Source organism: Bicyclus anynana, chromosome 20 (assembly GCF_947172395.1).
Source record: "Bicyclus anynana chromosome 20, ilBicAnyn1.1, whole genome shotgun sequence".
NCBI lineage: Eukaryota > Metazoa > Arthropoda > Insecta > Lepidoptera > Nymphalidae > Bicyclus > Bicyclus anynana.
In genome coordinates this window covers 8,099,797-8,326,070 of record NC_069102.1, presented here as the reverse complement: position 1 = coordinate 8,326,070, position 226,274 = coordinate 8,099,797, and the positions used below count along the sequence as shown (strand labels likewise).

The 226,274-nt window shown below is 36.0% G+C and overlaps 7 protein-coding genes and 2 non-coding genes across 11 annotated transcripts; 5 read left to right on the top strand and 4 right to left on the bottom strand.

Annotated features, from left to right (window-relative positions):
- Positions 1-3,861: 3,861 nt before the first annotated feature.
- On the bottom strand, positions 3,862-5,973 carry LOC112054361 (actin-related protein 3). Its single transcript, XM_024094132.2, has one exon. The coding sequence runs from the start codon at positions 5,871-5,873 to the stop codon at positions 4,617-4,619; it is 1,257 nt and encodes a 418-aa protein (XP_023949900.1). The 5' UTR covers positions 5,874-5,973; the 3' UTR covers positions 3,862-4,616.
- A 1,129-nt stretch (positions 5,974-7,102) lies between these two features.
- LOC112054360 (actin-related protein 3-like) lies at positions 7,103-8,947 on the top strand. Its single transcript, XM_024094131.2, has one exon. The coding sequence runs from the start codon at positions 7,546-7,548 to the stop codon at positions 8,803-8,805; it is 1,260 nt and encodes a 419-aa protein (XP_023949899.1). The 5' UTR covers positions 7,103-7,545; the 3' UTR covers positions 8,806-8,947.
- Positions 8,948-11,374: 2,427 nt separating this feature from the next.
- LOC112054359 (leptin receptor gene-related protein) lies at positions 11,375-22,639 on the bottom strand. Its single transcript, XM_024094130.2, has 4 exons — positions 22,483-22,639; positions 19,664-19,739; positions 16,494-16,680; positions 11,375-15,478 (listed from the first exon to the last, which is right to left on the bottom strand). Exons 1-4 carry the CDS (start codon positions 22,496-22,498, stop codon positions 15,365-15,367), a joined length of 393 nt encoding a protein of 130 aa, XP_023949898.1. The 5' UTR covers positions 22,499-22,639; the 3' UTR covers positions 11,375-15,364.
- A 668-nt stretch (positions 22,640-23,307) lies between these two features.
- Positions 23,308-29,808, top strand: LOC112054358 (DNA-directed RNA polymerases I, II, and III subunit RPABC1). The gene is made up of 6 exons (XM_024094129.2): positions 23,308-23,515; positions 24,221-24,309; positions 26,010-26,188; positions 27,348-27,510; positions 28,254-28,332; positions 29,696-29,808. Exons 1-6 carry the CDS (start codon positions 23,459-23,461, stop codon positions 29,759-29,761), a joined length of 633 nt encoding a protein of 210 aa, XP_023949897.1. The 5' UTR covers positions 23,308-23,458; the 3' UTR covers positions 29,762-29,808.
- Positions 29,809-30,467: 659 nt separating this feature from the next.
- LOC112053335 (uncharacterized) lies at positions 30,468-111,675 on the top strand. 2 transcript variants are annotated; one of them, XM_052887714.1, is made up of 10 exons: positions 30,468-30,775; positions 92,312-92,649; positions 93,806-93,949; positions 96,907-97,017; positions 97,492-97,625; positions 105,078-105,222; positions 106,087-106,355; positions 106,647-106,775; positions 107,256-107,546; positions 107,625-111,675. In XM_052887714.1, exons 2-10 carry the CDS (start codon positions 92,532-92,534, stop codon positions 109,950-109,952), a joined length of 3,669 nt encoding a protein of 1,222 aa, XP_052743674.1. In that variant the 5' UTR covers positions 30,468-30,775; positions 92,312-92,531; the 3' UTR covers positions 109,953-111,675. The 2 variants fall into 2 exon arrangements, with proteins under 2 accessions (XP_052743674.1, XP_052743675.1); XM_052887715.1 differs by lacking the exon at positions 30,468-30,775 and adding an exon at positions 62,455-62,608.
- A 937-nt stretch (positions 111,676-112,612) lies between these two features.
- Positions 112,613-112,686, bottom strand: Trnai-aau (transfer RNA isoleucine (anticodon AAU)). Its single transcript has one exon. It is a non-coding gene; the product is annotated as a tRNA-Ile (tRNA).
- A 6,180-nt stretch (positions 112,687-118,866) lies between these two features.
- On the top strand, positions 118,867-118,948 carry Trnal-aag (transfer RNA leucine (anticodon AAG)). The gene has a single exon. It is a non-coding gene; the product is annotated as a tRNA-Leu (tRNA).
- Positions 118,949-120,763: 1,815 nt separating this feature from the next.
- Positions 120,764-218,506, top strand: LOC112053338 (uncharacterized). 2 transcript variants are annotated; one of them, XM_024092733.2, is made up of 10 exons: positions 120,764-121,095; positions 142,683-142,718; positions 200,885-201,036; positions 201,615-201,779; positions 208,489-208,599; positions 209,522-209,655; positions 210,211-210,379; positions 210,806-211,233; positions 211,312-211,536; positions 211,762-218,506. In XM_024092733.2, exons 3-10 carry the CDS (start codon positions 200,937-200,939, stop codon positions 214,240-214,242), a joined length of 3,813 nt encoding a protein of 1,270 aa, XP_023948501.1. In that variant the 5' UTR covers positions 120,764-121,095; positions 142,683-142,718; positions 200,885-200,936; the 3' UTR covers positions 214,243-218,506. The 2 variants fall into 2 exon arrangements, with proteins under 2 accessions (XP_023948501.1, XP_052743858.1); XM_052887898.1 differs by lacking the exon at positions 142,683-142,718.
- Positions 218,507-218,651: 145 nt separating this feature from the next.
- Positions 218,652-226,024, bottom strand: LOC112053336 (uncharacterized). Its single transcript, XM_024092732.2, has 5 exons — positions 225,223-226,024; positions 223,891-223,988; positions 223,143-223,462; positions 222,001-222,250; positions 218,652-221,204 (listed from the first exon to the last, which is right to left on the bottom strand). Exons 1-5 carry the CDS (start codon positions 225,886-225,888, stop codon positions 220,781-220,783), a joined length of 1,758 nt encoding a protein of 585 aa, XP_023948500.1. The 5' UTR covers positions 225,889-226,024; the 3' UTR covers positions 218,652-220,780.
- Between the last annotated feature and the right edge of the window lie 250 nt (positions 226,025-226,274).

Sequence of the window (226,274 nt, the reverse complement as noted above, 5' to 3'; positions counted from 1 at the left end):
ATAGAACATGTGTGTATGAAATAAAATGCCATGTTATGGAAAAAAAGGCTTCGCAGAATATGGCACAATACAAGACACCCAGAAGATAAAGCCAACCAAGCAATAAAATATCTAAAAGGCACTTTAGCAGCAGTAAATGAGGCTGAAACAAAATCATATCTGGAATCTCTGACAGCCACAAGTGCTACTAACTTCTTACCGGCCCATTAGTTTATTACCTGTAACAAAAGTTTGCGAAAAGGTTTTGATGCGTAGGCTTATGAAGGAATTCCGTGAAAGATGTATCATTCCAGACCATCAATTTGGTTTCCGACAACAACATGTTACGGTGGAACAAATTTATAGAGTATGCAGAACCGTTAGAGAAACCCTTAAACACAGAGAATACTACTCTTTTGCATTCCTAGATGTGCAGCAAGCCTTTGACAGCGTGTGGTCTACCACAGGTCAGGACAGGACAGAATAGGACACAGGTCTACTATTCAAAATTAAAACATTGCTACCCCATACATTCTTTGGATTAATTAAATCATATCTAAGTAATAGGTTCTTTCAAGTAAAAGAAGATGAATAAACTTCTAAGTTCTACCCTATCAAAGCCGGTGTGCCGCAAGGATCAGTGTTAGGTCCAATACTCTACACAATTTTTACAAGTGACCTACCTCAAGCAGATTTTATTTTATTTTTATTTTATTTATTATCATCATAACTTAAAACTAGCCTTACAGGTATTACCTAATTTGCTAGCTTAGTACTATATTATAAATCTAAAACTTAATTCTATTTACCTATATACATTACAATTAATATTACCTACTTAGTATAACAAATACACCACTCAGCAATCCTTGTGAGTTCACTCAGAGTACAAGAGAAGATGTCGATGTTTTCAGCTACGACGTTCAGAGTGCGAAGTGCGCACGTCAACGGAGCTTTTTTGGCTAAAATAGTACGTCCGCTCGGTACCACCAGCAACTGAGGCTTGCGTCTCCGCGACACGTAACGGTCCGGGACGTTTAGGCTCACCTGTACTAGTACCTCCGCATTATACACCTTTCCTCTTAAGAGTTTAAAGATATATAACACGAGTGCCAGTTCCCTCCTAACCCGCAGTTCATTATATCCGACCATACCTAGTATAAATAACGTTGGGTACATTAATGGATAGTATGGGTATACCCCATACAGCCTCATATACAAATATCTAATAAATTTATTCTGTACGCGCTCCAACATCAGGCTATATTTAACCTCATGTGGAGCCCATATGACCGAGTTACTTTCTAACTGGCTTCTCACCAAAGCATTATAAAGCACTATTACCGCTTTTATGTTGCTGAAGCCCCTAACAGTACGTAGCAAAAAACCTAAATTTTTGTAGGCTTTCTTGCAGCACTTTGTAATGTGATTACGAAACGTCAGCTCCGAGTTCAAAATCACCCCCAGGTCCTTCACCTCCGAAACTCTCGAAGCTGGTACCCCATCGATCTTATAATCATAACGAAGGGGAGACTGTGCCTTAGAAAACGAAATTATGGCACATTTAGAAGTGTTAAATTGTAACTTATTGTCCTCACTCCATTTAACTACTCGATTGATGTCATTTTGTAATCTAACACAGTCATTCTCATCGTCTACAGTCAAAAAGAGCTTGAGGTCATCTGCGAACAACAAGCACTTTGCGTTCTTGATCACCAGAGGCAGGTCATTTATCATTAAAATAAACTGTAAAGGTCCTAGGTTGCTCCCTTGACTCACACCAGATCTGGTGAAATACGGTTCAGACCTATAACCACCGTAATCCACATATTGCTGCCTATCCCGTAAGTAACTCGCAAACCAGTTCAGAAGATGTTTAGTAAACCCAACCGATGCTAACTTTTTTAAGAGCACGTCGTTATCTACTAAATCAAAAGCCTTTTTAAAATCAAAATATGCTGCATCAGTCTGTCGCCCCCTGTCCAGTGTTGGAACAATATTAGACATATACGTGAGAAGGTTGCTCGTCGTACTTCTCGCTGGTCTGAATCCATGCTGCGCGTCCGATAGCTGTACGATGACCTGGTTATATATGTTTTTGTGGATCGCTGACTCTAATACTTTTGCGGGAGTGGACAGCACCGCTACAGGCCTGTACCCCTCTAACTGTGTTCCCGATCGACCTTTAGGAACTGGGACGACTCTTGTTAATTTCCAAATCTCCGGAAACACAGCACCTTTAAGACACTGATTAAATATGTAATGCAGTGGCTCCGCTAGTACCCATCTACAGTCTCTGAATAGGTACGGTGGTATGCCATCTGGTCCCGCGGACTTTTTCGGCTTAAGTTGTGTAAGCGCCTGTCTTACCTCGTTCAAGGTCAATGTCAATCGATCTACGTGAACCCGCGCTGCTGCGTTTGCTCCACCCGCTGCCGCTATAGCTGCGTCTACATTCAAGTCTGCTCGCTCTGGGCTATAGATCGAATGGAAGTAGTGAGCGAACTCCGTAGCACATTGCTCCGCACTCAACAGAACCCCATTCTTTAAAACTTTTTGTGGACCCCTATTACCCCTTTTTGATTTTGTAAAGTTCCAAAAGGATAAGGGATCCCTAAGGAGTTGATTCTGAACCCGGCGCTTATAGTCTTCGTGAGCCACTTCTATCATACTTTTGACCATTGCCCTGCTCCGCGAAAATTTATCATAATCGTCCCTCGAATTACTAGTTTTGTACCGCCGGTGAAGATCTGCTTTCAACTTTATGTTGCGAATTAATTCAACCGTGTACCACTCAGGGTAATTATACCCGGGGGATACAGGATTTCGCTTTTTTTTAGGAACCCAGCCATCGATTATTGACTTTAGAATATCATAAAAATACCTCAAACTATCCTCCAATTCCAAATTATACATCGGAGTCCAGTCCACGGCCGCGATCTCCGAGTACAGTGAAACAAAATCTGCTTTATAAAAATTCCAACCTAACGGGGTAGAAGGGCACACTCCCGGTAGTCCCTCGTCTGCGTGGCGGTGTGAAGGCAACGTCAGGCTGATCTCGAGCGGTGGGTGGTGAGCGTCGACCGCCACGAGCGGCGCCGTCGCCGCGCGCACGCACACCCTGCCGTCCGCTGATAAAGCATTCAAAACCAGATCCAAACATCTGTCGTTACAATTACTTACTGTGTTACTCTGAGTGAACTCACAATAGGTCTGGAAATATTCAAAATAATTATTTATACACAAAGAACACGAATACATGTTATGATGATGTTGCCGTGGCAACCTTCTCAGATGACACTGCTGTACTAGCTCGCAGTATATGTCCTGATACAGGGTCAGAAATCTTGCAACATAGTTTACATGAAATAGACAAATGGCTGGCTAGATGGAAAATAAAAACTAGTGCCACAAAATCAGTCCATGTAACCTTCACTTTTTGCCGAGGAAACTGCCCTCCAGTATCTCAGCGAAACAACCAGCTTCCACAAAGTGATAACGTCAAGTACTTAGGCATGTATCTGGAAGAAGGCTCACTTGGAAAAAACAAATCCAAACAAAACATCTAGAAATGCCAACAGTAAAAGAAGAAATAAAAACCAGTAACATCAAGTACAAAGCCAGACTATACAACCAGGCGATTCAATGCCATATATAAAACATTTACATAGAGCTGCTTCCACTGGGGAAGACTGCTTCTAACCGCCAAATTTACTTACAACACCTCTGCTCGTAGTCTGTTGACTGATCGCACAAGGATAATAGAACAAAAAAAATATATCTTAGTATCATAATGATTGACACACCCTGAAACTGCAGGCAATTGCTCCGTTGACAGGGGCTTTGGGGCTGCTTCAGTTTCTATTCAATAAAACAACTTAATGTTGTGAAAAGTCTTTATTTGGTAAAAAGCTGGAATGCAATACATTAAATGCTTAGTAATTTCAGCTGTCCAGCTATAAATAACAATGATTTATCTATTTAATAATATTACATAAAATTATTGACAAAAATATTTAACAAAATACAGTACATTAATCAAGAAAGTGTGCTGTCACTTTTATTAAATCATAAAAAATTGTAATAAATGATTTCTGTCTAGCATTTTAAAACTTACTATGAAAATTATATTATTATTGACGCTTAAACTAGTTTAAATCAAATTACAGACAGTCTTCAAATTATGACAAAATAAGATTGGCACTGTTCAATAATGAAGCAAAACATATTTTACAAGTCCCACCAAACCACACTGTAGAAATGTGATGGATATAAACTCCACATTGGTTAGCCAACTATTTTGGAATGACTATATTGTGGACTTTTATATATTTATATTGGACAATTTCTTAATAATGCATAGTTGAAAAGTAAATTTTATATATTTTTGTGGTGTCCAAATAAATAGATGGTCACTTTAGTTATGAGGTCTGTGGGCTAGCACATGTCACTAAACCTATTAGTAATTTTGCAATTTAGTTGGCTAACAATTGTAGGTTTGCGTGAGCTGTTATAGAAAAGAGGAAGCATGTGCCTCGTTTTTAGTCATTAAAAATAGGCTAATGAATATATTTTTAGAACATAATATAAACATGAGGACTGCCTACAGAATACTGGCATTTATAAAGTCAAAGTCATTATGTCATGGTGCCAAATACAGGGTTGTGCCTGCAAATGCTAGGCCCATACTCCATGTACGCTTGTTTACTGTGACACACCTGGTAGAACTCAGGGGTTGATCCCAGCATACTACCGCCAAACCACACAGCGTATCTTTGCATATTGTGGGATATAACTTGAACATCAATAGGCTTCGGTGTAATACGCCCCTCTGATAACATTGTAGACAATTTTAATCTGGCATCAACAGTTCTCTTAATGTCCCGTTGAAGCCTTCTTCCAAAGTCCCTAAACATTGTAGATCCTCCAGACAAAACAATATTCCCATACAAACCTCTCCGCACATCAATGGGGCAGCTCTGTATAACTTCATCGACCATCTCATTCAAAGGCACTGTGAAATCTGCATTGGAAAACTCTGGATGGAAGAAAATCTCCGGCCCCAAGAATCTTTCATAACCAACATCTACAGAGAATGGGTTTTTTGTGATTGCATTGATTCCTGTATAATTCTTCATCCACTTAGCAGGATCAGAATCATACTTTGCAAACTCCTTGGCAATATCTGGACAGATGTAGCTATACCTTTCTTTAATGGCTTTAGCAGTTTCCAAACTCTGTTCTGGCGGGATCCCGACTTCACGTTCACGTAAAAGTGATTGTATGAACGATGTAATGTTTCTTCCTGCTATGGGAATATGTTTGATACAAGAACCGATGACGTAGCCCTCAGCTACAGGGACTATATGAGTTACGCCATCGCCGCTGTCGACTACGATCCCTGTAAACGTACGTCCGGCCGACGTACGCGATTTCCACGACGCGGCTAGCGCGAGCACCGCTTGGACCGCTATATACAGTCCCGGCACATTGAATGACTCAAACATTATCTCAGCAAGATATTCACGATTTTCCGGTGTGTTTAACGGCGGCTCCGTTATCAGGAAGTGGTGGTCTTCGGGCTCGGCGCGTAAGTACTTGAAAATACATTGTTCTATATACCTTTCCATTAAGTCCCAGTCTTCAACTAGACCGTGACGAACAGGATATTTCACCGCATACCCCGTAGCATCGAACGCTTCGTCACCGATAAAGAAATCTAAGTCCTCCACGGCCTTAGTCATCCGCCTAGTGCTCTGGTCCCCGACTTTAGCGGTTTCCTTTATTGCTATGGCTGACGGAATAATAAACTGGGGCTCCTTGTTGCCGGCAAACCCCAATTTGGTGTAACCCGTCCCCACATCTATAACACAGGCTGGAAGGTGGTCACCCATAATTATTTCGAATTTTATCACAAATTTTACTGGGTTGGGTGCGGCGATATCTAAAATATTTTTGACGTGTGGGAAAATAATACATTCAAAATGTCAACTTCACTTTTGTGCCTACTCTGTGAACTCTGTAAAAATATCACAGAGTAAGTACAATGGTAAAGTTGACATTCATATCATTTCAATAAAGTTAGCTACTTGCCTCTTTTTTAAATAGTGTTTAAACTGAATTATTGAAGTATTATATAGCTATATTTTATTTTGTGCCGTCAATAATAACCAGTAAAAATTATAATATAAATGAAAAAAATATCTACGTTTTAAATCTTTTACCACCGAAACAACAAATAAGCAAGAGTGACGTCATTCATAAAGGCTACGTTTCACTTAGGGTTTTTTGCTACAAAAGTTTGTATTTTTATGTAGATACCTGTGCATTATAATTTTGGAAGTCTGATGAATAATAAGTTTGTTTAAAATCCGAAATGTTTATATTTACAGTATGAAGATGACTTTACATTACACTTTTTGCTCTAAAGTTTTCGAAAGCAGAGAGGTCGTAACATTGTTACTTTTCCTCGGATCGTAAGGCGCTTTAATCACCTTATTTATTTACATGTAATTACTATTGAGGCTCCCGGTAGCCATGTTTAAACATTAGTCAAAAATTATACTTCTTTTTTCATATAATTTTTGATTTACAATTAAAATAATTTTAATAGATTTACAACGAAAATAATCGGTAATCTTAAATTGAACAAAAGAACCAGTTAAACTACAACTGGTTCTTTTGTATAATTTAAGATCTTTCTTTCAAACGATTTGAGAAACTGTCTACGTCGTCAACAACCAAGCGTTATTGAACCCGACGTCCAAGAACTGTGAGAATGTTTAGTTGTATCTTCGCATTTCTGCGAAATTACAGTTCGTGCGCTGCAGCATGGTACGGATGACTTCCAGTTTTTTCTTTTAAAATGATAAGAAAAATCTAGTTTAGGTTATCTCCTTCTCTCCTGGCAATGTGACCGAAGTAGTTACTCGAGGATCTTCTGAAGACAGGCGGTGGACAGTTTCGATTATATTAAAGTCTAAAATATTAAGAAAGAATACTCTTATTACCTAGGTATAGCTTCGAGCTCTAGCTCGAAGTTTTGTTTCGTTTGGTTCAAACCGGCCTTTAATAAACAACGAATGAAACGGAAATGGCGGCGCGTAAACGTACTAATTTTTTAGTTATTCTTTTCTTTATTGAAGTAAATAACGAAAGAAACGCGCAACATCCTTTGACCACTTAGTTTGACCATTAATATAGTCAAAGCGCAACATCAGATAGAATTGGCCAGCATGCTGGTTAGAGCGTCTTGCTAAAATAAAACGTTGAGTACGCCAGCCTGACTGACCTACTACTACTATAATATGTTCTGTGACTGTAACAAGATAAAAATTACATTACGATTGTATTATTTTCCATTCAAAAACACTTGAATATCGTAGATACTGTATTATCAATAGTCTTTAATTTAGATATCGCCGTACCCATTAAGAATTTGTGACGAAGTTCCAAATATTAGAAAAGTTATTATTACGATGTAAATGTATTAGTTTTTAGTTATTATGTAGTTATGTGTTGTGTTAACAAATAAATGATTTCTATTCTATTCTATTCTAAATATTTATGGGTGAAATTCCAGCTTGCGTTATAGATGTGGGGACGGGTTACACCAAATTGGGGTTCGCCGGCAACAGGGAGCCCCAGTTTATCATCCCGTCAGCCATAGCAATAAAGAAAACGGCTCAAGTCAGAGATCCGAGTATTAGCCGGATGACTAAGGGCATGGATGATTTAGATTTCTTTATCGGTGACGAAGCGTTCGATGTTAAGGGATACGCGGTGAAATATCCTATCCGTGACAGTATAGTTGAGGACTGGGACTTAATGAAATGTTATATAGAACAATGCATGTCCAAGTACTTACGCACCGAGCCCGAAAACCACCTCTTCTTGATAACGGAGCCGCCGCTAAACACACCGGAGAACCGTGAATATCTTGCCGAGATAATGTTCGAGTCATTTAATGTGCCGGGTTTGTATATAGCAGCACAAGCGACCCTCGCCCTCATTGGCACGAGGGCACAATTATTGCCTACACCGCAATGCTTCACAGGGATCGTAGTCGACAGCGGCGATAGTGTAACTCACATAGTGCCTATCGCTGACGGCAGTGTCATTGGTTCTTGCATCAAACAGATTCCCTTAGCAGGAAGAAATATTACATCGTTCATTCAATCACTTTTACGTGACCGTGAATTCGGAATCCCACCAGAACCGAGTTTGGAAACTGCTAAAGCTATTAAAGAAAGGTATAGTTACATTTGCAAAGATATTGCCAAGGAGTTTACAAAGTATGATTCTGATCCTGCAAAGTGGAAGAAGAATTATACAGGAATCAATGCAATCACAAAAAACCCATTCTCGGTTGATGTTGGGTATGAAAGATTCTTGGGGCCGGAGATTTTCTTCCATCCAGAATTTTCCAATGCAGATTTCACAGTGCCTTTGAATGAGGTGGTCGATGAAGTTATACAGAGCTGCCCCATTGATGTGCGGAGAGAATTGTATGGGAATATTGTTTTGTTTGGAGGATCTACTATGTTTAGGGACTTTGGAAGAAGGCTTCAACGGGACATTAAGAAAACTGTTGATGCCAGATTAAAATTGTCTACAATGTTATCAGAAGGGCGTATTACACCGAAGCCTATCGATGTTCAAGTTATATCCCACAGTAGGCAGAGATACGCTGTGTGGTTAGGCGGTAGTATTATGGGATCAACCCCTGGGTTCTTGTACCAGGTGGGTCACAGTAAACAAGCGTACATGGAGTATGGGCCTAGCATTTGCAGGTACAACGAGGCAAATATATTTATAGACAGCTAGTTTCGAACTAATAGAGATGGTCCATTTTAGGCCAGATCTATGAACCTATTATACACTAGACTATTGTCGGAATTATTCGATTAGCTCTTGCGAGGCCAGGTGGCACGAGTTGTTTCCGTGAAGAGTCCCGCCTGATCTTACTAACTGCGTCATTCCAAATATAAAGTATATGTAATATTTATTTATAAATATAGCTTAACTTTATAATTTTCTTTTATTACGGTCATAGAAAAAGTATTGTATGCCACTGCACGTAATTGACCATTGTATCACTAGTGCTGTCTAGATTTCACAAAAATCACTCGTGCAGTGCTACACTGCTACAATGGCCTTCATTACATGACGGTGGCATAAATAACTTTTTTACGCACACACACATGCATTGTCAGGGCCGGCCCGTCCATTCGGCGAAAGAAGCAGTTGCTCCAGGCGTCAAATCCTAGAGAGCGCTTAAAAATGGTAAAGAAAAATAAAAGTATTTTTTTTTTATTTGTCTATAGTTTAGGATTGTAAAACGGTAATGCGTATGTTGAGATGGATGTGTGGTGTGACAAGAATAGATAAAATAAGGAATGAATATATAAGAGGAAGTCTGAAGGTGGCACCAGTGACAGAAAAATTGAGGAGTAGAAGGTTAGCTTGGTATGGACATGTAATGCGTAGGGAGGAAAGACATATTACTAGAAAAATGTTGAATGTGCTAGTGGAAGGACATTAGAGGAGAGGAAGGCCAAAGAAGAGATAGTTGAATTGTGTGAAAGAGGACATGTGTGTAAAAGGAGTGGATGATGAGTTGACGAGTAATAGAGACGAATGGAAAAGATTGACATATTTTTCCGACCCCACTTGAGTGAGATGAGAGTAAGGAGATGATGATGTCTATAGTTTAGGAGTAGAGACCAAATCAAGATTTTCTTCGGGCCGGCGCTGTACATTGTCAATGTTCACCGTTTCTTATTCCTATTAGAGACGATCCCAGAACGATCTGACAACTTACAGCACAAAAATGAAACCTTAGGTTTTCAGTAGCGTCTCATATGCTTTGAACACCTGCGTCTTTCTGGAGACGTGTACTGTGACACCTGGGCAGGTACCAGGTAACTCAAAAGTGTTATCTACACTATGCACAAAAATTAAGGGAGCAGAAAAAAAATCCAAATTTTTGGGGGATTTTCAACAGGCTGTAACTTATACAAAAATGGTCGTACAGCAAAAAAAAAAAAAAGCAAATTGTAGCTCTAAGTGTTTAGTTTTTGGATCTGAGTTTGAAATTTTTTTTTTGAAAATATTTTTCGAGTAATCATAAGAAAACCACCGAAAAAAAAATTTTTGAAATTTTTTTGGTTTTTTTTTTAATCTACGGACGTGGAAAAAATTTTTTCGACTCAACCTCTATATGGACCGGATAGCTTGTTTATTCAGATTTAATTTCGTTTTTTTTAAGTCTCGATACGAGCATTTCTCGCTGAGATATCGATGTTTGAATGGAAAAAGATCATTTTGTCTTTGATTACCAATATCTCAGCAACCAATGATCGCACAGAAATTTTGAGGTTAATTTTAAAAACTTGAATAAATTTTCTACAAGGATTGGCAATTGAATTTTGAAAAAAAATTTTTTTTTCAATCATTACATGAATTTGAAAAAGCATCCAAAAAAGGGCTTTTTGTCGTTTTTTGGAAAATCAAGCGCCCAATCAAAAATATTGCGGAAACCACTGACGTTAAGTGTGCCTTTTAATGTTCAATATATCCACAAAAACCCTACAAAGTTTCAATTCAATCCAGCCAACCGTTTTTTTTTCCCACTTGATCGAATTTTTGAAAAAATTAAAGGAGCAAGAATTTCGCTCTGAAAATGTCATGTCATTTCTCAAAAATTTTCGATTTTTTTTTTCTTAAATTTTTCAAGTCACTAATACAGAATTGAGAGAAGAATGAAAAAAAATTTTTTTTTCATTTTTGATAAAGATTATGACATTTTTTTGTATAAGTTACAGCCTGTTGAAAATCCCCCTAAAATTTGGATTTTTTTTCTGCTCCCTTAATTTTTGTGCATAGTATATTTTGAAGAATATTATTCTGAAGCAGTATTAAAAGTGTCAGATACTAATTTTCATTGACCAGAACTTTTGTCAGAGAAATTAGATATGACCAAATATTTATATTAATGCTACATGCATTATATTAATTAATGCTACATTTCATGTTTGACTCTCTATTCCATTTCTTAATAACCATGAGTCCACTTAATTATACTTCTCATAAAAACATCGATTTTTTTATTAGAAGTAGGTATAATATTATTTTGTGTTTTTTAATCAAAATTACAAAACGCGTTTTTTAATTAAAATTATAGGTAAACATGTATAAAATTATAGATATATAGGTACCTTATGAAAAGTAGATTTTATAGCCTGACCAGAAAAATAAAAAAGGAAGCCATGTTAAAAAAAATAACTAATTTACCATAATAAAGCATAAATGGCTAAAAATAGTTGTGGCACTCCTAATATCGACTTTAAACATATATTTCAGGTCAGACTATAACTACAATGAAAGACAAAGAAAATGTTACAATTAGGTATATTTCAATTTACAATAATTACATAATAAAAAACATACTTTTTCGTAAGCGTCTAGTAGCTTAAAAACAAATTATATGAGTTGTGACTTTTCGAGTACTTTTAAATAGGAAATGTTATTGGTAATAACAGTTAAAAAAGTCAAAAAACAGGTTAGTCTTTCACTTTTTTTATATACATACATACATACTTACATATGGCATTTTAAGTCCAAGTGCCAGTCAATATTACTTAATCAAATTTAATTCAGCCTGATTCAAATCGTTAAACATAAATATTTTACTGTTTACTAGTTGCATTAGTATTTTTTTTTTTTGCTTTACGAATAACCACAAATAAGGATAATATCATGTAGGTACACAATAAAGAAATGATTTCATAAAAAGTATAACCTTCTAAATCTTTTATTGTTACAAAAATCCACAGTACCAGATTGACTGATTATATCAAATAAAATATATATGGTCGAATTGAGAAATCTCCTCCTTTTTTTGAAGTCGGTTAAAAACTATACTTTAATTTGTAAGCGTAACATACAAATCGCTTACATTACGAAATCGCGCTTCTTATATAGAAAATGTATTCCTATAATAGAAGCGGTAATTAAGTTATAATTAGCTACTTGACAGTGTTCGGAAAAATATTTTATAATTTACGTTGGCTGTAGGTACAAAATAAATCTCTTAAATCCACCTCTTTTCAAACAATTAAATTGAAATTCGAGCGAAAACCATTGATATGTTATTAAAAATGGAAACACAATCATATAGAAAAAATACAAAAAATCTCTTGAAACTTTCCACATTTGTGTTTTGATAGTTTTAGAAAAGTTAAAGAAAATTATTATTTTTACGGCATAGATAAAAATCGCAAATTTATTTTGCAAAAAATAAAATACAATAGAAAAAAATTGCATTATTCTTTACCTATATGCTATCATAGTATGAGATACGGCATAGGAATTATATACCCTCATCTGTTAATGGATAAAATGGATTAATTTGGATAAGATAAATGATAGAAAATATTCACGTTTACACAGTGCACATGGGTTGCCTAATTAAATTGCGACCGAATAGTATTAAATGTATAATGATATTTTAAATTTATTAATCTCCTTCCCTCATCGGTAATTTAAAACAAATCGTACACTACTAGTTAATAGAATACCCAAAATAATTGAAAAGTAAGGTTGCTTTCACACTACAACTGTGGTGTTGCCAGATATAAACAGTTAAGTAATTTTATTTATACTATCATCAGTAATTTAGTCTAATATAATGTCAAATGAAAGCTTATTTTAAGCTAAATTTAACTGTATTAGCCTTTGATCCAGTTTATGGTTTCCTAGATTTTGTATAAAAAATTTGTTTGACAGGAGCTTAACTAGGCAACCTATTTCCAAACATTATCTATCATTTATTCTATAGCTCTCTCATAACAGATAAGGGTATATATTTCTAATGCCGGTTCTTAGACCATAATACAGAGATTTCATCTACTATATAAAAATAAGTCGGGTTTTCCTTCCTGACGCTATAACTCCAAAACGCACGAACCGATTTCCACGGTTTTGCATTCGTTGGAAAGGTCTCGGGTCCGTGAGGTTTATAGCAAAGAAAATTCAGGAAAAAAATCAACAGAAAAGCGGGAAAATCTTTTTTCACATACAGCGCCATCTCTGATACATAGCATGTACTACAAATCAATATTGTAGGGGTAGGGTAGGGGTAGTTGAAAGTTTTCATAGAGTTTCACGCGGACGAAATCTCGGGCGTCCGCTAGTATTTTATAGTTACAACTGTCAAATAACCAATCGGCTCTAACTGTTAGTTACAATTATGCTCTATAACGGTTTAACAAGCAATATAACAGTTAGTTATAACAGTTACAGCAGTTATAGCAGTTAGGAGAGCAAGGTGTTTTTACGAATTTGACATACAGCAATATGTAAAGCATGGCTTGAATAAAAAAACAATTGGATTTAAATTTAGTCTTATTTTTAACATTATTATTTTTTTCTATCAATGAAATATAACATAAGTATAAATGTATAACAAAAAATATTTTATGTATAACCGTTTAATCAATACATATAAATAAAATTGAACTGTCTGTCTGTGTTTTCCCAAATACTTATAGTTATTTACAAACAATAATAAACAAGCTTTTTGAAATTTTTTGTCTGTCTCTATCTGTTTGTCCAGATTAATCTTTGAAATGGCTGAACCGATTTTAACGGGAGTTTCACTAGAATATAGAGGCGGTTGTGGAGCAATATATAGGATACTTTTGTCCCTAAAAAATACATGCTTCCGGATTTCTGAAAAACTGATTGCGTCCGATAGTTCTAATTAAAAACATTGTTAGTATCATAAGATATATTAATTATAACATATAAGGAGATTATAAATTTCTAATTAGTAAAAAAATACACTATGTTATATAAATTTTGTTTTTACATTTAACTAAGTAAACTAACCTGCAAATAAAGAACAACCCAATTAACCAACTACAATCTATAGAACATTTTCAAGGAAACAAAAACCGCGTTTGAATAATATTAAAACTTTCCTTGAAAAAATGCATTTTTATAACAAAAATCCTATCCTAATCCGATCAGTAGGTACATACTGACACAAAATCTCTAAAGTTAAATTATTACCACAAGTCCAGAACGGCTGGACTGATATTGATGAAATTTTGTGTTGTACAATGAGTATCTGCTTGGTCTAGCTAGATTTACAAATGGTAGGTGTTCTTGCAGTTCTTTAGTGATAGTTCTAATACTTTATTTTTCTTTTATTTGACTAATTATTCTACACTTCTTTTACATTAGATTTCGACACCAGCAAATTATACAACGCTAACTTGAATTTTGGTAAAATCGTTTTTTTTTGTGTCAAATGTCTTAAAATGAGGTTTTTATATATGTGTTAAAAAAATATGCAAAAATAACGAAGTAAATATTAGTGATACGCCGACTAGTAGCCGACTAGTCGGTAAAGCCGATTAATCGGTAAAGTCGCCGACTAGTCGGTAAAGCCGATTAGTCGGCAAAAAGCGCCGACTAGTCGGCTTATTATTTTGAACAAGAACAGTATTATTTGTACAAAAAAATATTTTTCATGTCACTTGCTTAAAAAAATTAATTTTACTAAGCTATATCAGCAAGCAAAAGTCCATCAAAGGAAGAATATCGACCCATGATCGGTATTGCCGACTAATCGGCCGACTAGTCGGCATCTTTGCAACCGACTAATCGGCTAGTCGGCTAATCGGCAAAAGTCATAGTCGGCGCATCTCTAGTAAATATACTTTTTGAAATCACACGATTTATATTACACCAACTATTATTATTATTAACGAGAGTTTTTGCTTGTTGTTTATATTAATCTAACTATACTTGCCGCGGTGGCGTGCACTTCATACATGCATTAAAGCACTGCATACCCTAACAATTGATTTATTAATGTTTATCCAATAAACATTTTCGCCCAGCTTGATTACATTGTTTACTAGTGCATACCCTGATCTACAATCTTATGAACGCCCCAGACTTGCCACTATGTTGCCCGGTTAAATACACCCATAAGCCTCTTAAGTAATGTAGGTACATTTTGATTTGTTATCGCAGTATATATTGCTGGTGTTGATTTATATTCAATCTCAAAATTTCACCTTTCTATCAGTTCTCAATATTTAAAAAAAAAAATATGGAATATCGTCATAGCTAGTTTTTAATAAATGAAGGCAACATCAACACATATACAAGTCAACATAATGACTTAAATAATATTAAACACAATTTCCATTATATTAATATCAGTATCGTTATCAGACTTAAATTATTATTATTTATTATACATATGGGTAGACAATAGACATGACCACATATTCTTATCATACAAAAATCTGTGTTACAATAGTCTCTGCGTATATTTTCCGTCTATAACCAAGACATTTTAGATCTCTCACCACATCGCATAATCCGAGTCGTCCATGTCAAAGATGGTGAAGAATCCCAGTACGGTCAGGTACACAATGACGTTGCCTGCTAATGTTAAATGGCAGGCTCCCCACTGGATCTGTAAAATTTACATTTAAATATTACCAAAAAACCATCCAAGGGTTCCCCAGGGTTCCGCATAAAGACGGTTTGTTGGATTTCACCTTAAATATTTAATCGAGACTCGCTGTTCGAATAACGTTGCGGAGTGAATGTGAATCTTCTGTACTTGTACATAATTCAAAATTCATTTATTTCAATTAGGCTTACTTTACAAGCACTTTTGAAAAGTCAAGATTATTTCATAATTTAATTTAATCTAATGGTGGTAATAATAGTCGAAAACTTATAATTAAAGTTACGAGGGTTCCAAACGCGCCTTGGTCCAAAGAAGAGCCCAAAACAAACTCAGCCAAGGTAAATTTTTTTGTTTACCACCATTTTACATATTTATTTAAAACTAAGCACACATACATACAATGTATAATACAATTTAACACCAAGCTTTTTTATCATTAATTTATGCAATTGCCCTTAAAAGAGTTACTAATTTTTTGCATATGTATTCTGCGGCTTTGTTTTAAGAACAGAGCATGTTAAGCTGTTGGTGCCAGCCATTATCATTAACATTTGATAATGGTTGTCAATGAGTCAACATTATCACCATCCAGCCTCAGACCAATTATTGTACTGCCTGCCTCGCTAGGTGTTACTTTTCTGTCAAAGTATAAAATCAATGATCTAATGCGATTATAAAAGCTGTCTCTATAGAATCGATGTTAAATAGTTATAATTGTGTTAAAAAGCTCCGTAAAAATACCTTTTTGTGTAGTTGAATGGTGTAAAAAAAGGAGAAAAACTTCTAGTTAGTATAAGATATATACCAAATCTAAGCTCGTTTTCCTCAGAATGACAGACAATTTTGTTTGTGACTATAAGTGCGATACAGGTCCTTCTACAATTGGTCTGAACCATCCACCTAATTCACATTAGATTGTGGAGGGTCTAAGCACCATATCCATCTAATAAATTCCTACTAAAGAGGTAGGAGGTACTGTATTGGGTCATTCAAATAGGCCGATAATGATACTAACCACAGAAGCACGTGCAAGTACAATAGGCAGTGCAAACGAGCTGACAAGTATGCCCATTGTTATAAAGATGGCCGCCTCCATGCAGGGAGAGTTGGTCCCTCCAGCGCTGTCCGTGTGACGTCGTGCAATCATCGTCGGGATGGGGCAGAGGATGTAGAAGAGTACTACAAAGAATGGCCACCATAATCTGAAAAACAAAATAATACATGTTAGATAACTGGCATATTTCTCATCCTCTTCAGTTTTGGATATATATCATCTATACCAATATTATAAAGCTGAAGAGTTTGTTTGTTTTGATGAATGCGCTAATCTCAGGAACTACTGGTCCGATTTAAAAAATTCTTTCAGTGTTAGATAGCCCATTTATCGAGGAAGGCTATAGGATATACAGCCATTATTTGTATTTTATATGGGTCCTCTTCCAGCAAGATGAGATTGTCTGCAAATCTCTAGATTTCTGATTTAGGCGGCGGTCATATACACTATGCACAAAAATTAAGGGAGCAGAAAAAAAATCCTAATTTTTGGGGGATTTTCAACAGGCTGTAACTTATACAAAAATGGTCGTACAGCAAAAAAAAAAAAGCAAATTGTAGCTCTAAGTGTTTAGTTTTTGGATCTGAGTTTGAAAATTTTTTTTTGAAAATATTTTTCGAGTAATCATAAGAAAACCACCGAAAAAAAAATTTTCGAAATTTTTTTGGTTTTTTTATTAATCTACGGACGTGGAAAAAACTTTTTCGACTCAACCTCCATATGGACCGGATAGCTTGTTTATTCAGATTTAATTTCGTTGTTTTTAAATCTCGATACGAGCATTTCTCGCTGAGATATCGATGTTTGAATGGAAAAAGATCATTTTGTCTTTGATTACCAATATCTCAGCAACCAATGATCGCACAGAAATTTTGAGGTTGGTTTTAAAAATTTGAATAAATTCTCTACAAGAATTGGCAATTGAATTTTGAAAAAAATTTTTTTTTCAATCATTACATGAATTTGAAAAAGCATCCAAAAAAGGGCTTTCTGTCGTTTTTTGGAAAATCAAGCGCCCAATCAAAAATATTGCGGAAACCACTGACGTTAAGTGTGCCTTTTACTGTTCAATATACCCACAAAAACCCTACAAAGTTTCAATTCAATCCAGCCAACCGTTTTTTTTTCCCACTTGATCGAATTTTTGAAAAAATTAAAGGAGCAAGAATTTCGCTATGAAAATGTCATAATTTTTATCATAAATGAAAAAAAAAATTTTTTTCATTTTTCTCTCAATTCTGTATTAGTGACATGAAAAAATTTTTGAGAAACAAAAAAAAAAAAATTTTAATTTTTTTCAATTGGCCCAAATCAAAAAAAAATAAAAAAAAAATTACCGCCGACATTAGCGTTACCCAAAGCGTACCACGTGGAGGTTGCACGGCGGATTTACGCTTTTGTGCTTGCGCACGTGTATGTGTGTGGTTTTATCAGAGATTGAGACCCTGTGGTTCGTCACTTCCACAGTATTTTGTGACTCCAAACTAACTCTCCGAAGATGTGTGTGTGTGTGTGTGTGTGTGTGTGTGTGTGTGTGTGTTGTGCTAATACAGCGTATTGCCACCTCTGCTCCTGATAACAGCCCACATTATAAAAATTATGACATTTTCAGAGCGAAATTCTTGCTCCTTTAATTTTTTCCAAAAATTCGATCAAGTGGGAAAAAAAAACGGTTGGCTGGATTGAATTGAAACTTTGTAGGGTTTTTGTGGGTATATTGAACAGTAAAAGGCACACTTAACGTCAGTGGTTTCCGCAATATTTTTGATTGGGCGCTTGATTTTCCAAAAAACGACAGAAAGCCCTTTTTTGGATGCTTTTTCAAATTCATGTAATGATTGAAAAAAAAATTTTTTTCAAAATTCAATTGCCAATTCTTGTAGAGAATTTATTCAAGTTTTTAAAACCAACCTCAAAATTTCTGTGCGATCATTGGTTGCTGAGATATTGGTAATCAAAGACAAAATGATTTTTTTCCATTCAAACATCGATATCTCAGCGAGAAATGCTCGTATCGAGATTTAAAAAAAACGAAATTAAATCTGAATAAACAAGCTATCCGGTCCATATGGTGGTTGAGTCGAAAAAATTTTTTCCACGTCCGTAGATTAATAAAAAAACCAAAAAAATTTCGAAAATTTTTTTTTCGGTGGTTTTCTTATGATTACTCGAAAAATATTTTCAAAAAAAAATTTTCAAACTCAGATCCAAAAACTAAACACTTAGAGCTACAATTTGCTTTTTTTTTTTGCTGTACGACCATTTTTGTATAAGTTACAGCCTGTTGAAAATCCCCCAAAAATTTGGATTTTTTTTCTGCTCCCTTAATTTTTGTGCATAGTATATATTAAGACCATATTCAGCCCATCATTCAAGGCTTTTGAAGATATTCTCCAGCACTGCAGTAAACAAATTTGGTGACAGTGGGTCACAGACAGCCACAACTTAGTCTGCTACAAAACCCATATAAGCTTATGTCGCAATTTTATCCCCTATCTTATCTTAGGGAGTGAAGTTTGAATAGTTCTTATAGCAGATCGTTAGTTATCAACCCATATTCGGTCACTGCTGAGCTCGAGTTTCCTCTCAAAATGAGAGGTATTAGTCAGTCCACAATGCTGGCCCAATACGGATTGACAAACTTCACACACACGGAGAATAATTAAGAAAATTCTCTGGTATGCAGGTTTCTTCACGATGTTGTTCCTTCAACATTTGAGACACGTGGTATTCAATTTCTTAATCCTACATCTTAATAACTGTGTGTGCTAAATTTCAATACAATCAATTTGGTTTCCAATGTGTTGATTTCACAAAAAAATATGATAATTTATTTACAATCTTCTACAGCGCAGCCCGAAGTAAATTTTAGAACGGAGCGAGATCCACTTATGGCACCTCTTCTGTTTGCTCCTAATAATATATACCTGTGCAAAGTAAATATGGAATGTGAAGATCTCGACCATACTCTGGAGTGACCAACATTGTTTACCATTTAGGCGCCCTCTAGGATTTGGCGCCTGGAGCGACTGCTCCGTTCGCCATATGGGCGAGCCGGCCCTGATCTAGTATAATGTTATTGGACAATTTAGCCAAGTAGCCTATTATTAATTTAATTATTCTATACTCACTTATACTGTGGCAAGGCACAAGCTAGTATAACAAATGTCATCCCAATAGAGCCAGCAAACGCCAAGGACACCAAACTATAAAAAATTAATAATAAATAGAAATTAGTTCACACATATTGTTTGGAATAAAATACGCATTGTTTCCTAATGTGTGTGAAGCCTAAATTTTGAAAAGAGTTTACAATATTTCTATACAATATTTAGATATTTGATTTTGGTTCTATCGGTCAGGTTTACAGAGTGATAGAACTTGAGGAGTGTTATGAAAGCAAAAACATCTCTATAATTTATCATCTATTAGAAAGTGGTTGCTGAGTAATTGGTTTTGATGTCACATGCACAGGTATCACTTCCAAAAATTCAAGGATTCTTGTCTGCTGCACACCAAGACTTTTGAGTTTGACTGTTGTCTGTGTGCGTATGTGCCGTAGGCTCATTTATGGGACCTCAGTGGCGTAACCGGGAGGTTTGGGCGAGCGCAGAAGCATCGCCTGATGGGGCCTTAAGACAGAAGCAGAGTAGATAGCCCGAACGACTTTCTATGAGCGTCTCCTCTGAGACTTGGACTTCAGCTTAGAAAGCCGTTCGGAAAGGATGTTTTGGCCTGAGTTTATCAGTCCGGGCGTCCCTGAGTTTGTTAGAAATTAAAAAGCCCAAGTCTGGTTGAAGTTAGATATTAGGGACCTTGTCTTAGCCGACAAAGACATTGTGTGTTTGGGTTGTCTGAGAAGCATTCTTGTTTGTTATGTCATCCTCAGGATAGAATAGTTTTTGAGCTGTCAAATCACTTATACATCCACAGTCAAACTGATTTCTGAAAGTAGAATTAGTTATTTATATAAGTGTATAATAACTATGTGATTTTTGGTGTAAAATATGAAAATTGAAACTGCAAGTACAGTTTGATTTTTATGCTTCTGTCATTATTAAATGAATTATTATAGCCATTTCATTTCGTAGCTTTTGTTTAATTACAATATAGCATATAGAAATTATGTGGTCTGAGTTGCCCCATGCAAAAAGCCACAATATACACTCTTACTACATGTGCAGATAAAGAATGGGATTAGAAATGGCAGCTCACTAAGTAAGTCATCTTGGGGGTACAGTTGCAAATAATGTGAATGGGAGAAGTGCATAGATGCACCATAAGTTTATCCACATGAGCAGTGGTGCAAACATGCATCCACATTAAGAGATATAGGAAAAATATCATCCAATGGTGGCAGAGATGTGCCAGCCTCATCTCTTTCATTCAAATGCATTGAAAACGATAGCAATATATTTTGTTGTGCAGTCATTGCTTTTTTAAAAAAAGAAAAGAATATTTGAAACGTCTTTTAAATATGACCAATATTCCCATTTTCCTTCAACTAATCGGGAAAAATTGTATTAAGAGTGGGTATAACAATAGACCAATGGGGTGGAGATAAAACCACCACCGCTTAGTGATGAGTCTGACCGCTCTTACCGTTGAGGTATTGAGGCTATAATTGCAACAATTGGTTGAAGTTGATCTATTTTTTTTACACAAGATCTTGTTAACGTCTTAGCGCCACTGGACTAATGGAACTGCAGTGGCGTGCAGCATCGGTCCAAAGTAAATTTTAAAATGGAGCAACATCCAATTATGGCACCTCTCCTGTTTGCTCCTAATAATATGCAGATACCTATACCAAATTATGAGTGTAAAGTAAGAATGGAACGCGAAGATCTCGACCATACTCTGGGGTGACCAATTGAAAATCAGGCGCAGTACTATCTATGGTTAACTAGGATTATCATTTAGGCGCTCTGTAGGATTTTGGCGCCTGGAGCGACTGCTCTGTTCGCCGTATAGACGGGCCGGCCCTGGTGGCGTGCAGTTCATACATGCATTGACATCCTGCATACCCTAACATACGTTTTCTTAATACTTTCAATTGCAGATTTTCCCAGTTTGGTATAATTTTTCTTACTAGTGAATACAATGATCGACAAACTTATGCACGCCACTAATTGGAAGTTGTTGATAATACCAAACACTGCACCTTAATGTATAGAAAATACTAAAACATCTAACAATGTGGAACATATTCAAATGTGGAAGTTTGTTAATTTTATCATGGATTAAGTGTGTTGTGTATAAAATTCCTATACAATATATTATAATGATAGGGCACTAGGGCATCAAAACTGAGACTGACATATGTGCATAATTATCTTAATTTCATTTAGTCGCTTATAAAACAGCAAAAGTTATTTAAACACTTTACACCTAAATATTGTCAATAATGTCGAGTTGTGTGTTTAAGTAGTGTAAAAAATAATTAATGTAAGTAAACACAAAAAATGTACATGTGTGCTCTCAATGGAGTCGCTAAATTTGGATCACTTTTTGCAGTGATTTTGTAGACAAGTAACATATTACCTATAGTATAAAATAATCATAGGTAATATAGCAAAAAAATTGTGTTTATACAAGGAAAATATTAATTTTTCCTTGGGAACTTTGAGAGAACAATTAATTGGTAAGGTATTGCATATCATTATTAATTATGATACGTTCTCCAATATCAAAGTAATCTCTTTATCTATAAAACAAAAAGCATTAACAGTTTGATATTGATTTTATGTTGCAAAAGAATGGTTTCTACTTACCCTGTAAATTGTCCATGGACCGACCACATGGAAAAAAGAGAAAATAATTTTAACAAATCATAAATAGAAACGTGAATTATTTGTGAAAATACTGTTTGTAAATACAACAAAATGACTCATACAAAATGGGCAATCTTAATTTGTATTTTTTTGCAAACAAGAGATAATAATATTTTTACCTTTAATACCAGCCATTTTTTATTTAATAATTATTTTGTTGTCTTCTTAGAATTAATAAAACAGTGTATTCTATGGAAAACTTTCTAGTTTCTTGAATTTTTAGAAAAGTCACAGTCAATCAGAGAATTGGATTTCCACAGAACAAAATCACACAACACCGCCACAGAGTAAGTAAGAATTCTTAATTTCTCAGCAATTTAGATCGTAGTCTCAGATCAATTTACATATGGACCAGAATCGCTCCCAAAACCAACAAAGTATTTTGTCATTTTTGAGGGGTCGAGGTAAACTCACACATTATTTAAACCATTACATATAATGTGTCCTTATACAACACACAACAAATGTGAAACTAATTCAGGTAAATAAGGTTGTAAATAGTGTGTAAAAACTAATCAATTTAATTAAAGTAATAAATACTTAAAAATTAAACGTAACCTCATCAAGTAAAATGAAGTTGTTGCAGTTTTATGCCATGCAAACCAGCATTTTCCAGGGAGCTCTTTATACAACTTTATTTTATTACAACAATAAAACATTGTTCTTTAAGAACAGATTTTTTAAACACGGTAGATTGTGATCCTAAAGATGGGGGGGGTAACGCCAAACGGGGCAGGTCCCAAGATAATTGGTCTGAGTTGTCACGTAACTCTGTGGTATAATAGGCTTAACGAAAGCTCAAAGCCATAAAATGTGAGCCAGTTTCGGTTTTTAAAAAAGTATTTGAAGTTTATGTTTTATGATAACCATATTAATCTCTATAGTGATCTGTGGCCTCTACCACCTCCACCTTCATTTGTGGTCTGTGACCTCCACCTCTACCTATTCGTATTCTATTTGTATGGTTTGTGGTATGGTTTATGTCTTGCTTTGTTTACTACTCTTATTGTAAATTAAAATAAAATTATTTGGTATATTAACTGAATTCTTTATACAAAAACTTTGTATTGAAACCGCTAATAAAATAATAATAAAATGGATGACGATGCGGAAACTTACAAATTATGGCGAATTCGTAAAACTGTAATGCAGGTCAGTACTTTGAGGTTATGTTATTATTTGAAAAAATGTTTTTAACATATTATTTATTTTTTTAAGTTAAGAATTGTCTCAATTTATTGAAAGGCAGTTACATAAAAACATTTAGTCGAAACGAATCTGGGTGAAAGGGGAATGCCCATCGGCCGATACAACGTCGGCCCCGAGAACCTAGGTATACACCCGTTTAAAAATATACAGAGAGAGGAGGAACAAACATACTTACACACTTACACACCTACACAATTTCACACTTGCATACAAACTTTCGCCTTTATAATATTAGTAGGATAGGATGTTGTAAAACGTTGTAGCAAACTTTTTTTAATAAAGTAATGATTTCTTTATTAAAGTAGAATTATCACAATTTTTTTATATAATATAAGTAAATTGCAAAGTAAATTCTGGCCCTGGCCTACCCTAACCACCCGTTAGGGTAGGCCAGGGCCGGAGATGGGCATTCCGTTTTGGCATAGAGATCAGTTGTAGTATAAATTATTAAATATGCTACTTGTTTGTCCCGTTACTATCACAGGAGCAATATAAGCAGTTTATATATTTTTTATAATGACAGTACTTATTCTTATTGTAGGGTACAGTGAGAATTAAAAAAAATTAAATTAAAAGTTAACCATTACTTAAAAAATTACTTGTACGGCATATACATATGTAATCTAATTTAGAATTAAATTATTCCAGCTATGCCACGACAGAGGATATTTAGTAACTCAAGATGAATTGGACCAAACTTTAGATCAGTTCAAAGAACAATTTGGAGACAAACCTAGGTTAGTAAGAGCCATAGAACTAAACAAACATTTAGAATATTGGCCTTTTTGTGTACTTTATTATAGGATGAAATTACATATGCCCTCAACTTTGGTGGTGTGATTTACAATGAAAAAATGTATACAAAGTTCTCTACATATTTGCCCCAGCTTAGAGCTACCAGACAAATTTTTTAATAAGTGACAGGCTGTCGTGTAAACTATAAATATTCAAGAATCCATTTTCGACTTTCAACGGCCTGTTGAAGGAAATGGAGGCTGTTGCGCAAGACGGAGGTCCTGGGTTCGATCCCCGGCTGAGCCGATTGAGGTTTTCTTTATTGGTCCAGGTCTGGCTGGTGGGAGGCTTCAGCCGTGGCTAGTTACCACCCTACCGACAAAGATGTACCGCCAATCGATTTAGCGTTCCGGTACGATGTCGTGTAGAAACCGAAAGGGGTGTGGATTTTCACCCTCCTCCTAACAAGTTAGCCCGCCTCCACCATCAGGTGTGATTGTAGTCAAGGGCTAACTTGTAAAGAATTAAATAAAAACCCTTTCTTAGTAGATCTTTATCACAAAAAGAAATTACTTTCTAAGTTTCTGCTTGCTAGCTTCAGTAGGTATGTTGGGTATATGTCAGTCAGTTGGTCAAACAGTCAGTATTTTTATTTCCTTTTATTATGCCTATACATAGAAAATAAAATTCTTACCCACATATAATTTTGTTGTTTCTGAAATAGTGGCATCGATAATGTTTTTCTTTATTGTCTTATCCAACATTTGCATTTTTTAAATTTAAATATTGTTTGTATAAAAAAAAACTATAAAAGTGATTTTACAAAAGTGACAGATGAGTACAAACTTCACAAAAATTTGACAAAATTTGTATACATATAAAAAGGTTTAATAGAAAAGAAATCACTTTAAAAGTAGATAGAGGTCAATAGACAACTGATTGGTGTGCTAAGACTCCATAGAATGCTAAGATATCTCTCTATCTTTATATTGAATTCATGGGTTATTAACCTCAGTTTTTTTTACCATACATAATATTATACTATGCTAGTTAGCACTTGGATGCAATGATGCTTGATGGTAAGCAAAGATGAATGAAATGGGCTTGCCCAAACCCAAAGCCAAAAGGTTCAATTTTAACTTTTAATACAAAATAAACCATTTGTTAGGCAAGTTCCGGTGATCCTCCAATACTTATCTAGCTATATTAAAGTCTACAATATGAACATCTATATTTCAAAGTTTTAATCTATCATCATTATTATCAGTCTATAGGCCCATTACACAACTAGACCTTCTTATAGGTTCTTATAGGGTGGATTTATGGAGCTTATCCAGGACCTCTTGATCCAATGCCACATAAGCTAACTATTGGTTCAGTTTTTATCTATACTAATCTGAACAACCCATATTTAACTCACTGTTGAGCACGAGTCTCCTCTCAGAATGAGAGGGGTTAGACTAGTAGTCCACGCTGTCCCAATGCAGATTGGTATTGGTATCACAAAGAGAATTAAGAAAATTCTCAGGTTCCCTTTACAACACATGATATTTAATTTCTTAAAATGATTTGATGATGAATTTTCATACTTAATTGAAAAATTGGAGGAGGCCCTGAATAAGGATCACTTTAGACCCTTTGAATTGAAGGCAGTGGTCATGTCCACTAGGCTATCGCTAATCTGATTTTGTATAATTCTCAGTGAGAAACGGCCAGCGAGAAGTGATTTGATAGTACTTGTGGCACACAATGATGACCCCACAGACCAGATGTTTGTTTTCTTCCCCGATGAAGCCAAAATTGGTATTAAGACCATCAAAACATATTGTACAAGGATGCAGGAGGAAAACATTCACAGGGCTATTGTGGTTGTACAAGCAGGTAACTTATTATATCTACATTGTAAAGTACTTGAAACAATGAAATGGATGCATGGATTTTGGAAAGTATGTAGTAGTTTTTAGTAGTAAGTTTTTTTTTAAACATGACCAATATTTCCGTTCCCCTCCAATTAGTCGGTAGACCAACGGGGTGGGGATCAAACCACCACCCCTCTGGTGATGAGTGTGACCGCTCTTACTATTGAGCTATTGAGGCTCAATTCATCATGATCTGTCATGATCAGATGTTTTTGACAGTCTCCGTGGCACACTGGTATGTGTGTTGGATTTACTAGACAGGTCTTGGGTTCAATCTCCAGGTGGAGGATTTCTTAATTATTGGTCCATGTCTGGCTGGGGGAGGCTTTGGCCGTGGATAGTTACCATCTTACCGCCAAAGACGCACCGCCAAACGATTTAGCTTTCCGGTATGATGTTGTAAATGCAAGGTATGGATTTTTATCCTCGAACTTAGCCAGCTTTCATTTTAGATTGCATCATCACTTACCATCATTACCATCAGGTGAGATTGTACACTGATTGTACTGCTTGTGCCATAATTAAGATCTACAGATCAAGTTTCCCTAAATGGCACAATTAAGTGAATTTTCCAATTTCCCCTAACACTTATTTATTTTATTTTTATACTTAAAAATTTCAATTTTCGTGAATTCGATTCATATTCATTTATTCTGAAACACGGCTAAAACTCACGTGTCGTCGGAGTATGCTTTCAATTCAGCAGATAACGATCCAAATTGTTAACAGTTTGGATGATGCCGTGTTGCGTCTTTGTCGGTAGGGTGGTAACTAGCCATGGCCGAAGCCTCCCACCAGCCAGACCTGGACAAATTAAGAAAACTTCAATCGACCCAGCCGGGGATTGCACCCACGTCCGTCATGTAAATCCACCGCGCATACCACTGCGCCACGGAGGCCGTTTAGGTTCGAAACTAGTCATACTCCGACGGTATATCACGTGACTTTTAGTTTCGAACCCATACGGGGCCCTTAGTCATGAGCTTGCATGATCCAAACTGTTGAACATACTCCGATGTTGTATCACGTGAGTTTTAGCCGTGTTTCATAATAAATTGATATTTCATAGATATATCAATACGTCATAAGTAAATATTATATAAATAATAATTAATTTGCAGGCATGACCCCATCAGCAAAGCAATCTCTAGTAGACATGGCGCCGAAGTACATTCTAGAACAATTCCTGGAGTCTGAACTGCTGATCAACATTACTGAACATGAGTTGGTGCCAGAGCATATTGTGTTGACACCAGATGAGAAGCAGGAGTTATTGGCTAGATAGTATCCTTTTATAAATAAACATTTGATGGCCATGTGGCTCAGTGGATAGTGAACATTCTGTATCAACAATGGGGATGATGACTAGGTTTGAATATATTGATTTTTATAATACATTCGGGTAAATAAGGTCAATGTTAACTAATTTATAAATAAACCAAAGATTGACTAGATATTTGTAAAATAAATAAGATAAAATTTCAAAATCTATTATCGTAATTAGATGAAAATTCACACAGTTTTAGCTTCCTAACATTAAATGTGACATTTTTCTATAAATGAACTATAAACATAAACGCACTAAGACAAACTCTTCAGCTTTATAATATTAGTATAGATTTTTAAATTTCTTTTTTGTTTGAAAGAAACTTCCAGATTGGTCCCGTTTAATTTTCATGAAAATCGGTTTAGTAATTATGTGTTAAAATCAAAATAACTGAATTGCGTCGGTTCCATTTTTTTATGTTATAAAGATTATAGTATGAAAAAAATGTATATGACATAAAAATGTTTGCAGAGTTAGCTACTTATTAACCAACTTCAAATAATAGGAGGTTCTGCACTTGATTGATATTTACTTAGGGTTCCGAACGTACGTAGTACAAAAACGGAACCCTTATAATCTCACTCGCGCACTTTTTAATGTCTGTCGGTTTTCTCCGAATGTACTGGACCAATCCAGTTGAAATTTGGTACACATATATTTTTTTTGTTTTTATATAATTTTCTTTGACATTATAATACAGTAAACTAAAAGAGAACATGTTGATGAGAATACAGGCTGGCGACCCAGTCGCTAGGTACTTCGGCTTGAAGAGAGGACAGGTAATAAATAATTTTGTTATACTATAATTAAGAGTAAGAGCCGTGATTACCTTCGATTCGGAGGGTGTGGGTTCAAATCCGGTCCGGAGCATGCAGCTCCAACTTTCAGTTATGTGCATTTTAAGAAATTAAATATCACGTGTAACAAATATCGTGAGGAATGCATACCTGAGATTTTTTTTGATTCTCTACGTGTGTGAAGTCTGCCAATCCGCATTAGCCCAGCGTGGTGGACTTGGCCTAACCCCTGTCATTCTGAGAGGAGACTCGTGCTTAACAGTGAGCCGAAAATGGGTTGATAAAGCTTGGCAAATTACACTAACACTCCCGATGGTCCACGCGGGCCGGGAGGGGGGTAGCGATGCCCCGCTCGCGCGACTTCATACCCGCGCAGTTCTTTCCCCCGTCGTCCGCATATCATGGTAGTGTCATCAACTTGCCAAGCAATAATGATGATGATGATGATGATGACTATAATTAATCATACTACTCGTAGTGGAAGCCCGCGACTCTGTGAAATTCTGTTTATGACAAATCCCGCGGGAACTGGATTTTTCTGGAATAAAAGTAGCCTATGTTCTGATTCTACTACTTGAGCCGTGATAGCCCAGTGGATATGACCTCTGCCTCCGATTCCGGAGGGTGTGGGTTCGAATCCGGTCCGGGGCATGCACCTCCAACTTTTCAGTTGTGTGCATTTTAAGAAATTAAATATCACGTGTCTAAATCGGTGAAGGAAAACATCGTGAGGAAACCTGCATACCAGAGAATTATCTTAATTCTCTGCGTGTGTGAAGTCTGCCAATCCGCATTGGGCCAGCGTGGTGTACTATTGGCCTTACCACTCTTATTCTGAGAGGAGACTCGAGCTCAGCAGTGAGCAGAATATGGGTTGATGACGACGACGACGATTTTCTGATTCATGGTCCAATTTATCTATATCAAAGTCCAATTTATATCTATCTCTATATCAAATTTAATCCAAATTGGTTTAGTGGCTTAGACGTGAAAAGGTAACAGTATGACAAACCTACATTCCTATTTTTTTCTTTACAAGTCAACCTCTGACTACAATCTCACCTGATGTTAAGGGATGATGGAAGCGAGCTAATTTGTTACCAGGAGGATGAAAATCCACACCCCTTTTCTGTTTCTACACGACATCGTACCGGAACGCTTAATCGCTTGGCGGTACGTCTTTGCCGGTAGCTTGGTAACTAGCCACGGCCGAAGCCACCAGCCAGACCTCGACCAATTAAGAAAATCTCAATCGGCCCAGCCATAGACCTAGGGAGAGGTCTAACTAACTGGACATCAAAGTTCAAGAAGTTACAAAGTTTTAAGCTCTTTGTTTTCTTTTCAGGTGGTGAAAATTATTAGGTCTTCAGAAACAGCAGGAAGATATATTTCATACAGATTAGTTTGTTAACATTAGAATAACTAAAATAAATTCCATTTATATTTTTAAAATTAAAATTGTGTTTTATTTGGCGTTCCTATTGATTTCTTCCTAATGTTGGCTGGAGGTAGAGCTTTTTAACACGCATATATTAGCTTCACTTGTAACTTACTAGGTATGTATGTAAGAAAATCTTGGAATCTTAATTTAGCCCACTTCCCGGTCTTCGATTAGGATGAAATTTTGCACACGCTCTGAGTTCTGATGACAATACATGACTAGCTAAGAAACGTCATTACAAATCCAATATGGCGGCCACTCCAAGACGGCGGACTGACTGTTTGAAATCCACGTCAATGATATGGAGAGTTACAGTTTCAAAAATTTGTTCATAAATCATAAAAACACACGATATTTAATGGGATTCAAAATTTATTAAAATTAAAACTCTAAAGTGGTGAAATAGGGGTTGAAAGTTTACATTGATTTCCACGCGGACGAAGTCGCGGGTGTCCGCTAGTTTATGATATAACTATACTTTTATTATTCTTCTTTTCCTCCTACTCTAATCTATATTTATAGGTACTAAAATTTAACAAAATTGATTAAGCGGATTACGTGTGAAAAACGTAACAGAATTACCTACTTTACTTTCACATTTATAATGTTTGAACGAAGATTACACCGAAGCGAATCTATCATACCTCTGGAATGACACCGTTATGGCGGCGACAATGATCGAGATTCCAATAAAAAAAAAATAACTTTCGTAAAATACCATAATAGTGATATGTACACGCAAATAGTTTACACTGTAGTCACTTAAGTTACACATGATAGAACCGCATGCGTCGACAAATCGTATCTGGTATATCACACGTCGCGCGTCTATCGAACTTTGTGCACGTTTGCGAATACGCGAATATTTGATCAAATGTTTGGCGAACATTTTTTTAATTTCTAGTGCTTGTTTAGTGATTGTTTAATGAACGATTGGAAATCAAGGGATGCTTTGTGAACACCATTTCGAATGTTTAAAAACAGGTAAGTTGTTTATGTTTAAAAAAAATATTACTTAATAAAAATACCGCCTTCAAAGTGATCAGCAGGTAAAACGTAATAGGATGTTATTTTTCGCATGTCAGTTTAGTTGGTTCGTTTTATGTTTTTGAAGTCGGTTGTAATCTCTTTATTTTTTTTTTAATTTTTCTAATTTTAGTGTAGGTCATATCATATCTACTAGATTTTTGAAGACAATTTTTTGCCTAACGTAAGTTGCTCGTCGTGTCGTATTAAAACCTTGGATGGAGTAGCCTTTTCTGATTACAACAAATTAATAATTAAGCCACACCATGAAAAGGCTTTGCTAGAGATGACGCGTTACGCAACTTGAATTCCATATCAAAGACCAAGCACAAGGTAGAGTACTCTAAACCGTTGAAGAGTTCCATTAACTGTCCTTCGTCTTTATCACTAGACCCCTAATGACAGTCACAACCCATCTAGGTGGAAAGTTCTCACCAATAAAAATAAATCAAGCCCAATCACAATGATGCTATTGTAAATCTTTGAGGAGTTTCATTTAACATCATCAGACAGTTGCAAACCTTCTTGGTGCAAAGTCCTCACGAATATAAATTGATTAAGCCCAATCAAAAGGTAGCTACTGTACATCGTTGAGGAGTTCCTTTGCCTGTCCTCCGTCTTCATCATCAGAGCCCTATTGACAGTCACAACCCATTTATATGGAAAGTCCTCGTAAATACAAATTAATTGAACACAACCTCGATGTAACTGCTGTAAACCGTTGAAGAGTTTCCATGTCTCTGTTCCATCATCAGGTCGACTCCAGACCTTCATTGAATTGCTTTAAAGTGCATATTGGAAACAATATTAAACGCTATAGTTTCCCTTACGATTTTTGAAAGTTCCCCTCGATTTCTCCAGGATTTCATCATCACAACCTGACATGATGACAATGGGACCATTCCGGGAGCATACCCTTTAACACACATTGAATGCCTGTGATAGCCAGATCTTCTTGATATCACATCGAAATCCAAAGTTGTCTAACGTACCAACTTATATATATTAGAGGTATGGTCGAGTAATTTGAGCTGACAAACTTTCAGCTGTCTTTTCAATAACCCTCATAATTAAGCCTCAATAACTCAGTGGTAAAGAGGCCGGACTCATCACCAAGAGGTGGCGGTTCGATCCCCGCCCGCTGGACAATTGTCTAATACAGTATTTTCCGACTACTTGTAGGGGTAAGGGAATATTTGTCATATTTAAAAGATATGGCAAATATTCTTTAAAAAAGCGCTTAGACTACAATACATATAATCTACAAGAGTTCTATCCTTATAATATTTTTTAAGTTTGTCCATAAAACTTTAACCTTACTAAAAGATTTCAATTAGACCACGGTCTATACAAAAAATCGAACCCCGTCCGCGCCGGAGTTACCAGAATTACCGATTTTGTTCTTTATTAGATACTAGCCGACGCCCTTCGGTTAGTATCTAAACCCGCGTAGTTCCCGTTCCCGTGAGAATACGGGGATAAAATGTTGCTTATGTCACTCACAAACAACGCGCTGTCTAGTGGTAAAAAATTTTCAAAATCGGTTACGTTAATCCAGAGATTACCCCCTAAAACGCCATAAACTTTACCTCTATATAATATTAGTATCTATAGAATACAGAGTTATAGACTAAAGAGATGGGAAACCTTTATCAAGTTGTTATCCTAGGCTTAAAAAAATCGCAGATCCGGGTCTGGGTTTAAGCACAACTTTTTTAATTAGGTATTTTGTCAAGAAACCAGTCCGATTCAAATAAATATGTAAAGCAACAGCGAATGCGGTATCATCACGAATTTCCAACTTTCTAACTCGAAACTCGTGATCTACCGGTGACATGTAGAGAGGTTTCGTTTTTCAATACAGTTTGCAATTCGTCCAGTGCTTAGAAGTAACTTTTAAAATTAGACGAATTAAATTAACTTAACTAACTTAAATAGTGACTAAAATAATACTGAAGTTGCAATTGACAAGGCTCGAAGAAATGATTGTTAGTTGACGTATATTTTTGTAAAATGATTAATGGACCATTTGTTACACTCATCGTTATCAACTCATATTCGGCTCACTGCTGAACTCGAGTCTCCACTCAGAATGAGAAGGGTTAGGTCGATAGTCGACCACGTTGGCTCAATGCAGATTGGCAGACTTCACACACGCAGAGAATTAAGAAAATTCTCTGGTATGCAGGTTTTCTCACGATGTTTTCCTTCACCGTTCAAGATACGTGGTATTTAATTTCTTAAAATGCACACTTGTTAAAGTTGGAGGTGCATGCCCCGCCGGACCGGATTCGAAACCACACCCTTCGGAATCTGAGGCAGAGGTCATATCCACTGGGCTATCATGGCTTGATTTATTTGTTATATGTTTATAAAGTAATAATAGATGGGGGTGAGATTAGGGGTTGAAAGTTTACATCGATTTTCAAGCGGGGTTGCGGGGTTTCGCTTGTATTATGATAATGTTCATGAAGGTACCGACAAAGTTACCAATCAGTGTAGGTATTAGGGTTCTACATATTCGTAATTGATAACTCATCGCAACTAACGAGCCCATATAAGTAGGTACAATAGTATCCGGAACTCTAACACGGGCCTTCTCATTTCAATCCGCCCTTTTATACAGGTGCAACCTCAAAAAGGTAAAATAAGGCTTGAGATACATCATTGCTCTTTTTAGGGTACCGTTCCTTAGAGTGGAAAAACCGTAGGTTCTACTTTTGTAAGAAAGTTTTTTCTTTGAATGTTTTGAATGAGTGTTTTTGGAGTTTATTTCTTTGAATGCCTTTCCGGCTTCTGTGTTTGCTAATACTTATGATTTGTGCACCTTCAAGGCAAGAGTGAATAGGCATTTTCTAGGCAAGCGCGCTCCAACCTAGACCTCATCATTGCTTTCACCAGGCATGATTGTAGGCAAGCGCAATAAAATAAATGTAGTTTGAATTTGACACCGCAAACGACTTTGTTTCGAACTTTATGCTAGCCACAAACGGTCAATTATTCTCACGTTTCTGTAGCACCCACGACTATAATTGATCGTGTGTTGGTCACTGCGTACATGACTTGTATAGCATGCCGCGTGGGTACTGCCGTTTGATTTTCAGAAACGTGATAATAATTGACCGTCAATGGCGACCATTAGAGTGATACAGGAAGATGCGTGTGGCATAGAAATACAAACAAACCATTGCAAAATATAGAATTTCTAAGCAGACTTCCGATATAGAACAACTAGGTATCTAATAATAATTAAGAGATCAAGCAGATGGTTTTTTTTTGTGTATGTTCCTCATGTAGACCTAAGATACGCGCCACAACATATCTCTTGAAGAGAAAAAGACTATCGCGCTCTCTTTCGTAACATAGCAACGAAATAGAGGGCGGTAGTTCGACCGCTATTAATCGACTATATCTTTTTCTCTTCACGAGATTCGTGCCAACGGATACTTTTTGCCATGGGGAGGCAAGAAGGTTATGTCTGACTAAAACCTCACGGTGTTCCGTATCGTCGCCTGATGACGTCACGGTAACGTTTAAGCCACCGTAACCACCAAGCAGATGACCTTTTTTTTATTCTTAACAAGTTAGCCCTTGACTACAATCTCACCTGATGGTAAATGATGATGCAATCTAAGATGAAAACGGACTAACTTGTTAGAAGGAGGATGAAAATCCACACCCCTTTCAGTTTCTACACGACATCGTACCGGAATGCTAAATCGCTTGGCGGTACGTCTTTGTCGGTAGGGTGGTAACTAACCACGGCCAAAGCCTCCCACCAGCCAGACCAGGACCAATTAAGAAAACCTCAATCGGTCCAGCCGGGGATCGAACCCAGGACCTCCGGTTTGTAAATCCACCGCGCATACCACTGCGCCACGGAGACATACACGAGCGTGATTGGCAAAGTTTTAAAAATATCTGCATGGGTTTTTTAGGGTTAGTTTCAAGAAATAGATATGCTAGATGTATTTCTATAGACGGAACCTGTAATGCATCATTATAACCGGTGCATTAGATAGCTTTTTGTTAATAATTAATTTCCTACTAATAAGTCACGAATGTAACAGTTATCGGCATTCAATCGTGTTTTGCCGTGTGGCTGGATCATAACTTCGAATCAATTCATACTTATGCATTAGCTTGCATATAAATGTCTCTATAAGCATATTAATAGGACAAATTATTAATTTGTTACAATGATACATTACTCTATCTACTTTCGTTTGGACGTGGGAATGTTTGTCGTATACAGGTTTGTGATGGCATCTAGGTTATATCCTGGAAGAATTACTTTTGATTGTAGCTTATCATGAAAATCGTATACTTAGACATACTTATACCTACATATTTTATGAGATTGTATTATGTCACAGAAAACATTGTTGTACAGAACATGGATAAAGCGCTTGTATTAAGAAAATATCTTTGAAAATTCATTCTTTTAATCCGAGTAAAAGATAGTAGGTGTATACCTGTTTTTTATCAGTCGTTTGTTGTTTTGTGTACATTCCAAATAGGTCTGAGAGGAAATGTAAACAGTCCAGACTATCAGATGAGGTATTTTTATTTTAATCATCTTACAGTATTTATGTGATCTAACTAGATACTAAGTAAGTACTAAGAAGAACAATTGATAAACCTAGATAAATACTCATTGAGTTACATGTCCATTTCCTTATCATTAACATCCTTTATAGATCAGCCCTATTAACAGCCTTTAAGTCCCACGGTTGGGCACAGACCTTAGTGCTAAACTGGTGACTGAAACTAAATATTAGCGCTCCAGTTTAAAAAGAAACTGCGAACGAAGCTTAGCTCGGCTAGAAGTGCATAAAATAACTTCACGACAAAGTTATTGCATTTATCGGTCTATCACAAAAGAATTTGTACTTACAGTGCTATAGGTAAAGGTAAATTATAGTTACCTAAAGGTAAATTGTGTGGCGCACCACGCTATATTCGGTAAATGACCATAATCGAACCCGCTGCCCTGGATGCCTATCAGAGCATCGTCTAATGACAGACGCGCACCGGAGATAAATTGATGCGATACTTTCTACGGAATTCCGTCGCGTAAAGATTCACATTAGCCATTTGTTTGTTTTGATAACTATTGTTATGTTTAACCAACTTCTTTGAAAGGTAGTTCATAAATAATTTAGGGTGAAAATGAGTTCCAAATTGTGTTTATTGTAGGTAGGTAATGTCATAAATGACAACCCATATTCTCATAATATAAAAAAACACCAGAAACCAAGTGTGTCCAAAAATTGTAGCAACATCCCGCACTCGTCGCACTTCCCACCCGCGTAATGTTGCTAGTTCATTACGCTGTTAAATATTTCCCTATTTTGTGGTAGTTTATAATGTTTGAAGCAAAACAATAAGGGTACAGTTCATCGCATTAAATGTGTTTTTCTGTATTCTGAGGCCATATTCGGCTCACTGTTGAGCACGAGTCTTCAGTCAGAATGAGAGGGCTTAGGCCTTAGTCCACCACGCTGGCCCAATGCGGATTAGCAGACATCACACACGCAGGTGCATGTTTGCCCACGATGTTTGTCACCGTTACCTTTTCCGTTTGAGACACGTAATATTTTTTTTTTTTTTAATGCACATAACTGAAAAGTTGGAGGTGCATGCCCCGGACCGGATTCAAATCGAAGGGAGATGTCATATCAACTGGGCTATCAGGGCTCAAGTAGGTATAGGTCGCGGCTTATAACTTGAACTATACACAGTCATTTTCGAGTGTTAACGATATACGGTTTTAGATAACGAGTTTCTAACCATGGCAACATCTTGACGCCATTATTTCTTTTATTTACAGATACAGAGTTTCATTAATGTTTATCCAGAAAATACCTATACCTTCAAGATAAATTCAAGATTTAAAGGGACCGCAGTAATCAATTACCCACTGGGTATTCTCTAAGCACCAACTATATCTAACTCCCTAGTCTAATCCCTAGTAAAGATAAGATCAAGGAAGCAAGATCTTAGTTCAATAGTTGATTGGTGTGCATTTTGCAAGCTCATTTCTGTTTATGATTTATTTGAAACCTGATTTACAATAGCTAACTAGCTAATTTAATAGTATAGTAATACCATTTCGAACATTCTTGATTGTAGCTCGAATATCTTTTGGAATGATCTTGAAAATTTATAACTTTAGTCTAGTTTTAATGTTGCTAATTTTTGCTATAGATATCTATACAAATACTTACCTTTCTCGAGATGAAAGAAGTAATCTCTTTATTTTGAAGCAAAATAAGTCCTTTCACGTTAATTTTCGAAGCTACTGAAATCCACTTGTACTCATTCTTACTCGTAGATGGACGATAGATTAGCAAAGTCGGTGTTTAATAAAAAAATCCCGAATTTTAGACCCCTTATTTTTTAACATTTAATTACAAAGGAAAAGTTTGAGATTTTATATTGTAATTGTGGTCTATAACACCTACTGTTAAGAACCTACTTACTTTTATAGTTCCTGGTCAACAGGAAGTACCATGAGTTTTGACTCCCTCGAGAGCGTATCTATTTTTCAAGTGAACTTACAACTTCATGGGTATACTTCATGGGTAACTATGTAAATAAAAATCATGGCCAATTTTTGTTGTAATTTTATATTTCAATTAATCTATCCTAACCAAATGTTTTTTAAGCTTTGTCCCGACTACATCACAAAATCGGTCGAGGGGTTTTTTATTTGTCACATTTCTGTAATACTTCACGGGTAGGGTGTAGTGCAGGGTAGGGTAGGGTAGGGGTAAGGTAGGGGTAGGGTAGTGTAGGGCAAGGATAGGGAAGAAGCGCACATATAAGTCAAAGCGAAGCTTGACCCGGTCCGCTGGTACAGTATATTTAACTTAATATGTCCTTGCATTTCCGAAATATGTATAGGGTCTTGATTGACAGACAGACAACAAAGTGATATACTCGAGGGTTTTTTCCTTTTGAGTTACGGAACCGTAAAAAGAAACGGAATTCCACGCGGACGAATTTGCGGACGTTTGCTAGTTTACAATAATTGTTTACAAATTGTGTTATCCACATGGCCTCGGTAAATCACAACATCCGACAGTACCAACTGGGCCGGACAATGTTGTGAAATGTTACTAGTGAAAGTAATCATTGACTGTTTCATTACGAATCATCGACATTGCAAAAATTGTTTCCACATTACTTAATACTACCCGACGCGTCGCGGTTTCACCCGCGTAGTTCCCGTTCCCGTGGGGACACGGGGATAAAACATTGTCTATGTTAATCCTTGATAATGTAGCTTTCCATGGGTGAAAGAATTTTTGATATCGATTCAGTAGTTTTAGAGCCTATTCAATGCAAACAAACAAATCTTTCCTCTTAATAATACAGACGATGCCAAGTTTTCATCGCCGGTTCGAATCCGGCCTTTGGCATGCACCTCCAACTTTTCAGGTATGAAACTAAATATCACTTGTCTCCTTAGACCGTTATTAATGGTCTAAGCTTGTCTCCAACGGCGAAGGAAATACAACGTGAGGAAACCTGCATATCTGAGAATTTTCCTAATTCTCTACGTGTGTGAAGTCTGCCAATCCGCATTGAGCCAGCGTGGTGGAATTAACCTAACCCCTCTCATTCTGAGAACATACTCGTGCTCAGCAGTGCGGAAATATGCATTCCTGCATACCAGTTCGGTTACGAAGAGTTCTACTGCTATTGAATACTGCCCCCCTAGCCTAGTGGCACGTCGATTCTCTTTCTACGATCGCTAACGGTTCGAAAACTAGAAAGATGTATAGGAATGACATTAGCTATCGACAGGTCACGTGATCAAGATCTGTCATAACTGGTATGGGGAAATACCTACTAACCTTATCTTCATTTCTTCATACAAATAATATTCTGTATTAGGAGACTCTTATGTTCGTGAATTTTTTTGTTGGTATGAGAAAATACCAACAAAAAATTACAGGGATTTTGTTAAATTTCAATGCCTGTAAGTGGACGTTGCGACGATGTTTTAATAATTCGTCAGTTTGAGCCTGTAATTCGTCTCTATCTTTCTCTGCCTAACACGATACTATAAAAAGAGATAGAAACGATTCCAAAAGTATCGTTACACAAAACCGGTACAGTTTAATTCATCATTTGAATTTTACAAGTGACTAAAACTAACATAAAAGTATAGATGGCCCCAAAGAAATTTGGAAAGTACCTAAAACCGATTCCGCTGTGTTTATTTTAACAATTAACGTTGATTGAGATTGCTAATTCACCCGATTCGCGAAAAAAGCTCAATTTTAAAGGCGAACTTTCACGTTTGCCGCGCGTATAACTTAAGAGTTAGCTCTGTTTTGTAACATAAAGTCAGCCATTGACGGTCAATTATTCTCAGGATTCTGCAGCGCAATCGGCAGCTAAGACGATTCATAAGTCGAGCCGTCATGCACGCAGCGACCAATACCAATACACGATCAGTTATAGTCGTGGGTGCTGCGGAAACGTGAGAATAATTGATCGTCAATGGCGTGCAATGAAGTTTCTCTGTCAAGTCTCGATGGCATCCGTGGCCGCAGTGTATACGCGGTGGACTTACAAGACGGAGGTCCTGGATTCGATCCCCGGTTGGACCGATTGATGTTTTCTTAATTGGTCCAGGTCTGGCTGGTGGGAGGTTTTCAGTCGTGGCTAGTTACCACACTACCGACAAAGACGTACCGCCAAGCGATATAGCGTTCCGGCACGATGTCGTGTAGAAACCGAAAGGTTGTGGATTTTCATCCTCCTCTTAACAAGTTAGCCCGCTTCCATCTTCGATTACTTCATCACTTACCATCAGGTGAGATTAAAAAAAAAGTTCATGTACTTAGAATTAGTTTTTGATACTTATGCCTATATATTTGATAATCTGCGATTGCCAGACTTTCTTCATTTTCAGAAGGCTGTTGTGAGCCTATGGTCCTACCATAGTAAGTATTTTTTCATTCAAACATTCATTATTATAGTAAGTACGGCAGCCAATTATGGACTGTGGTTGCTTTGGAAGATAGCAGGTTCTAAGGGTAACCACTACCTACTATAAGTATTGTTAAATATCAAACTTTAGGAGTATCTTGCAAAGGGTTGGCACAAAGCTAAGTGAAAAGGCACACTCTGAAATAAAGTGTCTTTTAAGTTATTTCAGAGCGTGCGCCCAGGAACTTTTGATCTAGTTCCTTCTTCACCTTTTAACCACAAAACTGCCAGGTATCGCAGAGGTCTGCATCCATACGTACTTGATGTCCCTTGGACACGTACGAAGCGTTTCAGTTCATCGTCCCTGATGAGCACTGCGAAGTTATGAAACCCTTTCAGCTTCTGTTTTCCCTATCACCAACAATTTTTTTTTTATTCTCTACAAGTTAGTCCTTGATTACAATCTCACCTGATGGTAAGTGATGATGCAATCTTAGATGGAAGCGGGCTAATTTGTTAGGAGTAGGATGAAATCCACACTCCTTTCGGTTTCTACACGACATCGTACCGGAACGCTAAATCGCTTGGCGGTACGTCTTTGTCGGTAGGGTGGTAACTAGCCACGGCCGAAGCCTTCCACCAGCCAAAACGGGTACATGGGTATATTCAAATCAAGAGTGAATAGGCATCTTCTAGGCAAGCGCGTTCCACCACAAGCTGCATCATCGCTTACCGTCAAGCATAATTGCAGCCAAGTGCTCGTCTATAAAAAATTTTAATAAAAAAAATTCAACCGACTTCCAACTCAAAAATTAATCTAAACTAAAAAGCAAAAAATAACATCTTACCTATGTGCTACCTTCTGATCAGTTTGAAGGCGGTGCCAAGCCAGTGATGTTTTAATTCAAGCCGTTTAAATTACACAATTTCTGTGGTTCTTTCAGAAACGGCTTTAATTAAAACATGACACAGGATTGGCACCGCCTTCAAACTGATCAGAAGGTAGCACATAGGTAAGATGTTATTTTTTGCTTTTTAGTTTAGATTAATTTTTGAGTTGGAAGTCGGTTGAATTTTTTTTATTAAAATTTTTATTTTTTAATTTTTAGTGTTAGCATACCTACTGAGTGTGAACAAAACATAATGAGCAAATAGTTGAAACGTTATTTTCTTATGATAAGTATCTAAGACCTACAATCCCAATTTTAAAAATACTATCTTAACTCATTTACAAAATTTCACTCCCCCTTTATCCACACGTAATATGAATATTCAGAAAAACGTGAAAGGTGACTGTCCTCCGTCTTCATCACCAGATCCCCTATGCAGTCACAATCTATATGGGTGGAAAGTTCTCATCAATATAAAATTTATCAAGTCCAAACACAAGGTAGCTACTGTGAACCGTCGAGGAGTTCCCTTAACTCTCCTTCATCTTCATCACCAGATCCCCTATACAGTCACAATCCATATGGGTGGAAAGTTCTCATCAATATAAAATTTATCAAGTCCAAACACAAGGTAGCTACTGTGAACCGTCGAGGAGTTCCCTTAACTCTCCTTCATCTTCATCACCAGACCTCTAATACAGTCACAACCTATCCAGGTGGAAAGTTCTCATCAACACAAAATTATCAAGTCAAAACACAAGGTAGCTACAGTGAACCGTCGAAGAGTTCCCTTAACTATCCTTCGTCTTCATCACCAAACCCCTAATACAGTCACAACCCATCTAGGTGGAAAGTTCTCATCAATACAAATAAATCAAGCCCAAACAAAAGGTACCTGCTGTAAATCGTTGACGAGTTCCATCGTCTGTGTGTCGGCTCCATCATCAGACTACCTCCAGACCTTCATAAAATTGTAGTGGTTTAAAATACCTTATGGAAACACTAACAAACGCACTAGCCCTCTCTACGATTTTCGAAAGTTTCCCTCTATTTCTCCAGGATGCCATCATCAGATCCTGACATGAAAAAAATGGGACCACCCTGGAATCAAACCCTTCAAAACAAAAAAAGAATTTTTAAAATCGGTCCACAAATGACGGAATTATCGCTGGACATACATAAAAAAAAAAAAAAAAAACATACATACAGCCGAACGTAGAACCTCCTCCTTTTTGGAAGTCGGTTAATAAATAAAAAAAATACTGAGGATTACATAATACCGTAGAAAATAGAAAATATCATAAAATTAGGTTTTTTAATTGTACAATTGAGGCTCTGGCTCTTGGAACAACCTTCTCTTGAGAAGGCTGTGGGGAATGTAGAAGTCTTAACTAATAAAACTTATTTGGCGTTCTCACCTTCCTATGGTAGGAGTATAATTAGGCTGACAAATAGTGAGTCAAAAAATGAGGTAAGTCTGACTATTACAACTACTCGTTCTATTTAAACACAAGGTAGAATTATGAAACATTGTTCATTGGTTTATATTCAATCATCAATATTTCCAAACATTTCCTTAGTAGGTAATATCCTCGCAACTGAAACGTGTTCTAATTTATACGTTAGTGGCAGATGCGTCGCTTTTTCACCCGCGTAGTTCCCGATCCCGTGAGATTATAGGGTTAAAACATAGCCTATGACACTAACAAATAATGTGGCTTTCTAGTGGTAAAAGAATTGCTGAAATCGGTTTAGTAGATCCAAAGATATCCTACAACACCACAAACTTTACCTCTTTATAATATTAGTAGATCTCATAGAATATAGATTTAGTAATTCATTTTCAACCTTTGGCTGGTGGGAGGCTTCGGCCGTGGCTAGTTACCACCCTACCGGCAAAGACATACCGCCAAGCGATTTAGCGTTTCGGTACGATGCCGTGTAGAAACCGAAAGGGGTGTGGATTTTTCATCCTCCTCCTAACAAATTAGCCCGCTTCCATCTTAGACTGCATCATCACTTACCATCAGGTGAGATTGTAGTCAAGGGCTAACTTGTAAAGAATAAAAAAAAACCTACTTGTCTTAAATACCTAAATATCTTGCCTTAAATAACTAAATAAGAAAACTTCGTAGAAAAGTATAAGCACCCTGTCTCAAACTTGTCTTGTGCAATGTGTAGAAACAAATTAGAAATCAAATAAACACCTATTCGTCTGATAAAAGATCTTGATCTCTATCTCTCTAGGTCTCTATCAAATACTAAGAACAGGCTAGGTCACTATAAAAACTGGAAGAATTACTTATTACAAATCGCAATGTCAAGTTTGACTGGCTAAAAAAATTACAGACGCTCGATTCACTGTCATATCAAAGTCAGTTTTGGACAGAGGTTCCCAACTTACGATACAGGTGGTTAGGTACATACATACCTCGCTAAATAATGACACTGTCGCAGTTTATTTATAATGATTTAAGTCACTGTTCCCATAAGAAAAGTAGGACAAAATTTAGATTATGCGATATTCCAGAATTTACGAGTGAAACTTACCCGACTTTGTTACGCACATATTCTGCTTTTTGGTTTTTCGTTATGCCAGTCAAATTACTATTTCTTTATATTCAATTTATTGTAGGTACATCGCCAATATTGAGTGTTTTTTGACGTGACAACGTCTTATAAATCGATGGAGCTGGCTGCACACTCGAAAAAAGGTCACGTCATGCGTCGTTCCCTCGCTCTAGGGTTGCCAACTTTTTTTACAAGAAATAAAGCATATTCTGGTCTATGAAGATTGTTAAACAGTATTTTAGAAAAACGAACATTTTCTTTTGAAAATGCAACCATTCCATCAGTATTTTCTTATGACGTTGTCACGTTCAACTATCGTCAGTAAACCGAATTTACAGACAACCGATTTTTTTTGCAAATTTATCTACTTTGCTTTTAGGTACATAGGGATTTGCTAAGTTAATTCTTAAAAACTTAGTTTGAAATCTTTAAGAATGCAATTTATTTAAGTGTTTTAATTTCAAATGGTCGATAGTCGTATATATGATGTACGAGTAGATTTAGTTAATTCTCTGTGCACTAAGAATAGTAAAACAATTTTCAGTTATTGTTTTTTTTTGTCAAAATGGATTCAACCCACAGAGGGTCGAAGTACAGCACTTTGGGTACCAGTGAAAGAAAATGCAAATGCAGACGAAACGTTATCGGGTGTAAACGAGTGAGAGTAACCATAATTGCCGACTATTAAAGTGATTTGTCGGCAAAATTAAATATTTACATAACATTCACATCGCTGTATAAACGCAGGAATATATACTATTTGAAAATATTCCACACATAAATATTTAGCAGACGTTCCTACCTATTATTAACCGTACCTGAATTTGTAATTACTTATAGCATGGAATCCAAAGAGGGGATTTTGGAGTTACTCGAGCGCGGCAGATAACCTTCATCATTGTTATCCTATATTCGGCTCACTGCTGAGCACGAGCGTAGGCCAAAAGTCCACTACGCGGACCCAATGCGGATTGGCAGAATTTACACACGTAGATAATTAGGAAAATTCTCAGGTTTCAAATTTCCTCACGATCACGATGTTTTTCCTTCACCATTTGAGACACGTGATATTTAATTCCTTTAAATGTACATAACTGAAAAGTTGGAGGTGCATGCCCCGGACCATATTCGAACATATAACCTCTGCCTTCGATTCCAAGGGCGTGGTTATATCCACTAGGCTAGAACAGATCACTCCATTTTTGACGGCCTCCGTGGCGCAGTGGTATGCGCGGTGGATTTACAAAACGGAGGTCCTGGGTTCGATCCCCGGCTGGGCCGATTGAGATTTTCTTAATTGGTCCAGGTCTGGCTGGTGGGAGGCTTCGGCCGTGGCTAGTTACCACCCTACCGGCAAAGACGTACGGCCAAGCGATTTAGCGTTCCGGTACGATGCTGTGTAGAAACCGAAAGGGGTGTGGATTTTCATCCTCCTCCTTACAAGTTAGCCCGCTTCCATCAAAGACTACATCATCACTTACCATCAGGTGAGATTGTAGTCAAGGGCTAACTTGTAAACAATAAAAAAAAAAAAAAATCTACCACCACGCGATGGACCCGGCACCCGCACTTTGAATCCATGGAAGGCTAAGATATTCGTCTCTTAATACATTTTATTAGGAGGAAACAGGAGAGGCGCCATAATTGGATCTCGCTCCATTCTAAAATTTACTTCGGGCCGGCGCTGATGATGGATGATTATGACCACTCGCTCTAGCTCCAGACTAACCACGGTCCAAAAATACCTATCCCTGTTTTAAAATGCACCTATGTTTCTTAAACGTCACTACCCATAAGCAACCATTACGTTCCGGACCACTAAAAAGTTACGATTTGTATTTGCATATCTACAAAAGAAATCTAGTCCAAACGGATATAGTATCGTTTTGAATAAATTATTTATTATTTACCCACCAAGTTGCTATATCGTTAATCGGCGGGTATAGAACGTTCGTTATATAAATTGTTTGTTAACCGCGTTATGTAAGATTGTTATAATTAAACACGCGTTATTACGCCCGTCAGTAATTAATCTTTTTGTATAGAATCGTAATCTTAATGCGAGGTAATCGAAATTTTAATTAAAGAATTTACTTCTCGCTAATATTTTTCAAATAGATAAAACCATGCATTGTTTTGAATATTCTTCTTTTTTTACAAATAACTATAATATTTCATATCATCATCCTTAACAACCCATATTCGGCTCACTAATGAGCACGAGTCTCCTCTAAAAATTAGAGGCCTTAGTCCTCCACGCTGGCCCAATGCGGATTGGCAGACTTTACACATGATGTTTTTCCGTCAGCGTTTGAGACACGTGTTATTTAATTTCTTAAAATTAACATAACTGAAAATTTGGAGTTGCATGTCCCGGACCGGATTCGAACCTATGTCCTCCAAATCGAAGGCAGAGGTCATCTCCACATAAGCTATCACGTCTCTCTTTTTCTTGATATGTTATTTCTTTTATAATTGTCTACAAGTTAACCCTTGACTGCAATCTCACTTGATGGTAAGTGATGATGCAATCTAAGATGGAAGCGGGCTAACTAGTTAGGAGTAGGATGAAAATCACCCCTTTCGGTTTCTACATGACATCGTACCGGAATGCTAAATCGCTTAGCGGTACGTTAAGGGTGGTAACTAGCCATGGCCGAAACCTTCCACCAGCCAGACCTTTTTTCTAAACCAATTAAGAAAACCTCAATCGGCGCAGCTGGGAATCGAACCCAGGACCTCTGTTTTGTATTACTGCACTACGGAGGCCGTCGTTATTATAATAGTCTACCCATTTTATCTTCTATGAAAATAGTTTACAATTCTTTTCTCGCAGACGAAATAAATAAATAAATCTGTATAAGCTTTCATACCTAAAATACATTGAAGCTGTTGAATTTAGTTGATAAAGTTATAAATATTACATTCAACTTTACAGTTCTAAATTACCAAACAATTTATCTTTCCAAAACTCGTTTAAGCGGTAACAAATAACATGTGGTTTTAATCAATACCATATTTTAACGTTTAGTAGGTATTATTAATATTATAATTAAATAGCTCTAGGTTTCTAGGAGTCTAGATTCCAGACCCGTTAGCACATTTGCATATTTTGTTCCGTTACGCCAAAATGGTGACACAATTAACTCAAAATATCAATAAAAAGCAACTTTCCTAACAAGGTAATAAAGTAATGCATTAAATCATAATATTTTTTGCTTGTCGACATTAATCAAATTAGTAGGTACTTGAAACTGTCGCGCTAAAACGGTGCAAAGGAGATAGTCCAAAACTATATGGAGCCCAGGGTCAGTCATGGCGGAAATAAAAGAAAATATTTTTTTTAACTATTTTAGATTATACAAATCTATGAATTTACTTCAATTCATTCGAAATAAGTATCCTCTCCCAAGCAATGCAATACTATTATAAATAGGGTAACAATGGCGGATTGATGACGTATTTAACGCAGTAGTCGTTCTGACGTTTGCTATCATTAGTCATGTAATCATCAAGGCTTAGCCGCGAAGCTTTTTTTCGACATCAGTGCTACATTTTAAATTTTAGGCGTTTTAATCAGATCTTTATTTAATTTCATGCTATATTTGAACGCTCTTTTAACGCCCGTTAAAAAAACTCTAGTGCGAATAAGGCTCAAGTCATTAATCTTTAAATGAAATAGTAGCACTAATTTTTGTCAAGTTCAAGTACTTTTTCTGACATATACAACTGAGTTTTTTTTTTCTCAGTACAGTTAAAACTTAAAAAAAAAGCCCGGAGTTTAACGATTTAGATCTAGAACCGAATTGCATTGACTTTACTGGCAGATGGTAATATTACCCAGCCATGGCCTAAGCCTCAAGTAGGCTAATTTATGTCGGTACTAATTATAACTATTGAATCGACCCGAGACTCAAACGTGGGACCTAACGAGCCTTTGAACAAGCTGAGGCACGTTAGGACCAAAGGCAGTCATAATATATTCTATTACCAGTCAATAAAATCGTTTATTTATACATGAACTTGCCACCAAGCGATGGGTAAAGTCAGTGAAAGTTGTAACCTTTTAACTTGAAATCGTCTATAGGATATTCTTCGAAGTCACGACTCAAGGAAATTCTAGGTATTCATCACATTTTCCCTATAATTTTACCTACCCCCTAATTTAAGTTAATTTTACTATTTTTTGCCTTAATAGGTTCACAGTTATAAAGTCAGATTCATATTATCCAATTCAGTTGTAGGTTTGCCGGTCGTTGAACTATATAGTTTTTCAAATTCATCCGTAACACTTCGATGGTCCGCGCGGGCCGGGGGGCGTGTAGCGATGAATGAAAAATCCACGACTGATGCACTACCCGCACGCACGATTTCACACCCACGCAGTCTTTCCCCCGTCGCCCGCATATCATGGGAGTGTCATCAACGCACTTGTCAAGATTTAGTGTCCCATTTCTCGTAAAGGATTTTAGTCAATATTGGGAAAAAATATATTGGTCGTGCTTATAGATAAATCACTTTTACCAAAAGATTTTATACTATTAGATATGTCACTAGCGCGTGAGGTGAACAAAGGTACCTAATTTCATTTAGTTCCATAGTAAACAACGAAAGTTATTGAAAAAAATAACTAATACCTAAATTTTATCAATCCGCATAGGGCCAGTGTGGTGGACTATTAGTCTGACCCCTTTCATTCTGAGAGGAGACACAGTCATGCTCAACAGTGATAAAGTTAAATTCGAATAAGGCGAGTTAAAGGCGAAAAATTCGTCTAATTGTAAAATACCGGAATCACACGGCTGGCATGCATCTAGATTCTAGATAAAAAGTTCCAAAAATAAATAAATGTCTAGTATAAAAAGTACTGCGTTAACATACCATGATACTTCGCTTATCATTTTTAATTGCCCCGAAAAAAGTAAGAGGTTGCTGGCATTTTGATAGACATCTGATATGCTCTGACAGGATAAAATATAACCCCACATAAATTGTAAGCATAATACAATAGTAAAGTTTGAGTAAAACTTCATTATTCTATCGATCAGAGAACATATGGATTTTATATGTATAGACTAAGAATAAGAAGTCGTAAAAAGCCGCATTGTAGAGGTGAAGTAACAAAATGTTTTATTAATTATTATGTTTTTCATCAATACTCTGAATGATCCTGGGTTTAATTTTCGCTTATTACTCAAACTAGTCTGATTAATGACGGTTTTTTTTACTCGACTGTGTCAGAAGGAGGGTAATGTTTTTCGAGCGAATGTATGTGTGTATTTTGTATACACAAGGGGAAATCCTTATGAACACTTAGCTGACTTAGGTAGTGCCGGACTTTTTTCGGCTAACACGGGAAAAATTGTTGTCTCTAACTTGTCTGTCTTTCTCTTTTTTTTCTCTTATTTTTCCTTTTCTTTTCTTTTTCCTTTTTTCTCAAGACTCTCTCCAGTAAGTCAGTGATTATCTTCCAGTTATTTGTCGCTTTCAACATTTCTAACACGAAGTTTTCTTCAGGAACATTACCCACTAGCTGACCGCGCGGTTTCATCCGCATGGTTTCGGTCCCGTAGGTATACGGGGTTAAAATAGCATATAGCCTTCCTCGATAAGTGGGCTATCTAACACTGAAAGAATTTTTCAAATCGCACCAGTAGTTCCTAAGATTAGCGCGTTCAAACAAACAAACTCTTCAGCTTTATAATATTAAGTCTTTGATTATATATACGTATATTTAATCAAAGTATTAAGTATAGATTTCCGTCTTAATTATTTCTCTGTCTTTATTTGTCCGTATACAGTGGGATATGTGTGCAAAGCGTGCAAAGTTTCACTGCAATACATACTTCCGGCCTTTTTCCGATTCCTGCAAGATAGTCTATAAACACACCATAGTCTGGTACATACACCAAACTTATTTTTACCCTTCTTGCAGTCGGGTAAAAATAGATAAAATCCCAAAGTGTATCAGAGAAAATCACGTATGCAAAATACCTAAAGAAGGTCGCAGTCCGCGTGTCTTCACTGTCTGTTTGATAGATCCTATACAAGTTTTTATTGCTTCGATCTCGCGTCCGAAAGCTAGTTTGTATTAAAATGGTTGATGGTATCAGAAAATAATATCAGTTAGTGCGAGACTGCCTTTCACACGTAGGGTTCCGCTGTGTTTTTTTATTTAATCTATCTGGAACTAATTTGATAATTTTAATAACTCAACATACTAATTGCTTTACAAGATGTATTTTATACATGATGTATTGCATCTTCCCGCTCTTACTTCGCAAGTCATCTCGTCAAGAGTTGCCTGTTAGAGATTGCTTATAATAAGTGTAAATTATTCATTTTAAATGTTTCTAATTATTATTGTCATTTTGAGTGCAATAAAGTATTTCTTCTTCTTCTTCTGATTAAAAAAATCACCAATTTATATATTATCCAGTGGGGACATCTAAACCTTCATTTGATGTCAACAAAGATACAGATCATAATTGATTGCAAAACTAAACACAATTATATAAATGTTTTATGTTATTTTTACAATGCAATACCAGAATGTGTATTGTTTTAAATTAACTAACAATTTTGTATATTGTATGTATTACTATTAAAATAATGATAGAAAAAGTATTCATACCACTTCACTTTTCACGACTATCTGCCAGTAAGCACCGGATGACATTTGTTACATAGAATATCAATTTCCTATATCAACTAGCATACGTCAAACATAGTGAATTAGCATGCTGAAAAGCAACGATGACTAACAAATGAATAATATCGATTTTGTTGCCTGTCATCATAATGGAATGCTTAATAATAAAATAATCATCAGATTAACTTCACCAATTTGCTTTAATTGTATTCATTTATACAAGATTTTGTAATATGATATACGGAACGCTAAAAACAGGAAGATGGGCGTCCAATGGCGTCAATTATAATACTGTGCTATACCGTTTAAGTTCTATAAACTTTCACTTATTAAAATATTCCCATATGCGAAGTTGAAATTAAAATTATTCGATTTCTAATCATTAGTTTATTAAGTAAAAGGGCTATTTTTTAATAAAACGATTCGTCCGAAGCGGCGCACCAATAAATCTGTGTTAATAAGATTGATCAGATTAACGAAGATAGTTAACTTGAAAATCGTTTTTGAATACCGGCATGTTAATTTGTTTTTGTGAAAGTATATTATACGTTGTATTGAACACTAAAATTTAAGTAAACATTCTTGAAATATTTTAGAGATTTTTTTCTTTCTTTAACTCTTTAGAACCTCTTTAATAAAAAGCTCATCAGAAAATGTCGGTAGGCACAACATTATTATTTTTTATTCTTTACAAGTTAGCCCTTGACTACAATCTCACCTGATGGTAAGTGATGATGCAGTCTAAGATGGCTCAGATGGAAGAACCTAGGACCTCCGCTTTGTAAATCCACCGCGCTTACCACTGCGCCACGGAGGCCGTCAAGATAATGGTCGTCATTATCAACCCATATACGGCTCACTGCTGAGCTCGAGTCGCACGCTGGCCCAGTGCGGATTGGCAGACTTCACACACGCAGAGAATTAAGAAATTCTCTGGCGTGCAGGTTTCCTCACGATGTTTTGCTTCACCATTTGAGACACGTGATATTTAATTTCTTAAAATGCACACAACTGAAAAGTTGGAGGTGCATGCCCCGGATCGGAATTGGAGGCAGAGGTCTTATCCACTGGGCTATCAAATTCCCCAAGATAATGGTTGGTACACGTTAAAAACGAATGCACGTCAATAATTAATACTGCAAGCGTGTTTCCCTTATCGTTTTCTCACTATTAAATCTCCACTATCTCATGGTACGCAAATGAATCTTTTTTTATTGAATGTACAGGTAAAATTGAACACGCAAGGAAACGTGTTGTGAGAAAAAAGCATCCGGGAAGTGTTCGCGAGTCAATCAACGGAATGGCTCTATTGTTTCAGACGGGCTCAACGAAACTGCGAGGAATGGAAATTGTAAATAATAAACCAACGTTTCCTACATGTTTTTGAAGTTGAAGTTGTCGACTACCACTCTAGGGGGGGGGGGTTTAGTAAAGAAACAAAAATGATTGCATTCAAAGAAAAATATTTCTTTTTAAATTTTGCATTGACATTTAGTTTATCACTTTAACGGACTTTCGTCCGCGTGGAATTTAGTTTATCACAAATCTCACGGGAACCTTGGATTTTTCCGGAATGAAAAGTAGCCTAAGTTTTAATCCAGAGTGAAATGTATTTCCTTTTCAAATTTCAGCTGAAATCGTTTCAGTAGCCGCAGCGTAAAGGATGAACAAACATACACACAAACTTTCGCCTTTTTTTTTTAAAGAATATTTGCCATATATTTTATTATTTTATAATATGTCCAATATTCCCATTCCCCTCCAACTAGTCGGGAAAGACTGTGCTAGGAGTGGGTACGACAATAGACTAACGGGGCGAGGATCGAACCACCACCTTTATAATATTATGTTTTTATGTACTTACAACGTTCACAGTTTCTCTGTAATGTATTTAGTATCAGCATTGCAAGCGCGCGAAGCCGGGGCGGGTCGCTAGTTATACATATAAACCTTCCTCTTCAATCACTCTATCTATTAAAAAAAACGCATCAAAATCCGTTGCGTAGTTTTAAAGATTTAAGCATACAGGGATATAGGGACAGAGAAAGCGACTTTGTTTTATGTAGTGAAGAAAGATCGGAAAAAATTTTTTAAGGAAAACATGAACAATTTTCCAATCTTACAAGGCAATCAATCATTTAAGTAGTAATTTATAAGCCAGTGTATATAATATATAATTTATTCATATCACACTTTCTAAGGGTTTATAAGCTTCATTGGTATACGTAGGTAATTCTTGCGGTGTTTTTGCCAAGTTAGCCTTGATGACAGTGTTGATAGACGTGTGTTAATGTCTTTGTGGTGATTACAGTTATTTCAGATCAGGATTTAATTGAATGAAGAAAGCAGGTGATTAGGAATGTAAGCGGTGTGTTGTCTATGTCTTTCTCAGACCAATTATAGAAGGACCTGTATCGTATAGTCACGAACAAAATTGTCTGTCATTTTCTGAGGAATACGAGCTTAGATTTGGTATATATCTTATACTAAACTAAAAGTTTGTGCCCGTTTTTAACACCATTCAATTACACAAAAAGGTACTTTTACGGAGCTGTTTAACCGACGAACACGATTACAACTATGAAACATCGATTATATATATTTTATATATATATTATACAGTTTTTATAATCACATTAGATCGTTGATCATATACTTTGACAGAAAAGTAACGTCTAACGAGGCAGGTCCTATACAATAATTGGTCTGAGATGTCTTTAGTGTAGAAAACGCACCTATAGATACCATCGTTATTGCCAACGATATTTTAGACTAGAGATAAGGCACAAGGGCATATATTTTTTTTATTCTGTACAAGTTAGCCCTTGACTATAATCTCACCTGTTGGTAAGTGATGATGCAATCTAAGATGGAAGCGGGCTAACTTGTTAGGAGTAGGATGACAATCCACACCCCTTCCGGTTTCTTCACGACATCGGTAGGGTGGTAACTAGCCACGGCCGAAGCCTCCCACCAGCCAGACCTGGACCAATTAAGAAACCTCAATCAACCCAGACGGGGATCAAACCCAAGACCTTCGTCTTGTAAGTCCACAGCGCATACCATTGCGCCACGGAGGTCGTCAAATCAAAATTGAGGCGGAAAAATGTGCATATATTCATTTATTTTCGTCATTACATCGATTGATTATTATAGAGAGTATGGTTTTATATTGATTCCCTCGAGGACGAAATACGTCGCAAAAATCAAGCACTATACAAATAGGTCCATGATAACTTCCTATTAAATTTTAGTACCAATTTGTTTCCTTACGCACTAAAACATCACCTCTGTGTCTACCCGAATAACTAAGCAATTTTAAGATATAAGCATAGATTTATAACACATAGATAGTGTATAGTCGCAGGATTAGTAAGCCGTTTATGTGCCCCGAAATGGGAGCTCTTTTTATTTACTGTGCCTTGACGCATCACTAGGCTGCGACAATTACGCTTGTGTGCGTGTCAGCGACTGTAATTAGCTTAACGCTCTTACGCTCACATTGAGCCGCTGGATGTTGGCGGCTCGAGACCGTTGTGCTTGAAGGTGCATGCAAGAGGCCCATGTCCAGCAGTGGACGTCTATCGGCTGATAAGGTTACGCTCACATAGTCACAGAAGTGGCTTACGTTTGGAGTGAAACATTTTTTTTTTAATTCTTTACAAGTTAGCCCTTGACTACAATATCACCTGATGGTAAGTGATGATGCAGTCTAAGATGGAAGCGGGCTAACTTGTTAGGAGGAGGATGAAAATCCACACCCCTTTCGGTTTCTACACGGCATCGTACCGGAACGCTAAATCGCTTGGCAGTACGTCTTTGCCGGTAGGGTGGTAACTAGACACGGCCGAAGCCTCCCACCAGCCAGACCTGGACAAATTAAGAAAATCTCAATCTGCCCAGCCAGGGATCGAACCCAGGACCTCCGTTTTTGTAAATCCACCGCGCATACCACTGCGCCACGGAGGCCGTCAAAACATTATTAGGTGTTGCGCGTCTATAGGTTATTAGTCTAAGGATAAATAGAATAACTTCGTATAAACTTTTATTATTAATTTGTTTCCTTACGTACTAAAACACCACCACCTCCTTGCCCTAATACCCGAATAACTTAGCGATTGTAAGCTATAGGATTACTTCGCATTAGTTTTAGTATGTCAATCTGTTACCTTAGAGATACTAAAACACCACAATTGCCTCCTTACTTAAACACTACCGTTGCCTTAGTGCCCTAATACCCGAATAACTTAGCAACTTACCAACTTTAAACTACAGCGATAGCTCTGTATTAATTTTTACTACCAACTTGTTTCCTTAAGGAGGTACTAAAACTCCATTACCTTGGTGCCGTACAGTTTTCAACTGTGTGTTATTAACAGCTCGCTATTTGCATATTTATGGTAAAACCTCTTTTATTGAGCTTTGCCAATTGCTTCTACTTATTTAACCACTTTAAATGCATAATGTCTATGATTTTACAAGGATGATTCTTCGTTTAATTACGTAGCCATAAGCTTTCTCTAACTTAGGTGTGTCATATGTAAATGCATTTAAATTAAATCTTCATAGTATTTCCTCAGTTGTGTGATAGCATTCCAGGATTTCCGTTCTTTTTATCAACCGTAATGAAAAACATAAGAAAACTCAGAGTCACACAGCGGGCGATGGAACGAGCTATGCTAGGAGTGATCTGCGTGATCGTATCAGAAATGAGGAGATCCGTAGAAGAAGTAAAGTCACTGACATAGCTCAACGTGTCGCGAAGCTGAAGTGGTACATAGTTCGAAGAGCCGATGGCCGTTGGGGCTCCAAGGTGCTGGAATGGGTACCCCGCTCTAGAAAGCGCAGTGTTGGTCGACCCCCCACCAGGTGGACTAACGACATCAAGCGAGTCGCAGGTTTTCGCTGGATGCAGATGGCTCAGTATCGTGATATTTGTAAGTCCCTACAAAAGGCCTATGTCCTGCAGTGGACGTCCATCGGCTGACATGCTGATGATGATGATGAATGATAAACTACTGAAACAAATACTACCTACCTACAGTAAAATACAAAAAGGGAGCAACTGATTTGTTGATTGCATTATTGAATAAACAATTATGATAGAATTTTTATTATTTTTTACTAGTAAGTCCTTGACTACAATTTCACCTGATGGTAAGTGATGGTGCAATCGTAGATGGCAGCGGACTAACTTTCTCTGACTGATGAACGTTTGGATCGTGCCGCGTTGCAAGAACCAGCTCATGATCAACGATTCCGTATGGGTTCGAAACTGGTCGGGCATATATAAATATACTTAAACAAAACATACATCACTATTAAGCCGCAAAGTAGGTAAGCGTAGCTTCTGTTATGGGTAAGTATATTTTCTATTATGCAGATATAAATATAATGCACATAATATTATTACTGTTACTTATAAAAAAATTAAATTTCCATTAAATAATGCATGTCGTAATTACCGCCAAGGTGCAAAGAACTAACAAAGTTCATTGGTACTTAAATAATTCATACATACGCCATACTGCGGACTGCAATAAGAAAAAGGAAGTGCATGAATAGGTTTTATATAAAAACCGATGCACACCCAATGATATAAAAACACGCATATTATCTTACGCTTTGAGGCGGCACGGGAAATTATGCCCACTTACTTGTTTACGCGATTCTCTGCACAGACGAGAGTTGTTTGCTGTAACGATAAGTAAAAATATACTTAAAATTAAAATACAAATTAGGTAAGTCAAAACAGTCAATACATAAAGTAAAGTAAGTGAAATTCAGGGTTTTAAAACCCGAAGTAAACATGAACTTCGGAAGCAAATGTAACCTATCTTTTTTATTCTTTACAAGTTAGCCCTTGACTACAATCTCATCTGATGATGATAAGTGATGATGCAATCTGAGATGGAAGCAGGCTAACTTATTAGTAGTAGAAAAGAAAACATATATAGTAGGATGAAAATCCACACCCCTTTCAGTTTCTACACAACGTCGTACCGGAAAGCTAAACCGGTTGGCGGTACGTCTTTGACGGTAGAGTGGTAACTATAGCCATAGCCGAAGCCAGCCAGCCAGACATTGATCAATTAAGAAAACCTCAATCGGAACAGCCGGTGATCGAACTCAGAACCTTTGTCTTGTAAATCCACCGCACATACCACTGCGCCACGGAATCCGCCAATATGTAATGTTTCTCCATACCAAATCTCATCCAAATCTCAGGAGTTGTAGCGTGAAGGAAGGAGTACCTACGAGTAACTAACATACACACACATGTAAACACAAACATTCACCTTTATGTTTTAGTGTGATGATTTTTTAAGTTTATTTACATAACATAAACATTTTGAAAGTGATGTTACTACACTTTTGATCTTTGTAACCATGACAATTAACTTTTAACCTTTTTATGACTTAATGAGTGCCATTCGCATTCGTTTTCCGAGGATTTGTATTATTACTGATTAACTAGGTAATTGCTCGAGATCTTACGTATCATAAATAGGCTTTCTATTTGCATAATTCTTATAATGGCTTTTATCATCATCGGTCGGGCTCATCATCGAAGGGTGGTGGTTCGATCCCCGCCCCGTTGGTCTATTGTCGTACCCACTCCTAATACAGTCTTTCTCGACTAGTTGGAGGAGAATAGGAAATATTGGTCATATTAATTGATTATGAAACACGGCTAAAACTCACGCGATATTACGTCGGAGTATGCCCGACTAGTTTCGAACCCATACGGGGCCCTTAGTCATGAGCTGGTTCTTGCATCGCGGCACGATCCAAACTGCGAAGCGACGTACTCCGACGTAATATCGCGTGAGTTTTAGCCGTGTTTCATAATCAATTAATATGAATAACACTCACGATAGTTTAAATTATAAAATATTGGTCATATTAAAAAAAAAGCAAATATTATTTTTAAAAAGAAAAATAAAATAAAAAAGGTCTACCTTGTTAGGGTTGACAAACACTGCGCTTTTCTGAGCAGGGTTGCCATTTCAGCAACTTTGGATCTCAAAGTCCAGTGGCTCTTCGAACTATCTGCCCCGTCCATTGCCACTTTAGCTTCAAAACTGAAGTATGTATATATTTGATTCAATCACGCAGAGACTACAAGAGTACCTATAGCTCGATCCATCGCCTCAATCAACTCTTAGTAGCTGGATAGTAAAAACAATATAACATTAAACTGATTGAACATTTTTATTATTATTTTTTTTATACGGCCGCATTTTGTGTGCGCAGTTTACGAGACAGAGGTCTTGGATTCGATCACCGGTTGGGACGATTAAGAATTTTCAATTAGTTCAGGTTTGGCTGGTAGAAGACTTCGGCCGTAGCTAATTAGCACCCTAATAGCAAAGCCGTACCGCCAAGCGTTCCGTTACGATGTCGTGTAGAAACCTAAAGGGGTGTGGGTTTTCATCCTCCTCCTAACAAATAAGCCCGCTTCCATATATTGCATCATCACTTACAATTAGGTGAGTCAATGGCTAACTTGCAGAGAATAAAAAAAATCGCTGACTAAATATAGTACACCAAAGGAGCAAAGCAATAAATACATCTATATACTGTGTCTATACCTACTAATATTATAAAGCTGAAGAGTTTGTTTGTTTGTTTGATTGACTAAACGCGCTAATCTCAGGAACTACTAGTCCGATTTGAAAAATTCTTTCAGTGTTAGATAGCCCATTTATCGAGGAAGGCTATAGGTTATATATTATCTCCGTACTCCTACGGGAACGAGAACCACGCGGGCGAAACCGCGCGGCGTCAGCTAGTTTATGTATATGAGTCAAAGTCTATTACACATTTAAATTTTAATACGTGTTTACTGTTGATTATACCGCTGTTAGATTCTTTTAATGCCTTTTAATGGGTTTATCACTATTTTGTAATTGAAAAGCCGAAGGCGCGGAGACTATAAATAATAGTCGTAGATACGTAGATAGGTGTATTGTATACGAAGGTTCGAAACTTATCAATCGATAGAAATAATTAATGTGTATGGTAAAACTCTGTGAAAGTAAGTGATTTATTACGGCTTCGGTGGGCTTTTGGCTATAGGCATGTTGCTTCCGATTGTTTCTGTAGATTAATAATAATAATTAACTTCCGTTTTTGGTCAAAATGACGTTTATTACTTGCAATTCCAATTATACACAATTATCACCTGTGTTTATTGCCCAATGTAAATTTATTTCTACTTTAAACAACCTTTCATCATTCATCATCATTATCAACCCATACTCGGCTCACTGCTGAGTGCGAGTCTCCTCTAAGAATGAGAGGGGTTAGGCCACAATAGGCCACAATAGTCCACCACGCTGGCTAAATGCGGAATAGCAGACTTCACACACGCAGAGATTTAAAATAATTCTCTTTTTATTTTATTAACAGGTAATGTTATTAAATAATTAGTCGAAAAGTCTAAATAAAAAATTACGAGGGTTCTAAATGCGTCTTGGTCCGAGAAGACTCCAAAACAAACAGCCTAGAAAATAAAATACATACGAGAATTCTTAGAGAAAGTGCTTAGAACAGAGACAACATTCTTAAAATATCTATGGGAGATACGAATAGATTAAACGATAAACTTTAATTATTTAATATGCCCATGTTAGTCGTGGCACCGAGCTGTTTCAAGTATTATCATATGCTAATACAACAAGCTGCGATAACCTGGCGTCATGGCCCAGCGGGAGGACTTCCAAGCTGGCTTTTAGCATGTATAACCTAAATAACCCCCATGCTAGCGATATACTCGTATTATTAGACATACCTACCAGTGACCTACAACACCATTTGAAAAGTTATGGCCTCAAAATTTCTGTATGAAGTTAAGTACCTAATTATTTAATTACTTATTTAGTAAATAGAAGAAGAAGAAGAAGCATTTTTACTTGATTAGTAAAACTTATTACTAAGTTTTCATTTTATAAAAAACCGCACTGATCAATTTATAGGTCTCTCACTCAGCATAAAGCAGCAGCTTTTTTATCTGATTGTGTAACAGTAGCATTCATAGACGTTGTACGGGAACCCCTAGGAGATCATTCACCCGCTGAGTGTCAAATTCTCAAACAAATAGAGGTTAAATTCGACACTCAGCGGCTGAATGATCCCCTGGGGGTGCCACTACAACGTCTAAGAATTCCACTGTTAGTGCCGTAGACTCTTTAATGGGACCTCAGCGGAGTCAACGGGGGGTTTGAACGAGCGCAGAAGCATCGCCCGATGGGGTTCGAAGGCAGAAGCAGAGTAGATGAGCGGAACAACTCTCTAAGGGCCTCTACTCTGAGACTCGGATCTCGGGGGGCCGTTCGGGAAGGGAAGCCGCAGCGCTGGTTTTCAGCCTTTGAAAGGATGACATCACGGGTGCAAACAAAAAATTATTAGCTCGACGCTCGCCCCCCTAGCTTCACCCGCTTGTAGTTTACGTTCCCGTAGTAAAATATGGATAAAATATAGCCAATGATACTCCCTAATAATGTAGCCTTCCATGGTGATTAAGTGTTTAAAATTGGTCTAGTAATCTCGGTGCCTTCGAGATAGAGAAAGAGTGAGGCGATTCCAGGATCCTCACACTATCGAGTTAAAAAAAACATCGTTATAGAATAATGTTACTTAACTGGGATTTTGTTCTAGGTTCACCATTATAAAAATACCATAAACAAAAAGAGTATTTGCTAAATCTTTTTTAATATGACCAATAGTCAAAGTCGGAATGTTTTTGGAGTGGGTTTTTGAAGTGTATATAACGATCCAACGGGTGGGAACGACCCTTTCGGTGTTAGATTGACTTTTTAAGCTTTTTAAGCTCTTGATGTATAGGCGCCAAGTTTAAACGCTTGCTGAGACAAATTGTGATGGTTGACTTGAGAATAATTAATAAAAATCATTACGTTTTCTTGTTATAAGAATTTCGTTAGTTGATTCTAAAATCTGTTAAAACTGTGTGACACACCGAACGTTTGAAAAGTTCTTACACATTTTCTGAGCTTTAACAAAATCTTTAAACTTTAGACGTGTGCGTGATATCATTAATTGGCAGGCTCATAAAAAAGTATAGGTACAACGCATATTGAAACCGTAAAAGTTCGAATCACAAGTCCATAAAATCTAGTCAGAAGACATTGCTTATTCACGAAATTAAAAAGACCGGTCGAAACAGATTTACCTTCCACAACACATTTTTCTATTGAATAGCGTTTTAATGAAACCAAAATATCTTTTTCTAATATTTAAAACACCGTTACCTGTGGATAAATATTGTATTGAAATACAGGTTCTGGTTTAAATGGTAATTTCGTATACTTTATAATAAATGAATTAGCAAGGTCGAATTTATGGTGACAATGTGCCAATAAAGTTCAATCTTGGTGTCTCGGTAGGAAGCATAAAGTTCTTAATTCTTTGACACTGAGGAACTCTTTAGAATTTACGATGTCAATTCAAAAGATTTCGATACAAGAATGTAATAAATTGTAAAACGATGCCTATACATCGGTGTCCGAGGAATGGGAGCTTGAAAATTAGAATATTAGGTATACTTATCTATGTATTAATTGATTAGATTCTTAGTGTGATTAATATGGTTCGGTAATTTGACCACTTTAGCTTTAATTCCATTCTTGGGTTTGGGTCAATTTAGATTTTCTAAATTGACTTAGTTATCTACTGTAACTGTTAGATTTGTTATCTATTGTAATTGAGGTACGAAGGGATTTAGCATTCCGGTATTATGTATTGTAGAAACCTAATGTAAAAAAGTCTTATAGCTGAAAGCTGATTAATAGAAATAATTCCTAAAAGAAGATTTTTCGTTTCGATGATAAATCTGTGCAAGTATCAAATAAAAAAGTTAGTAATAAGTATCTAAAGATGTTTAGGTAGGTAAACAATAATGTTTTATGTATTAAATGTTAATTTATGTGTTATATGCCAAAGTGGAAATCCATCACCTACCTATATTAACACTCATAGGACACATAAGGTTCAACCTCATAGGCATACGACTCTAATAATATAGGGTCTCTCTCTCCGCGTCGTGTTCCTCATTACTGAGGGTCGTGACCCCTATCACACATTCATAACTTTTTTCCGCACGATGTCACGCCATGCGGCTCGGCTTTTCGCGACTTGTAGAGCATCGTGTACTTTTGTAACGAGAGTGGTGCGGATAATAATATAGGGTAAAAGAATTGTTTGATATATTTATTTCAATGTTAGGTATTATTTTTTATGTTATTAGATTAGTTACATTTCTATTTACATAAATAACGTATTCTCCTCAAATACTTATCAGTTATCACCATATATGATGATACTTTGGAATTATTACTGATTTAACAAGATTAGAAAGGCCCTAGAAAAATCCAATTACCATATAGACGGGCTCACCGCTGAGCCGTTTACTAGCTAAGTATAATAGCCAATATGCATATCAATTTATTAAGTTTATCATTTTTATGTTATTCAAATTGTGAACTATCACCACTGATACACTAACCTTGAGTTTTTTATATTATGAACAAGATTTGGCATCAAATGAACACAACAATTGTGCATCTAGTCAACAATCCTAAGTCCCAAGGATTGTTATCCAAATTGGAGTCCCTACTCTTCTTCTGCTTGCTTGGTCATGCACACAGCTGGTACCTTTTTCAAGGTTATGCCAAACATAACGTGGTGTTTGATGCTTCCAATACGTTTGTTTAGGTTTAGATATGCCCAAGTGGTTGAGGCGTCTTACAATTAATAAAAAAACAATGTAAGTAAAAAAAGGCATTGTGGTGTGTGGCACAACTTTAAACTGAACGTCTTTTCTTTTCTGGCTTCTTACAGCGTTCCATGAAGAACTGCTAGCGCAAATCCCACCACATATTTTATTTGCTCTTTCCTACCTCAAAACGGATACCAAAGTTTAGCAACTCCAAAAGTTTAGATTTTTCGTTAATTTATATTATGTTTGCTTGGATTTTAAGTTGATTTAATGTTTACTAAGGACTGACGAAGACTAATTCCCTATATTAAAAAAAAAATTGTAAATCAAATAAAGATTTAATCGAGATAAAGAGAATTCGAGTTTCATGTTTAAGTATGTATCTGTTTCATAATTAAAAAAATTATGACCAACACACTACATTCTACTTTAACATTTAAGCATAGGACTAACAAACTCAATCTCAGGAATAAATATAAAATCAATATTTGGCGACCACGGACAAAAACCTATGGAAATAAAAACATATTATGTGAGGGTGCTCAGTTATATAACAAGCTGCCAAACTCTTTTAAGGAGTTAAACAACATAAAAGCATTCAAGAAATCGATTAAATCCTACATCCTCATAAACTTGGACAAAATATTGAAAAAACAATGTAATTAAAATTTTGTTACAATAATGCATGCTGTCTGCAAAAATGACGATATGTTAACTCTAAGTTAACTTTTTTGGAGAAATAAATATCTTTAGACCGATATCAATGTGTTCCGGATCTATATGGCCATCTGCCCGTACTACAGGTACAGTAGGGCAGACACAGTGGCAGCTAGCGTATGAACTATGAACATTTCTTCGAAGGCCGTTCGCGGAACACCACGCGATGCGCGATTCGCGGGATACTCGACTAGCGGACTGAACTCTGATTTTATGTTTGTGCCAGTGTTTGTGTTTTTTTTTTACATTTTAATGACGATATGGAGTGATGTGTGAGTATTTTAATTTTATAATTCGCTAATGAAGTGGGAGATTGCACATTTTTCGGTAATTTTGATTTTTTTTGTGTGAAATCGGAGTTTTTATTTTTGCGTGAATCACCGAGTTAGGTTAGATTAGATATGCCATAAATGAATGCCACAATTAGATGTTTTAAAGAAAATGTTTCATGATTTTTAACCGGCTTCAAAAGGAGGAGGTTATCAATTCGTCGGAATCTTTTTTTTATTGTTTATTTTTCAGTAATTTTGACTTTTTTGTGTGAAATCAAAGTTTTTATTTTCTGGATGATTCACAAAGTTAGGTAAATTAGTTTAGATATGCTTTTATTTCAGCTAGTTACTTTATACTAATGTAAATAAATATTCACTGAAGTAAATACCAAATGTGTACCAAATGTGAAGATGATTCAAAAATCCAAAATTAACGTTTCTGCCCATAATGATAAATTAATTTTGATTTATAACCAGTCAATTAAAACTAAATTAGATATTACCTGCGTACCAATTTATTTATTTTTATTATTCCGTCAAGTTTCAGAATCTTTCAAAGTAATTCTGCCTCATAACTCACACACAGAAAATTTTTGCGTCTGAAAATTGTAACGCTGTATAACGTAAGATTCACAATAAGTCACTATCACAATTTGACGGCCGCGTAGCGCAGTGGGCAGTGACCCTGCTTTCTGCATCCACGGCTGTGGGTTCGATTCCCATAAATAGAAAATATTTCTGTGTGTGTGTATAACTGGAAAACATGGGTGTTTTCAAACAAACCCTCAAGAAACTCCAATATATTTATATATTAGTATAGAGTATACATAAATATTTTTAACTAAAAATCGCATTTCAATAACTTACTTAATTTTAATTCCCCCTTATAAATAACAACCCAAAAACTTATTTTACCCTAAAAATAATAATAAACGTTTCTAATCTGAAAGTCGTGTGGGAGGACATATTATTGCCATTCTAGAATATGCATTCTTAAATAAAGCAATTTTTAAAATCACATATTAATCTTTCAATAGAAACTAAATTTGCATACAAAGCGAGATTCAATCTAAATCCTTGAACTTCGATGTCGAATTTCTCTATAATGTAGAGATATCATTTCTCAAATGAAATTAAAGAAATCTCTACCTATTCATATAATAAAATTTCTTTCTCGTTCTTTTAATCATTATCATCATCATTATCAACCCATATTCGGCTCACTATTGAGCACGAGTCTCCTCTCAGAATGGGGAGAGTTAGGCCAGGACCACCAAAATGGCCCAATGCAGATTGGCAGACTTTACACACGTAGAGAATTTAGAAAATTATCAGGTTTCCTCACGATGTTTTTCCTTCACCGTTTGAGACAAGTCATATTTAAATTGCATTCTAATTAAAATGCACACAACTGAAAAGTTAGAGGTGCATGCCCCGGACCGGATTCGAACCCACACCCTCCAGAATCGGAGGCAAAGGTCATATCCACTATTCCTCGATAAATGGACTATCTAACACTAAAAGATTTTTTTAAATCGGACCAGTAGTTCCTGAGATGAAATTGAATTCAATCAAACAAACAAACTCTTCAGCTTTATAATATTAGTATAGATTAAAATGTTGTATGTTATATGTTCTTTTTATTTATTTGCTAGAGTGTGGTACATGTTTTGATCAAAAAATTATTGAATTACCTAGACATTTAATTAATTTATTATTGTATGCCAATTTTCTTTTATTATACTATTTCATCTTAATACCAGTTATAGATAAGTAAGTATTATAAAATATTTTGATCTCTATGATTGGTATAAGTGATAACTTTTAACATGAAAAATACCCATACATTTTGTTCCATCAAATCGGTGAGTATCTATTTATAATTACAAGTAACGGATATTAAAGTCCATAGGTACCATGCCAGGAAAAACTCAAAAATCTATATGACATCATATTTGAAAAGATACTTTACTCGTTCTTACAATGCAAATCTTTATTGATATTGCGAAACAGTTATAATTCTTTGACAAATGATCCCTGGGTCACACAGGTTATATCGGAGGATATTATTTAAATGAATACATTGATGTTTATACTATTAAAATTATAATGGAATGTATTCAATTATACGCCTTCATAATCACTATTAAATTCTACGGTATAACTAAATCAATTATGCGCATTTTAGACATGGTATTTTATAGTCTAGAACTCTAGATCTTAACATTTACCAAATAGACGTATCCATACTATTATTTTAAAGAGGTAAAAATTTATATGTGTACTACAAAAAAAATTCAAAAAATAATGTAATTCAAGTTTTCAAAATTCTACCTAAAAGGTTAAAAAGAGGTTGAGGTTTTTTTTGTAATTCGTTCATGTATTAAGTTATAGTTTTGCAAAACGATTGGTAGACTATTTATTCTATAATACATGCGAAAATATCAATAGAAGGGGGTGAAATAGGGGTTAAAAGTTGACATCGAGTTTTACCGGACGAAGTTGCGGGCGTCCGCTAGTAATACATAAAGGTAGTTCAATTACAAAGTCAATAATATCAGAATTTAACCTAAATGGTTAAATAGGGATTTTGTAAAACTTCAATCAATTAAGCGTGCTTCAATTAATTGTATGGAGCCCAGGATCATTCATTGTACCCTGGCGGAAATAAAATAAAATATTTTTTTAACTATTTTTGATTATACAAATCTACGAATTTACTATAATTCTTTCGAAATAATATTCATTCTCTCCCAAGAACACAACACTAATATGGGTAATAATGGCGGATTGATGAAGTTTTCAATGCAGTAGTCGATTTGACGTTTGTTGTCAATTGTTATGTCATAGTTGCTTTATAGGCGCCATCTTGATTTATCTCAAAACTTGGGTTTTAATTTTATTTATTTATTTTTATTTAGTTACATTAATTCACTTATTGAGATTTTAATAAAATCCTTGTATTTTTTAAATTTTAATGATACGGGATACAAGAGTGGACCTGAAATGGACCATCTCCTTTACATTCAATTTCTCACGAGCAAGGCACAGGAGTATGTATTATACTAACAACTGTCCATTCTCATCAAATGCACTTGAAATGCGCGATGAGTCCGTCTTCTTTTCGGATAGGAAAGAAAAATTTGTTCTCAATTAGTATAAATAGTATGATAACAATAATGGGTAGTAAAAATGTGGTTCGAACTAGCATATTTAGAGACTTTATATCACATAAACCACACGCTTTCCAATGCAGAAAGTCGTTGTAAAAGTGCATAAGTAATTCAAGATTTTGAAACACGTGTGACCAAGCAGCTGGGATTAGGGAAAAGTCGTAAAAATGCGTTTTATCGTCTTTGATTATGCGATGCGGTAGCACGCAGTATACCCATAACCTGATACTATATCATATTACTAGTGGACCCGGTCAAGCTTCGCTTTGACTTATGTACACATACTTCATTCCTATTGGCTAGTACAGTTACTCAAGCAACCTATAAGCTATCGGCGACAAACAGAAACTTTAGTGGCTTATAATAAAACTATAGTTTGGAGGTATGATGTTAACTTGATTGAACATCTGTAATTTTTTAAGCTAACGAAGTACGAGTAAGTACTTGATAATATCGATTATTTATCTTGGGTCAGGGTTAATGGCGTAGCTACCCAGGGGCTAGGCGTTGCAATGCCCCGGGCCCTTAAAAATATTAATCCAGGGTGACCTCGAATCCATACCAGAAAATCGTAATCGAACTGAACTTGGAAAATTTCGAAAACGAAAAAGAGCTGATGAATATTTTTACTTGATAAAACCTAACCAGTTTAAATGGTAGGGCCCATTTTTTATTTGCACAAGGGCCCTTGGTTACCTAGCTACGCCACTGCCTACGGTACATAGACTCAATGATCACTGTCATTCGCACCGCTCACGGAACTGACAGAATATTATACGAAAACCTGTCAAATAGTTTCTCCCCGCTTAAAATGGGGAACAACTTTTGTGAGCCATTTGTATGAAAAGTAAATGCAGTATATACAGTATTTTTAGCAGACTCAGAAGTGGATTGCAAAAATAAGAAAACCAATGTTGAACAAAGATTCACAATTTTTGTCAGGGCAACTTAATTAACAAATCAAATTGTAACCAAAATAAAACCCTAGAATGGCAGAGAATGACCTTGAGTGGAGTCACGCACTTGTGAACGTTGTGTGTAGGGTTAAACTTTTTAACGTTAACTTTGTTAACAGACAGTTAGCTAACACTCCCCTTTTCCACTCAAGTCACTCTCTCCTCCTATCCCAAGTAACCCAAGAATTACGCGCCTTATATCACAAGTCGTTCCCGCCCGGTCGTTACCCCTCTCTAACTCCCTACACTTTACAGAAACAAGTCCCGCCACCTAGCTTTAGCACAAGCCAACACGAGATCGAGCGACCTAACTGGTTTTACCTGACGTGGTACTAAAAGCGTAAATTGCTTGGTGTCCTCCTACGAAACGGTTCGATTAATGAAATTTTACTTGGCAGATAAGTATGGCTATGAGAATAATAAAGCATTTTTTCCCCCTCTACCCCTACCCCCATTACTATCACTACTCGCGATTTTAGTATTTATGTATAATGGCACAGACTCTGGATGACCTTAGTACCATGCTCAATGACCTCAGCAGCGTTTCTCAACAGGTGGGCCTGAAAATGAACATGGGCAAAACAAAAATAATGTGTAATGCTCATGTATCGCTCCACCCAGTTATAGTTGAGAACGCTGCACTCGAAATTGTAGACGAATACATATACCTAGGACATATGATCCAGTTAGGTAGGTCCAATTTCGAGAAAGAGGTGAACCGTCGAATCCAACTCGGCTGGGCTGCATTCGGGAAGCTTCGCGACATCTTTTCGTCCGAAATTCCTCAGTGCCTGAAGACAAAAGTCTTCGAACAGTGCGTGTTGCCAGTGATGACCTATGGTTCCGAGACTTGGTCGCTAACTATGGGCCTCATAAGAAGGCTTAGAGTCACACAGAGGGCGATGGAACGAGCTATGTTAGGAGTATCTCTGCGTGATCGAATCAGAAATGAGGAGATCCGCAGAAGAACCAAAGTCACCGACATAGCTCAACGAGTTGCGAAGCTGAAGTGGCAATGGGCGGGGCACATAGTTCGAAGAGCCGATGGACGTTGGGGTCCCAAAGTGCTGGAATGGCGACCCCGCACTAGTAAGCGCAGTGTTGGCCGACCCCCCACCAGGTGGACTGACGACATCAAGCGAGTCGCAGGGATTCGCTGGATGCAGGCGGCTCAGTATCGTGATGTTTGGAAGTCCCTACAAAAGGCCTATGTCCTGCAGTGGACGTCCATCGGCTGATATGATGATGATGATGATGACAAATTTATTTCTCCCGAGTGACCAGGCAGAACAACATTAGCCGGGTCAGCTAGCAGAAATAAATTATGTCCACACTGAACGAAGGTTAATACATACATAACGTTCGTTTAAATGCATTCACATAAATCTTAAATTCAATTACTTTCATTCATGCCTAGACACAAAACATAGACATCAAGTAGACACCTAGTATACCTAACGTTGTAGCTAACCTAAAACTATACTTAAAAATTTCCTCCGTGGCGCAGTGGTGTGCGCGGTGGATTTACAAATCGGAGGTCCTGAGTTCGATCCCCCAGCTGGGTCGATTGGTCTGGCTGGTGCCTTCCTATTGTTCCTACCGGCAAAGGCGGTACGTCTTTGCCTAAGGTTTTTTAAGTACGCCCTCTTCCATTTTAGCGAAAGTAAGTCTGCCTGTTACCTTTTCACAGATAAGCCGCTGATCTGATTTGAACGTTTGGTATAGAGATAAAGTCCACATAGGCTACTTTTTTCCCGGAATAATCAACGGACTAAAAAAAACAGATTTTACGCAAACGAAGTTGCGGGCGTCCCTAGTATTAAGTACTAGCTGACGCCACGCGGTTTCACCCGCGTGGTTCCCGTTCCCGTGGGAATACGGGATTAATTATATAGCCTATAGCCTTCCTCGATAAATGGGCTATCTAACACTGAAAGAATTTTTCAAATCGTTCCTGAGATTAGCGCGTTCAAACAAGCAAACGAACAAACTCTTCAGCTTTATAATATCAATATAGGTACACCAAGCTTTTTTTTTTTTTTTACGTTATATAGGCTAGCGCTTGGCTGCAATCATGCTTGACAGTAAGCGATGATGCAGCCTAAGGTGGAACGCGCTTGCCTAGAAAATGCCTATTCACTCTTAACTTGAATATACCCATGTTGTAGGTGGTAGGGAAAACTGAAGCTGGAAGGGCATTCCATAATTTCGCAGTGCGGATCAGGAACGAAGAACCGAAACGCTTCGTACGAGTCCAGGGGACATCAACTACGTATGGATGCAGACCTCTGCGATGCCTGGCAGTTCTGTGGTAAAAAGGTGAAGAGGGAACTAGATCGAAAAGTTCCTGAGCGCACTCTCCGAAATAAATCCTGTAGAACACCGACAGACAGGCAACTTTTCGGCGATGCTCTAATGATTGCAATTTCGCATTAGTTAGCGCCTCGTTACCGATGAGCCTTCTAGCTCGGCGATCCACCGAGTCCAGAGCAGCAAGCTGGTATTTGGCCGATCCATCCCATAAATGGGAGCAGTACTCCATGCACGAACGAACCTGAGCTTGGTAAAGAGTAAGAAGCTGTTCCGGTGTGAAGTAGCGCTTCACCTTATTTAGGATACCGAGCTTCTTACCAGCTGTTACTGCTTTGGACTTAATGCATTCTCCAAAGTTGAGCTTGGACGATATTGTAATACCTAGAAGCTCAATACTGTCGGTGATCGGAACAGGTGTATTCCGGAAAGTAGGAGTAAACTGGAATGGACTCCTTTTCGCAGTGAATAAACACGCCTGTGTTTTGGTAGCATTAAATTTGACTAGATTGGCGTCTCCCCAGTCGGACACCTTGTTTAAGGTCAAATTGACACGTTCTACCAATGTAACCTAATTTAAGTACTAATACTAATGATCCAACAGAAACAGCAAGAGGTAAGTGTAGTAAAAGCATAATACAAGCATGAGACGTCGTATATTTTGCGAGCTCATCGTTTACAAAGATTAAAGTAGAAATCATCTTAGAATTAAGAAGTGTTAAATTTATTCCAAGAGAGTGTGTGGGCAAGAAGTTTTATTGATTCGAAAAAAATGGCTGACTTTAATTTGACTTTTTTGATTCAGCTAATACAGGAGTTCTTCATTCTTCCGGTTAATTTTGAAATACTCGTTGATAAAGGTAAAACAACAAATACAACATATACTTAGGTAGAAGAGAAAATATTTTCTCGATTTCCATTATTTTCAATGAAGGATTGCGATCCTTTTTCAATAAAGGATTGCGATCCTTTTTTAATAAAGGATTGCGATTCTTTTTTCATAAGGATCCTTTATTTTTATACATTAATCATTTTACAAATATACCTATGTAGCTAATTTTTGAGCCTTTGCGTGTCTAACCCTAGGTAATCAATCGTCCATCAATACATTGTCTATCTGATGTATGCTATCAGCGATAAAGTATTAAAGACGTCCAATTAAAGTGGCCATTAATTCCAGCTTTTTGCCATTAATGGTCCTATTTTAGAAGCAAGAGTTAGAATATAAATAAAATTTTATTCTAATCTAACGCTGAATCTTTATTAACACCATTCTTGTATCCATGTTTATACTGAAACAACCGTTATCTAGGAATTAATTTGGCTATCAAAAGCACCATGAATATAAGAATACAGACAGGCACATAAATAAAAACAATTATTTTTTGCAATATTAGTTTTTATTGCAACACAGTATTCATAGCGCTAAATCGTGATAGATTGTTATTAATTATTATTGTCTGGTAGTCGATTGGAGTATATTACTTGCAACTTGGATGATTCTAAATATACAATTTCTTTGGCACTTCATATCTAACTATATATATTATCCTATGGTCTATGGGCAATCAGGTTTGTATCTACGAGTCCTTATTTTTTTTTTTTATTCTCTACAAGTTAGCCCTTGACTACAATCTCACCTGATGGTAAGTGATGATGAAATCTAAGATGGAAGCGGGCTAACTTGTTAGGAGAAGGATGAAAATCCACACCCCTTTCGGTTTCTACACGACATCATACCGGAACGCTAAATCGCTTGGCGGTACGTCTTTGTTGGTAGGGTGGTAACTAGCCACGGTCGAAGCCTCCCACCAGCCAGACCTGGACCAATTAAGAAAACCACAATCGGCCCCAGGACCTACGTCAAGTAAATCCAACGCGCATACCACTGCGCCACGGAGGCCGTCGAATAATTAATAAAGGCTAGCGTTTTCATATTTCTAGCAAACACCCGAGACTTCGTTCATGTGGAATTCAATTTATCACAAATCCCGCGGGATTCATGGATTTTTCCGGAAACAAAAGTAGCCTATCTGGTAATCCAGAGTAAAATCTATTTCCACTCCAAATATCAGCCAAATCGCTTCAGTAGCCGCAGCGCAAAGGAGGCACATACAAACTTACACACAAACTTTCGCCTTTATAATATTAGTGTGAAGTGTTAGTATGATTATCTTCTCAACCAACGAACTTCCTTATTAGGACATAAGTTGTCTGTAGAGTCTTCCAAACATCATCCTAAACTGCCTGAATTCAATGATAACATATTTAATCCAAGCATAAAATTAACTTTCTATTGTCAATAAAATAGCCCTTATAAACACGTGATAGCCCAGTGGATATGGACCCGTGATAGCCCAGTGGATATGATCTCTGCCCCCGATTCCGAGGATGTGGGTTCAAATCCGGGGTATGCACCTCCAACTTTTCAGTTGTGTGCATTTTAAGAAATTAAATATCACGTGTCTCAAATGGTGAAGGAAAGCATCGTGAGGAAACCGGCATACCTGAGAATTTTCATATTTCTCTGCGTGTGTGAAGTCTGCCAATCCGCATTGGGCCAGCGTGGTGGACTGTTGGCTTAACCCCTGTCATTCTGAGAGGAGACTCGAGCTCAACCGTGAGCCGAATATGGGTTGATAATGATGATGTCAATAAAATTGTTTCGTTTCATTGAATAAGTTTGTCGTTATAGAGTTGTCAAGTTAAATTTTCTTGTGACAAACCGATTAACTTATGTTTTTGTAAGGTCAATACTTGTTGAACCATAATTACATAAGAGACGAATGTTTAAAAAGTCAACACATAACAACATAAGGCCATCTTGATTTTACAACATTGATTAGAGTCATCAATTGGTAATAACACTGTAAATGGACTAATAGGCGATTCTAATGTATCGATATCTCCATAGAAAACTTTCTTCGCTAAAAGACATGCGGAGTGAAGTATGTGACCTTTTTGTCGCGCACTTGCAAGGAAACCCGCAATTGTATCTGATGGCCTTTATGTAAACGGCTATAAATCTAATTGACCTGTGCTTTGTAAAATACATGAAAGCGTTTTCGCCATTATATCAGTTAAACTCCTCGGTAAGGTCATCAGACACTCTTCTGTGTACTTTACGAGTCAAACAAATAATATTTTCTCCATCTAAAGTAAGCTTTAGGTGTTTGGTCATGACTGTTTTAATACCTTAGCCTTATTTCAGAATTTACAATTTGTACAGGTTTACAAATAGGTAATATAGTTTGTTATAATGTTTTAAGGTCTTCTTGATCTGGTGGACGTAATAGAGATTTAATATTTAGTTTATTGTTAGTGACTAATAGAAATTTCTCAATTGCAAGAGCTTGTGTGATCGTGACTTTGGTTAGAAAACTATTGCTGATCCACATACAGGATTTTCAATATATTTGTAACGTGAAACATTATCTTTTATTACAGTTAGTGAGGAATCAGTAACTATATTACTTTACGAAATAGATAAATAAATATCTGAGTCTAACAAGATGGCGTTACGAATGTAATTAATAAAAAAAAATTGCGTTTTTTAATTTTTGTCATGGTTTATGTGAAAAGTATCGATATCATCATAAATCTAATGTCTGTATCAAATTATGGCATGACAATAGTGAATAGGGATATAGTTTTATATTTATGTAGATTGGTATCTACAGTTTCTGCTTTTGTCTAATGATCTTCGGTTAATATCTTCCGTCTTTATATTTTTATGTTTTCAGTATTATACGAGGTTGTTATTCTTATAAATTGGCGTGTTGTTCTTACTATAACAAATGTTTTGCACGATAAACTAAGGTGTCGGAAGTCATTGTTACTGTTTTTACACATTACGTGTTCCCAGCAATACACTTTCCGCGTATCATGTCCGTACATGTACTTGAAAAACATTGACTTTTACTTTCGGTATCTAAACGTGATTGATACGTTAACATTTTACCTGCAGCTTCACCTCAAGGTTATCTGTCTGAGATGTGACCTGCAAGCTTGTAATGACCCGACACTTGCTGACTTAGATTTACTTGGTTTTTTATTGGTTGTTTTTTTTATTCGCACGCGTCTACCAATCCTGTCTAAAGTAACATTTTCATAGGTACGTTTTTTAGACGTTTTCAAGGTGTACCTAAGAGCCGTGATAGTCCTGCTATGACCTTTTCCTTTGATTTGGAGGACGTAAGTTAGAATACGGTTCGGGACATGTACATCAAACTTTTCAGTTATGTGCATTTTAAGAAATTAAATATCACGTATCATAAAACGGTGATGGAAAAACATCGTGAGGAAACCTGTGTACCTGAGAATTATCTTAATCGTTTACGTGTGTGAAGCGTGGTGGATCATTAGCCTATTAACAATGCTTATTATGTTAGGAGACTCTTGCTCAAAGAAAGAGTACTACGTAGATAGAAATATGCTACTTTATTTCTAGGCAGTGCCACATATCTCAAGTCAAGACACCCGTCCAGAACGGTCTGAGTCTCACAGGAGACGCATTTAAGGAGTTAGTCTGTTCTCTCATCATCTTCTGCCGTCGGATCCTAGTCTACGATGGTTCTGCGTTAGCTGCTGAGGTCACATTAAAGAGCTACCGACACTTACACAATCAACAAAGATAATGAATGTCTTGGGCTAGCGCATACAAAAATGTTTTGTGTCATAAAATGGTAACTGTAGAGTTGTTGTGGCTTTAAATGTCACCAAATAGGCCAAATGTCCAAATACCAAAGGCAAATTAGGCGTTAATAATTACTTAAATACAAAAACTAGTTGAATCGGCAATTGTGCTAGAATCTTCATCATCATCATATCAGCCGATGGACGTCCACTGCATGACATAGGCCTTATGTAGGGACTTCCAAACATCACGATACTGCATCCAGCGAATCCCTGCGACTCGCTTGATGTCGTCAGTCCACCTGGTGGGGGGTCGGCCAACACTGCGCTTACTAGTGCGGGGTCGCCATTCCAGCATTTTGGGACCCCAACGTCCATCGGCTCTTCGCACTATGTGCCCCGCCCATTGCCACTTCAGCTAAAATCTTAAAATAAGAGAAATAATGCAATAACAGTGAAAACAAAATAATTATTGCAATACATTTAATAAGGTTAAAAGTGACCTCTAGATTTAGTAACTTTTTATACAGATGGTGTTATTGCAAAAAAGTCACACGGATCAACTTTTGAAATTTCTCTATGCAAATTCAGAAATTTCGACCATTTTGTGCATAATGATATTACGTTTCGGACGTTATTAATTTATTGCTGGTGATCATTGAATTACATTAAAACATTAATAATAATGGGATATTTCCATATGCCATATTTAGCCTGTACCAAGAGAGTTATTATACCTAATATTATTAAGGTAATTTATTTTATTAAGGTAAGGCTTATTTTATTACCTGTACTACCTATAATAGGTAGTACAGGTAATAAAATAAGCTTATTAGGGATGATGACAGTTTTTTAAATTGTATATAAATTAAGAGTATGCTAATAGTAAAGCAATTTTGTAAAAGGAACAGGGTATCTGCGATCATTACTTTCGGAGCTACAGGGACTTAAAGGGTCAGATTTTCGACGCTGCCGCGAATCCCTGAAAGACGCCCCATACAAAATGGCACGAACTAGTGACGTCGTAGGTAATGTAACGATCGTTAGATTAGTATGTGCGTTCATTTGTGCGTTTATGTTTATAGTTCATGTATTAAAAAATATCACATTTAATGTAAGGAAGCTAAAACTGTATGAATTTTCAACTAATTACGATAAAAGATTTTTAATAGATTTTGAAATTTTATAATCTCATTTATTTTGCAAATATCCAGACAATCTTTGCTTTTTATGTATAAATTAATTAACATTGACCATATTTACCCGAATGTATCATAAAAATCAATATATTCAAACCTAGTCATCATCCCCATTATAGTAGGTAGTCATTACTACCTAAAGTAGCTAAAGAAACATTTTATTCCTAAATCATCAGCCTGCTGATGGATAGGCCGGTGATGATGAAATGAGCTTCAGGTAATGACACCTATTTTATCTATAGGCTATCGACCTACTTTTTAAAGGCTCTGACCACCAGGGCTGCAGTAGAAGAACTGCTAAAACTGTTAGCTGCAGTTTTCTTTTTCTTCTTAATTCACTTTTGGCAGAGTGCTCGTGTTTGCAATGATAAGCGACTCTTTCTGTGCAACACTTCTCCACTTTTGGCGATTGGTTGCATTATGGGAACACTTCCATGGATGATTGAGATGCAACCTTGACTGTCTGTCTGTCCAGCGGGTTGCAGATTTGTCTCTGGATCTTTTGCCTTCAACTTGGCCCTGCACTACTAATTTAATCCTGATTTCTGGAGATGTGACCAAAAACTTTAAGCTTGACGTTTTTATGCTAAAAGTTTAGGGAAAGACTTTAATTTGGTCAGTGCGTGTGTAATTTCTTTTTTATAGCTTAGCTTAGTTTTAAGTTTTAACGACCGAATAATTTCTTTTTTCTTATGAACGTAAAAAATAACTTTCGATTTCATAATATTTTTATTCAATATATTTTTTTGAAAATTTTATTCCTCAATAAGTAGTACAATAATAATAAATGCCTCAGTAAAAGTTATCGGGTCTACGAGTAGCTCTAGGCAATTGCAGCTGTTTGCGGTGATAACTTTTTTTAATCTTTTACTATTGTCTTACCGTGCAAAATATTATGTGGAATTGAATTCCACTGCGTTATCTATTTTTTTTAATTCTCTGTTATTACAAACCACACAAATTTAATTGAACCACAAATGTACAAGATAGGTATAGATAGTATTTGCTTCAATGGTCAAGTGGACAGTCTTAATAAGATAGTCTAGACTACGAGTCTTGATTCGGGAAAAAAATAACAAAATGTTATAGAGTTCTTTCATAATTTTTTCAATAGCAGCCCCACGTTACTGATATTGGTAGTATGAAACCTCCGTCATTTGCAAAGGATCATTCTAATCAAACATAGTAAAATTATTGAACAACACTGATTATTGGATCCTCAGTATCATCACTGAAATGAAGTGGTGGGCTTAATCTTTATATCCTTTTCATCTCTCTCTCCTTTTTAGCATGTTTGATACATACTTCGTATAACGAGCTAACTTGCACAAATACCTATTTATTAAATCTATTCATTATTTTAAAAAACCTTTGGTTAGCAATAAAAATATAATTAATTTTAGACGAAATAAATCATTAAATGGATATGCTAAAAAAAATAAAATTATTATTATTTAGTAATTAATTTTTCTGTCCGATCTGCAAACGTTCATAACGGGAATCATACTTTCTGCAATTAATAACTAAATCTATTTAGGAAACAATTTATTACAACAAAATTATTAATACTAATAAATCCTTTAAATACGCGCCACTGTTTAAGTCTAGACTTTTCAGGATGCTTTTCCGTGAGAACTTTATATTTTTAGCTATCTAGAAAGTTAATTAAATCTAGAACTACAATGTAGGCTAATGTCATTGCTATGTGTGTATAATTGAAATATAGTCTTCAAAAATAATATTAAGTTATTTATCCTAATTGCTAACTTATCCTAATTGCTATACAAATCAATCACTTCCGCGTTGGAAATTAGTAGGTATTTTTTTCACCTCTTTATAATATTAGTACCTATAGAAATTTAGATAGGGCAAATATGATAAAATATACGTGATAGCCTAGTGGATATAGCCTCTGCCTCCGATTCCGGAGGGTGTGGGTTTGAATCCGGTCCGGGGCATGCACCTTAAACTTTTCAGTTGTGTATAGAAATTAAATATCGGTGAAGGAAAAACATCGTTAGGAAACCTGCATACAAGAGATTTTTTGAATTTTCTGCGTGTGTGAAGACTGCATTGGGTCAGCGTGGTGGACTATTGGCCTAACCCCTCTCATTCTGAGAGGAGACTCGAGCTCAGCAGTGAGCCGAATATGGGTTTATAACTAACAATATACAGGAACGATATATTTTTTACTCCAAAAGTATTCATTTACGAACACATGTTCCTCAGACATTTTTAATTAATTTTCCATATAGAATATAACCCTATGTTATGGGAAATACTCCCGAGCACCCTGTATATTCATATTGCCTATATTCTCTACGCCACGATTGGAATATTCTCATGAGATTGAATCACGCGCGTTGCTCTCACGTAGGTCTGCGTCTGCGTCTGCATGCATTTAGATGAAAATTTGTCACGTCTAAAATTGTACGTACTTAGATGCCCTGGGGTGGAACGTGTTACTTATTATTTTAAAACTCCTTGGTAGCATAAAAGCATTTTATTTATGTTCTATGTGTTTTACTCCATAAAATATGCTCTTATGTTTTCTGATTAGGGGAGAAAATAAAAATGGAACTGACTTTAAAATCACAAAAAAAACTAAAAAGCGAAAAATAACATTGTATGGGCTACCTTCTGATCACTTTGAAGGCGGTGCCAAGCCAGTGACGTATTAACTAAAGCTGATTAAGTCATAAACTTTTAGGATGTAAAGACAGCCGTGGTATGGTGTGGGTTCGAATCCGGTCCGGGGCATGCACCTCCAACTTTTCAGTTGTGTGCATTTTAAGAAATTAAATATCACGTGTCTCAATCGGTGAAGGAAAACATCGTGAGGAAACCTGCAAACCAGAGAATTTTCTTAATTCTCTGTGTGTGTGAAGTCTGCCAACCCGCATTGGGCCAGCGTGGTGGACTATTGGCCTAATCCCTGTTATTCTGAGAGGAGACTCGAGCAGCAGTGAGCCGAATATGGGTTGATGACGACGAAAGACAGTTACGTACAAGTTTTGTGGCTTATTGTATTGTTTTTTAATGTGTAATATGTGTATTGTTGGCGTGCTTTAAATAAATAAATAAAATAAATAAATAAATGCCTGCTATGATTCCCTACTATCGTTACATCGCATACTCGTAGCTCAATCTGCGCATCTTCCTCCTCGCTAGCTTTAGTAAGTATTAGTGAAAACAGTCACACATTATAGTAGCCTAGATTTCACATCTTCGCAGCACAACTGCATAGCACATCTCTGGTGGAAAAGCACCCTAAGGTCGCACTTCACAGGATAACCTGTCTGATAATGATGTTGATCACAACACACGCTAGAAGTTAGCTATCGAATACATTAATGAGCTCTCGTCGACATAAATGCTAAAAATTCCTTCGCCTCAATTAACATACTTCGATATAAAGCTATATTCGTTTATATTAACGGCTATCATCTTTGTAGCTTTTACTTAATGATTAGTTTTTCTTTATATAAAAAACTTGTATTTAATTTCTGCTTTCTTTTTACGTTCTCACTTGTGTTTTTAATATCTAGGTACTAGCGGACGCCCGCGACTGCGTTTTTGATAAAAGTCACATAATATTCAATTAACTTACTTATTACTTATACTTAAAATGAATATACTTATTCAAATATGATATTAAATTAATTCACAAGTTACACTTTTTAGTATAATATTGGCGTACCTATATTACCTATATAGTAATAAACATCCATCCACGTATTTCCTCTTCTAAATCTTCGCATTTAAAATATAAGTAACAAGTAGATTTTTTATTTATTATTTGAGTCTTATGCTTGTTAAACCGAAATACTTATTAACCAGCTGTTTTTTACTGTAGCTTAATCAATAGTCATACAATTTAACAGCTTCAGTATCCCACAAATTGAGTGGTACATTATCTCGTTCCGACGCTCAGAAATTTTCATTACCTGGTAACTAAGTTAGCTACCAGAATCAAAAATTTTCGCAAATAAAAAAGTTTATCGTCTCATCGAGATGAAGCTACTCACGAAAAATAACTTGCTAGTTATCAGCTGCAATAAATCCCTGAATTACCGATTTTGGTTAAAAAAAATAATAGTGCGTACTATTTCTTTTTTTTTAAAGTAATAAATGCAAAAGAATAAAAATAATAATAACTCAAGATATGCTTTCAGAAAACAATATCTTAAGTATCAATTAGAAAAAAAATATCAAATAGCAGCAGTTCCATGTAAATTCAAGACCACCATTAAAATGTAATCAGTCATTGCAGTCCTGCGTAATTCATAGTAATAATAGAGTAAAACCATAACCCAGTAGAACTAGCGGGAACAAAATAACTAAGGACTCGATACAAACTGGGCAAGAACAGGATGTACCATGTTATATTTACTACGTTTATACAATGAAATAATAGGTATAATAATATTATTTCATTATAGTCATAATTGTTTTTCAAAATATTTCATACATTATTTTAGTACGTTACAATTAACAATTTGCTAAGTTTTCCTAAATAAAAATGTGTTAATGAGTTAAAAATATTCCTTGAAACACGAAGGTTTCAAGTACGAAGAATTAGAGTAGAGAAAATACTTACCCGGATACAATACTACTTTTAAAGTTTGTATGGATGTTTGGATGTTTGTTACTCTATAACTCCGCTACTACTGAAGCGATTTAGCTGAAATTTAGAATGGAAATAGATTTTACTCTGGATTAACACATATGCTACTTTTTATCCCGAAAAAATCCATGGTCTCCCGAGATTTGCGAAAACTGATGATTTTGATGATATGAATGTTTGTTACTCTTACACGCCTCAACTGCTGAAACGAATTAGCTGAAATTTGGTATAAAGATATATTTTAGCCTGGATTAACACATAGACTATTTTTTATCCCGGAAAAATCCATGGTTCCCGAGGGATTTGTGAAAAACTAAATTTCACTCGGACGAAGTCGCGGGTGTCCGCTAGTGACATTATAAAATAATCCGGATAACGGAAAAACCCTACTTTTCGTTTCTAGTGCAAACTATTCTTGAATGTCGTTGCTTTAACTAACAAACAATATATTATTAAAATTTTATTAATATTGGACAACATGTTTATCGTTGATTTTATCAAGCTAATGTTTTTTTAATTAAAAAATGAAGAAGAGAAAACTTTATATTAGGTGTTGATACGACGAAAGTACATCGAATTACTTAAGTAAACCGCTTCTTTGCTCACTAACAGATGTACAATTCCATCTTAAAAGTCCTAAAAGTACAGTAAGTAGGTAAATAATACTAATAAAAAGGAGATGGTCCAAAATTGTATGGAGACCAGGACCAGTCATTGTACCCTATCGGAAATAAAAGAAAATATTTTTTTAAAACTATTTTCGATCACACAAATCTACGAATTTACTTTATTCTTTCGCAATAATATTTATTTTCTCCCAAGAAATGCATCACAAATAATGGCGGATTGATGACGTTTTCAACGCAGTAGTCGTTTTGATGTTTGCTGTCAAGTGTCATGCCATAGTTGCTTTAAGGACGCCATTTTGATATAATATCTCAAAAACTTGGGTTTTAGTTTTATTTGTTTCTTTTTATTTAGTGACATTTATTCACTTATTAAGATTTTAATAAAATCCTTGTATTTTTAAATTTTAGATAGATAGAATATACGAGGTACAAGAGTGGACCTGAAATGGACTTTGAAAATTCCTTTGAAAATTTTAATCGTAATGGAGAGGCACTTTAAGAAGCAGAAGAGTATATCAGTCTCGTCCTGATGGAAAAACGAAAAACGAGACAAATAACTAAAAATCATTTCGATGACGTTATCTCGACAACATTTGAGCTTCAAATCGTCCGTAATCCTTTACTCGTAAAAGCTACGATGATACAGACATACACATAGACAGACACGTCAAACCTATAACACTATTCTTTGTTGATGTCGGGAGTTTAATACCCCTCGTTATCTCGTTAAAATCTTTGGCTATTTTTGTTGTATAACTTTAGTTGTAAACTGCTCCTGCTATCGAGCCCATAAAAAGGCCTCAGCTAATCTATACTAATATTATAAAGAGGTAAAGTTTGTAAGTTTGTAAGTTTGTCACATTTTTTAAATGGGGTAATCTTCGGAACTACTGGTCCGATTCCAAAAATTCTTTCACCAGTAGAATGCTACATTATTGGGGAGTGCTATAGGCTATATTTTATATTAGTATGATATATATTCGCCGAGTTAACACAGTTTTTGTCATACAGGTCGGACCGAAAATCCTCTTAAGCAGACTTATTCGCATGCGCTGCCTTAACCATTGTGTAAAATTGAAATTAATGTATGGAGGCTTTATGTATCTCTAAAAGTTCTACAAAAAAGTCCGCGACACCATATATCTGTCTTCTATATATTAGCAGATATAGTTAGTACCTTTTGTGTTTTAAAAATTATAAATTTTATATACTTAGGTTTGCGTCATTATTTATGCTACTTAACTTAAATCCTTATCAAAATAAATTATTTAATAATCACAAAGATATTATGGAGATAAGATTTGCTCTTTATAGTATGTTAATTACTTAAATAGTTTCGGAGATAATACAAAATTTCTAAAAGACGCAGAAATTCCGCTACATGACGCCCCGCGCTTTCAATTACGTAGTTCCTGTTCCTGTGTGAATATGGGAAGCAAACATAGCCTATGACACTCGCAAATAACGTAGCTTTCTATTGGTAAAACAATCTTTCAAATCGGTCCAGTAGATCCAAAGATTATAATTTTAGCATAGAAGTCTCTATTTTCCTTTGTCATCGCACCACGCTCATAGGGCTGGACCGATTTTGCTAAGGGTAGGGGTAAGGTAGGGAAGATATAAGGTAGGGTAGGGTAGGGTACAGGTAGGGTAGGGGTTGTGTAAGGGTAGGGTAGGGGTAAAGGTAGGGTAGGGGTAGGGTGGAGTAGGGCAGGGTAGGGGAGTGTATGCCTAGGTTAGGGGTAGGGTAGAGGTAGGGCCTACCCCTATCCTAGGGGTAGGGAAAGGGAAGATTACGGGTAGGGTAGGGGTAGGATTCAGTTAGGGTACGGGTAGGGTAGGAGTAGGGTAGAGGTAGGAGATCGATACTGAAGCCTATTTTCTATTTTTTGTCTGTCTGTTTGCCTTTTTTTGACCGGGCATCACGCTGAAACTACAGAATGAATTCAAGTGATACTTAAGACGATTTGAGACCATAATACGTAGAAGGATAATTTAATTACTTTTTGTCGCGAAAACAAAATCAGAAATGGGTGAAGTAGGGGTAGAAAGTCTGTACGGAAAGTCCTTAATTTTTCTAGGTACATTTGTAAATGTAAAATGATAAATGGACTATTTATTAGGTATAAGTTATAAAACTTGTAAAATAGAATGTGAAATAGGGGTTGAAAGTTGACATCGATTTTTACGCGGACGAAGTCGCGGGCGTCCGCTAGTAGCATTATAAATGACACTGTCACCCACACAGGCTTTTACGCTTTTGTGTAAGATAAATTAACACTTCAAAAAATACAAATGAGACCTCAAGGGAAATTAAGAAAGATTTCTTGTTTCCACATATAATTAGGTTCACCACGTTTACAATTTAAAAAACGGGACATTTTTTAAAACCTAACTAAAAAGCATATTTTCATGTTTATCTGTGTAAATAACATGAAAATACTGCGTTTTAAATACTAAATACTGAGCCCATATCATACTTGTGTGCCAATCAATCGTAACAAATAAACAAGATACTGGAAGAAGCGAGATAGCATTGGCTGCAAACGTGTCTTTGTATTCTAAAGTATCTACTAAAAACTCCAACATATTTTTAAATTATTTATAGAAACAAAAATCAATAAAATATACTCGTCAATCGCTCAAACTACAAATGATTGCACTTTTACAGGGTTGGAAAAAATATAAGCTTCCAAAACAAGAGAGAAAGTCCCAATGGAACATTTTTGGTAATACTCATCTTGGTAATTTGGCATTTAGAATATTCGGCGAATAATGTATAATTATACACTAAAATACCTTATAAACTGCCGGCAAAATTCGCCTAATATGATATCGATATTTTAAAGTCATTATGTTAAAATAACCAAATGATAGCAAAATCGGATCACTGCCCCTAGTTGTACCTAGAATTAGTTTGTAAGTCTAGTAATTCTATTAAACATATTTATTATTATGTCATTATTTACTTCTTAGGCAGGTATTTATGTAATAACCTTAACTTAATCCATTCCTGCTCCGTACGACTTAGTATAATGTAGCAACGAGCACAACACTATATTTTGTGACTTTATTAGCGCCCTAGTAACAACAAATTAAGTCTATTTTACGAGTACTTTAATGATAGTGTTTATGTACTCGTCGTTAACGACTTTTAGATTGAGGACATGTTAATCTCACACTAAATGGAAGGTCATAATGCGTGCAGTTGCATTCTGACTAGCGCCATAAGTCTTACAACTAAGTAACTTTATTTTGGTCTGTGAAGCCTATAATTGCTTGATCTGTATGCAGTCTTGAAGCTAGTTGACAGGAGGCTTAGTATATAGTGTTCGTTTTCCAACCTGAAACACAAAATTTGAATTGAATTTTACTATCAGGGAGCCGTCGACTGTATGGAGGCATTTTGCAATTCTTGTGTAAAAGTAAAAGTACCTATCCATAAAGACTTTATAGTATTCCTATTGTTCATTTAGTTGGACAATATTAGTAGATACTGTTCTACATAGCTGTAGCGCAATTAATGTCAGAATCGTACTGCGAGCGTTCTTTAGCACTATTTTTTTTTATAAATTTATTATTTATTTACTATACGTTTTAACCCGTGTAGTTCCATTCTTGTGAAGATATTGAGAAAAAAAATAACCTATGTTGCTCGTTGATAATTAAGCTGTCCATAAGTGAAATATTTTAAAATCGCTTAGGTAGTTTAGGCGTGAAAATGTAACAGACCAACAAACACACATTCGCATTTACGAGTATAATATATGATAGTAAAACTTCTGTACGTTTGTTGTTTACGCCTGCCGTTGCCCGTTATACTCATTGTCCTGATAAACAAAAATATTTGGTGACCCTATCGGATGACATGATTATTTTTATTTGCTCACCTGGCTTTTAAATAACTGTCCAGTTTTACTGCGGTACCGCTAGTTGCAATTAGTAAGTTTCGTCAATAGAAGAGAAACATAAAAATGCTTCTTGAAAAAAACATTAAAAAAAATTTAGGACATCCCGCAGATAAGTGCGTAAGGTTTATAATATTTTTTCCACTCAGTCCACTTATACGAAATAATGATAAAATTATGCAAGTTAAAACACGAAACGATCCTGAAAAATCTAATGAAGGAAACTTTGTCCTGTAGTGTTGTCTATGGTGATGAAGCAATAAAATAGATTGTCGATACATTTTGTAAATTTTCAAAAGTGAGCCTTTATGCATTTTTGAAAGACTAAGAAAGTAAGTATGCGTTGACACACCATTAAAGAAGTTGACGAAAAAATGCCACTTTGCGAGTGCCAGTCCAGTACCTACCAAACTTTGAATAACAGTAAACGATAAACAGCGGTGTCCAGCAGTGCCCAGCGGTGGATGTCCACACACAAACACCACGGTCCCGAGCTGCCAGCATCCAGCTGCTTTCTGTTCACTATTTGATGTCATCGGTCCACCTAGTGGAAAGCGACCAACACTGCATTGTCTGGGGCAGGCTAATACCGGTCATTCTTCCAACTGCCAACCTCACCTGCTCGTGGTGCACCCTGCTGAGCTCTGAGACCAATAAATAGCTTTCAATAGTCAAACGGAATTGACCGGTGTCGGACAACACCGGTTTGAATAGTGAGTGGTCATCATCGGGCATTACCTTTAGAAATTTGCGAGATGAACCATGCTAATCTATTACTAATATTATAAAGCGGCAAAGTTTGTGGTATTGTAGGAGGTAATCTCTGGATTTACTGAACCAATTTTGAACACTGGAAAGCCACGTTGTTTGTGAGTGTCATATCCCCACTCGGGGATATGACACTCACAAAGACTACGCGCGTGAAACCGTGTGACGTCGTCTCATGAAAAATATTAGAATTGTTTTAACAAAACTACGAATATAAGGGAAGCAAAACAAGTTACCTCGCTTCCCTCTTAGATTCATTACTTACCAGCAGGTGAGATTGTAGTGCTAACTTGTAAAGAAAAAAAAAGAAAATTTTTGAAAAATCAGGATATGTCATGAGTTAATGGTTAAAATTAAAGATACGAGGGTTCTAAACGCGCCTCTTTCTACTTTCTTTATCCTTCCAAGTTCATAAAATTAGCTTTTGGCTATCAACAACGGAAAAGTACTACACTGAAGTCTACTACGGAATTCTAAAAATACAATATTCTTTTTTACATAAAAATAAAACCGACTTCAAAGGCATATATATATCAGATATTTTAATTTTAACACAAAATTACTTAACCGATTTTCATGAAAATGAAATGGGACCAACCTGAAAGTATACTCTTTCAAACAAAAAAGAATTTTCAAAAAAATAACGTTGTAAAAAAAGAAAAGACAAACATTAAAAGGTTGAAAGTATAATTAAAACTAGCCATTAATTCACTTATCTTTGCTTTGATAATAGTACTAATAGCTTTTAGCTCGTGGCAGAGACTGAATGATGCAGTAAAAATACCGTTTAATTTTTTATTTATATCGAAACAGATACGGTTAAATTGCGATATTAAAAATAATTATTTAGCAATTTAGAGCTTGTCGTCTACATCTAATTGATTTATTGATGTTAGCAGGTTATTATGTTCAGGAAATAGCGAATAAACTATTCTGCTGTAAAAAAACTTCAAAGCTTTACTGACATATAAAAGTTCTTATTAAATAAGATTTAACGACTTAAGAACAAGTTTCTGTCCATTGGATAACAATTTAGATGGCTGTAGACAGTATAGTAGATTAATAAATTTGAAAATTTTGAAAAGGTCATGAAATTATTAATCACATTCTTGAACAAGTCATCAATATTATTTTTCATTTAAGACCACACTCGAGTATATTTGCAGACATTCAGTTATTCTTCCCCAATTTCACCCCCTAGAACTTTTAATTAGCTCAACCGATTTTCAGCAAACATGTCTAAGAATAAGCACATAAGTCACCTTTCATACAAATGAACTAAATTGAAATCGCTTCATCCGTTCGGGAGTTATGGAGCCACGGACAGACAGGCACGGCAACTTATAACACCTCTCTTTTTGCGTCGGGGGTTAAAAATATGTAAATAATAATTCATACTATATTAACATTAAAAAGTAAAGTTCATGAGTTTCTAGGGATATTCTATTGATCTACAAAAACAATAGAAAAAAAAACTCTTTTACCATTAAAATCTTCACCATAGACTACTTATATATTATTCCCATATTCCCATGGGAATGGTAACTACGCGGGTTAAAACGTGTGACGTCGGCATGCGTTACATATAACCCTAAAATATATCCGTTATGTTGTGACCAATGACTTATGATGTAATTTGTGAGATCGCCATAATTTATTCAAATTCACGAAGAGCAAAACATATTTACAAGTGTTAATTTGTTACGCTTACGGACGTTTATTTTTGGATGACCGTTAATTTAATAATTCACACTTTTGCCACCACACATTAAAGTTTTTTTAGGTTATAAAAAAGGCAAAAACACATCCTACAACATCATGGTAATTTAAATATATAAACCGTACTTTATTAAAGAAATGTAAGGAACAGATTCAACAGATTATTTATAAGCCCTTAGCCCATACCTACCTAGGTACCTACTTATCGCACGCGACAAAATTAACACTTCATAAATTCAAACAAAACTTCTAAAAACTTTATTATGCTGTGAAGTTGTAAGGTGGGTCCCTATTGTTCACCTACCCACTTAATTTAGGACAATTTACGAACACTTAATTAAATCATAAATTCTTTGTGATAAAAGTTTTCATAATTATTGAAATATGAATAAAAAATCATGTTGTTTTATTGATAGATGGTTATTTGCTGCTCTTTCAGCAAAAATACAAAACGGACTTTGAATATTCTTGCTCTGTGGTTTGTATATATTTTTGAGGAAGTTGTATCCTATACATTAGCAGGGTTATTATGTAACTCGGTGTACCATTCAAATAATAAGTCACTACATAGATTTTCATCGTATTTTCGTAAATATGATCATCTAACAAAGTTATTTTCAACGAAATAATCTTGGCTACGTCATTTTACCTCAAATGGCAGTGATCTTTTCATCTTACGAAATTACGTTAATAACGGTTTTTCGTTGAAGTAATCTTACTACTTGCTACTACCACTTCTATGTTATTCGTTGAAAATACGATGAAAAACGATGTAGTGACTTGAATGACACCGAGTATCAAGAGTGACTTGAATTACACATGGTACACCGAGTTACAAAATAACTATGCAGATCTAACACAGTGATAGGTGTATTAAAAAAAGTAAAAAAATAAATCAAATCCAGTGTGCATTATTGGGAAGCAAAAACCGACACACATAAAATTACCTAGCAGATATAAAAACCGTTTTATATAAGAAGCGGTTAACGGACCGGCCATCGGTTTTGTATTATTTATGGTTTATGGCGGCTGGCCTTTGACCGTGTGAAGGATTAATAAAAACGCGGCTAATGAAAGTTAATTAGATTGTGAATTCGTATAGACATACACAGTGACCTATGGGCCGTGACCACCTTGTTAAATCCATGGGGTCGACTGCTGTTATTTATGATGGTTGTGATAAATTTTATAATGTATTGAAGTAATGGTTTCATTAGTTATTATTTATTTTATAAAGACGGCAGCAAACAAAAATCTATACATATTTAAAAGAAAGTCTTCCGTCGCATCTGCCCGTCAGTGGTCGTTGCAAATGTTGTGATAGACTCCATTACTACCAATACATAAATGGATTTTCATGCGGTTTTCACTAATATATAGAGTGATTTGTCATTAATTCAGTAATTTTAATTTTAAGTTTTCGAATAATTATTATCACAGTTATCATAAGTATAATATTATAACCTGACGTTTCGAAAGAGCTTGTAAACTAAGGCTATTTGAAATAAATGAATTTTGACTTTGACTATGGTATTACCGGAAAAATTAAAGCCGTCTGGGACATTTTATGAAAAACACTGCCTTTAAACCTATAATTCCTGGGAGATAATTATAACAAAATCATGCAATACAAGGTGTAGACTGTAGGTAATAGGTATACCTCCTATATATAGATTCATAAAAAAGTTCGTGAATCTTCTAAACCCATTTTATCATTATATTATTTACATATTAAAGTTTACGTCGATTTTTTCGTAGACGAAATTGCGCATCTAGTTAGGTATAATCTAAACTAATATTACAGAGATTGATTGAATGTATGTTTGTTGCTTTGAATAGGCTCCGAAACTGCTAAATCAATTTGAAAAATTCTTTCACTGTTGGGAAGCTACACTATCCCCGTGCGTTGTATGCTATATTTTAGCCCCGTATTCGTACGGGAACGAGAACCACGCGGGTGAAACTGTGCTGTCTGTTAAATTAGTAAGAGTATGCACATGACCAACGTATTTGGCCAACGTGACCAGCGGACATTAGGTACTATAAAAATACCAAGTAATCATCACCATCATCTTTATCAGCCGATGGGCGTCTACTGCTGGACATAAGCCTTACATGGACTTCCAAACAATATGGTCTCGAGCTGCCAGCATCCAGCGGTTCCCTGCGGTGCCAGCAACCCGCGTGATGTCCTTAGTCCACCTAATGGGGGGTCGACCAACACTGCGCGTTCAGTTGCGGGGTCGCCATACCAGCACGTTGTGACCCTTGAGACCCCAGCTCTTCGAAAATACCAAGTACCTACATAAAAGAAAAGTCAGTGTGAAGAGGCTGTAATTATAGTAACTCACTTGTCTTGCAAAAAAACTTACTAACTGTGCCTTATTGACTACTAGAGTATCGTCGTAATGAGGTGCAATATAAATTAATATCTCGTTTTAATTTGTAAGGAGAACTTTTCAATCATTACAGTGCACTTTAACTTCTCTATGATTAATGATTCAGTTATTTTTTATCTGTATTTGTATCAGGTCAAGTGGCTTTTAGATAGATACATAGAGATTGCTAGCTACGTATCTAAAGCCTTTTTAGGGTTCAAGGCACTAAGCTTTGACTATGTATCCATTCTGAACTTTTTTTATCTATACTAATATTATAAAGCTGAAGAGTTTGTTTGTTTGTACGCGCTAATATTAGGGACTACTGGTCCGATTTGAAAAATTCTTTCAGTGTTAGATAGCCGAATTATCGAGGAAGACAATAAGATATATGTTATCTCCGTATTCCTACGGGAACAGGAACCACGCGGGTAAAAGCGCGCGGCATCAGCTAGTAAAATATAATTCTCAATATTTCATAATAACAGCCGCATAATAACGCAGGACTCAAACCCGGAATAACCCAACCCGCTCGTAATTCAAAACCACATATTATAGGACTCAAAGGTGATTACAAATATTAGAAAACTAATGTCGAACAAAGGTTATGATTCACAACACTTGTCAGGATAACTTAATTAACAAATCAAACTGTAATCAAAATAAGACCCTAGAATGGCAGAGAATGACCTTGAGTGGAGTCACGTACTTGCGAACGATGTGTGTAGGGTTAAAGGCGCCTTTTAATGATATCAAACACTCCCCTTTTCCACTCAAGTCACTCTCCCCGCCTATTCCAAGTAACCCATAAATAATTACACAACAAGAGATGTGGACGGCTCGAACGCCACGAGCACACTGAACCAACACGAGATCGAGCGACGTCATATTCGTCACAGACTACTATTTCCAACACTAAACGGCGATAACACACATAATCACTGGACCAACAAGGAACTTCAAAAAATCTAAAATTACTAATCAAGACCATTATTTTATTCAAAACACACCCATAAATTAATCAATATGTTCAAAATAGAGTCAATACAAAAGAAAATTATCACCTGTTCACTGCATAATTAACTAATCAATTTCCTTAATCTCTGTTTTGTTTCGAACTTTGATGACATCCATCGATATGTCTAATTTATGATGATAATGTATCATGGTCAACGATATTTTACACTATAGATATGTATACAAAGTCATCGTAAAACGTGATCAGAATTTAGTTAACTACATTAAGCACACACATGTACAATTTTGTGTTTATTTCCATTACGTATACTATATTTATGAATAAAAAGTTTTTACAGTTCCTCATACAACATACAACTCGACAATGTGGACAATATTTAGGTATTATTTGAATAACTTTCGTTGTTTAATATGCTTCTGAATGAAATTAAGATAATGGGGATGATGACTAGGTTTGAATATATTGATTTTCATGATACATTCAAGTAAATAAGGTCAATGTTAACTAATTTATACATAAAAGGCAAAGATTGTCTGGACATTTGCAAAATAAATAATATTACAAAATCTATTAAAAATATTTTATCGTAATTAGATGGAAATTCATACAGTTTTAGCTTCCATACATTAAATGTGATTTTTTAAATAATTGAACTATAAAAATAAACGCACAAATAACAAAGATATTAGTAATTTTGTTTGATCGCCCATACAAATCTAACGATCATTATGTACCTACGACGTCATTAATTCTAACCATTTTGTATGGGGCGTATTAGAGGGATCCGCGGCAACGCTGCAAATCTGACCCTTTAAATCCCTGTAGCTCCGTAAGTAATGATCGCAGATACCCTGTTACTTACAAATTACATTACAAAATTGCTTTACTATTAGTATACTCTTAATTTATATACAATTTAAAAGACTGTCATCATCCCTAATTTTGTTCGCCTCAGTTACGACGCGCTAGTGACATATCTAATAGTAGTAAATCATTGATAACGGCGCATAAAACAATATAACAAGCCAACAAAGCATACCGCTTGACAGATACAAGTGAATATTTGAATACGAAGGTAAAGGTTAATGTATGGGCCCTTAAATCTATTAACACTTTATAGCCGTAGGTTATCGGCATTGCAAACACAGTAGGAAAATTATTTACATGACGTATAATAATTTCTTAACGTCTATCTAACATTTCTAGCGGAACTAACGGCTTAATATTGTAAATGTCCCGTGTTTGTACGCTTCAATAACTCGTTTGAAGGGTCGGTTTTAAAGGTCGTTGGTTCGATACCTGGCTGCTCAGCTGTGGAAGTGCCTTCTCCTAGACTACCTATTCGTTAGGGATAGTGGGTATCAGTTCTTGACACTCAAAATAGTGGTAGTTATAGTAATATCACAGAAAACATATTTGTATGACTGTATACTATACTTACCGTATCAGCCGACAGACGTCCACTGCTGGACATAGGCCTCATGCATGGACCTCCAAGCACAACGATCTCGAGCCGCCAGCATCCAGCGGCTCCCTGCAAGCCGCTTGCTATCCTCGGTCCACCTAGTGGGGGGTCGACCAACACTGCGCTTTCCGGTGCGGGGTCGCCATTCCAGCACCTTGGGACCCCAAAATCCATCGGCTTTTGTGTCATCATAATTATGTGTTATTAGTGCATGAAAAATGAGACGCTAATGAGAATAACGAACGTTATTTAAACAAATAATACCTAAATATCGTCTACAATGTCGAGTTGTGTGTTCAGGAAGTGCAAAAACTATATATACATAAATATATAATGGAAATAAAAACAAAATAAATATATAATGGAAATAAAAACATGCATGTGTGCGCCCAGTGTTGTAGCCTATTATTCAGATCACTTTTTGCAGTGATTTTCTAGGGACGTATATATCTATAGTATAAAATTATCATTGTATGTAGGTATATATATTTTGGATGAATTAAGTGTATGAAAATCGCATGTATAATTAATAAAATATTACAAATTCGAAAGCAGCATAACGTTTTCACTCGCGAGTGGGCAACAGCTATTATTAAAACAACTGCCAATTTTAAACTCCGATATTAGAAGTAGGAAATAGCAATTAGTTTTTATTTATTATTAAAACAATTTAATTGTTATCTATTTGGTTAAAGGAAATCATAATTACAAAGATTAACAATAATCTTTCATATAAATTACACCTATACTAGCAGACCCTCGCGATTTTACCTGCTTTGTTCCCTGCACCCGTCCCCTTTGAAATACTGAGACAAAAATACATACCCTACCTATGTTACTCACTAATAATAGTTTTCATTGGTGAATGAGTTTTTGAAATTGGAGCCTATTCGTCAAACGAATAAACAATAAATCAAATGTTACCTTTTTTATAGAAATTACAATATTTTGTTTCAGACTTTGCTGCACCTAACTACATATAGAATACCTTCGGAGTTATTAAGTAGTAAATTACATCTTCGTAAACAACAATGTCTTCAAAACCCAAAAGCTTACCAAAGCTTCTAAATAGCACGAGCTTTAACTGAAATTGCAAAAGAAAATGGCGACAGCTGGCTGACGATGGCAAAATAACGTGAAAGCTCATTGTCTACGTAAAACACAAGATCGACCAAAGATGGCGCTAGTAGTAATCCTTGTGATGGCAGCTTTTGCAAGTAATTCTAAAGTGAGCGGAGAGATGGCGTTAGCTAATATAACAAGATTTGCTAATGGTGATCTATTTTCTCTAGTAGGTGAGTGAAGATTTTAATTTTTTTACTTTTAAATATGGAAACACAGGTTTGAAAATAAGGCTTTTTCATCGAATGTTAAGGCGTGTTCCTTTTCTTAATACTTGCCTTTATATTTTTTTAATTAGCTCGTAAAGTGGTTCTTCTATTAATACTAATTTGATTTGATTACATTGGTTCTTCTTTATTTAATTACATTACAGATTTGATTTGATTTCAGTACTGAACTTTTTATTATTACATATTACTTTAAGTTTTTTTAAGTAGATATTAAATTTATATTCAAAACTACTCACCCTTTAAAATTTATAATAATTAAGTACAAGGTACACATACATACATAGTACATAGTAATTTTACTTAGTACATAGTAATTCAATGAAGGTACATAATATGTTTTCTGTGGTACAAGTATTATGTTTCACTTATTATAAATATTATGAATTTCAAAGTTTCTTCAAAGGCAATATTATTTAACAAACTCCCAATAGTAATAATGGATACAACTATAATATAACATATAGGTAGGTATCATGAAACTTATCCAGATATTTTTTTAATAAAAAGGAGTACCTACCTACGTTATATTTTCGGTTATATGTAGATACCTTAGAATTATCAGTGAGGTACCTATGTTTGTAAGGCTCTCAGGTTTCAACTTCCTCTCTTCTATTTCTTTCGGTTCGGTATTTAGCCACCTCATTGCTAAAGGGCAGGTTGATACTGATAGCCCAGAATACATCCGCAAGAGTTATAGCAACACAACCGTATAACCACTGAACCAACTGAATGAGTGAATTAGAGATAGGTACTCAAAAGTTCATTAATAATCATTAAGAACCCATATTCGGTTCACTGTTGAGCACGAATCTCCTCACAAAAGAGAGGGGTTAAGAATTAGTCCACAACGCTTGACAATGCTGTCTAGCAGACTTCACACACGTAGAGAATAAAGAAAATTCTCAGGGATGCAGGTTACCTCACGATGTTTTTCCTTCACTGTTTGAGACACGTGATATTTAATTTCTTAAAGTGCACATTACAACTGAAAAGTTCAAGGTGGTGCAAGCCGAATCGAAGGCACAGGTTATGTCCACTGGGCTATCACGTCTCTCTAAAGTTCATTAATTTTAGGGAATTAATATCGTATCTTTTGCAGGAACTGACTGTGGCCTGACTCGGTGTATGGAGGTGTCACACGGGACTGCTCTGGCTGCAATGGGAGACGGCTGCCTGTGCCAGTGCAGGAAGGAAACACCAGCTTTCAGGGAAGATCGCAGGATTTGTGTCAATAATATTGACGGTTGGTGCTGGATTTCCTATTTCCTCCAAATACCTATACGACTCGAGACCTCTCGCAGTGTGTTATATTCATTTATTTCTTCTTCTTCTTAGGGTGCCTCTCCGACTAGCGAAGGTTGGCAGTCAGTTTCTTGAACTCGTCTCTATCCTTCGCGAGGCGAAATAATTGTGCGGCGTTCGCGATCCCGGTCATTTATTTATTTATTATGAAACACAGCTAAAACTCACCTGATACAACATCGGAATGTGCCGGACTAGTTACGAATACAAACGGAGCCCTTAGTCATAAGCTGGTTCTAGCAATGCTGCACAATCTCAACTGACTCTTTCGACGTTGTGTGTGAAGGAGGGCCTGAATGAAGGTCGAAAAGGTGAAGGTGGATGAAGGGGCGACGGAACGAGTATTCTAGCGTAGCCATATTTAAAAATTTAAGGCTTGAAAAAACGTTTGCTATGTTAGAGCCAGTTACCTAATAAAATTTTTTTTACAATATTTCATACATTGCCAGAACGCACGCAGTACCTACATTGCCTAGGTATTTAATAGAATACCTGAATTTTACACATTGCCGGTAACATAGCCTACTAGCAAATATTTCGGCGCCAAGGGCTTTGATCTGCCTGGTGCAAATATCATAGCGATATTACATATCATAGCATCAGGTGCAATCATGGTGCAATCGAAATCAAGTGCTAATTTTCTCGATAATTAAAAACCGACTCACCCTGATAAATAATTGCAAGAAAAATATTAAATAATACTTAAGAAATTATGACCAAATTACGTCACAGTACACTTTCTAGACCAAATCTGCGTAATATTAAAATGCGACAAATTCAACCATTATTCTTCGGGCGTATTGTTTATAATATTACATATCGCTATAATATTTGAACGAACTGTCACAAATATTATAGCGATAATACAAATCGCTATAATACGAGTATTTGAACGAATTGACGCAAATATTATAGCGATAATACAAATCGCTATAATACGAGTATTTGAACGAATTGACGCAAATATTATAGCGATAATACAAATCGCTATAATACGAGTATTTGAACGAATTGACGCAAATATTATAGCGATAATACAAATCGCTATAATACGAGTATTTGAACGAATTGACGCAAATATTATAGCGATAATACAAATCGCTATAATACGAGTATTTGAACGAATTGACGCAAATATTATAGCGATAATACAAATCGCTATAATACGAGTATTTGAACGAATTGACGCAAATATTATAGCGATAATACAAATCGCTATAATACGAGTATTTGAACGAATTGACGCAAATATTATAGCGATAATACAAATCGCTATAATACGAGTATTTGAACGAATTGACGCAAATATTATAGCGATAATACAAATCGCTATAATACGAGTATTTGAACGAATTGACGCAAATATTATAGCGATAATACAAATCGCTATAATACGAGTATTTGAACGAATTGACGCAAATATTATAGCGATAATACAAATCGCTATAATACGAGTATTTGAACGAATTGACGCAAATATTATAGCGATAATACAAATCGCTATAATACGAGTATTTGAACGAATTGACGCAAATATTATAGCGATAATACAAATCGCTATAATACGAGTATTTGAACGAATTGACGCAAATATTATAGCGATAATACAAATCGCTATAATACGAGTATTTGAACGAATTGACGCAAATATTATAGCGATAATAAAAATCGCTATAAACGAATTGACGCAAATAATATACCAATAATATATCGCTATAATACTTGAACGAATTGACGCAAATATTATAGCGATAATACAAATCACTATAATATTTGAACGAATTGACGAAAATATTACAGCAATAATACATATAGCTATAATATTATAACGATAATACATATCGCTATAATATTTGCGTCAGTGGGGCGATAGGATAGAAAATTGGATTATATTATTAACGAAACTAGCAATAAAACTGATACAAACCATTTGTTCAGTCTATATTCTAGACACCAAAGGGAGTAGTGTATAAACAAAAGAATGGACTAACAAACGTCCTGACAACATGCAGAATCGTAATCTGCATGCTTTTCTGAGTTCAAAACTGTAAACAGAATGCGGTTCTCGAATTATGTACATTCAATATCTCACAAGGCCTGGTCTACATGAGGTATGCAAATGAATAGTCATTAATGACTTTTGTCAATTGCCATACAGTCATCCTTGTAATACAAAATGAATCGAGTTCAGGATTCGTGACCCCCACATTGTGATGTCAACCTCGTGGCAAATGTAACATATAATTATTATTCTGGCTCATGTTTTATTAATGATCAACAATTGCACAAGAACTTTCTTTCTACGGTCTTGACTCTTAAACTGTACGCCCGAAGAATAATGCTTGAAATTGTTGTCGCATTTTAATATTACGCAGATTTTGTCTAGAAAGTGTACTGTGACGTAATTTGGTCATAATTTCTTAGTTTAAGTGTTATTTAATATATTTCTTGCAATGATTTAACAGAGTGAGTCGGTTTTTATTCATCGAGAAAATTAGCACTTGATTTCGATTGCACCATGATTGCACCGATTTTATGACGGTGCAGTCTTCAAGTTGACAAGCACTTTTGAATATCTCACGTCAAAATTGTCTGTTTATAACTTAGGTTAGTTAGTAACTCTACCATCAGTTAGATGGCATATTCACTTTTTTGTTCTTATTTGTCAACCGTCAACAATAGCATACGACAAAAAAAAAAGTAAATAAGTAATGTAGTTCCTTCTGCGAAGACCCGGCTAAAAACACAGCAATTACTCTTTCACAATAATTATCATTGAAATTTCAAAATATAAATAAATAAATGGCGCAGTCGGTAGGATTATATGTTTTTTTTTAATAATAACAGCTCTAAATTTACCGTAATAATGAATTTATTCAGATATTACTTTTCTTTCAGAATGTCCGATGGCAAGTTTCGGTCGAGGAGCGACGAAGCCGCAGATACCTTTCGTGTTTCTGCCTCTCAAGGGGCAGATTATTTACCCTTCCAAAGAAATTGTTTTCACCGGTAAATATTCCAAATTAACAAACCACAACTCACTCTCAACAAAAATTACCGAATTCTCAAATTCCCAAGTTCTTGTAAACGGAGAAAAAGTCTAGACATTACGCAATAACTAGAATAATTTGACGGCCTCGTGGCGCAGTGGGCAGTGATTCTGCTTTCTGCATCCACGGCTGTGGGTTCGATCCCCACAACTGGAAATATTTGTGTGCTGAACATGGGTTTTTCCCAGTGTCTGTGTGTTTCTTTTTTAATGTTTGTTACCTTATAACTTCGTCATTTATTAAGCAATTTTGAAAATCCTATTTTTGTTTGAAAGAGTATACTTCCAGATTGGTCCCATTTAATTTTCATGAAAATTGGCTTTGTGATAAAATCAAAATAACTGAAATACGTTTTTGAAATTCGTTCAATTTTCACGTTAAAAAGATGTGTTTGTTATAGAAAGGGAAATAAATAAATCTTTTTTCTTTGTAGACGTAGAAGATGCAATATGTGCAGTGACCAGTGCGCAGTACCTGTCTCCATCAGGCTGGGTAACACTCAGAGATCTTGTGGACAACGACGTGCCTTTCGGACTCTACCGCGACGAAGGCAGCACTTATTTGCAGGTTAGACCTAATTAACAGCTAACTTGTCTTTTAACCCGACTGTAAGAATGGTTATGTTATTCGAGCGTGTACATACAAGACATTTGTATGTATGTATGTGATATTCTTTATTACCTCATATCTTTCAAACCACTGAACGGATTTATGTTATTAAGATATCGTTAGATTTGTCTCAATAACCCAAGTGTTCTTAGATAGTTGAAGTTATAAAAAATCCAACACGACGACCGTGAGACGCTAAACACGAGATGAATATTTTTTTTTTAAATATCACATATAGGGGTATCAAATTCAAAAGTATATTATGGCCATTAACGAAAACCTACAATTAGAAAAACGTCATTATATTAATCACTAAACAAAACACGAGCGAGGCGTGTTTTGTTTAGTGATTAACACACCTACTAATGATTTTTATTATAATATTCTATTTTTACTTTGGTTTTGCTTCTTGCGTCTATGCTACTCGCTATATGGCTACAAAAATCTATGGTATTTTGTTCTGCTATTTTCAATTAAATACATTGATAATATTAGATATTATATATTTAGATATTATAATCATAATAATATGTCTTTAGTTCTCTCATTGCTTATGTTATGAGAATCTCGAATTAAATATAATTATAATTTCCAACATATGCATATGTAATGTACAGTTTTAATATTATAAAACTTTGCAAACGCTGTGCCACCCAGGCTGTAAGAAATGTATATACCTTTAATTATAATACTTATTTGAATTGTTTTAAATTTTAGGGCTGGCCTTATCAAAATAAGGCACTTATATTCACATATTTATTGATCATATTATCAAGGGAATAGGTAATTAAGGCTGTATCTGTTATTAAGGCTTACAAAAGCGAAGAGACAGGTAACATTATAAAAAAAACAGGCGCACATAAACGTAAGCGCGTTGGATTGGCGACGAACATTGAATTAGTGTTTTCTAGAAATGACATTTTAAAAAATCAAGGAAACTAAAAAAAGCATTTAGATGTTAATGAAGTATTATCTGTAGTTACTAATAAGTGAAGCGAAAAACGGTTTTTATTATTTAAACTCGCTTATTTCTAGAAATATGTGATGATTTGGAAACATATATACCTATTAGCTGTTATGCTATGTTGGGTGGGTACGTTAGTCAATTATGAGAAGTGGTATTTAGTTTAGTAGTTTTTTTCCAACCAATTCCAAAATTGGTAAATTCAACATAAATCGCAAATTAATATTGGTTCATTTTGTTGTACTTTTTTGCATTGTTATTTATTTTTATATTATTATATTTGTCATAATCGTATACTGGCTGGCTGGTTAATTTTATGCGCAAAGATCAGCCTGGCTGTCCAGTATTCTTGCCACCATTCCACTTGGACATGATTTATATGATTTAGGATAAGTTATCTTAAGTCCCTTATTATGTTCATACAAAAGGTATGATATTTACAAAAAGGCGGTATGTTATGTTAAGTAAATAAGAAGGTACATCCAGTAGTTTTGTATCCGTGACCAGATATATGCCGAGTCCATAACGTCGTTGTTGATTTCGTCAAAATCGTAAAACGTTTATTGGTGATCGGCAGCAAGCGTTACTGTTTCACTTGACGAGGCAACTTCGTAATGTAATGATTTTTGAAGTCGAAATCTTAACGGTGGTCGTTTCGGCCGCACGCATTCCTCTGAAGAATTCGTATTATCACCTACTTGGCTACTCGTGTCGATTATTTATTTTTAAATTGTTAAACATTTTGGCCGGTTTGGTAATTTCTGTGAAGTTTACAATTTTTTTTTTATTATTATTTACAAGTCAGCCCTTGACAACAATCTCACCTGATAAGTGATGATGCAGTCTAAAATGGAAGCGGGCTAACTTGTTAGGAGGAGGATGAAAATCCACACCCCTTTCGGTATCTACACGGTATCGTACCGGAACGCTAAATCGCTTGGCGGTACGTCTTTGCCGGTAGGGTGGTAACTAGATACGGTAGCCACCCCTTTCGGTTTCTACACGATGTCGTGTAGAAACCAAAAGAGGTGATTTTCATCCTCCTCTTAATAAGTTGGCCCGCTTCCATCATAGATAGCATCATCACTTACCATCAGGTGAGATTATAGTCAAGGGCTAACTTGTAAAGAAAAAAAAATCCCAAAATATCCACACTAATGTTATAAATGCGAAAGTATGTGTGCCTGTCTGGCTGTTACCTCTTCAGGCTAAACCACTGAACCGTTTTGTATGAAATTTAGTTTAGAGATAGACCTTGAGCAGGCAAAAGGCTACTTTCTAGTCCGGAAAAATCCGCGGTATTTATGAAAACATAAAAAATAAAAGACTGACATTAGTCGGTCCCTTTATACTTACTTTTTTCGTTTCGCAGTAAAAAGTGAACCGCCTAAGCGTGAATTTTTACTTATCAGCCATGAAAGTGCCTTTAAAAATTGTTATCTCAGATATTTTTAATGCTCGAAAACAATAAACTACGGGAAGGAGTCAATCCCGCTGTGCAAAGCTGTTAAAAAACACTTAAAACAATCATGGCGTATTAAGAGAACATTTTTTAGTAATTAATTATTTTATTACCATTAAGTAAAACAACTAAAATTAATGCACCGTCAAAAATGCATCGTAAATATATAAAATAGACAAGTTTTATTTTAGTTTACAAATTAATAATATAGCTTTAGAAGTTTATATACTTTCTATGATTGAGTTTAAGTTTTTTTTTTAAGAATTTTGCCATAACTATCTTTTTTTAATAAGACCAATATTCCCATTCCCCTCCAACTAGTCGGGAAAGACTGTATTAGGAGTGGGAACAATGTTGGAGTGCACTTGCCTAGAATGGGCTTATTTAGAAAGAAAGAAATAATTTATTTCAAAAATTGTGCCACACTTATAGTGGAATTCATAGACGTTATAGGGAGACCCCCAGGGGATCATTCACCCACTGAGTGTTAAATACGCAAACTCGTATCGTTATCAAACCATATTCGGCTCACTACTGAGCTCGAGCCTCCTCTCAGAATGAGAGGGGTTAGGCCAATAGTCCACCACGCTGGCCCAATGCGGATTGGCAGGCTTCACACACGCAGAGATTTAAAAAAATTCTCTGGTATGCAGGTTTCCTCACGATGTTCCTTCACCGTTATCTAATTCGCAAACAAATAGAGGTTGAATTCGACATTCAGTGACTGCATGATCCTCTGGGGGTGTCTCTACAATGTCTATGAATTCCATTGTTAACCCCCTTAACACTATTGTAGTGCCTGATACTCAGACCACTTAGACAAGTCAAAAACCGAGAGTACTCTAAGCATCAGAACACTATGTAATATTTGGCAATACCTTGAAGAAGGATCCCGCTCAGCATTGTGCTGAATTTACCAAGGAAATATTGGACATACAGCGTTGATTTTCAGCTACACAAACAAGTATTTGAAAGACCTACAATCATAAGTGTAAGGAAATTATGCACTTACATAGTAGTATAGTAGAAGAGAGAGTAAACGTACATCAAGAAATAGATGACCTTCAGTCAGATAGCCGGCCTGGTTTTAAGTGGTAAACCATTGCCTTTAATATAACAACACTTCGGACACAGTCCCTGGGAATGAGTTTACAATATGTACTGCCCTGTGTCTTTAATCTTTCTGACAACAGGCGCTCTTACCACAAGTTCTTAAATCCGTAGTGACTCCATAATGTTTCGGCTTATCGCAGATTGCTTAGAACAGCGATTTGACTTATTTCATTCACTCAGTTCGTACCACTTACTGAGGTAACATTACTGACTCCCTTAAATACAGACAGATATCATGATGGTTTTGTAAAAGTTTGTGGTAAGCACTTCTTTCTCTAAGGATCACAGAAACAAGAAGTCCTAAATAGGAGCGATATGTTTATGTTTATCTATATACAAATACGCTTGTAAAATATTTGGAAGAGAAAGCTGCAGGTTTAATACTCTAAGCTCCAAACTCGAAGCAGAATCGCTTTGAAATTAAATTATGCATCTTTATTTCTGATCAGGTTCTCTTTTATAACTTGTTAATATAAAATTAAGAGTTGTGAAAATTTTTAAAGTCTCAGTTGTTAATATGGTAGTTATTCCATTATATGGTTTTGATTAATATAAAATTATGGTGGATTATCTTTTATTTATATCTGCTAAAACTTTGTGGCAACTATTATACAAACATTTAGCAGTAACAAAACGCTTTTTCCGTTTGTAAGAGAAACTTGGTTTAATGGAAAATATTTTTTTAGAAGATATTGACTAACGTAATATTGCTATTTATAATTGGGTCTTATCCTCCTGCCTACCAGAGATATTTTTTGTATAGAATGTTCTTTAGTTCTCTCATAGTACGTAAGAACGAAAGAACATCCTTCTACAAATGTAGGTAACAAGAGTGCTAATATTGCTGGCGCATAAAAAAACTCTGATGCCTAATGACTCTACCGACGACCGCAGTCGATTGCAGTCGTCGGCAGCTGCCGCTCGTGTAAATGAAAACTATGCAGTTGCATGCATGCAGTTAATCCTTTACTTAAAGTTTATGTTTTATCAAACACACAGTTACCTAGCTAGATGTTATCAATAATACATTAAATTAATCTTCATTAGATATAGAAATAAAAAATAAAGAAATCATTCGCATTATGTTCGACGTGCTCCATATGAATTGAGAGAAAATTAGAAAGAACGGGTTTAAAGTAGATGAGTATGCAAATGTAAAGTCATAAGTATTATTATAAAACATAATTTACGGTGTGATAAAAGTTATGAAGATTGTAGTAGTGGTGACAAAGATTAATTTAAATATTGGACGATTACTGGCAATATTTAATTTAAAATTCATTTATTATCTGAATGTATTTATACATTTCAGTGTCGCTTACAGACAATCTGCGTAATATGCATGTTTTAGAATGAGTGACTTGTAACTTTGTATAATTAGATTTGTGACCCGTGCCTACACAAACTTGTAAGTAAACATATTATCACGATTATTGCTATCTCTCTTGTTGTGTAATTCGTTATGGGTTCTTGGTATAGGCGGGGAGAGTGACTTGAGTGGAAAGGGGAGTGTTTGTTAACAGTCAAAGGATACTTTAACCCTACACACAGCGTTCGCAAGTGCGTGACATCACTCAAGGCATTCTCTGCCATTCTAGGATCTTATTTTGGTTACAGTTCGATTTATTAATTAATTTGTCCTGACAAATAATGTGAAACCTTTGTTCAATATTGGTTTTTAACCGACTTCAAAAAGGAGGAGGTTCTCAATTCGGTCGGTCTGCTAAGAATATAGTGAAAAATAATATTAAGAAATCTTGAGTTATTACATATATCTTCAGTCGGAAGTCAAGGTGTTGGCATGGAAAAGTGAACCGCAGATGTGGGCGTCGATAACCGCGGAGGCGTCAAAGGGGCAATTTGTTCAGTCTGTCCAAATATTCAACGCTTGCATTGGACATACTGATGCGGTGCGATGATAGTCTGCTGAATTTAGGGTCCAGCAGCTTTAATTTCCATAATGATGAGTAATCCATGATTTACAGCTATTTAAAATTAAAAAAGGCACAACAATAATTGATGGGTATAGTATAGATGCATTTCTTATGGTAATGTGGAATATGGTATGGTATGGATGGTATGGTATAGGTGAAAATACTTTTTCTATTCAAAACAACCCAAAGGATTTAAAAAAAAAATCACTGCAAGAAAAACTTTTTTTGCCGCCTATTTAATTTTTCGTAGCTTAAACGATAATGTCATATATGAAAATGATATAAATATATCATCATCATCATCATTATCAACACATATTCGGCTAACTGCTGAGCTCGAGTCTCTCCTTTACCCTCTCAGAATGAAAGGGGTTAGGCCAATATTCCACCACGCTGGCCCAATGCGAATTAGCCGACTTCACACACGCAGAGAATTAAGAAAATTCTCTGGTATGCAGATGCAGTATGGTATGTAATATATCATACACTTTTATAATTAGGAGAGCCTCCCGGAAGTTCAACAAGAAATTAGGAATCCAAAAAGAATGCCTTGCACTACGCCATCTAGTCTAGACATCCATAGCATAATTATATCCATTCAGACTTCCAAGTCTCACTTAACCAATTTTTTAACGAATGTCGCAAGAATTTCACCAAAACCACGATGCAAATTAATCTTGTGTCGGCTGATTCGGAGCTGTGAGATTCTTTGTATTCCAGCCATTCCTACATGAAACGAAACCATTTCGTTACTTTAAAATAAAATTCAAAAAAATATAATCCACATTGATTTATTAATATTTTTTTGTGTTACACCGGACATCATCATCATCATCATCATATCAGCCAATGGACGTCCACTGCAGGACATAGGCCTTTTGTAAGGACTTCCAAACATCACGAAACTGAGCCACCTGCATCCAGGGAATCCCTGCGACTCGCTTGATGTCGTCAGTCCACCTGGTGGGGGGTCGGCCAACACTGCGCTTACTAGTGCGGGATCGCCATTCCAGCACTTTGGGACCCCAACGTCCATAGGCTCTTCGAACTATGTGCTCCGCCCATTGTCACTTCAGCTTCGCAACTCGTTGAGCTATGTCGGTGACTTTGGTTCTTCTGCGGATCTCCTCATTTCTGATTCGATTACTCAAAGATACTCCTAACATAGCTCGTTCCATCGCCCGCTGTGTGACTCTGAGCCTTCTTATGAGGCCCATAGTTAGCGACCAAGTCTCGGAACCATAGGTCATCACTGGCAACACGCACTGTTCGAAGACTTTTGTCTTCAGGCACTGAGGAATTTCGGACGAAAAGATGTCGCGAACATCGACACCGGACTTGCTAAACTGTTATTTTAGATAACATTTATAAAGGTCGTTTTGATTTGGCTCAATAAAATAATAAGTAATTTAATATTCGTATGGAATATTTTTTACGTTTTACCTTACATTACCCTTACCTTATCAGCTGATAGACGTCCTCTGCTGGATATAGGCCTCTTGCATGGACCTCCAAGCACATCGATCTCGAGCCGCCAGCATCCAGCGGCTCCCTGCAACCCGCTTGATATCCTCGATCCACCTAGTGGGGGGTCGACCAATACTGCGCTTTCCGGCGCGGGTTCGCCATTCCAGCACCTTGGGACCCCAACGTCCATCGGCCCTTCGAACCATGTGGCCTGCTAACTGTCACTTCAGCTTCGCGACTCGCTGATCTATGTCAGTAACTTTGTTTCGTCTGCGGATCTCCTCATTCCTGAACGTCATCTATAAACGAATTAAAATACGAAAAAGCAATTTCGAATACAGACACTATAGGAATTCAATTTGTGTTCCACTTTTCTAGAAGTTAACATGAACTATTCTTTTTATAGATCTTTGTTGAACTAATGTATAAAATATACATTGGATTGTACAATTTTGAATGTTTTTGAACAGTGGCGAGGTTCCCCGAGTCTTCACTCGCGTCTGGAAGGGCGCCTGGTGACTGCCCACGTGTTGTGTTCAGCTCACAAACCTGCTCATCTTGCAGCTTCGTGCGCCGCCTTCCGTATAGCTGGAATAACCCGACAGACTCTATTAGGTAATGAATTTACTTAATAAATAAAAAATATTATCACTTGCTGCCTGGCAATGAGGCAGTAGGTTGTAACTAGCCACGGCCTCGACTTGGACCAATTATGAAAACCTTAATCGGCTCAGCCGGGGAACGAACCCAGGACCTACGTCTTGTAAACTCACCGCGCATACCACTGCGCCACGGAGGCCGTCAAAACTGATACTATCTCGAGCAACTACATCTCACCATATTAATGTATTTACTTGGTCTTGGTATTTATCACGATTAAACGAGGAGGATATTAATTCGATCTATTGTATATACGGAGCATGTGCCGTGGTTACTACAGGCCCATATAAATTGGTATAATTATTAGGCAATTTTAAAACGATACATTTCTTGATACTAAAACAAAAGGACAGTGAACAGTCGATGTATTTTGCTAGTATCTGTGATAAATCCTTAAGACAAAGGTACCACAAACTAAAATCCCTCTAGATATTTCCTGAGGATGTATTATCTCGACTTTATACACTGTTATATAGATTTTGTCAATAGATTTTTCTCAAATGCTCAAGGATTAGCAAAAAAATCATCAATATTATTAATATTCACAGTAGTGATAATCTATGCTAATATTATAAAGCTGAAGAGTTTGTTTGTTTGGTTGATTGATTGTACGCGCTAATCTCAGGAACTACTGGTCTGATTTGAAAAATTCTTTCATTGTTAGATAGCCGATTTATCAAGGAAAGGCTATAGGCAATTTTATCCCCGTATTCCTTCAGTAACGGGATCCACGCGGGTGAAACCGCCCGGCGTTAGCTAGTAAAATATATTATTATTTGGTACAGTAGAATTTTGTTTTAATCCAAAAATATATTTTAGATGTTAGATCAATACCGTTCCACGCTGGAGAGACGGTGACGTCAGAGCCAGCCTCTCAAAGTCAGGGTCTCAGTGTTCTGGAGTCACTCGCAATTGGTGTCTGCGTATTGATGATTGTCTTCGTGTACGCAGCTGGCATTATCTTCTACATTCACTATAAGCAGAAGCAGAGAAGGAAATCTAAAGATCCAGAGTTGAATCATTCTCAAACTACTTCTACAGATAATGCATCATCCATTATCGATTCACACTTGGGCATGGATAGTATGGTAAGTCTTAATTGAGTTTTAGTTTCTACAAAAGAACAAAAACTTATAAATAACTTCATAACTATTTACAAGACAATAAATTTAAATAAGTACTATATATTAACAAAATATTAAAAGAAAATGTTCAAAAAATATACGCCATCAAGTTTTCTCCCAAAAGCATTCCAAAAAGACAGGCAAGGCTTATCCTTAGGACCAAGCAAGCATCAGCTTTTGAGATATCTGATACATGGATCAGTCTTACTTAAGTTTCTAGATGTACCTAGACTCAATAAAGATTGTTTGTTTCAGAGAATGAAAACAAATCCATTAATGACAATGGAAAGTGCAAGAAGTGATTACACAAATGATGCTGGTTTATCTGACGTCAGTGAGCATACAGAAGATACGTTTGATTCCTCATCTGTCAATACTCAAAAGGTAATATTGAGAACAATTTCTACCTCTCATAGGAGGGTTATACAAACCTGCACCGCTTTCTCAGTTCGGGTTGGTGAACTTAGGTTAAAAATACGTCAGTCTTAATAAAGTAGGTGTTCAGTGATGAAAATAATCGGGATCTAAATTCAGAGGCACAAACAATCCATTATTCATCACTAAATTTTCTTAGCCACCATTTTCGTCTACTAATGTGAACCTATAGTGCCCGCCACGAGATATTGTGTTTGTGAAGTTAGCAACAAATGACTGCGCAATTAATTACTAACGGTACAAACGGCGCGGACGAGGAGAGTTCGCGTCTGTACAAATGCGCAAAATCATTCCGCAGCCAACTTCACAAACATAAAGACCCTTGGCAAGCACTATACTTTCAATTCTTTCAAATTGTAACTTTATAAAAATCTCAGGGAGTAAATAAATTATTAATTTAACCACAAGTCTATTAAACTTTAATATCAGTTTCAGGATCGGAATTCTAATGTCATCTCTGCTGTGGTACATTCAAGACGTAAAAAGCCATCAAGACCATCAATTAGAGCTTCTTCAACGCCAGAACGAGTCAATGAAAGAGTGCACAGACGGTCTGCTTCACCAGAAATTGAAAAAGCACCACATTCAGATTTGTCAATACTTCACTGTAGTATAGAAAACAATGAAACAGAGATGATACCACCTCCACCAGAAGGAGAGCCAGTTATACGAAGAAAATTGTACTTTAATCCTGTATTCTTTGAAATAGAACATCTAAAGGTAAGCTTGCAATGTAAGCGTTCTTTTATTTTTCTATTTTATTAATTTCCATTCACTACAATGTATGTTTCTTTTTAGAGCCCTCCACCAGCCGCAATTGACTTTTTAATAAAACTAAGGGAAGTAATGTCAATTGCCAAAGAAAAGATGATATCAAAAAGATTTATTCCTATATTATCCGATATTCCAGAAGAAGAATCATATCATACAGTAGATCTTGGTTGGGATATTCCATGCGCAAGAAGAGGAAGAAGATTTAGTGCTATAAGTTTAAAGCGAGAAAATAGCCGACGCGCTATTCTATGCGGAGGATGTCCTGGATGTAATAGTAGTGAACGAGCGAAGAAAAATGCTAGTTTAATTAGATCAAATTCGTGTAAAACTTGTGTAAGTGATGATTACAAGCAGAGAATTGTTCAAAAATGGTTAGACGAGGTCCCTACTCCTACCAATGCAACCAGACCTGTTAAATCAATAGCTAAGGTGAGTGGAACTCCAAGAGTTATTGAACCTAAAGATAAAGAAGAAGTTAGAATTAATATCGTTGAACCAGTGGTTAATGAAGAGTCTGAGCCAATTAGAATTACAGATTCGATTATGATAAATTTAAAATGCGAAAGTATTATGGGAAATCCGATAATCCAAGAACACAAAAAGAATGAAACTTCGTTTGTTTTATCAGCCGCTTCCAACTCTCTGGAAAGAAAAAGTCCTTCAAATCATGCTACTAGAATTGTTAGAAAAAAATTACCACCTCCGCCACCTCCTCCTATCGAATTCTCCGATACACCTGATACAAAGGAGGCTGTGCCTGTTTCTCCAGAAGTAAAAAGAAAAATGCAGGCAGTAATACGTGAATTAAATAAATGTCGTCGTGTTGAACCAAATGATTTCTATGACATTCTTCAATCACAATCTGTAGTACCAAAATTAGTAATACCAGTAGTAGCGGCCGACACAGTTTATTATAGTGATGATAATAGACTTTCTGGAGACTCTAAAAATAATATTGAGATTGAAAGCAATGAACAATTTGACAGTTTAGACAGAAAAATGCCGAAAAAGAGAAGGTTTTCCTTAGATTATGCAGCACAATCAAATAAAAAAGAAATCTTAAGCTTACAAAATACTAATATAACCCGCGATAGAAGAACACGAAGTTGGCGTGATTTAAAATATAGTCAGACTGGAAATAATGTAGTTCATCAAACAATAACGTTTAACAGTGATAATAAGAAAAAATATAGCAGCAACAATGATGTATTTGTTAATTCTGTAGACCCTATATATAATAATATTGAAAATCCTGGACCATTAACAATTGAAGTTAGAGGTTCTCCCGTAGATAATAATATATCAAAAATCAGTGATGACTTCGATCCTGACACTCTTGATAGAAAACCTAAAAAATCAGCAGAAGATAAAGTACCTAAGAAACGCGTTGAAAAAATATTACTAAAATCTGAGGGCAGTTTTAAGTGCAAACTTGTAGTACCTGAAAGCCAACCAAAAATATGTCCTACGGAAGACGCATTTACAAGAAAAATAGGTAGCTTGAGAGAAATATATGAAGCTAGAAACAAAGCTCATAATGAAGCTCGATTTTACGAAAGACGTGGTAGCGTACCGTATGGAACGCAAGAGTTAGCAGCTTACGTAAAAAATTTAGAACAACCTAAAAACCTAGGAAGTCAGTTCGACCCCAAACCACCTATGCCACCAAAACAAAAACGGGGTTCAGAGTTTTACTCAAAAGGTCAAACACCAAGAAACAGTCCTCCGAGTGATCGATATCGTTCTTCGGAAGAGAGAGATAGATTTCCACCCCAAGCAAGAAATGACGAAAGAAGAAGTGATCTAAATGCTAGACGCTCTGGAAGACGGTCCGCAAGAACAAGACCCAGACGCGTGGATATAAGAAAGCTATGCCGCACAGAAGACTCTGGCTACTTAAGCACAGATTCAAATGAGTCAAAACAAAGAGCGAGATATTTGTTGCAGTTTAAACCGAAGCTGCCTCTTCCGGAGCCAATTCTCAAGATGCCAGTGAGTAAAGTCAACAGTTTACATATAGATACAGACACTGATGACTTGGAATCATTATGTGATGGACGAAGTGAATCCGGGGGTGAAAGCGTAGAGACTGATTCAGTATTTTTTGGAAACTTTAAAGACTCGAAAGATATTTTCGACGAACTAGGTTATGGTTCTCGGAATAAGTTAGGTCGTAATCAGGAGCAAGTGGACTCTGGCTTTGTTGGTGAAACTAATATAATTCTAAGTGGTGACAGTGACTCTGAACACAAAAGTGTAATTTCTATTGTAACTGGGCGGGACGGAAGAGCTTCGGCAGCTTCCATTTCGAATTTAGATGACTCGCCTTATGTACAATCTGTGGAGTGTTAGATCTTTTATTGTTATTATGTATTTTAATTCATAAAACCAAAACATGTAAATGTTAATGATAAGTCAATACATAAATTACAATACAACGAATAATTAATTAAATATTAGGTTATATTTTATACAATATGTAGGAACTTGATAGTAATCTGTTGTGCAAAATGTACTACATTTTGCACAACTGATTACTATCAAGTTAATTTCTCATCTCGATGAGACGATCAACTTTTTTCATTTACGAATATTCTTGATTCTGATAGTTACCTGAAAATAAAAAATTCTGAGCTTCGGAACAAGATAATGTATAACGCAATTTGTTTTACACGCAACGCAACGAAATTATTAAAAGTACTTATTTATTTATTATTTAAAGTAAGTATTACTAACCATCTGTTTTTTTACTGTTGCTTAATAAATAGTTATACAACTTAACAGCCACAATGTCCTACAAATTGCATGGTAGATTATCTCGTTCCGACGTTCAGAATTATTTATTTTCTGGTAACTCATTTAGCTACCAGAATCAAGAATTTTCGTAAATAAAATAGTTGATCGTCTCATCGAGATGAGAAATTTACGAAAAATTTACTAGATAGTTAATCAGTTGTTCTACAGATCCCGGACGGTATCAGATATTAAATAAGTTTTATTTTAAGCGCCACCGAATTTTACCTCATGATATACAATAAGTGTATATTTTTTTATCGTTGAAGATATATTGTTGCAGTGAATAAACTGCTTTAATAGAATCAGGTTTTCTGATATTAGTGTGCTAATACAATTAGACAGTACATTTGATTAGTATGTTTAATTTTTTATTGACTCTCTTAACGCATTATAATGGTCGTAAATAAGCTGTGCTTGATGTGAGTTAGAATTTAGGAAGACTGCGTGGGGCATTCTTTAATTAGAATGGAAATAACAACGCAGTCAGTGTTAAAGTTGGTTATATTCGCCTTGTTAACTATAAATTTTAAATTGTAGTCATCTTTAAGTTAATCATTCTTCCTTTTTGAAAGTTGAAAAATAACAAACGTTTGTTATTTTCAATAGATGCATCTTTCTGTTAGAACCCGATTTTTTTAACTTGTAACCATAGACGTAATAAAAAGTCCAGACGGTTTCTCGCTGCCAAAAAATTAAAGCACCATAATGGCGCCGAGTATCTATGTTGAGTGTGAATTGTAAAGGAAATTAATGGCGGTGTTCATATGTGTATCTGTGTGCGTGTCGGCGTATACGTATATGCAAACTGGGAGAATTGGAGTGCGTCACTTTTTAGCTCAGCCAGTCTACGTGAGCGTGAGTGAGCTGTCTGGATTTTTTATTGCGTCTAAGTTACTATGCTTATATCTTGGTCCACTAATCTACTTTATACAAAATATCTTAGAATACAGTGTAAATAATAGATTAATGTATATTATAATTTGTATTGAATGCCATTTTTGTATATATTAGAACCGGCCGGTTGTGCAATTAAGTAATTCAAAGTTTGAGGAAGATAAAGAGGCTAAGAAATTATTCTTAACGATTTAAATTTTGTATTGATATTTGTAAGCATTTTTCTGTAAATACTATTACGAATACGTAAGATTTTGTTATGTAAATAAATATGAATGATATGGTTTGGATAATATATTTGTATTTGGATGGTAAATTGTATATTATTTTGTTATATTATGATTTAGAAAGTGTAATGATAAATAAATACATCCCTGTTATGTTGTCAATGATTAATTAATTATTATTTTTACTTGCAAATTCCCTGAAACTATCGCAATAAATAACCCCTTGTCCACGCAATGGACCCTACCAACTACCAATGGAATGCTAAGATAATAAATAAATAAATATACTTAAACAATACACGTCACTATTTAGCCCCAAAGTAAACATACAGAGTATCTTGTGTTATAAGTGTGTACTAAGATAGTTGTTCGGTACTAAGATAGTTGATATTATAATATTCATATATATTTATATACTACATATAAATACACACAGACACTGGAAAACCCGTGCTCATCACACAAATATTTTCCGGTTGTAGAAATCGAACCCACGACCGTGGATACAGAAAGCAGGGTACCACCCACTGCGCGACGCGGCCGTCTAATTAAAAGATATTCGTCTCATCATTATCAGTCGTTAAACGTGCATTGCTGGATAATGGGCATAGGTCTCCTGTAAGGACTTTTTCTTTGTTTTTAATTAATTACAAGTTTGCCCTTGACCACACTCTCATTTGATGTTAGGTGATTATGCAATCTAGGATGGAAGCGGGCTCACTTGTTAGGAGTAGGATGAAAATCCACACCGTTTTCGATTTCTACACGACATCGTATCGGAACGCTAAATCGCTTGGCGGTACGTCTTTGCCGGGTGGGTGGTACCTAGCCACGGCCGAAGCCTGCCAGACCAATTAAGAAAACCTCAATCGGCCCAGCCGGGGATCGAACCCAGGACCTCCATCAAGTAAGTAAAACCACCGCGCGTATCAATGCGCCACGGAGGTCATCGGTCTACCTAGTGAGGGATCAAACTGCGCTTTCCGATGCGGGATCTTTATATTTTATTGAGTAAACATTAAAAAAAAATATATATAGGTGAAAAATAAGGTTTCTGTATTTGGCTAATTTTAGTAAAATAAATAAAAATTTTCGTGGCCCATGAGGGGATCGAACCCGCGACCTTCGCGTTATTAGCACGACGCTCTAACCAACTGAGCTAATGGGCCGACAGCATTGGTGGTAAAATTTTGCATACGGATCATAAAGATATGAAACCTATATGAATTGTTCAAGATAAAACTACTACCTACATTATTTATTATCTATAATAATCTATATAATAATGACAAAGATCTATACGATAGGCCAGCCATATTAATACTGTCAAAAAATAGCAGTAAGTAGCTTAGAACCAGGAGACGGGGCATAGGATACTTATGGTAGGGGTAGGGTAGGGTAGGAGTAAATTAGGGGTAGGATAGGGGTAGATTAGGAGTAGGTATGGTAGGGAAAAATTTTACATAAGTCAAACCGAAGCTTGACCGGATCCTCTAATATATACTAATATTATAAAGCTGAAGAGTTTGTTTATTTGTTTGTTTGGTTGAACGTGAACTAATCTCATTAACTACTGGTCCGTTTTGAAAAATTCTTTCAACACGGAAAGTAATTTAAAAAGGTAGCCTATTTATCGAGGAAGGCTATAGGCTATATATAATCCCCGTATTCCTATGGGATCGACAATCACGCGCGTGAAACCGCGCGGCGTCAGCTAGTGAATCATAATAGGGTGGGTAGTGTGTTATCGCACAATAGTACCATATAATTAGCACCCAATATTACGTCTTTTTCCACGTCGAATGAGCTATCCTCAGTACTTAACTTTCTATTCTAATTTTTCTTAAAAGACAGAAACTTTTGACCCAGCTACATAATGCGTTTTGGCGTTATTGTCTACAACTTGTTAGTTTGAACTCTCAAAGTACCTATCTAGTTATTTCAGACAAACCAGCAGGTCAGAGCATGTTGAAGAACAGACAAGAATATCTAATTACTATCAGGTAGCCAGCACGTAGTTGGTATATCTCAGAAGATTATGTTACAATACGTGTAATCACCGGTTCAATTTCAAGCGATTGTTTGAAACCGATGTGTTGTTAAGGTACCTCACAATATTCAATAGATTTTGATATTTACTGATTAAAAATTAAGAATTAGAATCCAATGAATCTGAAGATCAGTTTAAATACTGTTAGATTGGTTGACCCTTTGATTAGATTTAAATTAAATATTGTTGGTAAGTTAATAGTAATGGTACTTTTAATGTACGATACACATCGAGTAAGTAGATACACTTACCAAGCTATCTTGCTGTGAATCTGACTGGACAGTCAAACTGTTCAGTTAAAACTGAAGGTCTATAGTCCACATTACCCTATTCGTATTCATGCGTCTCCCAATTATTGTTTTATAAATTTATAACTTCTAGCAGATGCCGCGCGGTTTCAGTTGCCGTCGGAATATGGGAATAAAATATAGCCTATAGCACTCGCGGATAGTGTTTCCCAACAGTGAAAGAATTTTTAAAATCAGTTCAGTAGTTTCAGAGCCTATTCAATGCAAACATACAAACAAATCGTTCCTCTTTATAATATAAATAGTATAGACAGATAGTATCTAACCGTAACAAAGCAATTGACTGTGATCGCATCTAATGATAAGTTCATCATCACTCTGCAGTTTTATGAGTGTAGTGCAGTAACAAAAATATTATGTAAGGACCAGCGCCGGCAAGTAAATTTTAGAATGGAGCGAGATTCAATTATAGCGCCTCTCCAGTTTGCTCCACATATCAATTTGTAAGTACAAAGTAAGAATGGAACGCGAATATCTTGACCATACTCTGGAGTTACCAATTGGAATTCAGGCGCAATGCCGTCTACAGTCGACTAGGGTTTCAGAAGTAATAAAATATCGATAACTTCTTAAATCAAACTCCCGGATGCGCCCGCGTCTCGTTCATCTCTTCGCTTAATATAAAAACAATTGAAAAAAAGACATTTCTTTTATTTTTCTTTACCATTTAGGCGCCCTCTAGGATTTGTGTAAGTGCCGTAGGCTCCTTATGGGACCTCAGCGGCGTCACCGGAGGGTTTGGGCGAGCGCAGAAGCATCGCCTGATGGGGCCCGAAGGCAGAAGCAGAGTAGATGGGCGGAACGACTCTCTAAGGTCGTCTCCTCTGAGACTCGGACCTCGGCTTAGAAGGCCGTTCGGGAAGGGTTGGATTTGGCGCCTGGGGCGACTGCTCTGTTCGCAGTATGGGATATGTTTTCTGTGGTATGGGCGGGACAGCCCTGGTAAGGACCTTAGAATATCTGCAGAAAAGTAAAGACCATCAACAGGTCATCCCATTTATAAAGCAAAACATTAGAGGACAATGTCATAGAGGTCGTACAAATACAAATATTAATACTTAATCATTTAAAAAAGAGAAATTAAATGTCACATGTCTCAAACGGTGAAGGAAAAGATCGCGAGGAAACCTGCATATCAGAGAATTTTCTTATTTCTCTGCGTGTGTGAAGTCTGCCAATCCGCATTGGGCCAGCGTGGTGGACTATTGGCCTAACCCCTCTCATTCTGAGAGGAGACTCGAGCTCAGCAGTGAGCCGAATATGGGTTGATAACGACGGCGATTTAAAAAAGACTAGATCTATATACATAATGCGTTACACGCTTCTAACAAAGTTGCTAAATAGAGGTACATAGATTAAAGACATTATAGTGAGCTCGTATTGCTGCAATTTCCTCTATATAAAGAACGTTGGTAAGACATAAAGGTTATGCTCTAAATTGCTGATCATCCAAATTTTACAACCGAGAATATACGAGTACTTAAGTATTTATTAAAGGTAGCTAGACTTAACGGTCATGTCGAAACTTCCAAACACTTTTATTATATTCTAGTCCTTAATTGACTATCCAATCAATCCATATTCGACTTCACATACGTAGATAATTAAGAAAATTCTCAGGTATGCAGGTTTCCTCACGATGTTTTTCCTTCACCGTTTAAGACGCGTGATACTGGTGCATACCTCGGACCGGATTCGAATCTACGCCCTCCGAATTGAAGACAGTGGTCATATACACTGGGCTATCACGGCTCTCTTCGGTATTAAGTTATAGTTACTTAATAGAAATATGTTATGTTTGTTCAGTATCTTTAAAAACTGTATATACAAAAATGTAATAATGGAATTAAATACAAAAATTATGCATGTGTGCTCAGCGGAGTAGTTAAATTCGGCTCACTTTTTGCAGTGATTTTGTGTGTACGTAACATGTCTATAGTATAAAATGTCGTTGGGCGCAATTGTATTAACTGTCGTGTCAGCTAGAGATAGAGACGAATTTGAAACTCACAATGTTCAGTTATAAAAATGTCATCGTTGCAGAATAGCTCAGTAACTTAGGCATTATCCCTTTTGGATGGAAAATGGGTGGAAAATGAGAAGTTTAAGGTTATGTTATTTTACAAATAGAGAGCCTAGGCTACGCGAATGGGGATGATAAATAGGTTTGAATATATTGATTTTTATGATACATTCGGGTAAATAAGGTCAATGTTGACTAATTTATACATAAAAAGCAAAGATTGTCTGGATATTTGCAAAATAAATGAGATTATAAAATTTCAAAATCTATTAAAAATCTTTTATCGTAATTAGATGAAAATTCATACAGTTTTAGCTTCCTTACATTCAATGTGACATTTTTTAATACATGAACTGTAAACATAAACGCACAAATAACAAAGATATTAGTAACTTTGTTTGAATGCACATACAAATCTAACGATCATTTCATTACCTACGACGTCATAAGTTCGTGCCATTTTGTATGGGGCGTTTTTCAGAGATCCGCGGCAGCGTCGCAAATCTGACCCTTTAAATCCCTGTAGCTCCGAAAGTAATGATTGCAAATACCCTGTTCCTTTTACAAAATTGCTTTACTATTAGCATACTCTTAATTTATATACAATTTAAAAAAACTGTCATCATCTCTATTGTCTGAGCAAAGGCATTTCACGGGCAAACTTGTGTATAACATCTGGGGGGTCGAAAACTGTTTAACACAGTTAAGCAAAATTTTCCAGTTAAACATTATGTTACACAAAATGTCACAGTTGGCAAGTCGTAAAGTGACGGCTTAGCGGCTTTCTATGAAATTGTAAACTCTTGCGTCATTTCGTAGAAATCTGTCGATCCATTACATTTGTTTTTTTTTGGTTAAACAAGATAAATTTTGAAAAATTAATACGGTTGATCGTTAATTAATTTTATACGCTTAAAACTTAACATGAATGTCCACATAAGGTATTTTGTTTTATAAGATACTCGTAGATATTATTAATTAGAGACGTTAGATAGCCCACGTGATAGGATATGACCTCTGCCTCCGATTCCGAAGGGTGTGGGTTCAAATCCGGTCTGGAGCATGCACCTCCCAACTTTTCAATTGAATGCATTTTAAGAAATTAAATATCATGTGTCTCAAACGGCGAAGGAAAACATCGTGAGGAAACCTGTATACCAGAGAATTTTCTTAATTCTCTGCGTGTGTGAAGTTTGCCAATCCCCATTGGGCCAGCGTAGTGGACTATTGGCCTAACCCCTCTCATTCTGAGAGGAGACTCGATCTCAGCAGTTAGCCGAATATGGGTTGATAACGAATATAGCACAGTAAAAAAAAAATATTGTTTACTGTGACTATAATAGTAGTAGCAGTAGCATTTCCGTAGATTTTATTTTGAGATAAAACTCTACCGGGGTGTTCTATGTATACGCTTACTTAGGTATATTTGATTTTAATCACCATTGCTGTAAGTAGATACCTACTGCAGTTTCGATGGTCTTTAAGTGGTATGGTTGCCGACATTTCTCAAAGTGGGGTTTATATTATTTTAAATGTATATAGGACCATGTACAAAATGTATCCTTTATAATAAAAAAAGTATTATCAAAATCGGACAACTCAATAAAAAGTTATGCTCAGTTTTACATTACGAAAACAGGGGAAGATTGATTGTTTACCCATTAATTTTAGTATAAAACCAAATATAACTCTATATTAAGTAGTCCGATTTTGATAATTCTTTTCTTTATTATAATGGGTATATTCCTAAGATAGTTTCATGTAAATATAAAAAACAATCGAAACCTAAAGCTAAGAAAACGGTAGATGACTGATTGTCGGCCCATTAATTAGACCATTGGCAACGCCTTGAAAGTTATCAATAGATAGAAAATATTATAATATTTTCTTTCGCTTATAAGTTTTCTGTATACGTTTGTATTTATGAAGTCGGTAGTATTTTTAAATTATTTTTGATATAAATAGCATACATATTTTTTAACAATATAAATCATTTCGTCCCCGCACCAAAACATTTCTGATTTTAAATAACATAAAAAACATGACTTTTAAAAAAAATCATCAAAATCGGAGCTGTTTCTGGGGAGTTCCAGGAAACGCTTACTTTATGTATTATTTTACTCCACTATTAATAACAGTTACAATAGAGATGATGACAGTTTTTTTAAATTGTATATAAATTAAGAGTATGCTAATAGTAAAGCAATTTTGTAAAAGTAACAGGGTATCTGCGATCATTACTTTCGGAGCTACAGGGATTTAAAAGGTCAGATTTGCAGCGCTGCCGCGGATCCCTGAAAAACGCCTCATACAAAATGGTACGAACTTATGACGTCTTAGGCAATTAATGATCGTTAGATTTGTATGGGCGTTTAAACAAAATTACTAACATCTTTGTCATTTCTGCGTTTATGTTTATAGCTCATATATTAAAAAAATGTCACATTTAATGTAAGGAAGCTAAAACTGTATGAATTTTCATCTAATTACAATAAAATATTTTTAATAAATTTTGAAATTTTATAATCTTATTTATTTTGCAAATATCCAGTCAATCTTTGCTTTTTATTTATAAATTAGTTAACAATGACCTTATTTACCCGAATGCATCATTAAAATCAATATATTCAAACCTAGTCATTATCCCCATTGTATGATATAAAATCAGCTATCTTAGCACCTCTAGTACAAGCTACGCTATACGCTTACTTTGGGGCTAGATAGTGATGAGTAGATTCGTCAAGTAAGTATTATTATTATTAAGTAAGTATATTCGATCTATAAACCTGTGCGTGTATATTTATAACTTTATCAATCAATAGCATATATTTGTTGATAAGCATTTTATTTATCAGTATATGTTTATATAACTTACGTATGTCATGTATTAATTACAATACTAATTACAAAGTTGCGATAGTTTTTATGTTATAGAGAGTTACTAATAATTTCGTCAATCATGTCATCTGGTAGCGTGGCCGAGCGGTCTAAGGCGCTGGTTTAAGGCACCAGTCTCTTCGGAGGCGTGGGTTCGAATCCCACCGCTGCCATAAAGTTTTTTTATATTTTTTTATTTATTAATCCATTATGCTATAGAAAAAAAGCACAACAATAAAATAGCAATAATGATCATAATTTATTGCTATTATCAAATAGTCATCAAGCATTGACAGACAGCAGCATAAGCATTAATCAACTTACTTTACCGAAATGCTGGCGGCACAAAGAATTTATCATAATTCACAAGTAATTCACTAACTAGGTACATTGACGGGTTGCCAGCCGTTTTGTAATCGTGGGACATGTCTCCTTTTAACAATTCACAAATTCTTAATTGTAATTTGTAACCTATCTTGTGTGTGGGTCAGACAATACGATCTACATTATAGCTTAGCAACTTCGTTCGTAACACTCCCGATGATGTGCGCAGGGGTCTTGTAGCGAGGAATGAGAAACCCACGACTGATGCACGTCACTAACCCGCACGCACGATTTCACACCCGCGAAGTCTTTCCGCCCGTCGCCCGCATATCATGGGAGTGTTATCAACGAACTTGACAGATTATAATATTATAAAGAGAAAAGATTTCTATTTTTTATATGTAACGAATAATTTCTAAAACTACTGGACCGATTCTTTCACACACAATTCTTTTACAAAATAAAAATGCGATATTATCAACGAGTAACATTAGTACAGGAGCAATGAAATTTTATCCCCGTATTCCTACGGGAATAGGAACTACGCAGGTGAAACAATGAGATTCTCCTAGTGTGCTATAAAATTATTCTATTTATTTATAATTTTTTTTTTACTGAGTTGTTATGATAAATAGTTCACACGGACTTTAAGTCTGTTCGCGTAGACAACCAATAAACACGATACGATTATTTATTATTTATGGTATCGCGGTAAACTTGTAACGTAATAAGGGCACGAAACTTTATTTATTCACTTTGCCCTATATTTATAATCTTAAGAAGAAACATTTTCAGAAGTTGTTTGCGTGTCGTATAAATAAGCTATTTTAAAATCACAGACACTTTAATTTTATTAATATGTACCTATTGATTTACTAATGGTAATATGTCTTAGTAAATGTTATGACGCGGTCACCCTACGAAGTTGCTATATAATCCGATTTCAATCCAATGGTTAGGTTAATTGATCTGATGTACATCAATCATTATAAATCCGTGGCATTTTAGAATTCCTTCAACAAAAAACTGGCCAATTGTGAGTCGTACGACGTGCGCACTGACAGTTCCGTACAAAAGGACACGTCCCAGATTTTTAACGAACGCTGGGTTTTTTTTTTTAATTTTGTCTTTTATAGGAACAAAATGGATATAGCTTGTAGCAATCTACTCTAAGCTCTTATCTATCTTATCCCTTAATTATAATAGTCTAATCTTTTGATATAGACTATCGATTGAAATAAACCACTGAAAAAATATACTTAATAATAATACAATCCTTTATTCAGCCAAAAAAAGAGAAGTTACAATCTAGTAGCTTACAAACTAATTAAAAATTATAAAATTACTTATGGATGTAAAATCAATCATAAGTTAGTCTAACAAATTACAATTAAAAAATATAAGCTAACCTCCAAATCTGTCATGATTTGAGCAGCTCCATACCTACCAAACCATACCATTATTGCTAAAGAATATCCTTTTGAGTTCAATAGGATGAGTATACACGTACTTGGAATTTTAAGTATCATAGATTTGACCGTAAATTATCTCGCATCAAAGTTACGGAACCTTAGTAGCAAGTGCCGGAAACTTTTTAATTTGCGCGTCATTGATATAGTACAACATCCCCGTGCGATACGCGACGAGAGTAGACACAGACAGGTGCGCGGCCGTCATTTATCCGAGACACGCGGGCTCGGCGGGTCCTCTCGAACGAATCTCGACGCGATCTCTCCCGAAACACGATAGAGAACTCGTAGGTACATGTTATTATTTAACACACGAAAGGGCTTGAACCCGAAGCGTAAAAAAAACATTATGTTCTATTTTCGAACGCTGCACGCTCCGTTCTATTTTTGAACATAGATAACATATTGAAATGCGCGAGTGTGTGGACCGAACATTTTAGTGAAATATAGTTCAATTCGTAAATTAATGATAATGTTGTAGATATTTAAATTTATTGTGGTCACGAGCTCGGTGAATATATTTGGCGGTGAGTTTAATTTATTAACTTATTTTTTTAGGAAAAATATTTGGTTTGATTTTATTTCTATGTTTATATTTCGTATTTTTAGACCGTTAATGATACGGCTGGTGGAAGGCTTCGGCCGTGGCTATTGACCACTCTACCGATAAAGACGTATGATACACAGTCAAGGGTTAACTTGCCTAATGCCTTGATAAAAAACAAGATATATTATATTCTATTATCACCTACCTACCTAAAAACAATCCTTAGCCGCATCTGTCTGTCTGTCTGTTAGCAATAAACTCTAAATGTAGTTACTGAATATACATATTTTATGTGGCTTTTATCAATAGATAGAGTTATTTACTAGGAAGAATTAGGTATATACCTAATTTGTCAAGATTTTGGTAAATTGATATGACAATAAATAATTGTTCTTTATTTATACTTTACACTTTGAAGGCTCAACTATCAACCCATGTTCCACTCATTGTCGAGCACGAGTCTCCTCACAGAATGAGAGGGATTAGGCCAAATAGTCCACCACGATAACCCAATTGGCAGACACACAGAGAATTAAGAAAAATCTCTGATAGGTATGCAGGTTTCCTCACGATGTTTGTCCTTCACCTTTTGAGATACGTGATATTAAATTTCCTAAAATGCACGTTTATCTAAAAAGTTGGAGCATCCGGCAATTTACTTATACTTGTCTAAAAAATAACTTTAATTCTACTTTAATAATCATTACTTAGAGAGCCGTGATAGCCCAGTGGATATGACCTCTGCCTCCGATTCCGGAGGTTGTGGGTTTGAATACGGTCCGGGGCATACACCTCCAACTTTTCAATTGTGTGCATTTTAAGAAATTAAATATCACGTGTCTCAAACGGTGAAGGAAAAACATCGTGAGGAAACCTGCATACCAGAGAATTTTCTGCATGTGTGAAGTCCGCATTGGGCCAGCGTGGTGGATTATTGGCCTAACCCCTCTCATTCTGAGAGGAGACTAAAGCTCAGCAGTGAGCCGAATATGGGTTGATAATTTATTATCATCTCCATATACATTTATACGTGGGTATTCTTGGGTTTCCTAGCCGACGTTGTATGGGTGGGCAACCCACAGCCGAGGATGCAGAAAGCAAGGTTACCACCGACTGCGCCACTGCATGCATTTTTTTTTATTCTTTACAAGTTAGCCCTTGACTACAATCTCACCTGATAGTAAGTGATGATGCAGTCTAAGAAGGAAGCGGGCTAACTTGTTAGGAGGAGGATGAAAATCCACACCCCTTTTCGGTTTCTACACGAAATCGTACCGGAACGCTAAATCGCTTGGCGGTACGTCTTTGTCGGTAGGGTGGTAACTAGCCAAAGCTGAAACCTCCCACCAGCCAGACCTGGACCATTTAAGAAAATCTCAATCGGCCCAGCCGGGGTTCGAACCCAGGACCTCCGTTTTGTAAATCCAACGCGCATACAACTGCGCCACGGAGGCCGTCAAAATGCATGTAATAAGAAACCGGTTAACCTCTGAACTGATAGAAGAAACCTCATTTGCTAATTTGTTTTGTATTACAACTTGTACCCATGATCGCTTCCGAGCGTATTGTATCCGGCCGTTCCCACCGCAGCGAGAGATCTAATTAAGTGGGTAATTGATGTCTTTACAATCAATGTATTGTACTTATTGTTTTATCTACAATTGTCTATTACCTACTTTTCATTTTTCTCTGTAATGTAATATTATGGTCTATTAAGAGTCATTGACCTCTTATAATTATCTTAAAAAAACTCTTATGCAAAAAAATCTCTCAATGGGGATGATGACTAGGTTTGAATATATTCATTTTTATGATACATTCGGGTAAATAGAGTCAATGTTAACTAATTTATATATAAAAAGCAAAGATTGTCTGGATATTTGCAAAATAAATGAGATTATAAAATTTCAAAATCTATTAAAAATCTTTTATCGTAATTATATGAAAATTCATACAGTTTTAGCTTCCTTACATTACTTAAATGTGCCATTTTTTAATATATGAACTATAAACATAAACGCACAAATAACAAAGATATTAGTAATTTTGTTAACAAACAAATACCAAATATATAATAAGTAATACAAATCTAACGATCATTACATTGCCTACGACGTCATTAGTTCGTGCCATTTTGTATGGGGCGTTTTTCAGGGATCCGCGGCAGCGCCGCAAATCTGACCCTTTAAATCCTTGTAGCTCCGAAAGTAATGATCGCAGATATCTTGTGCCTTTTACAAAATTGCTTTACTATTATCATCATCATCATCATCATATCAGCCGATGGACGTCCACTGCAGGACATAGGCCTTTTGTAGGGACTTCCAAACATCACGATACTGAGCCATCTGCATCCAGCGAATCCCTGCGACTCGCTTGATGTCGTCAGTCCACCTGGTGGGGGGTCGGCCAACACTGCGCTTACTAGTGCGGGGTCGCCATTCCAGCACTTTGGGACCCCAACGTCCATCGGCTCTTCGAACTATGTGCCCCGCCCATTGCCACTTCAGCTTCGCAACTCGTTGAGCTATGTCTGTGACTTTGGTTCTTCTGCGGATCTCCTCATTTCTGATTCGATCACGCAGAGACTCGTCTATTTACTATTAGCGTACTCTTAATTTGTATACAATTTAAAAAACTGTCATCACCCCTACGGCCGTACTAAATGGGTAGATTTGGGTGGACTTTTCAAGTAGCATTGCAAAATGAACCCTAAACGAACCATTTTGACCCGTCTAAGGTTGATTTTGTTCTTGGGGTTTTATTGGAAACATCTTTAATATTGAACTTTTAGCGAAGGTATTTAGGATAAATTCAAAATTATCATTGAATGACTACTACTAGTTTATTACTACACATTCATCATTATCAACTCATATTCGGCTCACTGATGAGCTCGAGTCTCCTCTCAGAATGAGAGGGGTTAGGCCAATAGTCGACCACGCTGGCCCATTGCGGATTGGCAGGTGAGCACTACGCAGGTGAATCCGCGATGCATCTAATATCTATTATTTTTTTCGTATCTCGGGGAAAGAACTTTTTCTAGTTACACCTTGTAATAGTAATGTGAAATATTTATGATGATTGGTTGAGTATGTAGTTAAGGCGTGAATTATTATGATGTTTAAACTTCGAACGGTAAAACGATATTTTGAAAATACCCATAGTTAGGAATAATATTTAATAGGTAAGTAGGTACCCAGTGTTTGAAGCAGTGAATGCATCGTAACAATATAATAAAAGTTAGTAAAGTGAAAGAATAGGTGATTCTATACTATATACCCGTACAAGCAGTAAATCCGTGACATGTAAACACGTTTCATCTTTGTTTTGGACGTTTATTGCCGTTTAATAATGTGTTTTGCTTTCTTTGAACGAAACACCGCTGTTTCGAGACTATTTGGATGTGTTTTTCCATCTTCGGATTGAGAAGTTTTACTAAAATAATATAAAAAAACTAAAGGAAAAGCTTTTAAGAATGTAGGCCTAATCGAAGAGACGTTGGGATCCCAAGGTGCAGGTGGCTCAGGATCGTGATGTTTAGAAGTCCCTATAAAAGGCCTATGTCCTGCTGTGGGCGTCCATCGGCTGTTATGATGATGATGATTCGTCCTCCCCATCCTCAGACCAATTACCTGTATCGCATTCACAGTCACGAACAAAATTGTCTGTCATTTTCTGAGGAAAACGAGCTTAAATTTTGTATATCTCTTGTACTAAACTAGAAGTTTTTGCCCGTTTTTTACATAATTCAATTACACAAAAAGGTATTTTTGCGGAGCTCTTTAACCGACGAACACGATTACAACTATTTAACATCGATTCTATAGAGACAGTTTTTATAATCGCATTAGATCGTTGATCATAGACTTTGACAGAAAAGTAACGTCTAGCGAGGCAGGTCCTATACCATAATTGGTCTGAGTCCCCATCGCAACTAATATAAAACAATGAAACAATTAATCCACTGACTTTATAGGGCCGGGGTTATTTTTAAGTGTAATTCAATTTGCGTAAAACTTTTCAGTTTAAACAGGACACGATTTAAAAAGGTTTAAAAAAAGAAGCCTATAGTACGACGATGTTAACCAAATCACCAGTTAGCGCAATGACCTGACAAGCGTTTTGGTTAATTGGTACTCGGCAATTCACGCATAAGAGAGATGCCTCACTAGTGTCGCGTCCCGTTGCGATGTCGCGTCGCAGCAGCAACGCTGCGTAGTTTTCTATATATCATTTTAAACATGCGGACGCTCGCTACATCGTCCGCCTCCAGACCTCTTTAATTCGGCCTTGTCGCTCGCTTGTCGAAATCCGTTCTTAACACACGTCTACTAACTATACACTACCTCCTTGCTAAACTTTATCTTTGTTTGTCAAGGGGCTTACGATATTTCGTGATGATCTTTCGCTTTTATATATTTAGATAGAAGGAGATAGATGACATATTAAAACGTTGTGTCGTCGTAGCGACGTTTCAACGGAGTTCCGTTGCTACGAGCGACGGTCAATGATTCACTTGTTTCGATCCATAGTTGAGATTGGCTGGTGCGTGCGTCGTTCTCTTGCACTGCGACGTCGTGCGACATTGCAACGTAGGTGTGGTATACAATGCGTTGATCCGTTGCGACGACGCAACGCAACGTACTAATGAGATATCTCTCTTATTGATGTAAACGGCGCCGCCTCCAGGCGGTGCTTACACGACCAATGTGGCCAGCTTAACGGTAAAGGTGATATAATCCCCACCATGCGTAATACCTACCGATAGTTGGGGTTTACAGCCTTATTGGTCCGGTGGTTAATGTGGCTATAGACCATAATGTCTTGGGTTCAAGTCCCAAGATGAGCTGTGACATATTTGTTTTTCTCCTCGCCTGCTGAATTTCACAGAACTTTCAGCAGATACATTCAAGTAATTCAGGAATTATAGATAGTTTATATAAACACATTAGGTTAAGCCTGTAATGTTTATATATATATATATATGTGTATAAAATAAATAAATAAATAAATAAATAAATATTAGAGTTGTCTTCCTTTCAAGAACTTCTTAGTTGCAACCTCCAATTGGGAACTAAATAAACTAACAAAAAAACCGTGGCTGAGTTTGTTTTAGGCACTTCTTGAATCAAGACGCTTTTGAAACCCTCGTAACTTTAATTTTAAGTTTTCTACTTTACTTATCACCATAAGAACATAACATTGACGTTTCAAAAGTGCTTGTAATCTAAGCATACTTGAAATAAATAAATTTTGACTTTGGCCTATCAGAGTTATCCAAAAAGTTCGTATAGTTGCAACCTGTAGTTGGGAAGTAGTAGTAGTTCCCGTTCCCGTGGGAATACGGGTATAAACTGTTACTCGGTAATGATGTTGTTTTGATATTTAAATTATTATTCGGTATTTTTTATATAATTCGGTTTGAATTTTGCCAGTGAAAAAATTACCATATGAAACTAATTTTCATTGGTATTGTATGTCATTTAAGTACTTAGTACGTGGCAATTTAAGTTTTTTATACAGTTTCTTGTAATAAAAAATTACAAGTTATAAAAAATATTAAAAATTCATAAAGGCATACGTAACTAGAGTTACCTAACAACTACAGCGGTAAATAACTGGTCAAGTGCGTGTCAGCCAATTCACTAGGGTTCTGTTGTGTTGCTAAGAATACTTGTAACAATACAGAAACAGTAAGAGTACTTTAATTTAAATTATTTTTTTTAATTACTAAAATTTAAATTGGTGGTTTAGGTAAAAAGAAAATTGGGAAAAACTCAAAACAAAAACAGTGTTTTTCCCATTTTTTTCGGGTTTTAAAATTAACTAAATTGGTAATTTTCGATGAGAATAACCAATTCGACAACTTTAATAGTTAGATTAAATTTCGTGTCGACTTACTTCCAGCTTCCAGCTTGCGTTTTCAAGTCAAGAGTGAATAGGCATCTTCTAGGCAAGCGCGTCCCACTATAGGATGCGTCATCACTTACCAACAGGCGTGATTGCAGCTAAGCATTTACTTATACAAAATAAAAAAAAAACCTCTTCGATTGGACGATCTTTATTTATTTCGTTAATCGTTAATAGCGGACGCTCCACGGTTTAACGGTAGTTCCCTTTTCTGAGGGAATACGGAAATAAAATATAGCCTATGTCACTCGTTGATAATTTAGCTTTCCATTGGCGAAAGAATTTTTCAAATCGGTTTAAGCGTGAAAGCATAAGAAAGTAACTTTTGCATATATCTCGTGAAAATTTATATTTTCAAAGATCACGTTAAGATGGAACATCTCATTAAGAGAAATAAGTACATAATGAAATATCTTTAACCCGTTACCCTACTTACTACGGAACCCTAAAAAAGATAGTTTTGCCCAGTAACTCATTAGACTCGCAACAAAGGAATCAGTGAGTCAAGAAATTAAATATGAGTACACTTAAAACGTCAGAAGAGCTATTTTAATTATCATAAAAATTAAAACGTATGAAGCGCACGCGCCGTTATTTTGGTAACGTCTCGGGTCGCGTTTACATCTATGCGATGCGACCGTTCCCGTAACATACGATACTTCCTATTACAAGCATTCTTCATATAAAAGTTACTTAATTTAATGTTACTTAAATTTTTTTAATGCTGTATGAGGTAAATATACAATATATCTATACTAGTATTATAAAGCTGAAGAATTTGTTCGTTTGTTTGAACGCGCTAATCTCAGGAACTATTGGTCCGATTTAAAAAATTATTTCAGTGTTAGATAGCCCATTTATCGAGGAAAATATACTCATATTCCTACGGGAACGGAAATCACGCGGGTAAAACCGCGCGGCGTCAGCTAGTTATTAAATATACAAAATATTAATATAATTGCAAATTAATTAGGTAATACATAAAAAAATAATTATAATACGACTATTTATATGAAGGCTCAACCATACACAGTAATTTTATTAAATCCACCTTGATAGCAACTTCATATTGCGCTTACCTATCCATCTTTGTATTTACCTTATTTAAATTGTAAAATAATTTGTAATCATGTCAACAATGTAAACAGTTTAAAACATCAATGTAAGCATAACTGACTCAATTCCGCATTGAAACATACATTGTGCCATTACACTGATAATTTAAAGAATTTTAAGACGTCAATATTAATATAAAAAATTTAACGACTTTTTGATAAAGACACAAATTCATAAAAATCCCATATGGTGGGAAATCTTTCGGTAAATATTTATAATTTTATAGCCCAAAATATTTTATTGATTTAATTTATACCGCAAACTTATAGTGTACTTAGTGAAACACAACTTAAAGACTACATTTGTGTGACAGCTTTTACTTCTTGCGTTGTGCTACGTCATTGACATGAGTCGGCAAGATATTGTGTAAACGAGTCCCGGTCAATTCAGTAACGGTAACAGTAAGGCATAACGGCGGGATATAACACGCGATTCAGTAAAGCTGTCCACATGTAGATCACGATTGACTGTCGTATATAGTTTACTGTTATTGCAGTAAAACTCATCTTTCTCTCAGAATTACCATGCGTTTTTGTTATGTTGGGCTAAAAGGGCTTGAATCTAAATTACCTATTTTAATACTGGAACTTCTAAATATTCAGGCATTGTAATTGTCTATGGACTTAAGATTACATTTTCCGTCATTTTCATTGTGACGTCACGCCTTTCGTTTCATATAGACGCTGCACTTGCAGTATGTGAATATGTTATTGTTATGGCCTCAAATGGTAACTTACCCATGGTATATCACTTACCTACTCTCTCTGATTCTGATCTTACGCCCTGAGAGCCGTGATAGCCTAGTGGATATGACCTCGGCCTCCGGATTCCGTAGGGTGTGGGTTCGAATCCGGTCCGGGGCATGCACCTCCAACTTTTCAATTGTGTGCATTTTAAGAAATATTACGAAACTCAAAACGGCGAAGGAAAAACATCGTGAGGAAACCTGCATACGTGAGAGAATTTTCTCAATTCTCTGCATGTGTGAAGTCTGCCAATCTGCATTGGGCCAGCGTGGTGGACTATTGGCCTAATCCCTCTTATTCTGAGAGGAGACTCGAGCTCAGCAGTGAGCTAAATATGGATTGGTAACGAACTCTCTCTGATTACACTGATACACCTTCTCTATACCTCCTTTGCGAAAAGCTTCATGATAGGTATTTACATTTATTAAGCAGATAGTACCTAACCATACCGGCTTAACACACACTTGAAACTTGCCTAATATGAGTATAATGATTCTGTGCTTCTATTTTTTTCTTCTTTTTTTTTCTTCTTTTTTTTTCTAGAAAGTTTTTTCTAGAAGGAAAACTCATTAACACGTTTTTGCTAAACTAGGAACACTAACCTAATGATTCAGAGCTGAACAGTAAGCTCAGAATTATAGATCAATGTATTATATATTTCTAATACAAAAGATTTCACTGATCTTGATTTAGAACAACCATTCTACTATTATATTATTTATTAATTTATTATTAGCCATTACTCAATAGGCACTTATGCCTAGTTCGGACTACTTTAGTATTTTAGTCGAGTACGAACGATTTTCGGATTTACCGCCCAAAAATCGTTCGTACTCGACTAAAATACTAGAGTAGTCTCAACTAGGCCTTACGGATTAAAATTTCGTCGAGTACTAAACTTGAATAGACTAATGAGAGTCTAATATAAAATCATAAATTAATGGTAGAAGTCTATAAGTCTACTGTCTAATAACTAGAAATAGAAAAAGCGATCGACCAGTTTTGCTTAGTCACAAAAATTTGCATAACTTGCATTTGATGTTTTACGGTACATTTCTAATGTCGACATAAATTTAAATTTAAAATAGTTAATGGCTAAAATGTTTATTTTCACAAAATCTATACTAATATTATAAAACTGAAGAGTTTGTTTGTTTGTTTGTTTGTTTGATTGAACGCGCTAATCTCAGGAACTACTAGTCCGATATGAAAAATTCTTTCAGCGTTAGATAGCCCATTTTTCGAGGAAGGCTATAGGCTATATATTATCCCTGTATTCTTACGGGAACGGGAACCACGCGGGTGAAACCGCGCGGCGGCAGCTAGTAGTAACATATTTAGAAAAAAACTTGTTGCACGATATACAACATTTAATTGTTTTTTTTTAAATTTAGAATCAACGATTCCAAACTAAGCGTAGCTCTTTTCCCGACCTACTATGTGTATGTAGTTAAATTATTATCGGCATTAACCTTTCCGTGAAGAAACTTAGGTATAGCTTCCGTGGTATTCCATTCATCAAAGGCTTTAATTTAAAGCCTTTGATAGATGAAGCTTTTTTTTATATCAAACCTAATAAGGATTTGCTTATCACTTTTAAATAAAGATTGCTTAGTGACGTAATGACATGAACTTCTTTTATTTTAATAAAAAAAAATATGATACTAAGAGGCCGTCATCATCATCATCAGGTACCCTTTTCAAACTGAAGTTCAGCGGTCAGATGGAGAAAACTTTTCCGATCACTAGGGTTTTCCTGGCACTGAGGGTATTCTTTGTTTTCTCACACATACTGATTTAGTAGGGAACAATAACGTGGTAGTTTCCCGTTGGATTTTTGGGCGGTAAATACAAACCTATTCCTACTCGACTAAAATACTAAAGTAGTCTGAGCTAGGCCTTACAGGTAATAATATTGTGATACGAGTATCATTGTTAAGTAAAATATATTTATTTTTACTTGCACAAAACAAAAACAATAACGAAAACATAGAAAACAAGTATGTGCAAAGGCGGTCTTATTGCTTATAGCAATATCTAGCAGACAACCTTCGGATAAAGGAATTATTTAGGAAATATTTAGTTTAAAAAATATAATTTAACCAGTAAAGTTTATACAGGCAGGAAAATATAACCGCGTCGGTGCTTGATGCTTCCACTACTTTCTAAAACAAACGACCATTATGAATTCTACATACGCCTCGAACACGTAACATCCACTTGCTTTGGACAAATAAATTTGTGGCAAGACAACTGTAACTAAAATATTTGTCTAAAACGTGTGTTTAACTGGCAACACTAATGTGCGATCACGTTCCGAGCTAGCAACACCATGGAAAGTCGTAATTTCTGCAGTGCGCGCTATGCATAATTTGTCTCCCCACCCAATGGAATTATTAGGACTGCTATCCATACTAATATTATAAATGAAATTAATTTTGCTAGTGCAAGCCATAAACCAAAAATAATTATAAATTTTCCTACTCTATAAGTTCTTATTTTGTCTCACGTTTCTAAGCTGTACACTTGTATCGATAATCGTAGAATACTATTCCTACAAGCTACTTTTTAGCAGTATTTAATAATTATATTAATATAGTATCTTAAAGCAGTAAGGAAGAAAAGTTTGTATAAAGTAATTATTTCCATATAAAAATTCATTTTGTTGGACAATTTGAGTGCGATAAAGTCCAAAGGTATTAAAGTCTGAGATTGATTTTTATATTTTATTTTTTTGACGGCCTCCGTGGCGCAGTGGAATTACAAGACGGAAGTCTTGGGTTCGATCCCCGGCTGGGCCGATTGAGGTTTTCTTAATTGGTCCAGGTCTAGCAGGTGGTAAGCTTTGGTCGTGGCTAGTTACCACTCTACCGACAAAGACGTACCGCCAAGCGATTTGAACGATGTCGTGTAGAAACCGAAAGGAGTGTGGATTTCATCCTATTCTTAACAAGTTAGCCCGCTTCCATCTTAGATTGCATCATCACTTACCATCAGGTGCAATTGTAGTCAAAGGCTAACTTGTAGAGAATAAAAAAAATCAATCTATTGATTACTACTTCCTTTTTTATATTTTATACTGTAGGTAATAAAGTTATGCAAAAATTGTAAAATTACACAAATCATCAACATGATTAAGAATTTATAAGTAAAAGTGTTCAAAATAAAACACAAGAATCGCACGTGAATGTGAAAATTTTAATTGCGAATCGCGAGGTTTGTGGAGATAGCATCTAATAGGACATTACTTGCGTTGATTTATCGCAGCGCACTGTACGACCTCTGGGTGCTAATTAAAGAAGAGTAGACCAGACAACGTGGAGCATACTTACAGACAAACATGCTCAAATAATTACATAGGCGCTGGCAAAAGGGTGTAAGGGCAAACGGTACATTCACGCACAGAGATGTGTCTAATAGGACATTACTTGCGTTGGTTTATCGCAGCGCACTGTACGATCTCTGGGTGCTAATTACAGAAGAGTAGACCAGACAACGTGGAGCATACTTACAGACAGACATGCTCAAATAATTACATAGGCGCTGGCAAAAGGGTGTAAGGGCAAACGGTACATTCACGCACAGAGATGTGTCTAATAGGACATTACTTGCGTTGGTTTATCGCAGCGCACTGTACGATCTCTGGGTGCTAATTACAGAAGAGTAGACCAGACAACGTGGAGCATACTTACAGACAGACATGCTCAAATAATTACATAGGCGCTGGCAAAAGGGTGCAAGGGCAAGCGGTACATTCACGCACTGAGATATATATAATAGGACGTTACTTGCTTTGGTTTATCGCAGCACACTGTACGAACTGAGTGTGCTAATTACAGAAGAGTAGACCATACAATACCTACAACGCACACAGTGGCGTGCACAGGGTTTTTGACTAGGGTATGCACTATATGTATAAACTGTAAAATACTTCCTACATATAGGTTCGCAATGAGTCCTCAGGGTAGGCAAGGTATTTTTGCATCTACGAAGTGTACGCCACTGAGTGCACATAGATGAAAAAATTATTACACTAAGGAATGGAGCACAATCACACACAGAGATGATTACATTATTATATTAGGCAAGGGCGCCGGAAAGGCAATAAATAGCATACACAACATGTGCTAAATTATCACATTAGCCATGTCAGGAAGCAGGGTTTATACGGAAGAAGTACACTCACAACCTAAGTTGTTTAAAAAAAAACTTGAGTAAGCTTAAAAATTCCAAAATAAAAGTTCAGGTGCAAGATTTTACCTAAACATACAAACAGTTTAATTTTAATAATAACTTGTAAAATTATAATTTAATCATAAACTTTTGATTTTCAGAAATCTAACACATCTCTAGTGTTGCAAATCTTTGTGAGTGGCAGTTATCACTTATCATTAGATGAACCATTGAAGCTATAAAAAATGCGTCTCTGATTTTGCTAGAGAGACCTACATGATTGATATTAAGTATTAACGTCACTTTTTGTTACTCTTATCGAAATGCAAACCCTAATTATGAATATCTAAGTGATGCTTAGTAAAGGCTCATTGAATTTTTACCGCCTGTCATTTGCAATTTCTAAGCTCTATCTAACGATTCAATGTTAGTTATGCCACAGAAAACATATGTACAAATAGTTATACGCTTTCCAAAGTTGCGCGTAGTGTACGAGTAATGTACTAATAAGATGTCGTGAGATTTATTATCGTAAGCACATATAATTAAAGTGTCCGTTTGTAATGTCTAAACTATACAGATTTCTACCCGAATATTATTTAAAGACGGGATTTTACTTACAAAAGGTCTACTTTGTAATAAAATTTAAGTTTGAAGTCCGGCCGCTCAGAGATTGCGTTTCTGACACCTGTCAATGTCACCTTTTTATATTTGTTAATAAATTAATTATTAATCATTTTAGCCTAAAATTAGTACGTTAGTGTAAGTTGGTATGATTATTAAATTTTTAATGTTTACTCGTTATTAAAGTTAGTAAGAGATATTTAAATATCTCATTGATATTGACATTATCTCTCTCAATTACATTGACAGGTGTCAGAAACACAATCTCTGAGCGGTCGGACTTCAAACTATCTTCGAAATAATAAAATTAATAGGTACTATACAATAAAAAAATATTAAACAACACAAAGGAATTTTACGCGTTTTACCGATAATTATCTGTGAAGTTTATGTTAAAATTCAAATAGTTAGACGTATCTCCATAGTAAAAAGATATCCTCATTACTACCTACTAAACAATAATAGAATAAATGAAAAATTTTACTATGACCAAAGGTTATCTCAACGATTGGATTTTACACATTTTACAACTGACACGGGCTTTGGTTTTTGTTTAAGTTCAAGTGGTTGGGCGTATCTTGTTAATTAATTAAAGGTTCTACTTAAGATTAAATGGAAATTTTACTTGAAAAAATGCAAATTAAACGACTGGATTTTACGCGTGAGATTCGAGTCTAGTTTTTGTTGAAATGCAAATAGTTTGGCGTATCTTCAAAATCAATCAGAGATCCCCAATGCAAACGGTGTTTAACATACTATTAAGTGGCGTCCAATGATAATTTTATACTATAGATCGGTTACGTCCCTACAAAATCACCGCAAAAAGTGATCCGAATAATAGGCTACAACACTTAGCGCACACATGCATAATTTTGTCTTTAATTCCATTATATATTTGTGCATATATAGTTTTTACACTTCCTGAACACAACTCGACATTGTAGACGATATATAGGTATTATCTGTTTAAATAACGTTGTTGACCACAACTAACATTGAGTTGACTATAAATTTCCTAATTTTTCATGTGCTAGTAACAGATCTAACAGTATTTAATATCATTGGTGGCGTCCAATAAAAGATCCGGCGCGTTGAACCTATTACTTAGTTTTGAGGTGTATACCAGTAAATATGTTGGTGACATCATTTTTGGCCGATGTCTCTATCGATGTAAATAAGTCATATTAGGGTGACCATACAAAGTTTAGAGCCGATGGACGTTGGGGTCCCAAGATGCTGGAATGGTGACCTCGCACTAGGAAGCTCAGAGTTGCTCGAGCTTATGTCGTGCAGTGGACGTCTATAGGCTGATATGATGATGATGATGAAGGGTGATCATGTTTAACAGCATGATTTAGGGAGATACAATGGACGATGGGCTAAAACGGATGGATCGTGGTCCCAACATCCAAACTTTTATATGTAGTTATACATAGAATCATTTAACTTAATAAATACTTATGACACGTTTTAATTTGGCATGAAAATTACTGATTAAAGAATAGGATAATAGAGACCGAAATTCCCACGGTCATACGATTATACTACCTGGGATCAATGCAGGATAACTATGGGTAAATAAATTAAAAGATCTATGATAAATATACAAAAATAATCCTACAAATACCTACTAATAACGAAAATATAAATTCATAGGTTTACAATTGTTTAAAACAAAATTTAAAATTATATTATGTATCTTGAAAATGGTAGGTAACCCTAGTTTGGATTGATTTCGAATTCGCCACATTGCGCATACCGAAGGGTACGGCATGTTAGCTAATCGGTTCATTTGTGATCTGAATTGATATGATCACATTTAGAAATGTGGATTACTAAACGTTCCCTAAGTTGCATAACTTAGACCAATATTGTAGTGGTATTTTCAAATTCAAATTCAAGTTTGAATCGAAAGCATGACGTAGCATTGCTAATTAGTTTTGTTTCAAATATTTGTTTGCTTTTGATTACAATTTGAAGATTGATCAGTGTCTTATGCGACAGAACTGTGATACCTTCACTAGTTAAACTTCAAAGTCTGAGTGAATTGTAACCATAGATTTACGATTCGGTACAAGTGATTGTAACCAACGTGATCGACGAGGATATAGCACCTTACACTTGCTATCTCAGTGCTGTTATTTATTTTATTTTTTTTAACTATTTATTTCATAGTTCCCATAAAACACGGGGTCATGGAACCAACAAAGCAGAAAAATAAATATCTTAATGTCAATTTTAAAAGAAAAAGAGAAGAACATTTAGTAGACTATCGCAGAATTAAAGATAGCAGTCATATACCTACTGTTAAAAAGTAGTCAATAATTTATACAGCGTCTTAAAAAAGGATGCATGTTCTGTAAAGGTATGGCTATTGCTAATAAATCTGGTAAACTATCACTTGCTACAAACGCTGTTGAAATGTCTGAACAAGGCGAAGCAATAAACCAAATAAATCAGTCACTCAATTCATTTATTGCATAGAATCGTAATGGTATTTAACGTTTTGTTTCAACGTATTTATACGGCAGGTATAATACGGTCGCAGTAGGCTCAAGTATTTATGAAAGACGGTTTAGCTCAGGTTATTTTAGAATTTAAATTAAGCTCAGGTTGTAGTAAAATTAAAGTACGAACGCGTTTCTGATTCGATCACGCAGAGATACTCCTAACATAGCTCGTTCTATCGCCCGCTGTGTGACTTTGAGCCTTCTTATGAGGATCATAGTTAGCGACCAAGTCCATGTACCATGTTAGGAGTATCTGCGTAATCCGCAGAAGAACCAGTCACACCGACATAGCTCAACGAGTTGCGAAGCTGAAGTGGCAATGAGCGGGCCACATAGTTCGAAGAGCCGATAGACGTTGGCTGGAATGGCGCACTAGAAAGCGCAGTTTTGGTCGACCCCCCGACCAGGTGGACGGACGACATCAAGCGAGTCGTAGGGATTCGCTGGATGCAGGCGGTTCAGTATCGTGATGTTTGGAAGTTCCTACAAAAGGCCTATGTCTTGCAGTGGACGTCCATCGGCTGATATGATGATAATGAACGCGTTTGAACTTCAGTACATCTGAAATGCATTGTTAATTTGTTTTGAGTAACGCATCGGATTTTTACAAAAAAAAAAAAAACTTTTATCATCCACTCACTGATAGATTATAATCTATAAGCATGTTTCTGCTTTACTAACTCTCCTTTCTCTCTCTTTAAACCTTACTATTCATATACATACATCAAAACCGAAACCGTCTTCTGAAAGTAAAATAATATCTATGCAAGTATCAAAATCAATAATTACCACATTTTTTATATTGCACCGGCTTTTTTTTTAATATGTCATATATTTTTCATATATGACCAATATTTCCATTCTCCTCCAACTAGTCAGGAATACTGTTTTAGGAGAGTCCGACAAATCTTACCGATGAGCAATTGAGAACTTTGGTATATTTATTTAGATAGGATGAAGTTATGTTACGAGTAATGTTATATGAGATAAAATCTTAGGAGGTAAAGGTATTTTGTAAAAGTCGCATCCGTAAGTCTTCAAATGGAATATGATATCGTTTATCGAAAACACTTTTCAATTAAGCTTGCTTAGCATAACTTTCGTCCAAAATTTCTTGTTCATTATATTTATCGGCTTGTGCATTAAATTATCCGACGCCTTCGAGGGGGTCCTTCTTGTCATGTTGTACATACAGGCATATCGGGGATAAGGGGTTCTTGTTATTGCTTATCACAGTGTCCTGGGCCAATTAAGATATATCAGGGTTTTGTGCCCTTATTTAGTAGGAGCAAGGAAGTTCTATTATCAAATCACAAGTAGTATTATCTACGTTTAAGTATGAGTTTTTGGTAAGCAAGAACTTAACTTTAGAGTAACACAACATAATTTTTATAATTTGTTATTACATCGAATCTAATTACGATGTATTTAATTATTATTATTCTTCTGCGACGAAGTAGTACGAAGTACGTTCGTAATCAATGATAGAATATAATTCTGGCTTCGATTTGTCGATAAATGGTGATCGACATCTTTCACCTAAAATAATTGAATAAAAACAATGATGAAATGTAAGATATTACTAGTCAAATCAGCATATTGACTACTTTTGACAAAATGTTCAATGAACTATTTTTTTAATGGTAGTTACGTAGATGTATGAACTTTAAAACTGGGATTAATAAACTCATTCTCTTTCTCAACTCATTCCTATATAAATGCGAAAGGTGAAAAGTTACTATACATAGCTGAAATTTGGCAAGGAGGTATTTATACTTAGTAGGTGTCCACTGAGAGAATGATTTTGCGATAGGGCCGGATTAAAGAGGTCTAATGGCCGAATAAGTCGGGGGCGACCGCTATTTTTTAAATAAATGACGTCGTGATTTAGCATACAGCCACGGGTGCCCACTATTTACTTAAGTGGACATAGAGAGATTTTCTCAAGGTTTATGCAGCTAGATTTCCCATTTAATTAAATCATAAAATTTATTATAACGTTAGGTGTAAGACAAGCTTATGGGTGACGGTAACTCAAAACTGCGTTTTAACAAGCGTAGTTTGCGACAATCTTATTTACAACCCCGGGTTGTTAGCGGTTTCGGATAAAATGAAACATTACAGCTGTTACCGAAGTCTGCGGTCTGGGATAAAGTTTGCAGTCAACTCCGGTACCGTGGGAGCTAGTTAACAAGGATCTAAATTACTTTAATTATTTATATGTTGGGTTGATGTGAACTGTGTGGTTTTTTTTTTATTTTCTGCACTAATTAGTTAATTGCGTCATTGGTTCTGTTAGCAAGTTTTAGATGGTGGTAGGCTTCGGCCGTGGCTACTAATTACACCCCTACCGACAAAGAAATACCGCCAAGCGATTTACCGTTCCGGTACGATGTCGTGTAGAAACCGAAAGGGATGTAGATTTTCATCCTACTCTTAACATGTCTGCCCGCTTCCATCTTAGATTGGATCATCATTTATGATCAGGTGAGATTGTAGTTAGGGTTTTTTTGAGATAAAAAAAATGTGGCCCTAAGTTCTTGTTGGCCTATTCACTAACTTTGGTCTATTAGCCACCTAATATAATTAACATTTAATTAATACAATCACATTTTTCCTATTCCGTCAAGCCCAAGCTAAGTTAAAGCTTAGTTTGAAGCAAGCTTAGTTTTAAGTTAGGTAAGTTAGCGAAAATTACAATGGTAAACACATTGGTTAGGAATTTTAATCAGTTATTAATAAATTAATAATGATCACGTCATCATGTGACTTGAGTTAGATAAGATGATAAACTTCGTGTAAGTATATTCACGAAGTTACTCAAAGTTAATGAATAGGACAGCAAGCCTTCGTTATCAATCCATATTCGGCTCACTGCTGAGCTCGATTCTCCTCTCAGATTGAGAGGGGTTAAGCCAATAGTACACCACACTGGCCCAATGCGGATTGGCAGGCTTCACTCACGTAGATAATTAGGAAAGTTCTCTGGTATGCAGGTTTCCTCACGATGTTTTCTATCACCGTTTGAGACACGTTACAATTAATTTCTTAAAATGCACACAATTGAATAATTGGAGGTGCATGCCTCGGACTGGATTCGAACCTCCGGAATCGGAGGCACAGGTCATGTCCACTGGGCTATCACGAAACTCAGCAGATCTATAGGCTATGTAATATGGAGCTTTAGTTGATTCCAAAACTCACAGTAACAGTCTGGAGTTAGAAAATAGTTACCGACGGCCCTGTGTTATAAAAAATATTCACCAGTATTATTGAAGCGAGTTAAGTTCAAAGAAGTATAAATATTACTAATTGTTTTATAACCTACCTATTTATGGCACATCCTGAACCTTAATAAGCTACTTACCAACCACAAAAACCATAGAATGTTCCGCTTCAAGAAATCTAACAACTTGATATTAATAAAAATCAATTCTGCATCAAAACAAAAAAAGTCAGGAAGAAATTTCCACAAGCGCACTTGGGCAGTTAGGTGATACGCTCCAGTGCCGACCATCCTACCATATCGCACTGCCTAATGCCTCATAACTAGGGTTACCATGTCTAAAATCAATTAAGCAGGACAAAAAGCACAAATACCCCGGATTTCGGGGCTCATAACTCATTAAACTTAATCATCAATTATTTTTTATATTTATATTCAAAACCAAAAAAAACTAAAGTATAATGACAATTTATATCAATCAAGCAAGACAAAAAGCAGAAAGACCCAGAATTTCAGCCCCCACAGTAAAGTTACAACGCTTTAACATCGTTGGTTTCCATAGAAACTTCGTTGTTAGTGACATTTTGTTTCTGGCATCCCATCTTACAAATAAAGTTCAAATTTTAATAAAACTTGTTGAAGACGAATATTACATCGACGAGTACAAATTAGCGTAATCACACAAAAACCGTATCATTTACGGATTATTAAACTTACTCTTATAATAAAAACAATTAATCAACTTTTAGTTTATTTTAAAATTAAATTTAAACTAACAGCCATAGCATTTGAAATCGTCGTGAAAAAATGATACATACTCGTAAGTATGGTTTGTTTTAAAGCGCTAACCATCTACATTTTGAAGCTCGTCTCCTTTTTTCTATAGCAACAGATTTACCTAATATACAACTTTTAACTCAGTTAGTCGGTTGATTGGGTGTCACACTGCTATCCGTCAGAGCCTGGACTATAAAAGAAGCTCCGCCTGGACGCTCCCCGGATCTCTAAACTAGGACAGATCCGGGAAATACCGGAGGTGTGGCAACCTTACTCATAACTACTCAACACAAAATGAAATTTAAACGAGAATCATCCTTATTGCAATACGAATACAGATTAAATTAATTACATCATTCAAAACTTCTCCACGATGCCCTCGTAATAATTGCTTCTTAAGTGAATGAACTAAACGCAATGAGCATACGTTATTTTTAAACTAAACTCATATAAAATTCATAACTGATAACGGGATTTTCTTTAAACATATAATTAAATAGACTACGCAAACCACCTAAACCTTTTGAGCAGTTTTTGAATTATTTAATGAATTCTTTATTGGCTTTATTGATTTGAGTTTTTTTTACTCTTTTACAAGTTAGCCCTTGACTACAACCTCACCTGATGGTAAGTGATGATGCAATCTAAGATGGAAGCGGGCCAACTTGTTAGGAGTAGGATGAAAATCCACACCCCTTTCGGTTTCTACACGACATCGTATCGGATCGGAACACTAAATCGCTTGGCAGTACTGTAGCTAGTTGGTTAACTAGCTGTAGCTAGTTAACCAACTAGCTACAGCCGAAGCCTCCCACTAGCCAGACCTGGACCAATTAAGAAAATGTCAATCGGCCCATTATCTCAACGGCTTTATTCCTATGCTCAAACACACCTTCTGGAGTTTTCTATATTCTGAGGATGCAAATTACAAATGTCATCCGGTGCTGATCTAAAGCCAGGCTTAACAATTTGCTATGTATAATAACTTTTAATATAGTTATAGTTGACTAATGAATTTAAGTGAAATATTTTAAGAAACATGTTTTTAAGACTTTTGAACTACTATTCTTTCCATGCAAATTTTTTCATCATTCAGAAATATTGTGCTCACCTTAACTTACTTTCAAAACAAAACAAATCAAATCAAAAATCATTTATTTCAAGTAGGCTCGGTTTACAAGTACTTTTGACACGTCAGTTGACTATTTTTAAAGATTCTACCACCGGTTCGGAAGGCAGGTTCTGCTGACAAGAAACCGGCAAGAAACTCAGCAGTTGCTGTTTTAAAAAAAATCATACAGTATCATAATTTACAATTGATGATAACATTACAATTTCTTATAGTTTTACTTTTTGTGTGAAGGTGGAAGCTGATCCAATGGCCTCTTTACTATTTCGATTTCTTTTTAAATCGACCATCATAGAATCCAAAACTTAATTTGAATCCGAGATCCGTATTGTCAATACAAACATACAACGCAAGACCATCCAAGTTAATCGTATAACAATATTTACTCGACGAAATCATAAAAATAGCTCCCTGACGCCATAAAATAACATTTGTGCAATGATTTTTGAGAGATAGAACATGTTTAGACAAATTGTTTATTTGCGGTGGGCGGGGTATAATACGCCTTTTGTGTAGGATTGTGTAGTGGGTTCTTTATTATACAATGGCTACTTTATTTTCGTACCACCTGTTAAGTTTGTGTAGGTTCTTGTAGCTTTCAACTACTTATTTTGATAAATTTACACTAGTATTAGCGGCCGTGATAGCCCAGTGGATATGACCTCTGCCTCCGTTTCCGGAGAATGTGGGTTCGAATCCGGTCCGGGGCATGCACCTCCAAGTTTTCAGTTGTGTGCATTTTAAGAAATTAAATAGCACGTATCTAAAACGGTGAAGGAAAAACATCGTGAGAATACCAGAGAATTTTCTTAATTCTCTGCGTGTGTGAAGTCTGCCAATCCGCATTGGGCCAGCGTGGTGGACTATTGGCCTAACACCTCTCATTTTGAGAGGAGACTCGAGCTCAGCAGTGAGCCGAATTTGGGTTGATAATGATGATGATGATGATTAGTTGGTGTCCTTTTTTATTTTTTACCAGTTAGGGTTCATTATACGAGCAGTAACTGCCGTCGACTGCCGCCGAGACGTCACCGACTGCAGTCGTCGGTAGCAGTTGCCAGTTGCCATTGTCAACGTGCTTATTATTTTTTTTTTTAATCTTTCAAGTTAGCCCTTGATTACTTAATGGTAAGTGATGGTGCAATCTAAGATGGAAGCAGGCTAACTTGTAAGTAGGATGAAAATCCACACCCCTTTCGGTTTCTACACGACATCGTATCGTAGGGTGGTAACTAGCCACGACCGAAGCCACCAGGCCGACCAGCCAGATCTGGACCAATTAAGAAAATCTCAATCGTCCCAGCCGGGGAAGGCAATGTTAAATTATACTCTAATTATATTTATTATTTTCAGATTATCCCCGAACAACCTTCATCATGAATTGATAAGGTAAGAACTAAACATAGAATAACCATTCGCTGCCCGCGGGTATTTTATCGAAAAGCCCGTCTGCGTTGAAGAAGCCGACAGTCAGTGTATGCGGTTTTAATCTACCGTTGTAAGCCATTTAAAAAATCTTTATATTCCTCTATCGCGCGGAGCATGATACTGTGCTCGTCTATTGCCCTTAGTTTACTTTATATTTTTTTACATGTCACGTAACGGATGCGACCGGTCGTCCATTTAGGAGTCAAGTGGATAAAGGCTAAGTTATATATCAGTTGCATTCTGTTACACACCTGTCGCGATAAGCCCTTCAGATTTTCCGGGTTTCTGACAATATTGGTCGAACTAACGCCGTGCTTATATTTACGTAGCCGGCAAGTACCCAAGCTTTGATGTGGGTAAAAGTTTTTTTTAATTTTTAAAGTTCTGACGGCAAAGTTTTGTGCCTCCGTGGCGCAGTGGTATGCGCGGTGGAATTACAAGACGGATGTCCTTACAAGACGATTCGATCCCCGGCTGGGCCTATTGAGGTTTTCTTAATTGGTTCAGGTCTAGCTGGTGGGAGGCTCCGGTCGTGGCAAATTACCAGCCTACCGGCAAAGATGTACCGCCAAGCGATTTAGCGTTCCGGTACGATATCGTGTAGAAACCGAAATGGGTGTGGCGTAGGAATACGGAGATAAAATATAGCCTATAACCTTCCTCGATAAATGGGTTATCTAACACTGAAAGAATTTTTCAAATCAAGACCAGTAGTTCCTAAGATTAGCGCGTTCAAACAAACAAACTCTTCAGCTTTATAATATTAGTATGGATAGAAAAAAAAGTGTGCCTTGCTCTGCTATACATTATGGTTTTTGTATTTACGCACAAACAGGTGATCTTTGTTGTTCTTCTCATCATCATGAGTATATTTTTAATGTCTTAAGTCTGTAAGAGAAGGGGACTTAGACCGACTATGCTTCAAATGCGCGATACCTCTTAGCAGCAAAAAGAAAACCAGGTATTTAGATTTTTCATTTCCCTATATTTCTCGTAATAAACCTATAATAACCGCGTGTTGACGATTCGATACGTAATCCATCACAGACGATCATGATATTGCTTCTGTGAGTAGCGATAGGTCTATTTATAGAGGACCAACGCGAGCGGCTTCCTTTGAAAATGACAGATCATTAGGTGTTGCCATAATATATCATTTAAATGTACTAAAGCGTTTTTTAGATAGCATAGGTACTGTGACAAACTTACAAGAGTAAAACGAACTGTCAACTGTGTGCCTAGTGGGAGTTTTCAATATTTTCATACTGTTACTATCACGTTGACGTTTACGCAAATTTATATGGAATTGAAACAGTTGTGCAGTAGTGCCACTAGATGGCGCTGTTTCAATTCCTTAGAAATTCGCGTTTACGTTACGTGACGGTAACAGTATCAAACTGCCACTAGGCCCTCTGCACTATAATACATGAAACGAACTGTAAGCAATGATAAGATTTTTTGACCAAAAATTTTTTGAATCGACTTCGAAAATTTCTAGTCGACAATCGGATAATCGGAAATCCAAGTAAATGAAAAAACGAAAACTGCCCCTGTGACCAAGTGGCACGTTTTTCTCTTTCTACGATCGCAAACGCTTCGAAAACTAGAAAAATGTATGATGTATTAATGATAAGGCCGCCTTTTGTATTCTACTTTTTCTTATTCTGTTTTGCTTGTTTTCTTTTATTTATTGTGGTGTACAAATAAAGAGTATTAAATTAAAAAATTAAACATTTCATTTCTTAAAATGCACATAACTGAAGAGTTAGAGATGCATTTTTAGTTTAGACTGTAGTTTAGATAGCGAAAAAGACGAAGTCAAAAAACAATGTCGAGTTATAAAAGACTTATTTATTTTTAGTCTCTCATTATTCCTGCAATCTGTCTTGAGACATTCAGCGGGATTTTAAGTATTCGTATATATTTCATTTCTTAAAATGCACATAACTGAAAAGTTAGAGATGCATTTTTAGTTTAGACTATAGTATAGATAGCGAAAAAGACGAGGTCAAAAAACAATGTCGAGTTATAAAAGACTTATTTCTTTTTAGTCTCTCATTATTCCTGCAATCTGTCTTGAGACATTCAGCGGGATTTTAAGTATTCGTATTAAGGCGTGTTAGGTGCAAAATCCAGTAATTTGCCCAAATATAATAATGTAGTGTCTATTTCATGACATCTTGTGGTGCGAGAGAGACGACTCTTTTGAAAGTTGTACCAGGTTTCTTCATCATTAGGTTACTTGCAAGTTGATTTGGATGTTTACGAATACGCTTTTGGTATGTTTACATTGCGTGTGCAACTTCTGTCTTTATAGTCTTGATTTTTAGTTCACGATGCAGGCGATCATTTTTGATGTACCAAGGAGCATTGGTAATCATGCGCAGCATTTTTGACTGGAACCGTTGCAGAATTTCTAAATTCGAGTCTGATGTTGTACCTACCCAAAAGTTACAATCCGTACGTCTATACCGGTTTAAGTATAACCTTGTATAATAAAAGCTTATTTTCCAGCGATAGTTGGGACTTTCGATTTAAAAGACTTATAAATGATATTTGATATGTAAATATGTTAAGAACAATCTATGTTATCTAGCTCATAGACTCATAGATTATAAGTCATGCAACAAAATAACTCGGACTTCACGCAGCTACTCTTTTTACTCAATGATTAAATTCCGATGTAGACGTAATGGACTGTGTGTCGGTGCGTCCCTATCGGAAGGCATTGCCTTACGTTACGTGTGTCCAACCGCAAATAGTAAGGCATTAGCCACACATAATGTCAGGCACGCGATCCGTGTCATACGAGGACTTGGCTGACAACTCCAGCGCTAGAGCGATTGCTCTAGAACTTGTCCAGAGCATAAACGCGATGATACAGCGCTTACATTGCTTGAAATAATATTCAATTCAGAAAACGAAGGGACTAGGGTTGCCACGTTGTAAAATAAAGCCAAAGTATGAATTATTTTATAATACTGTTCGTGTAATTGAAGACTTTAATGCTCCTGGCAATCAAATAAAAATTTTGCGTTTATAATATTTAAATACTAATTGATGGGAATCGAACGTGGGATGTCTTGTCTTAGAGTCCTATGATCGTCACGTAATGCCTGTCAAATGTGAAATGTCTATGATATCAGGATTTCAGTTTATTTTGCTAAGGATTCATAAATAATGCGTAATCATCTACTAGTACCATATTTTTTTTAGTTACTATTCTGAAGTTACATGAAAATGACTTGTACCAACCACCAACGAAATAAACGATACGTATTGTTTATTTCGTTGGTGGGCAATTACAAAACTCAGTAAAATGCACAGAAGTGACGAGTCATCGAACCTGTATAACTTGGTTCAGAGAAATTCTACAATATTTGAGGCATACTAACTATTGCTCCAAATGGGCAGTTCTAACGATACGTTCCAGTTTTTTAGTTTTTTTTGGCGGAGACTTTTGAAAATCGACAAAATATACCTCGAACCTGTATAACTTTGTTCAGAGCCTTCCTATAACTTACATACCATATTAACTATTACTCCAAAAAGCTAGTTCTAACGATTCGTGACATTTTTTTTCCTTGGCCGGTTCTTTCAAAAAGGGCCCAAAATGAACGATCTCCATTCGTTAACGTAGGAGACAACCCTAACGAATACTCGTAGTTATGCGCAGGCCCAAGCGATGGCAATCAGAGACGCGTGCTGCGCTGCGGCATGCGGTTTTTTCACACAATCCATCTGTTGGATAGACAATAATTGACCAGATGCTACATTACGGTCAAAGGAAACGATCGCCTCTATAGTCAAAGCCTATATCATTACATACCTCGTTCATAATAAGGCAGATGCCATACTGATAGAGAAATACATCATCAACATTCCATTTGCCTCGTTTAATTCTCATGCCCGATGATTTGCAAAATTTCATGTTAACGATTTTGGTAACCCAAAGATGCTAAGGAAATAGAGGTCGCAAGGTTAAACCGAGGCGCCGAAGTGCACACGTATTTTAACGATTGTTCTCGAATAATGAAACCATCGTAATGGTTCTTTGAATATAGTGATGGGCAGAGTTATTCTGATATCGAGTTTTATTCGCTCGATTCGGCCTTAAGTTTACAATAGTAATTATATTTTATTGACGCACGATTAGCACCACCTTAATGTTACAAATAAATAATATTGTGTAAGTATAAAGAAAAAGCATTAGACCCTAACATTAAAATTAAAGTAATTATTTATACTAATATTATAAAGCTAAAGAGTTTGTTTGTTTGTTTGATTGAACGCGCTAAGCTCAGGAACTACTGGTCCGATTTGAAAAATTGTTTTCAGTGTTAGATAGCCCATTCATCGAGGAAGGCTATAGGCTATATTATCCCTACGGGAACGGGAACCACGCGGGTGAAACCGCACGACGTCAGCTAGTTATTGATAAAGTTTATCTTCACACGATTACTCCTTATTTATTTAAGTAAGTAAACCTTTTACTCGTTATATTAGCATTGTATTAAATAAACTGAAATAAATCCGAGACTATGCGAATAATAAATGCTCAAACTCTTACGAAAATACACATTTGGTTTTAATTTTGGACCATGTCTAGAATGAAATGTTTAGCTTTACTATTTTTTTTTTTCGGTAATCTATACAAATGTACCTACATTTCATACTTTTACAATGTATTTTTCGACTGAAACCTACCAAAAATTTCGTAGCCGAATACCTAATTCGGTATTCGGTAATCGGTAGACACGGCGCATCACTAATCTTGTATTATCATTTGATAGGTAAGATTCAAGAATGATAAATCAAACTCTGGTTATTCCCGACGCAAGATGTTATTTTGCTATTTATCTGCAAAAACAGTTTTTGTCGGGTTTTTGATTAGGATTTATATTGGATTCCCGCTTGGGCGTGCTCATTGATTAATGACACTTTCTTGCAAGCCTTAGAAAGTCCCTTCTAATAAACAGGGAAGTTTATTAGTAATGAAATTACCCCAGCTATTAAGCTTGACGTATATAAAATTATATTTTTATATAGCAACTAGCGGTTGCCTGCGACATCGTCCGCGAGAAAATCGATGTAGGTAAACTTACATTGTATCTTACTTCGTGAACATTTTTTATAAAATAAAATTGTATAGCAAGTCATCCTTAAAAGATTTGCCATAGCAGACTGTTTTGTAGATCTATATAAACCCTCTACCCTTCTAAACAAAAAAAATCTAAATCAGTCCATAAATGACGGAAATATCACTGGACATACATAAAAAAACATACATAGAGCCGAAAATAGAACCTCCTCCTTTTTGGAAGTCGGTTAAAAAGAGCATTGTACCATACATTTTTTTTGTTATACCTACCTCCATATAGGAGATAAGTGAAGGCAGATAAGGCAGCGTTTTCGACTGAATCTCCCTGATGGCTTGACATTTTTCCGACACATCCAACAATTTATTCGTAACTAGCGAACCCGGTCATGCTTCGCTTTGACTCATTCCCTACCCCTATCATATTCTACTCCCACTTTACCCCTACTCTTTTTTTTTAATTTATTTGTCATATCTTTTAAATATGACCAATTATCCCATTCCCTTTTAACTAGTTGGAAAATACTGTATTAGGAGTGGGTACAACAATAGATCAACGGGGCGGGGATCGAATCACCATCCCTCAGTGATAAGTCTGACTGTCCTTACCGTTGAGCTATTGAGGCTATTTCTACTACTATCCTACACTACTCCTACCCTACCTGTCTATCCTACCCCTACCCTACACCTACCCTACGCATTAAATATGTTTACTACCTAATCTGTAAGGCGAACAGACAGACAGTCGCGACGGAGGCTGTTTTATAAAAATGTATAGAAGTCTATTACGTCAACGTAGTTATTACGATTTTATTGCATCATTAAAAATCCTGTACAATTATAGGGGAATAAAATAATATTTTATGATTAATATCAAGTCGTGAACACCTCCGCAACGACAGACAATGGAACAATAAAAGTATTAGCAACAAATGGCTTTTAATTTCGATAAAATCATAAAAACAACATTACACGCCCTGAAACTCAGATAACAGGAATGCCAAAAGATGTTGGATCGCACTTCCTTAAGTAGTTTTTGTGTCTTCATACAAAAAGCTTTCGGTTGCACGAATAAAAATCGTCCAGGGGATATGACCTCTGCTTCCAAAAGTCATTCATTTTTCAATTTACTTACGTGTACTTACTACCAGAAAAATACTAAAAATAATGTCATTCAAGATTTTTCAAAATTCTAGCCCTAAACGGTTAAAAGGGGTTGAAGATGTTTTTAATTACAAATCGTTCATGTTTTGAGGTACTTATATTTTTGGAAAATATAAATAGAAGGGAATAAAATAGGCGTTGAAAGATTACATCGATTTCCACCTTCACTATTATGTATGTGAAATTAAATGAAAATCAACGCTAACAAACGTGACTTAGTTCTAACACGCTTGCAGCGCTTATAAAAATAAAGGCAATTTTGTAGAAAAAGTCTTTCAACAAAGTGAAACTAATCATACTTGATTAGATTGCATATGAGAGAGATTGCACTGCAATGCGATGAGACCACGTTAGACTCAGACCCACCGCCTGAGCCAGATGACACTACAAAATTGCCATCAATTGCAAAATGAAATTACCGTTTCCACGGATGACATGTGTTACAATCTTGCGGAGCAATTTTAAAACTGTCTCCATGCTTTCTCCGCCAAGAGCCTGCGATTGCGAGACTTACCTCATTCAATGAAGTTCGTCAGCGCATGGTCTTATTATAGGTAGTATGGTAATTATGAAGTTTGTACTGAGGTGGCGTTTGGAGATTGCTGAGGGTCCTGGGTCATAATTGTCCAAGTATAAAACGTAATTTTTCTACGGGATATCATGAGGAATCATGTCCTAAGTCGCTAGACCATTAGCTTCGTAGTAGTAGCCGCAGGTCTTTAGTAGACTTGACTTCGGAGAACCCCTGCGACTTGCTTGATGTAGTCAGTCACCTGGTGGGGGGTCACCATCCCAGCACCTTGGAACCCCGACATCCATCGGATCTTCGTACTATGTTTCCCGACCATTGCCACTTCAGCTTCGCGACATGTTGAGCTATGTTTGATCTGCTGGATCTGACAATATTATGCCGAGGAAAATAAAAAAAAAACTTGGTAGGTTCGCTGCTTTCCAAAGCCATCACAGACTCGCATCTATAATTGGCTACTGTATTTATGGTACGAGTAGGAGCAAAAGCCGACGAAGTTATAGCATTCATAAAATGCGGCATGTCTCGTTGTTGCAGGCTCTTCCATCACAACTCGATCGAACTGCCAACATGACACGACCCGATAAGATCGGCCCTTGCACACGGCATACTGAAGTGTGTATTCAGTCATTCTATCTTGTTAGCCGTAGATGTGGGTACTTGTACTGCTTAGGCGCCAGATGACTTGGCAAAATTTGCTTTAATTGCAAATAAAACTACCGTTTGTTCATGTGTGTCGTGATATGCGATAATTTTGAAATCGTTTGCATATTTGCGTTGAAGAAAACTCGATTAAGATCTATAATGGTTAAGGGTTCCAACCGCCTAAGAAACAAAAATTGATTTTTTTTTGATGGGCTATCGCTACCTAATCTTTAGAACAATCTTACGTTTGTTACGTGCATATTAAAGACCCAATTTAAGAAATGAATATACATATTATTTTTAATATAATAACATAATATTTTCAACAAAAAAATAATGTTGACTTCAAAGGCGTATTTCAGTTATTTTGATTTTCACACAAAATTACCAAACCAATTTTCATGAAAATGAAATGAGACTATCTAGAAGTATACTCTTTCAGACAAAAAAAGAATTTTAAAAATGGGTAATAAATTACGAAGTTATGAGGTAACAGACAACAATTAAAAAAAGAAAACAAAAAACATACCCGTCTATTGAGAACCTCCTACTTTTTTTAAAGTTAAAGTGGTCAGAGATTTTTGATGATTAGCTACAATCTCGGATCCTTACTTGTAATTATCACTGACAAAACGTTTTTTTTGAACCTTTGTCTTCAGGCTTCAAAAGACGGCACATAGATACGGAGATTCTATTAGGACAACGTAACGCCAGTTACTGATCTTCCTGAGAAACGTGTTAATTGGATTAGTACGACAACTAAAAAAATTTAGGCACTTTTCACAGTTTTTAGAACTATTCTATGTTTACGAACTACTACTAGATGTACAAACTACTAATATTTCTAAAAATAAATCCACCTAATCGAAGGGTACCCAGCATTGTATGCAGCAGATTCTATTCAAATATTACAAATTCTGTCCGCAATCCAATAATGGATGGTCACCACAAATCACATCATCGTATCGCCACCACTTAAAAAACAGTTCCAATGCAAATACAAGTTACTTGTAACTTTGACGACTTTAAAACACTTTTCCATCAGAACGGAAGCTTTCTCGATGACAAGGTGACATTATTTACCTCTTATGGTTGAAATAGATTATGTGCAATGGTCAACTTCGAGTTGCCTGAACTGGGCAAGCGATTTACACTTACATAAGCAATGCAAAGTAACTTGTAATGTGGCGAGTGAAGAGTCGTGACTTGTAACTCTATTAACTGTTTGATGTTTTTTGCTTTAATTATTTCACAACCATTTTAGATTGATTGTTAATTCAATCTTTAACGTGTGTAACGTTAAAACCTTAGATTAGGTATAAGTATATACAATACAGCTTTAGTTCTCTACTATCTCTTACAAGCTTGATTTAATTTTCATTACTGAATGATAATAAGATTTGCTTTTAAATTATTGGCATGAGTAGTAAGATTACTTTGTGTCTTACGAGCTTTTAAGAATCAAGTATAGAGAGTATCTAGAGTCTTGTAGTCTTATAATATCTCATCCGTAGATTTAAGTGTAGTTAAGAATCCCTTTGTCTTCTAATTTTATCCCTTTGTCTTCGAGTATAATCGTTACTTTATATTTTAACACGTTAGCATCAAAATTTTTAAAAGAATGATTAATTAAATTATTGTTTGATGTCGAAACTTTTACGATCAATAGATACCGATCTGACTTTTACCCATTTGCATGTCGTACTTCAAAGATTATTAATTTTATTACTTGCTATAAAATGATAAGTATTATTATAGCTTCTTTCTAATAGTTTCTATCCACCTAGAGTCTAGACAGGTCAGGTGTTAACATGTAATGTTGGACTATGCAGTTGAATTGTATTATTTGCTTTGCGGTTTATAAGAAACACGTTAACAGTTCATCGACTCATCTCGCGTTTATAACAAACGTCTTGTATTGTAAGTAGGTAATATTGACATTATTGTTCTGTAGAAACGGTATGACATTGATGATCATTGTTAATATTGCCAGTTAAAGGCTGTATCCGATACATCTGACCTCTGGTGTTAGGTAAATTTGTGGGTCAGAACTTTGAACTTGGAAAACAATGAAGTTGTAATATCTTTTTGACGTTATTTTAATGCCAAGAATAGCATTGGCCCAATAAATAGCTCTTCTAAGATGGTAGATGGTGGCTGTCATGATTGGTAAGCATATTTTTATTATATCCTCGGGCACTGTATAGGTACTCCTTGGTTCGGATATTTGAAACTGAATTCTTGATGAAATACGAATATTACTTGCTGAATTCATAGTCTGCATCTATAACCAATAGATATGTCATATGAACGTATATATCAATGTAACTGATTCCTTGCTAAGCAAATTCTCATTTGATCGATATTAAATCAACTAACTTATAAAAGAAAGGTTCCTGATTTGATTCGTTGGTTTGGATCCTTTGAAATTGACTTCTTGTTAAAATATTTCTACTGAATTCATGTTCTGTATCAATGACTACAAATATGTCATTTGTACCACAAGTAACGTATTCGTGAACGTTAGGTAGACTGAGTTAGTTGTTAGACTACTTCCTTTCTAATTGCGGAATGTAAAAATTAATATATAGCGTGTATACATGTTTTGCGAGAATTTACCTAATTTTTTGCCGTTTGTTTCTCATCACATTTGTAAGAGCGGAACATTGAATGTACGATATATTTCGCAACTACTATTACGTGTAATACAACATTAGAAGCTCTAAATGGTGATTTTATTCAGCATTATAACGTAAAATGCCTGCAAAAGGCTTTGTTACCCTTTTTGTGACAACGTAACATAGCAGTATCAAGAAACAACAAACGTGCCATTGTCTACTTAAAGTGCAATCTCTATAGATGGTACCGTAAGAGACAGTTCAATTAAAATTCTAATAAGCTACGTTCTTCGACTTATTGCTTTTCTACGGAGTCGACGAAGATTAATATCAACTGTACGACGACAACTCGTACTACCTAGCCGTTACATACGATTTTATTTCTCATTTTTTATATTATCTGGAATATTCTGGAATGCTTATTAACTTGCTCAATTAGTTATATCATAATTCTCTTCTTTTTCAAATTCTAATTTCAAATCATTGGTTTCAAGTAGACTTTTACAATCACTTGAAGTCAAAACTGTTATTGTTTTTAATTCTCAAATGGCTACTAGTATTAATGCCTTTATTTAGGGAGATGCAGAAACAATTTTTTTTATAATTATGTCAATAATCCATATTTTCCTTGGTCACGCCATCACGTGTGAATGGCTGGACCAATTTCACTATTTTTTTATGTGTTAGTTATTGTCAGAAGAAGGTTCTTTTGACAAAAAAAAATTGAGGGGGGTAGGGTAGGGGTATGGTAGGAGTAGTTGAAAGTTTACATCCAGCTTCACACGGATGAAGTCGCGGGCGTCCGCTAGTTTATCAGAGATTAGTTCCCAGACCGTAATTTATTAACCGACTTCTAAAAAGGAGGAGGTTCTACGTTCGGCTATATGTATATTTTTTTATGTATATCCAGTGATATTTCCGTCATTTAAATTAATCTATTAGTAACACAATGTTCGATGGTCAAAAGCAAAATAAGTACACACGAGAAAGAGAAAACCATGTAGGTATATGAACTATGGCTTCCTTAGGTTTAAAATAAATACAAACTTACTAAACAAAATTATTAGAAGTGCTTTATAATCCGAGTAACATGATATTATCTACCGTATTGAAATACATCATTATGCGATAAGAAAATATGAGAGATTGTACAAAATTTAAAGTCATTCAGAAAGCTGCGTAGCGTTAATTTATCAATCTCTATAATAAATACGATACGCTAACGATCTTGTTAAGTTGCGTATTTCTATCACATTACACAGTAAGCAGTACACAGGCCGTTAGCTTTGTACTTAATAGTTTTTGCCCGTGACATTGCATCAAACCTTTCGTTGTTTTTTTTTTCCGCCAATACAAAGTTATTGAATAACTTCAGAATAATGGTTAAGTTGGATATTTCTAACACATCACACAGTACAGTTAAGCATTACAGAGGTTGTTAACTTTATTACTAAATAGCTTTTGCATATGGTATTGCATTCTTTTAGTAGTTTTCATTTTTTGGATACCACAAGCAATCAATAACTTTAAAGTTAAGAAAACTTTCCGGCTTGTCAACTTTTTTTAAGAACATCTAGTAGGTATACCTAGTATTTTCATCAAACACCTGCAGAAATATCTTTATCATCATTATCAACCGATGGACGGCTGGACAAAACTTTTGTGAAACTAAATGTATTATTTATATTATTTATGTTGTGTACGTGGTTATGTTTATGTCAAGCGTTAACTTTAGCGTTCTATGTTCTGTGTTTATGTCCATGTTTATTTCAATTAATACAATTCGGTTTGGCAATATAGGTTATTTGTTTTTAAATACTTTAATTAAAGGACTTTGAGTAATATATTAAAAGCTATGTCTATTACCTTCTTTTACGGATCTGTATCTATTGACCCAAGTATAGGCATTAAACTTTTAAGTGTCTGTATTTTACCATCATATTCCTCAAACTTAAAAACAGCAGTGCTGCTAGAGAGATGCCGAAAATCTGCCGGGTCACTCTATCACTTAAAGCCAATCCTTAAGTAATAAGTATCGATTACAGATAATGGTCGCTATTTTATTAAACTTTTTTGCAAAAATCCGTTTTATTTTTTACACTTTGAACATCCAATAACACTTATTATATCCAAACTGCTACCGTCTTTAAAACGAAACTAAGTGACACGAGGTCTATTTGTAAAATAAATAATATGGAATTATGTCTAATAGCATCTTCAGTCGTGTTATTACGAGAAATGATTTGTTGAATTCCTCCATATTGGGGTCAAGCAAATCAGAATCAACAATTACGCCTTACTTATCCTATTAATGTTATTTTGATAGACCGCATATGCACACAATCGTTTATAAAAAATACATTTTATAATTTGTAACCCTTAAATCTTTCGCCACAAAGGTTAAAATTCCACAGCAAATAACTCTAATATGGTAAGAAATATGGCACGCGTACGGCGTTCCTACTGCCATATTGGATTTGATTGATATTTTATTCGAGTGAGACGACTCGACACGCTTTTTTTTGTTGATTCCGTGTTATACTGCTTTAAGTGTCGGTCACACTGATGCTTGTACGTTTTCGGAACTAACGTCTTGAGACTTACCAATCAGGAGATAGCATTTCAAACCGGTTCGCAATCGCGATTGGTTGAGCACAAAACGCAAGTCTCAACCGTCAATGCTTCAGTATGCTTGAGACTTTACTGATAACATCAGTTATGACTATTTTAAGAGAACCATCCTGCTGGTCTTAAGACCCTGATAAAACCACACTTGTTTTTCTTATAACGACACTTGAGCGTCCGTGTTTTCAAGACGGTGGCCCGTGATTTATCTTTATTGCATGGAATAAATAATTATAAAGGTGTAATAATTTGTAGTTGTACTATGTCCAAACTTTAGTACTTACTACTTTGACGCGGCTTTTAGTAAGTAGATAATTATTAATGGGGGTGGTGACACTCATTATAATTATTCAATAAAAATTGTTAGGTAGTTCTTTTAATAACTAAAGCTTAGAAAGAAGAATCAGAAAAGTACCTTTGACCACATATCTTCAAATCACAGGTATTATGTAGCAGCAGAGTGTTTATATAACCAAATACGCCTAACTCGATGGGTTTACTTTGTTTAGTTTAGAAATTCTTATTGCCAAATTTGAGCCAAATCGAAAGTCAATAAGTGGGTCTTATTTCGCTTCCAAGGCCTATAATACCAATTATAACAGGGAAACTTAAATAAAAGCTTGTAAACATAAATCATATTAAGCAACGAAAATGACAGAAAATAACTATTTTTCAAAAAGATTAAGTATTAGTACATAAATTACTAGGTACAGTAAGAAAGACGCATTTAGATATTTACGGACGCCCACGACTTCGTCCGCCCTTACACCTTTTTAATCCGGCTCTTTCGCAAAGTCCGTTCTTAGCGGAGGTCAATTGACTGCAATCTACCTCCCTGCCAAATCTCATCCTTGTACTTCAAGCGGTTTACGATATTTCGTGACGAGTGACCATTCGCTTTTATATTATGATTAGGATTTACCTAACAATATTTAGAAAATATTATTTCCACGAGCTCTAAGTCCCATCTCTGTGTGATGGAATTCAATATTAATTCTTATATTTATCTCGTTTTAATCTAGAACGTTGAAATCACTACTTCTTAGTATGATCATAGACCAACTGCAAGTGGCACTGAAGGCGTAATCATACATTTTAATACAACATCGCTTCATTACCGACAGCGTATGAATTAAGTTCCGTATGCGAGTCTCTCTTATTATATTGATGACACGTTTAATGATTTGTACTTGTTGATTTAGCGGACGGAGTGCGTGTTGAAAAGGCCTAATTAAATAAAGCTTATTTTGAGTTTGTGATAAATTATCTTGCGAGAGACTAGGCACTGTATAAATATCAGGCTGCTTTGTTGATTTACCCAATATTATCAGGTTGCTCTGTTGATTTAAATCGGACGTTTGATTGTTTACTTAAGTTAAAACAAAATTTTGTTTTATAAGTGTTGTTTTTAAGCCTATAAGATATAAACCTGACTGTATTTTCGTAGAACGTCTGTTGGTTTATCCGCTTTCTGTAGGTTATAGTTTCCACGCAGCTTTTAGATTCAAACAAGCTTTTATAACAGAAATACAATGATTTCATTTGTTTAGTTTCCTCATCTTTATTTCTATTGATAATTCTTATTAATTTAGCGTAGAATTTAATTTCAGGGTATCGATTACCCATTCGATTTATTTTATTATTTATGATAGAGAAAAATCCATTGTTTTTAATCATTTCATCTACGAGTTAGTACCTACTATCTATTACTACTACTTCATCTTTGTCTTTACGCATCTATCATCTTCAGTTTTAAAAATAATCAAAGTTCATTTAATAAAGATCAGGGGTGTGATTCCGCCATTTTATACTCGTCGATAAACTTTACTTCTCTGGGATGCCAAAAAAAATGTCACTAACAACGATGTTTCCATGGAAACCAACGATGTCACAGCGCTGTAACTTTACAGAATGCCAACAGATCTTTACTTTATCAAAGCTTTAAACAAAACTACTGTTACGAAAACAGATTCAATTCTACGCTATGAAATAGTGAACATACCTATTCCATTATGGGTGAGCGTCGAAAATCGATCGTTTTAATGATAAATTCGCTTCGCTTTTGAGTTTAGTTACGTGTCGATATTAGTGATCGTCATGTAACGGACGGGCGGCGTGTTTTGCATCGCCTCGCATCGAGTGTAGCGTAATCGTAATCGCCTTGATTGCGCACGCATCCCGATGAGACGTGACAGGAACCGCTGCGTTTGCGTTGGCTATCTGCAAGCGGACTTAGAGCCTGTGCTGGTCACACCTTCCTCATTCTTTTTTTTTTTTTTTTTATTTACAAGTTAGCCCTTGACTACAATCTCACCTGATGATCATTCTATAAAAGCTGTGAGTTCATGCTTCTACCAAAGGTAGGTAGGTAAGGTAAATCTCTTAGAGACTATAATAGACCTTCCTGAATTTATAGGGTGAATAGTATGGTTGGCAAGCATAGTAGCGTAGGCTAACTCTAAACTCCCAAGTGTCTTTTTTTTATTATTATTTAGAAGTTAGCCCTTGACTACAATCTCAGCTGATGGTAAGTGATGATGTAGTCTAAGATGGAAGCGGGTTAACTTGTTAGGAGGAGGATGAAAATCCGCACCCCTTTTTGGTTTCTACACAACATCGTACCGGAACGCTAAATTGCTTGGCGGTATGTCTTTGTCGGTGGGGTGGTAACTAACCACGGCCGAAGTCTCCCACCAGCCAGATCTAGATCTCAATCGGTCCAGCCGGGGATCGAACCTCCGTTTTGTAAATCCACTGCACCACGGAGGCCGTCAAAATGTCTATAATAGCAAAGGGCCTACCTTATGATAGGCACCTGATACCTAGGATACCTGCTCCGAAACAGGGTAGACGATAGTGGGTTTTAAGGGGTCAGATCCTCTATTGATATTTAATATTTTCTACATCACAATATCATGTCCTCCAGTCGCCATTTACTCAGTTTCGTGGTAACCCTTCTATTTTGCCGCGAAGACTCTAAACAAACACTTTTTATAGGCCTGAAGGTCTGGATCCTTGAAACATGCTATCTAGGCCTCTACGATTCAAACCCTATTGTTATCTTACCGGAGCAATGCTGACAAATTATCAGCTTTAATAAAATAAGGAAAGCCTGGCTATGACAAGCACGTTCTAAAGATTCCGTTTATTGAAAGGGATCTATCTTAGCCGTGGACTGTTGCTTTTTATCGATGACAGCTTAACGCTCTGCGATCTTGCTAAGTAATAATGAATGACGATGAGATGTTATTACATAGATTGCATGAAATATTCTTCATATTATTCTGGCTCTTTTGACAATGCATTTTTAATATTCTGGGCATCTTGACCTGCGATGGCATAGTCCCAGTTCTTTTGTGGATTGAGCATCAAGACTGCCACTGCATTCTTCGCTGTGACATTGTTCGTTTCCACGTAGACATGGTTGTTAGTGACAATATTTCAATATTAGCATCCTATACAAATAAAGGTCAAATTCGATTAAGACTTGTTGTATGCGATTATTTCATTGACGAGTGTAAAATAGCGGAATCGCACTCCTGTTCTCACTTAGCCCACAAACCCCCATCAGTCGAAACATCAGTGTAACCCGATTTCCGAGTCTTTCAAGGATTTTTTTTAGAAAATCTTTCATTTACACACACTTCTACACTTGGTCTTAACTCTGGCTGAGCTTCTGCGAATAGTTATCCAATAACGTACGTCAGCGTTGTGGACCTATACACATTATCATTATCATCGTAATAGCCGATGGATAGTGGATCCATCGGCTAGGACATAGACCTTTTGTAGGGACTTCTAAATATCAAGATCTGACTTGAGGTTGTCAGTCCACCTGGGTCGACCATCACTGCGTTTTCTAGTACGGAGTCGTCATGGCATCACCTTGGGGCCTCAACGTCCAATCAGTAAGGAACTTCAATACACAATCAGTAAGGAACCTTTAGCAATTATACGCTCAGCAAAAATGCACTCCTGCAACGCGTTACCCTGGGTTATTCCAGTTTACCTGTTGTGTAATAAGTTACAAAAATGATAAAACGCACTTAATGAATTTTCGTTAACTGCTCGCTTAAAATATAATTAAACAAGTTATGCGATACGTAAATATAATATGGTGTCATAATTTAATTTAATTTGCGTCTATGATTATGCAGGTATGCAAAATTATTGCAAATAGAACAAACAGTGAAGAATACAATGTTTGAAATATTTTTTTAAACTGATAATACAGAGAAAAGAGACAAAAACATAAACAACATTATAACAGAGTTGTCATTTCTTTTTAAACACCATTTTATTGTATCATCGCTCTAACACTGGTTTCATGATAAGATCTCTGCTCCACTAACCAGTAGCAGGCTTCACGGGAAGCCATTGTTCACTCATCTTAATAGCTGTATGTATAGATAGCGGCATAAGTGAAAAATAAAATATATGTTTACGTACCCATAAGCGTGAATTTGAATTTAGACGGGCTACGTTGTCGGGCGATATAGAGAAAAGTGTCACATTGTCGCAAAGTGGAAGCGAAGTTTTTAAACAAAGTAGGTATACCTAGTGAACTTTATGTCAGCTTTAATCTTCACGCACTCTCGAGAATTCCCTTACGTACTTTCGGCGCCGATTGTTGAATCCGCGGGAAGTGACGTTTTCGAAATTACCGAGCATTCGAACGAAAAATAAAAAAATGGTATTTTGACAATCAATTTAATATTAGTTTCAGTTCAGATTTTGTATTCTACTAGTGGCCTAAGATAGTAAAAAAAAATCGGTTGTCTGTAAAGTCGGTTTACTGACGATAGTTTAACGTGTCATAAAAAAATACTGATGGAATGGTTGCATTTTTGAAAAGAAAATGTTCGTTTTTCTAAAATACTGTTTAATAATCTTCATAGACCAGAATATACTTCATTTCTTGTAAAAAAAAGTTGGCATCTCGAGCGAGGGAACGACGCATGACGTCTTCTTTTTTTAAGTGTGCAGCCGGCTCCATCGAATTATAAGGCGTTGTCACGTCAAATTATAAGACGTTGTCACGTCAAAAATTTTAGTTAGATATCTACTAAATCGATGCGTACCCAATTAAGACAATAATAGAACCTAAGTACGTTAAACTGCTCGGCCGAGTTACTAAAATAATAAAACAAATAAAATTTTAACTTACTTACTTACTTTCTTCTGAGTAAACATGGAATTGGTACGGCTTAATTAGTTTATACATTTTGCATATTATTTTCTGCTTTGCGACTTCGAAATTAAAACGCTGAATAACAAGAATTTACGCAATTAAATTCTTACTTGCTTTTATTCAATGTTTAAGTCTAGTTAATGCTGCGTTTTGCTTTATTATGAAAGGCATTGGATCAACTTAATGGATGTCTACAGCTGCTAGGTAATACTAACATAATGTCTTTACTACCTAGTGATTTAAGAAGTTCAGTTTTTATTAAACGCAAGCTTCTAAGAAAGTCTTACTGTTAATAAATAAATGATAAAAAAGCTTGATGTTCTAGATAAGTTTGTAAAATGGTGGTAAACAAAAAAAATAAACCTTGGCTGTGTTTGTAGTGGGCTATTCTCGGATCGACGCTTTGGAACCCTTGTAACTTTAAGTTTTCGACTTTAATTACCACCATTATATTATTTTCAAAGCTTCGAAGTATACTTACCTAAGCCTAATTGAAATAGGTAAATGTATTTTTTTCTGAACTAAATTTTAGTACCTAACTCTTTGGACAGCTTATGTGATATTTGATCATAAGGGTAACTGGGTACGAGTCTTAGGCCAGCCTATAAAAAAAGCCTTTTGTCTTTTCTTAGAAATATGCAGTTTCTTCAAGAAAAAAAATGGAATTAGAAACTTGGTGGTGTTGAACCCCCTCAGGGCACCCTAAACTCCTAGTAATTCAAAGTCAAAGTTCATTTATTTATTAGGCTTAGTTTACTGACTTTCTAAACGTGAGGTAATCATATTATTAGATAATGGTGATAATAATTAGTCAAAAACTTGGTTTTTATACATAGTTGCATACAATGATTACCTATCATTGGTTTATATCACTTACTTATTGCCCGAAAATGGCACAGAATAAAAAAAATCACAATGTACTTACAACTGCCAAAGGCGTAATCTAAGGGTAACTAGGTAGGTACTGCAAATAACTCAACGTTTTGTTCCTAGTCCACGATAACGTTTTCATAGGAACTGGTCCCATAACAGTAAAGTTTCCAAAAATTCCAACGAATACAAAGAAATCCAACAAAACCACGGGTCAACGGGCCACGTACCGAAATGCCTAACGATGGTCATTGTCCACTTTAAGACCTACAAACTCGACAGTTGTGCGATAATAGCTCAAACGATAGCGTACATGACAAGTGACATGTATTTTTTACTGTTTGAGCGACAAAAATAATCGTAAAATCATGTAACCTACAATTTTTGAGTGACAGTGTGAAGTTAAAGTGTGAATACCTCCCAGTTAACAAAAAAGTGGAAACATATTATAAATTATACACCATACAGTCCCAAAGCCTCAGTACCTACTTGTATTATTATGTATTCTCAGAACACCATTGACTAAATTTGAATAATGTTCTTTGGTTGTGCAATGCTGTGGTTTTCAACAGAGAGGTCCTCGATTTCCAGTACGAGTCAATTTAGAAATTAAGTATGAAGAATTAACTTTATCCTATTCCTAATTAACCCCGCTATCATCTTAGAATGTATAATAATCCGCTAACGTTATTAAATCAGGTGAGATTGCAGTCCTGGGGTCTGACTGATCTGATCTGACTGAACTGATCATTGAATAAATGTACCCTTAGCAGTTTGCAGAAGCATCAGTAAAATTTTAGCTGTTATAATTAGAGTAAACTGCTATAATATTGCACTACCTATAGGTACGACCATACATAATTTCTTTTATTTTGAAATTGGAACATTATAATTATTTTTAAAAGGAGTAAGGTAAATTTATTTAGGCTTGCCCAATGGCAAATACATGTGGCATGAGGCAAAATGTGTTTGCATAGAAGATGCCTTTACTTTTGCTTTCAATATATAATAAGTTAGAATCTGCAAACAAGGAATTGCAGGCGTTTGGCTTCATACGTACGTTAGTTAGTTGTAAACTAAACTAAACTAATTGAACGTAGGGTAACTAAATAGGCAAATGCTTTCAAAGGATCCTAGGGACATTAATAATAATCTCCTATAATAATAGGTAGAATAGTCATGTAGATATTATATACTCAATCAAAATAAAATACCTAATTTTGGATTAAATACGGCAATTTTTATGTCTTGAAATTTAGTAGGCTAATTAAAGTTACCGGTATTATAAAAAAAATAGATAGATACCCATATTCTTAAATGTAAGAAAGCCAGATAATTACTTCCCAAGCTTCTTGTTAAGTCAATATTTCGCCAATGTAATAGAATCGGTCAATGGTCCAAGCCATCATTATTTCAAGTGGCTTTCCCTTGGCTGTTGGGATCAAGGACCGGATGCAGGTATTGTTTTACGTCTGAAATGAGGAGGCCTAGATACTTAATAGGTACCTCTTTATAGCGCCCTAATCACTATTTGCTCAGATTTTACGAATACTGCGAAAACTTTCGCGATTACTTACCTGCACTGCAATGTGATAGTATTGGTACCTACCAACCGGCTATATTGGTCCTCCTGTCAATTTATTTATTAGCTGGTTGGCCCAAAATATGAGTGACCTAAAATATCTTAAAGTGAATAGTGCACAGACATCATCTAATCAAGTGTACATTCTACCAAAATCTGCAATAGGTATAGCTTAATAAAATACCTAAGCTTAGCTTAAATCTATGACAGAGTCTACTTATAAGTACATTATTGCATGATACAGTGATTCAAATACGACTGTCAGAGTCTGACAGGCTTGTCAGCAAATGCCGCCAAGTTACAGTTGCAACTGGCCCATACTCTGCGCAATAAAGATGTGCACTGCTTACGCATGATTGCATAGAAGCAATCCACATGTACCTCGGCAAAAAAAGGTTCTTTTCAGAAATAATGATTGTCTTTGATAACCTTTATTAATCAGTTTATTCAACAAAATCAACTAAACTCAACAATCAAGTCAACTCGATTAACAAACAGTTCATATCTTTTTGCGATGCGATTCCACGGTCTCTATATTACACTAAGTCATTCATTAAAACCAAATTCGACATGCACGATTTTACATCGATTCTCACTACGTATTTAAGGAACTATACTAATATAGGCACTCTACCTACTTACCTCTACCATTCTGCTAATAACGTGACTAATATGTTGTAACGAAATTTAATTTACCACAAATTACATCCGTTGAATTACAGTCGAGACTTTATACTTTGTTGTTTCTTTTTACGTCGATTCCGTAAAAACCTTCCTATTACGTGTACTGAATTCCAAAGTAATAAACTATAGAACCTTTATCAACTGACATTGTTACGTTTGAAATAACGAGCGATAGATGGACTAAACATTCACTTGTAATGACCATTCGTGCGAATGTCATCACAGAAAAATACGAGAACATTTTAGCAAACTCTATCCAGCGTTCTGGTGAGCATTCTAGCGCGCAATGATTGGAGCTTTTTGTCGAGCCAAGTTTCTGTCATCGTTTTGACGAGCTTCGAATATACGTTCGCTAAAATTTTCAAGATGTTCGTAGCAATATTTGGCTCTATGCTTGGCTCGTCTCGTTGTTCAATTCGACAAATATAAAAAAGCGTAAACGTTAATTATACAATTACGCGTTTCATGTCAATAATACAGCAATTATTGCCACTGCTACCTTGCACCATTATGAATACTGTGCTTAGTTCTTCTTACTTTAAAATTATTGGTTGCAATACGCAGAAATTCAAACTGGAAATGATTATTACTGTTATATTTAAGTATCTAGCTTTGCTACGTGCTTCGACGGTGTTTAAATAGAATTAGCATAATGAGTCTTAAGAAGACCGAGTTACATTAGAATAAACCGAAGTGCAAATGTTACCCACTTTGTTTGATATTTGTAGACTGGCAACTATTTCATTTTCACACAATTTTGTCATATTAATACTTAGCCAGTCCTCAAGTAATATTTTTTTATTAAATAATTTGCCCCATTAGGGCAAAAGTGTTCATATTCAAATTCCGATTCAAAATTAATTTCATTCAATCAGGCTTAGTTTACAAGAACTTTTAAAACGTCCAGTTATGTCATAATTTAACTTAATGGTGGTTCAATACAATCCATCGTCTGTTGTCATCGTTCATCATTGTCTGTCAGTCTGTCCTAAGTCAAGTCATATCATGCTTTAAGCAAAGGCAATCTTAACAAAACTTCTTTTTGTTAGAAAAAATCGAATTAATCACTCAAATACTCTTGCTTACCCTCCATTCACACGTGCACCTTTACTATTTTGAATAAAAACGCATTCTACTTTATGCAATTATCTGAAATGCAGCAAATCAATGAACATGAAACGAGAGCTACATGTAGGTAATTCCTAGCAACCCTTGAGACGGCTCTGGAGCCCTGACCGCCGGTTAATTGATAATTTTAAGCCCCGCATTGGAAGAGATGAATAGATATATTTTGTATTTTATGATCATTGTTTAAAAATACAAAAAAAAAATATTACTTAATAAATAAATGAGAGAGAACAAAAAGCAGAATATGCAAATCGTCAGTAATACCATACAATTTAAGAACAATTTCATGAATATTATTAATATAAATTAAGAAAAGCAAAGGCCCTAGAATAGAACCTTGCGGTACGCTACAATTTAACTACCATTTTAATCGAATCATGTTTATTACCGTGATTATTATCATTGAGGCGATCGTCAATAAAATCACTTGTACCGATACGATTTGACATGTTACAAGATTAATACTATTCAACCGATTTATGCTATTGAAATGTTACGCGCTGATCTCGTGCTATTGACTTGTGAATAATAATCTTAAGGCAGGTTTCCACTGAAGGCGATACTACTGAATTATGGTCATAGCATAAAGAATGCAATAGAAATGAACATTTTTGTTCTATGAGGAAAGTAAACGAAACACTACAAAGAAGGCAAAGAGGATTTAGGAACAGTAATAAAAAGAGAGGTTAAATGTGATAATTTTATATTTAATAATAATAATAATAATAATAATAATAATAGCCTTTATTCCAATAACCAAATTACAAAAATACAAATTACAAATACATAATAATACAAATTACAATACAAATGATACAAATATGTCAATATGCAATAAACAAATGTCAATATAAAATCAAATTATTATTAACGTCAATTTAGTAATACACGTATTTTATTCTATTTTCTTTGTCTATATTATATTATGATGTCAATTTAATAATTTACGATTATAAGTATGTCAGTGGACCCAATCTCTCCGAACCTCTTCACTGCTCTATTAGAACATATATTTCGAAAACTAAATTGGCCTGACATGGGGATAAACATTAATGGAGAATTTTTGAACCATCTTCGATTCGCTGACGATATTGTTATTTTAGCAGAAAACCACGAGAATCTGATATATATGTTAGAAACCTTAAACCTATTTAGTAGTGAGTGTGGTTTGAAAATGAACCCTGCAAAAACATGCGTAATGACAAATGGAGACCAAAAAACTATCCTAATAAAAGGTATCAACATAAAATACGTACATGAATATGTTTATTTAGGGCAAAACATGACGTTCCAAGGACATTATGTTGAAGAAATACAAAGGAGAATCAAAAAAGCTTGGTCTTCTTATTGGTCCATGAAACATATTTTTAAATCAAAAATGGACATAAAACTTAAAAAGAAAGTAATGGATTCGGTAGTGACACCTACGTTACTCTATGGCTGTCAAACCTGGCCGATCACTAGGGAAATAATCAATAAAATACAAGTAACCCAAAGAACAATGGAAAGGAGCATGCTAGGCCTAAAGCTGAAAGATAAAATTAAAAACAAATGTATTCCACAAAAATAATTGACGCGGCAAAACTAGCATGTCTCCTTAAATGGCGTTGGGCAGGCCATATCGCAAGAGTTACGGATGGACGATGGACGGAAAAGCTGCTTCACTGGTACCCACGCGATAAGTGCCGACCTAGAGGCAGACCGCGGCGCCGCTGGCGCGACGACCTCACTGACACGGCGGGTATAAATTGGACTAGACTTGCGAGAGATAAAATTGAATGGAAAAGGATGGAGGAGGCCTATACCCAAAACTGGGTGCTCCAATAACAACATAAAAACACTGACATACTTATAATTTTATATTTAGGCAGTTTAAAATATTGTATAGCAAACGTAAAGCTAGCGCTTTATATGGAGTATCAGACAAAAGCAAAACGTTAGCTAATAGTAGGTAGGACAAACCAAAGGTTTACAGTGAAAACCACTTTACACAGCTACAAGCAAAGCACACTAACTAGCTAAGTGTCTCAATGATTCACTACCCCGACCGTAACTCAGCAATGCTGCTTGGCAGCAGACGTAGCAGCAGCACTTCCGCGATCGAGCACTGTCCCACAGAGTTCTACTACTTGTCTTTTTCATTATCATAGCGTCTCCATCCATTGCTGGGCATAGGCCTTTCCAAGAGCGCGCCACACACGATCATTCGCCTGTCTCATCCAACCATTTCCTATTATCTTCTTAACGTCATTGGACCATATAGCGATGGCGTCCTGCACCGCGATTGCTGGTATGTGGTCTCCACTCAAGAACACGTCTGGCCCAACGCTAAGTCACTAAATATGTCTAATTATAACTTACATCTTTAGTGTACTTCAAAACGCGTTAGAACATTTGGATCATTTTTTTGCAATATCCCGTAAATTCAATCATAACATAGGTAGTCGTTTTATGTTCATTTTAGTTAATTTTACTGAGAACTACGATTTCATTTTGCCTTATGGTGGTAACAACATTCCTGTGTGTCATCCGGCTCGAACTTGTTTTACCGACACGCAAAATATGGAGATAGCTACCTAAATCATTTTGTAAGCTAAATATTTGCATAATTACCAATATACGTAAAACCTCCAAAAAGATTGCATCTTCGGATTAGAATCGTTTGAAAGTTCAAGCCGAAGTAATAGGTATGTAGATACTTATAGAAACATGTGTGCAAATTCGTTTCCCTGGCTCAGCCAATAAGCGATAAGTGGTATCACTGTTGTTAGGCAGAAAGAGTATCATACACCTAGGTATCCTTCATTGAGCGAGATCTATGCCCCTTCAAAAGAATATAAAGATACAGATATACGATTGACCATGATCAAATGGTAAGTCTTGTCTTGAAATAAACAAGTCGTAAAAACCAAGAATTACCAGACTCTATCTTAGCAATAGAACAAATGACGTATAACTTATTTTTTTTCTTAATATACCAACATAAAGCTCTAAAATGTGCTTATAAGATTGTATTCTTTGCCCTATATATTTAAAGACGGATACGGATATATATCGGACGCCCGCGACTTCGTCCGCACGGACTTCAGTTTTTCACAAATTCCACGGGGACCTTGGATTTTTCCAATATAAAAATAGCCTATGTGTTAATCCAGAGTAAAATCTATTTCCATTCCAAATTTTAGCCAAATAACCAGACTCTATCTTAATAATAGAACAAAAGACGCATAACTAATTTTTTTTCTGAATATACCAACATAAAGCTCTAAAAGGTACCTACTTTTAAGATTGTATTCTTCGCCCTATATATTTAAAGACGGATACGGATATATATCGGACGCCCGCGACTTCGTCCGCATGGACTTCAGTTTTTCACAAATTCCACGGGGACCTTGGATTTTTCCAGGATAAAAATAGCCTATGTGTTAATCCAGAGTAAAATCTATTTCTATTCCATTTCTAAGCAATTTGGCTACAATTTTGTAGCCAAATTGCTTTATTAGCCGCAGCGTAAAGGAGGAACAAACATGAACACACAGACAAACTTTTGCCTTTATAACGGACGGTCCGTTGTTGGTAAGTTGACATCGCTACCGTTTGAGGTATTTCAACATTTACGTAGTCGAATTTACATGTTTTCTCTAAGTAGGTAATTTAGCTATTTTTATTAGCAGGTAGAAAAAAGAATGGTATGAGTTCCCAAATTGCAATGATTTTCCTTTTTTACTGATTGAATTTCAATGGCAATAGATCATATTTGACTATGGGCTATAGCTCTACACCGGATATCGTTTATCTTTTCATAATTGAACATACTTTTTACGCTTAGGCGATATGTTTAGACTAATAAAATCGGTGAGCTATAATTATAAGCTTTTATTTTAAGGCTAGATTTGCTTTAAAGATACCGGTTCCGAAATTTATAACCTAGCTTTTAGTCCATTTAGAACCTGAATAGAATTTAAATATGCGCTTTAAAATCGGTAGATAAAATTCAAACACTGCTCAAAAAACAAAACGTGGATATTATCTGTTAAAAGCAATGATGTTAATTACTGTTAGATGTGTTACTAGCGCATGAAAAATTAGGCGCTCAAAAGAGGAAATTTATTCACGATTCAATGTTAGTTGTGGTCAACAACGAACGTTATTTAAACAAATAATACCTAAATATCGTCTACAATGTCGAGTTGTGTCGAGAATTAAAGATAAAATTGGCCATGTGTGCGGCTCAGTGTTGTAGCCTATTATTCGCATCACTCTTTGCGGTGATTTTGTAGGGACGTAACCGATCTATAGTATAAAATTATCATTGGTTTATAATATCAGATGTATATTAAACTATAAATTACTTATTTATGAACTCAAACTACCGTTGCATGAGTTTGAATAATATTTTTATTAAAATAATATTAATAAATGTTTATTTTATTCATGTTATTATTTTAGCGGTCACATAATGTTTTTGTATAGTTGTGTTATGATTAAAATTTGTTTTTTACATATCAAAATAGAATTAAGTTTATACAAGCTCGTCTCTGGAACTCAAAATTATATTCGCTGTTCAAATAAATTTTAGGTTTTTTTTACTAATTCTTGACTTATTAATATTTGCTTATCTACTCATAGGTTTTTCTGTACATGTATCGTATATATCTTTAGACTTACCTACTAATTTAATACCGCCTTAGTAAATTTAGAAGTGTGACTCATCAAATATACCTTTTTAGTTATAATAGCGAAAGCCCTGCAATTTAACCTACGTAGAATCTATTGCTGTTACTAAATAGAGAGATAAAATATATCCGTGATAACCCCTGCCTCCGATTCCGGAGGGTCTAGGTTCGAATCCGGTCCGGGGCATGCACCTCCATTCTTTCAGTTGTATGCATTTTAAGAAATTAAATGTCACTTGTCTCAAACGGTGAAGGAAAAAGTGAGGAAACCTGCATACCTACCAGAGAATTTTCTTAATTCTCTGCGTCTACCAATCCGCATTGGGCCAGCGTGGTGGACTATTGGCCTAACCCCTCCCATTCTGACAGGAGACTCGAGCTCAGTAGTGAGTCGAATATGGTTTGATAATGATAATGATGATTATATTTTCTGTAGCCCCATTATAACGAACCGCACGATGTTGAAAAGTTACCAGTATTGTATTGATAATTTTATACCTTAAAGCATCAGCAACAGTCATTTCAGATAATAACATGGACAAACGCACAGAAGATAAAAATATTAAAAATTGATTTTTTGAAATTTGTATTGTAATTAGCAGGTACGGTTTTTTGAGTTTTAAGTTTTTTAAGAAATTAATTATCACAAACGGTGAACGAAAAACATCGTGAGGAAACCTCATGCCTGAGAATTATCTTAATTCTTTAGGTATGTGAACTCTACCGATTGGGCCAGCGTGGTGGACTTCTCATTCTGAGAGGAAACTCGTGTTCAACAGTAATCCGAACATGGGTTGCCAATGATGACTTAGGTACTACCGTATATACCTACTTCGACTTATTCAGTGAAAGCTGTTAATTTAATACTACAAACAGACACTTCAATTTTATTTGTTTGTATGAATATCTTTGCACATGTAAGAAAAAGAAACGTATTTAAATACGTTTTTTTTAATAACTGCATATTCGGTATGCGATTTTTATGTGGAACGTACAGTGTAAATAAAGACAAGAAGTTTAATGTACTGCGATATTATGTTAACGCTACATTTATTATGTTCCGAAAATTACGAGTACTTTGTCGCCGTTGTAAAACACAAGTTGACACAGTAAAGATGTTCTTTATATTCACGTCTAACGTCGATAACTTATGTCTCCAACAGACGAGCAAGCGCTGCAGGAAAAATAAAAATATATATTTTGCGTCAAGTCGAGCCGTCATGTACGCAGCGACCAACACTCGATCAATTATAGTCGTGGGTGCTGCAAAAGGCATATATGCTAGCCATTGACGGTCAATTATGACCGTCAATGGCTAGCATAATTCCGTGTTTTTTGGGATAACATTTTAAACCCGATTTTAATGAATCAAAGCCTAATGCAGCGCTATCTAGTGCGAGTCTATAAGAGATTTATTTCTATAACGAGAGATAGATATCAACAGAGTGACTAGTGGCAGTTTCTTATTCCCGTCTAACGTCCGTAATTTACGTCTCTAACAGACGAGCAAGCGCTGCACACCCCACAATTGGGCAGAAAAAATAAAAATATATTTTTTTGCGTCAAGTCGAGCCGTCATGTACGTAGCGACCAACACTCGATAAATTATAGTCGTGGGTGCTGCAGAATCGTGAAAATAATTGACCGTCAATGGCTAGCATAAGTCCGTGTTTTTTGGGATAACATTTTAAACCCCATTTCAATGAATCAAAGCCTAATGTAACGCTGTTCTAGTGTGAGTCTCTAAGTTATTTATTAACCGACTTCAAAAAGGAGGAGGTTCTCAATTCGGTCGGTATTTTTTTTTTTTTTTTTTTTTTTTATGTATGTACACCGATTACTCAAAGACGCCTGGACCGATTTCAAAAATTCTTTTTTTGTTTGAAACGGTATAGTCCCCATTTGGTCCCATTGCCATCATGTTAAGATCTGATGATGGAATCCTGGAGAAATTGAGGGGAACTTTCGAAAATTATATGGGTGTCTAATATGTTCGTCAACGTTTCCATTTAGTACTTTTAAGCACTACAATTTCATGAAGGTTTAAAATCGATCTGATGATGGAGCCATAAAACAGACGAGGGAACTCCTCGGCGATTTACAGCAGTTACCTTGTGTTTGGGCTTGATTTATTAGTATTAATGAGAACTTTCCACATAGATAGGTTGTGACTATCATTTAGGGGTTTGGTGATGAAGACCAAGGACAATTAAGGGAACTCCTTAACAGTTTACAGTAACTACCTTGTGCTTGGGCTTGATTAATTTGTATTGCTGAGAATTTTGTACCAAGATGGGTTGTGACTGTCATTAGGGGTCTGATGTGTTCGTTTGAGATGAAATTTTACACTAAAAATGGAAAAATAATAAAAATTTTAATAAAAAAAATACAACCGACTTCAAAACCAAAAAACGTAACCAGTAAACTAAAAAGCGAAAAATAACATCATAATATGTTCTACCTGCTGATCAGTATGAAGGCGGTGCGTAGCCGGTGTTGTCTTGATTTAAGCCATTTCTGACGGGACCACATGAAACAACACTGTCTGCAAAATCTAAATGGCTTGAATTAATACATCACCGGCTTAGCACCGCCTTCATACTGATCAGCAGGTAGAACATATTATGATGTTATTTTTCGCTTTTTAGTTTACTGGTTACGTTTTTTGGTTTTGAAGTCGGTTGTATTTTTTTTATTAAAATTTTTATCAATAGAGACATCTAGAGATATTGTTCTTAATTTACGAGTATATTCTATCGTGCTAAACAGAAGTTTGCGGTCGTTGGATCGCGCTTACCCAAAAGACGCTTATTCACTTGCTTCGAAGGTGTTCGAATTAGAAATGTGGATGCAAATATCGCCTATGGCACACTATCTATAGGAAAGAATTTTTCTAATCAGTTTAGTAGTTTCGGAGCCTATTCAATGGAAACAAACTAACAATCAAATCGTTCTTCTTTATAGATAACTTTACATTAACTTTACAATAATAAGTAGGTAGATTATTCAATTTCGGAATTAGTATATTTTTAACATTTTTGGCTTTAACGTTTATCCCCAAGTGATTTAATGATTCAATATTATGTTCACGCACGGAAACCGTCCTAATGCTAGCCACTAACCATCCGATAAGCCCACATGCCTGTTATAGGCTTCACTCCTGCGCTAGGCTTGACGTCTGATGAAACTGATCGTGTGTTGGTCGAAATGTGCATCATACCGATCGCGACCTACACACGATCAGTTATACCGGACGTCAAGCCGTTAGCGCTGCAGGCATGGGAGCTTACTAGATCGTCAGTGGCTGACATAAATTAGCCCTATAGACTCGTGTATCTATTTAATGTACCTATTTTCCAACTTAAGCGATTAAAGCCAAATTAGATAGATAGATTAGATCCAGATTTAAAATATTTTGACAAATTCGGTGCAATATTATATGTTAATGTTTCAATGGGCCATTACATCAATTAATGACCACATTAAGTCAGGTGTTCATTTTTATTACTTTAAGCTCCATTAATATGATATTTATTTCGATTTTATCAAATATCCCCATAAATTACCAATATATCGTCACCATAACACCCTATAATGTTATTTGATGGATAAAAGCAATAAATAACGTATTTATTTACTCAAAACGACCGTAACCGACAAACGAAGTGTGATTTTTTATCAAATTGATACTTACAATTTTATCGATTAATGTTGGGATCTTCCGATTGGGAAAAAGTTAACTTTTCCTTACTTAGACTTTATTTTAGTGTTTGGTGGATATTTGTAGTCTAAAAACTATTTTTACCTTAGCCCGAGAATTTGTCAGTCTAGTACGTACCAAAAGGGTTGCCAACATTGTTTTGAACAAATATAGTATTTTTCATATTTCCTTATAAAAAAATATAGTACGCTTAAATAAAATATAGTATTTGATGGAATAAGCAAAAAATCATAAGCTTTTACACGGCTGATTTTTTAAATTTTAAAACCAAATGCTACTTTTTTAATAAGATATCAGTGTTGAAATATAGTATTTTTGCGTACTATATATTTCTTTAACAGTATATAGTACGCGGACCCGAAATATAGTACAATACTATATACTATAGTACGGTTGGCAACCCTAGTACCAAAAGTAAGCATGGTTAGCAAATATAGACTTAGGACCAAGGTACAGAAAACATATGTACAAGTAACCAAGGTGACTATGGAAGATAATAGGTTTCAAAAGTCTTTTAATCGACTAAGTTTAAAGTGTATATTTTTACTAAGTATTTTCTTCGGATAATATGAGAAAACGTGTTTGCAATTAGCTACTTCGCCAGGCATTTAGCTTTTTTGCTAACCTTAGCCTGTCTTTGTCGGTAGGTTGGTAACTTGCCGCGGCCGAAGCCTCCCACCAGCCAGACCTAGACCAATTAAGGAAACCTCTAGCAACCCAGCCGGGGATCGAATTCAGGACCCCCGTCTTGTAAATCATACCACTGCGCCACGGAGGACGTCAAAATATGCCATTCTATTTAGGATTTTATATGGTTCTAAATTGATTCAGGTTTGGTCTGGTGTAGGCATCGGCATTAAGCATTTGTTGCGATGACGCGTAGAAACCCTCAGAGATATGGGTAAAATCATTTTGTACCTCTTCCAAGTAACCGTAAGATCGCAGTCGAGGGTTAACTTGTCACTAAATAAAAAAAAATAGAACTCTCGTTTCCAATCATAAAAAGATTTCGCACAGTGAAAAAAAAAGTATTTCAGCCGCTTGTTAAATTGCTCCGGTTATAATTTTCGACTCATAATGCGAGTCGAAGAGTCACGTATGTATGCGAAAGCTACCATGGGAACCTCGTCTGAAGACTCCACCGATTGACAATTGACGTGTCACCGGTACCGTTCAGACGTCAAATACAACCACAGGAAATTATCCTCTAAAGTCATTATACTAACGACTATATTAGCTTGACAAGATTAAGATTATGAATGCAATTTCTATACAGCTCATCACGATGGAAATATTTCACACGACGACCTCAACGAGACAATACCAATATTGTTTTCGATATTTATTTACAGTTATGAGATGTCGATTATAGGTATATTTTATTGGTAATGTGGTACTTTGATCACTAATTAAACAACGGAGCATTGTTGGATATGTTTTTTGCCTACTTACATTCTTCAAGCTTGAATAATAAAGAAAAATGCTAGCATATTTACTTTAGCATATGTATTTAAAGTAAATATTATGCTATCATTTAATAATGCCTCATAGATCCACTGGTTAGCTGGTGCAGCTACCAGTCTTGAGGTCCTGGGTTTCCACTGCGGGACATAGGCCTTTTGTAGGGACTTCCAAACATCACGATTCTGTGCCGCCTGCATCCAGCGAATCCCTGCGATTCGCTTGATGTCGTCAGTCCACCTGGTGGGGGGTCTAACAACATTCCAGCACCTTGGAACTCCAACATCCATCGGCTCTTCGAACTATGTGCCCCGCCCATTACCACTTTAGCTTCGCGACTGGTTATACTATGTCGGTGACTTTGGTTCTTATGTGGATATCCTCACTTCTGATTCGATCACGCAGATACTCCAAGCATAGCTCGTTCCATCGACTCTGAGCGTTCTTATGAGGCCCATAGTTAGCGACCAAGTCTCAGAACCCATAGGTCATCACTGGCTACACTACACGCACTGTTTAAAGACTTCTGTCTGCATGCACTGGTTTCCCTCCCTGCTAAAAATAACCATTCCGTCCTATTGAATTTAGAATGACGTCATATAACATGTGCATTGTCATCGAAACTTAAAATTTCAGCTCAATTTTGCAGTAGATAACATACTCGTACATACATACTAGTACATTGCAAGTTAAATAAAAGCTTTTAAATCCAAACTACCGCCATCAAAGAATTCATAATGCACCCAGAAATGGCACAATAAATAATATACAGCTATATTTCGTTCAAAGCTCTCATAGTTAGCAAGTTATAAAGCTTAATTATCACTTGCCATAATCGTAATTATGATGTACTTACACAAAACCTGTCAAATTAAAAAATAAACAAATAAATCCATCTCTATGTACTATAAGTTTTTTTTAATACTGTTAAAGAGCTTCGTCTATAAGATAGTTTGCTGTTAAGTAGTTTTTTAACTCATGTAGTTACAATAGTACACGAAATTTTAACACTACTGAATCACCACTAAAATTCGTTATATTCATTATCGTGAGCGTTAATAAGACGTCTGTGAAGATTAATCGCCTTTTTTCTAAAAGACTTTTCACATTGGATATGTTTAACCGCACCGTATAGTAGGAAAATTCATAAAGTGAAGAATGTGACCAGACAAAAAACTAAAGTCACATATTCTCTTATGCATATGTAATCACACTTAAATGGAATGTGTCGGACACATCTCAAGATATGTGGACAAAAGACAAAAGATATGTGGAGATATTGAAACCACACGATGGAAAAGTCCATTAGGAAGAAGACAAATGAAACGGTAGGCTGATATTACTCAGATAGCGGAAAGCGAATGGAAGATTTCTGGCAAAGACAGGGAGTTGTGGAAGAAGTATTTAAAAAGAAAATACTTACTAACCACATTTGAAATGTAAATTAGAAAAGAAAATATGGAATAATGGCTTATTTATTTATTTATTTTTATAGTAGGTCAAAGCAACTAGTTGATACGGTTAAGGTTATTATGATTGCTGAATTGTAAAAATACTTTTAATAAAATAATGACTTAAATTACTTTAAAATAAATACTGTAAAACTGCAGATTTCTGAAAAACAAAGTATATTGTTTAAAGTAAGTGTAACTTTATTTTTTATATGAAGAGTTGTTTTCGTCGTGTTTTTGTTTTGTCTCCTAAAATGGATGATCTGTTTGATGTCAAACTTACAAGAAATATAACAATACAATTTATGAACAATTGAAGTTACTATTACAATCATAAATCGATATTTAAAACAATTCTCCTTATTCAAATAGTACAAAGGGAGTTTATTTTGTTTGTATTAAATACTTATTTTATACATTACTGACTATTTTTTGTACTATTAAGATATTTATAAGTAGATACATTATGTTATGTACCTAGTAATTGCAAAAATCAGTTTATTCATATAATATATCGTGAAATTCTTTTAATAGAACTGCTTAAAACTTACACTTAAATGCAGAATTATATTCATTAACAAAAAAAGCTCTGCAGTAAATCAGAGCTATAATTAAACCGTGCTCTGAAATTGAATAAACCAATGTGAAAGTGGCATTATACATTGCACGGCATCCGAAACTATTTCTGTTAATGATTGATGAATCCAAATTATATCTCAATAATTTCAATTAAAAGTTCTTCGTTATTACGTTTTTTTTATTCACAACCGATCGATGGTTTGAATGAAATTAGAGACAATGATTCACAAAAATTTATGTATAATTATGTAGGACCCTATTATTTGTTATCTATCACCATATTATTTGTCTGTTTAATAAAATTATATATTTTTTACTTGGAAAATGAATCAGTGATGGTATTACAGATACGCAATTGTATTGTATTGTAGACCGCGAAGTCACATGTCTTTTTTTTCACTTTCCATGTAAATTTTGTCATTCCAACTGCTTTTATTATGATTCAATGTATTTTTTTTTTGTTATTTTAAGTGTCATTTCAATAAGTAACAATTATTACTTATTCAACCTTTCGGAACCAAAAGCAATAGTGACGAAGTCACAAAAACATATGTTGTACATATACGAAGTTTTTAAAAATAATGTAAGTACCTACCAGCGGCGAAGTGTTCAAGCAAGCCGATTCCCGCCGGGTTACCTTTAAAAATCCATGCATATTCATTGTTATACTGTAGATATATGAGAAACCGGAATTTGTATCATGATGTATGCATTTCCTTTTCTTTGGGACGGCTTACGTTCATCTAAATTCCATCCTTCGCCACTGGTACCTACTAATATTTTACACTATCCTATATTATTATATTTAAACCCCGTACCCGGGTGAATACGTACTATACTCGCTCACAAATAACGTGGTTTTCTAGTGGTAGAAATATTTTCTAAATAGGTTCAGTAGATCCAGAGATTTTTTTTTATTCTTTACAAGTTAGCCTTTAACTACAATCTCACCTGGTGGTAAGTGATGATGCAATCTAAGATGGAAGCGGGCTAACTTGTTAGGAGGGGGATGAAAATCCACACTCCTTTGGGTTTCTACACGGCATCGTAACGGAACGCTAAATCGCATGGCGGTATGTCTTTGCCCGTGTGGCCACGGCCGAAGCCTCCCACCATCTAGACCTGGACCATTTAGAAATCAATCAATCGGCCCAGCCAGGGTTCGAACCCAGGACCTCCGACTTGTATATCTACCGCGCATACCACTGCGCCACGGAAGCCGTCAAAATTACCCCCTACAACACCACAAACTTTACCTCTTTATAATATTAGTTATTGATGTCTCATGCATCCGATCCACAGGTCCAAATTACAACGTCGATAAATTTTATAGAGCCATTTCATTTTATGAGTATTTATATGAGTACATAGTAACGTGAGAGATGGTACGACAAACTAATTAGGTAGGATAACAGGTTCAAAGTATTCAAACTGTATGAGACGTTAGTACCTTATGGTAATACTAGCTGACGCCACGGTTTCACCCACGTGGTTCCTGTTCTCGTAGGAGTACGGGAATAGTATAAAGTTTATAGCCTTCCTCGATAAATGGGCTATCTAACAGCGAAAGAATTTTTCAAATCGAACCAGTAGTTCCTGAGATTAGCGCGTTCAAACAAACAAACTCTTTAGCTTTATAATATTAGTATATAAATGCTATACCTATAGGGTTGCCAGGTAGCCAAACCTAATAACCGGACAGACAGACAGTTTGGCCGGACATTTGAGTAGAAAGGCCGTACACTACATTATTGAGGATTTTGTCTCATTATTAATAGGTTGCGAAGCTGAAGTGGCAATGGGCGGGGCACATAGTTCGAAGAGCCGATGGACGTTGGGGTCCCAAAGTGCTGGAATGGCGACCCGCACAAGCGCAGTGTTGGCCGACCCTCCACCAGGTGGACTGACGACTGACATAAAGCGAGTCGCAGGGATTCGCTGGATGCAGGTGGTTCAGTATCGTGATGTTTGGAAGTCCCTACAAATGGCCTATGTCCTGCAATGGACGTCCATTGGCTGATGGGATGATGATGATGACGATGATGATGATTAAATAAATGTGTGTAAAACTAAGCATTTTTGTTAAATTCTAATGAAATTATAAATAAAATCGAATGCCAAATCAGTCTTAGAACTTTATTATTAACTTTTTAACATTTCAGATATGTGCATCAAATATCACGTATCTAAAATGATGAAGGAAAAACATCGTAAGGAAACCTGTATACCTAAGAATTTTCTTAATAATTATCTACAAGTGTGAAGTCCGCATTGAGCCAGCGTGGTGGACTATTACCCTAACCCCTATCATTCTGAGAGGAGACTCGTGCACAACAGTGAGCCGAATGGGTGGTTATAATTATGAAAATGATGTCGATCACACATTTAACTGTCAATAAATTCTGTCAACTAAAATATCGTCTTTCGATAACGAACAAACACCTTATCTTACTATTAAATATGTACTACTATTAAAATAGACGAAAACAAATTTCCAACACTATTAAATATTCATTTGTGACTCGTGCCGCGGTAATACATTCATTGCTTTACATTTTCACTCCCATTAAGCAACTAGTTCCTACTAGTCTAGTACACCGCTTTGGAACGTGTTTAATTGCCAAATCAAAAGAAATCGCCAATAAAAGATATTGAGTTTTTGCGAGCACTAAATTATATTTGAAAATGGAATACATGTTCTGCTAGTTGTTGTATAAATGCTTTTTAAAAATTATTCACTTCATTAGGTGGTCCATGTATTACGTCTTTCGCGGATAAGTCTTTTTTATGTATGTATTGTATTAACAATAAAATCGTTTGATAGTTAATACTTTAATCCTGACTTGGACGTAAAGTCGAAGTCTAATAATCTCTAAAATAAACTAATATAGAAAAAATATATAAAACTTGTATTTTTACTAGAAAAAAACACATTGTATGCAATATGGTGTAGCTCCAACCAAGTCTTTGACATATAATATTTTTAACATAAAAATGGAACCGACTTCAAAGAATTACAGTTTTACAGAAACCGAATTACAGTTATTTTGATTTTAACACAAAATTACTGAACCGATTTTTATGAAAATGAAAATGAGACTAATCTGGAATTTTTTTAATTTATAAATTGGAATTAGCCAATTTAATTTTTTTTTAATTGGCTAATAAATGACGTATATGAGGTAACAAACATTAAAAAAAGATACGCATCGAATTGAGAACCTACTTCTTTTTTGAAGTTGGTCAAAAATTTAGATGAAAATTTAACGCATTATTCTAAAATGGATAGAATCCACACTATGCGTTTAATAATTGCAAGAAAAATGCCTAAGAAAAGGATTAGTAACAATACAAGTATTAGGAGATTTGTCTTAACCCAACTCATATTCACCCTACTGTTGCAGCAAGTTGTTTGACGACTTCCACAAAACTGGACAATTTGTAAAAAGGAACATTTGTCTAGATTTTGTGCTTATAATTTTTTTATTTTTATAATTTTTTTATAGTAATTTTGTCGACGTTGTTTGTTGTTGTTGTTGTAAGTGTTTGATATTCTTTTTTTACCCGTTACGAAATGAATTTTTGAGAGATCAAACATAAATTGTATTATTATACAGGTATTTTAAGTGCCTTTATGATGTTCTCCCTAAAATACTTCTGATACTGAAAAGTATAATTACGCGACATCGTACCGCCTAAGCGCTTGGCAGCACGTCTTTGCCGGTAAGGTGGTAACTAGCCACGGCCGAAGCCTCTGACCAGCCAAAAAAGGTAGTTAATAGATATGTAATATAAAATCAATATTCCTAAATGTTAATACAAACAAACAAACGGTAGGCAATGGCCTGCAAGAGGATGTGATATTTGATATGCCGTAATGCTTTCTTCTTAGTGCAACTCAATCGTGCGTTACCTGCCGTATTAGGTACGGCAAACACATTGATTATGAAAATTATTCTCATTATAGATTCTAACACTTTATTAAGCTGATGCCAAACGCAAATGAAGCTTTATGCAAACAATTAGTACAGTGCGTCAATTGTTTGCGGATTGAGTTTTTGTTTTGTTTGATTTGGACACGAAGAAACCACTAGAATTTAATAATATTTAAAAAATATTTGGAACTAGCCGATGCCCCGCGGTTTCACCCGCATGGTTCCCGTTCCCATGAGAATATGAGGATTAAATATGGCCTATGACACTTACAAATATTGTGATTTTCTAGTGGTAAAATAGTTTTCAAAATCGGTTCAGTAGATCCAGAGATTATCCCCTACAACACCACAAACTTTACCTCTTTGGAATATTAGTAATTATAGATCAATAAATGACTGAGTGATTGAAATATTCTTTATTGTACACTACATGCAAATTTAACAGACATGTCAGATTACTTGATCGTCAGTGGCTGACATACAGTTGATAGTCTTATCACTAATGAATTATCTCTTGTAGACCAATGAAGCATTTACCTATTTAAATTATGATATCCTAGTTTTTAGAGCACCTTTATATGTCTCACACTCGTTGGATAATGAAATGTCTGGTTGTCCGTGAAAAAATAGGCTGATTGATTTAGGTATACAATAAAGTATCTTCATCATCATCATCACTAGCAACCCATATTCGGTCCACTGCTCATGCTGACGACTCAGAATGAGAGGATTCAGGCCTTAGTCCACCACGATAGCCCAATGCGGATTGGCAGACTTCACACACGTAGAGAATTAACAAAATTCTCAGGTATGCAGGATTCTAGACCGTTTTTCCTTCACCGTTTGAGACACGTGATATTTTTGTGTGAACAAAAGTTGGCGATGCATGCCACGGACCGGATTCGAACCTACGTCCTTCCGGAATCAGAGTCAGAGGTCATATATCTATCGGCTATAATAAATGGGTTGTGTGTGATAATTATATGGATAGGTATTCTTAAAAACATCTCATTCACAGTCAAGGATGTCCTTCAAAAGTAAAGTTTGCATAAAAACGTTAAGTCGGGCCGACTCAGGTGAACAAACACAAATAACTGAAGCACTTCTTGTACTGCCGGAAGAATTCAGATGGAATACGTACATAACTAAACGAGCTTTACAGATATTATTATGTGCAATATTTGAGAAAACTGTCTATCTTGTTGGTCCAGCAGTTAGCCTGCGTGGCTTTGAATTACGTAATCCTGGCTTTGAGTCCTGTTATCGCCGCGTTGCAACGACTTGCGGTACGGACGGCTTCAGTGCTCGTGGCGTTCGAGCCGTCCACATCTCTTGTTGTGTTATTCTTTATTGGTTACTTGGGATAGACGGGAAGAGTGACTTGAGTGGAAAAGGGGAGTGTTAGATATCTGTCAAAGGCGCTTTTAACCCTACACACATCGTTCACAAGTGCGTGACTCCACTCAAGGTCATTCTCTGCCACTCAGGGTTTATTAGTAACATTCTTAGTGGGAGTTGTTGGACCTGACAGACTTTCATTCAATAATTGTGTTTGCGGAAAACCGCTTCTGATGTGAAACCCTTTATACTCCGACAGTCCTTTGTCTTCTAAGAAATTTTCAGTAAAAGTAACTACTCAAAAAAAATAGGTGTGGCTTTTTAATAAGTCTACCTAATTTCAAGACATTATTTTAGTGGGTACAACAATAATAATCAATTTCAATAGGTTGTTATTAAAGATCAAATTAGTGAATAGTCCAGCTAGTTTGTGTACAGATATACGATTTTTAGTCTTATTATTTCCAGTATTGATAATAACATTATGTCCATACTTTCACAATAATCATGTTATAATCATACTTAATATGTTTAATGTAAAACTGGGTCGGTAGCAATGTTTTTACTGCTAAATCGCTGGAACTATCGTGATGAAATTTGGAGGCGGTCATAATAAGTAATGCCACTTTTAACGCATGAAGTACTCGAAACTCTTTCTAAAAAGTTTTATAAACGACTAGCAGACGCCGCGCGGTTTCACCCACGTGACTCCCGTCCCCGTAGTAGTACAGGAATAATATGTAGCCTATAGCCTTACTCGATTAATGGGCTATGTAACACTGAAAGAATTTTTCAAATCGGACCAGTAGTTCCTGAGATTAGCGCGTTCAACCAAACAAACAAACTCTTCAGCTTTATAATATTAGTATAAATTTTCTTAGACCCATTAAGTTCTTTCATGGTGCATAAAAATAGTAATGAACCACAAGCCAATAAGTAGTCACTTTACTGAAATTGAATAAATATCTATTTTAATGGTTTGGCTTTCAGCGTTCAATATGACTGTAATATATCTGCTATTAAGTTAAATAGTCCATTTATTGATGAACGTTAAAGTCTAAGGCCTCCCTCAATAACTGGCGAGTAAAAACGTTTAGTTAAGCCAGCCACACACGGTCAAATATAGCTACCATCAAGTCTGCATCGCTTTTTTCACTATCATATCAGTTTGGATGTGAAAGTAAAAAACTATGCTAAGAGTTCGATATTTTTAGTGTACCATGAAGGGTAAAACGAGACTAAGACCATATTACTAAAACTTCGCTGTCCGCCCGTCCGCCGCCTATCACCAGGGGTTGTATATCATGACTGTGACAGTTAAACATTTGAAATGTTCACAGTACAGATGATGTATTTCTGTTGTCGCTATCACAACAAATAATAAAAAACGGAATAAAATTACACTAATATTATAAAGGCGAAAGTTTGTGTGTGTGTGTGTTTGTTCCTCCTTTACGCTGAAGCGATTTGGTTGAAATTTTTAATGGAAATAGATTTTACTCTGGATTAACACATAGGCTATTTATAGGCATACTTTTCATCCTGGAAAAATCCATGGTGCCCGCGGAATTCGTGAAAACTAAAATCCACGTGGATGCAGTCACTAATAAATAATATTTAAAGGTAACATATGACTAACGTGATTTTTTGCCGTTTTTACCGCTAATAGTACTGAACCATTCCTGTGCGACCGATTCGCAAATGATCGGTTAAGTTTTCATACTTGACGGTAAACTTGATCGTGTGTGGCCGGCATTAGGAGTATAATTTTTAACTGAGGATTACTTAAAACGGCGCTGCGAGCAACGGCGACTGACAGCAGCGAGACGAGCTAATTGCCGACTATTATTTTCATCTAATGCGACTCCCGCACGTATGAAGATTAATGACTAGTGGGTTGAGGATTTCCACTCCAGATTCTGTTCCGTCTACCCCCGGGCTGGTAATAAGGTGTCATTTTAAATGACACTGTGTTGTACTTATAAGTTTATTTTTTTATTTTTTTACTAGCGGACGCCCGCGACTTCGTCTGCGTGAAACCCTACTACTACGCCTACCCCTACTCTACCCCTACCTTACCCCTACCTTACCCCTACCTTACCCCTACCCTACCCCTACTCTACCCCTATCCTACTACCCCTATGGTAGGGACCATGCGACGGCGACGGAAGCTTAAAAATTGAGTAACTTCTCCCGTTTTCTCAACATTCCCTTTCACTGCTCTGCTCCTGTTGACGGTAGCGTAATGAAAAGTATACTTTAACCTGCCCAGGAGTATGGAAAATAATTGTACCAAGTTTTGTTAAAATCCGTCGAGTAGTTTTTGTTTCTATAAAGAACATACAGACAGACAGACAGACAAAAATTTTACTGATTACATTTTGGGCATCAGTATCGACCACTAATCACCCCCTGATAGTTATTTTGTAAATATATTTCATGTACAGAATTGACCTCTCTACAGATTTATTATAAGTATAGATAAGCTAGCCATTCACTACAATATCACTTCATGGTAAGTTAGATTGTAGTGAACGACCACCTGTATGTATAATGCATGTATCTGCAAATAAATAAATTGATTCATTGATTGATGATGTAGTCTAAGATGGAAGCGGAATAACTTGTTAGGAGGAGGATGAAAGCCACACCCTTTCGGTTTATACACCATCGTACCGGAACGCTAAATAGATTGGCGGTACGCTTTTGGGTTTGGGTGGAAACTAGCCACGACCGAAGTCCCCCAACAGCACAGTACGAGTAGTAAAGCTTTTTGCAAAGCTGAAGTTGGAGTGGCAATGGACGGGGTATATAGTTCGAAGAGCCGATTTTAGAATCCCAAGGTGCTCAAGTGGCGACCCCTATTTATAATATAGTGCAGCATTTGTCGACCTCCCACATGGTAGGTGGTCCGACGAAAATCTTTTCAACAAATTAAATTGAACCGACTTCAAAGTCACAAAATTAGCTAAAAAGCGAAAAATAACATCATATGCCAAGCAAGTGGCGTATAAAGCCGTTTCAGAAAGAACCACGGAAAAGAACTTTTGCATCCTAAAACTTTATGATTTAACCGGCTTAAGTTAATGCATTACCGAGTTGGCACCGCCTTCAAAGTGATCAGAAGATAGCACATACGATGTTATTTTTCACTTTTTAGTTTATTTTTGTATTTATTTTTTTTGTTAAAAAGATTTTATTTTTGTTTTTAGTGTTTTATAGAAGCTGCATAGTGAACGATAGCGCCACGGTACGGGGAATTTCGTTATTTTCATTTTAACACAAAACTACTGAACCGATTTTCATGAAAATTAAATGAAACCAATCTGGAAGTATACTTTTTCAAACAAAAAAAGAATTTTTTAATTTGTTTAACAAATGACGAAGTTATGTCGTAACAAACACAATAACCCTTCTTGCAGTTGCAGGCAGTAAAAAAGGAACGTTCCAAAATGAAACCTTGAATAACTATTAAAAATATAAAATAAATCTATAATAAATATACTGCATAGAGCAGTGACGTGCACTTCATAGATGCAAAAATGCACTACCTACCCTAAGGGCTCAATACAAACCTAACATAGGTAAGGTAAGGAATTTTCCAATTTTTACTAACAGTGCATACCCTACTTTAAAACCTTATGCACGCCACTGGCATAGAGGCAAGTAAATAAAGCACATTGACACAATTATTTACAGAAAAAACGGCGTCTTAAATCGCAACATAAGATCTTTCTTTGCACGCTGGGGTACTCAAGATCCACTTCAAGTGTCTGCCAAACCAACATAGCTCGTGTTTGACAAAAAACATCTTGTACTGGCGGTAATAGGTATTTGCATTATTTGAACAAGCAATTCACCATATTAGGTATGCTCGGTTACCCGCAGCAAATACGGTTATTCTGTGTACATTCCTCAGATTCGACAACCATTATAAATTCTTGTGAAATATTAAAATAACGCCAGGATTTTTTAAAATTTATTATTGTAAATTAGTAGATTTATTTTTAATGTTAATTTTATGGTGGATTGTGCAATTAAATATTATAGAACTAAAAAGTGATTACTAATATAACAAAACTAATGTCGAACAAAGGTTATGATTCACAACACTTGTCAGGACAACTTAATTAACAAATCAAACTGTAACCAAAATAAGACCCTAGAATGGCAGAGAATGACCTTGAGTGAAGTCACGTACTTGTGAACGATTTGTGTAGGGTTAAAGGTACCTTTGACTGATATCAAACACTCCCCTTTTCCACTCAAGTCACTCTCCCCGCCTATCCCAAGTAACCCATAAATAATTACACAACAAGAGATGTGGACGGCTCGAACGCCACGAGCACACTGAAGCCAACACGAGATCGAGCGACGTCATATCCGTCACAGACTACTATTTCTAACACTAAACGGCGATAACATAAACAATAGTATATTTATACTGGCTGGCGCTCGCGACTTCGAATGTGTGAAATGGGGATGATGACTAGGTTTGAATATATTGATTTTTATGATACATTCGGGTAAATAGGGTCAATGTTAACTAATTTATACAAAAAGCAAAGATTGTCTGGATATTTGCAAAATAAATGAGATTATAAAATTTCAAAATTTATTAAAAATATTTTATCATAATTAGATGAAAATTCATACAGTTTTAGCTTCCTTACATTAAATATGACATTTTTTAATAAGTGAACTATAAACATAAACGCACAAATAACAAAGATATTAGTAATTTTGTTTGAACGCACATACAAATCTAACGATCGTTATTTGCCATTGCCATGCCATTTTGTATGGGGTGTTTATCAGGGATCCGCGGCAGCGCCGCAAATCTGACACTTTAAATCCCTGTAGCTCCGAAAGTAATGATCGCAGATACCCTGTTCCTTTTACAAAATTGCTTTACTATTAGTATACTCTTAATTTATATACAATTTAAAAAACTGTCATCATCGCTATTCAGTTTTTCACAAATCTCACGGGACCCATGGATCTCTTCAGTAGCCGTCACACAAAGGAGGAACAAACATACACACTTACCCAAAAATTTCGCATTTATACGTTACCGTTAAATTGTAAATTAAGTTAGTTTATAATCTCACTCGCGATATTGTAATCTGTAGTTACAGTGTAAACTGAACATACTGATTACAACATAACGTGTTATTTTTGAATAATTAATTTTCAGATATTAGCGTAACCAGTCAAAGATTTTAAAAATAATTGTATTTTATGTATAATTATTTACTTTCCGTTCAGTTGCGGTATCACTTTTAGATCGCTAGATATCAGTAATATTTACATTTTTAGGGTTCCTTAATCAACTAGTTGTAGTTTCGCCATGATTATTACATTTCCTTCATTGTTTACTTAAAGTTATTAATTAATTTAGCAATAATAAAATTATTTCAAAAATATTTAAAGTTCGGTACTCTTTTTTAACATCATGGTAAAGGCAAACAGAACGAGTGCACAGTTATTAGGCACTTACTGGTAAGTGGCAATTTCATTTAGAACGTGGAATATCCTACTTCACTTGTTTTATAAAAAGCTTTGGACGTCGCACGTGTCTACTTGCACGTAGGCGGTATACTAAGTATTACTCACTACCTTTTTATCTCGAAAAAATCCATGGTTTCCCGAGATTTGCGAAAACTGATGATTTTAATGATAGGAAAGTTTGTTACTCTTTCACGCCTCGACTACTGAACCGAATTGGCTGAAATTTGGTATTAAGATATATTATAGTCTGGATTAACACATAGGCTACTTTTTATCCCGGAATAATCCATGGCTCCCGAGGGATTTGTGAAAAACTAAATTCCACGCGAATTCGCGGGCGTCCGTTAGTTGATTTATAATATGTTTAGATATTTCCAGTTATCTGAGTTCTGTAGCTAATGATTGGTTATACAAATAGACATACTTAAGTACAGTATGTTTAGAACGGTAGCAACACTACAGTGCATCAATTATTATTATCACCGACATCGATACAACTGACAAGCGGTTGGTTTCCGGGACTTTCTGTACCTAATGGTAGGCTTTGATACAAGTTCTTGAGTTGTTCCAGATCTCTGTAATGAAGCACGCTGTGATATATTATTGGGCTCTAGACTAGATGGATCGTTATTATGTACCGTGCTATTAATTTTTGAGGAATTCAGGCCTACATTGTTGAAGTGGAGTATTTTCTGTATTGGCTCAGGTTTGGAATGCCTGACTCTTAAGTAGTAAGCTAAGCTCAAGTATAAGATACTGACAAACTACTTTATATCACACTAATATTATAATGTCGGCCACTGACGATCAACTGTGTTGGTCGCGATCGGCATGATGTCATGCACATCGCGACCAACACACGATTAGTTTTATCTGCTGTTAACCCGTTAGCGCTGCAGGCATGTAAAATTACTTGATCGTCAGTGACTGACATAAGGGCAAAAGTTTCGATGTTTGTAAGTCTGTATGTTTCACGCAGAGCTACAGAACCGATTTGGTAGAAGCTTGAAAGGGTTATTTATTTAATCACGATAACGGTTAGGGTTATATCTACATCTAACATCATCATCATCATCATCATCATTATCATCATTAACAGCCGATGAACGTCCTCTGCTGGCCTTTTGCATGGACTTCCAAACAAAACGGTCTCGAGCCGCGAGCATCCAGCTGCTCCCGGGTTGCTGGGGCTTGATGTCTTAGGTCCACCTAGTGGGGGGTCGACCAACACAGCGCTTTCTGGTGCGGGGTCGCATTACAGCACCTTGGGACCTGTCTGAACTGTCTGCTAGTCAGTCAATTTTCTCCGTTTAAGGTTCGGAACCTTAAAACATATTTTCTTACAGGCAATCATACTTTCAACAACATTGTTTCCATATTAATTGATTATGAAACACGGCTAAAACTCACGTGATATTAGGTCGAAGTATGCCCGAATAGTTTCGAACCCATACGGGGCACTTAGTCATGAGCTGGTTCGTGCATCGCGGTACGATCCAAACTGCGATAAATTCTAAAATATTGTTTCTAATACTTCAAAACGTGGACTAGTATTTGTATTTTCCCCTCAGCTTATGTCCCATACGCCACAAATCGCCTTTTCTCTGAAAATTCAATACGCAGCGAAGCCGAGCTGTAAAACTTAAATGTAACCGGTAGAGTCTTTGTTCACCGCGCCGAAATATTGTTTTTGAACCAACAATAGACTATTCCTCGTGAATCGCGAACGTGAGTGCCTCGCCTACGGTAAAGTAATTGATGGTTGCCTCTGCACTTGTCTTTGTATAGGTTTTGTCACGCAAAAGCAGCTATAACGAGTTTTATAATAACAAACTAATTCTGAAATAGGTAAATAAAATAAAAATAGCCTTTATTCTCTGACTGTTGATTACATATTATGTTATACTTAATCATCATCATCTTTAACAGCCGATGGACGTCCACTGCAGGACATGGGCCTTTTGTAGGGACTTCCAAACATCACGATACTGAGCCACCTGCATCCAGCGAATCCCTGCGACTCGCTTGATGTCGTCAGTCCACCTGGTGGGGGGTCGACCAACACTGCGCTTTCTAGTGCGGGGTCGCCATTCCAGCACTTTGGGACCCCAACGTCCATCGGCTCTTCGAACTATGTGGCCTGCCCATTGCCACTTCAGCTTTGCGACTAGCTGAGCTATATATCTTCTGCAGATCTCCTCATTTCTAATTCGATCACGCAGAGAAACCCCAAGCATAACTCGCTCCATCGCCCGCTGAGTGACTTTGAGCCTTTTTATGAGGCCCACAGTTAGCGACCAGGTCTCGGATCCGTAAGTCATCACTGGCAACACGCACTGTTCGAAGACTTTCGTCTTCAGGCACTGAGGAATTTTGGAAGAAAAGATTATTCTTAATACTATTTCTTAATTTCTATCACACCAGAGCAGTCAGGTTCTCCTTCGACATATGCTTCCTCCAGACTTTGCCACTCTGCTCGGTCTCTACCTTTTCTTCGCCATCCTTTCGGCAGGATAGAAAGAAGAAGAAAGAAAGAAAAAACATTTATTTAAAAAATTGTGCCATACACCACAATGCCTAATTAAGCACTATTGTTGTGTCTGATGCTTCAACCACCTGATCAATTGAAAATCAAAACTAAAGTAGTTGAAGCATCAAAAACCACTTCGTTATGTTTGGCACAACCTTGAAAAAAGGTAACAGCTCAGCATTGTGCCGCATAAACCAAGCAAAGTACTTGGCCAAGCGGCGCTGATTTTCAGCTGCTACCTCGATCCAGGTGACACCACGGATATACATAGCCACAGTGACAATATGCTATATTATTACCTTTAAATTAAAAACAAACAACCTTGAATTAATATGCTAAATAATAGGATTACGCTAAACAAATAAAAGTGTTTCAACAAATTAAGCAACAATATAAAATTAAAAGGTATAAATAAAACACACACACACATACACAATAATGATAAGCCTTATATCTAACAATCTACGAGTATAATAATTGAAACATGAAATGAGGAAATAAAATAAAAATAAAAACAAAAAGAAAAAAGAAAATATTTTTTTTGCATTAACTAGTTTACAAAACTACTGTAGTATGTACCTAAATAACGAAATCTATGAAGATTACTAGGAAATTTCATTCACTAAAGAAGTGAAAACTCCGCCACATAATCCTGTAATTCCTCCTGTTTGCTAAGCAAATATCTTTTTAATTTCTTCTTAAATGTAAACTTACTCTTAAGGTTCTTTATAGGCGGAGGGATATTATTCCAGCATTTAGTGGCGGAGTACGTGAATGAGCCCCTAAAAGCTGCAGTACGATGAAAAGGGACTCGAAGCACATTACGACAAGTTCGTAGACCCCTTTCATTGTCACTAGACCAATTCAACTTATTAAATAAATAAGGTGGCTTGCCCAGTTTGATAACGCCAAAGAGAAGACCTGCAAGATGCAATTTTCTCCTAGACCTCATTTTTAACAATCGGTGATAGTTTAGAAAAGGAGTAACATGAGTTCTGGAGGGAATGTCAAAACAAAATTTTGCACATGCATTCTGCACTCTTTGTATGAGACGCTTTGTACGACACAAAGTATCCTATCGTCTTCCTATCTTTTGTGTTATCGTTCTTGCCTCCTTTTCCCATCTCTGGGTTACCATTATATAACCTCTTTGGACCATTTTTCTTTTGAGGATCTGACCACATGTCCAGTCCAGCACCACTTCAACCTTTTTACCTTTTTAAAAACGTCTGTTACACCAGTGGCTTTTCGGATTTTCTTTAAACTCCACTTGTCCTTTAACTTTATATGCAACATGCTTCTTTTCATCTAAAAATCTAGCTAAATTTGACGTAATTTTTAGAGAAATATGGGCGACTAGTTACTGAGGTGAGTTTTGAAATTAGTTTGGTTTATGCATTAAATAACACAAGCTAGTATAGATTCTGAACTAGTTGGGTATATTACACACGCAACCATCGTCACAAGATGTCTAGTCTAATCTCACTTAGTCTACAGAAATCCAAGTCCCACAGAAGATGACCTTAGAGAGTCACTTAACCCCCATGTAACTACCCTTTGGCTTCTGCCCCCCTAGTGATATTGCATACCTACATATATTACAAAATCAGAAAAAGAAGATCAATTTCCGTAGGTACCTAAAGGTAATAATGAAGTCAAACATATTTTCTCATTTTAACGTGTATTCAATCTAGGACTCTGCTCTCTAGGTCATTGTAAACGATTGCAATAAGTCATAAATACGATTGATACAAACATGGCATCGTTATAATGTTTCACGCCTTACAAAGCTTTGTTCTGATGAATGATGGGGTCTTATCGTTAGCAGCTTAGACGACTGGGGGGTCGGACCACCAAGTGAGTCTGTCAGTGTCATTACACCGTGAAATATTGTCACTTCAATAATATTTTAAACCGCGTTCCCGATTTTAGTGCGTGGTCGTAGCTAGTCATTAGCGGACAGGGCGGGATTCGAGATAAAGATACAAATTTCTACTAATTGATTATAAAACACGGCTAAAACTCACGTAAACGTCACGTTAAATTCTAAAATTTCTACTAAACTAAAAAAATAAAGGTTAAAGGTACCTAATTAATTCAATTAAGCTTTATGTTTAATGTACGATTGTGTGAGAATAATATATTTTAGTGTTTGTCTACTGTAGTGGAAGATTACCTACCTAAGAAATTGATGGTCATGACATTTCTGAACAAGTTAAATATCAGTAGTCCTTATCTTAAATAAAACGCATGTAAATTTAAAATGTATTTGATGACATATCTCTATGTATATATGAAACTGAAGCCATTATTTTTTAAAATATGATCTGTCAATTGGTTTAATAACAATAGGTAATTTCCTATTTTAGTGTAAATAGACAAATTATTATAATACCTGTAAATACATAATTATTCATTATCAAGTAAATAGGTAATTCAAGATGTAAACTCCAACTTAATATGTTTTTATTTCACATGTCTTTTTGGTGTGCAAATAAAGCATATCTATCTGTCAACCTAAAATGAAGTTTAATTAATTTGCCACACCTAGCTACGGCCCTGTCCGAACAAACACTACCAAAAGCTCGTCGAACAGGGAAACAGATTTACGAACAGTCAATATGTGCACAGCGCGGACGCGTGCCTACTCAACGAGCTCGCCATACTTGCACATACGAGAATAGATAAACTGCGTAGGTTCCACAGGGATTGACTCGGAGTTATGTTTAGCTAGATACCGTAAGCCTAATATTAAAGATAGTAAAGATTAGCGCCTCTAGCCTATTTAGCTTTACTGTTTTAGATAGCATACTATTTAGCCGACTAGCAAAGGAGGGCTTTGCGAGCGTAGAGAAGAATTAGCTGTAGATTGGCGTAGTTTATCCGAATGGCTTTGGACAGGCGGGCTTTGCGAGCATATGTACCTACGCTAATATCTATAGCTTTTTTTTCTCTACTCTCTACTCTACAGCCTACGATTCCGTTTGTCGAATATCAATCTCATTGAGATCTTGGTATACAAAAACGTCAGCTTCAGCCTTTTCTATGTTCTGTGATTGAACTCATATTATTCGAGTATGAGAAATCATTAGAATTTTCTCCGCTTAGCTGAAGTGAATTCCCACAACTACTTAGGCAGTCAATTTAAAATTCTGAAACGAAATAATTTGTTCTATATCTTATTATTATTGGTGTGATATTTTTATTTTACGGTTTTTTAGTAGATTAATAAATAAATAGTTAAACAAATTATGCGAGGAGAATCGAGCTTAATACTCGTAGTAAGTAGTAGATGAGGTAGAATGTACAAGCGGTGTCTAGCTAAATATGCGTCCGTGGCATAGCTGACTGCCGACTTGCACGCACACAAGGCACAATACTATGAGACAATATTTGATGCACGTGACAATATGATGTTAGCGTCGATAATCACGTTACAATTTATTGTTTGGAAAAGCAGTTGATGTGTTTGGTTAGTCGCGCTGGTGGTCTTACACCTGCTAGCACTCCCTTGTAATCGAAGTTTGAACTGATATTTTTTTTTTTTAATTTCCGATAATAAAATAGAAAAGTTTTGTCTGTTACTCATTACATCGTTGAAAAAACTCAGTGTCAAAGCATTGAATAAAATTAGCAAAAATGAAGATGGGATGATAGAGAGAATACAGAAATTGCTAGTTAGTCTCTAAATTTAATTAAATATGCCATATCCAAGACCGCTTGATATATAGTACGATTGCATTCCAGTTCCATTGAATTCCAGTCAGTAAAATAAGAAGTGCAACTGTCACTGAAATGTCATTTTACTGACTGGAATTAATAATCGTACATACGATTAATCTTACACACAGCGCCGGCCCGAAGTAAATTTTAGAATGGAGCGAGATCCGATTATGGCGCCTTTCCAGTTTGCTCCAGGATCCTAATAATAATTATAAGTGCCAATTGTGAGTCCAAAGTAAGTATGGAACGCGGACATCATCAATCATATTGATTAGAATTTTAGAAGTAGGTAATAGAATATCGATAACTTCTAAAATCATACTCCCGGACACCGGATGGCAAAGTGATGGCGCCCGCGCACTCAAAATAAAGACAATTGAAATAAAAGAAATTTCTTAAATTAAAAATAAAAATAATAATAATAAATTCCAGACAGTAAAATGACATTTCAGTGACATTTGCACTTGTCATTTTACTGACTGGAATTAATAATCGTACATACGATTAATCTCACTTAAGATTATTTAATTTCAGTAAATACATAATTATTCATTATCAAGTAAATAGGTAATTCAAGATGTAAACTCCAACTTAATATGTTTTTATTTCACATGTCTTTTTGGTGTGCAAATAAAGCATATCTATCTGTCAACCTAAAATGAAGTTTAATTAATTTGCCACACCTAGCTACGGCCCTGTCCGAACAAACACTACCAAAAGCTCGTCGAACAGGGAAACAGATTTACGAACAGTCAATATGTGCACAGCGCGGACGCGTGCCTACTCAACGAGCTCGCCATACTTGCACATACGAGAATAGATAAACTGCGTAGGTTCCACAGGGATTGACTCGGAGTTATGTTTAGCTAGATACCGTAAGCCTAATATTAAAGATAGTAAAGATTAGCGCCTCTAGCCTATTTAGCTTTACTGTTTTAGATAGCATACTATTTAGCCGACTAGCAAAGGAGGGCTTTGCGAGCGTAGAGAAGAATTAGCTGTAGATTGGCGTAGTTTATCCGAATGGCTTTGGACAGGCGGGCTTTGCGAGCATATGTACCTACGCTAATATCTATAGCTTTTTTTTCTCTACTCTCTACTCTACAGCCTACGATTCCGTTTGTCGAATATCAATCTCATTGAGATCTTGGTATACAAAAACGTCAGCTTCAGCCTTTTCTATGTTCTGTGATTGAACTCATATTATTCGAGTATGAGAAATCATTAGAATTTTCTCCGCTTAGCTGAAGTGAATTCCCACAACTACTTAGGCAGTCAATTTAAAATTCTGAAACGAAATAATTTGTTCTATATCTTATTATTATTGGTGTGATATTTTTATTTTACGGTTTTTTAGTAGATTAATAAATAAATAGTTAAACAAATTATGCGAGGAGAATCGAGCTTAATACTCGTAGTAAGTAGTAGATGAGGTAGAATGTACAAGCGGTGTCTAGCTAAATATGCGTCCGTGGCATAGCTGACTGCCGACTTGCACGCACACAAGGCACAATACTATGAGACAATATTTGATGCACGTGACAATATGATGTTAGCGTCGATAATCACGTTACAATTTATTGTTTGGAAAAGCAGTTGATGTGTTTGGTTAGTCGCGCTGGTGGTCTTACACCTGCTAGCACTCCCTTGTAATCGAAGTTTGAACTGATATTTTTTTTTTTTAATTTCCGATAATAAAATAGAAAAGTTTTGTCTGTTACTCATTACATCGTTGAAAAAACTCAGTGTCAAAGCATTGAATAAAATTAGCAAAAATGAAGATGGGATGATAGAGAGAATACAGAAATTGCTAGTTAGTCTCTAAATTTAATTAAAACTAGCGGACACCCGCGACTTCGTCGTGGAATTTAGTTTTTCACAAATCCCTCGGGAACCATGGATTTTTCCGGGATAAAAAGTAACCTATATGTTAATCCAGGCTATAATATATCTCAATACCACATTTCAGCTAATTGAAGAGTAACAAACATTCATACCATCAAAATTATCAGTTTTAGCAAATCTCGGGAAATCATGGACTTTTTCGGGATAAAAAGTAGCCTATGTGTTAATCCAGAGTAAAATCTATTTCCATTCCTTCAGCCAAATCGCTTCAGTAGTAGCGGCGTTAAAGAGTAACAAACATCCAAACCAACTTTCGCGTTTATAATATTAGTAGGATTTGCTTTCAATAAGGGGAAATAATGTTTGTAGTAGATTTGTGATAAGTTCCGAAGATTGGTCTGTTCGAACATATTGTTCATGGGTAGAGTGACATGAGCTCTGAATCCCTGACGCTGCCATATCCAAGACCGCTTGATATATAGTACGATTGCATTCCAGTTCCATTGAATTCCAGTCAGTAAAATAAGAAGTGCAACTGTCACTGAAATGTCATTTTACTGACTGGAATTAATAATCGTACATACGATTAATCTTACACACAGCGCCGGCCCGAAGTAAATTTTAGAATGGAGCGAGATCCGATTATGGCGCCTTTCCAGTTTGCTCCAGGATCCTAATAATAATTATAAGTGCCAATTGTGAGTCCAAAGTAAGTATGGAACGCGGACATCATCAATCATATTGATTAGAATTTTAGAAGTAGGTAATAGAATATCGATAACTTCTAAAATCATACTCCCGGACACCGGATGGCAAAGTGATGGCGCCCGCGCACTCAAAATAAAGACAATTGAAATAAAAGAAATTTCTTAAATTAAAAATAAAAATAATAATAATAAATTCCAGACAGTAAAATGACATTTCAGTGACATTTGCACTTGTCATTTTACTGACTGGAATTAATAATCGTACATACGATTAATCTCACTTAAGATTATTTAATTTCAGTCAGCAAAATGACATTTCAGTGACATTTGCACTTGTCATTTTACTGACTGGAAATTATAATCGTACTATGGGTAAGTAATTAGGTACCTGTACCCGCGCATTCGTCTGACGAAAATACAAAAACATAATATTCCCTTTGTGCTGCGTATCTAATCTGTTGTTGCATGAATTACGTTTTTATTGCAACACTGTAACAAAAACATCAAACCGCGTCTGCATTTCCCATTAATTTTCTAAGGTTATCGCAAATAATAATGTGAACCAAGTGAAATCGATCGGAGACAATGAATTTTTGCGATACCGTGTGAGCTTTCACCGTACCTACCACACGGCCACAGACAGACATCACCATGTTTCTTACATTCATATGTCAATGTAGAGCAATTGTATTATTTTCTTAGACGAATGTGTATGTCGCATGGATGCTGTTGGCGACAAATTGCCTTGACGAAGCAAACAAAAAGTAACATTAAATACCTAACACATTTATCAGACTCAGGGGCGTGCATAGATGCATAGACGCATTGCATACCCTGACGATTCATAATAGTCCTGTATTACAGAACGAATAATACATGTCTGTAGAGAGCCTAACCTAGTAAAAAACCTCGCCACTGATCAGACTTATTGCAACCATAAAGCACACTTTTAATAAACGAAGGTAGATACTTACATGCTCCTAGTATTACAATATTATGGAAGTCAATAAATTGGTCAAACCAATTTTTGATAAGCCCACCCTAACAAGGTGTTTATGTAGGTAATTTAGTTACTCGCATTATTTTCTAGGTTTTGGTCAGTAAACTTATAAATTAAGAGAGCTAAACTAAAGTTGTAACACAGATTAATGGATAAAAACCCTCTACTATATAAATAAATAAACCGATCATGCTGGTTGGATTTGTCAGAGTATAAGGGGTTTCACATCAGAAGCGGTTGTCTGCAAGCACAACTATTGAATGAAAGTCTGTCAGGTCCAACAACTCCCACTAAGAATGTTACCAATAAACCCTGAGTGGCAGAGAATGACCTTGAGTGGAGTCACGCACTTGTGAACGATGTGTGTAGGGTTAAAGGATCCTTTGACTGTTAACAACCACTCCCCTTTTCCACTCAAGTCACTCTCCCCGCCTATTCCAAGTTGGGTTACTTGGAATTGTTGTGTTAAAGTAACACAACAAGAGATGTGGACGGCTCGAACGCCACGAGCACACTGAAGCCGTCCGTACCGCAAGTCGTTGCAACGCGGCGATATCAGCTTGTGTTGGCGGAATGTATAAAACTCTAAGTAAAGGTATAAACCGTAAGTTCACGGCATCAGATCATAATCACCGTTACAGCAGTAAAAAATTGATAATTTAGCAGTTTAGTCAAATTTCACAGATCGCGGTAAACGTAACGTTCGCACGTGCACGAGATAAACGTCACAAGTTCAACGGTTTAGTTTATGGCTATGATTGAGATGTAATAAACGTCGAACTGTCTCAGAAGCTAAAAAAATATACAGGGTGTCCCGTAAATATTACAATATACTTTACAAGGTGATAGCTGACTATAGTATGCGCGTTATCATCTGAGTCGTCCGGTCATAAAAGTCAAAAAAGATAGGAATGTGCAGCGCGCCTACCTGCGCACCCTAATTATCGATAAACGGCTACCTGCGCACGTGCTAATGATGAGTCAATAATGATTTGGACGATTCTGATTGGTCGGTTTCTAATGTAATTGCATTGCGTATTTTTTTTGCTATAAATGTGTTTACTGCAATTAAATAAATACATTCATGTGTTACTCGTTGCGCACTATGGATACTTTATTTTCTAACGTTGATCTGAAGAAATTACATGGCGATATTAGCCCTCAAGCTCGAACACTGATTCACAACGTATTCCTGTTTCTCAATGAATTGAAAAGTGATCCGAATAAAGTGGCTTCTCTAAATTTCAACAAACCACGTGAAATGGCCGCATTTGTTTGTGGTGTGAGCAGAGCGACAGTGGACCGAATCAAGACGGAAGTATCACAATCAGGCAGTACCTGTATACCAAGAACAAATTTTAAGAAACCACAAACCGTCACTAATATTGACGATTTTGATAAAAGTGTGTTGAAGCGAACTGTAGCTTCATTTTATGAGAATGGAGAGTATCCATCCGTGGCGAAAATTTTAGAAAAATTCCGTGAACAATTACCCGATTTTAAATGCGGCAACACTTCAATGAGAATACTACTGAAGGAGGTTGGGTTCCAGTATAAGAAAAATAGCGAAGGACGTAAATATTTAATGGAAAGAACTGATATTGTTTGTGCTAGAATGGACTTTTTAAGGAAATTGGATTTACTTAGAAGAACTAACGATCAGCGACCACGTTTCTATCTAGACGAAACATGGATTAATCAAAACCATGCAAGAAAGAGGATGTGGCTTGGAAGCAACGATGAAGGAGGTTTCAAGAATCAGCCTGTGGGAAAAGGCCAAAGATTAATAGTTTGCCATGCGGGTTCTGCAAGGACTGGCTTCGTTCCAGATGCGAAGCTAATATTTAAAGCGGTGAAATCAAAGGATGCTGATTACCACACAGAAATGGATGGCGAAACATATATGGCATGGTTTTCCGAATTCCTGAATCTACTTGAAGAGCCCTCAGTTATAATTGTCGATAACGCAAGCTATCATTCGATACAGTTGGAAAAGATACCCACAAGAAACACGAGGAAAGCTGAAATTCAAGAATGGTTGACAAAGAAAAAGATTCCATATTCCAGCAACGAAATTATTGAAGAATTAATAAGAAAAGTAAAAGCCAGTAACCCGCAGAAGGTCTACGCTTTAGACCATCTGGCAAATGAACGAGGTCATGAAGTAATAAGGCTCCCTCCATATCACTGTCAATATAACCCAATAGAATTAATTTGGGCACAAGTAAAGGGAGAAGTTGCGAAGAATAATAATACCTTCAAGATAGCAGATGTCGAAAATCACCTCCACCGAGCCATAGAAAATGTCACACGAGAAGACTGGGCCAAATGTGTTAGGCATGCCGAAGAACTTCAAAACAAAGATTTACAAAAAGCTCTAATTAGAGATCACGCGCCGCTTATAATAAATTTGGCAGAAGACGAAGATTCTGATGATGAAGACTCAGATGAAGATTAATTTTATTTAGTTAATAATTATATAATATGAAATATGTATTATATTAAATCAAATATTGTTAATTTTTTTAATTTTGTGAACAAGATACGATAATAAACTTTACTTATCGATAATATGTCTTTCATTGTTACACCCTTCACTAGACGGCTCCATAAGACCCATAAGTGCAAGCGAGATAGATATAGAGAAATGATTTATGGCCCTAAGACTCAGTTGTTAACGCGCGTACTATAGGTCAAGGCTTACTAAAATAACGCAATATTATGTTTGAATTTTTACGGTTTTCAAGTTTCAATTCAAAAATCCCTATCTTCTATGCAGTTTAGTCATACAGTGTACTGAAAAATTACTTAAGCGTTGATGTATATTATTTTTGAATAGTTGTGTTAAGTAATGAAAGAACGGTAGATTTTTGTATTTTGTACAAAAATCAAAAGGTAGGTTCTTGAAAACCGTAAAAATATATCGGCTAACATACATTGCGTTATTTTAGTGAGCCTTGATGTCAGCTATCAATCACCCTGTAGAGTATGTCGTACTATTTACGGAACATCCTGTATGTACCTAGCTAATTTACGCTAAAGACTTCGTGCGTGTGGATTTAATTTTTTTCGGGGTAGTAATTTTTTTCAGTGAGATAAGCTTACAGCTCAATTTACAAATATTGCACACAGCACAATGGCATGTTTGAATAAATAAACCTATAAGGACATAAGAGTAAAGGAAGGCCAAATAAGAGATGGTTGGATTGTGTGAAAGAGGTTGTGTGTAAAAGGAGTGGATGATGAGTTGACGAGTAATAGAGACGAATGGAAAAGATTGACATATTTTTCCGGGGATAAGGGTTTAAGAGAGATGATGATGATTCGTAGGTACAAGACATAAATACGAATAGACTAAAATTACCTAATGGCTAAATCTAAGTTGTCGCGCATAGGTAGCATTCCTGCTCAAGTGATCTATGTCAGACTGCGTTTTGCATTGTAGTTGTACTTCTATATTCTTTGATTCTACCCACTCTCTAGCACCCATTTCAACTTGACTCAAATTGTTTTCAGTTGGCAAGCATGCGGCGGCGACGTTGCTGGACAGCGGGCGGCGGCGGCTAGCATGGCCGCGCTGCTCCTCCTGCAGCTGCTGGGTGCTGCGACCGCCGCCAGCCTCGGCGACCTGGCCCGACGGGACACCGGCGACGTGTTCACTGTACTCGGTGAGTGTTCAGTTAGCCTAGACCTACGCATTTACGAGTATAAACGCGCCAGAAAGACTTAACGATCTAGACGACGTCATGATTGACAACGCTTCCCAGGAAAAACAAACACAAGCTACACAGTGTCTTTGCCAGCGATGAGCGTTTAGTTCTGACGTCATCCGGATGTGGGCTCTTTCCACGGTCATGGGAGCCAAAACACCCTTCTCTAACGGCCCTATATGCGGAGGACCGAGTCTCAGAAGAAACGCTCTAAATGCTGATGCCATCAGGCGATGTTTTCGCTCTCGGCCAAAACCCCTGAGACGCCGCTGAGGTCTTATTAAGGAAATTACGGCACTTATACAATCAGGGAAAGAAAGAGTGCTAGACATTTCGTCATACTGTCTCTATAAATCAAAACAATCCAGTACAATTTATTAGCATTTGAATACTCGGACTCATCAAACAAGTTAGGATTAAGTAAGCACATAACACTATGTTAATCCACGCGAATGTGCAATTAAATATGTTAATAATGTTGTACCGCTTTCTTATGTATGTAACATGTTTATTCATTTATTGTAATGATGCTCCAGGTGGTGAATGTGGGTCGCAGTGCGTGGAGTACGGCGCGGGGGCGGCGGGGGAGGGGGTGGGAGAGGGGTTGAGGGAGGGGGTGAAGGGGCACTGCGCCTGTGCATGTCCACAGCGCGCACCCTTGTTCAGGGAGGATCGGGAACTCTGCGTTGATGACTTACCAGGTAAAGTAACATCTATATCGTTAAAAACCTTATACTCAGTGATACTGACACCCTTCCATAAGGCTGCTAGTCCACCGAAGCGGAGCGAAGCAGCGGTTCCGAGAAACGGTGAAATATAAACCAATAGGATTGCACAAATCTCCGCTCCTCTTATGTGGACAGACTCTTGAAAGCTAGTTTAAAAATTTATATAAAACATGTAAGTGGAGCGGGGAAACGAAGCGGGGTTAAATAAATTAATTTTAACATTTATTTATTTAGCATAGTCTGCAACTCCGCTCCGCATTAGTCCGTCTCTCTGCTACGCTCCCTTCCTCTGCTTTGGTGGACAGGCAGCCCAATATGTCGGTAGAGACTTTTTTATTAATTGACAAGCATGTTAAGTAAGTAACAGCTCACCTGTTAAATGACGATGCAGTCTAAGATGGTAGCCGGCTTACTTGGAAGAGGTAAAAGTACCTATATCCTACCGATACCTACCTACTCGTATGACGCTGCATCGTATCGGTACGCTAAATCACTTGAAATGTTTTCCCAACATTTCCATCAAACTAGGCTGTCAACAATGACCCAAAGGCTCAACGCAAGGTGTCAACGTTATCTTTATTTGTAAACAAAACCTTGGTGCACACGAGGCTTTGCTTACGTAGATAGGTACGTACCTATGTGTGTACACTCAGTACGACACTTGAAACATGTGCCTACAATACTTTCACCACTTAGAGCATTAAACCAACATGTAAGATAAACTTGACTATTTACATATTGCTGAGATGTAAACATTTAGTTAATCTTCCTAATTAATTGTATTAGCGGAACTTTTATCGTCATAAGTGGCAGAAGTGACTTCCGCTGTATGGATATGATGTACCTACCTACATCTCCTACTATATTTAGGTATCAGTGGCGAAGGGTGGAATTAAATGAAGTTTAGCCGTCCCAAAGAAAATAAAATTCATACAACGTGATACAAACTTCGGTTTATCATATATCTAGACACAGTACAACAATGGATTTTTAAAGGTAACCTGCCGGGAATCGCTTGCATGAACTCTTCGCCTCTGCTAGGTATATTAATATTATAAAGGCAAAGTTTGTGGTTAAAAGGGAAGGGAGTTATCTTAGGATCTACTGAACCGATTTTTAAATTATTTTACCACTAGAAAGCCTTAAGCCACATTATTTGTGAGTGTCATAGGCCGTATTTACAATCATAATCTCCCGGGAACAGGAACTACGAGGTTGAAGCCGAGGGGCTCTTTCAATTTCGTCTTAAAACTCTCAAATCAGACAGGTAGATAAGTAGACTCCTAGATACACATAGATGGAACATATTATAAACTAAATCATCGAACAAACCTTGTTGAAAAATATAGAAAGAATGAGAGAAGAAAGAAAGAAAATAAGTTCCACAAACATCCTATCTTAGATATTATATGACTGTCTGTGACACCAAACAGAAAGGGTTTACAGCTCAGCATTAGCCGTTCAAAATAAAATATATACCTAATTAATAAATTAAATAGTTGGTACAAAATCATGATAAGTTTGTGCTGGTGGGAGGCTTCGGCCGTGGCTAATTACCACCATACCGGCACAGACGTACCGCCAAGCGATTTAGAGTTCCGGTACAATGTCGTGTAGAAACCGAAACGGGTGTGGATATTCATCCAATGCCTAACAAGTTAGCCCGTTTTCATCTTAGTTTGCATCATCACTTTCCATCAAATGAGATTGCAATTAAGGGCTAACTTGTAAAGAATAATAAAAAAAAGTTCAGTTTTGAAAAACCCCGTGTCGAACCCTTTGATCAGAAGCTACATAATTAATCACTGGACAAACGAAGTATATTTACCCACGGTATTATAACCTAACCGCTTAATTTGACGGCCGCGTGTGACCCTGCTTTCTGCATCCACGGCCGTGGGTTCGATTCCCACAACTAGAAAAATATTTGTGTGAAGAGCATGGGTGTTTTCCAGTGTCTGTGTGTATTTATACATTATATAAGTATTTATATGTAGTATATAATTGTATATTAATATTATAATATCAACTATCTTAGCACCCATAACACAAGCTACTCTGTATGCTTACTTTGGGGCTAGTTAGTGATGTGTATTGTTTAAGTATATTTATTTAAATATGAGGAGATTTTAACAGCGGCAGGCATTTTTATGGTAGACCGTAGTTTAGGGTGCCCTTGCTATATAAGTACGTAATATAAATTATATCTACATATTATTATATAGAGTTGCTAATTTCGACACGCTTTCGTGAGAGGAAACCACTGGAAGAATTTATAATATTTCACACTTGCACACTAAGTAAAATCAAAGCGTATAAATACATACTAATTCAACAACTGGTAGGTATCGTAATCTTAATATATTGAGAACATTTTTATTGAGGAGATAACTTATTCGGCCACGGATGATTTTACTGCGCGAGAAAATGCATTTCATACAGGCTAAGCAGTATATTAAAATATATGTATATTACATGGTATAAAACTAAGTCGCTTCCCACGAATGTACCTACCAAGGTACGCTTAGATCTTTTATGATACCCGAAGGATTTTACAGATCCCGGATATAATGATGATTCAGAAAATAGAGTGTCTAACCAGTGGCGTAGCGTGCTTTAGAGGGGCTCAGTATGAAACGAAGTGTACCCAAATGAAGTGTAAAGATTACTCACAAAAGAAACGAAATAGCTGGCTTAAAATAAATATGACAGTGACTTGACTATGTAGGCTGTTTTCAAGTTTTGGGCGCACGCTTGGCCAAGGAAAAAAATTACTTTTTTTTACTTTTGGCATTTCTGAAATGAAAACTTTTTAATTTTCCTGGGCAGTACCAGATGTGAGGGATTATTTTTTACTACTTTTTGTAGTTTTTTACAACTTGAAGACCTTGGCCTTTCTAGAAGTGCAGCTAGTTCTATATTAGAACGAGTATCCAAAGCTGCTCTAATAGTATCTTACCAAATTTGGATAGGTAGGGAGAACAACACGAGCAGAGAAGGGGAGTGTTGATCGATCGTCAAGGAATTCCTTAACCCTACATCCAGTATACACAAGTTCTGGACTTTGCTTGGTGTTTTTTTCTCTACCACGCGATGGACCCGGCACCTGCACGGTGAATCCATGGAATGCTAAGATATTCGTCTGTATCCAAGGGGCCTCTGGAGTCCGAGAGCCCCGTATCATTGATACGGCTGACATGTCGGTAGCTACGCCCCTGTGTCTAACAGACCCACCATATTTTTCAAAGACTTAGGTGTACCCACACTTTCAACTTTCTTACTAATAGGATTAACTCAAACGATTTACCTGGATGACTATTTAAATCTGTGTTTTCTCCTTATTATATTATTCTGCATTTTATTATCTACTTACAAGTCCCGGAGCATATAAGGAACTTTGAATTTCAAAAACGGATTACGAATAGGTGTTTATGTCTGGTTTTATCAAAAACTGTCTTAATTTATTTTGACCGATACGTACTGTTAGTCTCGCCCTCTCGGTGTTTATAAAAAAAAACTCTTTATTAACTGAAACTAACTTTATTTTATACCCACTACGACAATCACTCCCTATTACTGTGGATCACTTTTGCGACTCACGAGGACCTGCAAAGGGTCTATAGGCGACTAACATTGTTAGGGTCTTAGTCTTATACCATACATAGAGTCCAGACCAGCGGGCATAAACCAGGTCCGTAGCTGGTCAGCAATTCGGCTAATTACCAGAACTACTGACTGTTGGAGGCAGAGCTACAGTTAATATAGCAAATATATTGCTGAGTGGTCATTTATATCTGTGTCGCAGCTCTGCGTTATTAATATAGAATTTAGGGATGTAACAATACGTAGAGACGGAATGAGCAAATATCACACATGATTTTTAAACTGCAAAATTTTAATAAAAAAAATTCAACCGACTTCCAACTTAAAAATTAACCTAAACTAAAAAGATAAAAATAACATCTTACCTTTGTGCTACCTTCTGATCTGTTTGAAGGCGGTGCCAAGCCAGTGATGTTTTAATTTAAGCCGTTTAAATTACAAAATTTCTGTGCTTCTTTCAGAAACGGCTTTAATTAAAACATTACACTAGATTGGCACCGCCTTCAAACTGATCAGAAGGTAGCACAAAGGTAAGATGTTATTTTTTGCTTTTTAGTTTAGGTTAATTTTTAAGTTGGAAGTCGGTTGAATTTTTTTTATTAAAATTTTTATTTTTTAATTTTTAGTGTTAGTACACCGACTGAGTGTGAACAAAAATTAATAATCAATTAATTAGTTGAAACGTTATTTTTTTATAATAAGTATCTAAGTCCTACAATCCCAATTTTAAAATTACTACCTTAACTCATATACAAAATTTTACTACCCCTTTATCTACACGTAATATGAATATTCAGAAAAACGTGAAAGGTGACTGTCCCCCGTCTTCATCACCAGACCCCCTATGCAGTCACAATCCATATGGTTAAATAGTTCTCATCAATATAAAATTAAATCAAGTCCAAACACAAGGTAGCTACTGTGAACCGTCGAGGAGTTCCCTTAACTCTCCTTCATCTTCGTCACCAGACCCCTAATACAGTCACAACCTATCCAGGTGGAAAGTTCTCATCAATACAAAATTATCAAGTCAAAACACAAGGTAGCTACTGTGAACCGTCGGGGAGTTCCCTTATCTATCCTTCGTCTTCATCACCAGACCCTTAATACAGTCACAACCCATCTATGTGGAAAGTTCTCATCAATACAAATTTTCAAGTCCAAACACAAGGTAGCTACTGTGAACCGTTGAGGAGTTCTCTTAACTGTCCTTCGTCTTCATCATCAGACCCTTAATACAGTCACAACCCATCTAGGTGGAAAGTTCTCATCAATACAAATAAATCAAGCCCAAACAAAAGGTACCTGCTGTAAATCGTTGACGAGTTCCATCGTCTGTGTTTTGGCTCCATCATCAGACCAACTCCAGACCTTCATAAAATTGTAGTGGTTTAAAATACCTTATGGAAACACTAACAAACGCACTAGCCGTCCCTACAATTTTCGAAAGTTCCCCTCGATTTCTCCAGGATGCCATCATCAGATCCTGACATGAAAAAAATGGGACCACCCTGGAATCAAACTCTTCAAAAAAAAAAAGAATTTTCAAAATCGGTCCACAAATGACGGAATTATCGCTGGACATACATAAAAAAAAAAAAAAAAAAAACATACATACAGTCGAACGTAGAACCTCCTCCTTTTTGGAAGTCGGTTAAAAATACCTTATACAGAAACATCATCCAGGGTCTGAACCCGTGGCACGTCGATTCTCGTTCTACAATCGCGAACGCTTCGAAAACTAAAAAAATGTGAATGACAGATCCGATCGATAACTTGATCACGTGGACTGTCGATAACAAATGTAATTCTCATACATTTTTTTTAATTATCGAAGCGTTTGCGATGGTAGAAAAAGAATTGACGTGCCACAATATGCCCGCCCCAGTGAGTGTCGCATCGCAAACGCTTCGAAAATTAAAAAAATGTATAGGAATGACATTTGCTATCGACAGGTCACGTGATCAAGATCTGTCATTACCATACATTTTTCTAATTTTCGAAGCGTTTGCGATTGTAGAAAGAGAATTGACGTGCCACATGGCTAAAGGCCCTGATCTCGCCCTACGCCCTTTAACAACAAAAGCGAGCCGAGCCTACTTGAACAATAAATCTTTTTGCACAATACATTTATACCCAAATTGGGACAGGCCAATATATAAAGATCTACGGATTATCACTGACATTGCCATCTTTCTGAAAGCAAACACGTCGAGACATATTTTATTTGCGTTAAGCCGTTATAAATTGCTGCCAAATTGGATTATCAATAAATTCTTCACAAAGTTACGTATCCAATTTATCCAGTGATTTTCTCATTTACATCTTAAAAGAAATCGAAACGATATGACAGATGCCTTAATGCAATAAAGCACTATTAAAAAATATGGCTTTTGGATATTTTGCGTACAAATTCATTTCAAATCATGTTTTTTTTATCTAACTGTAATGAATTTATAAAGTCAGCTTACACAATCACATACATAAAAGACATAATAGACATACATAAAAGAGTTTTTTTTTATTATTTACAAGTTAGCCCTTGAATACAATCTCACCTGATGGTAAGTGATGATGCAGTGTAAGATGGAAGCGGGCTAACTTGTTAGGATCAGGATGAAGATCCATACCCCTTTCGATTTCTACAACTAAAAAGCGAAAAATAAAATCGTATTATGTTCTACGTACTGATCAGTTTAAAGGCGGTGCTTAACCGGTGTCGTATTAATTTAAGCGTTTTAAGAGCTACATGAAAGAACACAATCTGAAAAACCTTTATCTTTATGATATTCTGTCATGGCTTCAATTAAAACATCACCGGGTTAGCATCGATTTTATTTTTCGCTTTTTAGTTTAGTCGGTACGTTTTATGTTTTTGAAGTCGGTTGAATTTTTTTTATTTATTTTTATTTTTTATTTTTTTTATCTTATTTTATCATTCTAAAGAGTATGACAAGTCTACGACAATTTACCTACCTACTTAGTCCTAATTTACGGATTCAATAGTAACCGATAGATCATACGGCGAATACTTATTTGTAAACAGTTTACAATTGTAAATGACTGCTATCTATTACAGAATGCTCCCTGGCAACCTTCGGCTCTGGGACCGGCGTACAGCGGATTCCATTCGTCTATTTGCCGCTCAAGGGTCAAATCATACATCCATCACGGGAAATCACCTTCCACAGTGAGTGAGCTCAATTTATTTCAATAATATCTACGTAACTGTTCATTTCTAGGCAATCTATCCCAAACACTATTTACGTGTAGGTATAATCGAATGAATTAATCGAATAAGGCGGCCTGGATTACGCTCAAGAGTCGTTATCAACCCATATTTGGCTCACTGCTGAGCTCGAGTCTCCTCTCAGAATGAGGGGGGTTAGGCCTTAGTCCACCACGCTGGCCCAATGTGGATTGGCAGACTTCACATACGCAGAGAATTGAGAAAATTCTCTGGTATGCAGGTTTCCTCACGATGTTTTCCTTCACCGTTTGAGACCGGTGATGTTTAATTTCTTGAAATGCACACAACTGAAAAATTGGAGGTGCATGCCCCCGGACCGGATTGGAACCCACACCCTCCAGAATCGGAGGTAGAGGTCATATCCATGGCTATCACGCTCAAGAGTGCAGTCCACGATATATCTAACTGGAAAAAAAATCGTTTCGGCCATTAATATGCACCGCCAGGTGTTGAAGGACTTGAAGAAGAAGAAAAATCAATCGAATAATACTTTGGCTTTGGTTGATATGTTTAAACAGTTTTTGTGTGAATCTGAAGGAGCGTGATCAAAGCAGAAATGTTTACAAATTATTATTGGTTAGTTTGAGCTACGCAGCGGTTTTTAGTAAACTGGTTTCGATGTCACACGCATGTAGTAACGGATCCCCCTATAGCACTCAATCTTTGCTATGCTGCTATGCATATGTTTTTGCTATGCTGCTATGCATATGTTTTTGCTATGCTGCTATGCATATGATTCTGCTATGCTGACGTTTCTTTAGTTTACACACAAAAACGCAATTTTTGTATCGTCACTTTAATACATGCAAAGTTAAACATACTTACTGAAATTGAAGAACTAAGTTTCGTTAAAATGTTACAGACGTGAAGACCCCAATTTGTGCTGTGTCTGGAGCCCAGTATCTGACACGAAAGGGATTTTTGGATCTCCGAAATACGATTGATGCTGATGTACCATTTAGTTTGTTTCGAGATGAAGGCAGAACTTTTCTACAGGTAATTATCTAAGGGATATCATATTTAAAGACGTATGATAACTAAGAATCGGCAATGGGCGGGGCACATAGTTTCAAAAGCCGATGGACGTTGGGGTGAGATGACCACCTCGCAACGGAAAACGTAGTGTTGGACCTTTAAGGAACATTTAGGGAGTCGCTGGATGCAAGTTGCTCAAGACCGTATTATTTGGAAGCCTTCACATGAAGCCTATGTCCAACAGTGGACATCGACTGATAAAGTCAAAAGTCAAAGTCAAAGTTCATTTATTTAAATTAGGCTTAGTTTACAAGCACTTTCGAAACGTCAGGTAATATTACTGGTAATAATAATTGGCCTAAAACATAAAATTAAAGTTAGTTAAGTTAGATAAAGATAATGATGATTAAACATAAAATTAAAGTTAGTTAAGTTAGATAAAGATGCTATGAAAATCATTTCTTTTTCAAATAATGATTTAGTTTAGTTATGTTGCAGAGGTCTACATTATAATAAGATAATATTGGGATGTTTTTAAGACGATTATTCAAAATAATTCTTCCTGTTACTTTTCAGTGGAGCGGTGAAGACGAAGTACGCAAGCGAATGTCAGGACGTGTGATGGTCGTACGGCTGCTGTGTCGAGACATCTCTGCCACACCAATATCGCCCTTAGATCTGAGGGGAGTGTTCACACCATGTGTCGCATTTAGAGTGCAGGGAACACCACCGAGACATGCCACAAGTACGTTAACCAAAGTCATTTTCACCATCATCCTCATCAACAATTTAATTGACCACTGCAGAACCTAGCCTCTCTCCTTTTAAGGTGTGATTTGGATCTTAATTCCACCACGCTGCTCCAATGCAACTTGGCAGACATGGAAATAATGTTTGAATCTGTAGGCTTTACGTACTCACTGAGGCACGGAGACAATAACTTCCTCAACTCCTACTAAGATATTTTTGTGGAATAGAACACTCAATATTTCATAAATAAACCAAACCCATGATCCAAAGAAGTACCTACAGGCTCACCATCGAATGATTTGAGGCAGTTAAAGACACTATTATTACATAGTAAATGTCAGTAAAAGAAAATTGGACTAACACAACCGTTGCATTAGCCATAAGATTAGTTTCACTAACTTGTTTTCATGTGTTGTTACAGATATCACTGAAGTTCAATTCGCATCTAACGCGCAAACTTCTGAAACATCTAGCGCATCCGGACTGACTGTCACAGAGTACATCGCAATCGGAATAAGTTCCTTACTACTCGGTCTTATATACGTCGCTTCTGTTTTTCTCTACTTACACATCAAAAAACGTCGAAAAGCTTCTGCGGAAGACAACACTTTAAGAAAACTTAAAGTGCTAAGAAAAAAGGATGGAACCGCTATTACAGAACATGATATCATAAGGATAAATAATGAAAGGGTTCAGTCGTTGGCTAATGCTTTGGGTCAAGATGATGGAGTGGTCAAGAAAAACCCATTGTTGAACGTTGTACGACAATTCCATGATAATAAAAGCTTCACGAGTGACCTTTCTGATTGTGAAGACTTTGCAGATAACACTAGCCGCGGTGAAGAAAACGTATGTATTTATTTTAATATATTATATTTGTAGAGCTCTATTTTGAATACTTGAGACTAAATTAATTTTTATTTTCAGAATGAAACCACTTCGGTAATTATACATAAGCATATCAATGAAATGAGACATCAAGGCGACGGTTTAGAATTAAATCATCGAGATGAATCGAGTATAGAACGTCTACCAGACGAACATGTGTCCATAGTAGAGACAATAGACGATCGTGAGATCGCTAGACCAGTGGGAACAACGCGGCGCAAGCTTTACTTCAACCCAGCTTATTTTGAACCACATTTAATGGCAGTAAGTATAGTTTTAACACGGGAATTAGGTAGTATAATGGTAGTTAGGACTGACCACTCGTCTGGCCTCGTCAGACGTCCTTTCTAGAAATATATGTATTTTTTTTTATAAATATATTTATTTGTGTTCTACCGTATTGTTTCATAATTAACTGATATTTCTTTAACGAATCTGGAATCTGTAGAAATATTTCATTGAAATTTAATTGAAAACTTTATCTTCCAGGACCCTCCTGCTGCAGCAATTGAATTTCTTTCGAAAATTCGGGAAGTTATAGCAATCGCAAAACAAAAAATGGCAATAAAACGTTTTCATCCAATATTGAATCATATACCAGAAGAAGAAACTTATCCATCTAATGTAAGCGTTGACCTTTATCACAGTATGGGCAGTCAACGGAGTGGAAGCATGGTTAGTCTTAAAAGGGAGAATAGTAGAAAAAGATCCACCAATTGTTTAGGTTGTCCTGGATGCAAAACAAATAATACTGATAATGATGTGCCAACATTTATGAAATACAACATTGCCACATGCTCTAGCTGCCTTGGAGAAAAAGGAGACAAACAACATAGTATCAGAAAATGGTTAGAAAATATTCCAAGTGGAAAGCAACAAGTGTTTTATAATGATAATCAAACTCAAAATTTAGCAATTTCATTATTATCTTTGCCTAACAATGAAAAACAATGCCAGATACAAAAACAAAATAGTTTTAGTGCAACTCATACTGCAAAAGTAACAGATGAATTCGCGATCTCTAAAAGAAATGCCTCTCGTTCAGTTAGATCAGAACCATCTGTTCGAAATTACAATTTACCTTTACCAGAATTTAATGACACTGAACCTGAAAAAACCCATTGCCAGACAGTGTCACGAATGGACGATATAACGCCCATTGATTTTAATGGATATATTTCTGGAAGTTTAAGACAGAAACTAGATGGTACTATAAGAAACGGAAATACCTTATTGAAAAATAATAACGCACTACCCGATATGGTTAACGAAGCTATTGCTCTTGATCATTTCTCTAGGTCATCATATAATTTAAGCAGTTCAGACGAAGAACGTTGTCTTAAAAATTCAACGCCAGATGAGGCTAAGACTCCGTACATCAAAAATAACTCAGATGTAGCTTCAGGACATGAATATGAAACGGATAGTCTTGAAAGAACATCAAATAAAAAGGGAAAAAGTATTGATTATCCTGATGTCCCTTCATCCCAAGCTAGTCCAAGTTTAAGCAATGCCTTGCCATTAGAAGAAGAACTTACCATGAGAAATGCTGTCTATAAAACAAACTCTAGCGGTGTTAGCAACACACCATCACCAGAAGATATGTACGTAGATGATAATCATTATGAAATTATAGAAATAAAGAAAACCAAAGTGGAGCCCGTTATTGGCATAGGATCAAAACACAATTCTAGTTACAGTTTGGTGAGTGAAGTGTATGTAAATAACAATTATAATTTTGGCAGTGCACCAACTTCACCAAGTGGCTCTGAATGCTCAATGGGAAGTAGAAAAGGGTTGAAATTGGATAAGCTACAAGAGAGACCTGGCTGTTTGACAATCGAAGTCAAAGATCCCCCTGAAAATTATATAAAAATTCATGAATCCGATGGTTTCGAACCTGATACGTTAGATCGAAAACATCCTAAGCATAAAGAGATTATAGAAAATATCAACTTTAGTCGAAGAGACCTTCTAAAAAACATTGATACGACAGAAAACCGAAAACTTGATCGTATACAGCTTAGAAGCAGTGGAACATATTCAAAAAATAATGGAAAATCAGAAAGTTTGAATAAGTTCAATAGCTTGAGAAATGATCATGAACATCAGCGTAATTTTCTAAACCGCCCTAAGTTATCGCCAAATATATACAGTGGTTCAAAATCATTAGAGAATACAACAGATGATAATTGGGATGATAATGGTGGTTGGACATCTGAAGACAGCCGTATATTAACATTAGAACTTAGGCACTCGAAAAGACAACGGCAATGCACACCGCCTACTATAAAACAAATTAAAAACTTAGCTCGACCTGATATTCTACCACCTTTACCGCCAATTGAAGACGACGCTATTTATGAAAAGCCAAGAGTTCCACCTAGGAGAGTTCAATGCGATAATACTGTAGAAGACCATAGTTCTTCTAACGTGTCTCCACGTAACTCAATTCGCGAATCCTTAAATAGCCCACCAGTTATCGCAGCACAATCCACTCATCCACAGAAATTGGGATACGAAGACATTAATATCGCAAATTCAAGTCAAAGTGATATCAAATCCGATGACTGTCGAAACTCTACAAGAACGAAAAGTTGTTGTAGCAGCGGAATAAACACTAATACTTTCGTGAGAAGTCAGAAAGGAGACAATTTTCACAGGACGAAATTCAGACGGAAAAGGGGTACCAATATAGAAGATTCTGGTTATCTCAGTAGTGACTCGACCAGTTCTAAACAATTTCAAAAGAAAATAGTAATTGCGAAAGTAGCTAGTTGTACTGAAAGTGAAGATACAGGGGACGAAGCAAGGAGTGAATCTGGTGCTGAAAGTATAGAAACACATTCGGTGTACTTCGGTAATTGTCACAAACTACATCAAAATAATGAAATCATAAAAAACACTGTCAAAGTGCCAAAGGATAGTAGAAGAAAAGTTAAAATAAAAAGTGAAAATCATAGCCAGTAAAATTTGTGAAATAATGAACGCAGTGCAATAATAGTGTAACCAATAATTATATAATTTTAGTTAGATAAAATATTTAATATAATACATAAAATACCTCTGACAAATTATATTTTAAATTAAATAATATAAATCTAGGTAGTTTAATTGTAAATTATCAAAGATAGGCCGGACGTGCAATGCAATAATAGAATAGTTAGATGTAAAACAGAATATTTTATTAATTGATGTATATTTGGTTGGATAAAAATCTCAAATCCTTTTTACAATATTTCCCTTATAAAGAATAGAAAGAATTATTTAGGAGTAATTCAATAAGTAAAACGTTTTTAGAGATATTTGTACAACCGTATCAACATCATCGTACTAGTAATTAATATCTTCATGACAATTTCTGTTACCTAAATATTTTCCCTATAAGGGATTTCTTTTTATTTCATTAGTTTTATCTAAATTATATTATTGTATAAAATATTTTGTTGTTAAACTTAAGTTATTGTATAGAATATTTTGTTGTATAACGTAAGTTTACTGTATGTTTTGTATATATTGAGCAGAGTCTGGCGGCAAAATTTGGCTTCCTAGTACCTGACAAATATAGATTGCTCCGGAGGGGTTTTGAGTTTACGGCACATTGCCGCTACTACCGCATACTAATTTTGGGGTAAACCGCACAACTCAGTCCGTCTGAACACTACAGTGGGAACGGCAGTATTACGACTGAGGGAGTTGAGTGAGCCGTGAATGAATTGCCTCGTTTGTTCAGTGGTTAGCCTATGTGACTTCGGATCACTCAGGTTCTTGTAAGAAATTTTCATTAAAAATTCTCAGCCCAGAGTATGATAATTAGTGGTGTAAAAGCCGACATCATCACTTCATTATATTATCGGTAACAAATGATCGTTAGAGTAAAACTTTAGAACCAATCCGCATTGGGCTAGCGTAGGTGAATGCTTCATATCATCTCCTACATGGAGGGAGGCCTGGCTCCTTAGTGAGCAGTCAAAGTAGGCTGATAATGGTGATGGATCGAGTAAAGAGCGGGCATTCTTCGTTTCATTCAAATTCGCGTGTCCAATCTCACTCACACTCAGGCCAAAACGCCCGTCCAGAACGGCCCTCTAAACTGAGGTCCGAATCTCAGAGGAGACGCCCTTAAAGAGATAGTCGTTCCGCCCATCTATTCTGCTTCTGCCTTCAGGCTCTATCAGGCGATGCTTCTACGCTCGCTTACGGTGACGCCGCTGAGGTTTCGCTAAAGCACTTACACAATCAAAAATAAAAACTCACTCGCTCTCCTGTCTCCATACCACTGCTGTACTGCGAAGGCAATGACTCGGTTGTTTGGTTTCCCTATAATAGTACTAAGGACATTTTTGTTTGGTTTTTTGTAATGGTAGTAACTTGGTTGCGGTAATGTGCGACAAACTTGCTAAAAGCAATTTCGAATCCCCTCCGTTATGTAACAGAGCATATTATTTGGTTGTTACTTGTTGAGAATAAGCAATTAGGAATTTAACGTTGAACTATCTATAGCATTATCCAAAGGATTATACTTACATATCTTTTATCTCTCTCGTAGGTAAATCTACTTTACTTTTTAATATTTTGTTTAATTTTTTTATTTAAATATTCTTTAAAGACTGATGATGCGCATGTTAAACAAATCATACATTTTTTTATTGAATTTGTGTATTCTTGTAATATTGTGTAATACTTTTGTGAGATATGTTATTAAACTTGACGGCAAACTTGATCGTGTGTGGCTTTATAGTTTACCAATTTTAGCAAAATACTAGAACGCAATGATGAATGCATCAGTATACTTGACACTATTGTGCTATGGTCTTAAAATATCTATTTGATAAAGGTAACAGCTCAGTAGAGCCATACAGCACTTGATCTGCCTTGTTACAGCTCCCGAGCATGACTATCCGTGTGTGATCCAAATGCAAGTGTACGAGTACACCTATTTGTTTCGAAATAAGTAAACTTCAATTTATAAACACTTCAATCTGTGCCATCTACTTACAGATTTGTTTTCTCTTGTTGTAACTAGATGGCGCAGTTTTAATTGTAACTATGCTATGTGCAATGTACCGGTAAATATAAATTGAAATTTAATTTAAATTGTAAGTGTTTTAATATAATTACTGGAGCAAATAGGGACAACCTCACACTACAAACCGGTGATGCTATAGAATTGACAAACAGAGCGTACTCGTATATTATGTCCGTCGAAGGCAATTATAAAGAACCGCACAAGACTAATGAGTGCAGGTCGGGTACCAGATGGATCTAATGAGCATGAACCTTATTTGTTCCAAAGGTTGATTATTCCCAACAGATTTAATACGGTTGTGGGTAGTTTAAGAAATATGTAGTATAATAAATGAATGAATTTTAAATGTGTTAATTTAATAGCTGACAAATGGTGCTAACAACAGGAATAATCCGGGTATCTATTGAATATTATTTGATGTTGTTTTATTTTTATTATAGATTAATTACGTTAATTACTTAATAAGACGTTTTTAATATAGTAACAGAAAAAATAATAATAATATAATGATGTATATAATAATTTTAATAATATATTAGTGTTACTTTATAAAAAGCTCAATAGCAAAATTTGTAATTCGTAAGGAAATATTTTTTATGTAAAGTTAAATTGATATTTGTAGTTAAATAAGATTTAATTTATAATTTAAGTAAGAATTTATTTATTTAAAAAGCAATTACGAATATTAATATACCTATCAACTTATTCATATTTAAGTTATTTAAAGTGTCTGTTAACACTATAAATATAAAACAAACCATACTCTGTATTATTGACGGCCTACGTGGCGCAGTGGTATGCGCGGTGGATTTACAAGACGGAGGTCCTGGGTTCGATCCCCGGCTGGGCAGATTGAGATTTTCTTAATTTGTCCAGGTCTGGCTGGTGGGAGGCTTCGGCCGTGGCTAGTTACCACCCTACCGGCAAAGACGTACCGCCAAGCGATTTAGCGTTCCGGTACGATGCCGTGTAGAAACCGAAAGGGGTGTGGATTTTCATCCTCCTCCTAACAAGTTAGCCCGCTTCCATCTTAGACTGTATCATCACTTACCATCAGGTGAGATTGTAGTCAAGGGCTAACTTGTAAAGAATAAAAAAATAAAAAAAAAAACTGTATTATATTGCTCTCTTTACATACAGTATTTATTTTATATTTATATAATTTATATATTTAATAGGAATAGTTTACGCGAGTTGCTTAATTTAATGATGGTGCAAAAAGTTAAAAAAGGAGTTATTTTAAGACTGAGTGGTGGATCTATGGTTTTTCAAATATTAGTACATACAATAATTATATTTATTAAGGATGAAAATGAATTTGCTTACATTAATAAGGCATCCTTAGGGACATGTTTAGCAGGGTTATTATGTAACTCGGTGTACCATTCAAGTAATAAGTCACTACATCGTTTTTAATCGTATTTTCGGAATCATAATCATCTAACAATATCATTTCTACGAAATGATCTTGACTGAGTGATTTTACATCAAATGACAACGATTTGACAATGTATTTTGTTATCAAAGTGAACTTACATGAGCAATTCAAATTGCTTCAAAGCAAATGGAGTATGTGGATCAATTTAAAACAACGAGCCATTATAACAATAGCAATTTAGTATAACATTTAAGAAATAAAAATACCTTTATTTCTTAAATGCCAAATTAATTTAACATCAAAATGTCTCTAACTCTCCCAGGACAATGGGGATGATGACTAGGTGTGAATATGTTGACTTTTATGAGACATTCGGGTATATAAGGTCAATGTTAAATAATTTATACGCAAAAATAAGACTATAAAAATTTCAAAATCTATCAATAATAATCGCAATTAGATGAAAATTCATAAATTTTTAGCTTCCTTACATTAAACGTGACATTTTTCAATACATGAACTATAAACGTAAACGCATAAATAACACAAATATTTGTAATTTTGATCGCCTATACAAATCTAATGATTATTATGATCAACGACGTCATTGATTCATGCCCTTTTGTATGGGGCGTTTTTCAGGGATCTGCGGCAGTCCGCATATATACCTTTTAAATCCCTGTAGCTCCGAAAGTAATGATCGCAGATACCGTGTTACTTTTCCAAAATTGTATTACTCCTAATTTAAATACAATTTACAAAACAGTCATCATCCCTATTCTCTGTGATGTGTGAAATAATATAATGCTTTTAAATCTTTTAAAAATAGATCATGCAGAGAGCAGCGAAGATTAAGACTAATTTAGACTAATTAGGCTTTTATATTTACCTTGTAAACGCAATATTAGTTAAGTCAGAGGTAGATATTGTGTTATAATTAGTATAATAGACAAAGTCTGAATTAAAAGATAATTTTTCCATTTCATTGTAAAATTTAATAAAATAATATTTTTTTACTTATAATGTGTTTTTTTTTATACAATAAAGCTTTTTAAACATGGCAACAATTAAAGCGTATTGCTAATAATAATAATCAACAAATACGATTGAATAATTCAAGTCAATCTATTCTGGATAGTTCATTGTCTTTCGATGTAGTAGTGCTAAGTACAGGACAGACAATCTTCCTAGCGCACTTGGTAGTGGTGCGGTTCTCAACAGGTAGGTCTGGGTTCGATTCCCAGGACCTCTCTCAACCTTTAGGATATTATAATTTCTAAGGTCTGGTCTGGTACTACGCATCGGCCGTGGCTAGTGACCACCCTACCAGCAAAGATATACCGCCAAGCGTTCCGGTACGATGCTGCGTAGAGGCATTGGTTGAATAAACTTGTAACTGTTTAACCAATTAAGCCCACTTCCATCTTACTATTAACATCACTTTATGTCTTACGTTCACACTTAACATCAGATGAGATCGCAGTAAATGGCTTACTTGTCTATACTAATATTATATAGAGGACTGATTTGATTGTTAGTTTATTTGCATTGAATAGGCTCTCAAACTACAGAACAGATTTTATAAATTCTTTCACTGTTGGGAGGCTACACTATCTCTGAGTGATATAGGCTATATTTTATCCCTGTATACCTACAGAAATGCAACCATGTGGGTGTAACCGTTTGCTAGTCATTGAATATCATTGAATAAAAAAAAAATTTTCAAAATCGGTCCATAAATGACGGAATTATCGCTGGACTTTATACATAAAAAAAAAACACATACAGCCGAACGTAGAACCTCCTTCTTGTTGGAAGTCGGTTAAAAAGGACAAGCGCGTAAGAGCCCGTCCAGATGACGTGTTTTATACGCGAGTTTAAAGATGTCTACAAATTTCCTCACTTATAACTTAGCAACTTCTTTCGTAACACTTCCGATGGGCCGCGCGGGCCGGGCGGCGTGTAGTGATGAATGAAAAACAGACCGATGCACCTCATTTCCCCGCACGCACGATTTCACACACGCGCAGTCTTTCCCCCCGTCGCCCGCATATCGTGGGAGTTTCATCAACGAACATGCCAGACTATAGGCATTTAATGTGTAAAATCTAAGGAACTGACGCTCCTTCAGTTTATACACACAAGCGCGCTTGTAGACTACAAGCCCTTGAACAAAAATTACCTATGAAATGACCCAACGTGAATAACGCTTACTATATCAGATAATAACTGAACACTATGCCGTCATTTCTGAGCGGTACAGTGGTGAAGTACGCGAGTAAATAGAATTTTTCAGGTACAAATGATGAATTACGACTAATTATAATTGTACGGCTTTGTTATAGTGTTAAAGATGATTAAAAATAAATGTCGAAAATCCTAGTGCCGTACTAAAATGGTGTTGCCGGAAGTCAGAACAAACTTTTAATTGTCGACAATTGCAGAAGCAAAATAGGTCATTTATTACTGTACGGCATTTGTGCAATTCGTTTTGTACACATAATAAAACGCCGTAGATTTTTCCAGCGCAGGAGTAAAAATATAAGAGTCGCAATCCTTACTTATCACTCGCGTACTCACCTGTACCGCTCAGAAATGACAGCATAGTGCTCAGAGTTATTTTCTGATATAGTAACAGCCTTCTAAGCATTAATCACGTTGGGTCATTTCACATGTAATTTTTGTTCAAGGGCTTGTAGTCTATTGCTCTGTCTATCACTTCCTACCACTACATCCAAAACTAAACGGACTTAGCAGAATAGATTGACTAAACAGTCTCTTACCCTAATATCGCATCACAAAATATTTCCATCCATCCATCTCTATTTTAAAAATCCTTTATACCTAATATGTCATGTTTCTCTTACCTCTCCCTCCATGTAGTACTATGTGTTCTTATCTTATTTCTTTCTCTTACTTTTTCTCACTTCACGTTCCTTAAGTGGAGCTTTTTGGGTACTTTCGAGTTTTGTAATATGATTTTCGTGGTACCATAATGATTAACGGTGTCCGGTATAAATGACCTTAACAAAACTTTCCTATATTATTCAGTCTCGTCGCTTGCTTATTTCAGGCCTTAGTAAAGAACTTATTGTCGATTTTCAGGCATCATCGTCTATTATCATACAGTCCATGTCATTCTCTGACGATTGATCATCTGGTGACATTACACTCTTTACACCTTTCAAGCTTTCTTCAAGTATCTTCTTCCTGAACTCCAAAAACTTTGGCACTCCCGACGCCATCAAATCAACTTCTGTACCAATTTTATCTTCCATCTCTGAACTGCCATCTTCCATCATCTTTGCTGTACACTCATCAATGTATTCTTTAATTATCTTGATCTGTTTAACTATTGATGCTGCACATTCAGTATAGTTGGTCGGTTTGTTATGGGGTGTTTCCGTATAATTCGACAAACTAAAGCCCATTCCAGATATTTTGTAGTCAGATGTGGTCACGATAATTCTATATGGTACAACGTCGTAGATGTAATGCATTAATGCCAACACTTGCGAAGGAAATCTACAAATAATAAATATTGTTGTTAGTATAGTTGGATGCGATCTTTCTGGCGTCTCCGAAATAAGGCAGGGTTGACTCTACCCAGGGGGGGGGGGGGCTATGTCCCGCTGCCGCGCCGCTGCGTAACGGGGGATACCTACAAAGTTGTACCTACAACCGAGAAACACTGCGCTTTTCAGTGTGGGGTTGCCATTCCAGCACTTTGGAACCCCAACATCCATCTCGAACTCGAACTCTGTTTTTTTTTATTACGTATTTACAAGTTAGCCCTTAACTACTCACCTGATGGTAAGTGATGATGTCATATAAGATGGAAGCGGGCTAATTCCAGGACCTCCATCTTGTAAATCCACCACACATTACACTGCGCCACGTCAAAAACTATAGAACAATATGCCCCGCCCATTGCCACTTCAGTTTCGCTATTCGTTGAGCTATGTCGGTGACTTTAGCTCTTCTGTGGATCTCCTCATTTCTGATTCGATCACGCAGATAAACTCCAAGCATAGCTTGCTGTTGAGTACAAGACTATCCTATCCTACTAATATAATATACGCGAAAGTTTTGTATGGATGTTTGTTACCTACTCTTTAACGCCGCTTCTTCTGAAACGAATTGGCTGAAATTTGAAATGGAAATAGATTTTACTCTGTATTAACACATAGGCTACTTTTCATCCCGAGAAAACCCATGTTTCCCGCTGGATTTGTGAAAAATTGAATTCTACACAGACGAAGTCGTGGGCGTCCGCTAGTGTTAGCAGTTAGTAGTTTAGTTAGCATAAATGTTAACTTACCGTGTATAAACTTTAACGTGCATTATGTCTGTGCCCTGGATATTATCTTCAAACACAACCACAACCCCATGGAGTTTGTGGAAAGGCTTAGCTTTATGTATGGCTAGTTTTTCCAGGCACATGTCCATTTTCAAATGTGTATGGAATATATCAGACAGTGTTACTATGTCATTGGACTCTGTTATGTGTCTGAGATGTAGATCAAAGCATTCTGATGTAGATATAATGCAGAGTACCAAATAATTGTTATCTGCAAGAATGAACCAAATATATAATGTATTTTTTTTTTATTCTTTACAAGTTAGCCCTTGACTACAATCTCACCTGATGATAAGTGATGATGCAATCTAAGATGGGTTTGGGCTGAAAGACACATTAAAAATTGATGCAGTCGCTCCAAAGATTAGACAAAGTTGAGAAAACGTATTGTAAAATCACAGACAGATACTTCAATTTTATTTATATTTGTAATATGTCATCATCATTACCAGCCGTTGGACGTCCATTGCTGGACATAGGCCTCTTGCATGGACTTCCAAACAAAACGGTCTCAAGCCACCAGCATCTTGCTTGATGTCCTCGGCCCACCTAGTCGGGGGGGTCGACCAAAACTTTGCTTTAAAGTGCGGAAGGCACCATTCCAGCACATGGCTCAGACCAATTATTGTATAGGACCTGCCTCGCTACACGTTACTTTTCTGTCAAAGTATATGATCAACGATCTAATGCGATTATAAAAACTGTGTCTGTAGAATCGATGTTAAATAGTTGTAATCCTGTTCGTCGGTTAAAGAGCTCCGTAAAAATACCTTTTTGTGTAATTGAGTTGTGTAAAAAACGGGCAAAAACTTTTAGTTTAGTATAAGATATATACAAAATGTAAGCTCGTTTTCCTCAGAAAATGACAGACAATTTTGTTCGTGACTGTGAGTGCGAAACAGGTCCTTCTATAATTGGTCTGAGGCACATGGGAACCCCAACGTCCATTCGGCTCTACAAACTATGTGCCCTGCCCATTTTCACTTCAGTTACGCGAATCAATGAGCTATGTCAGTGACTTTAGTTATACTATGGATCTCCTCCTTTATGATTCTGATTTCACATAATTTGTATTAAGTTGCAATAAATGTCAAATAGCTTACCAACATTGGAGTATAAAATATCAAAATTCTCTCCCATCATATCCAATGGACGTATTGAAACACTCTCAAGTGTCATCAAATGAGTTTTATTGCTTTTGGTAAAAGATAAGGCAACATCTAGATTTATTCTACTCGTTTCATCAAATTGCAGCTCGTCTAAATCTATCACAGCAGCGAGCATTGACTCATTGTGACTGGCGATCACAGCATCGGTTTCCTTCCAAAATGGAGATTTTGTTGTGTTCACAAAAACTCTTGTCCTGTATTCTATTGATTGTTTGAAATCACTGTGAAAAAGGATGTGTACATCTTTTATGGATCTGTAAAGAAATAAATAAATATTTAATCTAATAATAATTTGTTAGTCAGATTAGATATATAAATATTTAATCTTATTTTCACAAAAGCAATCATCAATTTATAATTTAACAATATTTATAAAAATATTAATGAAAGATTGAGAATGGAGAATATGAAATTCTGAAAACACTAAGAATACTCTTAATCAACCGGCCTATTTTTTGATAGTCTAGCAGCATAATTATAAATTTTGTAAAATATTTTATTTTATTAATCGCCTGACTATCATGAAAAGTTTACTTACTTTAAGTTTACGACTTACGAGCTATATTAAATTAATTCAATAGTATTAAATAATAGGTTAGTTAACACATTAATTGGTAAATTTAAGAGATATAGTTCCACAAACATACATACATAAATAGCATATAATAATAAAATATCTTACACATTGTTATTGTTTGTTAATTTTATTAACATTACTACTTTTTTATTGCACATTTTTATAACGGGCTCCTTCACTGACACTTTTAGGAGATTGGAAACCTGTAAACAAAGATTGTAAAAAATAAATAAACTCAGAGGAGATAAATAAAATTATAGGATAAGAGTCAGTTAAGCCTTTTAAACCAACAAAGTGCAAGTGGTCAACTAATATGGTTTTGCTTTCACAAGGTCTTGCGTTTGAATCCTGACTCAGACTATGAGAGATTTTCTCTCTCTTATAAAAATGTCTCAGGTAAATTCTCATTCTGGAGTATGGAAATTGGTAGTGACATACCCCTGTACCCTATGATAATACCAAGTATTATTAATGAAAAGCCTAAGTCCACCAAACTGATTTGGAGCAACATGGTGGGTAAAAACTCCATATCACCTCTGCTATAAGGATGAAAACCTGGCACCAACCATTTTACGGGAAATACCCTATCAATTTGGATTCACTTGAGAGGGTCAAAAATACCTCTTGTTGTACAAAGGGTAGTATCTTTTGTTAATGTTAACTTTTAAAGTCCATCACAGTTTTAAGAGAATGTAGACCTAAACCCAATATGTTTTAATTTCAACACAATACCAGCAAAACTAAGTGAACCCAAATTAAAAAAAAATAAGTGAAAACAAATAACACTATTTGCTATTTTCTAAATCCACATGTAGGCAGTGACATTCACAAGGGTGTTTAACTAGGGCATATACACTTTATGTGAAAATTGGAAAATTCCCTTATCCAAGTATGTATTCTGTGGTCCAACATAGGTTTGTATTGGGTCCTTTAGGCAGTGCATTTTGGCATCTATGAACTCAGACCAATTATAGAAGGACCTGTATTGAACTCATAGTCACGAACAAAATTGTCTGTCATTTTCTGAAGAAAACGAGCTTAGATTTGGTATATATCTTATACTAAACTAGAAGTTTTTGCCCGTTTTTTACACAATTCAATTACACAAAAAGGTATTTTTACGGAGCTCTTTAACCGACGAACACGATTACAACTATTTAACATTGATTCTATAGAGGCAGTTTTTATAATCGCATTAGATCGTTGATCATATACTTTGACAGAAAAGTAACGTCTAGTGAGGCAGGTCCTGTACAATAATTGGTCTGAGTCTATGAAGTACATGCCACTGCATGTAGGAGAAATGACTTTAGGAACATAAGAAGTCAGCATAAAAATATATTTCTTCTATCTACGTGCATTACATTAATAATGTTGAGGGATTTTATTAATAGAGTCTCTCTTTTTTTTTATTAATAGAATCTCTTATTGTCTCACCTCACTCAAACCAAGCTTAAGAGTAGATACAGCATTGTCCAAATTAAATGTGGCCTTCTGATAAAGGGCAAACGCTGCAGCTTGTCTCATATTAACATAATCTTTATATTTTAACTCATTATGTTTTGTTGTGTATTTAGCTTCAGTCAACTTTTGCATAAGTTGTTTCACAATGGGCGACTCCTCTGTCTGATTGTTCGGTAAATCTATCTGACTTTGACTGAGAATAATAAAATTATCATCAAATACTAGAGGTACTGCATCATCGTTGCGAATTATTCTCAAACGAGCTAGCCCTGTGCACTCTACATCATCTATGGTAAATGAATCAACATTACCAACTCTATTATGAACTTGAAGACCATCTTTTCTAGATATTATTACTATCTCACCACTTAAAACAACTAAATAAAAAAGTTCGCAGTTGCTATTTCGTAAAATTTTGATATCCGTGGTATGGCCTACGGTTTCTATTAGCAAAGAAGATATTAATTCATGGTGATAGTACTCGAGTATTTCGCCAGAATTGGTACACACGGTTACGTCCAAGCGTGTCTTGTCTCTCGGATGGTGATCGTAAAACACGAAGCAGGCTACTTCACCAATAATGGATGCTGGTAACAGTTTATGAAGAGCTCGTCGTACGAAGACACGGTTTTGATCCATTGTGAAGTAGATAATAGTGCAGTATTATGAGCTTTTTAATTTGAGCTGTCGATTGCACCTAATTGTGTAACTCATTAATTATTATAAATACCGAAAAAAAAACCGAAAGGTTATTTTTCTAAGATAACACAAACATAAAACAAATAAACAAATGTCAAGGTCAAACGTCAAATATTACGTCAATTATTGTCATGTCATGTCGAATCGATCTTGTCAATGTCACTCACATGTTCTATTCTAGTATTGCCAACACTTTTTTTCCCAAATCCTCACAAACGACGTAAAATTCCTCAAATAGTGGAAACAAAATATACCAATTTCCCACAAAACTCCAACTTGCAGAAATGTCACACTAGGTACGCAAATTATGCAGTAAATATTTATAT

Coding starts and splice junctions, on each gene's coding strand:
- LOC112054360 (XM_024094131.2), top strand. CDS start 7,546: ATGGGTGAAATTCCAGCTTGCGTTATAGATGTGGGGACGGGTTACACC.
- LOC112054358 (XM_024094129.2), top strand. CDS start 23,459: ATGGATGACGATGCGGAAACTTACAAATTATGGCGAATTCGTAAAACT. Junction 24,310..26,009: donor CAATTTGGAGACAAACCTAG/GTTAGTAAGAGC, acceptor TATAATTCTCAG/TGAGAAACGGCCAGCGAGAA. Junction 27,511..28,253: donor CAGGAGTTATTGGCTAGATA/GTATCCTTTTAT, acceptor ATTATAATACAG/TAAACTAAAAGAGAACATGT.
- LOC112054361 (XM_024094132.2), bottom strand. CDS start 5,873: ATGGGTGACCACCTTCCAGCCTGTGTTATAGATGTGGGGACGGGTTAC.
- LOC112053338 (XM_052887898.1), top strand. CDS start 200,937: ATGGCCGCGCTGCTCCTCCTGCAGCTGCTGGGTGCTGCGACCGCCGCC. Junction 201,037..201,614: donor CGACGTGTTCACTGTACTCG/GTGAGTGTTCAG, acceptor ATGATGCTCCAG/GTGGTGAATGTGGGTCGCAG. Junction 201,780..208,488: donor CTGCGTTGATGACTTACCAG/GTAAAGTAACAT, acceptor TATCTATTACAG/AATGCTCCCTGGCAACCTTC.
- LOC112053335 (XM_052887714.1), top strand. CDS start 92,532: ATGGCGCTAGTAGTAATCCTTGTGATGGCAGCTTTTGCAAGTAATTCT. Junction 97,018..97,491: donor CAAAGAAATTGTTTTCACCG/GTAAATATTCCA, acceptor TTTTCTTTGTAG/ACGTAGAAGATGCAATATGT. Junction 105,223..106,086: donor AACCCGACAGACTCTATTAG/GTAATGAATTTA, acceptor AATATATTTTAG/ATGTTAGATCAATACCGTTC.
- LOC112053336 (XM_024092732.2), bottom strand. CDS start 225,888: ATGGATCAAAACCGTGTCTTCGTACGACGAGCTCTTCATAAACTGTTA. Junction 223,989..225,222: donor TTAAGCTTGGTTTGAGTGAG/GTGAGACAATAA, acceptor CTTTGTTTACAG/GTTTCCAATCTCCTAAAAGT. Junction 222,251..223,142: donor TATTTTATACTCCAATGTTG/GTAAGCTATTTG, acceptor TCATTCTTGCAG/ATAACAATTATTTGGTACTC.
- LOC112054359 (XM_024094130.2), bottom strand. Junction 16,681..19,663: donor TGTGCCTTGCCACAGTATAA/GTGAGTATAGAA, acceptor TTTGTTTTTCAG/ATTATGGTGGCCATTCTTTG. Junction 15,479..16,493: donor TACTTGCACGTGCTTCTGTG/GTTAGTATCATT, acceptor TAAATTTTACAG/ATCCAGTGGGGAGCCTGCCA.